The sequence below is a fragment of the Aotus nancymaae genome, unplaced genomic scaffold (assembly GCF_030222135.1).
Source record: "Aotus nancymaae isolate 86718 unplaced genomic scaffold, 86718_ANA_hifiasm-v0.15.2.pri h1tg000022l_1, whole genome shotgun sequence".
NCBI lineage: Eukaryota > Metazoa > Chordata > Mammalia > Primates > Aotidae > Aotus > Aotus nancymaae.
This window is the reverse complement of record NW_026988435.1, coordinates 43,820,177-44,036,459: the sequence shown is the minus strand read 5'-3', so window position 1 is coordinate 44,036,459 and position 216,283 is coordinate 43,820,177. Positions and strand designations below refer to the sequence as shown.

At 45.3% G+C, this 216,283-nt stretch overlaps 1 protein-coding gene across 1 annotated transcript; it reads right to left on the bottom strand.

Annotated features, from left to right (window-relative positions):
- Positions 1-48,484: 48,484 nt before the first annotated feature.
- Positions 48,485-154,556, bottom strand: BACE2 (beta-secretase 2). Its single transcript, XM_012445126.3, has 9 exons — positions 154,245-154,556; positions 100,579-100,667; positions 90,490-90,706; positions 86,804-86,932; positions 85,264-85,398; positions 83,233-83,334; positions 78,753-78,902; positions 73,225-73,393; positions 48,485-55,694 (listed from the first exon to the last, which is right to left on the bottom strand). Exons 1-9 carry the CDS (start codon positions 154,554-154,556, stop codon positions 55,441-55,443), a joined length of 1,557 nt encoding a protein of 518 aa, XP_012300549.3. The 3' UTR covers positions 48,485-55,440.
- Positions 154,557-216,283: the final 61,727 nt, after the last annotated feature.

Genomic DNA, 216,283 nt, shown 5'->3' with positions numbered 1-216,283 from the left:
AGCACTAATCCTATTGTAAGGGCCTGCCCTCATGACCTCGTCTGAGCCTAATGACCTCCCAGAGGCCCTATCTCCAACCACCCCAAAGACATCTAATTGGGAGATTAGGGTTTCAACATATGAATGTTTTTGTTTTGGTGGGGGTGGATACAATTCAGTACATGGAAGCTAGATCCTAGAGAACAAACTGCATACCCTCTGTCCACAGTTTCCACATATGATTATAGCCACAAACCATATACAACTCACCATTCCATCTACAGGAAAATGGAGGAACACATTTTGGTATATGTATGTGGAATACAACTCAGCAACCAGAAAAGAATGCTGACAAAGCCAACAACATGATGACTCTCAAAAGCAGCAGGCACACATACTGTGTGACGAGGTTCAGGAATGGATCAAATTCATCTGCGGAGACAGAAGTCAGAACAGTGGTTTCCCCTGAGCGCAGGGGCAGAGTGGTGTTGACTAAGGAGGAGCAAGGGAAACTTTCTGGAGCAACAGAAGGTTCTTTGTCTTTATCTCGGTGAATATTCAAGAATCCCATAAAACAAGTTATAGAGCTATATACATCTAAGATTTGTGTATTTTACTACATATAAATTATACTTCAATAAAACATGTTACCTAAAAAAGAAAAAACAAATGATTCAAGATGACAGAGCCAATCAGGGGAGTGGGCCCCTGCAGGTCATTGTCCCTTGAAGGTACATTCACAGCTCTGTCTGGTCAACATGGTCAAGTGGGATTTCAGGGCTTGAGTGGCCTCGGGAAGCCTGCTTTCAGCTCTGATTTGCTGAGCACACTTCAGACTGTCCTCACCTCCTTCAGAAGGGCTGGAAAGAACAATCTGCGGTCCCAGCAGTGTGGGGTCTGCACTTCCCCACCACACTCCGTCCTGCCCTTCCTTGAAGGCCTCCCCTAAGCCTTGCTGCTTCTCTGCCCCATTTCCACTGGCCGACACAGGCCTCTGGTCATTCCAAACTCTCCAGCCACCCCTCAGCTCATGAGAGGCTGGCACAATGTGCCTCTGTGGCTTGGGAACATTGTGTCATTGCAATGTAGATGTAGCACAGTTAGAAGTGGACATCACACACACACAGACCCAGAATGGCTTTTTCTGCTTCGTGACTTGTGTGTTCATGTCTTCATTTGCCTTTTCTCACTCACATACCGAACTGTGCATGCTTTTCTTTTTAAATGTCAAGATACTGGAATTAATGTTTTATTTCTTTTGTATCCTCTCATAGGGCTTTGCATTCAGTGATCATTCAATTTATACAACAGCCCAGCAGGTCTCAAGGTGCAGCTCAGGGACTCCTGGGATCCATGAGACCCTGGAGGGAGTTTGCAAGGTCAAAGCTTAATACAAAGGCATTAGCTGCCCTTTTTGTTCTCATCCTCTCAGAATGCAATAGTGGAGCTTTCTGCTGTGCACTGGGAAGGTCTGTGTGACACAGTGAACCAGAATTTTCCAAATGATGGATGTATAATAATCATTTACAAAATTATATATATATACACAATCATTAGAGGCAAAAAAGTCATTCAAAGTGCCAGATAGGGCAATGAATTTTAACGTAACAGTGTAAACTATCACACATCAAATTTTGGTACAGTATCAAATAATAATATCCACGATGACATGGTTTGGCTGTGTCTCCACCCAAATCTCAACTTGTAGCTCCCATAATTCTTATATGCTGTGGGAGGGACCTGGTGAAAGATGACTGAATCATGAGGGGGGGTCTTTCCTGTGCTGCTCTCATGAGATCTGATGGTTTTTAAAATGGGAGTTTCTCTGCACAAGCTCTCTCTTTGCCTGCTGCCATGTACGTAACATGTGACCTCCTCCTCCTTGCCTTCTGCCATGATTGTGAGGCCTCCCGAGCCATGTGGACTGTAAGTCCAATGAATCTCTTTCTTTTGTAAATTGCCCAGTCTTGGGTATGTCTTTATCAGCAGTGTGAAAATGGACTAACACAATTATCTGAAAAAGGTATTAAGAAACTCCTCGCTGTTCCAATTATGTATCTGTGTGAAACTAGGTTTTCTCCACACGTACAATGAGAACAATATACTGCAACAGACTGAACGCAAGAGGAGCTGTCTTCTGTTAAGGACATTAAAGAGATTTTCAAAAATGTAAAAAAATGTCATTCTCACTAGATACCTTGTTTTGGAAAATAAAACTATTCTTCATAAAAATATTTAACATGCAATGGTTGTATTGTTTTCATTTCTAAGTGAATTAATAAATTAAAAATTTCTCATTTTTAACTTTTTTTTTAAGACAAGGTCTCACCCTGTTGCCCAGGCTGGAGTGCAGGAGCATGATCATAGCTCAATGCAACCTCAACCTCCCTGGCTCAATGCGATCCTCCCACCTCAGCCTCCTGAGTAGGAGGAATCACAGATGTGTGCCACTACACACCCAACTAAATTTTGCATATTTTTTTTTTGTAGAGACAGGGTGTTGTCATGTTGTCCCTCACTTTTAATTTGGAATGCAGTAAACATCAATAGTCAGAATCTTCATAAACAAAAGCTCTTTGGGCTCGTCTGTCACTTTTAAGTGTAGAAAGAGGTCCTGAGAGCAAAACGTTTGAGAACCACTGCTTTAGACTGCCTGGCTAAAACACTGAGCAGATCTGTTAGAAACTAAAGGGACAAATAACCCAGGTTTAGAGTCAGACTTCGGTGTCAATCACAGTTCCACACCAAACTAACAGATTTGGAATAACTTATTTGATACTTTTTAAACTCAGATTTAAAAAATAAACATGTGAACTGGGGAAAATAATATCCTTTTAGGAACTGTTGAGACTAAATGGAATAGTGCATGAAACATGCCAGCAGCAGGTGCTTATACATCTCATTACTTATGCAGCCACCCTTCATCCTGAAAGGCTAGGAGCAGCCAGGCTTGCTGAGCCAGGGGTGACGTTATCCAGAATCAGGGCCAGCTGACCAACTATGTAGAAAGCAAGAGGCTCTCTGTGTCCCAGCTAGCACCCCGGGAGTGCCAGAGGACAGTGCAGGGCTGACTCTTCAGAGCTCTTCCAACCTGAGAGAAGGGCGTGCTCATTTTGGAAGGGCCAGAAACCCAGACAGAGAACCTCGGTGGAAGTAGAGGTCCGAGTTAAATTCAGTTCAATCAGCCAGATGTAGATGAAGCATGTACTAGATCTCAGGCAATGCGTACGCTTCAGAGATGCATCAGTGAGCAAAAGTGACACAGATGTGGGACTTGTGCCACTCATGTTCTAGTGCAAAGATCCAGAAAATGAGGCAGCAGCTCGCAAGATCCCTAGGGAGGATCGATATGCAGATGGAAGCTCCAAGAGTGGAAAATCCACAAAGGAGCAGAGGACAGTCAGTGACTCCACAGGCTCTTGTGCATGGCCACAAGAGCATGCATGGTCACGTGGTGCCACAAAGAGGCACTGGTGATGTGGGGCCAGGGTGGGGTGAGGCTCATTGTGAACACAGCCATGGAGAGCCAGGGTGATGACAGCAGGACAGTGGAGAGATCATAGGCTTCCCCTGGAGCAAGAGGACCGAGAGGAAAGGAAGATGCTGAGGCTGAGCAAGGCTGACTTTGGGTGGCAACTCCCACCCTCCTTCCTGAATCATAAACCTGTTGGTCGCTCCCCTGCAGCACCAGGCTGGAAGGATGAGAAACCCAGACACCTGTGAACTCTGGCTCAGCAGAGGCCTGGACTTAGACTAGGTAAAAATTTCTCAGTCTGAATGGGGCCAGAAGAGGCAGGCAGAGGTAAACTGAGCTCTCTTGAAAGAGGGAGGGCCACCTTTCTGGGTTGTTCCCTTTTTATTCGACGAACAACCTGGGTGGACCAGGTGTTAATGCAAAGGTCAAGTTCCCAAGCTCTATGGTACCTCGCAATGGGGTGACGTCAAGTGTCCAGGGCCGTGCATCCAAGCTTCTAAACTGGTCTTGTTGGTTCTGCCGGTCAAGCTGCTACTTGCAGAGTATTTCCCCTGAGTCTCCTGAAGGTGCCAGATGTGTCTGTGTAGAAAATCCATGGCTCTCATTTGGAAAGTTGTGGGTTCACCCTCTTAGCTGCAGCACTGCACCCTGAAACATACACTGCAGGTTTTGGGAAGAATCCAAAGTTTTAGATGGTTTCATCTGCAACGGAGACAGGAGATGTGTATATCCTACAGATCCACGTGTCCCTTAAGGGTTTTCTGCATCATCGTGATGCTTGTGGCCAGCATGGGAGGACAGGAAAAGGCAGAAACTTCCAAGCCTGGAAAGGAAGAGACCCTGGCACATGACAACCCACTGTGGGAAGGAAAAGCACCCAACTGTCATGAACTTGAGTGACACAGAAGTAAGAAAACAGCTCCAAGGGGAGGCTGAAGCCATTATTGTCCATTTGTCAGAAGAGAAGACTCCAGTTAGAGTCCAGTGGAAAAGAGGTTTTGACCAAAAATAGAATATAATTCAATACTGCAGTTTACAGGATCATTTAACTAGCTAGTCTTGAAGGTGGATGATGCTGTGTGCTCCCTTGAGCATTTCCCTTGGAAATCCCTGGCCACCCTGTCTTTTATCAGTTACGCGACTGAAGTGCATGGAGTCTGTGAGTAGCCCAAGGCCACTCAGCTAGAGCCTGGGTCTCCTGAGTTGAGACCCTACATCCAAGTCTTCTTGGCCCCAGTAACACATCCCATGCCTCCTCTTGTGAAGATGAATCCAAACTGGGAGGTCACCAGGTCAAAGGCAAGGGAAGATGCACAGTCTTCTGCTGACCTCCCAGAGTCTGTGATCCTTCTGCCACTTCTCTTCCTCCTTGTCCCAACCCTACTCCTGTGACCTGATGACCATTTTACCATTTATTTGCACCTCGCCTTGACTGCAAGATGTGTGAAAAACCAAAACCAACAATCAAAAGACCGGCACCCAAACTTGCTGCCTTTGCTGCTGCTTTTCACTCTTGATGAAGTCATTTCTGCTGGCAGCAGCCGCACAGATTGTGTGGAGGAAGAGCATGGAAGTTGGGTGAGCCCAACCCAGAACCTCTACTTTTGCCTTCAGTGGCTAGGTGGTTTGGGGCATGCCATTTAACTCCTCTGAGCCTGGCTTCTTCACCTACACAACAGGGACAGTGACACCCATCTCATAGGGTGGTTGTGGGGATTAAGTGAGAAAATGGAGGGAAGGTACCTTGAATGATCCTGGATGCAAATGAGGCATCCCATAAGTGGTCACTATGGTTGTTATATTAATGGGTTATTTTATCTCTCACCGTCATAAGACATCAAGAGAAAAACTGGCTGAATTTCAGTGCCGATTTAGGAACAAGTTATGGAAGTGATTATAAAAAAAAAAAAAGAACTATATGGCATGCCCTGAAATACAGGCACACCTCACTTTACTGTGCTTCACTTCATTGGCAGATACTGCATCTTTTACAAATTAAGGGCTCCTGGAAACCCTGCCTCCAGTAAGTCTACTGGCACTGTTTTTTCCAACAGCACATGCTTATTTCCTGTCTCTGGCACATTTTGGTAATTCTGGCAGTATTTCAGACTTTTTCAGCACTATCAGAGAGTGAACTTCATCCACACACATTGCGCGTCCTTTGGCTGCTCCACTAACCAGCTGTTCCCCATCTCTCTCCCTCTCCTTGAGCCTCTCTGTTCCCTGAATACGATACTGAATTAGACCAATAAATAACACTACAATGGCCCCTAAGCATTCAAGTGAGAGTCACACATATTTCTCTTTAAATCAAAAACTAGAAATACTTAAGCTTAGTAAGGAAGGCATATTAAAAGCCAACAGAGGCCACAAGCCGGGCCTCTTAACGTCCCAAACAGTTAGCTAAGATATAAATTCAAAGGAAAGTTTTTAAAGGATATGATAAGTGCCACCCAGTGAAAACATAAATGATAAGAAAGTGAAATAGCGCTGTTATTGATATGGAGAAAGCTTTATTGCACTGCGTAGAAGTTCAAACGAACCACAGCATTCCCTCAAGCCAAAGCCTAATCCAGAGCAAGGTCCTAAGTTTCTTCAATTCTGTGAAGGCTGAGAGGTAAGGAAGCTGCAGAAGAAAAGTTGGGAGCTGGGAGAGGTTGGTTTATGAGGCTGAAGAAAAGAAGCCATCTCTATAACATAAAAGTGAAAGATAAAGCGGCAAGTGCTGATGCAGAAGCTGCAGGAAGTCTTCCAGAAGATCTAGCTAAAATCATTGATAAAGGTGCTACACTAACAAATTTTTAATGTAGACAGAACAGTCCTATATTGGAAGAAGATGCCATCTGGGCCTTTCATAGCTAGAGAGAAGTCCATGACTAGTTCAAAGCTTCAAAGACAGGCTAACTCTTTTGTTAGGGGCTAAGGTAGCTGGTGGCTTTAAGTTGATGCCAATGCTCACTTTTCCAAAAACCCTAGGGCCCTTAAGAAGTATGCCAAATGGGAAGGAGGAAGAGGGTGAGGGATGAAATACTACCTATTGCATACAATGTATACTATTCAGATGATGAATACACTAAAAGTCCAGACTTCCCCACTATGCAATATAATATCCAGGTAACACAACTGCACTTGTACCCCCTAAATCTATAAAAATTAAAAAAGAAGTACCCTAAATCTATAGTCTGTGCTCCAGAAATGGAAAAACAAAGCCTAGATGACAGCAAATCTGTTTACAGCATGGTCTACTGAATATTTCAAGCCCACTGTTGAGATCTACAGCTAAGAAAAAAGATTCCTTTGAATAAATTAGTTCATTTATTAATACAATGCACCTGGTCACCCAACAGCTCTGATGGAGATGTACAAGGAAATGAATGTTGTTTCCGTATCTGCTAACACAACATCCATTCTGCAGCCCTTGGATCAAAGAGTAATTTTGACTTTCAAGTCTTATATTTTAAGAAATACATTTATAAAGGTACAAGCTACCAAAAAGGGTGATTCCTCTGATGGATCTCGGCAAAGTCAACTGAAAACCTTCTGGAAAGAATTCTGCATTCAAGACATCATTAAGAACATGTGTGATTCTTGGGAGGAGGTCAAAATAAAACATTAAGAGGAGTTTGGAAGAAATCGATTCCAACCCTCATGGATAAGTTTAACGGCTTCAAGACTTCAGTGTAACTTCAGTTACACAGTTACAGCAGATGTGATGGAAACAAGAGAACTATCATTAGAAATGGAGCCTGAAGATGTGACTGAATTGCTGCAATCTCATGAAAAAATTTGAACAGATGAGGAGTTACTTCTTATGACTGAGCAAAATGGGTGGTTTCTTGAGATGGAATCTACTCCTGGTGAAGATGCTGTGAACACTGTCGAAATGACAAGAGGATTGAGAATGCTACATCAACTTCGTTGATAGAGTAGTGGGAGAGTTTGAGAGGACTGACTTCAATTTTGAAAGAATGTACACTCTGGGTCAAATGCTATCAAACAGCATCGCATGCTACAGAAAAACCTTTTGTCAATTTGGCAAACTTCATTGTTGTCTTCTTTTAAGAAATTGCTGGTGACTCTCCAAGATAGCCAAATAGACACAACTCTGGTGCACAACATCCAGCGAGAGAGATGCAGAAATCCAGAGGTCTCCTAGCCCCAACCGAGGTACCAGGGGCATTTCAACAGGTCTGGTCCTATGGAAAGCAAAGCCCAGGCAAGGCAGAATGAGGCGAGGAGGGGTGCTGCTTCACCCAGAAAGTGCATCTCACTGACGAGTCGGAGGCTCCCCCTCTGGTGCTCCAGTCCAGATACAGCACTTCCCCCAAAGCCTCAGCAATACACAGAACAGGGGATCTTTGCCAGTCAAGCACGGGAAAATACAAGTGCAGAGTTGAATAATAATCCAGGACGGTGTCCCGGATTGGTGCACAGACCTAAACAGATGCATAAGCCCAAAAGCTGGCCAGGAGAGCCTGTGGACCGAGCTATCACCCCCTCCCCCTGCCCAGAGAGAAGGGGAGCTGTAAGCTGGAGGACAGATGGAGCAGCTCAGCAGGCCCCTACTCTATGACCAGAGAGTGAGGAAGCTGAAAGGGAGAGATGGCCGGGTGCGGCTGGGTGGGTCCCTACCCTCCCCCACAAACTCCAGGGGGCTGAAGCTCTGACTCTAGTGGGTTGTGCAACCAGTGCCACAGTCTGAGCTGAACCCTGAATGATCAAGCCCAGTAGAGGAAGGGCACAATCCACCATTAGAGGGGTGGGACTGGGCTACATGTTTTAACAAACAACACAGGAAGCCTACGTAGCAACAGGGCAGCATTCTTGACCACCCAGCAGCGCCTACAGGTCAGCTGAAGAGGCGGGCCTAATCTCCCAGTATAAACAAAAAAGGCACAGGAAGCTTCCCTAGTAACCTGAAGGAGTCCCTAGAAACCCCGTAGCGCCTCCACAGGCAGACAAGCAACTTCATCAAGCAGCTCCCTGACAACACAGCCAGGTAAACCCACAAAGATGGGGGAAAAAACAACACAAAAAAGATGAAACCATCAAAAATCAGACATCTCTTCTCCTTCAAGGGATCACAACTCCTCAACAACCCAGGAACACAACATGACTGAGAAAAACTGCAACAAATTGACAGAAACAGGCTTCAGAAGGTGGATAATATCAAACTTTTCTGAGCTAAAGGAACACGTTCTAACTCAATGCAAAGAAATCAAAAACCTTGATAAAAGGTTAGACGAAATGCTAACTACAATAACCAGCTTAGAAAAGAACATAAACGACTTGATGGAGTTGAAAAACACAGCATGAGAACTACGTGAAGCAAACACAAGTTTTAATAGCCGAATCGATCAAGCAGAAGAAAGGATATCAGAGATTGAAGATCAAGACAAGAGAAAAAAGAGTGAAAAGAAGTGAACAAAGTCTCCAAGAAATATGGAATTATATGAAAAGACCTAATCTATGCTTGATTGGTGTACCTGAATATGATGGGGAGAATGAATCCAAGCTGGAAAACATGCTGCAGGATATTATCCAGGAGAACTTCCCAAGCCTAGCAAGGCAGTCCAACATTCACATTCAAGAAATACAGAGAACTCCACAAAGATATTCCTCAAGAAGAGCAACCCCAAGGCACATAATCATCAGATTCACCAGGGTTGGAATGAAGGAAAAAATGCTAAGGGCAGCCAGAGAGAAAGCTACCCACAGAGGGAAGCCCATCAGACTCAAAGCAGATCTGTCGGCAGAAACTCTACAAGACAGAAGAGAGTGGGGGCCAATATGCAATATCCTTAAAGAAAAGAACTTTCAGCCCAGAATTTCATATCCAACCAAACAAAGCTTTGTAAGTGAAGGAGTAATAAAATCCTTTATGGACAAGCAATTATTGAGAGATTTCATCACCACTAGACCTGCCCTACAAGACCTCCTGAAAGAAACACTAAGCACAGAAAGGAACAAGTACCAGCCACTGCAAAAGCAAATCAGTTGGCAAAGACCAAAAATGTAATGAAGAAAATGAGTCAACTAATGGGAAACAAAACCAGCCAGTAACAAAATGGCAGGATCAAATTCACGCGTAACAATATTAACATTGAACATAAATGGCCTAGACGCCCCAATCAAAAGACACAGACTGGCAAACTGGATAAAAATTCAAGACCCATTGGTGTGCTGTATTCAGGAAACCCATCTCGCATACAAAGACACACATAGACTCAAAATAAAGGGATGGAAGAAGATTTACCAAGCAAATGGAGAGCAAAAAAAAAGCAGGGGTTGCAATCCTAGTCTCTGATAAAACATACTTCAAACCAACAAAGATCAAAAGAGACAAAGAAGGACACTACATAATGGTAAAAGGATCAATCCAACAAGAAGAGCTAATGCTCCTAAATATATACACACCCAACACAGGAGCACCCAGCTACATAAAGCAAATTCTTAACAACCTAAAACAAGATTTGGACTCCCACACAATAATAGTGGGAGACTTCAGCACTTCACTGTCAATATTAGACAGATCAATGAGACAGAAAATTAACAAGGACATCCAGGACTTGAATGCAGAGCTGGACCAAGTGGACCTAATAGACATATACAGGACACTTCACCCCAAATCCACAGAATATACATTTTTCTCAGCACCACATTTCACTTACTCTAAAATTGACCACATCATTGGAAGCAAATCACTCCTCAGCAAATGAAAAAGAACGGAAATCATAACAAACAGTCTATCAGACCACAGCACAATCAGACTAGAACTTAGGATTAAGAAACACACTCAAACCCTCACAAACACTTGGAAATTGAACAACTTGCTTCTGAGTGTCGACTGAATAAACAATGAAATGAAGGCAGAAATAAAGATGTTCTTCGAAACCAATCGGAATGAAGACACAACTGACCAGAAACTCTGGAACACCTTTAAAGCAGTGTTGAGAGGGAAATCTGTAGCAATAAATGCCCACATGAGAAACAAGGAAAGATCTAAAATTGATAACCTATCATCAAAATTGAAAGAGCTAGAAGAGGAAAATCAAAAAAAAAAAAAAAAAAAACTCAAAAGCTAGCAGAAGACAAGAAATAACTAAAATCAGAGCAGATCTGAAGGATACAGAGACAGAAAAAACCCTTCAAAAAATCAATAAATCCAGGAGCTGATTTTTTGAAAAGATCAACAAAATAGACTGCTAGCCAGACTAATAAAAAAGAAAAGAGAGAAAAATCAAATAGATGCAATAAAAAACAATATAGAGAATATCACTACTGATCCCACAGAAATACAAACTACCAGAGATTACTACAAACAGCTCTACTCACATAACCAGTAAACCAGGAAGAAATAGATAAATTCCTGGACACTTGTACTCTACCAAGACTAAACGAGGAGGAAGTTGAAACCCTGAATAGACCAATAACAAGGGCTGAAGTAGAGGCAGCAATCAATAGCCTATCAACCAAAAAAAAAAAAAAATCCAGGTCCAGACAGGTTCACAGCTGAATTCTACCAGATGTACAAAGAGGAGCTGGTTCCATTCCTTCTAAAACTGTATCAAACAATACAACAGGAGGGAATCCTCCCTAACTCATTTTATGAGACCAACATAATCCTGATACCAAAACCTGGCAGAGACTCAACTTCAGGCCAATATCCATGATGAACATCAATGCAAAAATCTTCCATAAAATACTGGCAAACTGACTGCAACAGCACATCAAAAAGCTTATCCATCACGATCAAGTAGGCTTCATCCCAGGGATGCAAGACTGGTTCAACATACGCAAATCCATAAACATAATCCATCACATAAATGGAACCAAAGACAAAAACCACACGATTATCTCAATAGATGTAGAGAAGGCCTTTGACAAAATTCAACATCCCTTCATGCTAAAAATTCTCAATAAACTAGATAGCACAGAATGTATCATAAAACGATAAAAGCCATTTACAACAAACATTTACAGCCAATATCATACTGATGGGCAAAAGCTAGAAGAATTCCCTTTGAAATCAGGCACTAGACAAGGATGCCCTCTCTCACCACTCCTATTCAATATAGTATTGGAAGTTCTAGCCAGAGCAATCAGGCAAGAAAAAGAAATAAAGGGTATTCAAATAGGAAAGGAGGAAGACCAACTGTCTCTATTTGCAGATGATATGATTGTATATCTAGCAGACCCCATCATCTCAGCCCAAAATCTTCTCAAACTGATAAGCAACTTCAGCAAAGTCTCAGGATACAAAATCAATGTGCAGAAATCACAAGCATTCCTATATACCAATAACAGACAAACAGAGAGCCAAATCAAGAGCAAATTACCATTCATAATTGCTACAAAGAGAATAAAATACCTAGGAATACAATTAACAAAGGATGTAAAGGACCTTTTCAAGGAGAACTACAAACCACTGCTCAACAAAATAAGAGAGGACACAAACAGATGGAAAAACATTCCATGTTCATGGTTAGGAAGAATTAATATCGTGAAAATGGCCATACTGCCGAAAGTAATCTATAGATTCAATGCTATCCCCATCAAGCTACCAATAACCTTCTTCACAGAACTGGAAAAAAAACATTTTAAACTTCATATGTAATCACAAGAGAGCCCACATAGCCAAGACAATCCTAAACAAAAAGAACAAAGCCAGAGGCATCACACTGCCGGACTTTAAACTATACTACAAGGCTACAGTAATCAAAACAGCATGGTACTGGTACCAAAACAGAGGCATAGACCAATGGAACAGAACAGAGGCCCCAGAAACACCACCACACATCTACAACCATCTGATCTTTGACAAACCTGACAAAAACAAGCAATGGGGAAAGGACCCCATGTTTAATAAATGGTGTTGGGAAAACTGGCTAGCAATGTGTAGAAAGCAGAAACTGGACCCCTTCCTGTCACCTTACACTAAAATTAACTCCAGATGGATTAAAGATTTAAACATAAAACCTAGCACCATAAAAACACTAGAAGAAAACGTAGGCAAAACCATCCAGGACATAGGCATAGGCAAGGACTTCATGACTAAAACACCAAAAGCAATGGCAACAAAAGCCAAGATAGACAAATGAGATCTAATTAAAATTCAGAGCTTCTGTATAGCAAAAGAAACCATCATTAGAGTGAACTAGTGACCAACAGAATGGGAAAAAAATTTTGCAATCTACCCATCTGACAAAGGGTTAATATCCAGAATCTACAAAGAACTAAAACAGATATACAAGAAAAAAACAAACAACCCCATTCAAAAGTGGGCAAAGGATATGAACAGACACTTTTCAAAAGAAGACATATATGAGGCCAACAAACATATGGAAAAATGCTCATCATCACTGGTAATTAGAGAAATGCAAATCAAAATCACATTGAGATACCATGTCACGCCAGTTAGAATGGCAATCATTAAAAAATCTGGAGACAACAGATGCTGGACAGGTTGTGGAGAAAAAGGAACACTTCTACACAGTTGGTGGGAGTATAAATTAGTTCAACCATTGTGGAAGACAATGTGGTGATTTCTCAAGGATCTAGAAATAGAAATTCCATTTGACTCAGCAATCCCATTACTTGGTATATACCCAAAGAACTATAAATCGTTCTACTATAAAGACACATGCACATGTATGTTCATGGCAACCCTGTGTACAATAGCAAAGACCTGGAACCAACCCAAATGCCCACCAATGATAGACTGGAAAAGGAAAATGTGGTACATATACACCATGGAATACTATGCAGCCATAAAAAAACGATGAGTTCATGCCCTTTATGGGGACTTGGATGAATCTGGAAGCCATCATTCTCAGCAAACTGACACAAAAACAGAAAACCAAACACTGCATGTTCTCACTCATAGGTGGGTGTTGAACAGTGAGAACATGTGGACTCAGGGAGAGGAGCATCACACACTGGGGGCAGTTGGGGGGGGGTAGGAGAAGAACAGTTGGGGGTGGGGAGGGATAACATGGGGAGAAATGCTGGATATAGTATACATCTAAAGTAAAATAAAATAAAATAAAATAAATTGCCACAGCCATTCTAATCTTCAGCAATCACCACCCTGATCAGTCAGCAGCCATCCACACTGAGGCGAGACCCTCCACTGGCAAAAAGATTATGATTCTCTGAAGTCTCAGATGAACGTTGGCATGTTTTAGCAATATAGTATTTTAAAATTAAGGTATGCATGCACATTGTTTTTTGGACATAATGCTATTGCACACTTAATGTAGTGTAGACACTACTTTTATGTGCACTGGGAAACCAGAATTTTTATATGACACACTTTATTGTGATATTGGCTTTATTGCAATGGTTTGGAACCAAATCTGCCATATCTCCAAATATGCCAGTATTCCAAGGAAAACAGTTTTTTTCTTAAGCGCAAATCCTTTGAGAAAGAAGGCAAAACAAAACAAAAACTCATAGCAGTATATATGTATGCGATAGTCCAAGACTGCTAAACGGAAGAAAACAGAACATATGTTTTGAACTCCATGTGATTCCTAAGTGGGACTGAGTGGCCATGTGTTGGTAGTTTGGGCTGGCGTTCATGGGACCGCTCTTACTCTTTGCCGATGCCCATGTCCTCACTCCTCAAGCCAGGGGCATATTGCCTATACCTCTGCATGGAACCCGCATCAACCCCATTTTCTTTTCTATCTCCCTGTAAAGTGTTTGAAAACATCACTCCCCTCTCACTCACTTGCAGACCTCTACCTGTCGAGTGTGCTTCCAGATGAGGAGGCTCAAGTCTGGAAACTCATAATTTTGCACACATTTCCGTTCTGCATTGTTGCAGCAATGAAATGATACAGGTCAAATAAAGAAGGAAAACGTGCTGCGGAGGTCACAAGATTCCACACGTCATCCTTTCAGCTCCAAACTCTCCGTGGAACTGTGTGCTTCATTGTTTTGACGGTGGCACTTCCTTCTTGGATCTCATTCTCCTCCTCCACTCCAGCAGCCCCTGACCTTGTTGGTTGACCATAGCATTCACCTAGCTGCTCTCCCTACCCACTGTCATTTCTTTCCAGATGTCCTCTAGCTGCCCCCAGGGAACCTTCCAACTGGCCCCAGATGAAAGCCTCCAAGCCTCTAGACGTTTCCAGGGACAAGCAGGAGGATCCCATCCCAAGGCGTCACCCTTTCTCTGCCTCAGGTTCTGGAATCCTCTGCTGGGAACGACGTCCCTAATCTCCGTGTGAGGTCGGGGGCTCCTGAGTGCCCAGCCAGCTTCCCACAGGCGGAGACAAGCCAGGGTGCCCTGGGCCAGGGCCAGGCGTCCATGCCGAGGTAGCCCCATCCTCTGTCTGGGAATGGGTGCAGAGGGGCGCCAGGCTCGGGTCTCCCAGGGGCTGAGAATTAGAGGGGAGTTGTGGGGTGTCTGACACCGCACGGGCAGCCCCAATGGGAGGCGCACGAGCACGTGGGAAACCGCCGCCAGGCAACCTTGGGTCCTTCCGGGGCGATGCCCTCGGGCCGCTGGAGTCCCAGCTGCAGGCGGCCGCGTCCCGCCCCGCCCAGCCTTCCCCTCCCCACGCCAGCCCCATGTCGCACCCCGGGTCCTCTCACCCAGTCTCGGGCCCCTGCCTTCGGGCGCCGGGAGAAGCAGACGCCACCGCGTCCCCGCCATGATCGCCGAGCCCAGTCAAGCGCCCGCGCAGGCGCGGTGGGTCAAGAGAGCAGCGCAGACGCGTGTTGAGTCTACGCTGAAGTTCCCGCCAGTAGACGCGACCGAGGAAGTGGATCCGGTCTACACAGCCTGCCTCTCCAGCTTTCAGACCCTGGGTGTGGCCGTTGGGTGCATCTCCCCTTTCCCACCGTACCCCTTTCCTGCGGTGTGTCCCCGCCTCTTGTCCATGCTCCCCTTTCCTACCACGCCCCTCTTCTGTGGTGTGTCCCCTCGTGTCCATCTTCCTTTTCCTGCTGTGCCCCTCCCCTGCCGTGTGTTCCCCCCTCGTGTCCATCTCCCTTTTCTGGCTGTGCCCATCCCCCCCCCCGCCCCACACACGAGGTCCAATCTGGTGGCTTCTGCCCGCTCTTCTGGTCCCTGGTGCAGCTCCTGGGTCTTCCCTGCTGGGTTACTGGGAGCATTACATTCTTCCTGAAGTCCCGTGAAATGAATTTCCATGTTAAAATGTTTCTGTGAAAACGCTTCATGCATTGTCTCCCATCTGCGACCCCCACAATACTTTCATGTACTCCTCACAAGGTGGGCGTGAGGACTCCTTTGGGTGCCAGCTGCATCTGTTGGCCTGTAGGTTCCAGGAGATGAGGATCTATGTTTATTTCTCTTCATCCACACTCAGGAATTAAATACAGGCACATCTTTTTTTATTTCCCTTCTATTTATTGTGCTTTACAGACGTAGTTTTTACAAACTGAAGGTTTGTGCCAACCCTGTGTGAACAGGTTCTCTGAAAAAAAAAAAAAAAATTGGAGAAGAGAGACTTTATTCCAGTGAAAAATTTGCAAAGTAGGGAAAGGCCACCACCAGTGTAAAAATGAAGGTGCATTCCAGAGAACAGAGCGAAGGCCCAGGTTTTATAGCAAAAGTGCCTGCCCGAGTTCCCAGTCAGGTCTGTTTATGCAAATAAAGGCTTGAAACTTATTTAGTTCTGATTGATTAACACAACTGAACCCTGACTGGCCAGTATGGCTGAACTCTCATTGGTTAATACAAATGAGCCCTGATTGGCCAAGGAGGTGAGCTATGATTGGTTGGTTCAGGTGAGCTCTAATAGTCCCAAAGATAAAAACATGCCAGTTTTCCAGGAACTCGGAGTACATGTGTGGCTCCTAATCAGCAAATGACTGCTTGGCTCTGTTTTAAATTTAGGCCCATTAGTCACTTGGGAGCCATCCTGAAGGACTGGCTCTTTGCAGTTCACATTTGTTCAAGTCTGCATATAGCAAGTCTAGGGGTGCCATTTTTCTAGCACCAGGTGCTCACTTGCTTTCTCTGTGCCACCATTTTGGTAATTTGCTCAACATTTCAAACTTTTCATTATGATTCTGTCTGTTATGGTGATCTGTGATCAGTGATCTTTGATGTTACTAATTGTTTTGGGGTGTCACGAAACCACCACACGTATATAAGGTGGCAAACCTGATCAATAAATGTTGCCAGTGTTCTGACTACTGCACCATCTCTCTCCCTCTCCTTGGGCCTCCCTATTCCTTGAGACACAATACTATTGTAATTAGGGCAATCAGTAGCCCTGCAGTGCCCTCTAAGTGTTCAAGTGAAAGAGTTGTAACATCTTTCACTTTGAATTGAAAGCTAGAAATGATTGAGCTTAGTGAGGAAGGGGTGTCAAGACAGGCTGAAAGTTAGGCTCTTGTGCCAAACAGCCAAGCTGCAAATGCAAAGGAAAGGTTCTTGGACGAAATTGAAAGTGCTACTCCAATAAACACAGGAATAAGAAAATGAAACAGCGTTATTGCTGACATAGGGAAAGTCTGAGTGGTCTGTACAGAAGATCAAACCAGCCGCAACATTCCCTTAAAAGCCAAAGCCTAATCCAGAGCAAGGTACTAACTCTTCAATTTTATGAAGATTTGAGACAGGTGAGGGAGCTGCAGAAGAAAAGTTAAAAGCTAGCAGAGGTGATTCATGAGGGTTAAGAAAAGAAGCCATTTCTAGATCATAAAAGTGCAAAGCAAAGCAGCAAGTGCTGATGGAGAAGCTGCAGCGAGTTATCTAGAAGACCTAGCTAAGATCATTGAAGAAGATGGCTACACTAAACAACAGATTTTCATTGTAAACGAAACAGCTTTATATTAGAAGAATATGACTTTCAGGACTTTCATAACTAGAGAGAAGAAGTTTATGACAGTCTTTAAAGTTTCAAAGACAGGCTGACTTTCTTGTTAGGGGCTAATGCAGCTGGTGACCTTACATCTAATAATTATCTATCATTCCAAAAATCCTAAGGTCCTTAAGAATTATGCCTAATCTATTCTGCCTGTGCTCTGTAAGTGGAACAATAAAGCCTATCTCCTTAACGGCACATGGTTTACTGAATATTTCAAGCCCACCATTGAAACCTATTGCTCAGGAAAAAAAAGATTCCTTTCAAATTATTACTACTCACTGACAATGCACTTGGTCACCTTAAAGCTCTGATGGAGATGTAGAAGGAGATTAATATTTTTATGCCTGCTAAGATAACATCCATTTTGCAGCCCGTGAATAAAAGAGTAATTTTGACTTTCAAGTCTTATATTGTGAGAAATACATCTCAAAAGGCCATACTTGCCATAGAGAGTGGTTCCTCTGGTGGATCTGGGAAAAGTCAACTGAAAATCTTCTGAAAAGTGTTCACCATTCAAGATGCCATTAAGAACATCCATGATTCATGAAACATGGTTAAAATATCAACATTAAGAAGAATTTGGGAGAAGTTCATTCCAATCCTCACGGATGACTTTGAGAGGTTTAAGACCCAGTGTAGGAAGTTACAGCAGATGTGGTGGAAACAGCAAGAGAACTAGAATTAGAAATGGAGCCTGAAGATGTGACTAAATTGCTGCAATCTCATGAGAAAATTTGATCAGACAAGGAGCTATTTCTTATGGATGAGCAAAGGAAGTAATTTCTTGAGACAGAATTTACTCCTTGTGAAGATGCTGTGAACATTGATGAAATGACAAGAAAGGGTTGAGAGTACTATATAAACTTAGTTAACACAGCAGTAGCAGGGTTGGAGAGGATCATCTCCCATTTTGAAAGAATTTGCACGGGGGGCCAAATGCCAACAAACAGCATTGCATGCTACAGAGAAATATTTTCTGAAAGGAAGAGTCAAACATTAATGTTGTCTATTTTTAGAAATTGTCAAACCCACCCCAACCTTCAACAACCACCCCCCTGATTAGTTAGCAGCCATCCATATTGAAGCAAGAACTTCCAGCAGCAAAATGGTTATATGACTGGCTGAAGACACATGATTGTTAGCATTACTTTTCCAGACGTAATGCTATCATACATTTAATAAACTACAGTAGAGTATAAATATAACATAAACAACTTTTTTGTTTATGTTTTTGCTTTATTGCAGCAGTCTGAAATTTAAACTCCATTTATTTATTTATTTATTTATTTATTTTTGAGATGGAGTCTTGCTCTGTTGCTCAGGCTGGAGTGCAGTGGCATGATCTCAGCTCACTGCAACCTCTGCCTTCTGGGTTCAATTCTCCTGCCTCAACCTCCTGAGTAGCTGGGACTACAGGCATGCTCAGCTGATTTTTGTATTTTTGGTAGAGATGGGATTTCATATTGGTTAGGCTGGTCTTGAACTCCTGACCTTGTGATCCACCCACCTCAGCCTCCCAAAGTGCTGGGATTACAGGTGTGAGCTACTGCACGTGGCCAAAACTCCATTTACAAAAATGGGCAAAAGACATGAACAGACACTTCTTTAAGGAAGATATATAAATGGCCAACAAATATATGAAAAAATATTCCATATCAGGTATATCTCCTGGATATCTCAGAATATGAGGAATATCTCCCAGATATGCCTGTATGTGTTCAATAAATGCCTGCTAAAATGCAGAACTGGTAAAATGTCTAGGCTTCCTTTAGGTCCTTTGGGGCATTTTTTTTTTCCTCCATTACAGTGATAACAGAAATCTAGAACAACATAACCCTCACATGCTGGAAGGAGGCCTTATATGCTGTCTGCTCTTCAAGTCCTTGTTTTGCAGTGAGGAAACACAATGTCAAGTGAAATGATTTGCTGCAATGGCTACTCAGAGTGGATGCTTCCATACCTATGTGTTATATACAAACGTTCTCTTTTGGAGGGTCTGATCTTCAAGGACCTCAAACTGGATTCAACTGGGAGTCATAATAAGCTAACATTTTTTTACACAACATTTGTTACACACAACAATGCTCTTGGCTCCTACTAATAATTGTAACTTGAGTTCAGATCACAAGAATCAAAAAGAGTGGTTGAAGCCAAACCTCAAATTAACCTGGCCATCAACATTGACAAGTAAAGTATAGGGTTGTTTAGTCAGCACAGGACTTGGCTGGAGAAAGCAGTTTTCTGAGACAGATAAGAACACTAAACTCATTCTCTTCTCATAGTTTGTTCTCCATCTTGTTGTGCAGAACAAAACCCTGAATACTCGATTAGTAATGCAAATCCAAAACTCCTTGGCCGCATTACCTTACAACAATTGTGCCAATGAACCTGCCGTATTTTGTTCTTCCAATGGAAATATCCCTTTTAGATGGAGCCAAAAGATGCCTTTTTCTTTCTGAAGCCAAGCAAGGAGCAGCAGAGTGATCACACACACACACACACACGCACACTTTTACACACTTTTTAAAAAGAGGGCAAGAAAATTTCTAAAACCTACTCAATAAAAATGCCTGTCATCTTTTCGAAGAGGAAACAAAAGATTTCCAGGTTTTTTTCAACCTTTACTTTAGGCTCAGCGGGTACATGTGCAGGCTTGTTACATAGGTATATTGGGTGATGCTGAGGCTTGAGGTATGAATGATACCACCACTCAGGTACTGAGCATAGTACCCAACAATTAGTTTTTTAACCCTTTTCCCCTGCCTTCCCTCCCCGTTCTAGTAGTCTCCAGTGTCTGTTGCTACCATCTTTATGTCCATGAGTACTCAGTGTTTGGCTCCTACATATAAGTGAGAATATACAATATTTGGTTTCTGTTCCTGGATTAATTTGCTTAGGATAATGGCCTCCAGCTGCATCCATGTTGCTGCAAAGGATATTATTTCATTCTTTTTTATGGGTATGTAGTATTCCACCATCTATATGTACAATATTTTGTTTATCCAAGCCAACAGTGATGAGCACATAGGTGAATTCTATGTCTTTGCTATTGTGAATAGGGCTGCAGTGAACATGCAAATACATATGTGAAAGCAAGAACAAAATCAAGTAATCCTAGAGGAAAACCTAGGAAACACCATTCTGGACATCAATAAAATCAAGGCAGAAATTTTCAAAATCTTTGAAATAAATGAAACAGAGACAACATTACAAAATTTCCTGGAATATGTTCCATGTGTAGATGAGAAGAATGTCTATTCTCTAGTCAATGGGCAGAGTATTATGTTAGGGCCAATTGGTCAAGTGTCGAGTTTAAGTACAGAATGTCTTTGCTAGTTTTCTCCCTCAGTGATCTGTCTATTGTAGCTAGTAGGGTGTTGAAGTAACTTACTATTATTGTGTGGCTGTTTAAGTTTTCCATAGGTCTAGAAGTACTTGTTTTAGGAATCTGGGTGCTCTAATAGTGGGTGTATATATTTAGGACAGTTTAGTCTTTTTGTTGAATTGAATCCTTAATCATTATGTAATGGCTTCTTTGCCCTTTTCTACTGTTGGTTTAAAGTGTGTTTTAACTGGCCGGGCATGGTGGCTCACGCCTGTAATCCCAGCACTTTGGGAGGCCGAGGCAGGTGGATTACCAGGTCAAGAGATAGAGACCATCTTGGCCAACATGGTGAAACCCCATCTCTACTAAAAATACAAAAAAATTAGCCGGGCATGGTGGCACGTACCTGTGGTCCCAGCTACTCGGGAGGCTGAGGCGGAAGAATCGCTTGAACCCAGGAGGTGGAGGTTGCAGTGAGCCGAGATTGTGCCACTGCACTCTAGCCTGGTGACAGCAAGACTCCGTCTCAAAAAAAAAAAAGTTGGTTTTATCTGATACAAGAATAGCGCTTCCTGCTCTTTTGTATTTTCTGTTTGCATGGTTGATTTCTCTCCAGGACTTTGAGCCTATGGGTGCCATTATGTGTGAGATGGGTCTCTTGAAGACAGCAGATGATTGGCTCTTTTTAAAAAATCCAGCTTGCCCCTCTGTGCCTTTTAAATGGGGGTGTTTAGGCCATTTGTATTCAAGGTTAATATTGTGATGTTATTATACATTTTGACTCTATTTGAAGTGTTAGCTGTTTGCTTTGTAGTTTCTATTGTGTAGTCACTTCATAGGGTCTGCAGGCTATGTACTAATATGTGTTTTGTGGTAGCAGGTATCATTTTTCTGTTTCTATGTTTAGAACTCCCTTAAGGATCTCTTCTAAGGCTAGTCTAGTGGTAACAAACACCCTCAGTCCTTGCTTGTCTGAAAAATATTTTATTTCCCTTTCACTTACAAAGGGTAGTTTGGTGGGACACCAAATTGTTGGTTGGAATTTCTTTTTTTAAGAATGCTGAAAACAGGCCCCCAATCTCTCCTTGATTGTAAGGTTTCTGCTAAGAGATCAGCTGCTAGCCTGATGGCATTTCCTTTGTATATTAGCTGCCCTTTTTCTCTAGCTGACTTTAACGTTTCTTCTTTAGCATTGATCTTGAACAGTCTGGTGATGCCTTGGTGATGTCTGTTTTCTATAGTGTCTCACAGTGTTCTCTGGATTTCTTGTATTTGAATGTCTATCTTCCTAGGAAGACCGGGGAGGTTTTCTTGAATTATTCCCTCAAAGATATTTTCCAGATTGCTTACTTTTTCTCCTTCTCCCTCAGGAATGCCAATAATTTGTACATTTGGTCACTTTACATAATCTTTTTTTTTTTTAGATGAAGTTTCACTCTTCATTGCCAGGCTGGAGTGCAGTGGTGCAATTTTGGTTCACTGCAGCCTCCGCCTCCCAGGTCAAGGGATTCTCCTGTCTTCACCTCCCAAGTAGCTGGGATTACAGGTGCCCACCACCATGCCTGGCTAAGTTTTGTATTTTTAGTAGAGATGTGGTTTCACCATGTTGGCCAGACTGGTCTCAAACTCCTGACATCAGGTGATCCACCTGCCTCGGCCTCCCAAAGTGCTGGGATTACAGGCATGAGCCACCATATCCAGCCATAATCTCATATTTCTTAAAGACTCTGTTCATTTTTTTAAAAAAAATCTTTTTTTCTTTGTTTTTGTCTGACTAGATTTGTTCAAAACACCAGTCTTCAAGCTCAAAAATTCTTTCTTCTGCTTGGTCCAGTCTATTGATAAAGCTTTCAATTGCATTTTGAAATTCCTTGAGTTTTTCCATGCCAGAGGCTCTGGCTGATTTCTTTTTAAGATATTTATCTCTTCCTTCATTTCTTGAATTGCTTTAGAAGTTCATTTTTTGTTGATTTTCAGTCTTGGCTCTCATTGAGCTTCCTGGCAATTCATGCTTTGAATTCTTTATCTGTTAATTCTGAGTTCCCATTTTGGTTAGTGACCGTTGCTGAAGAGCTAGTATAACCCTTTGGTGGCGTCACTATGATCAGATTTCTCACAGTGCCAGAATTCTTTCACTGGTTTCTTCTCATCTGGAGATGCTGGCACTTGTAATTTTTGTAATTATTTTTATTCAGATAGGATTTTTTCTTTTTCTTTCTTTTCCTGTATTATTATTATTTTATTTATTTTTTCTTCCCCACCCCCTACGAGGGGGTGTGGCTGCAGAGAACATTGGGTAGGGTCTTTTGTTTTGCTTCTACAGACTTACATATCTCTGTCAGCAGGTTTTATGTTGGTTTGTGGAGTTCTACCTGCAAGTCCATAGATGGCAGTTACATGCAAAAGCCAGCGGCAGCCAGTGTGGCTGGGTATATACTTAATATTTATTTACTGGCAGAAGTTCTCTGTTGTCTCAGGCAGTGGGCCGATTCATGGAATTTATAGTGGTCTGAACTCCCTGCTCAGCCCTAGAGGGGCAGAAGCCACAAAGGGCAGGGACAGCCTGGGCAGTGTTCTGTGTGGGAAATGCACAAAAGGAAAAGAAAAGACACACACACACTATACCTTTAAGGGTAAACAGCCTTATAAACAGATATCATAAGCTCATATATATATTTATGAATATGTGTACTGTAAATATATATACACTATATATTTGTGTATACATGTGTGTATATATGTATATATGTATATGTGTGTGTATATATAGATACACACACACACACACACACACTCACCAGGCAATGGGGGATTCATCACTAGACCAGGAAGCAACAACCTGGGCTCCAGAGTCGGCCACCCATCCATGCACAGATGAGGAGAGGCAAATCACAGTGGGAAAGGGAGAGGACAGACACACACACACGTTTACCAGACTATGGAGGAATCATCACCAAACCAGGAAGCAACAGCCTGCGCTCCAGAGTCAGCCACCCATCCATGCATGGATGAGGAGAGGTCTCATCAGCTTCAGTGTAGCCTGGGACCCTAGCTCTTTTTGTAGCATGTTGTTATTCGGCATGAGGTCCAGTCACGAGGGCCCTTTGTGACTGGGATCAAGGAACACTAAAAGGTAAACTTGGTTTTGCAATTGTCTGTTTTTTTCAATAACTCACGTATAGGAATAGATTGAAATAGAGATTTGTCTGGAACAGTGCTGGATGAATGCATCAAGGGGTCACACAACCTGTTTCAGGACTTGGTGACCATTGTTTGTGTCCACGTTCAGTTGAGTTCAAATTTAATATTTAACTTTTCCTCCACAGGCAGGTCTGCCCACGGGTCCTCCAGTGGCAGGCCCAGGCACCAGTGCTGATGAAGAATCCAGTGGGCAGCCACCGAAGGCCCAGAGGTATGCTTAAGTGCGGGGCTGGGAAACTACCCTGGCTCCAGTTTCTCTGTACAGGAATAAGAGATGGCCTAAACTTTAATCCAGGATAGTGGGTGCTCCAGGAGATATGCCTCGGTATGGAGCAGAGAGGGCATCTCTGCACTAAGATCTCTGCCCAGAAGTAGTAGGGTGACTCAGACTACTGAACCAGCTAACTAGGTGCTCTAAATGTCTGAAGATCTGCCGGGGTATGGAGCAGTGAGGGATGTTCTGCACCAGGATCTCTGCTCAGGCTGTTGAACCAGGGGAATGAGTGCTCCAAATGCCTGCAGCTCTGCCCGGAGAGGGGAGCAGACAGGGCGCTTCTGCACCACAATTTCAGGCCAGCAAGGTGGGGCATCTAGCAATGGCACATGCAGATCAGTTCCAGGTCACCAAGCTGGCCCTGGCTGCAAGCCTCACTGCCCAGGAGAAACTGCAGCTGTAGCAGCTCTCCTCCTGCCCCATGGGTATAGCAACCATCCCTGGGCTGCTGTGGTTATAAAACAGAGTCCCCAAAGTAAGAGGTCTAAAGTAACTGCTTGTTCATTTATTCATCTGCGTGGGTAAGATATTGGAAGGAAATGGGATGGAGGGCAATGACCAGGTGAACTTGACTCAATTCAGGAGCTAGAAAAAATAGCACACAGCAGACTTTCAATGCATTTCGAATGAATAAATGAGTACATGAACAAATGAATTCTACAGAAAGCAATGGAATAAACTGAGAACCTCATTTAATTTTTTCCCCAGCTTTGCTAAGGTATTATTGATGAAAAGAAATTGTACGTTTGTGGTGTGCAACATGATGTGTTGAAACACGCACCCATTGTGAAACGGCCAAATTGAGTTCATTATCAGATGTGTGACCTCTCATGCTTACTATTTTCATGCTCCTGTCTAACTGAAATTTTGTGTCCTTTGACCAACATCTCCCCAACTACATGCCCAGCCTCTAGTAACCACTGTTCTGCTCTCCGCTTCCATGAGTTTAAGATTTTTAGATTCCACATATCAGTGAGATCAGGTGGAGTGCGTCCTTCTGTGCCTGGCTTATTTCACTTGCCATATGACCTCTAGGTTCAGGATTTCCTTTGAAAAGGCTGACTAGTATTCCATTGTGTACATATACTACATTTTCTTTCTTTCCTTCCTTCCTTCCTTCCTCCTTCCCTCCCTCCCTCCCTCCTTCCTACTTCCTCCCTCCTTTCCTCCCTCCCTCCTTCCTCCTTCCTCCCTCTTTCCCTCCCTCCCTCCCTTCCTCCCTTCTTTCTTTCTTTCTTTCCTTCTTTCTTTTTGAGGTAGAGTCTTGCTCTGTCACCAGGCTGGAGTACACTGGTGTGATCTCAGCTCACTGCAATCTCCGACTCCCTGGTTCAAATGATTCTCCTGCCTCAGACTCCAGAGTAGCTGGGATTACAGGCATGTGCCACCACGCCCAGCTAATTTTTGTATTTTTAGTAGAGACGGAGTTTCACCACGTTTGCCAGGATGGTCTCGATCTTCTGACCTTGTAATCCACCCGCCTAGGCCTCCCGAAGTGCTGGGATTACAGGCGTGAGCCACTGTGCCTGGCCTATATATACTACATTTTCTTATCCATTCATCTGTCGATGAACACAGGATGATTGCAAGTCTTGGCTACTGTGACTGTGCTTCAGTAGACACGGGAGAGCAGCTGTCTCTTTAGGGGACTGGTTTCTTTTTCCTCTGGGTGTATACCCAGTAGTGGGACTGCCAGCAATCACATGGTAGTTCTACTTGTCAACTATTGAGACACCTCCATACTGTTTTCTACCATGGCTGTGGCCTCTTTTGCCTTGAATTTGTAAATTCTGGTTCTAATCTCAGCTTTGCTACTTTTCTGGCTAGTTCGCCTATTTCTTCTGACTCTGACTTTTCTCACCTATATGATCAGATGATTGAGTTGATGATTAACTGTCTACCATCATAGTTTTAATAAAGATAAAATGAAAAAATGTCCTGCAGTCTCCATGCTGCTTGAAGCCAAGAGCGATAACCGTAAGGTACAGTGGGTCTCCTGGAAAGGGGGACACATGAGGCCCTTGGCCCTGTCCTTTGCATCAGGGCCCGGTCAGAACCACCATGCACACAGGGACAGGCCTCAGATTCCCCAGGTCCTGACTGAGTATTGCATCAGGGCCCGGTCAGAACCACCATGCACACAGGGACAGGCCTCAGATTCCCCAGGTCCTGACTGAGTATTGCATCAGGGCCCTGTCAGAACCACCATGCACACAGGGACAGGCCTCAGATTCCCCAGGTCCTGACTGAGTATTGCATCAGGGCCCGGTCAGAATCACCATGCACACAGGGAAAGGCCTCAGATTCCCCAGGTCCTGACTGAGCAGACTCAGCTCTTTGTCGTCAGGCTGCTCCACACCCTGGCAGCTGCTGTTAGCAGAATGCATGCTCTGCAGTCATATGGGCATACAAAGTCCACACACACCAACCCTGTTATGCAGCCCACAATGTCCTCCATTGGAGTCAATGATGCTTGAGGCCATTGGGTCTCAGCTGGGTTTGCACATTGGAATCATAGGGAACATCTAAAGAACACAGAACGAAGGTGCCACCCCCAGAGATTCTAACATCATTGTCCAGGAGGGGCCCTGGGCATTTATATTTCTTAAAAGAACTCTAGGGGACTCTAATGTATAGACAGAATTAGACCTGCTGAGTTAGTATGTAGGATTCCTCAGCCTGGGCACTATCGATATTTTGGGCTGGATGTTTCTTTGCTGCGGTTGTCTGTCCTGCGCATGGTAGGAGGCTGAGCAGATTCCTGGTGTTTGTCCACTAGATGGCCAGTGGCAATGCCCCAGCTGTGACCACCTACAGTGTCTCCCTAGGAGGCAAAATTGCCCTTGGTTGAGAAGCACTGAGTTTAATAATAAATGATGAGAGGAGAGAGGCTACGCTGACTCCTGAAACTCAAGGTATAGTCCCCAGACCAGCAGCACTGGGAGCTTGTTAGAGCTGCAGAACACCTCCCCACTTTGGAATCCTCATTTTGTCAAGATCCTCTGTGATTTACGTGCAAAAGCTTGAGAAAGACTGCCAGGTCACAGGTGTTTTTTTCCTCCTGGAAATTCTTATTTACAGGGTTAGTTTATTAAAAGAGCAATTGACCATCTGAATCTTAAAAACTATAAGATCAGAGTCATAGAATGTCAAGGTGAAAAGGACCCTGGAAAGGTCATTTCAACCTCCCGGACAGGAAGACAGTGATGGTGATTTGTTCAAGGAAGCAGAACTTGTTCAGGGCAGGCAGGTGAGAGGTGGGCCTTGCTGAGTAGAATGGGTGGAGGTGGGGACAGCAGAATGAAAGGAAACCTTAATGACATCCTAATCAGGGAGCAGTGTGAGTAAGCAGACTGCTGTTACAGAGACAATGCACTTCTCGAGCACCTCGCCCTTCTAGACACCTCCCAAATGGCATTCCTGCCAGACCCTTGCTTCCTGGAGTATGAACAAGGGTTGCCTCTTGGTGGGGTAAGTGTTACCACAGAAGCGTGAGTGAGGAGGGGACTCCGAAGCGAGTCCCAGCCTGCAGGGCACAGCCTGGCACCACACCCACTGCAGGGCTGGTGGGGCAGAGGGCAGGCCTGCCTACTGGCATCCACTATGGCTTTTAAAAGACCAGTTCCTGGAGTTTCCAACCTCCCCCAAATGTTTGTGCAGATGATGGCTGCTGGACTGTCACTACCAAAGTTAGTCTCCAAGACAGGAAAGTCACAAAAGAGCAGGCTGTGAGGGACGCTGTGGAAAGGAACCATAATAATGGGTGGGATGGGATGGTGGGCATGGGGTATTTCTCTAAATTAGCACCGCTCCCTCCTATCACTCTCCTCTTTCTCTGCTTTTTTTCCGTCCTCCATAGCACCTATGGCACCTGCCATTATTTTAGACATTCACTTGTTAACTTGTTTATTACCTGGAGTGTGACCCCCCTTCTCTGCTCAACTCACGTTCCATGAGGACAGGGTTTTTGGTTCCCAGCTGCACCCCCAGGGCCAAGGACAGGGTCTGGAGTACACCAGCACTCCGCAAATATTTGGGAACTGACAGAATAAATGAATGAGCAAATAGGTTGATAAGAGTCAGGTTTATTTTAATGACAATGGGAAGAACCGCCTCTTCCTTCTTCCTTTTCCTCTGATAACTTGAGTCACTGCGTTTTTAAAAAGCTACTTGTAAAGAACCATGAGGAATAACTCGTTTTTTCTACACCTGGGAGACAGTTCTATAGATTGGATTCATTCTCTTCTCTTTCAAAGACATTAAAACTGCTTATATTAATGCCTTTGATTTCTTCTAAGAGTTTAGCTTACCAAATGCCTTCATCCATATATTCAGTGAAAGAATACTTATTGAGTACCTACTGTCTGCCAGGCAATGTGCTACATGCAGGGACAGAAAGGTAAGCAAAACTATTATCTGAGCCATGCACACTTGGGCTATCTTGGCAAGGTGGGTGTTAGTATTCCCATCTCACAGGGAAGGAATTTTCAGAGTGGCCCCCTCTCATATCTGGTAGATGGCTGCTCCACAGAAGCCTTAGGAAGAGCAAGCCTGGGACTCAGCACTGGAGCTGGTTTCAAAAAATGAGAGAAACAAATGCCTACTGACAACTGAAGGGAGGCTGCACATGTCAGGAATCAGGAGAGGAGTCACCCGAGGTCACCTGTGCACAGGGGGAGGGTACAAATGGAGATGGGCTCTTCCTCCTCCTGGAGCTCTTCCTTGCTAAGCACAGGTGGAAGGGTGGGGAGTGAGAGTTCAGGGGAGGGGTTGGAAGGCACAGGCAGATTGATGGGGAGAATCGCAAGAATGAAATCAGTATGTCTTTGCTGAATGCATGGTACAGAAATGGATCTTCACACACATGCATGCACAAACACACACACACACAAGCACATTTTACATTTTTACTGCCTGGGGACTGAAAATGTTTTAGTGAGACTGTAGAAAGCAAGCACATAACAAAACATTCAAGAAATCATTCATTCATTGATCCAGGAAAGAGTCACTGAGTATCTTTCAGGAGCCAGGCACAGTGCAGCACCCTGGTGGAACTGTGTTCAACAGCAGGCTCAGAGATAGCCCAAACTAATCAATATCACTAGGGTGGGGATTTTTATCCCACCTCAGGAGGACCAGGAGGGCTTCCAGGGGGAGGTGAGGCCTGGCTGGGGCCTGAAGGATGAGTAGCAGTAACCAGGTAGAGAGTTTAGTGAAGGTGGGGCTAGGGAAGGAAGTGTGACCTAGATTTTGGTAAGGGTGCCCGCGGACCAGCAACATCACCCCAGAACTTGTCAGGAAGGCCCACCCCAGACCTACAGAATCAGAATGTGCATTTTTAAGAAGATCTCCATGTGACTCACATACGTTTTCAATTCTGAGAAGCCCTGACCTAGAGAATTCTGTGCAAGGAAAATCTAAAGAGATTTGAAGACAAGAGAGAATTCAGGGCCAGTAGAGGAAGTGCCCATGAGCAAGTACCGAGAGAGAAGTTATAGACCATTGCTCTAGCCCCTTGTCTTCTTCCTAAGCATGTCAACAAGACTAGGACTTCAGTTTCCTGACTCTCATTCATTTCAGTATTTTATCTTCTTTTTCCTCTGTTTACTGATGCCCTAAGTTTCAAGTGAATGAAAATGCAATCTGTAAACAAGGCATTGATTTAGAGTCTCATAGGAGAGAATGTGGCTCTTGTTTCAGTGGGTAATTTAGTGTTTGGATCCAAGATGCAAATTTCCACTTGAACATTTCCTCTTTACCCACACACAGTTCAGCTGACCAATGAAAACAGGGATGCCCTTAATGTATAAAAGTTCACAGAAGGAACACAGTAACTCAAGCTTGAAACAGTGTATTAAAAATGGGCCAAAGAAATGAAGCAACACTGCACAAAGTCAGTGAATACAGAATAAAGAGTTAATCTTGCAACTGAAATAAGCAGATGCCCCTGAAATTACCAAAGATTTAACAAGTAATAAGATTCGTACAAGTCAGGTGACCAGTTTGGACATCCTGACTGGAAAGGTACCCAGCAAAGCACTGAGCGATAGAGCCTCTGTTTTCTACGACACATGATGCTCTCTGTTCTAGCTGCCCAGTGAAGTTGCTGAAAGGATTCAAGGGAAAAGCGAAGGTGCAAAGACCATATGGAGATAACATAGGAGCATGCCCTGGCCTAACACTGCTCAGTCAAAACATTAAGGGGTATTGCAGTGGTGGCTGTGAGGTAGGAGGTGGGTCCTAACTCTGAAGGTGGGGCTTGGGTACCAAACCAAGGGCTAGATTAAGGACTAGCTGGAACAGGAGAAAGACAAAAGCCCCTTTCCTTAAGATACGCTCACCAGTGCCATGTCAGCTTACCATTGCCATAGCAACACCTGAAAGCTGCCACCCCTTTTCATGGCCATGACCCAATGACCAGGAAGTTACCACCCTATTTCTAGAAATTTTTGCATGATTCACTTTTTAATTTGCATATAATTTAAAGGGGGTATAAACATGACTGCAGAACTGCCTCTGGGCTGCTCCTCTGGGCACACTGCCTACAGGGTGGCCCTGCTCTGCAAGGGGCAGCACCTCTGCTGCTGCTGTGCACAAGCACTTCAATAAAAGCCATTGCCTAACACCACCAGCTCACCCTTGAGTTCTTTCCTGGGTGAAGCCGAGAACCCTCCTGGGCTAAGCCCCAAGTGCAGGGCTTGCCTGCTGTGCATCAGCCCTGCAAGAATCTGGGGTTTCTACTCTTTAACAACCCTAAGCTGGGCCATCATCATTTTCCTGGCATGCCTTAATACTTGCTCTGCCTGGAAAGGGGGTCAGACTGAACCACTTCCCTCCATGCCTCACGCGTTCAAGCCACGTCTGTTGAGCACCTGTTAGGTTCTAGGCAGGGAAGATTCGGCCACACATGGCAGCTGGCATGGCCAGGATTTGTGCTCGTTGCTCAGAGTCTGTTGTGCGGCCAGTGCTGATAGAATTTGATGGTCATTCTTGACTCCAGGTTCAGTGCTAGAATTCAGAATACCTAGAGACTGGAGTGCAGCAGGTGTGTGGTGGGAGAAGTAGATTTGAGTCTGACTGGGGCTGACCTTGAGTGGCTGAATTCGGATATTCTCCTGTAGGATGCAGGGAGCTGTGGGAAGTGGTTAGGGTGGTACTGGCACAGCCCATGGAGAAGTGGTGTCAAGGTGGGAGAGGATGGAGGCTGGGAGATAAATAACAAAATAACCAACTCAGGAGTTCAGCAGACAGATCGTTAGAACAATCTGGTGAGGGTGCAAAGACTGGAGCTGTTTAGGGGGTAGAACCAAAAGGATTCCTGACCAGTCAGGTGTGGGGAGTGAAGGGAAGGGAGGAGGCAATGATGACTCAAGCTTCCGACCCAGGCCGTGGGAGCTGGGGCACATCCACCAAGACAGGCAACATAACAGGAGCAGGATCAAATATGGGGACAGGAAGATGACAATAGGCTGATTTGTATTTTGACTGGAAAAATAATATATTTTTAGGAAATACAGACTTTTTGCAAGAATATTTTACATCACTTGTGATATTTTTAAAGCTCACTTCTTTAACATGTTGGTACATTTATTTCTGGTTTTTGGTCCTCTGTGTGTGTGTGTGTGTGTGTGTGTGTGTGTATGTTAAGTGTCCATACTGCATAGACAATTTATATTAGTTTTTCTTTTAATAATAATATGATTTCCTGAACTTAAAATGGCTAAAATCTATTTTTTAATGGCTGCTGAATATTCCACCCTAAGGATGTGTAACAATTGCTCAATCTCCTTAATGTTGGACATTTAGATCACTTCAATTTTTTTCCATCTTGAATGATATAGCAATAAACATAACTTCAGTTTTTTTCCACATTGAGTAACATAGCTGTGAATGTGTCTAATAAACCATTATCCGAGTCTCAATAAAAAGTTAAAAGCATTTAAATAACCAAACTAAAACATTTCTGTAGTTAAAAAAAACACAAAATGATACAAAAAATATACAATAAATACTGAAGGGCAAAATACATCTAATAAAACTTCCAGTGTAAGCATCATATATAAGTTAGCAACTTCTTTCTTCTTTTGGAAATCCCCAAAGAACAACAAGAAAAATGAGATGAAACAAAATGAACCACAAATCCCCTAAAGCTGCATTTTCAGTGAAACTCGGAGGCAGAGGGAGGCACAGAGCACAGAAGATGTGCAGGAGTTGCAATCCTGGGGCAGGGTGGAGGGCGTGGGAAGGGGACAAGGAGACGGGGGTGCCAGCGGTCAGAGGGTCCGGCAGCGCCCAGCCTCGAAGGCACCAAAAATATTCCCTAGTGAGGAGCTCGCCAGGAAGCGTCAAAGCCATATTCCTCCTTCTCCACAGTGGAAATGAAAAAGCAGGCAAGCGGGGCTGCAGGGCAGCAAGGTCGGTGGACAGTGAGTCAGAAGAGTTAGGCTCTGCAACCGTACACGCACATGCTCCGGGTACCCAGAAGGCAGTCTGTCTCCTTGGCCGCAGAGACATGGAGACTATTGGAGTTGTGACACCTGGAAGGTTGGGTGGAACCTGGAAGGCCACCTACACCCTCTGCCCCAGTGGAGCCTCCTGTGAATAGCCGGTCCATCATTCCACGGTGAGTGGGGAATGAACAGGAAAAGAAATAAAGGGATGGGTACGTCCTAGGACATCACTGAGAACCACAACCGAGAGGTCTGGGGCCTTCATACCAGTCAAGGAGGAATTCACACCAAAGGCATTAAATGTTTCAAAGAGAGTATTTTGCTTTATTTTTTTTTAATGAGAGACTCCTAAGCCTATAACATGTAATATAATACGTAAGGACAAAGCAATACAGCAGCAATGTTCATGACAGAGATTAGCTGAGTGCAACAGAAACAGATGAAAACACATTGATAGTAGGCGTCAGTTCTCTTGGTCCGGGTCCGATCACACGGAAGAGTAAAGATATGCCGAAGCTGGCAGCATACAGAAGAGCATCCATGGATAGAGCTCACATTCCCTACCGTGAAGGAAAGAATGCACCTGCTTTTCAAGCACTCCATAGAACATGCAAATTGGTCTGTGCTGAGCCACAAAGAAAATCTCAAGTTCCACAACCTGGGCATGCTATAGACCAGAGGTCTCCAACCCCTGGGCCAAGAACTGGTACCCGTCTGCGGCCTGTTGGGAACCAAGCTGCACAGGAGGAGGTGAGCAGCCTGGCTCCTAACAGCCGAGGTGAGCAAGGGAACATCACCGCCTGAGCTCCGCCTCCCATCAGATCAGCGGAGGCGGCATTAGATTCTCAAAGGAGCGCAACCCCTATTGTGAACTGCGCATGTGAGGGCTCTAGATTACATGCTCCTTATGATAATCTAACTAATGCCTGATGATCGGAGGTGGGACAGTTTCTTCTCAAAACTATCCCCCACCCCCCACCCATGGAAAAACGGTCTTCCACTAAACCGGCCCCTGGTGCCAAAAAGGTGGGCTGCTGTTATACACCACACCTACAACCACAGGGTAACCCAAGTGGAAATTACCAGAAAACAAAAAGCAACTTCCACCAAAAAATTTCAAAAATGTCTCTTAAACTTCTCTTTCGTGAAAAGAAAATAAACATTTAAAAAATGTAGACTTTTTAGAAAATAAAGACATGTCAGAATATTTGAAAAACAATTGCATCAGTGCGTACAGGAATATTTATTGCCATAAATGCTTATGCCAGTGTAACAGAATGAAAACAAGTGAATTACCAATCAAAACTAAACAAGGCAAAAGTAATAAAAACAAAAACAAATTAATAAGAGCAGTAAATACTAATTAATTTAGTAGAACTAATTGATTAAACCTTTAGAAAAAATCTTAGTAAAATAGATAAGTCATGAGCTAAGGATTTGAGAGAGTTTGTGTGGGTTTGTATGTCTGTGCATAAAAATATGCAAATAGCAAATAAGGGAAAACAACTATAAAAGCAGGAGAAACTTTAAAAACCATAACATTGTTCTGCTTAACTTTTCATATAATTTGGAAACTTAGATGAATAATTTTATAAGAAAATACAGTTTATCAAAACTGATATAGTAGAGGTAAAAAATCTGAACACATTATTTCCATAGAAGACAGAAAAACTCATCAAGGCACTGCCTCTCAAAATAACACCAGGACCAGAGACTTTCTGAAGGGAATTCTGCCGCATTTTTAAAGAGTAGATAATTCCATATCTAGATCCTAGAACAAAGGATAAACATCCAAATTATTTCTATGAAGCAAACGGCGACACTTGACATACAACAACAACAGAAAAAACTACAGACCAACTAAATTTGCAATTATAGTTAGAAAAATGCTAAATAAAACATAATCCAAAGCACATTTAAAGACATCATGACAAAACAGAAGTTATTCCAGAAATGCACATGATTCAATATTAGGATATCTAATAATATAATTCACCATGTTCTTAAATCTAGTCAATAAATCAGATATTCTCCACAGATGATGAAAGACATCTAACAAAATTGTAAAATTTTTAATAAAATTCTCAATAAAATGGAAATAAATGGATATTTCCTTAACATAATAAGTTATATATCTCTCAGCCACTTGCATCAGTTTTAAAAGCTAGGAACAAAATAAAAATGCCCATTACTATTAAACACTATGTTAGAGGTACTGGACAACATAATTAGACAGGAGAAAGAAAATAGGGGCTTAAAATTAGACAGAATGAAGAACTATTATGGGTATTTGCACATGATGCAATTGTATAACTGGATACTCCAAAACACCTGAAAAATCTCAAACAAAATAATTTACTAAGAAAGCACAATAAAAATTAATATATAGAAATTACCAGTTTTCATATTTACAAACAACAACCAGTTAGGAGTTTTCATGGAAGAAAAGGCCTCATTTGCAATAACAACCAAAAAGATCAATACCTACAAATAAATTTAACAAGAAATTGGCAAGACAGAAATCAAGAAAACTCTAAAATGCTCTTAAGAAACATAAAGGGAAAAACTAACAAATGGAAACACACTTCTCCTTTTTAGATAGGATAATTCAACATCAGAAAGGTGTCAAGTCTCCCTAAGTTAAGTTAGAAATGTATGTGATCCCAATAAAATTACAACAAACATTTGTTAGGGGAGCATTATAACAGCTGATTTAAATGAAAAAAATAAATATATTCATGAAAATTTTGAAATAGAAGAGTACTATGAATGAAGTAGCTATGATGGCTTGTATTAATTTTTAAACTATAAACAGCATAGTACTGGTAAGTGACTGGACAGACACGTGGAAGAGAAGTGGGGAAAAAAAGTCAACAAAGAAGCCCAAACACACACAGCAATTAAATGTGTGATAAAGTTTCATGTCAAACCAATGGAAAGGATGAATTATTTAATGACAACAGGGTAAACCATCCAACAGTTGAATAAAGTCATACCTCACATCTTGCATGAGCATATATTCCAAACAGATTAAAGTGTCAAAAATCAAGCAGTAAATATACTAAAAGAAAACAGGAAAGGGTTTCTTTAGAAACTTGGAGTTGGGCAGCCCTTTCCAGTGGACCCAAATCCATTATCCTTATTAAGACATGTTTAGCAAATTGGAATGTGTATATGCATACAGGTTTTTCAAAAGCCAAAACAAAAAACCAAACACAGGCAAAGTCAAAAGACATAACAAACTGGAAAAAAAATGGCAAATTATAATCTCTCTATTTTTTAAAAAATTAACCATTACGTGGTGTGTCTGTGTGACAAACACTATACCAAGTATTTTACCAAATTAGCTCAGCTAATTAGTATACCAAGACTGTGATGCAGTACTAATGTTCACCCCATTTCACAGCTGAGAAATTGAAGCAGGAGAGGTTAAGTAATTTGCTAAGGTCACACAGCTAACATGTGCCTAATATGTAAAGAGACCTCCCATTCATGACAACAGGACATCCCAGATCCTCAGGAATTAAGGTTTCAAGAAATAGGCATGGAGCCACATAAAATAAACTCTACTGAGGGACATATAATGACTTAAACATGGAAGTATACCATTCTTTTGAATTAGAAGGTTCAGTATTGTGAAGATATAAGTTCTCTCTAAATTCATTTATAAATTTAGTGAAACTCCAAAACAGATCTCAACAGGAGAATTTAAAGAAAGTTGTTCAGGATTAGAAATGGCTGAATAGGAACTGATCCGGTCTGCAGTTCCCAGCAAGAGCAAGCCAGAAGGCAAATGATCTCCACATTTCCAACCAAGGTACCAGGTTCATCTCACTGGGACTGGTTTGACAGTGGATGTAGCCCAAGGAGGGCAAAACCGAAGCAGGGTGCAGCATCCCCTCATCCTGGAAGCACAAGGGGCTGGAGAACTCACTCTCCTAGCCAAGGGATGCTATTAGGGACTTTTCCTGATACTCGGGCTCAGATACTGTGCTTTTCCCATGGTCTTCACAACCCGCAGACCAGGAGATTCCCTCTGGTGCCTTCAACACTAGTGCCCTGGGTTTCCAGCACAAAACTGGGTGCCCGTTTTAGCACCAGTAGTTTTTTTTTTTCTTCTTTTTCTCTCATACCCTTGGGGTGCCTGGAATGCTCACGAGACAGGACCACTAATTCCCCTGAAAAAAAGGGGGCTGAAGCCAGGGAACCAAGTGATCTGGCTTGGCGGGTCCCACCCTCTCAAAGACTAGAAAGCTAAGATCCACTGGCTTGAAATTCTCACAGCCAGCACAGCAGTCTGGGCTCGACCTGGAATGTTCGCGCTCAGTTGGGGGAGGGGCGTCTGCCATTACTGAGGCTCGGGTAGGCAGTTTTAACCTTGCCTGTGTAAACAAAGTTGCCAGGAAGTTTACACAGCAACTGGGCAGAGCCCACAGGAGCTCAGCAAGGCCTCTCTGCAGGCAGACTGTGAGTAGACTCCTTTCAAGCTGGGCAGGGCATCTCTGAAAAAAGGCAGCAGCCCATCAGGGACTTATAAACAAAGCCCTCACCTTCCTGGGACACAGCACCTGGGAAAAGGGGCGGTTGTATGTTCCACTTCAGCAGACTTAAATGTCCCTCCCCAGCAGCTCTGATGGGAGCAAGGGACAGACTGCCTCCTCAAGTGGCTCCCTGACCCCTGTTTATCCTGACTGGGAGACACCTCATACAGGAGAGAGGAGGGCTCTGGCTGACCTCTGGCAGGTACCCTCTGGGGAACGAAGCTACTAGAGGAAGGAACAGGCAGAAATCTTTGCTGTTCTGCAGCCCCAATGCATGATTCCTAGGCAAGCAGGGTCTGGAGTGGACATCCAGCAAACTCCAGCAGACCTGCAGCAAAGGGCTGGACTGTTAGAAGGAAAACTTAAAAACAGAAAGAAATAGCTTCAACATCAACAGAAAGGACATTCATTCAGAGACCCCATTCAAAAGTCACCAACTTCAAAGACCAAAGGTAGATAAATCCAGGAAGATGGGAAGAAACCAGTGCAAAAAGGCTGAAATCGCCAAAAACTAGAACACCTCTTCTCCTCCAAAGGATCACAATTCCTCACCAGCAAGGGAACAAAACTGGATGGAGAATGAGTTTGACAAATTGACAGAAGCAGGCTTCAGAAGGTGGGGAATAATAAACTTCTCTGAGCTAAAGGAACATGTTCTAACCCAATGCAAGGAAGCTAAGAACTTTGAAAAAAGGTTGGACGAAATGCTAGCTAGAATAACCAGCATAGAGAAGAACATAAATGACTTGATGGAGCTGAAAAACACAGCATGAGAACTTCATGAAACATACACAAGTTTTAATAGTCAAATTGATCAAATGGAAGAAAGGCTATCAGAGATAGAAGATCAACTCAATGAAAGAAAATGAGAAGGCAAGATTAGAAAAAAGAGTGAAAAGAAATGAACAAAGCCTCCAAGAAATATGAGATTATGTGAAATGACCAAATCTACATTTGATCAGTATACCTGAATGTGACAGGGAGAATGAAACCAGGTTGGAAAACACTCTTCAGGATATTATCCAGGAGAACTTCCCCAACCTAGAAAAGCAGGCCAACATTCAAATCAGGAAATACAGAGAACACCACAGAGATATTCCTTGAAAAGAGCAACCCCAAGGCACATAATTGTCAGATTCATCAGGATTGAAATGAAGGAAAAAATGCTAAAGGCAGAGAGAAAGGTCGGGTTACCCACAAAGGGAAGCCCATCAGACTCACAGCAGATCTGTCTACAGAAACCCTATAAGCCAGAAAAGAGTGGGGGCCAATATTCAACATCCTTAAAAAAAAAAGAATTTTCAACCCAGAATTTCATATCCAGCCAAACTAAGCTTCATAAGCGAAGGGGAAATAAAATCCTTTACAGGCAAGCAACTGCTGAGAGACTTTGTCACCATCAGGCCTGCCTTACAAGAGCCCCTGAAGGAAGCACTAAACATGGAAAGGAACAACCAGTACCAGCCACTGCAAAAATATACCAAACTGTAAAGACCATCGACACTATGAAGAAACTGCATCAACTAATGGGCAAAACAACCAGCTAGCATCGAAATGTCAGGATCAGATTCACACATAACAATATTAACCTTAAATGTAAATGAGCTAAATGCCCCAATCAAAAGACACAGACTAGCAAATTGGATAAAGAATCAAGACCCATTGGTGTTCTGTATTCAGGAAACCCATCTCATGTACAAAGATATACATAGGCTCCAAGTAAAGGGATGGAGGAAGATTTACCAAGCAAATGGAGAGGGAAAAAAAAAAGCGGGGTTTGCAATCCTACTCTCTGATAAAACAGACTGTAAACCAACAAAGATCAAAAGAGACAAAGAAGGGCATTATATAATGGTAAAGCGATCAATGCAACAAGAAGAGCTATAAATCCTAAATATATATGCACCCAATACAGGAGCACCCAGATACATAAAGCAAGTTCTTAATGACCTACAAAGAGACTTAGACTCCCCAACAATAATAGTGGGAAACTTTAACACCCCACTGTCAATATTAGACAAATCAACAAGACAGAAAATTAACAAAGATATGCAGGACTTGAACTCAGAACTGGACCAAGCAGACCTAATAGACATCTACAGAACTCTCCATGCCAAATCAACATAATGTACATTCTTCTCAGTACCACATTGCACTTACTCTAAAATTGACCACATAATTGGAAGTAAATCACTCCTCAGCAAATGCAAAAGAACAGAAATCATAACAAACAGTCTCTCAGGCCACAGCACAATCAAATTAGAACTTAGGATTAAGGAACTCACTCAAAACCACATGACTACATGGAAACTAAACAACCTGCTCCTGAATGACTGCTGGAAAAATAATGAAATGAAGGCAGAAATAAAGATGTTCTTTGAAACAAATAAGAACGAAGACACAATGTACCAGAATCTCTGGGACACATTTAAAGCAGTGTCTAGAGGGAAATTTACAGCAATAAATGCCCATATGAGAAGCAAGGAAAGATCTAAAATTGACACCCTAATGTCATATTAAAAGAATTAGAAGGGCAAAATCAAACAAATTCAAAAGCTAGCAGAAGACAAGAAATAACTAAGATCAGAGCAGAACTGAAGGAGATAGAGATACAAAAACCCTTCCAAAAATCAATAAATCTACGATGTGGTATTTTGAAAAGATCAACAAAACAGATAGACTGCTAGCCAGACTAATAAAGAAGAAGAAGAGAGAAGAATCAAATAGATGCAATAAAAAATGATAAAGGGGATATCACCACTGATCCCACAGAAATACAAACTACTGTCAGAGATTATTATAAACACCACTATGCAAATAAACCAGCAAATCTGTAAGAAATGGATAAATTCCTTGACATTTACACCTTCCCAAGATTAAACCAGGAAGAAGTTGAATCCCTGAATAGACCAATAACAAGGTCTGAAATTGAGGCAGCAATTAATATTCTACCAACCAAAAAAAGTCCAGGACCAGACAGGTTCACAGCCAAATTCTACCAGAGATACAAAAATGAGCTGGTACTATTCCTTCTGAAGCTATTGCAAACAATACAAAAAGAGAGAATCCTCCCTAACTCATTTTTTGAGACCAACATCATCCTGATACCAAAACCGGGCAGAGACACAACTGAAAAAGAAAATTTCAGACCAATATCCATGATAAACAATGATGAGAAAATCCTCAGTAAAACATTGGCAAACCAAATCCAACAGAACATCAAAAAGCTTATCCATCACAATCAAATCGGCTTCATCCCAGGGATGCAAGACTGGTTCAACATATGCAAATCTATAAACATAATCCATCACATAAACAGAACCAAAGACAATAACCACATGATTATCTCAATAGATGCAGAGAAGGCCTTTGACAAAATTCAACAGCCCTTTATGCTAAAAACTTTCAATAAACTAGGTATCAATGGAATGTATCTCAAAATAACAACTATTTATGACAAACCCACAGCCAGTATCATAATCAACAGGCAAAAAATGGAAGCATTTCCTTTTAAAACTGATAGAAGACAAGGATGGCCTCTCTCACCACTCCTATTCAACATAGTATTGGAGGTTCTGGCCAGGGAAATCAGGCAAGAGAAAGAAATAAAGGGTATTTAATTAGGAAAAGAGGAAGTCAAATTGTCTGTTTGCAGATGACATGATTGTATATTTAGAAGACCCCATCATCTCAGCCCATAATCTTCTTAAGCTGGTAAGCAACTTCAGCAAAGTCTCAAGATACAAAATCAATGTGCAAAAATTACAAGCATTCCTATACACCAATAACAGACAGAGAGCCAAATCATGATTGAACTCCCATTCACAACTACAACAAAGAGAATAAAATACCTGGGAACACAACTAACAATGGATGTGAATGATCTCTTCAAGGAGAACTACGAACCAGTGCTCAAGGAAATAAGAGAGGACACAAACAGATAGGAAAACATTATATGCTTATGGTTAGAAAGATCAGTATTGTGAAAATGGCCATACTGCCCAAAGTAATTTATAGATTCAATGCTATCCCCATCAACCTACCATTGACTTTCTTCACAGAATTGGGAAAAAAACCACCTTAAACTTCATATGAAATCAAAAAAGAGCCTGCATAGCCAAGACAATCCAAAGCAAAAAAATAAAAATAAAATAAAAAATAAAAAAGCTGGAGGCATCATGCTACCTGACTTCAAACTATACTACAAGGCTGTAGTAATCAAAACAGCATGGTACTGGTACCAAAACAGAGACACAGACCAATGGAACAGAAAAGAGGCCTCAGAAATAACACTACACATCTACAACCATCTGATCTTTGACAAACCTGACAAAAACAAGCAATGGGGAAAGGATTCCCTATTTAATAAATGGTGTTGGGAAAACTGGCTAGCCATATGCAGAAGGCTGAAACTGGATCCCTTCCTTACACCATATACAAAAGTTAACTCCAGATGGATTAAAGATTTAAAAATAAGACCTAACACCATAAAAACCCTAGAAGAAAACCTAAGCAATACCATTCAGGACATAGGCATAGGCAAGGACTTCATGACTAAAACACCAAAAGCAATGGTAACAAAGCCAAAATAGACAAATGAGATCTAATTAAACTTAAGAGCTTCTGCACAGCAAAAGAAATTATAATTAGAGTGAACCAGCAACTAACAGAATGGTAAAAAATTGTTGCAATCTATCCATCTGACAAAGGACTAATAACCAGAATCTACAAATAACTTAAACAAATTTACAAGAAAAAAACAACCCCGTCAAAAGTGGGCAAAGGATAGGAACAGACACTTTTCAAAAGAAGACACGTATGTAGCCAACAAACATGCAAAAAAGCTCATCAACACTGGTCATTAGAGAAATGCAAATCAAAACCACATTGAGATACCATCTCACGCCAGTTAGAATGGCAATCATTAAAAATCAGGAGACAACAGATGCTGGAGAGGAGAAATAGGAACGCTTTTACACTGTTGGTGGGAGTGTAAATTAGTTCAACCATTTGTGGAAGACAGTGTGGCAAATCCTCAAGGATCCAGAAATAGAAATTCCATTTGACTCAGCAATCCCATTACTGGGTATATGCCCAAAGTGCTTGGAACGTGCCAGACCCCTCGGTGGTAACCAAGCAACTCTAAGCCTCTGGAAGGATTGGCAAAATCTGAGACATTTGAGATTTCAAGAAAAAACTGTGGTTGACATTTCGTTTATTGTGCTATCTTAAACTTCGTTTGCCTAAGATGAGTTATTTGCTTTACTGTACTTGTTATGCTCTATACTAATCATATTTGGGGACACAAAGAATCGTGTGAAAAGTTAAAATGTAACTGGTAACTTTGGCCCTGCTGAGCTGTTCTTATACAAACAGAAACTCTGTAAAAGACACACCACATAGTCTGACTGCCGGAGAGAGAATGACAGCATGTAATAAGCTTCTTGTTGCAGAGAGCCTATAAACAGAGGTGGAATGGAGAGGCTCATTACCCAGATTCCTTTCCGGGAAAGGCATATTGATCATAGCCCTGGAAAGGGAATGCGACCCTTATGGAGAGCCTATAAACAGACACATGAGGGGCGTCTGTTTGGAGGGAAACCTCTGTGGTTGAGATAAGGATGTAAAAGTCTTTCTTCTCTCACTGCTCCTCCCGCCTGCATGGGGGTCTCCCTGCTCTTGCAGTTTTGTGGTCAGGCTGGTTGTCCTGTGTCAGATCCTGTCCTCCCTGCAGCTGTGAGTCCAATGTGTTTCTTGCTGATAGTTATAAGTTTATGTTTAATCTCTATTCTTGCTAAGGTGTATGGGTTTTTAGCTAACACACAGAAAGTAACTTTCACATGATTATGCTTTTACAATAGCATATTGTGATCTTTGGTCAACAGTTTTTGCTTATGTTTCTTTTTGTATAATTATCACTGAAACTTTGTGCAACCTCACTCACCCTCCCCTATTGAAAGAACCTAATAAAAAACTGAGGTTTTCAGGGGAATGTTAGACATCCACGGAGCGGCTTTATGTGGTGTCTCCCCTGGACCCAGCTTTAAAGAAAACTGTTTCTTTGTCTTTTCTTTCTTTTTCACCAACCACTGGATCACTTTGAGAGATCTTGAATCCACATTGATATATTGGGAGCTGGTCTCCGCAATACAAAGGATTGTAAATCATTCCATTATAAAGACACATGCACATGTATGTTTATTGCAGCACTGTTTACAATAGAAAAGACCTGTAACCAACCCAAATGCCCATCAAGCATAGACTGGATAAAGAAAATGTGGTACATATACACCATGGAATATAGTTGCAGCCATAAGAAAGGATGAGTTCATGTCCTTTGCAGAGACATGGATGAAGCTGGAAACCATCATTCTCAGCAAACTGACACAAGAACAGAAAACTAAACACCACATGTTCTCACTCATTAGTGGGTGTTGAACAATGAGAACACAGGGACACAGGGAGGGGAACATCATACACCGGGGCCTGTCGGGGGGTTGGGGTGCTAGGGGAGAGGTAGCAGGGGGTGGGGTATTGGGGAGGGATAACATTAGGAGAAATACCTAATGTAGATGATGGGGGGATGGATGCAGCAAACCACCATGGCACGTGTACACCTATGTAACAAACCTGCATGTTCTGCACATGTACCCCAGAACTTAAAAAAAAAATTGTTCAGTATTTCTTTTTTCTTTCTTTTTTTTCTGAGACGGAGTCTCGCTCTGTCACCAGGCTGGAGTGCAGTGGTGCAGTCTTGGCTCACTGCAACCTCCACCTTCTGAGTTCAAGTGATTCTCCTGCCTCAGCCTCCCAAGTAGCTGGGACTACAGGTGCGCACCACCACACCCAGTTAATCTTTTGTATTTTAGTAGATCGGGGTTTCACCATGTTGGCCAGACTGGTCTTGAACTCCTAACCTCGTGAGCCACCATACCCGGCCAGAAAGTTGTTCAGTATTTCTAAAAGGTATCTAGATGAACACATTTGAGATAATATCATGTAAGATGATTAACTGGGGGAGACTGCCCAGCTACACATTAAAAATCACATTAATAAACACTAGTAACAAAAACTTCAGGCACAGAGGCAAAAACACACACACAGATAGGATCAGGAGAGTCTGGCAATGGCCCTAACAAATGTAGGAATTTAGAAAACGTTCCAATTGGCAATTACTGAATCAATGGAATCAATGCTATTGGCTGACCAGATAGCAAACAGACCATGGATATATAATTTAGAAATATGCAGGCTGGGTGCGGTGGCTCAAGCCTGTAATCCCAGCACTTTGGGAGGCCGAGGCGGGCGGATCACGAGGTCAAGAGATCGAGACCGTCCTGGCCAACATGGTGAAACCCTGTCTCTACTAAAAATACAAAAAATTAGCTGGGCATGGTGGCGTGTGCCTGTAGTCCCAGCTACTCAGGAGGCTGAGGCAGGAGAATTGCTTGAACCTGAGAGGTGGAGGTTGCAGTGAGCAGAGATTGTGCCACTGCACTCCAGCCTGGCACCTGGCAACAGAGTAAGACTCTATCAAAAAAAAAAAAAAAAATATGCAAGCAACCATCAGGGCAAACAGAAGATTTGGTCGGGGAGAAGCTACCACTGCAGAGTAGGTCCTGGAGGTGGGCAGAAGTGAGGCAGCAGATTCCTTGTGATAAGCCTCTTGAAACTATTTAATGTTTAATAATGATGTAACTGTATGCATTATCTAGGGTTCTCCAGAGAAACAGAAACAGAACATATATAAGATGAAATAGAATATCTATCTATCATCTGTCTGCCTGTCTATATCTAGAAAGACTGATAAACAATAATTGGCTTACATGATTATGGAGGCTAAGAAATCCCAGGATCTGCAGTCAGCAAGCTGGAGACTCAGGAGAACCCATGGTGTAAGTTACTTTCCAGAAGCTGGCAGGCTACACACCCAGAAGAGCTGATGTTTCAGTTTGCGTCTGAAGTTAGGAAAAGACTCATGTCCCAGGTCAAAGCAGTTAAGCAGGAGGAATTCTCCCTTGTAAAACGGTCAGCGTTTTTGTTCTATTTAGGCTTTCAAGTGATTGGATGAGGCCCACCTGCCTTAGGGAGAGCAATCTTCTTTATTCACTCTACCAGTTTAAATGTTAATCTCATCCAAAAACACCCTCACAGACATACTGCTATGTGCTGAATTGTGCGCCCCCCCAAAATCCTAGCCCTCACCCCTGATGTCACTGCATAAGAGACAGGACATTTAGGAAGTAATTAAGGTTAAATGAGGTCATAAGAATGAGATTGTAATCCAACAGGATCGGCAGCCTTATGAGAAAAGAGAGATCACCACGTTCACACAGCAAAGAAAGGCCATGTAGGGACACAGGAAGAAGGCAGCTCTCTGCAAGCCTGGGAGAGATCCCTCACCAGGATCCGGCTGAACCTTGATCCTGGACTTTCCAGCCTCCAGAACAGTAGAGAAAATAAAATTCTTTTCTTTTTCTTTTTAAGCCACCCAGCCTATAGCATTTGTTATGGTGGCCTGAGGTAATATATATGTCTAGAATAATAATTGAGCAAATATCCTGTCACCTGATGCCTCATTCAAGTTGACACATAAAATAAACCATTACAATGTATTACTTGAATACAAAATAAAATTAATTTAAAAATCCTTAAGCCATTTCCTTTATGTATGAGTCCCAGTTGGAGGGTAATAGATTAGTGTGAATTTCATGTACTTATCACACTCTTAAATTCTATATTCTCACATCCATATATTTCCCTTTAAAAATCAATGAAATGTTGGCATATTCAGAAAATTGCTTTTTTTTTTTTTGCTCTATACTGTAGCCCATGTTGTTAATATTTCTATCTCTTTAGGATAGATTTCTAAAAGAAGTACTGATTCAAAGATGACTTGGCTATTTTTTAGGGCTCTTTGAAATTATTTTTCCAATTTACACTTTCCATCAGCAAAGCAGAAGATTGCTTACCTCTTGGACAGCTTTTGATCATTAAAAGCTTTGTTCATTCGATTTGCAGCTACTTAGCTATTGTGCATACGTTAATAAGGCTGAACACTTCTGCTCCGTGGCCATTTGTATTCCCACTTTGGCCAGCTGTTGGTTGACAGCCTTGGCATGTTTTCTACTGGACTCTAACATTATTCTTCTATTCTTGGTGCTTGAAAGGTATCTGGGATTTGTTTTAACGGCTGTGATAAGGCACACAGACACAGAAATGACTGTCTTAAAGGAAGGAGCTTTTTGTATTTATAGATCCCTAGAAACAGGAGGCACAGCTGCCACTCAGGGCCACTCAGCAAAGCACCAGCGGGGGTCAAGAGGCCTAAGGATGGGGGAAGGGGTGGGGTAGGAGGCTTTCTGTGGTTTCCGTAGGAAAGTAGGGAAGAGCCAGGGTAAGCAAGTTCAGGTTTGGCTAGTTGGAATAATTTCAGAGGCTTTGGGCAGGGGGATTGTGCCTAGGTGTCTGGTACCCTGGCTCCGGGGTGATGAGGGCAGGTGGATTTGGCCTGAAGGTGAGAGCTCCAGATAAGAGGGGGATGGGTGGGCGCTCTGGATTGGCAGGTTTGAATCTGAAAGGCAGGCTCCCAAGGGAGTCGTTGACTGGATCTAGGAATTAGCCAACCCTGAGAGAGGCAGTCCCTCCAGGGTCAACAGGGCTCCAGCTATCACAGCATCAGATACAGAAAATAACACATTTGACTTATCTCTGTATGATCTGCGCATGCTAAAGACAGTAAATTTTTTTGTTTTTATATTTTTCACTGTGATGATGCCTGAGACTTTGGACTGGGGCGTCTCATCCTGTGGGGCGAGATTCTCCCCTCCCTGGACCTCCTGATTTCCCTGAGCCTGTCCTTGCTGTAGCTCTGTCTTCCAACCTCGGGTTTTAAAATGTTTTTAGTGCCACGTGCACATCGTTGGGGGTTGTTCTGAGGATGAAATGGCAGGATGCATGGCCAGAATTTGCTGTTCAATAAATGTCAGCTTCTGCCCTTATATTTGTTACAAATGTTTTCCCCAGTATTTTTTCCTTGTAGCATTTTAATTTTAGCATATATAATTTTAAATCTTTAACCTTAAAAGGGCAGTGGCATAATGATTGAGCTCACGAGTCTGGTAACCAGACACACTGGTGTTTTGAATCTGGGTATGTCATTTACGGAAGAATCTGGAGACGTGATAGCGCCTCTCTGTACCTCAGTTTCCTTCCCAGTGATGTTCAAGCAGACACTTCCAGAGGGAACTTGGAGAGCCAAGTCTAAAAACCCAGGGACAGGCCAGGGCTGGAGATGTGTGTTTAGGGGTTGCCTCTAAGATTTACTACACCGCTAGCTGGCCTATTTTTCAGATTCTATAAAGAACAGAATGAAAACGTTCTGGGATGTAGACTACTTACATACCCGTAACTTGATAAAAAGCTGCCTGTGAAAGCTACACAGAATGGGGAAAAAGGCACAATCGTTATACCACAATGCTTTACAACAGTACCACCTAGTGACAGCCTTGTGAAAATCCCATCCGCTATGTCCCCTCCAGCTTAGGGATGGCAAAGTAGGATAAACCATCTCCCTCTGGCTAGAAAGCAGGTACCCTATTCTGTTTCTCCAGTAACTATCACTTTACCTCCTACTGGTTGGAGATTCTTTTTTTCCCTCCTCATTTGGATATTGTCAGATAAAAAGTGTGTAGTCACTGAAAGCAGTCTATTCGCAAAGGATTGGCGTAGCAGCTAGATCACGGCTCATGGGTGATGTTCACTTCATTCATTAAGTACATCTGCTGTGCCCAAGTTGGTGCACATCCATCTCTAGAGACTGAACCACTAAACTGGATTTTTCTGGCACAAATGATGCATTAGGCTCTGAGAGTGTGGTTCAAAATGGCAGATGGACCAGAGTGTGGTGCAGAGAAACAGCCAGGCCATTGGAGGGAGACAGAGCTGGATTCCTCTCCACTTTTTAGCTGTATTTTCCTGGGTGGGTGACTCAGAAATAGTTTCTCATCTGTGAAATGGGAGAATGCCATCTCCCTGTAGGGTGATCATGGCATAGGCATTGTCATCCTGGTCATCTCCAGGACCCAGCTGAACCATCTGTCCCATCCTTACGGCCGCTGAAATGGGCTTATTGGATTTCTTCTCTACAGGTGTTTTCTCTCCCCCTGTAGGGTTTCCAGATTCTAAAGTACTTTGCTCTCTCCACCTTCAGCATGTTTTGCATCTTAATGATTGAGTCTGAACCCTTCCTTCCATTTGATTTTATCCTTGACATTTTCCAGGAACCCACAAGGAAGGAGTGGAGGTAACAGACCACCGGACCTGTCACTTACGGTGATTTCAGAAGTGTGACCCAAGAGAAATAAGTATCTACAAAAAATTCCAAAAGCAACAGGTTGGAAGTATTATTTATTCAAATAAACAAAAGTGTTTTATCTCCCTTTCAATGGTATATATCTTAAATTGCTGGAACATACAAATATAAAAATAAGATTATTTTAGAAAACTCCAGTTCTGAAGGGCACAACGATGGTTCAGACATTAATCAGTAGCTATGAAGCCACTTTTAAGATGAAATGAATATCCCATTACTCCAACTCTTGGTCTTATTACAATTTTAAATCAATTCAGCGTGCTGGAAATAGAGCAAAATTCCAAAAGGGAAATATAAAATAATTTTAAGCATTTTCAAAAGTACAAGTTACACTTAAGAAACATGTATTAAAGGATGTTAATCTGAGATAAACACAAAACAAACATTTTGCAAAGCACTACTTTTTGCGTCTGTGTGAGGACACACAGCTTGCATCTCTTCTGCCAGAAGCAAAATACTGACTCTAGCACAGCAGAAAAGTCAGTAACTTTGGGAAGACATGAGTGGTCGCTTTCAATGACTGGACATAGCATGTTAAACTTTAAGAATTTTTAACAATGCAAATTAACAGCAATAGTAGAAAATACATCCATTTTAGATTATAAAAATTCAGCTTTTATCAGGACAAGACAAACCTCATTCATTCTCTGCCCTATCACATGTGCCGAGTAATTGCTGCACAGAATTTCAAACCTCACTGATATAAATGCGTGAAATTACATCTACAATCTTAAAAAATGAGGGGAAAAATCTCATTTTATACCACTAGCAACAAAGAACACAAAATTGCATTACATTTGTTAAGAAATGATATTTTGTTTTCATTATAATTAGCTTTTTTCAAAATTAGCAATTTTCATTATAATTAGCTTTGTTCACTTTTTTCCCTCCATCTTAAAAAGAGATAATCTTTTAATGTTTTTCTTAACATTTCATTCAGGAACACTAATCTCAGAAATGTGAGACTTGTGTAAAATTTGACTTCAATAGGTACAATGTAGCAAGCGAAACCATACTCATATCAGGGAACTTTTAATAACCTCCATATATAGCACTCAACAGAAAAAAATAAGTCCTGACCTTTGGAGACACTTCCCTCCTTATGATATTCTGATCTGTCCATGCCTTGTGAATAAAAATGCATTTTTATTCCAACCCAAATGAAGAAAATCCTATGGCAAAACCTGGACATCAAAGGCTAGGTTGCCAAGGACGCTCAAGCTTTCTAGCCTTCTATTGATATCACTAAAGTGACAGCTGTGCCTAACATTGAAATCTACATTGTATAATGTAGATTTCATTCTATCATTTATAATTATATAATGACAAACCTATACTGGCAACATATTTTACTCAGAAGGCTATGTGTGAAGCACACGTGTGTTCTATACAGTTTGGACTTCATCTGGTTGGCCTCATACAAATAATTATCCATCTGTAAAGAGAACTACCCACTTCTTAGGGCTCCCCTGATTCCCAGAGGAGAGACAGATATTTCACTATCACCCTCCTTCCCGAGGTGCTAGTGGAGATATCAGGATGGCTGCTCTCATCACAATAGTGTCCAACAAGTACCCGGGGCTCAACGGGGCACACAAGCGTCAGGGACCAGGTACCCGCACGTCACTCTTGCCGGGGCTGGATTCGAATTTATCAGGAAGCTTTGCGATGCCTCTTGGCCCAGCCGCTACCCACCGTGTGGTTTTTAAGCAAGTGTGATGTAAAAGTTACACAGTATAATTTAGTTTAGAAGCACTGGATGTCTGTGTGTAATATCTGATAAGAAGCCTAGAGGAAGCTCGGGGAAGGGAAGAAAATACTGTATTTATTAGTGGGAGTTACGTATCCTCAAGACCTATGATAGATTCAGCCGCTGATGTGACTTGAGGTTTTGGTGGCATCACTAAGAAGCGTGGCTTTGTTCTCATTTCCACATTCCACAGATGTGGCAAACAGCCTTTGCCCACCCCTGCGGTGACACCAACAGCCCAGGGAGCCGCCCACATCTGAAAACCCTGGTTCCTGCTCTGCAGCCTCCCTCGTCCCTCCTGCACTGACGCTGAATGGGGCTGGGTGTGCTCCCGGACAGCCTGGACCTTCCGGGGACGTGGAGCCTGGGGAGCAGGGCTCCCACACTGACACCAGTGAGACAGGAGGGAGCTCCTTTTCTGTAAGTCAGTGACAGGAGACATTCTGGAGAAGGAAGCTGTCAGGCGTTCCGAATGCACGGGCTGGGCTGGCTCAGCACAGCTGGCAGAAGCAGTGAGGGCCGAGCTGCTGTGCCTCTCAATGACACTACCAGGGTAACTGCTGCCAGGAGGCTTCCACATGCTCAGACTCCACAGGTCACGATGCCAGTTCCCTTTGACCTCAGTCGCTTGACCCTGTCCTACAAACTTCCTGGTGCATGACCTTGAACCCGACTGTGTCCTGCTTGGTCCTTGAGGCCTCTCTAGTTTTATTAGGATAGGTGTGTTTTACATATGGCCACCAAGCAAGTTTCTCTTGACTTAATTGCTCCTCTGACAAATAATCAATCCTGAGAAGTTCCTTTAGAAAATTCCTAAAAAGTAGGCTGTGCCAAAAACGTGGGGTGAACTGAGGTACCCACGTCGTCCTGGGGACGTTCTTGGCTGGTGCGGACCTCCGTGGCTCACTGCCCCCTGAAGGGTGGGACCTCGCTTCTGGCTCCTTCTTGCCCTGCCCTCTTCCCAGATTCTGGAACTTGCCAGGCCCCAGCCATCCTGTACTATCCATCTGTTGAAAGAACCAATCCTTGCTCCATGTGGGCAACACCCGGCCACCAGGCCAATCTCTCCCTCTGACAAAGCTGTCATTGACACATGACTCCTGCTTGAATATTCCTTAAGTTTGGAAATCGTGGCTCTGCAAAGTGAGCCACATCTCCAATGGATTCAGCCACTTTAAAGGGAAAAGAAATCTGAGGATGGCTGGAATTAAACTGTATTTTCTTTCTTTTTTTTGAGATGGAGTCTCACTCTGTTGCCTAGGCTGGAGAGCAGTGGCACGATTTCGGCTCACTGCCACCTCTGCCTCCCTGGTTCAAGTGATTCTCCTGCCTCAGACTCCCAAGTAGCTGGGATTACAGACACACAACACCACGCCTGGCTCTTTTTTTGTATTTTTAGTAGAGACGGGGTTTCACCATGTTGTCCAGGCTGGTCTCAAACTCCCGACCTCAGGTGATCCACCTGTGTCAGCCTCCCAAAGTGCTGGGATTACAGGCATGAGCCACCACACCTGGTCTAAACTGCATTTTCTAAAAGAATATGTTCTGCTTACTTTGTTAGCATACTTTTAATTATATTCTTATTCTCCCTATCCCTCTCAAAATGTATTTTTCCAGCCTGCCATTTAAGTGGTAAACTGCTTTTACGTTCAAATGTGAAATTCTTAAAACTCCCTAAATATGTACACAATAACTTCTGTGGTATGGCATGGAGTTTTCTTGGTATTAAAAAAACCGAGTACCTCTTTTGGCCAAAACCTCTAATTTTACACTTTATGGTGCTTGGTCATAAAAAAAAAAATCTTAGTGGCAAGTTTTTCCTCCAAACAGTTCTCTAATCAATTCTAATAAGTTTGTGCAAGAGAACAGGCATGGGAATTCCACCCAATTATTTGATTTCCACTAATCAGGATAAAGTCTGTGAAACTCAATTACTGTTGTTTGTGGAACAGACAGCTGAACAGCGATTTATTCCCAATGATATCGAGTGTCGTTAGGCCAGAACTTAGAACCGAGCCGCACATGGCAGCTCCACCAAGCAGGGACGGGGAAAGAGGAATTTAACAAGTTTGCACCTGGCGAGTTAAATAATCAAATCCCTCTTCACCTCTTAAATGAAACGACGGAATCCCCAATTCACAATTGCTTTTCAACATCTATTACCCAAAGCTCTGCAGAGTCATTAATGCTGTTTTCCTGGGAACTACTTTCACAAGTTTGAACCGTAAGTGACCCCAAATTTATCTCCAATCAAAACCTCTGTGTTTCACCATGAATCAGGTAAGGTCCTTCGCAGTGTTCAGAAGTGGAACATTTTCTAGAAAAACATTCCCCGCAGTCGCACACAGGGCATCTGTTTCTTGGGTGCGAGGTACTTGTTTTTGGTTCAGGAGAAATACAAAATCGTGTACAGTACATGCTGGGAGAGCTGACACCAGTCACTTGTGGCTCTTTTAAATTCCCAAGAATAAAAATAGAATTGGTCCCCATCTCGTTTCTTGCTATTTTTAATAAATGGTTTCAGTTGCTGAAGGCAGGATTTCATTTCAGACTTTGAAAGAAGTTATCAAGAAAATAAAGCAGCATCTTAAAATAATATTGTCTATATAGAAGCACCTATTTCCCACCAGACTCGACAATGTTTCTGATAACCTAACGCTAAGTTGCACCTTTCAGGCAAGGACTGCCTTCCAGTATTCTCCACAGCGTATTACAAGGTAAAAATGACACCCTCAAAGGGTTGCTAATTCCTTTCCTGTTCCAAGCCAAACCTCCTTGAAGGCTTGCCAAGCCAAGCATCCATTTACATAACTGGAGGAGGTGGGTGTCACTAACAGGGTTCCGACTGGAAGTCCAATTCTGAGCAGGAAGGCATGCCAGAAAAATGTCCCACATTCAATTGTCTATTTCATTCCTGTTGCTAAGTTATGCTTGTGTGATTTCAGTATTTTCATCAAATTGTCACATCCAATGACATGCGATAGGAAAAGATAAAGAAATTTGATATGAAATACAAGAGAGCATGATGGCAAACTTCATTCACCTACTCTACCTGGAAACCTAGCTTGTGACTTTTGTGTATTCCGAGAACCATGCCTGTTCATCTGCGACAGGAGTAAGCTTCCCGCCTCTGAAACCTATAATACAATGAAACAGAAACTGCCTGTATAAAGAAATAAGTGGGAAAACTAACCAGGCCATACCTGCAATTCCCTCCTTTTATTTCAGGGGTTTGAATTTTTCACAGCAAGGGGAAGGCACAATCTAGGGGTGCTGGCATCACTCCTATGCAAAGTGGCCCACAAAACAGGAACCATGGAAAAAGCCAATGGGATGAGAAGAGAATCTGACTTCCAGACACCTCTCCCTCTGAAATGCACTCTGAGATTTTGAGTCCTCAACAAGCTGAGAGCAGGCGTGACAATGGGCCCTGATACAAGAGCCCCCTCCTCCCATTCCGTGCCATCATGTTCCTTCCAAGCTGCAACTCAAATCTTCTCTAGTGAGAACAGCACAGAAGGTTCTTCTGGCTGCTGGAGAGTCTTCCAGGACACCATGACAAGCCGACGTGGCCTCCACGGCTCTTTGGCACAGTCACATATTTCTCAGTATGGACGTGACCCGGGGACCCAGGGAGCAGAGCAGATGGCTGAAACATCCACACACAGCCTACTGTGAATACCAACGACACTTCTGCAGGAGGGGACACTTAGCACTTTGGGTGGAATTCTGTAATATATCCAACCCACCCCAAAAGAAATGCAGAGTGAACACTGAGCTTGGCACAGAAGCAGGAGAGAAGGGATAGTCTTTCAACTCTTCTCTTAATGACATCAGATCATAGAAGGCTGGCTATGTCGAGGTAAGGGCTTCCACTTTTCTTTGGCAAAGGCCTCAATGAGTGACAGAAAGTAGGGATTGCCCCACATAAGGCTACCACTGTACACCTGTTACCAAAGATTAAACTTCCCCAAGGGAAGCAGCACAGAGGTCAACTGCTAAACAATTTAAGCTGATTGGATGGGTATCCTTGAGCCTAGCCGGTTCTGCAAAGGGAAACACATGGCTTCGAAGCATGGGGATTAGTAGACGCTCCCTCGTGTCTTCTCTACATCTTGCATCTTCCTTCGACAACAGCTGGTCAGAAATAGGGGCATCAGGCCATTTCCCTGTTTCCCAACAGGGTAATAACCAACCTACTTCTAGAGAAGATTTGAAAAAAGAGACAACTAAGCTAGTGAAATAGAAGAAGTTTTTTTTTCATGAAAACACGATTTATTAATTTTAAGCAAGAGTAAGCATATGTGATAGTGGCCAGCTTGGTGACAGAACTCTCTTCCTGGTCGATGCACAGTTCAGCACCTGTTGGGTCTTGGCTGTTGGGATGCTAATTCTTTTGGGTGAAGGGAACAGCTGCCGTCAAGGCTGCCTGCAACCCCACCCAGGCACAGAACCCTGGGCAAAGTCTCAAAAGAGGTAGTGTTTTTACTTTCGCACCAACAACACAACAGAAGTATTGGGTACAAAAAGAGGAGGTTTCCTTCCCACTCTACCTCGATGGGCAAAAGGCCTTCCATCTTCACAAGAGGCTGGTGAGGACCATCGGTCGATGACCTCCTAGTGAATTCTGGCTCCCACTCAGAGCACAGAGAAACCCACAAAAGGGGCCTGTGGCTCTTTTTCCAGCTCTGAAGGGGACAGCACGGTTACATCCCCAGGCCCCAGGCTGCTTCTCCTGCCATCATACTGCAAGCCTTCTTTACCACTTTGACCCAGGTTGAGGTCTGGCACAAAATACCCTCAAAGGTGATTAATACAAAAAGCTTCCCGTAAGCTAAGAGGAGTTAACTATGTGCACTTATTTTTCCGGAGATTGGAGAGAGAAGAGAACTAGCCAACACTTGGTTTTGTTTTGTGTTGGTGGCACACCTAGACAGTTTGGCATAACCAATCCCATAGAGCCTGCAGCCCAATCCACTCTGTTTTGGCTTAGAATGTTTGTTTTTTCATTATCATTTTTCTTGGAAGTACGGAAGATCTGAAAGCTTGAAAATCAAGAATCAAAAGACAGTGAATCTGGAAGGCATCTGGGAGCAGAACAGAGATTGAAGACGGGTGGGCGCGGAAGGAAGCACCGCCGTCCATCCCGGCCGCTGCCCTTGAAATGTGACTTTTTTTTAAATAGCTGAGTCCACGGTTGCTTGAGGTCCAGCTTGGCTCTTCATTTCCAGCGATGTCTGACCAGAGAGGACTCATCATTCACGACCTCAGGGTCCCGGGGGCGACGCTGACACCGGAACGGCAGCAGCAGCAGGACGATTAAGACAAGGAGGATGGCTCCACACACACTCATGAGCGCATACGACACGATCCACAAAATGGGCTCGCTCAAAGACTGGGCGGGGACACAGTTGCTGGCTATGTCCTCCGTTGAGAACGGCCCAGAAATTTCAGACACTGCAGCACCTGCAATTTCTGGGGAGACATAAAGGGAAAATCCAGAGCTGTGACATGAGCAGACCACCTCCCACATCTGACACAGAGAGAACCCCTTGGCTGATTAAACCACAAAGTGGCACTCAGGTCCCAGTGGCTTAGACAGCTCAGGAAGCCCCGAGGGGGTCGCCGCTCAGTGTGCCTTCGGGGGTCCAGACCCTGCACACTGGAATGACGGTGTGTTTCAAGGTCTGCGGGTACTGAGCCTAGGTGTGGAGGGGAACTGCGGTGGGACATCTACGGGAGCAGCCTGTGCTTCATGGAAGGCCGGTGAGGCTGCAGTGCCACGCAGGTGAGAGTGCAGGTCAGCGCCGGGTCGTGACAGCTGCGTGGGTTGTGCTTCCTCCGTGGAGATGAAAAAAGAGGAGAAAGGGGAGAAAGAGTAGGAGAGGCTACCACAGAAAGCTCAGTTGGACCTGCCTGTGTCATGGGGAATTTTTCCTGGTGGAGTCAACCTGAGTTCACTCTCTACCATGGATTCTACTACAGACAGGGATCTCACATCAGCCTGATCCACAGTCTTAGTGGGTTGCGAGAACTCCCAGGGTCAGACTGGATCGAGAGACCCGCCTTGCTCCACTCTAACCCTAGGTCTCATCTACAGCCAGGAGCAGTAGGTGAATGCAACACCTAATTCATGACATCCCTGGTGACAAAGAGAAACACAGTTAAAATTCACCCAGTGACTTCTGCTAGAGACTCTTGAATAACTTCAAACCAAGAAGAAAGTTGAGATGATTTCTTAAAGCCAGTTTGTGGATTATCAGTAGACTTCCTTTCCCTGCACTAAGCTTCCCTGATCCTTTCAGGAATATGGGATCTTAAGCTTTACTTGCAATACAAAAAAGAAATAGGCCTCATTATCCATTTTTCCTATATGTAATTGCAGAAATTAGTATTTTGGCACCAGAAAATAACACTGCAAAGCATTTAATTTTTCTATAACTAAAGCTTCAAGATCTTCAGAGTTGCCAAACAGTACCCTTTTTGACTGAGGAAAGAAAAAGTCAAAATAACAGTGGGATAGTGACCTGAAAAGAATGGTTTTTAAAATCAGAGGAAAACAGGCTCGATTACTTTGCAAAGTGACTGCATTTTCTTGCTAATGTGGATTCTGTCTTAATACGGCTTTTTTTTTTAAGTGCACTAAAAAAGAAAGGCAAGGAACTAGAGCCTGCCAACACCTGAGAACAGAGGGATGCAGCCTGCAGTCAATCTACACTCCCATTTCCTGGTTTGTAGATAATGATATTGCTTAACACAGAGAGAAACAAGGTGCAAGAGACGAGGGAGCTCTCCTGGACTGTCTTTAATAAGGGCGCTAATTCCATTTACAAAGAAAAGCTCTGCCCGCATGACCTAATCACCTTCCAAAGGCCCCAACTCCAAATATCATCACCTTGGAGATTAGGTTTCAACATAAGAATTTTGGCAGGACATAAACATTTATTCTATAGCACTAATTATGCAAGGAAGCAGGAAAACACAGTTCATAGCAGGGAGTAAAATCAACCAATTGGAACTTAGTTAGAAATGGCACAGATGACAGAATTAGCAGGCAGGATATCAAGATATTTATTATGACTGTATTCTACTCAGATGCTAGATAAAATGTTAAACATGGTAAACAGAGACACAGAAAACATTAAAGATCTAAATCAGATTTCTAGAGGTAAAAATTGCAATATGTGAGATAAAAAATATACTGGATGGTTGTAATAGCAGATTATATGCTGCAGAAAAACAGACGAATGAATTAAAAAACATAACAATAGAAAACACCCAAAATGAAGCCGAGAGAAAAAAAAACCTGAAAAATAAAAAGAGAAAACATCAAAGTGTGGACAACATCAAGCTGCTAAATCATGTAATCAGAGTACTCAAAAGAAAGAGGGGACTGTGAGGCAAAAAATATTTGAAAAATCGATGACCAAAAATTTTCCAAATTTGATGAAACTGTAAATCCAACAGATCCAAGAAGCCCAAAGGACCCTAAACACAAAAAATGACATAGATTATAATAGTGAACTGCTGAAAACCAGTGATAAAAATTTCTTAAAAGCAAAGAGAGAGAAAAAAGAAATGTTATGTACAAATGAATAAAAATAAGGATTATAGATGACTTCATGTTGGAAGCAACGCAAACTAGAAGACAATAGAGCAACATCTTTAAAGTACTGGGGCTAGAAAAAGCCCTGTCAACCTAGAACTCTATACCCAGCAAAAACATCTTTTAAAAATTAAGATGAAATAAAAATGTTTTCAGTCATACACAAATTGAGATAAGTCATCATAGATTTTCACTAGAGAAAGTTCTTCAAGTAGAAGAAAAAGGACATCAGAAGGAAACTTGAATCTACACAAAAGAATGATGAACACCAGAAATGGAAACTATATAGTAGTTATAAAATCTTTACTTTTAAATTTAAATATTTTAAAAAATTAACCAATTAAAGCAAAAATTATAACAGTGTGTCAGGTGGCTTATAATACAGGCATAGATAAAATACATGCCAATCATAGCATAAAGGACTGAAGAAGAGAAATAGAAGTGTATTGTTGTAAGGCTCTTAGACTATATGAAGTAGTAGACTCTGATCAGTTAAAAAAAACTTATACTATACATCCTAAAGCAATCACTAAATAGTTATAGCTAATAAACTAGCAAAGAAGATATACAGAAATAGAAAATACTCAATCCAAATGAAGGCAACAAAAAAGGAAAAAATGAGACAAAAGAGAGAAAAAGAAAAATAGTTTTCTTCATTGTTTTACTGGTTAAACAGAGACACATCAATCATACATTAACTATAAATTCTAAGCCAGAATTCAGCAAACTTTTTCCATAAAGGGCCAGATTGTAAATATGTTAAGCTTTTTAGGTTAGCTTCTTTGTTTTTTTTTCAACCCTTTAAAAATGTAAAAACTATTCTTAGCTCAGGCCATACAGAAACAAGCTACCTGCCAGATTCAGCCTACAGACAGTTGTTTGTGGATCTCTGATTTAAACAGCACAACTAAAAAGCAGAGATTGCTAAATTAGATAAAAAGCAAGATCCAAGTATATTCTGCCTACAAGAAACTCGCTTTTAATGTAAAGACTCAAAATGTTGCCGGCACAGTGGCTTACGCCTGTAATCCCAGCACTTTGGGAGGCCAAGGCGGGTGGATCACCTGAGATTGGGAGTTCAAGATCAGCCTGACCAACATGGGGAAACCCCGTCTCTACTAAAAATACAAAATCAGCCAGGCATGGTGGCACATGCCTGTAATCCCAGCTACTCAGGAGGCTGAGGCAGGAGAATTGCTTGAACCCAGGAGGTGGAGGTTGTGGTGGGCCAAGATCGTGCCATTGCACTCTAGCTTGGGCAACAAGAGTGAAACTCTGTCTCAGGAAAAAAAAAAAGAAAAAAGAAAAAAAAAAAAAACCCTCACAATGTTAAAAGTAAACAGATGAAAAATATGTATCATATTAATGCTTATCAAAAGAAATCCAGAGTGGCTACATTACTACTAGACAGAACAGATACAGATCAAAAAGAATTACCAGAGATACAGTAGTTTCATAATGATAAAATGTTCCCTTCATAAATAGATGTAAAAATCCTAATGGTTTTGTACCTAATAAGAGTGTTTCAAATTACATAAAACAAGACAGATGAAAATGCAAAGAGAAATCCACAAATCCACAAATATAGTCAGAGATTCCAATATCACTTTCTCAATAATAGAGCAAGTAGACAGCAAATAAGTAATGATACAGAATATCTAAACAACACTATCAACTAACTTGACCTACTATAAAACACTCTATCCATAATAGCAGAATATACACTATTTTCAAGAGCACAAGAAATATTTACCATGATAGACTATATTCTGGGTGATGAAACAAGTTTCAATAAATTCCAAAAGATTCAATTCCTAAAAACTATATTCCCTGACCACACTGAGGTTAAATTAGAGGTCAGTAACAGAAAGCTTCTGGAAAAATCCCTAATTATTTGGAAACTAAATAACACATTTGTGGCCAGGTGTGGTGGTGGCTCACACCTGTATTCCCAGCTCTTTAGGTGGCTGTGGTGGGAGGATCACTTGAGGCCAGAGGATGGAGGCTACAAGGAACACACACTACTGTATGCATGTATACTCACACTACTGTACTCCACTCTGGTAACAGAGCAAGACTCCATCTCTCTTTTTTTTAAAATAACATTTCTAAAACTACAACACTTCTAGAAAGAAACACAGGAGGAAATCTTTGTGTCTTTGGGTTAGGCGAAAAATTTCTTAGCATACCCAAAAGCACAATTTGTAAAATAAAAAAACAAAAATGATCTTATCAAAATTAAGTAAGAACTTCTCCTCCTTAAAAGAAAATATTAACAGATGAAAAAGTCTTGGCAAAAATATTTACAAGCCAAATTTCTGGTAAAGGACTTGTATTCTTAATATATAACTCTGAAGACTCAATAATGAGAAAACAAACAACCCTACACAAAAATGGGCAAGAACATTTGAAAAGACACTTCATTTAAAAAGATACATGAATGGCAAAAAAAGCACATAAAAAGATATTCAGGATCATTAGTCATTAGCGAAATGCAAACTAAAACCACAATGAGACCACTAAATATTAATATCTATTAAATAAAAATACTGACCATATCAAATGTTGGTGAGGATGTTTGAACAACTGGAACTTTCATAAACTGCTGGCAGAAATGTGACATAATACAGCCAACTTTGAAAATGAGTTTGGCGGCAAGTGAAACATACTTATTATATAACTCAGCCATTCCACACCTATTTGTTTATCCAGGAGAAATAAAAATATGTGTCCAAGGACTTGCATGCTATTGTTCATAGCAGCTTTATTTATAATTGCCAAAAAACCCAAAACTTGGCAACAACCCAAAAGTTCACTAACAGGTGTATGAGGATAAAGAAATTGTAATGTCTAAACACAATAGAGCATTGATCTGCAATAAAATAATGAACTATCGAACGTGAAACATTATAGATGAACCTCAAAATAATTATATTGTGTGAAAGCAGTCAAACAAAATGGAATATGTACTGTATGATTTCATTTATATAAAATTCCAACAAATGCAAACTAGTTTACAGTGACAGAAGGCAGGTCAGGGGTTTCCTGGGAATGGCATGGGGTCCAGAGGACCTGGGGGGGCAGGGAAAACAGCTCAGTGCATAGGACCACTACCTCGTGGTGATGGCTTCAAAGATGTGCGCGGATGTAACGCTTATCAAACTGTATCCTTTCAATATGAACTGTTTATTTTACACCAATTATATCCCAACAAAGCTGTTTTAAAAAGTCAAAAGAGTAAGGGAGTCAAAGTATGTCAAACAATAATACATGTGACATAATCACATTGAGATTAGAGAAGAAAAACCAAACCAATCTCAGTCACACCGGCTCCATGCATATTGATTCACTACTGTTCTTCCAGCTGAATGCCTGAGTTCATACCCATTTTCTTGTATGTGCTGTGTGTGGTGCGTATAATAAAAATACCAAAAAAAAAAAAAAAATTAAAATCAATTTTCTTCAATATACCATGTATTACTTTTTATTTTTTTGAGATGGGGCCTGGCTATGTTGCCCAGGCTGGAGTGCAGTGGCTATTTACAGGCATGATAGTAGCACATTGCAGCCTCACACTCCTGAACTCAATCCTCCCACCACCTCAGCCTCCCGAGTAGACATGTATCACTTTTATAATTAGAAGAGTCATGGATTTTGTTTTCGAGTTTTTGAAAAACAGCACCAATTTAAGATTGTCAGACATCAAGCATTATCCAGAAACAACTACATTCTCATATTAACTAGCTGCTTAGCATTAAAGAAAAGCTGATTTAAAATTCCTTCCGGAATCAGGAATGCCATCCACTGCATGGTGTCCACATTTATTACTTATAGTACTAATTCTATGATTATAAAGCAGATTCTAACTTGTAAGCCGGATTGATTTCTGAGAGGCCATTGTACGCAGTGGATGAGAGCATGACCCTCGGGCCAGACTTCTGGGGTTTCAATCCCAGCTCCCACATACAAACTGTGCGATCTGGGCCAAGTTACTTAACTTCTTTGCCCCCAGTTTTGTCACCTATAAAATGAAGATAATAACAGCCCCTATAAGTCAATCTTGTAAGAACAATCAAGTTAATAGATGTTAAGCACTTACTACAGTCTTGGGCTAAGATCAGTGCTACATAAGTGTCCTCTGTTACTACATCGTTATTTTTAATTCTTTTATCAATGTCACAGTTTTAATTGTGTATTTTCTCTGAAAGGTCAGGGTCTGGTTGATAATGAGTGCCTGTGGAAGATCTATAATTTTACCAAGGATAAAAATTATAATGGTCAGGTCTTTTTCCCTACAGCATACAAAATAATGAGAACTGTCCCACCACGCTGATTATCTGGTACTGAGATGCTTTCTGAGTAGGCATGGTTTACTTAGAAGAACATTCTGGAGTTTCAGGACGGGGGCTTTGGACCCAGAGCCAGTTTTTTTCTGCAATCATGTGAAAGCCATAGACCATCTGGGTCCCTCAGTGTTTACTTCTGTAAAATGAGGAAACAGAGCTACTGCCTGAGCTACACCTTTGGGGTCCCTGGCTTTAGTATCTTTTGATTGTAGTCTAAGTAGATGGCAGAGGCGTATCTCTGAAACTGCTCTTAACAGCTAACTTGCCTATTTTTAAACATGAGCATGCACCAGATGATCCATTTCAACCTGCAGTAAGAAAAATTCACAGTCAAATGGTTGCCATCATCCATGATGCGTCTCGAGTTGTACAAGCTGAGATCTATACAGCTCTTGGGTGCTAAATGTCTCAATCTATAAAAAGAGATGGGTGGTATTTCATAAGCTTTGGATACATTAAAATAACAGAGAGTTGTCAATTTTAACACTCTATTATTTTCTTAGCCATAGGACACTCAGCCCAGCAACACAGAGGCGGTTGAAAGTGCTCCAGTCCCTAGAATCTGTGTCAGATATGAGACACTGGCCAGAGGGATAACACACCCTGACCTCCAGCCGATTTGACTGCAGTAATGATTCTGAGCAGGGGTGGGGGTAGGCCAAGGAGAGGCAGGGTCAGCATAAGAGAAGCACCTGGGGAAATTTTTCCAAAATACCCATCACCTTCCCACCCACCACCATCCTCCTGTGCCCTGGCTGGAAAAGGGCATGAGGAGGTCGACCAGGTGTATTTTGAACGAGCTCCCCAGGAGATTCTAATCAAGGAGCTCCTACTCAGTGCTCCCCACACCCCAACCCTTAGGCTAAGCGTCATCTGACAAACAAAAATGACCATGAAAACCAGAATAATAATTAAAAAAAAAACACTGCGAGAGAAGGGCAGCTCCCAAAGATTTTGGGTCCTCAGACAGTGGCTGGTGTGAAGGTAGAACCTCTTCCTGCCGCAACACAGAGAAATGAGGACAAAATATAACTTTTTATCTCTATAGCTGAGCGCAGAAGTAAGAGACATTGCTCACCAGAGAAAAGGCCCTAGGGCTGGGTTCCCATGACCAGAAGGGGTGAGAGACTTGACTCTGGGCACCAAGAATGTGGGCACTGGGGTCAAGATGCCTGTGCAAGCCTTGTTTATTGGTGAAAGGAACTGGGAAGTTCGACCAACAAGGAAGCCTGGCTCAGCTAGGGGGCTAAGGGGTTGGGGGAGGAGGGCAAGAAACTCTGCCATGAGAAATGGAGCCCCTAATCCTCCACCTCAAGCATGGCTGGCATCTAATTCACACAACCTGGTATACAAATCCCAAAATTTTTGTGGTCTGAGGACACTCAGCAGAAACAAATGTAAAATGGCTTTATAGCAACACTTTACAGCCCAAGGCACACTGAACTCTCCTGGAAGAAAAAATGTGCTCCCTCTAAACATTAACTCACAACAAAAAACTGCAAAGCAAATGAGAAAAAAGCCCACTATGAGAGAGCAGTCAGCAGATTAAAAAAAAACAAGATGAATTCCCCATGAGTGATGGAAAAATAGAACAATGTGCACAAGATTATACCACAGCTGTATTTAAAGTGACTAAAACCCATTAATATACCATTTTTTAAAACTAAACAGGCTGACTCAAAGGTTTATGAAAGGAAAGAAAAATTAAGAAGAGTAGGAACATTCTGAAAAAGGAATAAAAGGGAACTAATACTGTATCAATGGAATAGTACAGAAAATCCAAAAATAGATATACATCTCCAAAATATTTACTAGTATGCAGTAATTGCAGAATTTAAAGAACAGATAAATTATTTGATAAATGTTATAACAATGGGATAGTCATCCTGGAAGAAAGAAGTTTAATCCATACATTCCATGCCAAGTTAAATCAAACAGGAAAGCACTTGAATAAGTCACAAAGCACTTTTAGTGAGGAAAGTCATTTAACATGTAACAGTAGACCCAAGAGCCTTAAAGCAAAATATCAAACTATTTAAATATACAAAGGGAAATTTTTTACACTAAAACATGTCATAAGCAAAGTTTAAAATATTTACAATTGAGACAGAAATTATAGTATTTTTTTCCTCCAAGCAAATCATTAATTACTCCATTACATAAAGAGTTCCTACAAATTAATACAAAAAACTAATAACCCAACAGAAAACAACGGACAAAGACATGAGTGGGTAGTTCACAGAAAAGGGCAAACAAATGACCTTAGTCATATGAAAATAAACTCAATCTGACTCACAGAAAGTGACACAAATTGAAACTACACCTGTCATTTTTCACCTGTCAGATTACCAAAATTTCCTAGTTTGGTAACACCAGGTTGGTGGGCTGACTGGTGAAACAGGTCATCAGCTACATTACAAGAGAAGGTATGGCCAGGTGTCAATGAGTATAAGCTCTATGGAAGACAATGAGGTGATATTCATTAAAATTACACATGTTGATACCCTTTAACTCAGCAATTCTAATTTAACCTAGACGTACACGTTTATATATGCAAATGATATATATAAATGGTGTCCTCTGCAGTATTATTTGTAACAACAAAGGATTTAAAACAACCTAAATGTCTATCAATATTGAACTGGTTAAATAAGGGAGCACCCATATAATAGACTACAAGGCTCAAAAAAATAAAAAAAAAAACCAAATAAGGAAGAACTTTAGGCATTAGTAGTATGACTACCTCTGAGGGAGTGCGGCTATGTGCTATATTTTACCTTCGGAATATTACCTAGCCTTTTTAATTAAAAAAAAAACAACTAAAAATAAAGAAAACCCAAGCCACAATAAAAATTTTAAATGACACTATAGAAAAGTTAGCTGGTATATTGTTTATTTATTTAGAATCTGTTCTGTCTCCCAGGCTGGAGTGCAATGACATGATCATGGCTCACTGCAGCCTTGACCTCCTGGGCTCAAGTGATCTTCCTGCCTCAGCCTCATGTGTAGTTGGGACCATAGGTATGTCACACCATGCTTGGCTAATCTTTTGCTTTTCTGTAGACAGGGTCTTACTTTTTTGTTGATATGGTTTGGCTGTGTCCCCATCCAAATCTCATGCTGAATTGGGATCCCAAGTGTTGGAGGTGGGGCCTGGTAGAAGGTGATTGGATCATGGGGGTGGTTTCTAATAGTTTAACACCATCTCCCAGTATTGTTTCATGATAGAGTTCTCACAAGATATAGTTGTCTGAAAGTGTGTAGCATCTGCTCTCTCTCTCTCTCTCTCTCTCTCTCTCTCTCTCTCTCTCTCTCTCTCTGGCCATGTGAAGAGCATGCCTGCTTCCCCTTCAACTTCTGCCACAATTATAAGTTTCCTGAAGCCTCCCAAGAAGCAGAAGTCTGTACAGCCTGCAGAACCATGAGCCAATTAAAACTCTTTTCTTAATCAATTACCCAATCCCAGGTATGTCTTTCTAGCTGCCTGGGAATGAAATAACACAGTTGCCCAGGCTGGTCTTGAACTTCTGGACTCAAGTGATCCTCCTGCCTCAGCCTCCTAAAGTTTTGGGACTACAGGTATGAGCCACTGTGCCCAGCAATGGTATATTTGGAAAAGTATGAGCTATAATTTCTAGAAATAAAAAATAAAGTCATTGAAATGAAAAACTCAAATAAAAAGACCCCCAAAACCAAAGACAATTAAAGAATCAAAACATAGTAAAAATAATTAATAAAAAAAGCACAAAAAAAGAAATAAAAAAACCTCACTGAATAGGTTAAACAGTAGATTGAACATAGCTGAACAGAGAATAAGGCCAATATAAGATGTATCTGAAGAAATTACACAGAATGCAGCAAAGAAAGATAGAGAGGAAAACATGAACAAGAAAGGTCAAGGGACCTGAAATAAATAATGAGAAATCTCATTACTTGAAATGAGAGATCCAGAAGAAGAGACCAGAGAGAATGTGTACGAAGCAACAGTAGAAGAGGTAACAGCTGAGCATTCTCTAAGATTGAGGACGAAAGACATGAGTTGTCAGATTCAGAGAGCATAAAGGGTGTAGCATGATGGGAAAACACCCTACACTTAGACACATCATAGTGAAACTTCACAACGCTATTCAGAACACTGGAAATGTAGAATAAAAGCAGTCTTATTGGTAACTAAGGAAAACAACAGATTACCCTTAAAGGTACAACAATTAAGACCAAGTAGTGTCTTTTCTTCAGCATCATCATAGCCTAAAGACAATGAAACTGAAACTTCAAAACACTAATGTAACACGAGCAACCTAGAATTCCATTTACAGCTAAACTGTGATTTGAAACTGAGGCAAAATAAAATTTACCTTTCATAGTCTTTTATAAAAGATATCCAAAGGTGCATTCTTCAACAGAAAGAAAATTGCTGTGTGTTGTTCCACTGAATGACAAGTCAACAATTGTTTACCTCTTTTCCTCTGGTTGGCTTTTGGGATGTTTTGTGTACTTATGTAACTACTAAAGTATGTATTATTCAGTTATTTTATGTGTAAAGCTGCTACGAACCTTCTGGTTAAGTCTCAGTAAACTTACATACTCATTTCATACATACACTTACACACTCATTTCACACATACACTTACACACTCATTTCACACATACACTTACATACTCATTTCACGCATACACTTACTCATTTCACGCATACACTTACATACTCGTTTCACGCATACACTTACATACTCATTTCATACATACACTTACATACTCATTTCATTCATTACATACACTTACATACTTTGCATACACCTAAGAGTGACAACGGCTGGGTTATAGAGTAGGCATATATTTAATGTTGAATGTTGATTATAGAGTAGGCATGTGTTTAATGTGGAAATTGTCAAAAAGCTTTTCCATTCATACTGAATACTTTTCAGAAACTGGAAATCCCTAAATTTAGAATTAAGAAGGCAATTCCACAAATCTATCTTATGCATAATGCTCCCTGGTGCAAAATGAGAAATATTTCCTTTAAAGTAAGAAAAAAGACAAAAATGTCCATTGTAACCATTTGTATTCAATACTGTCTCAGAGGTCATCACAAAAATATAAATAAAAGGATATAAGGATCAGAAATGATTTAAAATATATTATTTTCAGGTTATATGGCTGTTTTAATAGAAAGTCCAAGTGACTCTAGAAACCGTTTCTAAAAAGGAGAACTTAGCAATGTGGCTGGATAGAAGATTAATATATAAAAGTTGCACACCCATATTCCAAACAACCCACCAGAAAATGCAGTGCAAAATAATCTCATTTTTTATGGTAAGAACTAAGAGGTATACGTAGGAATAAGTATTTGTGTAAAATCTTTTTGGACAAAATTACAAAACACCGCAGTAGGACATAAAAGAAGACCTAAACAAATGGAAAGATCTGGCACATTCAAGGGGGAAAACTTGATGTGGTAAAGATTTGGTTTCTTCTCAAGTTAATTCTGCAAGTTCAATGCAGTTCTAATAGAAATCCCAATAGGGTTTTTCAGGGATCTCAACAAGCTGAATAAAAGGGCAAAAGTAGTCAAGAGAACTGCAAAGAAGAGTAAGAAGAGTCAAGTCCCTGTCAGATACTGTTCCATAACTAAAAAAAATTAAAACTAGATGGCTTAGCCCAAGGGTAGACAACTTGACCTGTGGAATGGAACAGAATGCTCAGAAATAGGCTCACGTATAAATGGGGACGCAGTACATGACAAAGATGCTATTAAAATTTATTAGATATCTTGCAAAAAAAATTAACTCAAGTCTGATTAAGCCTCGAGACTTAAGTTCAAGGGAATATGAGGTAAAATCAATGCATTATATGATCTCATTAGGAAACAGATAAAACTAAATATGATACATTGTACAAAAGAACTGGCCTTCTGAAACAAAATAAAACAGCAAAACAGCTAATGAAAACATTTCGGGGACACCTGGGGAAATCTGCATGTGGCCTACATAGTCATGATACTTAGTAAATATTATTAATTTTTTTAGGTGTGATTATGGTATTGTGTTTATATAGGAGAATGTCCTTATTTCTAAGATGCATAATAAAATTTTTAGGGGTAAAAGTCATGATATCTGCAATTCATTTGCAAATGGTTCAGCAAAAACTACATACTAACCTATACACACATACTGGTATATGGCAAAATGCTAAAAATTACTGTATCTAGATGGTTGGCATGCAGAATGTCATTGTATTATTTTTAGTCTCTTCTGTAGATATATTTTCATAATAAAATACTGGAAAAATCAGAGGAGAAAACATTATATATCCAATAAGGATGCTGAGAAAATGGTAAGTCCTTATAAAAATTAATTTCCTAATTCACTTTTTGGAAGAAAATAAGAAAAAAGTATACAGTATCTTTAGAAGAAAAATTATCGCTATTTTCTTGGATTAAGGAAGTATTTCTTAAATAAGGCACAGGGCATAATTCATGAGAGAAATACTGGTAAACTTGATTTCACTAAATTAAAGATATATATATATATGTGAATAAAAGGTGCCAAAACAAAGTAAAAAGAAGTCAGGGAGATTAGATGGTATAACCCAGAAAAATTAATATCTCAGAAATATAAGGAACTCATGTCTATCAATAAAAACGATGGGTGGAAAAATGTGCATATATTAATAGGAAAATTTATCCTTAGAGAAGAAGCTCAAACATCCCAAAAAATGTCCAAAGTTGTGTAAACTTGAAAGTAATCAACTAAAATGTGACACTACTTCACGTACATGGATTAGCGAAACACAAAGACAAAACAAAGACACTAATGCTTTTAGGGAATGGAAATTCTCATATAACGCTGATGTTCCAGCTACTATAAAGACGGTTTTAACCTTAGCCAATAACACTGAAGAGCTGCATATTAAATCATTTAGAAATTCCATTTCTAGAGGATGTCATTCACCTACACAAAGATGTTCACTGCAGTACTGTTTATAATTGCCAATACAGAAATAACCCAAATGTTAAGATAAAAATGGGTAATCTAGATACATTCATAAAGTGAGATATTATGCAGTCAAAACAAATGACCTAGTACTCACATCAATATGGAAAATCTATGAAATGTAATGTTGAACAATAAAGTCGAGTTGACAAAGGATACACACCACCACAGCATTCCTGCAAATTTAAAAATAAAATAAAGAAACCAAACAAACAAATTAACCAACCTAGGTTTTGTGATAAGTATATGGTAGGATGCTTCCAAGGTAACTGCTAATGACCACCCCCTGCTTCCTGGCATTTACCTGCGTCGTCCCCTCCCACATCATATCAGGGTCATTCTGTGCGACCAGCCGAGAGGGGTAGAAGTAAGAACGTGCCGCTTCCAAGATTAGGTGATGAAAACTGGGGCTTCTGTCCTGGGTGCTCTGACGTGTTCTCTCGGATCACTTGCTCAGCACTGACCAGAGGACATCAGGTAGTCCTGGGGTGAGGTCCAAATGGTGAGGGAAGTGGGGCTCCTGCCACCATGAGAGTGAACTTGGAACCAGTTCCTACAAAGGACTTCAGATAGCTGCAGCCTCATGAGCAATGCTGGGTCAGACACCAGGGTAAGCCCCTCCTCGATTCCTGGCCCTCAGAAACTACACAAGATGGCCAGGTATGGTGACTCACACCTGTAATCCTGGCACTTTGGGAGGCCAAGGTGGGAGGATCAGTTGAGCCCAGAGGTTCAAGACCAGCCTGGGCAACATGGTGAAAACCCATCTCTGCAGAAAATATCAAAAATGTTCTGGGCATGGTGGTACATGTTTGTAGTTCCAGGTACTTGAGGGGCTGAGGTGGGAGGATCGCTTGAGCTCAGGAGGTGAAGGCTGCACTGAGCCAAGATCACGCCACTGCACTCCAGCCTGGGTAACAGAGCTAGACCCTGTCTCTTAACAAAACAAAAGCCAGGCTGGGTGTGGTGGCATATGCTTGTAATCCTAGCACTTTGAGAGGCCACAGGGGGTTTAGCACTTGAGCCAGGGAGTTGGAGACCAGCCTGGGCAACATGGCAAAACTCCCTCTACACAAAATACAAAACAATTATCTAGGGCAGTCTTGCACACCTGTAGTCCCAGCTACTCAGCAGGTTGAGGGTGGAGGATCATCTAAACCAGGGGTTGAGTCTGAAGTGAGCCCTGATCATGCCACTGTACTCTACTCTAGCCTGAGTGACACAGCAAGACCCTGTCTCAATCAATCAATCAATCGAAAGAAAGGAAGAAAGAAAGAAAAAGAAACAAACTGCAGAAGGTGATAGAGAGTTGTGACATTTGGGGGCAAGTTGTTACCTAACAATAGATAATTAACAGAAGGTGCTCACACCCATCTAGTAAAATTCTAAATGTACAGTAATTTAGATAAGAATATACACTAATTTCAGGATAATGAGTAATGCTGGGGAAGGGGGTGGGTGGGGTGGGACTTCAGCTACACTTGTTTTCTCATTTCTATGACAATTTTTTAAAGAAAATATGACAAAATGTTAAATCTGGATATTCTGTAAATGTGCACACAGTATATGATTTTCTGTAACTTAAAGTTTTTTTTTGTTAAACATTTTATAATGAAAAAATAAACACTTTATATATATATATTTTTTTTTTTTTAAAAAAAGGCAGCATAGCTATTCCATTTATTAGGGTTCTGTCAAGCACTGTCTGGGCCTTTAATTGCAGCCCTGAGCAAAGTAATTACTTTAATGGCTAAACAATCCACATGGAAGAGGAGACACAGATCAGCGTATTTCCCTCCAGCTGGTAAAATCAAACGTTTAAGTACCAAAACCTTAAATAAATTTTTTAAAAAGGAACAACACTTTGGGAGGCCAAGGTGGGTGGATCACGAGGTCAAGAGATCGAGACCATCCTGGTCAACATGGTGAAACCCCGTCTCTACTAATACAAAAAATTCGCTGGGCATGGTGGCGCGTGCCTATAATCCCAGCTACTCAGGAGGCTGAGGCAGGAGAATTGCCTGAACCCAGGAGGCGGAGGTTGCGGTGAGCCGAGATCGTGCCATTGCACTCCAGCCTGGGTAACAAGAGCGAAACTCCGTCTCAAAAACCAAAAAACAAAAAACAAAAGAAATAAAAAGGAACAACAAAAAAATGTATAGAAGAGCACCTAGCAAATAACTCACAGTGAAATTCGGGGACAAAAAGTTGCCCTGTCTAAGGACGCCTAATATTACACCATTTCCAACAGTAATTCACTTAAAAACAAATGGTTATTAGACTCTGCCATATTCAGTGGACTCTAACAGCTGTTGCCATAATAGCCTCTACTTTAATGACATTTAACAAGAAAACGGAAACTGTGGGCAAAATTGCTTACGTTCTTAGATTCCCCTGGTTAAAAAGAAGTAAAATAATCACAGTTAGGAAATTCAGTGATATTTCAGTCCCACTTGCTGCTACAAAGAAAGCCCTCACTCAATAATTACTGAATAGGCTGAAAGAGTTATTGCACACGCAAAAGGTAAACATTACTCATGGCAAAGACGGAAAACATGACAATGGAAGGGTTCCATGTTTGCTCACAAGAGCAAAGTGAAAATACTTCCGCACAGATATTTACGCAGACGCGTCACGATGTATCATATACGTACACTGGGTTGAATGATTTTATTTATACAGAATATGAATTGGCCTAACAGTTCAGATGCAATCTTTCCTTTTAATATTTCTGTTCTCTAAATTGTTACTTTACTTTTCTGACATGCCATTCTGCTAAAGGCAGCTAATGAAGCACCCCTCATCTGCTTTACTTATCAGGAGTCCTGTTTTAAGACCATGTTTTAGGTATTAAAAAATAGTAGCTGAAATCTCTCCCTCCTGCAATAATTCAGCTTTGATCACCTGGCATTCTGCCCGGCCACCTCATCCTGGCAGCTCTTCATCTGGGTTCAGATCAGAGTGGAGGTCTGAGTTGAGGCTCCCGGGACGGCGGGCCCAGCCCTCTCACCTGTCCTCCAGCAGTATCTCATATCCATCAAATTCCTACAAATCCCCTTTCCTTTAACCACATGATGACCTTATATTTTACTATCAATCCCCAAATTTCCTTCTATTTCACCTCCTTGTCATCAATTCTTTTTTGGCCTCACGCTTAATTTTTCTCTCCTTTCACATATCACCAGCACAACTTTGGAATTTCATTCTGTTCCTGACTTCAAATCTAATGCACCAATTTTTTTTTCAGTCCCCTGACATCTTATTTTGAAAGGCTACAGTTCTCCCAGCCATTTCTCTGATTCAGGCTCTTCTTCCACTTGTCTCTGGCAATTCAATCTCATGCCCACTTCTGTGATTTGCCTCTGCCTTGCAGGCTGGACTCTGTCAGAAATACCTAATCCTCCCATTAAACCATGTGCCGTGTAAACACTCCATTTCAAGCAAACTGTGAAATCTGAAGACATTTCCAAGCTTATGGGGTTTAACCATCCTCTTGACTTTCTTGTGCTCTCCTGGTTTCTCTGAAGACCTGCCAACCCTTCAGCTAGACTGCAGAGTCATGCTGCGGGCTGCCCTCACGTCTTTCAAAGGAACCCCATGAGAAACAGGCGCTCCTTGGTCTCATTATGTTAGGATCAAGAAATCGCAATGATAGGCATTCATTTCCTATTTCAAAATGAGGACAGCTTTAAGGAAAAATAAATGTACACAGCTTAAATGTGAAACTTCTTCCTTACTCACGTTGCTTTAACTGTCAAAAAACAGTAATGCAACTCCAAGGTTCCACAGCATATTTTTACTCCTTGACTATCAGGACTAACACTCAGAAGGCATTTTCTAAGTGCCAAGCACTAGACTAGAAGTTTTACATGGATGATGTCATTTAATTATCTCAGCTCCCCCCATGACCCATTTTACTGAGAAGATTTTGATCCCTGGTGATAGGAAGGAGTGAAACAATTCAATGGTAATTGATGTGCCATCAAGAATGGCTTCCAAGTCAGCACATTTACATAAAGGACTCTTGTCAGGGATCCCCATTTGATGTTAGAATTGCTCACCTGCACAGGGGCTCGCTGCGAAGCCCACCCTCTTCCGGGCTCTGTCAAAGATGACGTAGAAGCCCTCCATCACCGTGGCTCCGATCACCAGTGCGTTTGTGGAAGGGGAGATGCCGAATCGGTAACATTCATAATTCAGGCCGGCCCCCATCATGGGCTGAATGTAAAGCTGTTTGTTAGAGAGGAGAGAGCAAACAAACAAGGGAAAGCACAAATCAGGCAACATCACAAAACTGCTGAGGTCACACGCACGCTCGGGACCCTCCCAGGTGCTGGGGGAGCTGCAGGGAAAGAAAGATGATCTCATCCCTGCCCTCCAGGAGGAGAGAAGATCCAAAGCATGGTGATCAATATTATTGATCAGGACAGAGCAGATGATCCATATCCACCACCTGGAGTTACTGGCAGGTGCATACACCCAGATGTCCATCCAGCTGTCTGCAGCCAATTAGAGTCAAACTCTATAAAATATTTTGAAGGGATTTATTCTGAGCCAAATATGACTGACCACAGCACGTGAGACAGCCCTCAGGAGGTCCTGAGAACATGTGCCTGAGGTGGTTAGGGCACAGCCTGGTTTTACGCAATTTTGGGAAGCACGAGACATCAATCAAATACTTTTAAGATGTACATTGGTTTGGTTCAGGAAGGCAGGACAAGTCAAAGTGGGGCTTCCAGGCTAGAGGTAAATTTTTAAATGTTCTGGTTTATAATTGGTTATCTAACCTGGGATTAATAGAAAGAAAATGCTTGGATTAAGAGAAAGGATTGTGAATATCAAAGTTTTATTGTGCAGAGGAAGCTTTTAGCTAGCAGGCTATGAAGAGAAGAGGTTGTGAAATGTTTCTTTTGGGGCTTAAAAGGGTGCCTGACTCTTAGTTGATTATCTTCTGGATCTGGAAAGAATAAAAAATAAGGAAAAGGGGATTCTCTACAGAAAGTGGATTTTTTTCTCACAAGAGATAACTCTGCAGGGCAATTGACATGAAAAGGAAGTATGTTTGGGGTTAAAATATTTTAGTTTCTTTCCTTATTTGTTATGTGATATTATGCCAGAGCCAGGCTGGAAAGCAGGGCATGTTATACAAGGTTAAACAAAACCCCTCTGGTGAGATTTTATGGTTTGTAGGGCAGACTTCCCAGGCCTCTTAGGTAGGAATTTGGTCAAGAGAATAAAAAAAATGTCAGAGTTTAGTCCTCACCTCCGTCTGGCCATCTGCCCGGCAGTTACCCGCTGAGGACTTCACAGGGCTCCAAAGCTGCCCTCTGTACCAGGACTACAATGATGAATGCCACACAGTCCCTGTTCCCTCAAGACTCCCAATCTAGGGGGAACCAGGCAGTGACCACAGGGTGGGAAGTGCCCACACAGACACCCTGTATGGGTACTGGTGCCCACTTATCACTCCCTCTGCATGGAAGCTTTCTTCACTTGGGCTCTAAGAGGGCCATACTCTTCTTTCTAACTCCCAGTCCACTCCTTCTCAGGCAACTGTATTGATTTCTTTCACCCTCCTCCCCTGCAAGCATCAGAGCACTCTTGCACTCTGGCCTCCTCTCAATCTTCCCTCCTTGGGTGACACATCTGGCCCCACCCCACGGCCCTAGATCACCCCATGGTCTCAACTGAGACTCCCACCTCCTCCTGTCCCGCCCAGACCTGGGCTGCCATTGCCACACACTTATGTCCACCTGCCTGTCCACCTCTCAGTCAGCCTCTCCCGTGTAACCTGTAAAAGCCTGAATGCTGGCTATTCCCCCCCAAATCAGCCTTCTCCCACAGTTCTCTGTCTCAGTAGATTCATGCTTCACCCAATTACTGAGGCCCTGAAGCTCCGGGCCAGTCTTTTTCTCTCTTACCCTGCATGGAGATGGTAACCAGACCCCTGCGAGCATTCCCGTGAAAGTGAAGCAGAATTGAATCCCTCCCTCGCCCCACCCAGGCCAAGTCCTCACTGTCCTCGTCCCTCGGGATCCACTGCAATGGCTCTTAGCTGGCCTAGAGCTCATCATGCACCTCCCGCCTCGGGCAGAAAGAATTTTAAAAGTAGGCAGTCTGACGGAGGCAGGACAATTTCCTCAGTGAAAAGAGGAAGACGTGATCAGCCTCAGAGAAAAGACAGCATCAGTGGGTCAGAAGTTCTGCTATGTGAGAGGGCTGGTTCCCACAGGTGCTGCGCAGTGTTAAACAAACTCAAGTCGGCCCTTGAGATCCCTGGAGCCAACAGTATGCAGGGAAATGGGTCAAACCGTAACACAATCAGCGAGCAAATCACTATCCTATCAGCAGCAACAATTTCTTGGCTTTTGAATAGCAAATAATTCAAATGCAGGCAATTAGAGAGTAGAGCAGCTGAGTATGACACAATACCACCTATTTGGAGAAAAGCGAGTGCAAAATGAGTAAGAAAACGAACCTTCCTGTGAGTAACGATCAGCCTTAAAGAGCAGAGGCAGGAAGAACGACTCGGAGGAAGAAGGTGGACACACTGATACACAGAGTCCTGGGCCTCCTGGCTGCGGAGGGTCTGAGGGACTGCAAGGGGGTAATTTTGGAGGGAGCAGAAAAGATTGAGAGGACACCAGCAGGGAGGGGCTGCCATAGGCCAAGGAGGGACAACGCAGAAGCTGTGAAGAAACCCTGGAGTTCCCCTGTGGGTGGCGGCTGCTTTTCAACAGGTCACATAGGATTCAGCCCATGGGTTTTCGGAAAATAGTGCTGGGTGTAGACAAAGTTTAAAGTAATTGCTTTTGACTTGACTCTTATCTGCAGGAGCGATCGTTTGCCCACCTATTAGCGTTCATGTCTGAGAGGCCCCAGGTGGGGGCAAGGACTCCTGGCGGTTTCCCTCGGTGTTAGAAAGGCTGCTGGGCAGAGCCTTTCTGCTGGGAAACGTGGAGCGTGTGGGGTCTCACCAGGTGATCTTTCCCAGCTTCCTACTGGAGTCCCCTCCCAGCAAGGGAATGGAAAGCAGGTGGAATGTGACACTGGGTAAGAAATCAGGAAAACAGGTAAACTGGAGTTTTAAAAATCAAAAATGTGAACATGTCAGAGTCAACCAAAAAATATCTACCATTATAAGTGAAAGCAATAATGAATTCCTATGCAGAGATGTGCAAACGACATGAAATGATCCCAAACCATTTTGGGAGCTTGCCCAGTGCTGGGTCCTAAAAGCTACTGAGAAGCCCAAGCAAGCCTTCATGGCGTGACCTGCCTGGACTAAGAGGTTCCGTCAAATGCCTGCCTTCTCCTCCTGCTTCTTATGAGTCCTTCGTGCCTGACATTTATTCAGCAGTGCACACCTGCAGCCTCAAGCTGGGTTCTGACGTTATTACACACCACACTGATGAAATAATGTCCACATTCTGCTGTTCTACTGGCCAAAATGTAATCATCAAGAGCACATGATTTTAGAGATGCTGTAAACAGCATTGCGACATCACTCAGGGCAATGCCATTCATGCGAGGATACTGCATTCTTCTGAAAATGTCTTTGGTAGGTATTATTGCTTCTTTATAGTTAAAGAGACACAGACAGGGCTAAATACTTTGCTCAAAGTCACAACGTGAGGGAAGGGCCGTGCTGAGCGTGTAACACAAGCCTCTCGTGAGAGCAGGTGTCTCCTGTTGGCCTGAATTTCTCCTGAAGCTTTCAATCCTTTCCCCCCAGGTCTCTCCTTTTCTGGGACACACATCCCCACAACGTAAGGTTGAAAATGAGGAAGAGGCAGCAGTACCATTTCCTTTTTCTCTTCTGAAATTACTCCTCCTTCCTTGTCCAATCGCCTTTATCCCAAATTCATCAAATTACAACAAAGACCCACTGATGTGTCCATTCCACAAACAGTTACGATGCACTTTCCCTCCACTGCCTGGTGGCGTTGGGGAGGGAAGGATGATCTTTTACACCCACAGCTCTCATCTTCGAGGAATTTATAATTAATAGAAAATGAAATAGAAGAAAACAGAAGTCAAATGAAAAAGGCAACAGCATACAACGTACCCTAAAGATATGATTCCATGCCAGATGAGCAGAACAGAAAATATGCGTGCTGAGTGGGAGGTGCAACCTCACAAATGGGTTATTCTGCTCATCATAGTTTCAACAAAAGCTGGGTTGTCTGAGTCGAGTCTTAAAGGATGGGAAGAATCTGGATGTACGGGCGGAGTAAGGAAGGGGAGCATTTCAGGCAGAGGGGTTGGTGGAACAAGGGATGGGAGGCAGTTGCAGGCGAGAGGCCCTGAGGGTCAGCGGCCACGCGGCAGAGGGTCGGGGTGCAGTGGGAATGCTGGGGAACTGGTGGGGGGTCTGGTGGGAGTCCACGGACAGCTATGCCAGAAGCCCTGAGCATTTACCTCGTGGGGACGCACTGCTTGCTCACAGCAGGGGAGGCTCGGGTGAAGGCGGTGGTCTAAGAAGAGTAATCCGACAACAGTTTCAAAAAGAAGAGAGGGTGGGGGCTTGGGAGGAGGAAGCGGTGAGAAATGGGACTGAGGAAGACAGACGTGGTCCATTTCATTAGACATACAGGATAAAGAGGGAGTCAGCAGGTACTGGGAGTATGGGGAGAAAAAAAACAACGATGTCTTCAAGTTGGACAATCCAGTATTTTCTGTTTATTTGTTTGTTGGAGACGGAGTCTCACTCTGTCGCCCAGGCTGGAGTGCAGTGGTGCGATCTCGGCTCACTGCCACCTCCACCTACCAGGTTCAAGCGATTCTCCTGCCTCAGCCTCCCAAATAGCTGGGATTACAGGCATGCGTCCCATCACACCCAGCTCATTTTTGTATTTTTAGTAGAGATGGGGTTTCAACATGTTGGCCAGGCTGGTCTCAAACTTCTGACTTCAGGTGATCTGTCTGCCTTGGCCTCCCAAAGTGCTGGGATTACAGGTATGAGCCACCACGCCTGGCCCCGTTTTATCCTTTGTACCTAGTATAATGGTGATGTGGTAGCTGTCACAAAAATGTCTCCAGGTCTCTTCCCTTTCCCTTGTAGCCACACCCTGGGCAATGCGGCTCTGTGGCTCCTCCCAGCGTGAGGGGCGTCCATTCTCCCATCCTTGGAATCTGGGCTGGCCTTGGGCTTGTGTGGGCAGCAGCACCATGGAAGAGGCAGGGGCCAGGTCTGGGCTGACACTGTGCGAGCCCCTGCATGTCAGGTCCTTTCTCTCTCAGGTCCCTGTTACCATGTGTGACTCAGCCGCTGGATGGAGAGAGATGCACAGCTCCATTCCTCCACCACCTTGCCACCAGATATGTGAGTGAGGCCGTCCTACACCAGCCTGGGTGGAGGCCAACTGGGGTCTGGCCAACTACTGGCTGAGCAGAGACATGTGAGTGAGCCCGCCTGAGGGCCGCTGCCCTGCCTGGACTCAGGGGCGGTAATAAGTGTGGCTGCCTTTTGCAGCATGATGGTGGTGATGACAGCTAATGCAGGTGTGACATCTCATACACGTGTCATGCATGGAATGCTTTCACTTTTGCATGTTAAAAAGAGCAAAGCACAAATCCAAGTTCATACCTGAGGCAGGATGGTGATACGGAATGACCTGCTGGAGTTTTCGTCTCTCAGGTAGATGGAGATTTTAGGGAAGTAAGACCAAGGTGTTTCTGAATTCGTCCAGCAAGCCAGCTGGGACCCAGTCCAGAAGCCATCAGAGAATTCTGGAATCTAGACAAAACAAGATCACATGAGAAACCACGACCAGTCTGGCACGTCAACAGGAAACAGCTCCGGGCTCTCCTAGCCACCTCGCCAGATGCCCACAGGGATAAACGATGTTTAATTTGGACAGAAAAGCAGGGACATTAGTCCCCTGGAAGAGTGACAGTGATGACAAAATAATAATGATTGAAATTGTCAAGACACAGAAGTACCTACTAGTATTAGACACCCTTAGAAGCCCTTTGCAGCAATAATTACTTCAATTCTCAGCCAGTATAATGCATTATCCTCTCTACTTTACAGATGAGGCAAGCAAAGCACAGAGAGGTGAAGTAACTTGCCCAAGGTCACACAGCAGAGCACAGAGGCCTTTTAGAAGGGAGAATTCCTAATTTTGGCCTTCAAGGCCCTTCTACTTATCACCTGCCCTCTGAATTCCATGAGCCCAGCAAGTTGCCCCCTGGTGCAGAGCCTGGACTCTCTGCTCTTTTGGGACATTTTTCTCCTCCTTCAGATCTCAGCTCAGATGCCACCTCATCCAGGAAGCCCTCACTGGCTTCCCCTTGTAACACTAGAACACCACCGTGCCCCTCTCCTTCCTAGTCTTTCTCCTTGTGGCAGTTAACAATTCACACTGATTGGTGTGATACAGTTGTCTCTCCTGCACTAGAGTTCATATCTTCTCAGGATAGGGGTCTGTGGCCCGGCCCCCACTGCAGCCCTAACCTCTCACACACAGAAGAGACCTGGTGAATAATTGTGTAAAAAAATAAATGGGATCCAGGGACAAAAAGGTGGCCAGCAACACAGGACGTCCACCTGTGCCTCTCACCAGGGAACCGGAAGGAAGGTGGTATCTGCCCACCTCCCCTTGTTGCTGAGTTGGCAAGTTAACGACACCTGCGTGATCTGACAGGGAGGCTCCCCAGCGATCCGCCCTGGGCCTGCCGGGGAAGGACTGTGTGTGTGATGTGTCTGTTGTAACACATCCAGGGCAGTGTCCGGCGTGGGGCAGAGCAGGAAGAGGTCATGGCTGGGAGGAGGGACTGTCTGTCCAGGGAGCTGGGCTGGAGGGCCAAGCAGGCACTGGGGAGGTGTGCAGCGGGGGCACCAGGCAAGATGCTGCAGTGGAACCTGCCTGCTGGACACGGCAGGTGCTGAAGACAGACAGGAATGGAAGATGAGGCCAGGAGAGAACCAGGGCCGCCACTGTGAAGGAATGCCCTGACCGCATTTCGTCTGCCAGAGGGCTGAGGTCTGCAGCGCATCAACGTGGTTCATGCATCCAAGTGTACATGTCGGGCTCACTAGTTCTGAGTCCCCTGAGCTCCAGGGGATGGGCCTGGGCTAGACACACATCCCAGAGGTGCTGGCAGGTGAGCAGGAGGTGTCGATGAGGCTAAGGATGGGATCATCATGTAGGAGAGCAGGCAGCAAGAACAGGGGGCTCAGGCCAGAAAAAGAGGCCCCAGGAGGAGGGACACAGGGGCAGGAAGAATCCAAGAAGCGGGGAGGAGGGTCTCATAGAAGCCAAAGGGATAGTTAGAGCAGAAGACAGGATAATGGGACAGAACGCTGCCAAGACCAGAATGGAAAAAAACATGTGGGTGCCCCTGGACGCATCTGCCGATGCCCGCACCCGCCGATGCCCGCACCCCGAATACTGGGGGTGGCACGTGCCACATAACCATGCACACTGCAGGCACCTGCCCTCCTTGCCAGGGCGTGCAGCTGGGGAGAAAGCACCCTGTGGTTGGTTCATCCATCCAATGTTCTCCATTCAGACCATTTGTGATTGACTTGTGAAATTCCTAATGCTGGCATTAATAGATCTTGGCTTTGTAAACAAATCAAAGTTGACTGGAGATGTGCATCACAGGGAGAGCCCCTTCTCAGACAAGCTCATAAGAGGCGGGACGGTCATTTTGCCAGATTTGGTGAAGAGCTTCGGTGGCCAGCCCGGCAGTGAGGCACAGAGCTCAGACGACAGCGCCATGTCCAGCTCCAATGGCAGGTGGCAATGAGACTCTGAAGAGCCGAGTAACCGGCCTGGGTAGCTTGCCTCAGATTTGGATGTGGGACTTACTGTCCCCAGAGCCATGGTCTGGCAGCCTCCCAGGGGGTGAAGCCACGTGTCCTTGGCCAGTTTTGACCCTCAGATCACAGTTTTAAAGTTAGAAGTCATCTTAAAGTGGGTGTCATTTTGCGTCTGGATTTCCTCCTGGAGAAGCGCTGGGACTGAGCCACACGGGTGCCATGGCAGGATCGAATGAGCCCAGGTCCCCATGCCTCTGCGTGAGCTGCACCTCAAACAGTACTCCCCTCCGGGTTCATTTGTAAACACAGAACTCCAAGCCCTTACTCTCTAGAATCGCATCTGAACAACAGCCCAGCATTTGTATTGGCTTTAGCTCTTGGAAGCCAGCTCTCTCCTTAACCAGAGGAAACCCAAGCCAAGAAGGTCGGTTTACCGGGACCTGGTAGATAAGAAAAACAAACACAGCCTCGGTCCAGAGACAGTAAGACAGAGACACAATGCGCCCTTGTAATGCTTTCCCTGCCCGAGACAAATAGGCTCCCGGGTTTCTCCTCCTGACGCAGGCACTGGACGAAATCAGAGGATAATTTTAGAAAAGGCAAACAAATAGTTGTGATCTCATTCTTTCTACCTTGCGGTTTCCTTGCCAAGTCAGTCAGGGCTCAGCGCAGGCCACGACGAACACGGGAATGCCAGCCCCACGCAGCCCCACCGTCCTGCCTCTCACGGCACAGGGGCCCAGCCAGTCCACAGCTTGCTGGATTTTCACGCTGCGCTTCAAACATGTCTTTGGGATGGTGGTCAGACTTTTCCATTCAGGATATTAAGTTGGAAGATACATTAATCTTGCTGAGGGCATTTTTACTATTTAACAAATGATATCACTCCCTATTTTAAGTATGGTCTGATTTTCTGCAAGCGTTCTAAATTTAAGGCACTAAAAATGTTACCTGCCACTTTCTCTGATTCAGCAGATAGTGGGAAAGATGGAGACTCTGCTGCGGCTTCAGTGGCAGCTGCGCAAGGCGGCTGGCTGCCTTGAGTCCCACTGCTTCAAAAAGGGCCCACAACCTTTCCCGTTTATTTCCCTCTGTGTGTGTTTCATCCGCGTGCCGCTCTTCCCGCAGCAGTTACAGGCATTTGAAGCTTGGGTTCAGGACAACCCAAAGCCGTCTCCCACCTGTCACGTTTCTGCTATGAGCGGTATCCACTGCACGAGCTCCTATCGGCCACTGTTTGAACTCAGCCATCACAGCAGAGGAGCAGGACAATCAGCCCCACGCCGGGGTCGCAGCACAGGCTGCGTGCAGGAAACACTCTCTGACGATCTCACGAGGATGAGTGGACAGATGCTATGAGAACACGCAGGAAGCCAAAAGTAGCGTTCCTCTCACATCCACACAAACAGCAGCAGTGCTGTGGCTGGACGCTAAATGGAAGCTCCAAGTGTCTACTAAACACCAAGAGTTTGACCCAAACCTCACGACCACCCCTCAGTTGAGAGTATGGAGGCTCTCCGGGGGCACAAAACCCCTCCTCCGGCATCCGGCTAAAAGTGACAAAAACTAGAATAAATTTAATTCTATTTCATCCCAAAGCTGTGCTGTAGCCAATGTTTATTGCCCTGAACTGACTGGAAAGTTGGGGGTCACGCCAGGAATACCATCAGCCAGGTCCCATAAAGACATGTTGGCTACAATCATAATTTCAACTGTATTTCAGAGCATGGCCATAAAGTCATTATGAGATTGGCTGACGGACCTTTATCTTCTGTGAAAAAATGATACTCTTTTACAGAAACAGAAGTTAAGATACCAGCGCAGGGATGAAGGCCAAAAAGGAGTAAAATTTTTGGTTTATGTGTTTTGTTTTAAAGTCTATAAATATATTCTTGATTTATTGTTTATTCTAATATAGTTATATTACCAAGTGTTGTTTTTCACAGATTAAAAAAAATACTACACCAACTGAAATATTATGTGAAATACTAGAGGGCATTGCACATTCAGATCCAAGTCCTCTGAGGTTCATGAAGGTATTATTTGCTAACATCAAAGAGGACTGTGAAATTAACAAGTAACAGTTGAATCAAAATCCTTCAGAATATAGATTTGAAATACATATAAAATATATGTACATATTGCACCTATATTACATATAAAATGTACAAATACAAAATATGAAAATTTGAAATGCATGGTGCAATAGTTCAGAGATGCTCAGAACACACAGTGCTGCTCCTCAGCAGGTGATTGTAGCCCCGTGACTCGGGGACCCGCGAGTGTCCCGAGGACTCACCAGAGATGCACGGGCCACAGCCTCCACCACTGCATCGAACACCTTCTGGGGCAAGCGCAGCAGCGTGGTGCCACTGTCCACGATGGCCTTGTCGGCGTTATACTGGAACGGGAGAGGAAGGGGAAGGTGTGTGAGTGATAGTGGCGCTCCCCATCCTGTGTGGCTCCAGTGGCCATCACCACCTGTCTGTTACACACAAATCCAGGCAGTCATGCACTCATCAAGGACTGTAGTTTATTTATGTTCTCAGAACTGGGGAACCAGGGGTCTTCCAGCCCAACACACTCAGTTCAGAGACAAGGAAATGGGCCCAGGAAAGGGAGGGGACATGACCCAAGTTAGCAGATCAATAGCCCTCCCAAGGCACAGCTCTTTCCTTCCTCAGAGCTGCCCGAATTCCTTCACTGAGGACCCCCATTCCTGCCCCAGGGCAGAGGGAAGACCTATTTGTTTTTTGAGGCTGAAATATACTAAAAGCCACCTGCACAAACTGTACACAGACCAACTTCTATGACCTCACTAATGAAGAGAAGGAGGGACAATTTTTTAACAGACATCCCATATTTGCATTGGGAACAGAACCAGAGCCACACTGATTCACAGACTGAGACACACACAGGCGCTGCCAGCCCCGTCCCCACCTGCAACGTTCTTTATGTGGCAGAGGGAGAAGGATGAGGCCAGTGGCCAACACCAGACAAGCCACCCCAACCACTATGGGCACAGCTGCATGGGCAAGGCTGCCCACGGATGGAACGAGTCCTGGGCAACTAGGTCCTCCTGCCTTAAGGCAAATCCATGAGTCTCATGGGAAGTCTCATCCAATGAAGTCAAAAGGGAGGAGGAGTCAATAATTTTTTAAAAATAAAATATACCAATTTATTAGTATTTTTCACAAACACTATTTTCAGTGTAAAAACAAAATTTAAAATATAACTTAGCTTATTCATAAAATTTTCATTTTTTTAATATGTGAGAAAAGTAAGTATGTAAAAGGCCTGTAGCAAATTGAGATGTTGCGCTAAGATGTCCTGGATTTTGTTGTTTGTTCTTTTGTGGGGTGGGTGCATGTGGGGTGGGCAGGAAAGAACCTAGAATCTAAGAATCACACCTCCAAATATAGGCTTTTCCTCGCTAATACACACACACACACACACACACACACAAAACACACAAGTTTTGTATTTTGTTTTACATTTGGACATTTGATTCTACCACTGGGTTCTTAATTGACTAATAAGTGCCTCTTGACAATAATCACAGATTTGCAATGGAAGGGACTGTCATTTTTATCAGTCTTTAGTTTCTCAGAGGTACCTGCATACACGAAAATTGATGGTGGGATATGACGGGTAATAAGAACGAAGTGCTAACAGGTTAGAATATAATGGGATCCCCGTGGTTTTTATGAAGCATTCTAAAAGGGCTGTAGAAGACTGAGGCTCCCACAAGTCATCATAATCATAATGTTGTCATGAACAAGCCAAATCACAGTGAGAGGGCGTGAACACGGGTCCTAAGAGGCTCGGTGTCAGAGCTCTGCATGTGGCCACTTTAGCACCACTGAGCCACACACAGCTTTACAGCATGACTGTTCTTCAGGGAGAATTGTGTACTCTGGGGGCCAGGCTAGCTGTGAATGGAGGAGAAAAAGCTGATGATCTTTTTTGATTTCATATGTCCTACACTGATTAAAAATCTGCTTATTTCAACCTCTTAAACTGAGCTCAGGGACCATCAGTCCAAGATGAACGAATGGTGAAAGGTGTGGCTCAGATAGTCCTCTTCACTCACCATTTAATGCTAATTTTGTCTTGTGAAGATGAGTGGTTGGGAGGATGCAATATTTGGGAGGGAAAACAATTCATTGATTAAAATTCACCGTACAGCAAGGCCCTGAATCTTTTCATGTGATGAACCTTTATCATACAATATAATGTACCTTCACTTGTCATATACAGCTTCCAGCTGTCATATTTAAGTGACCCAGGCATACAAAGAAAGACACAACAGAGACTATAGCATGCATACCTCTCTGCAGTCCAGATTAAGGCTTTGGCCTCCAATTTCCAATTTCAGAATTTCTATCTGGTAGTACCACTCCTCCTTAATAGGGGTATACCAGATGTCTCCTTTATACAAACTTGGTTCAATTCCACCCAGAACCTGGTACAGAAAATATTTACAGGTATAAGAGAAAAACTACACAGACATGTCAACGGGTTATACAGAAAAGCACGCACTTGTAAAGTGAAACTTCACTGCAATCAGAGCTTCTACTTTGTGGTGATGTCATGAAACAAATATAAATGCTTAAAAAATAAACAAGGAGCCAGGTGTGATGACTCACGCCTGTAATCCCAAACTTTGGGAGGCTGAAATGGGCGGATCATGAAGTCAGGAGTTCGAGAACAGCCTGGCTAGCATAGTGAAACCCCATCTCTACTAAAAACATGAAAGTTAGCCACGCATGGTGGTGCGTGCCTGTAGTCCCAGCAACGCAGGAGGCTGAGGCAGGAGAATCACTTGAACCCAGGAGGCAGAGGTTGCAGTGAGTCGAGATCACACCACTGTACTCCAGCCTAGGTGACAGAGCAAGACTCCATCCCAAAAAATAAAATAAAATAAAATAAACAAGGAATGTTATGGGTTCATGTCTGCAAAGGTCCGATGATATTACGCTCTAGTCTAAACAAGATGCTTTAGTGATTTCTCTTATCCAAAGAAAGTACACACATGTTCAGCTTTACAATATTGACATTTTCCTTCAAAGAAATGCAATAGAACAGTTAACCACACTGACTGACAATTTAATTCCTCGGAGGTCAGAGAACAGAAAAACAAGAGCTTCCCTGATCAAAGTTTCATTTTGCAAAATTGTAAAACATTTCCTTACAAACCCTACGCTACCCTCTTCCCAGAAATGGTAGCAAATGAAGGTAGCTGAGGATCAGGGCAGAGCCCGCCTCTCACAGTCAGACAGCAAAGGGGCTGCTGGCATCCCCTTCTAGTGCATTCTTCCTGTCCCCTACGGCTTTCGATGTCTGGGGGCAGGGCCCTGGAGGGAATCTCAGGCTCCAGCATTTCCGCAGTGCTGACAGTCTTGGTTCTGTTTCAATAGCAAACGCTTTTGCTGTGGTGCGTGTGTGTGTTGAGAGACAGTGAGAAAGGATCTGCAAGGCCTTCTATTTCCGTGCCAACTTTATGAACTCTCCTTTGCCCCCCTACCCACAGTCGGGCCCACTCACCACATCCCCAACCCCCACCGATTCTCACTTGCCCCTCCCCCACCCACAGAAAGCAGTGCCCTTCCAAGGACAGTAAAGAAAAGCTTTAATGGAATTTGGAGAACGATGAGAATCATCCTTCCAGATGGCAGGGTGACATCAAGGATTGCCTAATTTTAGCCATTTTTAAAAAGATTTACAACAAGGATGATTAAAGTTTTACAGTACCTACGCACACCTACATGCCCAATATTTATATTTCTGCTCAGGTGTTTAATAAAACAGAAAAAAAACAGCCCATCAATCTGTGATTTTTCGCCCCTTTAAGACTAAAAGATACCCACAAGACTACCTCCGTTGGTCCCAGATCCAGCAACGGGCAACCCGGCTCCACACATCTGCATGGAGAAAACATTGGGGATGTTTGCTTGTGTCACCAGGGAGTCAAAGAAGGTCTCCAGAGAACTTGATGGCTGTGGGAGGGTGACAAAGAAGGACACCTGCTTAGGACGTACATCGCAGACATGGGTGACCCAGTGTAGACGCCATGCACCACAGACAACATTCCTGGTGTTTACATTTAATTTTTTCATGGTTCCACAATAAACCAGCTTGTGATCAGGTCTAGGAATTTAGAAAGCCCCAACAGAGCTTCCCACTGGTTGGTATTTTTCCTTCGGGTACGGCTCTGTTGTACAAATAAGATCGTATTTCTGGAAACCATTCGACACAGTCACATCTATCATCATGACTGCCTTGTGAGGGGGTGTGAGAAGCCGTGAAAGTGGGTTACCGTGGCAGGTGGTGGATCCTAATCTTAGACACTTCGGAGTAAGGAGAGGAGAGTTTCTCCAGGAGCTGCCATGGCCGCAGACATTTTTGTTCTCCTGTCAGCTGCAGCTGTCCACCATGCAAACGAGAGGTGACCGACTCGGGAGAACAGTATCCCCCGGACCCCAGAGCCTGGGGCGAGGCTTAGCTCTGCCTGATGAACTCTGGTGGGAAAGCATCAGGAAAGGCACAAAAATATAGTCCGGAAGCATGAAAGGCTTCTTATCCCCAGAGGCCAGATTTCAGAAGTCCTCATGTGCTCCGTGTCTCTCTCACGTCCAGCAAGACACGCCGAGAATGTCCTCGTTCCTCCAGAGACACTCAAAGGGAAGAGGGAAGGTCTGCGAACAGCTGTGAGGTGGGGGTGAGATGGGGGTGCCTGCGGTCATGGAGGAAGTCAGCGACAGACTGGAGTTTAGATTTTGACCAGTGGGAGACATTGGAGTTGGTGACGCTGAGTTGTTACTTTTTGATAAAACCTGAACTATAGTAGCACAGATGCTCCGGGCACCCCTGGGTACCCACGGTCATTCACAGGAAGGATTATTTACTGTCTGTGAGAACTAAGACTGTGATTCCAGAGGGACTGAGCGGGAACTCCGCTTTGTAACAGATGCAAACTTCCCATTGGTCTAGTCCATTTGTGTTTGACCTCTTACTCGTTTCATCTCAGCTTCTGCAGAATTCCGAGGCAGAATCCAGCACAATCTCATATGCATTCTCTGTCAAAACCCAGGTGAGCATGTGGGTCAACCAGTGAGACAAAAATCCCCTCCTGGGATAACGGGATGGGCCTGGGGGTGGCCCAGCTGCTCTGCCCACCTTCTCAAGAGGCAGTAAAGCGAAGCAAACGCGGGAGGAAGACTGGCTCTGCCACTTGCCGGCTGAGTGACTTGTTCCTTTGCTTCCTTCCCTGTGAAACGGGGAGAACAGCAGCCTCCTGGAGCCGCTCTGGGGCTTCAATGGGCCGATGCCTCTAAAGTGCTTGCAAGGGTACCTGGCACACGATGAAGGAGCTACAATCTTTCCGTCAAGTCCTTCTTCACCAGCGTTATGCCTCGGGATCCCTCTAAGAACTTAAAAGCATCCAGGTGCCCAAAACCAACCCCGAGAGAAGCAGATTCAGCAGGAGTGGGGCCCAGGCAGCTGCAGTGTCAGAAGCCTTGTGGATATTCCTGACACAGCCTTGACAGGAAGCCCCTAGAATGGATGAGGGGCCACCATACAATCTGACCACTGCAGAGCGCTCAGCCCCCCTGTCTCAGAGACCTCTGTGGCAGTCCGCCCAGCCCGCCTGCAGGCCCTGTTCCCAGCCACAGTCTGCTTCCTCCAAGTCCTACTGCTGTCTCCTCAAACCCTGGACACGGGAAGCCAATTGTCAGTAATCTTGGAATTTCACAAATGAAAAGACAAAATGTCACATGGAGAGTCAGGAAGTCTGAGCAAACCCAGAAGAAGTCTGTTCTCACGGAAGCTTTACATGGTATTAATTACAGGCAATTTAGGTTTATTGTCTTTGGAACAACTCGCATAAAACCAGTCATACATCCTTCATTTCCAAACCGTCACATACAGATAAAACATTTTGAAAATGTATTTAGGAATGCAGGCTTTCACCCATCTGCATTTCCCTACGACACAGAGGACAAAAAGGTTCCTGAGCCAGCCTTGGCTCTGCAGACTAAGAAGTGTACCCACAGCTCCAGGTTCTGACTTCAAAGGCGCAACAGCTTGTTGACCCTCAATCTCCACATCTTGAAAATAGGGAGAATATGGCCAGGCATGGTGGCTCATGCTGTAATCCCCCAGCGCTTTGAGAGGCTGAGCTGAATGATCACTTGAGCCCAGGAGTTTGAGACCAGCCTGGCCAACATGGTGAAACCCCATTTCTACCAGAAATACAAGAATCAGCCACATGCTGGTGTGCGCCTGTGGTCCCAGCTACTCGGGAAGCTGAGGTGTGAGAATCACTTGAACCCGGGAAGCGGAGATTGCAGTGAGCCAAGACTGGCCTCTGCACTCCAGCCTGTGTGACAGAGCAAGAATCTGTCTCAAAAAATTTTAAAAAAAGGAAAAAAAAAAGAAAATGGGGAGAATCCGACCTTCCAAAGTCTGCCGCACAGGGGAATCATGAGCACTGAGTGATTGACATCTCATATCTTCTCAGCCTTGGGCCTGATAGGCTCTCCGCAACTGGGGGGCCAAGGGTTGTAAAATTCCTCTTGCCCTCCCCACCTCACCCCACCTGCTCATAAACTGGAGCTGGAACAAATGCTCTTCCAGGATGGGAAGATTATCCTCATGGGACAGTGGAGGGCTGTTGCTCCAGCAATCACTTCTGTTTCCTTCCACACGTGGCTCTGACTCCAAGCCTAACACTGAGCAAGGTGAGGCCAGGCGTGGTGCCCAGGTACAGGCACACGTAAACCCGTGTGGACTCCAGGAGCCCAGCGCACGGCCCTGGTGTCCACTCCCGCCTGCTCCGGCAATGCCTCCGGGTGGAAATTCCCCTGCCTGCCTCCCTCCTCCTGCACACAGACTTTATTTCCTTTGGGTTGGCCCCAAGTACAAATATTTGGGGAACATCCAATTCTGTCTTTTCCCATTTGGGGAGGCTCTGGCGATGGTGAGAGCAGGGCTCCACGATTCCTCCGTGGCTCGCCACCTCTGGGAAGGGCTGGCTATCCCTGGGGCATGCTTGCAGGCCTCCCAGATTCCCGAGCTAGGTGTCTCCTCTGATGTGTCCCCTGCAGTGGTGGGAAAACAAGCCGAGTCCCAGGCTGGGGGAGAGCACCATCCCCGGCCTGTGTTCCAGGGCCGCCCGCAGGCTCCATCTTCATGCAAACGTATAAATTTAATAAATGTGTTTTCTCTTAATTCTACCTCAATAAAAACTCCTAAATACACACCATAAGGTACATGACTCAAATTCTGTTCACATTTTAAACTATAAAACGAAAATAAAAACAAAAATAGTTAATGCGATTAGTGTATCTTACAGGAAGGTTCCAAGAATCATGCTGTTTATCTTCAATTTAAAAAACACTTAGAAATATAACTGTGTGAATACTAGTCTGTTTCCACCACGTGGCTCTCACTGTCTCCAAGGACAGCCCAAGACTCCTCTGTCAGCCCTTTAATGCTTCGTCTTCAGAATCTCATCCTATTTGATTTCCTTAAATCCATGGATTAGCCTTACCTTGGCTAGTGTGGCATAAGCTAGGCCGAGTATTCCATTCCATTTAATCCCAGGCAAAAAGAAATTCTCTGATTCAAAAATCGTGGCAATATTGACAAGGAAGGAGGTATTGAAGCCTTTGGGGATGGTGACCAGGTCCTCCCCAACAAAGCCCGTCCAGCTGCCCTGCGTGTACTTCACAGTGACGTCGAAGCCTTTGGAGCGGTATGTGCTGGACCTGGAGAAAGAAAAGAAAGGCCCATTGTATTATCTTAGGTATCCCTGTTCCCTGAACCACGAAGATAAGGTTGCCATGTTCAAGGCAGCTATCCTAACCATAGAAAGTCTAGCGTAAGCCTGTAAGCCATTCTTCATGATTAACAGCATCGATGTTGACAAAGTGATAGTTTCCCCCAAAAACATAATCACTAATGTTTTAGTAACTGTTTTCCATGCCACATGGACGGGAAGCACTGTTGTAAACACGTGGCTCTCGAGTGTAATTCTCCCCTATACCCAAGTCAAACCCTGTAAGTCTGGCACTTTGCTTAACCACTATAGCCTCTAAAAGACACTGCCCAATCTGGGCACCTGCCTGGTCCTCCGGCTTTGCAGAGCTGCTGGGCTGCTGCTCAGGGACACCGACAGGTGCCAGCACCCCAGAAGGAGGCTCCACCAGCCTGTGCCAGCAGCGGCTGGGGTTCGGGTTCACACGTACAACTCCCGTGACCAAGCCCTACTCGCTGAAGCCCAGGTCCTCGATGTCACAGGTCCTTCTCAAGATTCTCCCCCAATGCCCCGAAGCTGATTATACTCACACCAAAATATGGGCAGTGACGCCAATGGCATGCCAGAACATGAATCACTGTGATGTAACCCAGAGCCTGACACTCACGTGGCCCTGAAGGTAAGAGCTACTGACGCAGGACGACATTCACAAGATGGGAGGAAAATTCTGCCCCCTCAGTTTATGCTGCAGTGAGGAGAGAGAATGCACACAGGAATGGTGGTTACAGGGAATAAAGGAGACAAGAGGACCGCAAGTGACCAGCGGTCGAGAGAACTCTTGGCTCTGACCATGTTTGCATGAGACCTGAATGCAGGCAGCGAGATATGGGGTTCTCTGGGGGCAGAGCATGGTGGAGAGAGGACAGCAGGCATCAAGGCCCTGGGGTGTCCCACCCTGCAAGGTCACTCCTATGCTCATTTAAGTTTGAAAACTGCTGGAATATAGAAGGGAACCTAAGAAACATCTCTAGGGAAATGTATGAGAACTCAAACCACGCTCCTCCTAAGAAAATGATCATGATCCTAAGCTAAACAGTAGATCATGCTAAAGTGTTCCTGCTTGCCTGCAGGCTTCATTCCACTCTGTTTTAATAGTAAGTCTGCAAACATTAACACATGTTAATAAGTCTTTGTTGTGGGATTACATGAACTAGTGCAGTCTTGCTTAAGGTCAGTAAAGAAGTTAAGCTCAGAGATGACATGATCATTTATTTATTATTTCTTTAAGAGACAGGGTCTTGCTCTGTCATCCAGAGTGGAGTACAGTGGCACAATCATGGCTTACTGTAGCCTTGAACTCCTGGGTTCAGGAGATTCTCTCACCTCTACCTACTAAGTAGCTGGGACTATAGGTGCACACCATCAAGCCCAGTTAATATTTTTCTTTCTTTCTTTTTTTCTTTTCTTTTCTTTCTTTCTTTTCTTTTTTTTTTTTTTTTTTTTTTGTAGAGACAAGGTCTCATTATATTGCCCAAGCTAGTCTCCAACTCCTGGGCTAAAGCGATCCTCCTGCTTTAGCCTCCCAAAGTGCTGGAATTACAAGAATGAGCCAGCATATCTGGCCTTTTATTCATTAATTCATTCTTGGTATATCTTATAAGCATTAAAAATGTTAACTATCTTTAATTCAGTAACTGCACTTCTGAGAATCTGACCCTAAGGAGATACCCAGGAAGCAGACAGAGGTTCATGTGCCAAGATAGTTATGATTTTCTTTTTTAATTGTACTTTAGGTTCTGGGGTACATGTTCAGATCATGCTATGTTGAATAACATAAAAATCCTGAATTATTCAGTCCATTTGGACAATTTGGGTTCACTCCTTAAGTTCAGAAATATCCTGAGGCTAATTATCTTGAAATGCAGGAGAATTGCCTGAACCCAGGAGGCGGAGGTTGCGGTGAGCTGAGATCGCGCCATTGCACTCCAGCCTGGGTAACAAGAGCGAAACTCCATCTCAAAAAAAAAAAGAAACAAGATCTAATACAGAGGTTGGCAAGTTTTCTCTGTAAATAAAAAAATAATAGATGTTTTAAGGGCTATAGCTGTACGTCATCAAGCCCAGCTAGTACTTTTCTTTCTTTCTTTTTCTCTCCTTTTTTTTTTTTTAACATAGGATCTCTGTTATAACTACTCAGATCTCAACTGTAACGTGGAAGCAGCTACCGACTGTAAAGAAGCTTCCGTGGCTGTGTCCTGGTCAAACGCTATTGACAAAAACAGGCAGCAGGTCCAATCTGGCTCATGGGCTAGCATTTGCCACCTCCCGGTATATTAGTCCATTTTCACACTGCTGATAAAGGCATACCCAAGACTCGGTAATTTATAAAGAAAATTAAGTTTAATGGGCTCACAGTTCTACGTGGTTGGGGAGGCCTTACCATCATGGTAGAAGGTGAAAGTCATGTCTTGCATGGTGGCAGGGAAGAGAGAAATGAGAGCCAAGTGAAAGGGGTTTCCTCTTATAAAACCATCAGATCTCATGAAATATTCCCTGCCACAAGAACGGCATGGGGAAAACTGTCCCCTTGATTCAATTATCTTCTACTGGGTCCCTCCCACAATATGTGGGAATTATGGGAGCTACAATTCGAGATTTGGGTGGGGACACAGCCAAACTGTACCACCTGGCCTGGTAGAGTAATTGCTTTGTTGTTGTTGTTGTTGTTGTTGAGACAGAGTCTTGCTCTGTCACACAGGCTGGAGTACGATGGTGCAATCTCGGCTCACTGCAACCTCCGCCTCCTGGGTTCAAGCGATTCTCCTGCCTCAGCCTCCCTAATAGCTGGGATTACAGGCGTATGCCACCATGCCCATCTCATTTTTGTATTTTTAGTAGAGACTGGGTTTTACCATGTTGGCCATGTTGGTCTTGAACTCCTGACCTCATGCGATCTGCCTGCTTCAGCCTCCCAAAGTGGTGGGATTACAGGCATGCACCATCCTGCCCGGCTCTGGTAGAGTAATTATATCTTTTCCCCACAGTCTAAAGTGCTATGACTTTCTTTTGAAAAGTTTAGTGTTACTCTGTCCAGGCTATACAAAACTCCATAGAATTTGTACTGTTAATAAGAACCTGAACCAACCTGCGTATCTATTTAGCATGTCTTCTCTAGCCTCCTGCCCAGGTTGCTGGTCCCTCACAGAGGGAGCACTCTGGATATTTTGGTGTCACTTTCAGAGAGACAAGAGGCAGCTGGAGTTATGCTGACTGGGTTCAAATATGAGTTCAATCCCTTATTAGCTGTGTGACCCAGGGCCAAGTTATTTACTCTCTCTATGCCTCAGTTTCCTCAACTAAAAAATGATAATATAATGTCATCCCTCGAAAAGTTAATTATGCAGATTAAAAGAGTTACTACTGTAAAGGATGTAGAACAAAACCTTGGAACACAGCAGATATGCACAAAATAGCTGCCGTTGTAATTATCTCATCGCTTGCTACCTTTTTTCAGCCTATGAGTTATTATTAGAAAATTCAAGTCTGTTAGGCCATGTTTCCACTGCTATAAAGGAATACCCAAGGCTGAATAATCCATCAAGAAAAGAGGTATGATTTTTGGCTCATGGTTCTGCAGGCTGTGCAAGAAGCATGGTGCTGGCATCTGCTTCTGTTGAGGCCTCAGGAAGCTTCCACTCAAGGTGGGAGGTGAGGGAATACACAGTACATTACATGGTGAGAGACGGGACAAGAGAGCAAGGAGGAGGTGCCCGGGCCTTTAAACAACCAGCTCTCATGTGAACTAACAGAGCGAGAAGTCACTCATTGCCTTGGTGAGGGCAGCAAGCCATCTGTGATCCAAACACCTCCCCCAAGGCCCCATGTCCAACACTGGCAATCACATTTCAACATGAGATTTGGAGGGGACACACATCCAAAGCATATCATCAGGATGTATTCATTTTTCTGGAAAATGCTCCTATAGAGCATTTTCTCAATTACTCTGCACAACAATTAAATACATGGAGTGAGAACCCTGGATGGGCTTCTCCTTGGCAATGTCCATTCCAGGTGCTCAGAAACCACAATCAATAGGGATGTGGGTAGCCAGGAAAAAGCCCGCTCACAGTAATAAAAATACTTTGAACCAAATTCAGAAGATGTTCTGCCTCTGATAAGAGTGCTCAGGGAATGCAGGATTAAAAAGTGAAATCAATTGAACTGAGGGGAAAAGAGCTGCAGATCATTTTATTATTTCAAAAGAAATCTGCTGTTGTTTGCAGAGAACATGAAAAGAGAAAGTGGATGTGCAGAATTCTAGAGTTCAATCCTTGGGTTGGGTCTGGTTCTCCTAAGCCACTTGACCCAGGGAATGCTGAGTCACCCAAAGAACTCTGCTCAGGATTTCCCAGGGGCTCTCAGGGTCTGGAATCAACCAGTGGGGCTTACTGTCCTGGCTCAGGTGACCAGATGTGACTCTGGAAGTCACCAGACTTGAATGCATGAGACCCCTGAGGTTCAGGATAAGCTCAGCTTGCCCAGCCTGGTGATTAATCAACGTCCTCAATAACGTTAAATGCTCACAGGCTTCAAAACGGCAAGTCCCCTTCTAGCAGGAAAATGATGGGTAGGCTTGAGAAATGATCTCAGTAATCAGGCAAAAAAATCTTTCCTCATTGAATGCAAAGCCATTTGATCTGTATCCAGTTTAGCCTCCTTAAAAAAAGTCGCCAGGTAATTCTTTAATTCCCTAATTCCACTTACAAGCATTAGTTGAGGAAAATAAATTGGATTTCTTGCTCTGTGAGTTTCACCCCAGATACAGTACAAAAGTGAGGAGATATTTTAACAGAAATATACTTAATTTTCTGAATAGACTCATGGAGGGTCAAGGGATGGGTGTACTGGATCTCTCATCAGGCCAAATAGCTGGAGGTGAGATTTTATTGGCTAAAAAAGATGTACATTTAAAAAATGCATGATTTTTTCTTTTCTTTCCTTTTTTTTTTCGCTCTATAGTAACTCACTGGAACATTCACCACCATGAAAAGATGGATTCTGATCAAGATGAGCTCACAAATGACTAATGGTAGCCGGACATCTCATTCCATAAATCAAAGAGATCTTGTCAAAGAACCCCATGCCAAATCTCCAATTACTGTAACATGTTTCAGGAAGCATTAGACCTGAATATCCAAAGACTGAGGACGTGAATCAGAGGCGGACAAACCCAACCAGAACCTTATTATAACTAGGAGAGATCAGAAGCACAAGCAAATACAGACACATCACAGGGCAGAGAGCTGCAGCTCAGAAAAGAAACCTTTGTCAAAACGGAGAAGGCAAAAGGATGGTCTCTTGGCTCCCATGAAATACAATGGTTGAAAGTATAACTTAGGCCAACTCTAAGTTAGATGAAAGCATTAGACAAATTAACGAAATATAATTGACATTGAAAGAAAATATTCCTATCTTTCAACAAAAAAGCATATCAAAAATACTAAAGCATGTAAAAAGCAGCTACAAGGAAACGAGATGAATATAAATTTAAGAAAGTATTTAACCTGTAAAGCTAGCACGGTAGCAGGGATGCAGCCAAAGGAACAGAACTTGCCTCAAACTCAGAAGTGGGATGTACCACATCTGATTCAGCCAAGAGGGAACCTTGCAGTTCTGTGAAGAATGGTCTCTTGAAAACAAAGGCGGTACCAGGTTAGACTCCCAAAAGGTGAGTGATGTGTAGTACGTAATAAGTCAGTCACTGCAGTACTTGCAAATAAGGTAGGCTGAATCTGAATGGTGGAAGTTGCGACAGGGTGAAATGGACCATTGAGGGGCTTTCCCTAGACATCACTGTGTTCTGTTACTTCTCTTTTTATTTACCCACAAAAGGAGAAACAGATCGGTACCTTGACTGGTCAGAATGGTGGCAAGGAATCCTGAATTATCTTGTGAGATTAGCAGGAGGGAAGGCTTCGTCATCAAAGGAGTTCTGGACAATCCCAGTTTTCATATGAATCGAATGCATATGGACTAGAGGAGCCCAAAGTATGGAAAACAGGAAGCATCTACCACTAATACAAACCTGGTGATGGGCGCAAAATGCGCTTGAATAAACCAAACAGGGCTAGCAGGTGAGTAAGAGAGATGTGTCCCACAGTATTCCGAAAAGAGAACCACAGCTCAACCAAACACTGAACACAGCTGAAGTCAGCTGAGAAAAATGCTGGGTTGTTTACGGTTGATGAAATACTGCACATAGTCTTGATAATGCGGACTATTATTTACCCTTGAATGTTTCCACAACTGCATCTGCATAGCAAAAGGATGTGTGAATTGAGAAGCTTACTTTGACCTTCATGGACTCTGGCTATGGGTGGCTGCAACAGAACTGCCATTCACCTGCCAGGAAAAAAAAACAGCCATCCACAGGGCTTGACTGGCATGGTTCACTTTAAATCTAGAAAGTATCCACATCACCTTAACCTTGATTTTACTGTGCTTTACTGTTTCTTTCTAGTGTATCTTGCATCTACAGATACGAGAGAAAAACCTATTCCAAGGGGAAAAGCGCTGCTAACTGAGAAATGCAAGCTCCCCGTGTGTTTGTTCTGTCCCCACGTGCTGAGCCCCGGTGCTGGGAAACGTGGAGAAGGTACAATACAGACTAGAGCTCTGCAGGGAAACGACACAGGGCCAGGACCATCGAGGGCCTTCAGAGCTCCGCAGGGGAACAACACAGGGCCAGGACCATCGAGGGCCTTCAGAGCTCTGCAGGGGAATGACACAGGGCTAGGACCATCGAGGGCCTTCAGAGCTCCACAGGGGAAATGACACAGGGCAGGACCATCGAGGGCCTTCAGAGCTCCGCAGGGGAAACGACACAGGGCCAGGACCATCAAGGGCCTTCAGAGCTTCACAGGGAAACGACACAGGGCCAGGACCATCGAGGGCCTTCAGATCTCCGCAGGGGAAACGACACAGGGCAGGACCATCGAGGGCCTTCAGAGCTCTGCAGAGAAAACGACACAGGGCCAGGACCATCGAGGGCCTTCAGAGCTCCACAGGGGAAATGACACAGGGCCAGGACCATCGAGGGCCTTCAGAGCTCCGCCGGGGAACGACACAGGGCCAGGACCATCGAGGGCCTTCAGATAAGCAGTTCTTTTTCAGTGGGGAAGGCCCTGTCCCCTAGGGGAAGTTTTGGAAACTCTAGGGGTGTGTTTGATAAGCATGCTGGTTATCCCAGAGTGTGAAGGGCGGTCGTGCAAAATGAAGAATTGCTCCCGTCCACATCACTTTCCAAAGTCGCTCTGGGCATCAGCATGGGTAAACTCTGCTGGATAAGGAGCACAGAACGCACCTTCCACTCACATGTGAATGAAACCTTTTCTACAAAGGTTTAGTATACATCGTGTATTTGCTGCTGTGAAAATCCAGGGAAGCTGATTCTTTTTCTGTTTGTTTTTCTTGGAACTTTCCTAAGATTCTTTTCCATTTTGGAAAATCGTATCAGCCACTGATATAGTTTGGATATCTGTCCCCACCGCTTCTCATGTTGAAATCTGATCCCCAGTGTAGGAAGCGGGGCCTGGTGGAAAATGTCTGGGTGGGGGGGTCGGATCTCTCAAGAATGGCTTGGTGCCTTGCCCATGGTAATGACTGAGGTCTCGCTCTGTTAGTCCCAGGGAGGGCTGATGATTGTTAAAAAAGAGCCCGGCCCCTCCTTCCCCTGCCCTTGCTTCCCCTCTCCCACGTGATCTCTGCACAATGGCTCTGCATCCCCTTGCACCATGACTGGAAGCAGCCTGAGGTCCTGGCGCCATGCTACAGCTCAAGGTACAGACTGCAGAACTTGAGCCAAATGATCCTCTTTTCTTTATAAATTACCCAGCCTTGAGCATTCTTTTATAGCTGTACAACAGACTAAGACAGCAAACTGAGCTGCTCAGGGTAAGTCTACGTCAGCCTGCCTGGATCAGTCTACACTGGGTGTCCGTGTTGACAGTGATGTTAACTCACCTCCAGCATGCCCCCGCTGCATGGTTTCCTAGCACCGTGGAGCCAGGGTGTTCACGTATTGAAGTACTGATTACCCGGTTATACATTACTTCCCTTCTATTCCCCTCATATTCCATCAGGGCACTTGGAGCTGTGTATGTAGATAAGTCATATGACCTTTACAGTCACTTCAGGGAACGACAAAGCACTTGTTATAAAAAGCAGGTGTCGGCTGAAGGTTTGGGAGCTGCTGGTCTCAAAGCTTGAACTTGGGCAAGCCCCGTCTCCCTGACCTCCTGTGCTGCAGGAATAAAAATGAGATGTTTGGACCAACTCCAAGTCCAGTTGAGGTTCAGAGTGAATAGTTGGAGGTGAGGGCTGTTTGGGGACTGAGGACTTGGATGAACCACAGATCTGAGTGGGAAGAAGCAGCATTAACCATCGCAAACCAAGCCTCTGCTGCACACGCAGAGAGAACCACCACCACCACTTCTACACACGTTTGTGGTTATAGCAACAGCTGGGCACATAGCGATCGTACAGTGGCCGGGTGTTGTATCCGGGAATATCAATGAATAAAGCTTACCAGTACAGGAAGTCATAAACTAAGCTATACGTTCCTGGAGGGAGGGGCCAGCCGTATTTTTCTGAAGCCTCATACAGCAATGGCCACCACAGCCCTCTCCCCAGTAGGCAGCTGCAGCCATACGTGCAGGAGGCCACGTCATTTATGGCACCAAAGCAGAGCCCAGGATGCGGCGTAGGTAGAGCAGATGTGCATGGTTTCCTCTAGGCCTTCTTTCCTACCCGGCAAGTCATCTTGCTTTATCAAATTGACTGGCATTTTCAGAAGACTCCAGCTATTCTTTCCCTCTCCTTTTGTCCCCAACTAAAGCTGGCCTTTATTCCCTGGAACAAAACACTGAGGATAAGGAAAGTGAGAAAGGGAAGTCAGGAAAAGGATTTACAGTAGGGAAACCCAACGTGGCAGTTCTGAGCCTGTAGATGGCTCATGACCCTAAAAAACAAACCGGCACGTCAGCTTCCTGTTCTGTCTGCTGAGTTTAAGTTTCAGGATTGCAAAAATAGTTGTGACAACAAAATGTGCACGGTGTTAGAGCACCTTCCAGTTCACAGAAGGGCTGACTCTAGACCCCATGGGCTCCTGCAGAGCTGAAGGCTGCCACAGGCCGTCGGGGGCCTCCCCACAACCCCAGCTGGGGCTGCTCTGAAGCCTGCATGGGCAGGGCTTGTTCTATTCCAGAGACCTCCATCTGGCTCCACTTGTTTTTTCTCAACGCCACCCCGTTGCTCATGTGCAGCCGCAGTCCTGGGCCTTAATACTTTGTACTCACAAAACTCACTCTTCCAAATGAGTGTTGCGAACCAACCCACAGAAACGGTTTCCATGAACCACAGCTTAACCCCTACTGAAGTATGCGAAGGTGGGTATCCCTTCAGCTGTGGAAGCAACCCCACGCCCTTGCCCAGAGTGGCCATGCCGACTCCCAAGACCTCCTCCTGCTCCAGCCCACCTCCACTGCGGAACTAAAGCTGCTGCAACAAACACCGACGGGCCACACGCTCCCTGCGACGGGATAACTACAGACGTTGTGTCTGACTTGGATTTCTCTAAAATGAATCTCATGTAAATGCATGAAAGCTATCAGGAGACTCCTGCTGTGGATTTGTGGATGGAATGAACATGCACATATGCATACACATAGTCACATGTGTGTACACGCACATGTACATATGCATACACATCGGTATCCCCTTAAAATGAAACAGCTTTCTGGCTGTTACGGTCTGCCGCATTTTGAAGCACGCTGATCATGCAGCGCCCCGGCCCAGCACACCAGCCAAGAGGCCAGCACTTACCTCTCCGTGTCAAAGTACGTGTCTATGTAGGAGTGTGGGGCTCCCGCCACGGCAAAGTTGCTGCTTCCAGTGTCAACGAGAATCTGTAGCTTTTATGTTTTAAGGAGAGAAAAAAAATAGAAAGCATCAGGTTATTTTAATAAGGCAATATTCTTGAACAATTTTTTTAAAACTAAGTACCAAGAATAATGCAGCAGTTGGAAAAAAAAAAAGTACACCGATCAGGGGAATACAAAAAGCAATTATAAAATTGAAATCTGAACGAAGTCCATGAAGAAGTTTGCAGGGTGAGGGGGAGGTGCTGGGAATGGTGTTATCTCAGATATACACTGAGCCTTAAAAGAGAATGGATTCTGGTGGCCATACCATCCTGAATGGGCCTGATCTCGTCTGTTCTCGAGAATGGATTCTGTTAAAAAGCCAGGTTTCCTTTTTAGGCCATTGGTGCTTGAAACCAAGGCTGAGGTCTTTCTCATCTCTGGGCTTTCAGCCAGGTTTAGCCCTTCGCTGGGCTCAGCCTCCTCTTGCTTTTCCAAATCTGGCCTGGAAACCCCGATCACGTGGCCTCCCCTCCCCAGGATGCCTCCCAGTCTCCTCCTGGCAGGCGGTGTCCCCTCACCTCCCTGCACAGCACCTGGGAACACCTGTCATCAGCATCGTTTTTAGGTTATTCGAGATATAATTTGCATATAATAAAAATGCAAGACCTTAAATGTTCGCCTGGTGAGTTTTGGCACGGTATGTCCCAAACCAAGATACAGAAACCTTTGTTCACCTCAAAAGGTCCCTTTATGCCCCTTTCCTTTCTGGTCCCCAGAAGCAGCCACTTTCTGGCTTTTGTGACCACGGACTGGTTTCATCAGTTCTTGAACATTCTATAAACGTAACGATGTGCGTTTTTGTGAGTTTGTTTCTCTGGCATGGCTTCTTACGTGCAGCTTGTCTTTGAGATGCCCTCATGTTGCTGCCCTGTTTCTCTTCACTGTGGGAAAGTACTCCTCTGCAGGAACACACCAGGATTTGCCTCTGCTTCTTCTGACGGGCCCTTGGGTTGTGTCCAGTTTGAAGCTACCATGAGTAAGACAGCTATGGTCATACTGTATAGTATAGGTCTTTTTGCAGACGTATATTTTCATTTCTCTTGAGCAAACACCTAAAAGTGCAACGCTCTGGATCACAGGCTGGATACATGTTTAACTTTTTAAAGAAAACTGCTGAACAGGTCTGCAATGTGGATCCACCAAGTCATATTCCCGTGAGCAATGGATCCGTGGGCCATTTGGTTTATTTGCTCCGTATCCTCCCCCAGATTTGGTGTTGCTGGTCTTTTTAATGTGAACCATGCTAACGGGTATGGAATGGTATCTCACCGTGGTTTTAACCTGCAGCAGTTCCCTAGGGAACCAATGTCATTGGGCTGTTGCCCTGTATCCCATTGTTTCACTCATCGTCCCCAGTAAACGGTGTCTCAGGGCAGGTGTGTATGTCACTCATCATTTTATGTCCAGCATTTATCCCAAGTCCAGACATGTGCCCGGTTGTTTACAGAATAAACATATCTTTTAGAAATAAAAACAGACCACTTAGATATAGCCCAAAAGGTTGAAAATCAAGTTTAAAAACCTATAGTCTAAAGAAATCAAAACAGGCAAGTTTTTGCCTAGGATTATCTTATCAACAGTCATGCTGTTGCTTCTGCCAAGGACCTCAGGTTTGCTGGGTCCAGCGTTTGCCTCTGAGCTGACCCATCAGCAGGATCTGACTCAGTCTTGCTCCCTCCTCCTGGAAACGTTCTTCCCTTTGGATCCTGGGGGCACACGCATTCCTGATTTCCTCCTTCTCTGACGCTTCACTTTAGTCTCACTGCTGGGTGCTGCTCATCTCCCTGACCTGCTGACGTTTCCCGGAGATCAGCTCAGGAATCACTTCTGGGATCCATCTACACTCACACCCTTGGTGTTCCCACTGAGTCTTGAGGCTTTGAGCACCTTCTGCATGCTGAAGACCCCCAGGTTTACATCTCAGCCCAGGCCTGCCCATGCACTCTGGGCTCTACCTATTCAACGCCTCCCGCTGGCTGGCTAATAGTCATCTTTTATGGGTTGAGATGTGTTTTCCAAAAAGAGATGCTGAAGTCTTAACCCCTGCACCTGTGTGCCCTTATTTGGAAAAAAGGTTTTTACAGTCAATCAAGTGAAAATAAGGCCCACAGGATGAGCTCTAATCCAGTATCACAGGCATCCTTCTGGGGGCGGGGTGGGGGGGGAAATGCATGGAAAGCAGAAACACAGCGGGGTGCCAAGTGGCCGCAGAGACAGGGATCAGAGTGACAGAGCCACAGGAATGCCAAGGACTGATGACCATGGCCAGGGGCTGGAAGGGGAAGGGATGGCTCCACCTGGAATCTCAGAGGACGCACGGCCCCTCCAACGCCTTCGTTTCAGACTTCCTGCCTCTAGAACTGTGAAAGAATACATTCCTGGGTTTTGTTTTGAGACAGTGTCTCACTCTGTCACCCAGGCTGGAGTGCACTGGCACAATCACAGCTCACTGCAGCCTCAAACTCCTGGGCTCCAGAGATCCTCCCACCTCAACCAAGTATCTGGGATCACAGGCTTGCACCACCACGCCTGGCTAATTTATTTTTATTTTAGTAGAGATGGGCTCTCACTGTGTTGCCCAGGCTAGTCTTGAACTCCTGGGCTCAAGCGATCCTCTCTCCTTGGCATCCCGAAGTGCTGGGTTTACAGGCGTCAGCCACTGCACCTGGCCCATTCCTGCTATTTTAAGCCCTCCATTTGTGGTACTCGGTTATAGCAAGTCCAGGAAACATCTTGAGGTGGGACATCATCTCAGGCCTGGAATGTCCTGAACTGAACTCCGGCTGCACCCAGCCCTGCTCTCCCAGTTGATGGGAGCTCCATCAGGTAAGGTCAGGCCACGCCGGAGATGATCCCTAAGGCTTCCTTCCCCTCACGCCCCACATTCAGCCACCAGGAGTCCCAAGGCCTCTGCCTCCAGGTTCTGGTCCACACCTATCCACGCCTCACCTCCTCCAAGGAGACTGGCAGGGGAGGTCCACACCACTGTCTTCCCTCCTTGTCCTCACTGGTGTCCCTGTTTCCTTCCTCCGTCTACTTCCAACTAGCAGCCACCACGGTCCTATGACAGTTAAGTCAGAGGGAGTCAACCCTCCACCTCCCACAGCTCTCATGTCACCCAGAGTAACAGGCAAAGTCCTCAGAATGCCTGGTGAGTCACTCGCCATGCCCTGAACTTACTCCTCCCAGCCACGCCGACTGCCAGGACACTCCGTGAACGCCCCTGATATGCCCTGGAGGCAGGGCCTCTCCCCTGGCCACCTTGCTGGGGTGGGGGCTCCTCCCCAGGATACCCAGATCCACGTGGCATGACTCATCATTCCTTCAAGGCTTCGTTCAATGCCACCTTCTCCACGAAGCTGACCACGGCCAGCCCTGTGGGAGAACCGCCATTCTGCTGGCCTGTGCATCCCCTTCCCTTGCCCCTGTAACACCACACCTCTCAGCACCTGCGGTGGGCTGGGCAGTGCCATAAGCACTTCCCACATCCATTAGCTTATTTTAACCTCACAACAGCGCCCCAAGGGCTGCACGGTCACCACTCCATGTCACAGATGGAGACACTGAGGTGCAGAGGGGCTGACCTGCCCAACTACACAAGGGTAAGTGGCAGAGCTGAGGCTGGGACCCGAGGCCAGGCTCAAGCGCATTCTTGTAACCAGCTCAGCCAGTCTGGGCCCGGTGCAGGATCATACCATTCTCGGGGTCCCGACAGCTCCTGCTGCCTCCACCCCACCAGATGAAGGCTCCTGCTGGCAGGGATTTTTGCTGTTTGCTGCTCTGTCCACCACACATACCTAGAACAGGGCCAGGCACACAGTAGGCACTCACACTTGTGGAATAAACAACAAAACTATTCTCAAAGGTAAAATCAAAGACACTCATTTTGCTCTCAGTACAAAGATAACAGATTCCAAAAAAAAAAAAAAAAACCAGCAAGAATAATGCAGTCTGTGCACATAAACCTGGCATGTGTACGTTCCCCACACACAGTTTTCAAGCTGTTGGCAAAAACAAAGTCAGGTTCTTACTCCCCTAATCTACTAAGTGCCACGTTCCTTCCCCCACAGGAGGCCGTGGAAATAGTGGAGTGAAATGAACGACTGAGCGACAGTCCTGGGCATCTGCCAGGTGTGGTGCTATAACATGTGATATTCCTGTTTTCTCAAAGGAAAATCGACTTTGTGACTTTAGAGAATACCTTCGTACCACTGAAGATCATGTTTACAAAAACTGTGTAGGAATGGTAGAGAAACAGATTTGGGACAAAGGTTTGACGTGAATCCAAAACAATGGCAAAGGCACGCTACTTTTTCTTTTAACATACTTTTTTGAGATGGGGGTCTCACTATGTTGCCCAGACTGGTCTTGAACTGCTGACCTCAAGTGATCCACCCACCTCAGCCTCGCAAAGTGCTGGGATTACAGGCATGAGCCACCACACCCACCAGCAAAGGCACTCCAAATAAAGAGACTATAAATGCCACTTTAAACATCTTAGTTTTAGTAAATGAATTTTCTGTTCTTAATTTCTATTTACAAATACACAGCTCCTAGAAAATGTGTAAGATCTTGCTCCTTTATAGAGGTGTTTGGGTTGATTTCAGATAGAATGTAATCTCACATATAAAAAAAAATTTCCTGCCAGACGTGGTGGCTCACGCCTGTAATCCCAGCACTTTGGGAGGCCGAGGCGGGTGGATCACGAGGTCAGGAGATCGAGACCATCCTGGTCGACATGGTGAAACCCTGTCTCTACTAAAAATACAAAAAATCAGCTGGACACGGTGGCGCGTGCCTGTAATCCCAGCTACTCAGGAGGCTGAGACAGGAGAATTGCCTGAACCCAGGAGGTGGAGGTTGCGGTGAGCCGAGATTGCGCCATTGCACTCCAGCCTGGGTAACAAGAGTGAAACTCAGTCTCCAAAAAAAAAAAAAAAAAAATTTCCATATATACGATATATAATAATTTATTATCTGGCTCTTCATCTACATATTAGATGCTCAGCAGCCCCAAGTTTCAAAGCCACGATTTGGATTAGATTCAATCTTAATTTCTCATATACGTACAAAGGGGCATGAAAGATTGTGAAATACATATTTGGTTTCATCCTCATTTCCTGGCATACAACTCCTAAAATCTCTGGAATCTCCACAGTGATGTGCTTTTGTCTGCTGTGAGTTGACTGATGGCTGGCAGCCCCCAGGTAGCTTCGGGATGGGGGCTGGTCACCAGAAAGAAGATTAGAGGGTTGAGACTTTCAGCCCCACCCCCAATCTTGGGGAGTGGGCAGGAGATGAAGGTTAAGCTGATCACCAATGACCAATGTCTTAACCAATCATGTCTTCATAATGAAGTTTCCAAAAAAACCCAAAAGAACAGGGTTCACTAAATTTCCAGACAGCTGAGGTTCCTGGAGGGTAGCGTGTACACGGAGGGCATGGAAGTTCTGCACCCGTTCCCCTACACCTCACCCTACACATTCTTTCATCTGTAGCCTCTGTGATGTCCTTTATAGTAAACCAGTGTACCTGTTTTCCTGAGTTTTGTGAGCAAATCTAGCAAATTAATCAAACCAAGGATAGGCTCCTGGAAATCTCCATTTGTAGCTAATCATGGAACAGAAGCACAGGCAATGACCCGGGGCTTGCGACTGGCATGGAAGTTGGGGGCAGTCTTGGGGGACTGATCCCTAATTCTGTGGGGTCCTGAGCCATCCCAAGGTAGACAGTGTCAGAACTGAACTAAATTAGAGGACACGCAGCTGGTGTCTGTCACAGAATTGATCGACTGCTTGTTGGTGGGGAGAAATCCCCACACATTTGGTCCAGAGTCTTCCATGGTGTGAGAGCAGAGACACCAAACAAATCTGCATTTACATGGATTTTACAGGAGAGAAATTGTTGGAGGTTGAGTAATTCTTGTATGTATCAGAGTCGGTAACAGGTCAAAGTAAGTGAAGGAGACCCATCTCTATGTCAGTCTGGCTGAACCAGATATTCTGGAAGGGCAGGGCTCTCCCTGGGTCTGCTCATAAATCCTAAACACTCAATCATCAGTAACTCACCGCAACATGACACGAAGAAGGGGCAGGCGAATCAGAATCTCCACACCATTTCTTAAACATTTCCCCCAACTTGAATTATTTTAAGAGATGAATGTATTGATTTACATCCAGTTATACACATTTTTCCTCATCCTATCTCTTCTTATGTTACACTGTCTGCTATAATGTATCTTTTATTCATCTTCACTATATAGATTTCTTGTGTTTAATAATTTTTCTGGTCATCTGCAAGCTTTACATCTATTTTTAAATTGTTACAGTCATTTTCTTTATAACTTTATGTGATATCTCTTAATCTTTTCTCTTGATTTGGCAACTTGGAATGGTATTTGTGGGATCCCCACTCTGCACACTTCTAAAAATCAAGACGCTTGGAATGGACAGGGTGTGTCCTAGGGTAGGGAGAAGGGAAGAAGTGCTGGATTATAACATTATTTTTACTTTTATGATATGCCTTTTGGTAACTTTACACAACGTATGAACATCTTTCTTTTTTACCTACCTGCCAATATTTTTTATCTATTGTCTATTAGAATTTCCTTCCATGAAGGAAGATGAATCGCAGTCACACCAACCTCTCAATAGGTTACACTGTTGTTTTTATCTTTTCAAGATTTGTTTCTGATGCCCGTATTTCCCACAGTTGCTTCGTCATTCTATAAGGAAAGAGGTTCAGCCCTTCCTATCAGTCCCCCTAGTCCCTGACTTCACCCAGCTCTCTCCAATGGGTAGGTTTTGTTCAGCCTCCCACGGGCCCCACCCCAAGATGGGCACCACCTTCTCCAAATGCTTTCATGTTTGAGCACACCTCTCAATGACCTTGACATCTGAAGAACGATTTGCCTGGCTTTTATGCGTTTGGATCATTTTTTTTTTCTTTAACACTTTCCATATATATTTCTCCAGTGTCTTTCAACAGCGAGTATTTGTGGAGAAAACTAAAGCATATCCCACTTTTCTCCTTGGATACTGAAGAATTCTTTCCAGAGTCACAAAATTCTAAATTTTATTGTTTATATCAGAACCATCATTCTATAGTTTTATTGATACATCTTAACATTGGCTGGTCTGATTCAAGTTTCCTGGAAAATGGGACTTACTTTTTACATCAGTTTCCAAGGGCTGCCTTAACAAACAGCCACTAACTGGTTGGTATGAAATAAGACACGTTTCTTTTCTTTCTTTCTTTTCTTTCTTTTTTTTTTTTTTTTGAGACAGAGTCTTGCTCCATCTCCCAGGCTGGAGTACAATGGTGCAATCTTGGCTCACTACAACCTCCTTTTCCTGGGTTCAAGCGATTCTCCTGCCTCAGCCTCCCTAGTAGCTGGGATTACAGGCGCCTGCCACCGTGCCCAGCTAATTTTTGTATTTTTTCGTAGAAATGAGGTTTTGCCATGTTAGCCAGGCTGGTCTTGAACTCCTGACCTCAGGTGATCTGCCTGCCTCAGCCTCCCCAAGTGCTGGGATTACAGGCGTGAGCCACCACATCCTATCTGGAAGCTGTTTCAAAACCGTTTCTGGGTCTCACTGGCAACTCTGCCCTCAGCAGCCCAAAAGACCCCCACACCTGACCGCTCAGGCTGGCAGTGCACATCCACGCTGACTGTGCCCACGTACGTAACTAGACGGGGCCAAGGCAGAAACAAGACTTGCCCTCCACACAGCAATCCTAGTGACGGGGGGACTTTCTCCAGAGACGTTTCCCCTGCTTCCCTCGGTCTGAAGTTCCACTGCAGCCTCTGCATCATCTCCTAACTGGAGCTCTTTCTCATGCACCAGGACCACTCCTGCCTCTCAGGGGACGTCACTCCTCTGCAGAGGCAGGGAACACAAATGCAGAGAAGGTCAGACCAAAGTGTGGACTGCATTCTTTTACACAGATGATTTCTTCTCATTGCCCAGGTATTCAGCACAACCATATATTTCATGGTGATTCCACCAAAAGCTGGCTTTCAAGAAGGTTCAATTCAGAGTCATGGCTCGGCAAAGCCAGTCACCACGACGGTCGTTCCTAGAGTATACGATCTGAGAGAAATGGCCCCAGATAAACAAGGCAGCCACAAAGTCAGGCAAGGGATGAGTCTCCAGGGGGCCAGTAAACGCTCTGGGCTGTGCATCACCTCTTGCGTCTGAGCCACCATTTTCTGCATGGTAACGTTGGAAACGGACCTTTCTCAGGTTGAATTCTACCCAAGACCATTACCACTTTTGCAAGTAGCCTCAACCACAGAGATAAAAAAATAGTAATGCCACTTGCTGTACAAATTTCACACGAGGCACTCTGAAACAACGGAAAACTCCCAACACTCAGGCTGTGGGCTGCTTCCAGGTTCCTCACCTCACGCAGCATGCTAGCAACTTCATCTGCCTCTTCCTTCATTCTAGGAGTTTCCAAAGTTATTGCCTGCCTCTTTGGGTTCAACCTCGCATGCACGCATGTGCTCACACACACAAACACACACACACCAGCCTAGCCCCAGGCCACGTCATTCCAGCTACCTATTGAAATTACATATTGAAAAATGAGTATTACGTTGGAAATACATATTCTCGAATTCAGGGAATGTTCTGAACTTTCAGAGTATAACTTAAAATGACTCAAAACACATAAGATAGACAGATCCCCACTTTACAACTGAGAAAACAAGTGCCTTGGAGACGTGAAAGGGCCCAGGGAGATCCTGAAGTCCTGACCCCTGTTCCCTGCTTCCTTCCTCATACTAGGAAGCCTCCCAGAGAACTCACATTCCATTTCTCCAGAACACAATAACAACCAGCAAAATCCTGTTTTCCAGCAGAAGCTGGAGTCTTCTACCCAGATAATCATTGGCTTTTAACTACTCCAACCCTGCCGTCAACATCAGAGGCCTCAGGGGCCTTTGCAGGGCAGATGCGGGTCCTTGCTGTGCTGAGCCTGGGGCATGCGGTGAGAGCAGAGAAGATGATGGAGACTGTGTCCCGGCCCTGCAGAGTGCAGAATCCAGTAGGGGGAGTGGCCTGTCCACCAGGACCTGCCCTTAAAAACCGTCTGTGATCCAGGCTGCAAGACACCTAGGGAGGTGGAACTGCAGGAACTGAGTGGTGAATTTCTCCTCGACTTCTTAAAAATGGCAAACCCCAAAACACACTCCCTCTAGCCACTGGTCCTTCCCCATTCGCGGTCAGGCATCCAGCAGTGGGCCACCTGTCTTCTCAATTTCTCTCTCCCTTTCTCTCCTCCACCTGCAGAGATGGGGCTTCTGCCTCAGCTCTCCACGGCCAGCCAAGCTCACCAGTGACCTCTGTGCTCCAGGCCCACAGTCACCTCTGAGCTCTCCCCTGACCCGTCCGGCATGTAGGCAGTGCTGACTGCAAGTGACCAGCCCCTCAGTGAAGCTTTGGAAATGCACCCTCCTGGTCTGCCCACCACAGTCCTTCCTTCTGATCTCTGGCCCCCATACCTGTTCCTCTAACTTTATATGGTGTTTCCAAGGCTTCTGTGCCCGTGTCCTGGGTGCCTCACTGTCACACAGGAGTCTGTCTTCTCCAGACAATGTCCCCAGCACAGTGTGTCCTTCATGAGAGCTGACAATGGGGCCACATATGGCTCATCTCCTTATCAACAGTATGTCACACAGGGCCTGGAAGCATAGTAGGTGCTCACTAAACAGTTGTTGAATGAATAAAAAAAAGTCAAGGTTAGAGAGACTTTCACGCAGTGAAGAGCACGTGGGAGAAATGCACGTTCCAGGCAAAGGGAAGGTGGCTTTCTCATTTCTAAAACAAACCTCTTGGGCACCTACCACTTACACATGAAATCTGAGAGTAAAAGAGTTTAGATGATCTATTCCAGAAGATGTGTGAGAATTCTATGCCCCCACAATGAAAACTGTTCGTCTTTGGCATAGACTTCCTTGACAAGACGCCCCAGTTCCAGCAGCCCCACCCAAAACCCCATAACCAGACTCTACAAAATAATTATACACAGGGACGGCCATTATGCACACATCACAGGTGGGTGGGAGCGAGACATGTTCTGAAGGTGAACATCTTCCTCCTGTGTCACAAGCTCCTTGAAAACAATTCTGCCCACACTTCACCGAGCAGAACGACTGAATTCGCGCAGGACTTGGGTCCAATCGCCCTCCACCATTAACATGTGCCGGTGCCTGGGTAGGTTCCTCTCCCCAGGCCTCTCTGCATGCTCCTCTAGGAAAGGGGGCGATGACCATTCTCATGGGGCGCTTGTGAGCAGGAAATGCTGTGACACAAGCTCCTCACGGTGCCGGCTCACGGCGAGTGAGCAAATTAACACTAGCGCCGCTTCCACGTGCAGTTTCGGCCAGTGAGGTGGGAAAACAGTAAACTGAGTTCGGCTCCTGGTCACCAGGACACACAGTCCACAGCATCCCGTGGAACTGAAACCTCTGGACAAGGAAAACGGCTGATTCTGGAGCAATTAGAAGCTACAGGATTCTTCAGGAAGAGTCCTTTAGAACTGTTCTTGGAAACAGTCAAAACTTTCTCCCCATGCCGGGCCCTGCCCAGACAAAGCTAACTCATTTTTTTTTAGTGGCATAATTTGTGGGGTTTTATATTCCTTATTTTGTTTTGATACAAGGAGGAGCCACCTCTAACCCTTTCTTCCCACTGGCTGAGAGTAAACAGTAAACCGTACGCAGGCGGTTGCCTTTGAGACCCAGGCTGAGACCTGCATTCCCCAGAAGGCCTCCCAGCTGCAGCTCCGATTCACTCCTAACAGCTCATGCCCTGATTTTTGGTGCCAGGGTTGTCTCGTGTGTTGTATTGTCCTCTAATTTTTCCCAGAGGCCTATGTTTCCTGTCAATGAGCTTGTGAATTCCTTAAGGACACAGCTCTTTTTCTTAGTCTCTTTTTGATGGTCCCCATAGTACCTACAACTAATAGAAACTCACTAAACCTTGTTCCTTAGATGGGGAAACATGTTCACGAGCCCCACGTGGGAGCAGAGAGAAAGCCAGTGAGGTCAACAAACCTGCCAAGACTTTGGAAGCAGCTAGAGAAAGTTCAACAGGCCAAACTCCTAAAGCATGTGTGCAAAGAATTAATTTAGATTTTCCAGACGTGGCTAGGGCAGGCTGAACTTGGTCAACTTCCCAGCTGCTATAAAAATAATCAGAAACTTGTCTCTTAAATGTCCAAATATAAGCAAAGCTCGAAGCGAGAGGACAGCAGAGGTTGCTGGTGGCCTACCCATATTCCTTGGGCACTCACTCCAGCTTCTGTAACCTCAGGAGTAAGATTATCTAGTGTCCAAGTTAGGTCTGATGTGCCAGGGAGTGAACGCTCCTGGGAGCAGCCCTCATCCAAAAATAAACAGCTGGTGATTCAAACCCTTGCTCCCTTACTCCCCAGGCAAACAGCGTGGGGTGGTCTCTGTGCCATCCCCCAAAAGTCCTTAATGGAGTTGAGCCCCAGATGTGCATTGCAATAGCCCACTCTGAGTATATCCTGTACCGACCTCCTCCTCCCTCCCTCCCTCACTTCGCTGCCCCCTACCAGTGTCTCAGGGTAGGGAGAGTGAGAGGTTTACTCACACAGTCCTCACCTTATGCTCTGCTACGGTCTGAATGTCTGTGCCCCGACCCCTAACTTTGTATGATGAACCCTTATTCCCAATGTACCAGGATTAGGAGGCAAGGCCTTTGGGAGGCAATTAGATCATGAGGGTGGGGCCCTAAGAGATAGGATTAGTGCCCTTACAAAAGTACCTAAGTGCACACTCTCATCCCTTCTGCCAGGTAAGGAGACAGAGAGAAGGCACTGTTTCTATGAAGCATGAAGCCCTCTCTAGATCTGAATTGGCCAGTGCCTGGGTCTTGGACGTCCAGCCTCCAAAACTCTAAGAAGTAAATATCTGCCATCTATAAGTCACCCAATCTAAGGTATTTTGTTATAGCAGCCCAAATGGGATAAGAGAAGCTTTCTAAAGGCCAAGTATGCTTTAACTCAGAGGCTATGACATAAACCAGAAAACAGTGGTGGAGAAAGCCAATTGCCTCCTAGGCTAGAAGCCATGTTCTAGCCACCGATCTGCCACCTGGATGAAACCCAAACAGACTGTGGATGTCTCCCACTGTCCCTTCTTAACCTCCGGTTGATGCATTGGGCAATAACCCTACAGAAAGCCATTCGCTAATTGCTGCAATAAGGTAAAATGTTGCATTAAAGAGAAAAACTGGGTGATTCATCTAGTTAGTGATTAGCAGCCCGAGATTTCTCAGATATTACTCTCTCGTTTTCAGCAGGTTAATAGATAGGAAAATTAGCAGATAATTTAAATAATGCCTCATTTAACACAACGATTCCTAATTATATTAGCAGCCCATCTGCTGAAGTCTGCCAGCAAGCTGAACCCGCAGCAGCGGTGGCCTCTGCAGCCCAGCCACGCGGGGCTGTTTGCCCACAGTTATTACATGTGATTGTAGACGCTGATTCCGTTAATCAGGCTCTTTCAGCGCTTCAGTTCTAGAAATGAATCTCATTTACTTAAACACATCTTGTTGAAGACAGCAAAAATAATTGCCACGCGCCATTTCTCCATAACCTAAAATTAAGGCTGTTTTTATAAAGGAGGGGGAAAAATCATTTTCAAAGAGCACCACTTAACACAAACAGATGTTACAGAACTTAGCTAAGAGGAGCCTGATTATACCATTTATTCCGGCTGTGTGTGCACGTGTGCGGGTGTGCGAGCCATTTCACTATTGCTGCACAGGCTCCTACTAGAAAGACACATGTTGAGAGACGCGTGGATACCCAGGCTCCTTTTGGGAAAACCACACCTGCCAAGTGGATGGTGGCGGCTTAGCTGCCTGAACGTGGTGGTTCTCCACCCAATGCTTAGCGCTTAGCAGTGTTCACTTAAAAGAAAATTCAACACAATATTTATACATTTGGAAAGGAGAAAATACCTTCTTATAAAGGTGCAAGGCAGCCATCACACAGTCTGGGAAGTGTGCTTTTTGTCCAAGATCAGACAGGCACTTTGAAAGAGGAGGGGTTGGGGAAGGAGCTTTATACTGAATGGGTTGGCCAAACACACATACTCAGCAGGTTACAGGAGGAACTATAAATATTCATGAAGGTGGTCCTGACACACGCATATTGAACATCCATGTTACATGACTCCCATGTTCACTCTGGGGTGGAGTCTTAACATTGAAATGTATCACAATTAGACCCTAAACGTCCAAAAGGTCTTTTCAGGACTCAAAGGCGCTCAGCCTCTGTAAACTGGCCAGGGACAGTCCATGATCGGGGCCTCTGATCAGAAGGAGGCTCCTGAAGTCAGTCTCCTGCCCTATCAGAGCTGTAGTCATGGCTGTGGAAGGGGGTCAGCCGGCGTCTGTGGGTGGATGAGCTGCAGTCATTTGAATCTCGGGGCCAGTGTGTGTTGAGCTGCTGGAGAAAAAGAAGATGCTGTGGTGCGAGGGCAGAGTCCATTTTTCAAGTGCAAGACACATGGCTTGACCCTTGCCTGGTGTGGCCTGAGGTCCTGCTTATAAGTTTGTATCTTGTTGCCACCAACAGTCTGTCCTGTTCTCTATTTTAACATTAGTAATGGTCATCGGTTGTGCCTAAACTATAAAAGGGAGAAAGTATGACAAGGTGTGTCTGATCTCTTGTCCCATCATGGCTGAGAACTAAGTTTTCAAGGGGTTTTACCTGAGGATGGGAGAAGACGTTTACCTGCATGCCTCTCCCTTCCTAAGGCCCTAGTGGTGTGAGCTTGGTGCAGGGCTGCCTGGCTAGTGGCAGGCAGAACCAGGGCCGGAATCAGGCAATGTCACCACTGAATCGGGGCTGCAGAGCAGCACACCTGAAGACAGGTGTCCCATCTGAGAGCGTGGGCTGCTTGCCAAGAGGCCGCGCATGACTGCGCTGCCTTCAGGGATGGCCACTGTCCAGGGTCTGATTCTCACTCTGCCTCTTGGATGCAGGAACCAAACGTGGACTGAAAGGGGAGCAGCCATCAGCAACCTCACTCCAACCAAGCTTCCGCAGATGTGGGCTGGAGGCCAGAGAGCCTGTTCCTTTGCAACAGGGGATATTCAGTAACAGCTGGGCTGGATGTTTTCTTCTGCTCCAAGGGTCTGTCTGAAGACAGCTTCCACCAGGAGGGAAATCAGTGGGGCAGGGTTGGGGAGGCAGAGAAAGGGAACAAGGGGTGCTTTCTCTATGCAGGATGCCTCTGTCCCACACTCTCCCTGGGACCGTGGAGTTTCCCTGAAAGCCTCTGAGGTTACACAATCTGTCTTCTAGCAGGATGCAGTTCTACTGACCAAGGAATGAAGGCATATTTAAACAGTCACGTGTGAGAGCATTCGCTGATGCCAATGAAAACAACGATCCTTTTCCCACACAAGAGGAAATTCACACTCAACCACTTTTAAGAAAACAAACTATTTAAAAGGACAAAAGATCTCTGACCTTCACACTCTGATGACAGTTGGGGATGGGGGTAAGTAGAATAACATTTCTATGATTAGGGGTAGTTTTTTCCTTTCCCAAGAGACAACCAAAGTCGCTCCAAAGAACCCCCAAGAGCCCATTACGCATTTCCAAAAATTTTAGGAGATGTCATTTTACCTAAAAATTAGCTCTTTCTGCACATTTCCTAAAGGGGTTTAAATAAATTCTTATCAAAGGTATAATGTCTTAGTTCTCAAGATGTTTCTGGAGTTTCACTAAATGTTCCCTTTTGCTCAAGAGTTGATGACAGCAACTGAACAGCCACTTCAAACCTGAACGTTCAGAAAAGGAACATAGTTAACTTTACCCCGGTTGCCAACATTCAAATTTTGTCACAATTTTTAATAAGTGTAAAAAAAAAACAGATAATGCATATACACCTGCTGCAGCATCAGGCAAGATTTTCAAGTTACTCCAATTATAAGATGGTTACTCCTTGTAATTATTCTAGATATTAAGATTCATTTTTTTCTAAAATGTGATAAATACACATACCTTAAAATTTTCTGTCTTAGCCCTTTTAAAAGGTAAAGTTCAATGGCACTAAGTACATTCACATTGTTGTCTAACTGTCATCACCCACCTGAGGAACTCATTTCATTTTACCAAACTGAAACCGTTACCCATTAAACGACTCCCCACTCCCCAGTCCTGCAGATACCACCCTTAATGTTTCTGTCTCTATGAATCTGCCTTCTCCAGGAACCTCACATAAATGGAATTACACAGTGCTTGTCCTTGTGTGACAGTTTTCTGTCACACAGCATAAGGTCTTCAAGGTTCATCTACGTTACAGCAGGTGCTGAAAATGTTTTCCTTTTTAATGCTGAAAAATATTCCATTATATGCTGCTATGGACTGATTTGTGCCCCCCACTTTTTGTTGCAATCCTAATCCCCAAGGTGGTGCCATTAGGAGGCAGGGCCTTTGGGAGGTGATTAGGTCATGAGGATGGAGCCCCGTGGATGGGATTACTGCCCTTATAAAAAGGACAGAGGCTCTCTCTCACCCTCTTTCTACCATGTGAAGATGCAATGAAAAGCAGGCAGTCTGCAGCCCAGAAGGGGCCCTCGTTGTACCCTCACCATGTTGGCACCTTGATCTTGCGTTTCCAGTCTCCAGAACTAAAAGAAATACATTTACATTATTTATAAGCCACTCAGTCTAGGGTACTTTGTTATGGCAGCCCAATCTAAAACACGTGTATAGAACAGAATTTTGTTCATCCATGCATCTGTCCACAGACACTTGTGTTATTTCCACCTTCTGCTCTTGTGAATGACACTGCTGTGAACACAGGTGTACGGGTATCTCCTCAAGACCCTGCTTTCAGTTCTTTTGGGGAGATTCATTTTCTTCAACAAATATTTATTGCTAATAAATATTAAGTGAGCAGCTACTATGTTCCTGAGCCATAGAGATGAAGAAGATACAGTGATCCCCATTGAATTTATGACCTGATGTTAAGACAGAAGACCAGCCTTCCCTTTCATAACAGTTTTCAGTTTCTGTAGAATTGGCTTTTGGATTGGTGAGGGATTAAGTACAAGCAACTACAAACAATTCACATAAGGTTTTCCACTCAAAATTTCATTTCTCCTCGGCCACTCAACATACTTAAAAAAAAACTTGCCCTTCTGTTTATTAAGATAGTTTCAAGGCAACAGAATAATTTTAATAATATATAAAACACAACAGAAGTAGAAAGATAAATTTTCTAATGGGGAAGTGCATTGCCAATCACACAATCTGCTATTTTCAATCACACACAAAGATGACCAAATAATAACCATATTATATTTAAAACTGACCTGCTGAATGGCCATGCAATTTTACCACATTTTAGAAAAATGAATCTTAACATCTAAATAATTGCAAGGAGTAACCATCTTATGATTGCAGTAACGTGAATTCATCTCATCTATGAAAATACATTATAAAGTATTGATTATGATGAAGGGCTTTGAAAGCAGAAAATGTGATTTAATTTCTAAGGGTTGAAAAGGTACAAACACTTCTTAGCAACAACGACAATTATATGTGAGTATGTTGATGATGGGCACCGATAATCTACCAATCCTAGTATTCACCCAAGTGTAGAATGCTGTGACCTAGCTTTACAACGAAATCTTCTTGAACTCTAAAATTTCATCTTCATTTTACACTGATCTTTTAGTTTGCGATCTCATTGGCCCAAACTTGGAATGTGTGACACAGAAAAACCACTGCGTTCAATTTACTACCCTTTGCAAATTTCAGGCCAACAATTTAAGAAACAGGCTATTTCTATGTGGCTCATATAAGGCCTTGATGTTTTTTTCCCATTTTAAACCCACAAGGAAAAAAAAAAAAAAATTTTAATAGGCGTATGGTGATCAAAGATATTCTCTGCTAAAAAAACTTTTTTAAAGCCCTTCCAAGTAAATTTATCTCAAGAAACATTCAATCTCTATTGACCTCTACATTTTTATGGTGTCCAGATATTTTGAAAGAATGCTAACCCAGAGGAGAAACGACAGATGCATCCCTCTCTGGCTTCTATTGCCAGCAAAATACAGATGTTTTCTTTATTATGGTATAGAAAAGTCATAAAGAAATCTTCCAGAATATTCTAGAGACAGGAAAAATGAAGAAGACTTGGAGAAAAAAAATGCAACATATTAACCTTGGCAAAGTCTCCAACATACTTGTGAGAGCCCTTGTATGTGAGTATTAAGCATTTGCTGGAGCCACAGTGGAGATAGCTACCATCCACGGTCCTAGCTACAGCCCCTCTCCATGGGCACTGGACCACCCCACTAAGTGCCCACTCAGGACAGCATACCCATAACTCCCCCCTCTCTTCTGCATCATTTCCCCCCTCTGCCAAGATCACTCCCACTGCTTACACACAGGACAATACATCTCCCATCTTGAGAAAGAAAATGCAAACTCTTGGCCAGGTGCACTGGCTCATGACTGTAATCCCTGCACTTTGGGAGGCTGAGGCGGGCAGATCACCTGAGGTCAGGAGTTCAAGGCCAGCCTGGCCAACATGTTGAAGTTCCATCTCTACTAAATATATATATATATATATGAGCAAGGCATGGCGGGTAATACCAGCTACTCGGGAGGCTGAGGCAGGAGGATCACTTGAACCCGGGAGGCAGATGTTGCAGTGAGCTGAGATCATGCCACTGCACTCCAGCCTGGGTGACAGAGCGAGACTCCATCTGGGTGACAGAGTGAGACTCCATCGCAAAAAAAAAAAAAAAAAAAAAGCAAGCAAGAAAGAAAATGCAAACTCTTCACCCCCCATTGCCCTCCAACCACAGCCCTATCTCTCTATTCTCCTCTACAGTAAATCCCCTTGAAAGAGCTGACTGATCTCACAGGCTCCAAATCCTCTCCTCCCTTTCTCCCTCGGGGCCACCATCCCACAAAAATGGCTCTTCTCTCTACATCGATGTCCTCTCCAGCCACAGCTACCCAGCTGAGGGGTTTGGCGACCTTCAGGACTCCCTACCACCCTGCCTCACCCCTGTCTCCTGGTATCTTTCCTCCCCCTACCCCCTACCCCCAGCTCTTACTCCTCAGGGCCCTTTGCTGACTCATCCTCACCTGGTCCACCTCTATTCTAAGTTTTGGGGTGTCCCAGGGCCCGTGCTGGGACCTCACCTCGTTTCCCTAGGCTCAGTCCATGGGAGTGCGTGGACTCTCAGGGCTGTGAACACTGCCTCTGCATTGCACACTCTTAAATTCAGTTGTCTCTGGGCCCAGAGGCAGGATCAGCTGTTGCAGGGGCTCCCCCAGTGGGTGTTAGGAATGGCATCTGATTTGGCGTTTCCAAAACCACACTCCTCATTCACCCTCGCAGCCAGGCAGCTCTCATCAACAGCACTTCCCCCTCCTTCCTCCAGCCTTCCTCCCCACGGCTCACCCTCCACGCTCCACCACACAGGCTGCCTTGGATTCCTCCAGGACCCAAGCACTGCTCCTCCTCAGGGCCGTCGCGCTGGCTCTTCCTGCCGCCTGGACACCCTTCCCCATGCACCTTGCTCTCCCAGCCCTCCTTTTCCAGGTCTCTGCTCCAGAGCTCCCTTGTTGGAGATGCCATCCCTGGCCATCATAATAATGAATTCATGACACTTCCCTACCCCTGACACTCCTTTGCCTGTGTGGTAATGTTTTTCATAGCATCCATCACAATCCTTTCACAGTATCTGTCACCATGCTTACAACATGTTGTTGTCCGTCCCTTTCACGAAAGTGTAACTTCCAAGAAGGCAGGATTTTTGGTGACTATTGCAACTACTGGATGCTCGGTGCCTAGAACAGGACCAGTCAAGTATCACATGTCCACTAAATACCAATTTCTCAAATGTTTACAGTCACGTGTGGATTACAGTAACTTCTCCACCAAAGCAATAACCAAACTCAGCCACTGCACTAGATTTTATTAAGAAACATGAAAAGCTTAAGGGTCATCATTTTGTCCTGGCTGATCACTGGAATCACTCCAGACACTTAAAAAATACATACAGCTCCAGCCCAGAGAGTGGAGCCTGGAATCCATACCTTTAACCAGGTCCCCAGTTAACTGCTGATCAGCCAGGTCTGGGGAGCACCAATTGGTCTCATCTCCCAGTGATCCCACTGCTGTCCATCAGCACGCACAGGTAACAGTGTTTCCGCTGGATTTCTCAGTGATGGGAAGTGCATTACCTTATGTCCTAGTTTGTTATAATTTTAGGGCATATTTTTCACCACATTCTCCCTTTTTCGGTTTAATTGCACAGTATATGTTGAGGATCTGCCCAGTAGGAGCAATGGCCTATCCTGAAATAAACAGCTAGTGAAAGGGACTTGGCGCCTGTCCCCAGAAAACTTCCAGTTGGCCGAGTATTTCCCAACACCTACTGCTTTCCAGCAGACCCAAGCCCGTGCTCTGCAATAATGCCCTCTTCCACCTGGCTGGCAGCTTGTCGAGTGTAGAGTGTCTCCTGCCTAGGACCTGGGGCATCCCTCTTCTGGGGTGGAGGTGGGCAGGCTGCACACCCCCCTGAAATCCTCCAGGCATTGGTCACGTGACATGATTTCCTGCTCCTTCCTCATCATGGTAGCATCTCAGAAACTCACCTGAAGTCAATATCCAGCCCTCACACCACCTTCAACAGCCCCTAATCAAACATCTCACCATCAATTTCTGCACGTCAGCTAAGCATTAACCATATCATAATAAATAACAAACAGCTCACTACAGTCATGCCTCATCATTTAGCACAAAGACTTCTGAAAATAATTCATAGTGAAAACCGTCTTACATGATTTCACAATTTCCTAAAACAAATTATATAAAAACCAATATCACACAAAGATGGGATCTGCACTTAAAATATTTTAGCATCCCGATACGCTCTGTTCATCTAACACCAGGCTCCAGTGGTTAGCATTCAAACAAAGTTTTAAAACAACCAAGTTTTCATTTTAATCATTGACAATGACCCTAAAACACGCTGGATTTGGTAGTTTGGAAAATATTGATTACTACTTAAAACTCTCAAAATTAACACAAACATGATCTCCCTCCACCGTCAACACAGATTTTCTTTGGAAAAGAGCCTAAGTGCAGACTTTGAAAAAAAAACCCATTTCACCACATAATTTCCTCAACTTAGATTTACACACAAAACGGTCTTGCAGCCTTACGGAAGGATGTTCACATGTTCCTAACTAGCTGCGCGTGACGCGTCTCGGCTCCTGGACCTAATAGAGATTCGAGCCGGCTGCTCCATCTTAAATCTTCTCTCCCCGAGGAGCCTGCCTGGTTTGAAGATCAATGAACTGCCCAGACGGAGGCGAGACAGCGAGAGTCACAGCTGAAAGCCTCATAGGTTTTAAGTGCTGGGTTTTGTACCAAACATTCCCATCCTTTTTGTTTCAAGTGCTCAGAAGGCAGGCAGCGCGGTGGTTTCAGCCCTTGGATAACTGGCTATAAAAGAAGCCATAACTTTCAGGCTCACCTGAATGTCACGACTTTGCCCCAGGTGGATGCATCTTGATTTGTGAAAAACAAACTCAACTCTATTTAATGCATTTCTCTTAAAACCACCTCTGCTATGATCAGAGCTGCGGGGCTGCTGGGACACGGTGGATTCTAAGTATGTGTCTGTTATGTTAATATGCATTCACCAAAGAACAAAAGACTTCATAAGACAAACATTTTGCATGGTCCAGAGGGTAAGGCAGGTAAGGTGTGAGCAGAGGAACAACTGTGTCCGTGAAGGCCCTCCTCATCTCCTCATTCCTGCCAACATAAAATGGTCTGGTGAGCGATGCCCAACTAAGAAGGCTGGGACCAGGATACCCGAGCAGTGGAAGCTGCAGGAGGCTGTGAATGCGGACAGTGGCTGAGGCGATCCGGCTATGCGGATTGAACCTGGTGAGGAACTGCGGCAGAAGTGGGTTTGTGAGTCAGCACAGGCTGCCAGAACAAAGCACCGCAGACCCACAGCTTAGACAACAGACTTGTAGCTTCTCATGGTTCTGGAGCCTGGAAGTCCCAGATCAAGGTGTGGGCAGGTGGCCTCCTCCTTGGCTGGCAGATGGCTGTCTTCTTGCTCCTTCTTCACGCGGCATTCTCTCTGCGCACATCCCTGGTCTCTCCCTGCGTGTCCTACTGGATCAGGGCCAGGCCACCCTCATGGCCACATTTTAACTTAATGATCTCTTTTAAGGCCCCATCTCCAAAAACCATCATATTTTGAGGTACTGGGGATTTGGACTTCGACATATAAACGTGAGGGACACAATTCAGCCCGTAACAGGGGGCCGGGCCAGCGCAGTGCAGGGAAGAGGTCCTGAGACCTGCCAACCACAGGGTTTCAATCCAGGACCTCATGGGTGCACCGAATCCGACATCCATGGTGGCCGAAGATGGTAGTGAAGACAGCCGAGTCCACACTTGCTTGACTTCTTTGCTTCTCTAAGTTTCTACAGCCCAGCCCATTCTCTACAAACCAACTGAGGTAAACTGAAATCTGAATTTAAAGGATCAAAATTATTTGGATAGACTCATGAACTAAAAGAAGCTTCATTCTGAAATAATGATCACCAGCTGTACTTATCAGAGTCCAGCCACAAAGAGAATTCTACTCCAGAGCTCCCCAGAAGGCGTTTTGATGGAGGGGCTACTTGTGGAGGTGTGGGTGGGGCACCAGGGACCCACAACAATGGCAGCCATCCCCGTCCCTGGCCTGAGGGGACAGGGCACACACCACCTTGCCTGCCAGTGAGAGCTAGAGCTTGGAGAGAACCTGCTTTGGGAGGCTGGAGGTGCGGAGGGAATCAAAGCCAGGCTAGAACAGGCAGGAAGGGTGAGTGGGAGCCATGCACTGGCTTTTCTCTTGCCCTTCTGAGCTGCACTAGAAGCCAGAAGAAAAGGAAGCCTGAACTACTCTTGGAAGCTGGCCTCCCTGGCACAGGACAGAAGGAAGCTGCTTCACCCAGGAAAATACACCACTCTTGGGCAACCACAGGTGGAGGACATCGGGTGGTGTCGCTTTCACTGGGGCACCCAGACTGGATGCTTCCGTGCAGGTGCTAGGCAGCGCCCCACTGCCACCCCCAGCCAGCATCCTCAGCACCTTGCAGACCCCTTAGCAGCTGCCAGCAGAGCTCAGTTCTTCCTGCTCACCAGCCTTCCCCTCCTCCCTGTGGCTCCCTCCAGAAGGAAGCAGGGAGGGAGGGTAGGAAGACGAGGAGGGGGCTCCGGCAGCCAGCTCCTCCCTGCACCACAAGGAGGAAAGAGGAAAGAGGAGCAGACGCTGGGCAGCACCGTGACCTCTGGGAGGGTTCTTGCTAAAAAAGAAGGTGGTGCTGAAACCCAAGGGGGTGTGTCCACACCAGCTAGCTGGAAAGGAGTAAGATACGCCACCCATAGAAATTGCATGGAGATCCCGGTTGGAAGTTGATATTTATGCTTTAGATAAAGTTTTAAGAGTGTTCAATTCTATCTGGAACTGCTTTGGTAGAGGAGCTTATTAAGGAAGGCAGCCAGAAAGCCCTGTCAGGAACAGACAGGTGAATGAACCGTTCCCGAGCATCTGCGATGTTCTAGGATCTAGCCTGCGTACCCAGATACACTATGACTCAACTCAGAAATGGGCAATTTCTCTCAAACAAGACTAGGCCCATCATTCCCTACAAGGCTTCAGAATTCTCAGTGGCAGTGACTTTGACTTGGAAAATTTGGGGATAAAGTGACCCATCAAAAAACATATATTTTGGGGGCTGAGCACAGTGGTTTACACCTGTAATCCCAGCACTTTGGGAGGCCGAGGTGGGTGGATCACTTGAGGTTAAGAGAGTGAGACCAGCCTGGCCAACGTGACAAAACCCTGCCTCTACTAAAAATACAAAAATCAGACAGGTGTGGTAGCATGTGCCTGTATTCCCAGCTACTTGGGAGGCTGAGGCACAAGAATTGCTTGAACCCGGGAGATAGAGGCTGCAGTGAGCTGAGATTGCACCACCACACTCCAGCCTGGGCCACAGAGTGAGACTCCATCTCAAAAATGAAAATAAACATTTTTGGGTATTTAACGTCTATGTGTGCATATATCTACCCCTTTTGCATATCCCTCTCTTTGTACATCACATATATTCTGAAATTTATAAAACACACAAAAGGCAGCTTAGCACACTGGTTCAGGGCACACAGTATGGGACCAGCCAAGCTGCTTTCAAGTCCTGGCTCTGCCCTCATGAACGGTGTTACCTCAGCCATGTAACTGATCTGTGCTTCAGTTTCCTCATCTGTAAAATGGAGATTAGGAACAGCCACCTTTCATCTTTCCTAATGTCAACCAGTAACTCTACCAAACCAAAGGGAAGGTACTGCTTATCTCCATCTTTTTTTTTTTTAACACAAGCAAAATACTTTGGAAGATTTTTACATAGGTAGGAAATTCTGTCTCCAAGTTAAGGTTCAAAAGTGTTTTTATAGGTAGCCAACTTACTCCATTTTGGTAGTAGAAATCAAATAATGATGTAAACATTTGCAGATATCATCCTCAAAAGACCTCTCCAGAGTAAGAGATTTTACGCTTCTCACCTAGCATTCAAGTATCATCTTACAGGGACCTGGTTTGTGTTTACTTTTTTAAATATCTACTAAGTACCATACCACTGCCAGCCACTTGCTATCACCATAAATGTCAGCAAATCTGGAACTGTGACTTTCTGAGAAATAAAAGCATGTAATTCACCTTTAGAGACCATGTTTCTTTTTGAAAAAGAATAAAAACAAACCTGACTGTCTGGGTGCAGTGGCTCATGCCTGTAATCACAGCACTTTGGGAGCTGAAGGTGGGGGATCACTTGAGCTCTGGAGTTCGAGACGAGCCTGGGCAACATAGTGAGACCCCATCGTTACAAAAAAATTAAAAATGAGCTGGGTGGGTGGCATGCACCTGTGGAGGCTGAGGTGGGAGGATGGCTTGGGTCCAAGAGACTGAGGCTGAAGTGAGCAGTGACTGTGCCATGGCATTCAGCCTTGGTGACTGAATGAGATCCTGTCTCAAAAAATAAAGTAAAATAAAATACAAACCAGACCGATGCCATACCAAAACCTGGAAACTGAAGCCACTATCAGGGTCCAAGCAAAAACACATTTAAGGGAGATGTGCTCACTGAGCTGCAGCATCAGCGACCCCTAGACCCCGGACCTCCGCAGTGTGCCACCATCAGTGAAGACCAGGACCCCCAGCAGGTGGACCAAACGAGGTTACCTGCATTTACCACGACTTACTAAAGCCAAATCCTTTGCTGTTTTAGGCAAAACAATTCAGACATTCTAATTTCTTCCTGCATCCTCTAACTTTGGAGACCTTTGTCCTGGGCAGTTTGTTGGGAGGGACACCTGTATGTGCCGTATGCCGCCTTCTTAGGTGAACAGGGGTACACATCCAGCTTTTTCTCCACCTTGCTTTTCTCACTTGCAGTATTTAAAGATATTCTCAGTCATTTATATCATGTTCCATGGCGTAGATTACCATAGTTTAATCAACCAGTCCCCTCTGGAGGCACAAGTGGGTTATTTCTTTTTTATTTTTGAGATGGAGTCTCGCTCTGTCACAAGGCTGGAGTGCTGTGGCATGATCTTGGCTCACAGCAATCTCTACTTCCTGGGTTCAAGCAATTCTCTTGCCTCAGCCTCCCGAGCAGCTGGGACTACAGGCATGCACCACCATGCCCAGCTAATTTTGTGTTTTTAGTAGAGACAGAGTTTTACCATGTTGGCCAGGATGGTCTTGATCTTGTAACTGCCCACCTCGGCCTTCCAAAGTGCTGGGATTACAGGCATGAGCCACCATGCCCAGCCACATGTGGGTTATTTCTAATCATTTGCTATGACAGGCGTGCCACAGTGAATAGCCTTGTGAATTGCTTTCCATATTTTTCCCCAGTGTAATTTTTGTATAGACTTCCAGAAGTAGATTTCTTTCTCCTTCCCTCCCTCCCTCCCCAACCCCTTTGTCTTTCCTTCCCTTCCTCCTTCCCTTTCTTCCCTTCTTTTCTCTCTCTCTTTCTCCCTTCCCTCCCCTCTCCTTCCTTTCTCTCTCTCTCTCTTTCTTTGGTGGAGTCTCACTCTGTCATCCAGGCTCCAATGCAGTGGTGCAATTTCGGCTCACTGTGACCTCCACCTCCCAGATTCAAGCAATTCTCATGCCTCAACCTCCCAAGCAGCTGGGACTACAGGAGTGTACCATTATGCCCAGCTACTTTTTATCCTTCCCCCCTACTTTTTTTTTTTAGTAGAGATGGGGTTTCACCATGTTGGCCAGGCTGGTCTCCAACTCCTGACCTCAAGTGGTCTGCCTGCCTCGGACTCCCAAAGTGCTGGGATTACAGGCGTGAGCCACTGCGCCCAGCCCAGAATTGGATTTCTGAGTCAAAGGATAAATGCATATGTAATTTTGCTAGCCATTTCCAAATTCCTCTCCACAGGAATTATATGACGGAATAATATTTTAACAGAACTTTCTCTTGCCATACAACTGCTTTCTAACAAGCCCTGTACATTATCCTTCTCCACCCTTGAATGGAATCTTGGACAAAGCCCACATTTTTCTAATAGCTTTATGGTCATATATTTGATTTTAGGCATTTTAAATCTAGTCTATCTCATATCAAAGCTTCTACCTGGCATCAAACGTGACGGGCCTGATTTAGGCTTGCGGTCTATAGTAGGGGAGGAGAGGTATTGTGGTTGGATTTACTGCTGTTTCCCCACCTTGCTCATGACTGTACCTCTGACTTCACCAGGATTGAAACAGGGAGAACGGAGGTGTGAGGGGTGGGAAGTTTTGTATTTGACTGCACAGTTGGCTCACTCTAGGCGTGGCTGGTGTCCAACATGCCAACCCTTCCCCTTATGGGTACTCCATGGGTTCTTCTGAGGCACTGCCTGGACATTTCCCACCTGCAGCTTCCTGATATAGACAAAATCTCAGGTGGCCAGTCGGCTACTTATCACTCCCTTCTTAGTCTCTACCACCTGACAGTCTAACCCAGAGGTCAGCAAGCTTTTTCTGTATAGGGCCAGACAGTAAATATCATTGGATTTGGTGAGACAGTATCTGTGTCAACCACTCACCTCTGCCATTGTAGTGTGAAAGCAGCCTCAGGAAGTATGAAACAAACCAGCATGGGTGTGTTCCAATAAAACTTTATTTATAAAAACAGGCAGCTGGTCAGATTTGGTCCACAGGCCTTCCTCTACCTACCTCTGGTCAACTCCATATTAACTCCCTCTGTGCTCTTCTCATGGGGAAGGGCTTGCCTTGTTCCTGATGACCAGAGTCTAGATCCCTTTAACTGAGTCCACATCTTCCCTGCTGGAAATAAGTGCACTGCCTGCCAATAACATCAATAAAGACTACAGTAAACAGACTTTCAGATTTGTCCTGCTGTGCTTTGCTGATTTTAAAGAAAGGAAAAGAATGGCAAATTGCTTTAAGGTACTTTATTCTTATTAAGCTATTATTTTTTTCTCAAAAAGTTATGAGGGTGAATCACTTGGAATATTTTTGGCTGCAAGTAAACAGAAAATTATAGATTTAGGATGGCCCAAATATGAAAACATTTGTTCCCCCCGCCACACACACCCCGCTAAGAAGCAGCCTCTGGTGATATTGGACCAATATTTCAAAGACATCAGCGTCGGCATCAGTGCTGTTCACTGACCTCTCTCCCAAGGTCAGAAGTCAGCTGTTTCTGTTGAAGGCCTTGTGTTTTCATGAAAGGCAGAAAACAGGAGGAAGTATTATCTTGGCCACACTTGACAGTTTTATTAGGAAAATATAAGCTTTCCCTAAAGTCCCCCAGGAAACTTCCATTTAGGGCCCACTGTCTGCAGCTGTGTCCTTAGTTGCAAAGGCAGCTACAGTGAAAAGCTTCAGGCCAGAGGAAAGTGAGGTGAGAGGTGTTTTATTCAGTTATCCAGCTGATATGGTCAGGTTACATGGAATCATTTTCCTCGCCATGTTTCAAAAACTAGATATGGTAAGGTCAGGTGGGCAGAGTTACCATAATGGACAGCAGAGACAAAGCTACAGTCAGAATAGTCTGACTCATGTAGAGTTCAGGCACTGGCTAATTAATCACAGTGTTCCTACAAGTGAAATTGATAGGAAGCCTACTGCGTTTCTTCTTAATTTATACAAGCAGAAAACTTCTAGGTCAAATGGGCAAAAGACTAATTTGAATTATAAAAACAGAGAATCATAGCCCTTCAATCAATTTCCAGACTTGAGTCAGTTTACAGACCCAGAACCTTTTGAATGAAGCGGAGGCCAGGTCCCCTTGAGAAAAGACCCCACTACATTACCGATAATAGTGAATCTTTCTCCTGTCTTTCCCCAAAGAGACCTCTGACCTTTTATCAGGGTAACTGTGCACTGGGGAAAGGGAAATGATCAGACATTTTGGGGACTACTGGACACTGGCTCTGAGCTGACGTTAATTCCGGGGGACCTAAAATGTCATTGTGGTCCTCCAGTAAAGTAGGGGCTTAAGGAGGTCAGGTAATGCATGGAGTTTTAGCTCAGGTCTGACTTACAGTGGGTCCAGTGGGTTCCTGGACTCATCCTGTGGTCATTTCCCCAGTGCCAGAATGCATAATTGGCATAGATATACTTAGCAGCTGGCAGAACCCCCACACTGGCTCCCTGACTGGTAGGGTGAGGGCCATTATGGTGAGGGCTATTATCACCCCTAGTGATCCAGTAGCAAAATTTTTGCTTCCTGTTCCCACGACATTATGTTTTGCTGGCCTAGAGGTCTTAGTTCCAGAGGAAGGAATGCCGCCACTAGGAGACACAACAACGATCCTATTAAACTAGAAGTTAAGATTGCCACCTGGACACGTTGGGCTCCTCCTACCTTTAAGTCAACAGGTTAAGAAGGGAGTTACCATGTTGGCTGGGGTGATTGACCCGGCCAATAGGTCAAATGGAAGCCAAATGGAAGTGCCAAATGGAAGCCATTAGAGCTGCCTCTACCTAGAAAAACAGTAAATCAAAAACAATATCACATCCCTGGAGAGACTGTGGAGATTAGTGCCACCATCAAGGACTTGAAGGATGCAGGGGTGGTGATTCCCACCACATTCCCATTCAACTCTCCCATTTGGCCTGTGCAGAAGACAGATGGACCTTGGAGAATGATAGTGGATTACTGCAAGCTTAACCAAGCGTTGACTCCAATTGCAGCTGCTACACCAAATGTGGTTCCATTGCTTGAGCAAATTAACACATCTCCTGGCACCTGGTATGCAGCCGTTGACTTGGCAAATGCCTTTTTCCCCATTCCTGTCCACAGGGCCCACCAGAAGCAATTTGCCTTCTGCCGACAAGGCCAGCAGTACACCTTTACCGTCCTACCTCAAGGGTATATCAACCCCCCACTTTGTGTCATAATCTCATTCAGAGAGACCAGGATCGCTTTTCATTTCCATAGCATATCACACTGGTCCGTTACATTGATGACATTATGCTAATTGGATCCAGTGAGCAAGGAGATAACACACTGGATTTGCTGGTGAGACCTTTATATGCCAGAGGATGGGAAATAAATCTGACTAAAATTCAGGGACCTTCTACCTCTGTAAAATTTGTATGGGTCCAGTGGTGTGGGGCCTGTTGAGATATTCCTTCTTAGGTGAAGGATAAGTTGCTGCATTTGGCCTCTGCTGCAACGAAGAAAGAGGCACAACACCTACTGGGTCTATTTGGATTTTGGAGGCGACATATTCCTTATTTGGGTGTATTACTCCAGCCCATTTATGAGTGACCTGAAAGGCTGCCAGTTTTTAGTGGGGTCCAGAACAGGAGAAAGCTCTGCAACGGGTCCAGGCTGCAGTGCAAGCTGCTCTGCCACTTGGGCCATATGACCTACCAGATCCAATGGTGCCTGAGGCGTCAGTGGCAGATAGGGATTCTGTCTGGAGCCTTTGACAGGTGAATGACAGCAGAAGACTCTAGGATTTTGGACCAAGGCCCTGTCATCTTCTGCAGATAACTACTCTCCTTTTGAGAGACAGCTCCTGGCCTGTTACTGAGCTTTAGTGGAAACTGAATGTTTGACTATGGGTCATCAAGTCACCATAAGACCTGAACTGCCAATCATGAACTAGGTGCTTTCTGACCCATCTAGCCAATCACAATCACTCAAGCCCAATATATATATACCACTTATATACCACTTCCATTTGATGATAGAATGCTGCTGTGCACCACCATTTGCCAGGGCTGACCTGGCTACGGCCACTGCTGGGTGCCCAATTTGCCAGCAGCAGAGACCAACACCAAGCCCTTGATATGGTACAATTCCTCAGGGTGATCAGACAGCTACCTGGTGACAGGTTGATTCTATCAGGTCGTGCACAGCAGCATTCTATCATCAAATGGAAGTGGTATATATGTGATTGGGCTCGAGCAGGTCCTGAAAGCACAATTAAGTTACATGGGGAAGTAGTTCAAATGCCCATGGTCTCCACTCCTGCCACCCTGCCTTGTCTCCCTCAGCCTGCACTGATGGCTTCAAGGAGAGTTCCCTATTATCAGTTGACAGAAGAAGAGAAGACTGGGGCCTGGTTCACAGATGGTTCTGCACGATATCCAGGTACCACCCGAAAGTGAACAGCTGCAGCACTACAGCCCCTTTCTAGGACATTCATGAAGGACAGCAGTGAAATCCTCACAGTGAGCAGAACTTTGAGCAGTGCACCTGGCCGTGCACTTTGAATGGAAGGAGAAATGGCCACAGGTGCAATTACATGCCGATTCACGGGCTGTAGCCAATGGTTTGGCTGGATGGTCAGGGACTTAGATTGGAAAACTGGTGACAAAGAAAGCTGAGGAACAGGTATGTGGATGAACTTCTCTAAGTGGTCAAAACTGTGAAGATAGTTGTATCCCATGTGAGTGCTCACCAAACGGTGACCTCAACAGAGGAAGATTTTAATAATCAAGTGGATAGGATGACCCGTTCTGTGGACATCACTCAGTTTCTTTCCCCAGCCACCTGTGTCATCGCTCAATGGGCCCATGAACAAAGCAGGGTGGCAGGGATGAAGTTTATGCATGGGCTCAGCAACATGGACTTCCATTCGCCAAGGCTGACCTGGCTACGGCCACTGCTGGGTGCCCAATTTGCCAGCAGCAGAGACCAACACCGAGCCCTTGATATGGCACCATTCCTCGGGGTGATCAGCCAGCTATCTGGTGATAGGTTGATTATATCAGATCTCTTCCATCATGGACAGGGCAGAGGTTTGTTCTCACTGGAACAGACACTTACTCCAGATATGGGTTTACCTATCCTGCATTCAGTGCTTCTGCCAAGACTACCATCCGTGGGTTCACAAAGTGTTTTATCCACTGCCATGGTATTCCACACAGCATTGCCTCTGACCAAGGCGCTCACTTTATGGCTAAAGAAGTGTGGCAGTATGCTTGTGCTCATGGAATTCACTGGTCTTACCATGTTCCCCCCATCATCCTGAAGCAGCTGGATTGACAGATGGTAGAATGGCCTTTTGAAGTCACAATTACAATACCAACTAAGTGACAATACTTTAAAGGGCTGGGGCAAAGTTCTCCAGAAGGCTGTGCATGCTCTGAATCAGTGTTCAATATATATAGTACTGTTTCTCCCACAGCCAGGATTCACAGCTCCAGCAATCAATGGGTGGAAGTGCAAGGGGCACCACTCACCATCACCCCTAGTGATCCACTAGGAAAATTTCTGCTTCCTGTTCCCATGACATTATGTTCTGCTGGCCTAGAGGTCTTAGTTCCAGAGGGAGGAACGCTGCCACCAGGAAAAACAATAAACTTCATGAAATTGGAAGTTAAGATTACCACCTGGACACTTTGGGCTCCTCCTACCTTTAAGTCAACAGTCTAAGAAGGGAGTTACCGTTTTGGCTGGGGTGACTGACCCAGACTATCAAGATGAAATCAGTCTACTTACCTCCACAATGGAGGTAAGGAAAAGCATGCACGGAATACAGGAGCTCCATTAGGGCATCTCTTAGTATTATCATGCCCTGTGATTAAAGTCAATGAGAAACTACAACAACCTAGTCCAGGCAGGACTACAGATGGCCCAGACCCTTCAGGAATGAAGGTTTGGATTACTCCACCAGGAAAAAAAACCATGGCCTGCCAAAGTGTTTGCTGAAGGCAAAGGGAATACAGGATGGGTAGTAGAAGAAGGTAGTCATTAATACCAGCTACAACCACATGACCAGTTGCAGAAATGGGACTGTAATTGTCATATTTTTCCTTCTTTTGTTAAAAACATGTTCGTGCGTGTTTACATCTGTACTAAGAAAACATCTTCATTTTACTTCCTTTATCCTTTATCGTGTGACATAAAATTTATTGACTTAAAATCGGCATTTAAGTATGTTAACTTTATGTCAGAGTATTTGGATTGGGGACTGGTGTGGTTCAGGTTGTATGAAGGATAGTTGAATTATGTTAGGCATAATTATGACCTTATTATTGTCTTTATTTGGAGATTATGTATGATCTCAGATGTGTACGGGTTCAAGTTGACAAGGGGTAGACTTGTGATGGTTAATACTGAGTGTCAACTTGACTGGATGGAAGGAAACACAGCATTGATCCTGGGTGTGTCTGTGAGGGTGTTGCCAAAAGAGATTAACATTTGAGTCAGCAGGCTAGGGAAAGCAGATCCACCCTTAATCTGGTGGGCACCATCTAATCAACTACCACTGAATATAAACCAGGCAGAAAAATGTGAAAAGGAGAGACTGGCCCAGCCTCCCAGGCTACATCTTTCTCCCATGCTGGACGCTTCCTGCCCTTGAACATTGGACTCCAAATTCTTCAGTTGCTGGAACTCAGGCTTGCAGACAGCCTATTATGGAACCCTGTGACTGTATAAGTTAATACTTAATAAACTCCCCTTTATCTATATCTATACCTGTCTCCTATTAGTTCTGTTCTTCTACAGAACCCTGCCTAATACAACCATGAAAATATTTTCTATACCTTGCCTCCATACAGTCCTTAACTTCCAATCAAATTTTAATGCTTCTCTTTTTTTTTTTTTTTTTGAGATGGGAGTTTCACTCTTGTTACCCAGGCTGGAGTGCGGCTCACCGCAACCTCCGCCTCCTGGGTTCAGGCAATTCTCCTGCCTCAGCCTCCTGAGTAGCTGGGATTACAGGCACGCGCCACCGTGCCCAGCTAATTCTTTATTTTTAGTAGAGACGGGGTTTCGCCATGTTGACCAGGATGGTCTCGATCTCTTGACCTCGTGATCCACCCGCCTCAGCCTCCCAAAGTGCTGGGATTACAGGCGTGAGCCACTGCGCCGGCCTGCTTCTCTTTTAAATATGAACACTCAATAACCACAAGATAGTTTAGAAAAGTCTCTAGCATGAGACACAAAGACCATGACAAACACACTGAAAAAAGGAACTTGGAGGAGACAGATAAAAAGCAGGGAGCAGAAAGCAAATGTTAAACGAAATCACAATTAATTTCCTCAGAGAAATATAAGAAGACGTGCAACTTTGAAACAGGAAAAAGATGCAAAAAAATAAAAAAACAGAAGCATTCAGAGAAAAAGAAAGTGATCCTGAAAACTCAAAACACAAATTTGGGTGGCAGAAACGAACATGGAGGGAAGAACCAAAAAGACAGAGAAGGGAAACAGAGAGACCAGACTGTACCTGCGGCATCTGAATGATGAGAAGTTCAAGAAAGGAGAACAGGCAGCTACTAGACAATTTCTCAGAACTGAACAGTATGAGTTTCTAGACTGAAAAGATTCGCCAAGTTCCCAGCATTAAAAAAAAAAAAAAAGACCCGGACTCAGACACATCAACAGGAAATTTCCAAATACCAAGTTGAGAATATTTCACGTGTTTCCAGAGGGAAGGAAAACAGTTCATATACAAACAATCAGGAATGATAATTGCATCAGACTTATCAAGAGTATCCAGGTGGAAGATAATGTAAAAATACCTTCAGAACTCCAAGGGACACAAGAAGATGCTGCTTGGCCACAGGAGCAAGACTGCTGGCCTACCAATCCGTCCTCTGGGCAGGCCTCTGAGGCAATCCCAGGCCGAAGGAACGACAGTAACCAACGTGCCACTGGCTGTGCTAAAACCCAGTGGCCCCAGGAAGAATCCTGTTGATGCTGACTTGGAGCAAGAGGCTTAAGGATGAGGTTTGGCAGGACCCTGGGTAGAGGCTAAGGCAACTTCATCCTTGGATGCCCACTGCCATGTTGACTTCTGATCGACCCCAGTTCCTGGAAAGCTTCTAAGGTTTCTGTTATCTATTGTTCCTTATGTAAGAGAAAGTACTTATTGGCAAATCCTGCCCTTAGGTCAGACAATCTCGCCCTTAGGCAGCTTCACAACAGATTCTTCCCTTTTCCTATGACTGCCCTACACATTCCTTCCCTACGGCATGTAAGCCCTGGGTCTGGGGGTGATGGTGGAGATCCACCATCTCATCTCGCCACCCCTCGAGACACAGGCATGGCGTCCATCCGTAAGTCCCTATTAAGTGTTTCTTTCTGAGAAACTGGATTTGGTAGCCTCTTCCTCGGCTTCTCAGCTTCCTTGGACTCTGGGGTGGTTTGCATAGGTCTGCCAACCATGGAGCACCCTGCCTCTCTCTAGGCCTGAACACAAATATTGGGATTTTTCAATTCTATACTTAGCCTCATGGTTCATAAACCCAGGCAATGAGGCATATGTCCATAGAGACGGCGACGAGCAGGCCCCAAGTGAAGCACCAGCTCAGACATGGAGGGGAAGACGTGGGTTCTGAGGGGCACAGGGTGACTCCACCCTCTATAAACATGGCCCATGGGTGCCTGCAGCCTGGCCATCCTGAATGACACTACCTTATCTCCTATTTAGTGCAAAGAGCAAGAAGGAGGGATCACAGAAGTTGTTCCTGGATTACAGCATTAAGCCAAGATGTACATATTTGACTAATGGAAGGATGATAACAATACTACATACCTTAAAATATGTGTGTACTTAAGAACGATGCTATACAGAATATAACTGAACTATTATACAGTAAACTCTTATGCATACAAAAGCTGTGAGAGCTATACGTCGGTAACTTCCTGAAGGATTTCATGTAAGTGGTAGTGGGTCAGGAATTTACCACTTGCTGGCAGCTCTGTTGTGGTGCCAGTCAACGATACAAAGCCCGGCCACTCTAAAGGGTTTGCAAGCCCTCATGTTCGGAGCACTCAATTCTCAAAGGTGGTTCTGTGGTTGTTTATAACCTCAAACACAATCACCCTTTGCTTCCCCCAACCACTTTCTCTTGCTCAGTATCTACACATCACATCTTCACCTTCCAGTAAAAGTTCAGAGTATACACAGCAAGGACAGGCACACTCCAAACTCACAGAGGCTTTCATGGGTTAGATTCTAGAGCCTGTCAGCAGGTTAGGATTTTAAAGAACAGTTTTAAAACTCTGCTTTGTGATTCCTGGGCCAAAATAATGCTCTCGAATACATTCAGTGGTAGAACATATTTGATCTTTCTTTCCTTAAATATCATCCTAACTTGTGCGAACCATGGTTCCGGCACACTGACTGTTCTAGGTACACAGTAGCTGCAGCCAACTCTGTGCCAGCCACACCCCTCCTGGGTATTTGACCTTACAGCCTCTAAATGCAAACTTGGCTCATGCCTGTAATCCCAGCACTTTGGGAGGCTGAGGAGGGCGGATCATGAGGTCAAGAGATTAAGACCATCCTGGCCGACATAGTGAAACCCCGTCTCTACTAAAATACAAAAATTAGCTGAGAGTGGTGGCGTGTGCCTGTAGTCCCAGCTATTCGGGAGGCTGAGGCAGGAGAATTGCTTGAACCCAGGAGGTGAAGGTTGCAGTGAGCCAAGATCGCGTCACTGCACTCCAGCCTGGCGCCTGGCAACAGAGTGAGACTCTGTCTCAAAAAAAAAAAAAAAAAAAAATTATAAATGCAAGCACCTATGACTCTCTGCAGATGGTTTCTCTGGCCAGCTATTGAGCCACAAATGCTGAAAAGTGAACCCCCTGGGAGCTGCCCTCTACCCGTGGTTGGCAGGAGCGGGTGATAAGGCCCAGCTGCCTTGCCCCGTAGTCAGGACAGCTGAGTCTATCTGACGTCACCTCTCAGAGATCCCTAGGAGGGAGTGGGCCTCAGTGGCCCACACTTATAACCTCCTCCACGGCACACGCTCTTACCTGTCACTCCTACTCCTGGTGAGGCAGAAGGTGGGACTTGATTTCAGAGGCAGGGCTTAGACACAGAAGCAAACTGAGCCCTAGCTAAAACAGGTCAGGGCGGGTGCAGTTTCCATAGGACACACCCACCAGCACGCCATGGCAGTTTACCGTTTCCATAGCAACACCCAGAAGTTACCACCCCTTTCCATGGCAATGACCCAATGGCCCTAAAGTTACCACCCTCATCCTAGAAATATCTGCAGAAACCGCCCCTTAATTTGTATATAGTTGAAGGTAGGTATAAATATGACTGCAGAACAGCCTCTGAGCTGCTACTCTGGGCACACAGCCTACGGAGCAGCCCTGCTCTGCAAGGAGCAGCACCTCTGCCTCTGCTGTGCATGACTACTCCATCAAAGCTGCTGCCTAACACCACCAGCTCACCCTTGAATTCTTTCCTGGGCAAATCCAAGAACCTTCCCAGGCTAAAACCCAATTTTGGGGCTTGCCTGTTCTGCATCATCTGGCAGCCAACAAAGGGACGAGGACAGTGGAGACGGTGGCCGTCCGCAGACAGGCGAGACAGCGGAGGCAGAGACAGCAATTGACGAGAGACGACAAGAGACAGCAGTTGGCGAGATGGCAAGAGACAGTGAGGCAGCCTGTGACTGAGGATGTAAGAGCTGTAACACTGAGGCGGTAACGATAAAGAGCTGCTAACACTACCGAGCTATAACCCTAACCAGAGCCTCTTTTCAGAGCCATCATCTTTCCCTGGCAGGTGCTGGAACTGAGTGGACAGCCGAGTGTCCATAGTACAGCTGCCTCGTGTGGGACCCACTCCTCCAACCAGCAGGCTGGTGGTTTACTGGTCCCTGTGCCAGCCTCCTACACAGAAGCTGAGCACCCCCAAGCGGGGGAACCTGGAGAGACCTGCACCTGGGTCCCATGTGGAAGACTGGTTGGTGCTATTTTGTCTTCTGTGGATGGGTGAGTGTCACCTTTGTAATGTCTCCAAATAATATCAGGTAAGCTAGGAAATAAAGCCTTAGGCTAAGTGGTCAGTTCCCCACTTAGTTTGGGTGCCTTGAAGGACATCCTTGTTACCCCTTCACCTGGTTCTTCCTTCTCTGACTCCATTTGATTGCTTCATTATTGGTTTTATTTTCAATTCTAATACCTACGTCTTGTTTGCAGTCTTATGCTTGCTTTTGACTTTCTGTTAACTATATTTGGGCAACTGTTTAAGGCAGGACATTCGGCTGTGAGAGGTCCCCTGTTGTGTTGACTCCGGGACACGAGAGTCACATATTCTATGTTCTGTAACCTGGTCTTGGGTTCACTGGGTTGGCCGTCCCCCTGGGTGCCCCATTGTTTTTGGCGCTGCTGTGCACTGCTGCTTTGGTGAGGGTACCCCTGTGTGCTGAAACGTGGGATTTGGGGTTCTCAGCATTGGTATTATAGGCCACCTTCCAGATGCTCTGGGGTTTTTGGCATCGACATTTCCTCCAGGATTGTGGGTTATACCCCTTACCCCAGGCGAATATTGGTCTTGCCTTTTTCTGTGCTAAAGTTAGAAGTATTATTTTCCTAATAGCCAATTGCAAGCTCCTTCCTATGTCCTGCCTTCTAACTCCCTTGCTTAAGCCACTCTTGGTCAAAGAAATTGGGAGTTCCCAGGCTTCTGGCCTGGCAGTCAGCCACCTACAGTGGTAGACAAGTGGCCACCCTGGTATTTTTTTCAGTTTCTCCACTACTGGGGAGGTTCTCCAGCAAGTCAGGGCCTCTGAGGTCTCCCCTTGGGCAACGCTGTTTACCCCTTTGCCTTCATCCATTTCTTCAGCCCCCTCTCCACCCAACTCTCAATCTCTATGGAATTTAGGCTCCACATTTGACTGCCTATTTGTAGCTCATAATCCACTTTTATAACACCTTGCTGTCCATATTTACACCTTTAAAGAACATGGGAATTTAAGAGGGAAAAGTAACTAGGTTTTCGCTCAACTTAAGCTAACTAAAGCCCTCTGTGGAGTTCCTTACTAGGCATGGGGACAAGAGTGAGCATCCCAAAGGACTCGCCACTAGGGTGTCTTTTAAGCTATTGGAGCAAATTTAAATTTGGCTTAAAGAAAAAGAAACTCATTTTGTATTGCAACACCATTTGGGTTAAATACAAGTTAGACAACCAATATATCTGGCCTAAACATGGTTCTATATATTATAATGATATTTTACGATTAGGCTTGTTTTGTAAAAAGGAAGGAAAATGGGAAGAGATCCCTTATGTACAGACTTTCATGGCTCTTTACTGGCTCACATTACTTCCAGGCACCAGAAAGCCATGCATGAGGGATCCCCAACTCTCTGCCCGCCATCAAACATTTACAGCCTCCCCAGAGTCTCGTCAGTCACCAGTCCTGAGTGGGCGTTCTCACCAACTCTCTAGTGAAAGATTCCACCCCAATGTCATCAGGCACCTTTCCCCCTTATCCAACTAGCCCTCGTCTACACCCTCTACTGCTCAAGAAAGTGAGCCCAACCAGTACCACAGGAGTGAGGTCCCATATCAGCCCCTAAAGTCAAACCTGTGTCCATCATGGGAAGTAGCTGATGGAAATCAGGGAACACTCAAACAATACACATGCCATTTTCTATGTCTAATTGGACCTTATAAAAGGAAAACATTGGCCAGTTTTCAGATAATCCAGAAAAGCTTATACAAGAGTTTGTTACATTGACCACGTTCTTTAAATTGTCGTGACTTACAAATACTGTCATCGGCTTGCTAGGCTGTGGGAAAAAAAAAAAAAGTGGAGGACAAAGTGTGTGGGTAAGCCAGTTAATTACGACAAGGTTAAAGAAATAACTCAGGGAAAAGATAAAAATCCTGCTCTGTTTCAGGGTCATTTAGTTGAGGAACTCAGGAAATACACTAATGCAGACCCAGACAGCCCAGAAGGGCAAGCTCTCCTGGGTACGCATTTTATCATTCAATCCTCCCCTGACACTAGGAGGAATCTACAAAAAGCAGCAATGGGACCTTGAAGTCCTATGAGCCAACACTTACACATAGCCTTTAAAGTTTACAACAACAAGGACAGGCAAAAGAGGGGGGAAAAAGAAATAGCCAAAAAGTACAATTGTTAACTTTAAGCCCCCTTCCCCCTCGGGGTTGCTCATCTTGAGAAAATGTTGTAAAATGGGCATCTGGGATGCCCAGACAAGAGCCCCTGACTTGCTGACCCCTGGACCAGAATCACTGTGCCTACTATAAGCAAAAGGGCCACCGGCAATGAGAATGTCCCAGCTGCTCTGGTGAGAGACAACAAAAAAAAGCTTCCATCAATACTAGAGCTACTTCCCCTACTAGCCCCAGGGAGCTGCTTTGCTCAAGCAAGTTTACTGGGAGTCTTGGATCCTTGATCCAGAGGACAGCTTTCCACACTGGCAGGTAAGCAGCTGCCTTCGGTATTTCCACTTCTGGGCATGCTGTCTGGTGGCTTAGGGACTCCAGAATCTTCTTTTGAGCAATGCACTTTGCCCCCTTCCCTTTTTAGTTGATGGGATTCCCTGCCCTGACTCTTCCTGCTTCCCATATCTATTGGGGCAAACAAAATTTGGCCAGGTAGATGGGTTCCAGTTCTGTAAATAGCTTGAATCCAGTTGTCTTGTATAGGTTATTTTATTTAATATGTTTCTGGGTATAGGTACATGTATTGTGATGTGTGTTGTGTCCAGCATGCTATCAAATTGGCTTATAGATAAAACAGCACTCATAAATTCAACAAATAAGACTAGTCAAAGCATATTAGTTTGAAGAGAATCTTGTGTCTCCTAAAATATAACTTTAGGATTTTTATCTAGGTAAGTCACTGATGTTCATAGGCTTTAAAATGGTTAAAATGGCTTTAAATGTGACTAACTCTGTATGGTATCTTGGTTCTTGGTGATCTAGATAACGCAGTTAAAAGTGAAATAATTAAATTCATGTGAATGGGATGTGCTTAATGTGTGGTTTAAAATCATAAAATGGTAGAATGGTTCGCATCTATAGAATGCCAATGTCTAGTGTGAAGTTCAGGACTTCTTCCTTCCTAGGTTTACATAAAATGTGCTAAAGAAATGTATCCTTTGAGAAATTTTGTCTAATCCAGAAGTTATTAAATGGGAGGTTAAAAACACAAGCGAACCAGTGAGTAGAAAAGAGAGATGTAAAGAACATTATGAATGGAAAATGTATTGTTTGTTCGCAAGGAAAGGATAGAAAAAGTAATTCTATATGTGGAGAAATCTTATATAGTAAATTTCTGTCCTAAAGTAAAATAACTTGTTATTTAAGAAAGAGGTAGTATAGAACATGTCAGGAAATTCAACCATCTTGTCGATGGTCTGTGTAAGTCATCCACACAGTGTGGATGAGGTGGAGGTAGGTGGGCACTCGCTGGCCCTTGAACTCCTTTTGGGCAGTATGGGAGCCAAGAACAGAAGCCAGGAAATGGGGTTGTCAAACTATGGACTCTATGTGTTGAGCTGCTGTGGTCTTGGCTTGTAGTAATTACCTATACGAACCTTCCCCCTCCCCTTTAGGATTTAGGACAGATTCAAAAGTCCCTCCAATATAAAAACAAAATACTGTCCTTTTCCACAAAGGAAAAAATGGCTCCCCTGTTCAACCAGGAGACTTAGTCTTGCTAAAACCTTAAAGACAAGGATTCTTCCAAGAATCGATTATGACCAAAATAGAAGGGCCCTTATTGGGTATTGTTAAGTACCCCCACTGCCGTTAAAGTTCACGGAACACCTACTTGGGTACGCAGATCCAGGATTAAACCTGTTTCTTATGAGTTACAGGTACAAAAGAAGGACACTACAACCACAATCTGTATCATTAAAGCTTTGGAAGACCTCTGCTATCTATTTAAAATAATCGACACTCAGCCAGAAGACGTAATGTAATGCTGCAGATGGGAATAGGAGCATTAATCTTGCTCTTCTTCCTGACTGTAGTGCTTCTTTTCTATGGCTTTAACCAGCCACCTCCTCCTGGGAAACATCTCCTTTGGGCTTGGTGGGTGTAGAGGCTGCTCTAAGACCCAACCAGATACCATGATGCCACTGTTAATTCTGTTTGTTCTTCTAATTAACCTAAGCCAGTGTGCATGTTGGGGGTAGGGGGAACAAAATTCTAGAGTAAATATTTCAAAAATTATAGCAGCATAGAATGATCTTTATGGTTGCTAGATTTGTCGTCAACACCCCCAAGATAGAGAGTTTCATCTTCTGATCTATCTGGAAAATCTCACGACATGTCCCCAGACCTCCTAATTAACCATAGCAATCCCAAAATACCCAAACCCCTACTTGTGAAGTGGAAATCTCCCCCACTTAGTGGATTCCACCTGAACCCTGCCATCCCCCTGCCCTGACCACTATTATCTGAATCTGAGAAGTTGGGTATCTCTATCTCCAGTGCACTAAATAACTCTATCTTTTGCGTCCACGCTCGCATTAATGACACAAAAGTGGAAGTTTCCCTGTGATGCTCTGATCCAACTCTAGTTGCCAAGTTTCCAAGACCACAGTGAGGTGAATGAGATTCCATTTGTAAGTGAAAAGACCATGTATATGGCACCCTCTCCTGGATTGGAATATACAAAGGAGAAACAACTGCCTGGTCTGCGAAGGTTGGAGTACTACCCTCTTCTAGAAAATAAAGACTGTTCAACCACCACCATTAGAACCAGTGGAAAATATCTCTATAGACTCAACCTGGCAACAAAGTATAAACATCACACCCCACATGGCTCCTGTGGGTGCTCCAGCTGGGCTCCTTTTTGTCTGTGACCATGACTGGGAAGAAGTCACACCCTATAACCACTCCCAACTCCCTAGGGAGTCACCTGTTCTTTAAGAAGTAGCTTTCCCTTGTGTATCAAAAACTTGGAACTGACATGAATGTATGTTGGCCACTCTTGCCCCTCCAGGGGTCACAATCTATAACTCCTAAGACTCAAGAATACCAGGAGGAAGTGAGCAATAAAATTAATTCTGGCAGGAATCAGGGAGGCAATAGGGCTGGCAGCACCCTGGGGTGGCTTTGCCTACCATGAGTTAATCCTAAAGAACTTGGCTCAAATCCTAGAATCCTCAGCCACCAACAGAGGTCAGGCATTAAAGAGAATTCAGGAGTCCCTAGACTCTGGCAAATGCAGCTGCCGATAACAGGCTAGCGTTTGATTATTTACTACCTGAGCAAGTTGGAGTCTGTGCAGTTATTAATAAAACCTGCTGCATGTATATTAACTCTGGACAGGTTGAGGTTAACATCCAAAACATCTCTGAGCAAGCTACCGACTTACATAGACATAACCAGGGCGCTGACCCCAACTATATCTGGTCACTATCTCACCTGTTTTTCACCTCGTTTAGGACTTTCGACAGCTGTCTTGTTGTTACTAATTTTTGGTCCTTGTTTAACCTCTTAGAAAAGTTTGTGTCTTCTAGATTACCACAGTTCCAGAGACAATGCTGGCACAAGGTTTCCAGCTCATCCCGCTGACACGGAGAATAAAAGCGTCCTGCCTCTGGGCCCCTTAGATCAGGTATCCAGAGATTTTTTACTCCTCCAGTGCTAGGCAGGGCCTACGCCCATAAACTCAGCAGGAAGTAGTTATGGAAAACGGATCTCCGCCCTTCTGCAGCCCCCTTAAGATTAAGGAGGAGTATTTAATCTCTGAGCGGGGAATGAGGTAGGAGGTGGGACTCAACTCTGCGAGTGGGACTCAGACACTCAGACCAAACTGGGCACTAGCTAAGACAGGTCCAGGGTGGATGCAGGTTTCCATAAGACATGCCCACCTGTGCCAAGTCAGTTCAGCATGCCCTGGCAACACCCAGAAGTCGCCACCCCTTTCCATGGCAACAACTCGACAACCCGGAAGTTACCACCCTCATCCTGGACATGTCTGCATAAACTGCCCCTTAATTTGCATATAATTAAAAGTGGGTACAAATAAGACAGCAGAACTGCCTCTGAGCTGCTACTCTGGGCGCACAGCCTATGGGGTAGCCCTGCTTTGCAGGCAGCAGCACCCCTGCTGCAGCTGTGCATGGCGGCTTCAATAAAAGCTGCTGCCTAACACCACCAGCTCACCTTTGAGTTCTTTCTTGGGCGAAGCCTAAGAACTCTCCTGGGCTATGCCCCGATCTTAGGGGTTGCCTGTCCTGCATCACTGGGATCATGTCCCAGTAAACTAGCCACACTTACCTCCATGTGTCAGGGCCATTTCTGGAGAAACCAGCCCAGGACACTGTTGACTAACACACACAATAGTCTCTGTGGCCTTCTCCACCCCACCCCACACCAGGCACTGTCAGCTTGAGTCTCCTTTTTAACTGCCTGTAAGCAGGGTAGCGTAATGTTTTCACATTCTGTGTAAGGCCTTTGTTCTACTAAAATCTAACCTCAGAGAGCAATTTCAAACTAGATGAAAGAGGAGCTGCTTCTGGAGCACCGCAGACACTTCCCCACCACACACGTGCACTCAGCCTGGACGCCCTCACGTCTTCACTTCCCTGGCTGCGGCCTGGGACACGTTTTCAACTTCTCAACGCTCAGTCCTTCTCCTCCTGCCAATCTCGGCTCAAACTGCACCTCCTCAGAGAGGTCTTCCCCAGCCGCCTTTATAAAGCAGGATTCTTTCACCCATGCCCATTCCCACGTCACACTGTCTCACAGTACTCATCTAAAAGTCTGTTTACTTCTTTAGCAATCTGTCTTCCTCACAAGAACAGAAGTTCTGTAAAAGCAAGGACTATCTTTTCTAGTTGACTGTTGTGTACCGGGGCTTAGACCAAGGCCCTGACATGCAGTAGGTGCTTAATGAATACGCTCTGAGGCAGGCTCTTGCTCTGTTGCACAGGCTGGAGTGCAGTGGCACAATCATAATTCACTGCAGCCTTGACCTCCTGAGCTCAAGTGATCCTCCTGCCTCGGCCTCCTGAGTAGCTGGGACTACAGGCATGCACCACCAAGCCTGGATACTTTTTTAAAAAAATTTATTTTTATTGATGGGGACTTACTATGTTGACTAGGCTGATCTTAAACTATCCTCAAGCAATCCTCCTGCCTTGGCCTACCAAAGTGCTGGGATTATAGGCATGGAGCCACCACACCCGGTCAATGTGCTGAAGAAAGAAAAACATGCTCATCCTTTGAGTCCAGTTCACAATTTTTCTCCTCTTTAATCCCCAGTCACTCCAGTTATAAGTGATGTTTAACTCCTCACACTTTAATGCATCTGGCAAGAAGATCCACGTGGCATCAGGAACAAGACAGGACCTTATGTATGGGGGAATCAGCAGGTATCGGCGTGCCCAGGTGCTCAGGGCAGCTGTTTCCACTGCACATGCTCCCTTTGCCCCTCTGGGCAGCGACTCCCAGGCCAGCCAATCTGCTGTGTGGAGTAACCAGGATTTCCCACTCTTGGCACGGTTGTCATTTTGGACCAGATCGTTCTTTGTTGTGGGGGCTGTCCTGTGCCACATGGATGCTCAACAACAATTCCAGTCTCCACCCACAGGATGCCAGGAGCACCATCTAAGTTGTGAGAACTCAAAATGTCTCCAGAGGATGCCACATGTTCCCTGAGGGGACACAGTCACCTCGGGTTGAGAACCTGTTTGCCACCCTGGGGTAAAGCTCTATTCACACCCCCTCTTACAAGGGCTGGGAGGCAGAGTCGTGGGGCCACAGAAGGCTGGCTTTGCAATGAGAGGACAGGATTCACATTCCTTCAAGATGCAGACCCAGATTGTCAGGCATCTAGTTCTTGGGTTTTTTGTTGCTGTTGTTCCGTTTTGTCTGTCTTCCCTCCTTTGTTCACTAGCAGCCTGGAATTTGCCACTTTTTCTAAACTAAGATTTATGGAACACTTACCACACACGGCTGATGCTGTGCAAGGCTAAGTTTCTAATATACCTCACCTCACTTAACTCTCTCAGTACTATAAATGCACTCTGTTTTATCTTTACCCTTTCTTGGGAAGGTGATAGAGATGTAGGAAGGGGAACACCTTTGTGCCACGTCCCAAGGGTGTTACTGGTGGAATAACATCCCCTCCCACCCTACTCCAGTTTCTAACCTGCCATAGGCTGTGACACTGTGGGGCAAGGCTCAGAGTCCCGTTGAAATTAGGAATAAATGTGATGTGAGGGAAGGGCTGCCTTATTTTAGAACACAGACCTTCTGAATACCTATGTTAATAGGTTAGATCCTCTCCCCTTCCTCCCTTCCTTCTGCTGATCCTCAACGTCTTGATGGTGTCCTATCTAAGTGCCTTTAGAGACATGAGTTGTGACACACTCAGGATGCCATCAGATGTCCTCCAGTCCAAGACTGCTGAATTTAACAGAGATTTCTGCATTCTGGAACAAGCCTCAATTTTCCCCAAGCAGGAGTACTCCAGAGAGCAAAACACAGCCCAATAGTACCACATTCCCTTTCTGCCTTAGCAAAAATAACCACTGTCTCATTCAAGGGAGGAGGCTGCCAAGCAAATTTGTTACTGGAACCATTTGTAACAACTTCTAGTTTGCACTTGGAGCAAGCACACTTTGTAGGGTAGGATTTGCAGTTACTTGGGCAACAAGGGAACCACTGATCCTTACAGGAAGTTGCGAAGTTGTGGGACCCGGGTAGAGGAATGGGATCTCTGTCCAAACTAAGAATAAAAAGAATGACATTTGTATTTTGTATGTCTTTTTTCACTTTGTCTTTCTAGTAATTCATTTTTTTCTTGATGTTTACACCTTGCTGCCCTATGATAGACTGGACATCTCAAAAACACACCTTCAGCACCAAGGTTTTGAACAGCACCGCCTCAGAACGAGATCCCCAAAGAAAACTGTCTGTTTTCCATTTGCCCAACACAAAGGAGGTTTTGGAACACAATCTGCTTGAGGTGGAGATTTTCTAGATGGGCAAAGAGAAGGAAACACTTAACCTAGGAACGGCATTTAGGAAGATGAAAGAACATAGCCTTTCTGCACAGGAAACCACTGAGCACAGGATAATCTAGCCTCTGCAGTGGCCTTCAAATAGAGTCCAGTGGCTGGGGCCAGCCTGCCTGCTTAAGGGGGACTCAAGGGATATAATAAAATGCAGATTCTCAGGTCCTAGTGCAGACAGTCTCACCCAGTAAGTCTGGAATGCATATGGGAATCTGTATTTCTAAGCAGTTCTGCAAGGCATTCCTGGTCTTTCCCTAAGCAGCTGGTTTGGGGAAAGAAGCATTGACTTCAAGTGTGACCTGTGAGCTGGTGGCAGACACCCTCAGCTCTGCTCCCGGTCACTGAATCTGATTCTGCATTTTAACAGAACCCTAGGTGATACACCTGCACAAAGCTGAAGCAGATTGGTCTGGGGACAAAAAAAAAAAAAAAAATAGAGCTATGGAGATTCTCTCAAATGAAATAGATGATATCATTGACTGTTAGAGCTTCTAGAAGGAATCTCAGGTCACTTGATCAAATTCCCTGATTCACAGATGAGGAAACTGAGGCTCAGACAGCTCAAATGACTTCTCTCCAATATTCAAATTTGGCAAGCAGCAGGTCTGGGACTAGTTCCCAAAGCACCTAGGTCCCCAATCAGTACACAAGCCACACGGTTCTGTCTGCTTGCCAGTGGCTTTTCTGATGTGAAAAAAGCCTAGGAATTTCCCCAGGAGGCAGCTAGATATAGTGGGAAGGGCTCTGGATGCCTCTCCAAGGCTTCTGGAATCCACGTCCACCTCCACCAAGAAGCCGCTTTCCTGCCAGCTACGGGTGTTCATCTGAAAAGCAAGTCAGGCCATATTAACCCTGACATTGCTGGTACCTGGAAAACTTTCTGATTTAATGCTTCCACCTCCCCCTACCCCTCGCCACCCCCATGGCATGAAATCCTGAGGGGCTGCTTTAGAGGTTGTTTTATTTGGCTGCTGGTGGGGGCTGCACAGCTGGCACACTGCACCAGTCTCCTGCCTGCTGCCAACAAGGCCATTTCCCAAGCACTGGCTTTGGAGAAGCTGGCACTCTGCAGTGGGAGCACGAGGCTGCCCTTAGCAGGCCAGGTGTAAATTCTCTCCCTGCCACTTTCGGCCTGGTGTGAAACGGATGGAATGCGCATTCTCACTTCCCTTTATGGTTCCCTGGAATGATGGAGCTGCCCAGGGCATCGCCACGTTACTCTTCAGACAGCCCCTTTGTCTTCCTACAATGGCAGTGCTGAGGTCGTGTATTTCTAGGTGCAGGTATATGACTGCCATATAACAGAAATCTGAAAACATCCCACCCAGGACCTGTGCTGGACAGCAAGGATTAGCACAACACAAACCCACTCATTTTATTTCCTTGCTGTGGTTAATGTCAGCACTCCCAGAGTATTCTTTCTTCTGACAATTCTAAGAGCAAAAAAAATGACCTTTTTTTTTTAATTGAGTAGCAACAGGCGAATATCTAAATAGTCCATCTAGGCCAAGAAAGGATGAAAGGGAGCCAGGCCAGGCAAGTTGCATGGAAGAGGTGATACTCTCTTCCTCGGGTTCCACCATCAACGTGTTTACACCCAGGGAAGTTACAGAAGGGGTGCCAGGCCACCCACCAGCCTCACAGGTGCGCTCTGTCCAGGTAGTATCTGTTACCATAACATACAATGAGCCCCAGTGTCTTGCCAACGGCTGGGCAAGCAGGGTGACCTGAGGGAGGGATCCATGACACACAGCAAGGGACCCAGGGACAAGCAAAGGCCCACAGTCAGTCACAGGAGCCTCAGGTCACCTAGAGAGGGGCCTCACTCACCAGCAGGCAGGACTACCACCCCATTCCTGCTGTACCCAGTGTGTGGGTGGGGGCAAGAATCAGCAGCCTCTAATCCTCCACCTCTGCCCCAGCATAGGCAGACCCTGAATCCAGCGGCCAAAGGCTTGACTTGCTCTAGTCTATGAATGAGCTATTAAATAAATCCCAAGGCATGCTGTCAGATACCACAGAGAAGGAGAGAAACAACCCCTTTAAATTTCTCCCCCTCTACTCTTGGGAGCAATGCAGCTGGGTACCACCATCACAAAAGAACAGCCACTCATCACAACAGCCAACCTTTTCCTTTTGGGATCATTCCAGGAGGAAAAAGGAGGGATGGGCAGCTAGAGGCTAAGCCAACCTACCTACAGTAAGGAGATATACAAGGAGATCAGGGATGAGCATGGTGGGAAGTATGGGGGAAGGCCCCTATTTCATATTAAATGTATCCTGATTGATAAGGGGGTTGCCTTATAATGTCTTTAAAACATGAAATACTCAAGCTATGTCCATGTTGTTCCAACATAAGTATTTATTACTCATAAGTATTTAAATATCATTGATCTAATCTTGCACACATTGGATTTCTCTCATGTTATACACTAACTTCAGCAACTCTAGAATTAGTGCAACATGACATGGGACAGTTTTTTTGTTTTGTTTTATTTATTTATTTATTTATTTTGAGACGGAGTTTCGCTCTTGTTACCCAGGCTGGAGTGCAATGGCACGATCTCGGCTCACTGCAACCTCCGCCTCCTGGGTTCAGGCAATTCTCCTGCCTCAGCCTCCTGAGTAGCTGGGATTACAGGCACGCACCACTATGCCCAGCTAATTTTTCGTATTTTTAGTAGAGACGGGGTTTCACCATGTTGACCAGGATGGTCTCAATCTCTTGACCTCGTGATCCACCCGCCTCAGCCTCCCAAAGTGCTGGGATTACAGGCTTGAGCCACCGCGCCCGGCCCTTTTGTTTTAAGACAGAGTCTTGCTCTGTCATCCAAGCTGAAGTGTAGTGGTGTGATCTCGGCTCACTGCAACCTCTGCCTCCCAGGTTCAAGCGATTCTCCTGCCTCAGCCTCGCTAGTAGTTGGATCTACAAGCGTGAGCCACTATGCCTGGCTAATTTTTGTATTTTCAGTAGAGATGGGGTTTCACCATGTTGGCCAGGCTGGTCTCAAACTCATGACCTCAGGTGATCCTCCTGATTCAGCCTCCCAAAGTGCTGGGATTACAGGCATGAGCCACCACACCCAGCCTGACATTTCAAATTTTTAAGCAATTACTCTCTATTAGGAAAACAATACAGAAGTACAGAGAAGCAGAAAACCTCCCTTCTCCCTTCTCTCACCCAGGCCCCAGGGCACTGTCTTACCACAGGCTTCATATTAATACAACACTAAAATCATCATTGTTTATTACCTGTAATAAAAGTTACATTTGAATCCCAAATTGAAATTATTAACAATTAAAAGGTGAGGTGGAATCAAAGAAAAAAATCCATGGAATGAAAAACCTAGAATGAACCTGTTGTGGATTAAATCATGTTCCCCAAAAAAGATATGTTGAAGACTTCACTCTGGTATATGTGAACTTGACCTTATTCAGAAAATGGGTCTATGCAGACGTGATCAAGTAAAGATGAGGTCAGGTTAGAGGAGGTCAGGCCCTAATCTAATGACTGGCATCTTATAAGAAGAGAGGAATTGGGCCACAGACACTTACACAGAGTGGGGAGACTGGAGTGATGCAGCCAAGGGCCAAGGAATGACAGCAGACACTAAGAGAAGGGAAGGAAGTATCCTCTCTAAGAGCCTCTGGAGGGACGGTGTTTCTGATGATACCTTGATTTTCCAACTCTAGCCTGTAGAATTGTGGGAACAAGTTTCTATTGTTGCAAGACCAGGACACTAATGCAGAACTTAGATTATCCACAGCTGAGGAAAGCGAAGCCGAGGGAGGTTCCTCACTTGCCCATGGTCTCAGGTGTGACACTACAGTGTTTCGGACCTGTAATCAGGCCAGGATGCTTCCACCAAACCACGTCATCTCCAGAAGCAAGAAGGTGGTTCTTCTTAAAAAGTTACTGTAACTAAAACATTGCACCTAAGGAGGAACTGCAGTGAAGTGCAAAGACTTTGAGCTGGGCAGACCCAGATTGACAGCCCTGCCCCACCCTGCCTTCACCATTGTGGCCCTCTGAGCCTCGGTTACCCATCTGGAAATTAAGTCATACTGTGCACATTTTCCAGGACATTGCAAGGATAAAATGAGGTGAGCCACGCAAAGGGTTTCACATGCCCTTTGAGTGCCCAACACTCAATCAGCAAATCAAGGTCAGTTCTTTTTTTTCTTTTTTTTTTTTTTTTTTTTTTTTTTTGAGACGGAGTTTCGCTCTTGATACCCAGGCTGGAGTGCAATGGCGCGATCTCGGCTCACCGCAACCTCCGCCTCCTGGGTTCAGGCAATTCTCTTGCCTCAGCCTCCTGAGTAGCTGGGATTACAGGCACGCGCCACCGTGCCCAGCTAATTTTTTGTATTAGTAGAGACGGGGTTTCACCATGTTGACCAGGATGGTCTCGATCTCTTGACCTCGTGATCCACCCGCCTCGGCCTCCCAAAGTGCTGGGATTACAAAGGTCAGTTCTTAATCTTATAAACCATTTCTTAGACTCCTGTCCCTCGTTGTTGTTTCAAGCTGATTTCTTGGCTCACCTTTCCTAGTCCTCTGTAATACAACCTTTGATGAATTCTTTCTCTAAAGCCCAGGAGCTGCCACTTCTCACTCAAAGGAGCTGGTGGCAAACTGGCTTTGACTTTCTTGTTCTTTCAACCTCAGTAATTGTTTTATTTCATTGTCTTAAACGGTTTACCATTTCAAGTGGTTCCATCAGATTTCTTCTTGCTGGGACTGCCTCCTTGTTTTCAGCCTCACCTACAGTCAGCTTAATTTGGGGAGCCTAGATGGCTTCTCCCGAAGAACAAACTCTTATTTGCATATGCTCAGTCCGTATTTTCAATCCAGGTTTTCCAAATAATTTCATACTAAGAGGCTGAGAATCGAGCGAATGCACTATGATTAAAATAGGATTTGCCAAAATAATTAGGTGGTCCTTTACATTCAAGTGCTCAGGTATGAGAATAGTTTTGCAGTCTGCTTTACCCATCTTAGTGTAGATGACAAAAAATCTTTCCAGAAAAAAAAAAAAAAAAAACCAAAAGCTTTTTTGAAGCTCCTACAAGGTATACGGCTGCACACCTTTTCCTATCTTCAGTTGGAGTCATTGTGTTAGCATGAAAGTCTCTTTTTTTAATAATGGAAATTGCTGTAATTATAATCACTTTAGAACACTGTTATTATTATTAATAAGACCAAATTGCACATTCAAGCAGATGCTGGTTGAAAGAATTGTTCAAAAGTTCTACTGTTCGAAAGAGCCCATATAATGGGATCAGCCACAAACCTGGCAGTCATCTCCATGCCAACGTGGCCCTGCCCGCCAGCACACGGGTCCTGCAGCTCTCACACAGGCTTCTGGGCACATGCCCGTGACTCCTCACAGAGTCACTGGGCAAACAATGGACCTCCAGTTCCTGATTAAAGCGTTCAGGGAACAAAAGCATACTTCCAGCAGTTGACTTTCCCACAGGAGACGGGGAGCTGGAGAGCTGTGGTTGCTGTTGACCCTCTCCTCTCGAGGTGTCTCCCATGCACACCTGGATCCAGCTCTTCATTCTGTCGCTCATTCAGTAGTGCCCAAGGAAGGAGGAGATGGGGGAACAGCAGGGAGTACGGGAGGATCCAGTTGCAGTCATAAAGTTCCTAACACTTTGGGGTATAAGTTCAGGGTTCTCTGGCTAGAAAGGGTAGTTTGAGCCAATACCAGAGAGATCAGGAGGTATGAAGGGAAGGAAGTCATCATCTGCCTGGTGGTTCAGAATTTGGCTTCTGAAGTTCAGCTCCTTGGGTTTCATTTTTGGCCCTCCCTTTCTCTTGCCCTGGAAAGTCACTCAGTCCCTCCAAGCTTCAGTTTTCCCATCCCCAAATGCATATAAGAACCCTGAGGGGTGGTGGGTGGTGGAGATTCCTGGGGAAAGCACCCCTAAAGCACACAGCACAGGGCTTGTCACTGAGCTTTCAGACATTGTGTATGACTATTACTTAATTCTTGAAAAATTCTTGGTTATTTATTGCTTGAATTTACAATTCCATTTTTTCTCTCCACCTAAGCAATTTTTATTTTAGGCTTCGGAGAATCAGCAGAGAATAAATGCATGACTCCTGGCCATTAATAGAGCAGGAAAGCTCACTCCAGGTTCAGAAGTCACCTCACTGCTGCCCCCTCTAGCTGGCTGACGACACCCTGCTGGTGGTCAGAGACATTTCAGAGCAACACAGGCAGACAGTGAATCTTAATGCAGTAGTCAGTAAAGCCTGAGTTTACAGTAGGCATTTGGAAAGATTTTGCTATAAAGCGGCTTATTGCTAAATCAAGCCAGGAAGGAGGTATGGGATATTTCATTCCCCATCACATGTAAAAATTAAACCCTTCTCTGTGAAAGCAGCCCTCCCTGGAAACATGCTAATGCTTGAGAAGTAATCTTGAATGAACTGCTGCCTTGGTTATGGTAAAGACAGGAGCCTAGGTACTCAGTAACATTTCTATTAACTAAATTAATTAAACCTCATTTTAAAGTAAAGGTCATCGAATTAATTAACAAAGGCAAGCTATTATTTATAAAAGCTTTTTCTTTCTTTTTTTTTTGATTGCCCAAGGTATTTTTTAGTCCTTCTCCAGGCTTCTTCCTTTCCCCTTTCCTCTGGAGAGAGGGTTTCCGGGCTTAGCACAGCCCTCGGACTACCCAAATTTAGTTCTAGTAGAGACAATTCCCTCACATCAAAGCATACATCTCAAATGGGGAGTCATGCAAGGCCTGTTCCAAAAGATTCTCTGTAGGTCACCGAAGAAGTTCTTCCTCAATAGCCTGTGATATCTACAAGGTTCTCAGCACCAGGCGCATGTTCCCACGTGGTGGCTGCACCAAGACCACATCTTAAGGCCGAGTTAAGCTCCCTCAGCTGACGGGATTCCCATTCCCTCCCTCTAACCATCCACTCCCGGAGATGGGAAAGATCATTCACGTGGCTTCCCATGACTTAGATGAAAGGCAACTAGAATCAAAGTTTGAGCAGAATACACTTTTGAAGGGGTTTCCCCCGCAAACTAATTAAACAACTACAGAACTTATTCGGCAGTTTCCTTTTTAAAAAGAATTAGCGTGGCATGTCTCTCCTCTTAAAGTCTTGAATAATTTAATGAGAATTATACAAAAAGTCATGAGTATGTTCTATTTATGGGAGAATCATAGCTAAATTAAAACCCAAATGACAATGTTAAAAATAAAAATAAAGTATCTTCAAACAGTGCATTCAATTGAGCAAATGACTTCAAATCCCACTTGCATTAGATAGTTTGAAAGTAGGAAGGGGAGCAGATCAATTGGAATTTTTTTTTTTTTTAATTTAAGATTACTGTGCTTGGGAACATTTGTTTCTTGCTACAAAAAGTGTTAGTAAATGAACATCAGAGTAAGAGAAAAAGCTGCTTGGTTTTTTATTTTTGTTTTGTAATCAGGATACCACTTGGTCCCTGGACACCTCACTTAGCTCGTATTTTTTCCCGGTAGCTGGACTGCATTTCACACTTTCTGCACAGCCGCGTGTAGATGCATCGCTCCGTGCAGAGGGGCAGGGCCGCGGGATGAGCGAGGACGCAGCTGCCAAACCAACTCGGAGAAGGGAACGTTGGCGCAGGGGGAACGCTGCTCCTCGCACGAGCAGCAAGCAAGCCACTTCAGAACCGGGTTGCTTTTAGCTGAGCTCATGCATAAATCCCTTCTAAAGGGTACTGCGCCTTTGGAAGCCCGCCACGAGCCTCTTTAGCAATGAGACAGCATAGGGGGGTGGGCGGGGGGAGGGAGAGTCTGAAGACGAGGTGATTTTCCCCTGAACAGCCCGTCGCCCGAGGCCCACCGCTCCGTCTCCCGCTGGAAGTAGGTGTCGCCCGCAAGAAGGAAATCACGTTACTGGAGGCGGCAAGTTCCAGGTCTCCTCTCCCGCCCAGCCCCGCGGAGGGGGAGCTCACAAGTTCTGAAACACTCGCGCACACCCCTCCGTGCGCCCCGGGCGGGGGCCGCGGTCCTCCACGACCCAAGAGCGAGCGCCCCCGCTCCCCCGCCCACCCGAGCCCCTCTGCGTTCCCAGCTCTTCTCTGCGGGGACAGCTGCTGCTTTGGGGCGATGCTAAGCCGCGTGGAGGCTTCTCCGTACGGCCCCCTCCCCCCAACGAGCTCGAAAAGCCCGCGGCAGCCTCCAGGGCGTGGGGCTTACCTTCTGCGGGGGGGTCCCGATCAGCATCTCCAGGTAGTAGCCGCGGCCGGAGTCCCCCTGCAGGTTGTCCACCATGGCCAAGAAGTTGGCGGAGCCCGCGGCGGACTCCAGGGCGGGCTCCAGGGCGAGCGCCAGGCCGTCCGCGCGGCCCTCGGCGGGGGTCCCGGGTCCCGAGGTGGGCGCAGCAGCGCGGTTCGTGGCCGTGGCCACCCGGAGGGGCAGCGTGAAGGGCGCGGGGGCCAGTTCCGGGGCGGCGCGCAGGAGCCACTGGGCCAGCAGAGGCAGCAGCAGCGCCCGGGCCAGCGCGCCCATGCCCACGGCGGGGCCCGGGGGGCGCGCCCGGCCCAGCCCGTCCCGTCCCGTCCGGCGGCCGCGGCTCAGCGACTCGACCGGTGCGCAGGACTGCGGGCAGGGATGGGCGCACACTGGGACGGGCGGCGGCGGCGGCGGCGGCGGCGGCGGCGGGGAGGACGGGAGGAGGGCCCAGGGGAGGAGGCTCGCGGGCGAGGAGAAGGCGGAGGCCGGGGAGGCGGGCGCGAAGGCGCGGAGCCGCCCCAGCCCGCGCAGCCAAGTTGGGCAAGTTCTTCTCCGCTGCCCCCTCTGGCGGCCGCGGCTGCCCCGCAGCGGCCCGGCCCCTCCCCCGCGGCCAAGGTCACAGCTGGGCGCGGGGGCCGCCGGGGTCCACCTGCGCCCGCCCTGAGCACCCTCGCCGAGCTGCGGCCGCGCCTCTTCCCCGGGAAACTCGAGTCCCGAATTTCCTCGGAACGCGCCCCGGCGGCCGCGGCCAACGGATGTGACGAGGCTCATCTGATACCAGGGGGGAAAGTTTCGAGAACCCTTAAAGGGGCAGCGAGGGCCTCAAGTAGCGCCCTGGCCCCGCGCGCGTGGTTGTCCCCGGGGGTCTCCTCGCCCCGCCGCGGCGGCGGGGGCTGCCGGGGCTGACTTGGGGGTCAACGAGGAGAGCGCCAGATTGGGAAGGAGCTGCGAGCCTCGCGCGCGTTTCCGAGTCGGAGCCTCCCCTCGCCAAGCGCCTCCGCCTCACTTCAGCCGCGGGTCCGGCTGCTTTCGAGGCGTTTCCCGTGCGTTGCCCCACCAGCCCCCGCCCCAGGTCCTGCCCGTTCCCCGGCTTCATCCCGCGGCGGCCCCTGGGTGGGTTTAAAGAGGTCTGAGTGGGGGCAGGGAGGGTGGCGGGTGGAAGGAGGCAGGGGGAGGATGCGAGAGCTTTGGAGAATATTCCCTAAAAATCCTGGGGGAGGTGGGGGGCGTGGCTGCTACTGGCGGCTGACCCCAGCCTCGGTGGCCCCCCTTACCCCCTCTGTTGCCCGCAGCTGGCTTCGAACCCGGGATTCCCCCGAACCACCTCTACCCTACCCCTGCCCCCTTCGTCCCCTCCGCAGCACCCCTGTCCGTAATGCAGGCCAGATGCTGCTGGGACCTGCCCTCTCCCTTCGCACCGGGGCCCTCAGGCCACCTAGGAAGTTGCTGTCAGGATCCCAAATCAGGGCCGCGAGTCCACTCTGCTGCCATCCCTGCTCCTCTCCCCCACCTCCCCTCCCTTCCCCGGCCAGTTCTCCGCGGGCTATCTAATTAATACTCGCTTAGCCACAGACACTAAGACGCAGAAAAGCGTTCAGTAATGCAAGCAACGAGGGTTATTTTATTTTAGATACTAAAGGCAGGGGGGACAATTATACAAGCTAAAGTCCATCGATTTCTACAGAAACAAGGAATAGAAAAATCTTTCTACCTCCTCCAGCTGAATTATGTTGGCTGTTTTAAAAACAAACAAGCCCATCTTCAAACAGTGGGGAGTTAGCAGCCAAGCTTCCCCAACTCACTGCAATTTTCAGCTCCTTCTACTCAAGATTTGATTTTTATTCCTGTGTTCCCAATTTTAGAATCACATCTAGCTCTGCAAGGGACCCTTATGTCAGAGATGTTCAACTGTATTGATTTTCAGATGACTTTAACTATAAATCACACATCCCCCAAACTGTATCTCAACTTTAACAAATCCTCAGCTCCATGAAGAAAGACATAGCAGGATCCCATGGTATAACTTAAATTGATATTCTCCATAAATTTGCATAGTTATTCCACAGCCATTGTATTCATATATTCACGTTTCAGATTCAAGGTTGTAGAGGAAGTGTGATTTTTTTTTTTTTAAATGATTATTTATACTCCTTGGTGTCCAGTCTTGAGGGGTTCAAAAAGACATTCAGACAGCTCTGGGAAGAATATAGTCTTTCTGAAAAGCACGTGAAATGTATTAGGGCCATTGATAAAGAGGCTATGGGACATATAAGTTCAGTACTAGAGACATTTGCTCTCTCTAATAATTAAAAGCCACAGGGGAAATTTTTTAAAAATCAAGTCTAATTAAGGTTTGCACTTGAAATTTCTGTCTCAGTCTAGGGCGAATATTCCTGAGCTTTTCATTTTAAGAGGGACGGTTTGGCCGGGCGCGGTGGCTCAAGCCTGTAATCCCAGCACTTTGGGAGGCCGAGGCAGGTGGATTACAAGGTCAAGAGATCGAGACCATCCTGGTCAACATGGTGAAACCCCGTCTCTACTGAAAATACAAAAAATTAGCTGGGCACGGTGGCGCGTGCCTGTAACCCCAGCTACTCGGGAGGCTGAGGCGGGAGAATTGCCTGAACCCAGGAGGCAGAGGTTGCGGTGAGCCGAGATGGCGCCATTGCACTCCAGCCTGGGTAGCAAGAGCGAAACTCCGTCTCAAAAAAAAAAAAAAAAAAAAAAGGGACGGTTTGGGTTTTGGAGGGGAAATGATGCATAAGATCCAGGGATGGAGGAGCACGGGGCGTCAACGGATGGCAGACGTGTCTTGTCAGAGAATAGTGCAAGCTGAAGGGACAGCATTGGGTGACTGTCTCCTTGGTTGTCTCTGTTTCCACGAATGGTTTTAGAGCACGATCCCTATTCAGCACTGTAGTGCTGGGTAGATTTGGGAGATGGTAATTTTACTTTACAGGTGTTTGAACTGAAACAGTAAGTGGCAGCCCTCTCATGGAACAGCATTGATTTTTAAATCATATCAACCTGAATCCACCTTAAAGCACTACCCTGAGAATCCCTTCCCATCGTATGAGTGAGCGATGCAGGGGAGAGAAAGGAGAAGGTGAGATATATCCTCCCTGACCTCATCCCCAACATCAGAGGACATGGGATACTGCCCTGCTCTTCCTAACTGCACCAGAGCCTCCGTCTCCTTCCCTTCTCCTTACATCCTCCCTCAGCACCTTCGTTTTCAGCCACAGGCTTCCTGACTCCACCCAGGAAAACAAAAGCCCTGCAATTAGATGGGCCCTCTCTCCTTGGGAAGAACAAATACGACCATTAAGCATGTCCCTGGACAGTGGAGGGTGAAGAAGGATCTCATCCTCCAGCCCAAAGGGCTAATGGAGGATTCCTGGTAGGAACCTGTGGCGCTCAGCCAGAAAGAGTCACCATCCGTGTTCCACTGGTTTGTGTCTCTCACTGCTAAGCTCTGAGTTCCTTTTATACCTGCAATTGTAACCGAGCCTATGTTAGATGAATCATAAGGCGTTTGTTTTACTTGTTTTCCTTTGTCGTGGTCCTTTGCTTCCTCCTTGCATGTGTGTTTGCACATAGTCCTTTTGGTGGAAGGGAGTCACTTGTCATTCATTAACTTTATATCCCAGCCCCGAGGCTGCCCACGAGATTAGTGAACGTGTTTTTCTTTTAAAGAACAATGATCCTTAGGTCAGGCAGACCTCTTTGATGTCATCCAGAAGTTTGATCAGGCTGGGCCAAGGAACCCAAACAGCTTTGATCATTGGGGTTCTTACCTCCCACATACTTACCTTTCCCGTACAGGCCCCAGCTGTGGTCCTGAACTGATTCAGAACTTTCAGTATATATTTCTGAGGCCTTTAAAAAAAAAAATGATCCTTTGATATAGCTACTGAAAAGTTCTGGAAACAGTGAGTATCCTTAGTAACAAATTAGGGTTACTAAATATCACTTCCCTCCAGAGAGAACCAGGGCTTTCTGGAGAAGGATGATTTCATAAACTGAATAAGATAACCCCAGAATATCTCATCGCACCAGAAAGCAAGGATGTTATCAAAGACTTCTGAGGTCCTGTCATAAGCTGGGGCAAAACTGAGACAATTTAAACATCATTAAAGGCAGAAACTACAATGCCTCAGAATACTTCAATTATGTTGAAATCTATTTGCTCATAATGTTCTTTTAAAAACTACATTGATTATCTTTGAAGAATGCTTAGAAGCCCAACTCATTATTTTTAAAAGCTGGAAAAAAAAGGAAAGGAATCAAGCATTTATTATCTTGACTTTCTTGTATAAACTATACCTCAGTATAAGCAAATAGTTGATGAAGGAGAGTTTCTCTTTGTAAAAGTATTGCAGCTAATAAATGAAGAAGGGACAGTAGAATTAGAATGTTGCCATTCTGCTTTCCTTAATGAATTAATGGATCTAGACACTAAATGTATGTGGCTGATGAAATATTAGAGAGCGAGGGAAAGAGAAACACCCTGACATTCTAATCTTCCTGATGGAAATCCACAATGCTACCAACCTATGACATGTTATAAAGAGGAAAAAAAAAAAACCTGAATCTGAACAAGCTTGTACATCACACGTTAGTAATCTGCCTCCTTGGGGCCAAATCTGGCCAACTGCCTGCTTTTATAAATAAAGTTTTATTGAAACACAGCCATACCCATTTGTTTAAGACATAGCAACAAAGACTGAATGGCCCACAAAGACTAAAATACTTGCTATCTAGCCCTTTTCAGTGAAAATCTGCCAACCCTTGCTATATAGATCAAAAGAATCCCAGCACCCCATCAGTCTATTGCAATAGGTGGACCTTGTTTGAGTCCTGATTTGAACAAAATGACAAAGTTGTTTATGAGGCATTTAGAGAAATTTGAATACTAGTTGGATGATATTATGGAATTATTGTTAATATTTTAGGTATGATAGTGGTATTGTGTGTGAGAGAGCCCTTATCTAGGGGAGACATATGCTGCCATATTTATGGATGAAATGAGACTGGTTTCAAAATAATGTGGGTTGGCAAGGAACATTTCAGGCAGTATTCTCAGCTATTTGATACAAATAATGACCCTATCAGCAGACATTATTACGCTCATTTTACAGATGAGGAACTGAGGCACAGAATCGATGGTGGTTGGTGAGAGCTGGGGATGGTATTGAGAACCTCAGGTCTGGTTTCGGAGCCTGTGCTCTTCATCATTAGCCAGGGGCACCCCTTTGAGGTGACCTTTCTGGGGCTTATGGTCTGCCCCAGCTGGAGAGTGCTCCAGAATGTCACCTGCACAGCCAAGACACAGAAACTGCAATAGGCCAGTGGAACCCTGCAGGCTGCATCCATAACCAGGTACTAAACAGACATATGCTGAACCATCCCTGTGCCAGGCTCCACGCTCGAGGCAGGCTCACATGGGCAAATAACACCCAGAAAGCCCCTTCCATCAGAAATTACAATTTGGCAGGAGACAGACTGACTGTAAATACGTTTCCTTTTTTGGGAACACCACTCTAGCTTCTAGGTGGAGGAGAGTTGGGGGTGGTGAGGCTGGAGACAGGGAGACCGATTGGGAAGCTGCTGCAAGGATCCGTGAGGACAGTGGCGATGGGCGTGGGAGGGGGAATTTAGCATTTAGTGCTTAGGAGATAAAACCTTCACAGCACAGGGAAGAAGCATCATAGGACTCTCATGTGACGGGAGCACTCGACATACAGCCATCTGCATAATAATCTCTCCTGTTTGCATGGTGCTGGTGCTGTTCAATTTTCAGAGCAATATCACAAATCCTGCCTCATTTTGCTCCTCAGGCAGTGGGAGGCAGGGATGGTAGGGATGATAATTTAACTTGTAAAAGGAAATTGAGGGACAGGAACACTGAGCTCCCACCATGTCCTGAGACTCTTATTCTCTAACACTCCCAGGTAGGCGCTATGCGCCGGCATCACAGAGGAGGCTGTGGAGGCACAGAGTTGATGACTCTGTCTGAAATCACAGTGAGGAAATGATGAACCCAGATTTGAACCCAATCCGCTCCAGAAGCCTAAGGTTTTTTTCCCCTAACCCATGTTGCCTTCTTCAAATGACTAATTAGATACATTTGGGAACAGAAGGAAGTAGGGATTCACCTCGCACTTCCTTTAAAGAACAATCTTTCCTCATGTATTTAAAATGGAGTCCCATTTACAGAAAGCCGTGCATGCTTTCAGGAGCATATCAGTTGGATAAATAAGGCCCATTACTATGATATTACATCAGCAAGGTCCCAGCTAGGAAAGGCTCTACCTAGAGAGGCAGATGGCTAAAATCACAGAGGTTTCCAAATGTCTGTTTACCATCAGCCCTCCTGTTTTAATGAGTGTGGAGATACTCCGTCGAAGGCACAGAGGCTCAGAGCCCCAAGATCTGGGGTCAACTTCCGATTCTGCTTAGACCATTGGCAAGTTCCAGACAATTTTCTGCCCCCTGAGCTTTGGTTTCCTTATTTCCATTTCTATTGCCACCTCCAAGGCATGTTCTCGTAGATTCAATGTGAATGGCCCCACCTGAAGTTGTGTGTCAGTACCGCTTAGTTGACTCACTGTAGTAGGCTTCCTGTGAGGATGAAATTCTATTCTACAGTCTCTCAATTCTGCTTGTTCCTAGTTTAACCACTCCAAAGCCAGGACACAGATGCCACTGTAGCGTCTTCTATTCTCCGTGCCATTGCCATGGCGTGGTAAGGGTAGGAATATTGTAGCAATTCCTGGTGCCATGATGGGAAACCACCTCTCCTGACATTTTAGTGACCAAATGACTAAGGATCAATTGAGAAGGGGTCTAAAACCTTTCTGTTGACAGCTTCTGAAGATGTCAAGAGAGCCCCAGCATAAACACTTGCAGGAAGGTATCAGGGGCTGGGGGTGTTCTGGAAACTGTAGAAAACTGCGTGTGGTGAGGAGGACAGTGTCCCCCAAGGATGTCTGTGTCCTAATCCCCAGAGCTAAGAAATAAGGTACCTTACATGGTAAAAAGAACTTTGAAGATGTGATTCAAAGAAGGTTCTTGAGATGGGGAAGTTGTTTTCGTTAATCCAGATGCTAGCCAAAGCTAACCAAGTGTATCCTTAAAACCAGAAGACCTTCCCAGCTGTGCTCAGAGGGTGCCATGACTGTGGAAGGCTGGTGGATCAGAGAGATGCAACATTGCCGGCTTTGTAGCCGGGGTAGGGGCCATGAGCCAAGGAATGCAGCCTGCTTGAGAAACTAGTAACAACAAAGAAGCAGACGCCAGAAACCAAAGCAGTCCTGTGACCCCTTGACAGCCCAGTGAGGCCTGTGGCAGACCTCTGACCTGGAGAAGTGGAAGACAAGGTTTGCTTTGTTGTTGTTGTTGTTGTTTGTTGTTGTTGAGATGGAGTCTCGCTCTGTCACCCAGGCTGGAGTACAGTCACGCTACCTCAGCTCACTGCAGCCTCCACCTCCCGGGTTCAAGCGATTCTTGTGTCTCAGCCTCCTGAGTAGCTGGGATTACAGACATGGACCACCACGCCTGGCTAATTTTTAGTAGAGACTGGGTTTCACCATGTTGGTCAGGCTGGTCTCAAATTCTGACCTTATGATCCGCCCACCTTGGCCTCCCAAAGTTCTGAGGTTATAGGTGTGAGCCACCACACCCGCTGTTTGCTTTGTTTTAAGCCACGAAGGTTGTGATAATTTGTGAGTGCAGTGTATAGAAAACTCATACACCACTCTTAGGAAATTCTCTATCATCTGACATCTTAATGGCACAGAAGATTATATTGCATGGAAAAACATGGATATTGATGACTCCAAGTCCAAAAGTGATTCAGAAGAGTTAACCTGAGTGTGGAAAGTGTTAGGAATAATTTAACAATTGATTTCACCTATATTTAATGTTTATATAACAATGTCTAAATAGGGCCCAGCCTTCTTCATACATACAGAACAAAAATCCTAAATAATAATAAAGTATCATGGTTTAATGGTAGCATGCTTTTTTAGTAGTACATGAAAAGAAGGTTCTTTCGGTCAAGGCATGTATATATCTTAGTATGGTTAGAGGTGGTGGAACTGGGCAACACTTGGTACATAGCAGTCACTCAGCAGACACTACTGTTCCTTTCCTGAGAGTGTCGTCTAGGATCTTTTCCTTTGAGACGGAGTTTCACTCTTGTTGCCCAGGCTGGAGTGCAATGATGAGACTTCCACATCTCAGGTTCAAGTGATTCTCCTGCCTCAGCCTCCCAAGTACCTGGGATTCCAGGCATGCACCACCAAGCCCAGCTAATTTTGTATTTTTAGTAGAGACGGGGTTTCTCCATGTTGGTCATGCTGGTCTCGAACTCCCGACCTCAGGTGACCCGCCCACCTTGGCCTCCCAAAGTGCTGGGATTACAGGCGTGAGCCACTGTGCCTGGCCCGTCTAGGGTTTTAAGCCTGTGAACCCTGTGGCTATGTGTATCTGTGACTTTTGGGGTGCCTGTATCGACTGTCTGCCTTCCTTCTTGCTTCTTGGGCTTGCTGAATGCCTTCTTTTTCCCACTCTGTGACTGCGCTATTCCACCCTTCCCAATGCACCACGACAACTTCCGTTTCTTTTCTTTCTTTTATATTTACTGAGACATGGTTTACAGGAAGGCAAGTTTCACTTTTTTAGGTGTATAGTTCTTTGAGTGTTTAATTATATATAAATTTATTTATCTCTATACATATTAAAGTATCCCCCCCGTACTTTTGAGGTACCAGTGGTTTTGGGTAACATTGATGAATTGTGCAGTGGTGAAGCCTGGGTGAGAGGATGGAATCCTGTGGAATTCACAGTGGCTGTCAGATCATCATGATTAATTGGTATTAATGCCAATGCAAGCAGGAAAGAGGAATCCTGGAGTGGCAAAAATCCGAAGTGAGTTGCTGCCCACGACAGACGGACTCCTTTGGCAGCACAAGTGTTTCATGAATGTGCTGTGTTTATTTGGCCATTTTCTGAAAGGCTTCATCTCTCTCCTTCCCTGATAAAAGTCTGGAAGAAGGCCAATTGAAGCTAGTGCCCGCAAAAGTGTCTGTTTTCACAGGAACCATTTGGAGATCGTTCTTTGTGCAGCTTTGTGAGTTGATCAGAGGAAAAAAGTAAAACAGTGAAGGAGGGAGGGAAGGGGGAAAGTAAGGGAGAAAGGGCAAGAGAAAGTGCAAGTCAGACTGCAGGGCGCTGCGTGTTCACACCCTCCCCGGGAGACTCGGTGTTCAGCAGGGTTTCTGAACCCCTGGCTGGTCCTGTTTAAATTAGATCAATTTAATTAGATCAAGTGCTTTGGGGCATCTGTCCTGGCAGGGCCCTTAGCAGACAGCAGGAACCCCAAGAGAAGAGGGCGGTGCTGCAGTTCACCTTACCATGCTGATGCTGTGATGTTAAAAAGGTGGGAGAAGAGGGCCCTAGGCAGCTGTGAAATGCTCAGTCGTGCTCAGCCTTGCATGTGCTTCTCTGGACCTTCCAGTGCCCTCTCAGAGACAGCCCTAAGATCTCACTAGTGCAGAGGCCAGAAGTGGGGTTAGGGATCAGGAAAGGTAAACTTGGAGCAGTTGTGGTAGAATTAATGAAAAAACCTCAATAATTCCACCAGAATGCCACAGAATGTGACTATCCAGCCTTGGACTGCAGATTGACCTTCCACAGTCACTTGGCTGGCTCACAATGGCAGCTGCCACCCGGCACATTGGAGCTCAGGCTTTATCCCGCCTGCCTCTGTCCTACCTCTGCACCCCACCCAAAGGGGAGTATGCCAGCTGCCCCTGCCCACAATTCCATTCCCTTTACTGTCTCCCGAAGACTCCCACTAAACTACTAACAGAGCCCACATTAGCTGCCCAGATTCATCCACCTAAGCTGGTACATATCAATATGTGTAGATGGTAAAAAGACCCCAGCACATGGGATCTGCAGCTAAGGGAGCACCACTGAGCTGAGAGGGCCCTGAACAGCCTAACAAATCATTCTACTATTTCCTCACCTCAGGGAAATTTTAGAAGCTATTATATCAAGCAAATAAGAGCTTTTACTTAAAAAAAAATAAAATAAAAGAGCAATAGGAAGTCAAAAAAAAGCATCACTGGAGATAAAAGTATATTTTTTGAGAGTAAAATAAAAACTGAGTAGATGCAGTAAATGGCAGAAGGGACTGAGCTAAAAAATCTGATGTCATGAAGTATTCGCTTAGTGTAATTTAAGGCATTATCGTAGCCTCTGAACCAAAAAAAAAAGAGAGATGGAAATGAAGAAAGGAATTTTTATGATGAAAAGAAATCTAGGAGACTCTTCCTTCCATGTCATAGGAGTCCAAGAAAAGAGAACAGAAATGGTGGAGGTAAAACAAAGATCAAAGGAACGAAAAGTTTTCCTTGAGCTGAAGACATTAGCTCACCAATGCTTACCAAATGCTTGGGGAGTTATTTTAAAAGACACTTAAGAATTCAAAAGATAAAGAGAAATTGTTTAAATGTGTGTCTGACTGGCACGAGACTCTCTCCAGAAGACTAGATGGTAGCAAACAGTAGAGCAACAGATCCCAGAGAAAGAGACACACTCCAGAATTATATATCCAGCCCAACTATCTCTCCTGTGGGAGGAAGCAGAAAAAGTATGGTTTACCTTCCATATGCCATTACTAAAAAGTTCTTACTAAAAAAAATGCATTAACCCAATAGACAAAATGAATCAGAAGGAGAAATTCTAGAAAAGGAAGGTGAAGTATCTGAAAAACAATAGTGTAAGTGAAACAAATGAATCTGAACAATCGTCGATAACATGACCAGAAAACAAGTACAGTCAGGCATTGCTTAATGATGGAACACATTCTAAGAAATATGTCATCAGGAGATTTCATCTTTATGTGAAGAACATGGAATGTACTCACACATGCCTAGACGGCATAGCCTACTACACACCTAGCCCATATGGTATGGCTTGTTGCTCCTAGGCTATTAATCTGTACAACATGTGATTGTACTGAATACTGTACTTAATTGTAAAGTAACAGTAAATACTTATGTACCTAAACATATCTAAACATAGAAAAGATACAGTAAAAACACAGTATAAAAGATAAAAAATGAAAAAAAAAAAAAATGGACTGGGTGCAGTGCCTCACGCCTATAATCCCAGCACTTTGGGATGCTGAGGTGGGCAGATCACCTGAGGTCAGGAGTTCAAAACCAGTCTGACCAACATGGTGAAAACCCATCTCTACTAAAAATACAAAAATTAGCCAGGTGTGGTGGGCACCTGTAATCCCAACTACTTGGGAAGCTAAGGCAGGAGAATTGCTTGAACCAGGGAGGCAAAGGTTGCAGTGAGCCAAGATCGTGCCATTGCACTCCAGCCTGGGCAACACAGTGAGACTGCATCTCAGGAAAAAAAAAAAAGATAAAAAATGGGACACCTGAGTACATCTGTGTGGGGCACTTACTATGAATGGAGCTTGCAGTACTAGACGTTGCTGTGGGTGAGTGAGTGAGTGAGTGAGTGAGTGGTGTGTGAATGTGAAGGCCTAGGACTTTATCATCCATTATTGTAGACTTTATAAGCACCACACACTTAGGTTACGCTAAATTTATTTAAAAACTTTTTCTTTCTTCAATAATAAATTAATTTTCACTATTACTTTTGTACTTTATAAACTTTATTTTTAAGTTTTTTACTTTTATAATAACAGCTTAAAACAAACATTATAGAGCTGTACAGAAATATTTACATACTAATTCTATAAACTTCTATTTTTAAATTTTTTTATTTTGTTTACTTTTTAAACTGTTTTGTTAAAAACTAAGACACATGCACACACATTAGCCTAGGCCTACACGGGGTCAGGATCCTCAGTGTCACTGTCTGCCACTTACACATGTTGTCCCACCGGAAGGTCTTCCGGGGCAATCACCTCCCCTGTGGTAACAAAGCCTGCTTCTGGAGGACCTGCATGAGGCTGTTTACAGTTAACTTTTTCTTTTTATAATTGGACGGAGTACACTCTAATGATTAAAAGTATAGTATTAATAAACTAGTAAAATAGTTGTTTATTATTATTACCGAGTATTATGTGCCATATATAATTGTATGTGCTACACTTTAATAATATTTAATTTAATTTTTTATTTTCTTTTTTTCTTTTCTGAGACAGAGTCTCATTCTGTCACCCAGGCTGGAGTGCAGTAGTGCTATATCCGTTCATTGCAATCTCTGCCTCCTGGGCTCAAGTGATTCTCCTGCCTCAGCCTCCTGAGTGCCTGGGATTACAGGTGCCCACCACCACGCCCAGCTAATTTTTGCATTTTTTTTTTTAAGTAGAGGCAGGGTTTCACCATGTTGGCCAGGATGGTCTCAAACTACTGACCTCAGGTGATCAGCCTGCTTAGGCCTCTCAGAATGCTGGGATTACAGGTGTGAGCCACTGCACCCTGCCCTATGTGTGCTATAGTTTTATATGACTGGCATCACAGTAGCTTTGTGTAAACCAGCATCACCACAAAGACATGAGTAACACATTGAGCTATGTGACATTATGATGGCTACAATATTACTAGGTGATATACTATTTTAGGATCATTATAAATTTATGGGCCCACAGTGCTATATGCAGGACTGTGTTGACCAAAACGCCATTATGCAGCACATGACAGCAACACACAACTGAATCTAAACAATTGTTGGTAATGTGACAGAAAAGCTTAATGCAATTATTAAGAAAGGAATCTTGAAATAGAGATATGATCTAAAAAGACAGAGCCAGGAAACAGCTGAGAAAGAGTATTTCAGATTATTTCAACTAACTTTTTTTTTTGAGACAGAGTCCTGCTCTCTGTCCCCCAGGCTGGAGTGCAGTGGCATGATCTTGGCTCACTGCACCCTCTGCCTCAGAAGTTCAAGGGATTCTACTGCCTCAGCCTCCTGAGTAGCTGGGATTACAGGCACACGCCAACACACCCAGCTAATTTTTTGTATTTTAGTAGAGACGGGATTTCACCATGTCGCCCATGTCTCGAACTCTTGAGCTCAGGCAATCTGCCCACCTTGGTCTCCCAAAATGCTGGGATTACAGGCATGAGCCACCATGCCCAGCCGTCAACTAACTCTTTGAGTTGGAGAAGTAGGGTAAGAATGAGGGGGGAAAGGGAAGGAAAAGAGAAAAAGAGTCTGACCTGGGTGCAGGTGGGGCTGGTGTGTGATGAGAGCAGGGGTGGGGGCTGGGGAGTGGGAGAGGGCTTAACAGGGAGGGGGAAGGGAGGTCACCCCAAGGATTGCATTGTCACTCAGGATTCGCCAGCTGTGTGCTCCCCAGCACACCATATCACTCTTTGCCTTCCTTCTCTGTTAAATGGAAGATAGAGCCCAGTTAATCAAGTATTTCTGAAATTAAATGGGAATACTTGTCAATCCCCTCACACAAAGCTGACATGTTTTAAACCCTAGTCACTAGGTATTATTTTAATTAATACTAATTACTATTCTTGATGGTGATAGGATAATATATGTTCAGACATCTTTTAAAACTCTTTTTACATAAACTTGAACCCGGAGGAGGCTGGCGTGGTGTCCCTCTGTGCTGAGCCACACAAACGAAGCCAGATCTCCACGCTGCGTCCCAGGGTTGGGTTGGGTTGGGTTTGGAGGGTGGAATCTGTTTGCTTTTTTCTTGTAGGAGGTTGGGGCTCCTCCTCTTCCCTCCCTTTCAGGTGGGTGGAGGCCAATTCCAGGGTAGACAAGAAAGTACTCAACAAAGGAAGTCACCAACAAAGTCACGCCATTATTATTCTCCCTGGAGCGGAGAGGAGGATGTAGACCTGTGTACACAATGTGAAGGCAGCCATTTGTTTTTAAACTGCAAACGTGGGATTGGAACACACGCCAACACTGTTCCTACTAGTTCCCTTGAGCCACCCATATCCTGCAAAGAGCCTCAGGGCCTTGCATGATGATGAGAAAAGGTCAAAGGGTCTCCTTCCACAGATTTGGGAGCCTGTTGCTCTCCTCTGTGTAACATTCTCTCTGGAGTCACTTGGGAGAGTCGGGGCGAGCACACCAGAGTTTTATCAGGATTGGGAGCTGGGAGCTGGGACGCCCAGCGTTCAGCCTTTGGAGCTTTCTGACAAGGACCCTTGATAAAAACTTATCTACTTGGGAAGTTTGTTTAAAGCCAGGTAATAATCACTGTTATCATCATTACTGTTTACTGGCCGGGAATCACTTAATGTCAAAAAATTCTTAAGTAACTGTGGACTGTGAGTGTTATCCCCCAACCTAAAAGTGAAGCCATCGACACCCGGGGAAGTGAAGGAACTTGCCCCTCCTGGGTGGAAACACTGGATTCCAGCCCTGGAGAAATAGATCCATGGTATAATATCAGGAGGAATTCAAGGGCAGCACGTTCTTTTCATGCTTTATCGAAGCAGGAAAGGTGGCCAAACAGACCTCTGGAACACTGAAATTGGAAGGAAGGGGTGATTTATTTGCCACAAAACTCCAGCTCACAGAGAAAGTTCCTGCCCTTTTAAAGGCTTACAACTCCAGAAATTACATGTGAAAGGGTCTTGGCTTACAATTCTAGAATTAACATGTGAAAGGGTCTTGGGCCATGGAGTAGGTGTGGGGTTTAGGTGGGGGTTTGATCTTGTTTAAGTAAAAACAATGCCTTCCGGGAAGATTCCTCCACACCAAGCCTGCCATCTATAGGAGGGCAATTGGGGGCACCCAGTCCGCCAGCCTTCACTTCTCCTATTGAAATGCAGTGTGGAAGTCAAGGGGTGATGATCTTAGATGTTTAAGGGTGATTAAGGTTGTCCTCTCTCATTATCACTATTTTTAGATTATTTTCATTTAAGAAAATAACTTTTATTTGCTTTTGAAAGGAAATACTTTAACGTATCTATAGTTTATGGAGATCAGTAGAACAGTAACAACTTCCTATGAAATGGGAACAACCCCGCCTTATCTCCTCTTGAAGGCTGGTGGCTTCCTGTTTATGAATGTGGTGATTTGCTCACGAACTTGCCTTTTCCTCTGCTTGGGGATGTGATGGTCGTAGTGTTTTTAGTTTCCAAACTGTCTGTGAGGGACCTTCAGCCGGGGTATTTTGTACGCAAAGCTCAAAGGTAAACATGTAAGTTCATATCCGCAAGTCTCAGCTGCCGCCACATTGGATATTGAACTTGATGGAAACCAAGCTGGGAATAAGCTTCTATAACCCAAGGAAGGACAATTCAGAGTATAAAAATAATCTTTGGCTCGAAACTCCAGAACGGAATATTTTGCATTCATTCTTGAGTGAAACTTGGAATCATCTACAAACCCCAGTCCCCATCTGACTTGAACTCTTGGCAATAGTTGATGCAGTGCTGACCACTCTTTGATTCTCCTGATTTCTGCAATGTTTTTCTCTTGTTTTTTTCTCTTTCCTCCAATTCCCTCAGGTTCTTTTGTGGGTTCCCTCTCTTCTCCACCTCTGAGTGCTGGAGATGCCTGGGTGCGGTTCCTGATTCTCTCCTGTGCCCTGTCCATCGTTGACCTTTGGGGATCTCACTCACATTTCAATCATCACTCAAAATATCTCATCTGTTTTAGTTCCAGCTCAGACCCCTCCTGAACGCCTACCACTATTATACCCTGTAGGAAATAAAATAAATAAAAGGTTTCTTTTCGAAGCTTTTCCCTTAGTTCATTACGAATAAATAATAGTTTCTTCAGAGGTTAATTTACTTTAAAGCTTTTGCTGATAATCTTAAAGTGGCTGTTAGTCATAATAAAGAAATAAGTGCATCCCACGTTCTTAGATCTTAAACTTTAAACTAGACATTTGCCCTGACATGTCTGGACAAGCCCAGGCAAGTCTTAGGACAAAACTTATTCCCCTTCCTTATTTGAAAATGTTGTCACTTCTCTAAGCATTCCTCAAGTTGCTTCCTCTTTTCCTCTGCCTTTACTTCTTTAGAAAATTTCCAAGTTTTTAGCCAATCAGGTCAAGCATAGAATTGAGGTCCTCTTCCGGCCAGTGGAAACTGGACACAGCAGTTGGGTGACGGCGTCAGATTATAAAAGTTATAAATGTCCCTTTCTCCTTTGTTCAGGTGTGCTCTTGTGGCGAGACTGCTGGCGAGTTACCCCCTTCCTACAGGAAGTAAACTAGCCTTGCTGAGTGATCCATTGTCTCAGTGTGGATTTTTCCCAACCATTTTAACCCATTTCCAACATACCCTCTGCCGCTTTAATAGTCCATTGGGCTTTCTTACATCCATCTCAGATTCTACAGCATCCAAGCGGAATTTCTGCTTTCTCATCTCTCTTCCCTGCACAAATTCCCTACCTGCCATCTTCCTCTCCTCAGTCACCTGTCCTGTCTGTCCCTCTCGTTCAGACCACGGTTTGGAGACACCCTTGACTCTTCTTTCTCTCACACCACACATTCCAGTCATCAGGAGTCATGCTGGATCAACCTTCAACATTTGCCTTCAACAACTGCTTCTCACCTCTCCACGGCCACCTGGCCCCAGCTCCCATCCTCCCTCACCTGCTGCAGCCTCCAGCAGGCCTCTGGCCGCCACCCTTGTCCCCATGGTCTGTTCTCTGCCCAGCGGCTCCACTGATCGTGTTAAAATATGGCACAGAGTGTCGCTCCTCTGTTTAAAAGCCTGCAATGGTCCCATGGGACTGCATCTTACAGTGGTCCTTGAGGCCTTCTGTGGTCCATACGCCCTTTCCTCTCCCACTGCGACCCGCTCCGCTCCAGCCCCTCAGGCCTCCAGCCTCATTGCCACTATGGGCAATGCTCAAGTGTGCTCTATCCTTAGGGTCTCCTTGCAGCCAGTTCCTTCTACCTGGAAGGCTCCCCGCTAGACGGCTCCTGGAGGATCACCCCACACTTCCCCAAGTCCCACTTCCCATTTCCGGTCCCAGCCAGGCCCCTTCCTCCCTGCCCTGGCCCGAGCATTCCCTGACTCTTCCTGTCCCCTGTGGTTTTGGTTTTCTTCTTTCCTTCCTTCTTTTTGCCTGCCTTCCTTTTTTTCTTCCTTTCCTTCCTTCTCTCCATTTGTCCCTCTCTCCCTCCCTTCCTCCCTCCCTCTCTCCTCCCTTCCCTTCTTTCTTCCTTCCACAGCTCTAATCATTTTATAAGGAAGCACACAAATGGATGGCTCGCTGTGTTTGCTGTGGACGCTCACGATCTCACTGTGCTCTGTCTCCCTACATACCTCCCTCCTCGAACATAAGCTCCATGAGGGCAGCAATTGATCTTTGTCTATTTTGTTTATTGATGTATGCTGAATGCCCAAAAAGGAAGTTGTCATGTCACAGTGCTCAACACATATTTGTTGAATGAATGAAGGAATGAATGAAAGAAGGAGTCACAGGGATTCCAGAGAGACTGCCAGGGCCCTCTTCTTTCCAGGATTCCTAGCTTGTCCTACAGTCCGGGCAGCCTTTGCACATTCTCCCAGCTGCTGCAGTTCTTACCACCCTGGGCTGAGCTTAATGTGCTACTGGGGTCACCCCACACCCTGCTGGCCACTCTGAGTCCAGCAGTGTCTATCTCATGGGTGGGAGACACCATTGCTCCCTAGTTGTGCCAGACCATCCATTAAGCCACTAAAACGGCAGGGCCCTGAGCCCAGCACCTGGACTGACTCTTCATTTTCTACTTGGCAGGAGACGCTCCAAGTACAGACCAACAGGAAAGTCTACCAAGGAACGGGGGAAGAGCAAGCTGAGGACACCAGAGACCCTTGTTTGGGATCCGCAGATAGCAGCAAGAATCTTAAATGAGACTCCCATTAAAAATAACTTCATGGGTTTTGAAAGGTCATTTTCAATGAATAGGCACTAAAACTTCAGATTTGGGACAGAAGACTGAAAACGTAATTTTTTCCTTGTCTTTTTGTCACTAAACACATAGGTGTTTGTGTAACTCATATCTGTTCGTGTAAACCCAGTTGATTCACAGGATATTTTGCTTTTCTAAGGCATAGTTCTTTTAAGTCCACTTATTTCTTCCTATGCCTACTGATATGGTTTGGCTGCGTCCCCACCCCAATCTCATCTTCGGTTGTAGTTCCCATAATTCCCATCACGGGGACTATGATAGAGAAAACTCTATCATACTAGAGATAACTGAATAGATAAGTTAGAAAGAGGTAACTGAATCATGGGGGCAGTTGCCGCCATCCTGCTCTCACTCTGGGGAGTGAGTTCTCAGGAAATCTCATGGTTTTATCAGGGACTTCCCCCTTGTCTGAGCACTCGTCTTCTCCCTGCTGCTGTCATATGAAGAAGGATATGTTTGCTTCACCTTCTAAGTTTCCTGAGGCCCTTCTAGTCCTGCATAACTGTGAGTCCATTAAATCTTCCTTTACAAATTACCCAGTCTTGGATATGTCCTTACAGCAGCATGAGAACAGACTAATATACCTGCTTTCCATATTTAATATTTTGTGCTAACATACCTATAAAAAGTCGGGTTGTTAATATATACAATTCTGAAAGTGCTGTTAGTATGAGCAGATCTCAGTGTGGACATTCAGGTTAAATGATTGTTAAACGATCTTCAGTTGTCCCTCCAGCCAGAGAGGACACAGAAAGATGCTGGGCTTAAGCCTTGACTTCCATGTGCGTGGAAATTCTGCTGAGAAAGAAAACAGAAGAGGAAAATGGAAATTGCATGTTTATGATGCCATCCCTGGTTTGATGATCTTGGCTGTCTTTCTGCATGTGACCTCACTGACCTTCAATTTCAATTTCTCTCTCTTTCCCTTCTCTCTCTCCCTCATTCTCTCACTCCTTCCCTCCCTCCCTCCCCTTCTCTCTCCTTTCTTCCTTTTTACGTCCTTTGCATGTTCTCAGGCTCACTTTCACGTCTGTTGTCTATCAATGAGAATGATTGACCCTGCAACCCCAGGACCAAGCATCTCAGGTAAAGCAGAGAATTTACCCAGGGAGAGCAACACTTTTTGTTGTTGGCTAACATTTATTGAGCACTTACTGTATATAAATGCCAACACTTTACCTATACGAAGTCATTTTAACCCTCCCATCAACCTCATTTTAATAGATGAGGAATCTGGGGTACAAAAGAGTTACATCACTACTCAGAGACTAAGTGGCAGTGGTGGGGGTGGGTAACTGATATGAGGTGATTTTGTATTTGAGAATATTTTGCAAAATGTAAAATCCCATGCAAACTTAAATAAGCATCAGAGCTCTGTTATTCGTGCATCTCTAGGGAATAGAAAGCATAGATGATTTCAGTGCTTGGATAAAGCATTTTACTGCATTAACAGCTTACGATATTAAAATAACAATATTGCAGGGTATGGTGGATGAACAGTATCATCAGGGCTTCAGTAGCAACTCTTTGGAGCTCTTCCTAGGTAGCAGATGTGACAGCAACAGCAGTTAGGTTCTCCTAACCCACAACAACTCACAGGTACTTGCATTGTGACCATCCTACAAATGAGGAAACAGGCTCTAAGGCTTAGCTAGTCACGCAATGGTGTCCTCCATTCCTCCAAGCCTTGACTTGTGCTCCACAACTACGTTGTTGAAAATAATCTTGGGCTGGGCGCGGTGGCCCACGCCTGTAATCCCAGCACTTTGGGAGGCTGAGGCGGGTGGATCACGAGGTCAAGAGATCGAGACCATCCTGGTAAAACATGGTGAAACCCCGTCTCTACTAAAAATACAAAAAACTAGCTGGGCATGGTGGCGCGTGCCTGTAATCCCAGCTACTCAGGAGGCTGAGGCAGGAGAATTACCTGAACCCAGGAGGCAGAGGTTGTGGTGAGCCGAGATCGTGCCATCGCACTCCATTCTGGGTAACAAGAGCGAAACTTCGTCTCAAAAAAAAAAAAAAGAAAGAAAGAAAATGATCTTGGGCTGAGATTTTCCCCAGCAGCCGCTCACATCGGGTTCCATCTCTCTTCCTGCTGGAGAAGCCTCACCAGGTCCTGGTGCACATAGGAGGGCTTCTCTGACCACCCCGGGACCAGAGACCCCGTTCTCCCCCATCACACACATACACGGACACACTCCACCTCCACACACACAGGCACACATCATATTTACACACTGTCTCACCATACCACACTCCACACATCACACAGATACACAGATCACACATCACACACACATCATATACACTCCCTCGCCACACAACACTACACACCACACATCACATACACAAACAGCACACAGGACACACACACACACATCACACATACGGCACACACATTGCACCCCACATACATTGCACATGCAATGCTACACACACATAATACACACTACGTACCATACGAACACATCACCTACCACATACAGACACATACACAGCACCTCATACACATCAGTATCTATTGATGGCTCATTAGCCATAAACCACATCACATCTGCTCTCACACCAGCCCCATTGTGCTCACGCAGGCTTTCACTTGGTCCTGCCCCACGTACCTCCAGGACAGGTGCTGTGTCACGCTCTTCCCTTGAGGCATGTGGCTGGTCCCTGGCTGACCCAGACCACTCGTCAAGTCCCCTTGCCTTGACCTGTGCTCTGGAGGGCTAGTGACTGTCCATTTCCATTGGATGGTGCTTCCATATGGAATGGCCAGAGGGGCTGGACATTTTCTGAGACACAGACTATGGCTGGCTGCTTTTGGCTCGTGGTCCCTTGAAGCCAGCCACAAGTAGGGGTCATCAGCCACAGCAGGTTTCTCTCAAACACTCCCTGTCCTCCTGGTCCTCACCCCACCACCCCACCTGCATCCTGTGCTCTCCACCCCCACCAGGAGGGGGCAGAAAACCAACCGCAGTGGTGCCCACATCTGGAATTATCTCCTTTATGCTCAGGTCAACAGATTTTCCAAGAACACTCGCTGTGAGCATCTGCGGCCTTTGCTTCTCATTTCCTTCTAAGAGGAGCCCGTGGGGATGCCGTGAAGGAAAGCATGCAGAGGGCATTGGAGACTCCTGGATTAAGGCTTGGAATTCTGTCCCATGGCATCTCATGCTCTGATCTTGTGGCACAAGGGCCTTTGGGCGCCGCAGTTGGTCATAGAGGCTGACAGTGCATGCGCCCCATGTTGAGCCATGCTTCCTCTAAGCAGTTACAGTGTCAGCTCATTGAATCTTTACAGCATCATGCAAGGCAGATCTAACAGTTGTCACCCCTGTTTACAGATGAGGAAACTGAGGCACAACTGGCAAGTGGCAGAAACTGGTTAAATGCTCAATGAGTCGTTGCTGAATCTTAGAATAGAGAGGAAGTTCATTCGGCTGCTTAGCGGCGGCAGTCGCAGGGGGCGGCCTGACCCACCCACACTGTCTTTGAGCATTTGGCATCACGTTGGGATAGTGAGGTTGCTGTTCACAGGGGAAGCTGCAGCGTCTCCCTGGTGTGGTAACCTTTCTGAGAAGCAGCACCCGTTAGCTTGCAGAAGAGGGGAGACGCGACTGTTCCGCACCCCCCTCTCCACACACCCCCTCTTGCAGCAACAGCGGCTCTGTCACTGAACGTGCATGAAATGCCTTGTGTCTGAGGAAAATGAACAGTGTCTGTTCATCCAAGATGAATCTACCCTAGATAAGCATGTATCAACCTCAGACCACATTGTGTCTGCAAATATTTTTCTCCGTTTCCCAATCGCTTAACGGACAAAGCGGGGTCCGGGAGAGCTGGGGAGAGTCGGGCAGTTCTCACTGAGCACCAACACTTTTTCCTGAGTCTGTAGTTTTTGTCTCCGTGGCTGCAGGAACTGGCCCGGGTCTTGTCCGCCATCCACATTCGGAATGCTGGGAACAGTTGAAAAGAACGTCGAGGCAAAGCTTGGGCTGGTTTGTAAGCAGGTCTCATCTGAGAAACTCTCCTTGCCCCTTTCATGGCAAATGGTCACTTTCTTCAGGCCCGCTTGCATGTGTGGGCGTGGGTCAGCACGCACCGGAGTCCTTCTTAGAATATGGGTGCACATATCACATCTGTTTGCATAAGCGAAGTCTCTAACTGCTTTTTCCTCCTGTGAATCAAACTTGCCTTTTTCCTTGCTAGAATATTGTGAAAGCAAAACAAACAAATAAACACAAAGAGATGTGGGTCGGTTCACTTACTTGTGCACATTTCTTTCAGTGGGGTCAATGAATCCCCCATTGTTTGCTCCGACAAGCCCCTTGTTGTGTCCACGGGTGGCCCTGTACCAGGTAATGAAAGGATTTCTCTTATGTTTCTGTTCTTTGTTTTCAAGGAACAACAGAGAGATGGTATTTCCAGACAAGGGAATAAATTCCCAGAAGCAAGTGGCCAAGGAATGAAAATCCCGGAGAACAGAGTTGAGGAAACCCATATTCCACGCCTCCTGTTGACTTTCTTTCCTCCCTATAACACTGACCTCCCACAGTCTTCACTAGCAGATACTCACATTTTCCTCCCTACACCACTGTAGCCCGGAGGCCCCTAAATTCCAGACCCTGCTGGAGCACTGAACAGCACTTGGGGCGGGGGTGCCGTGTCTAGCAAGTCCATGGGAATGAGAACCCTTGGGTTGTGCAGTCCACACCCGGCACAACCGTTAGCTACTTTAACTCCGGGCTCACAGCCATGTGAAAATGCCAGCTTTATTATACTAATTAGACTAATGATCTGCTGACTTTTGGAGTAAGAGGCTTTGACCTCCCTACTCAGCACAAGCAGAAGGAGGGAGCTTTCAGAACAGCGCCTCAAGGGGCCCCTAGCAGCCTCTCGTGCCCCCATGCTGAGGAATATGTCCAAAAGTTGCCAACTCAGGCTGGGGGTGGGGGGTTGTCAGCTGGGCCTGCGACCCTCTCAGGTGTCACCTGCTTCATTATACTTTCCCGGTGGGGTGTTCTGGCCTCATCTGAATGGGTCCCAGGACATAAATGTGACACTGTCATTGCATTAATCTAGTAGAGCTGAATTCCCTGAAAACAATGACAAGGTTTGGGCAGCTGCAGTCTTAAACACCAGGAAGCCAGGTGGGTAAATACCTAGGATTTGCAGCCTCATGGCTTGTCAGTGCCCTGGGGTAGAGCACGAGCCTCAGCAGCTGGTTCCAGTTCCCGACCGAGGCTGGGCTGGGTGCTCCTGGGCTCCCCTTCCCTGCCCAGAGACCCGCTGCTCTGGTGCCCCTCGTTTTTTGAGGGAGGGAAATGGTATCCGCCAGGGGCTGCCAGGGTCTCTCTGAGTGCCACTCTGCCACTCTCTGCTGGGGTCCCTCTATGCTCTCTGTCCCTACGGCTCCCCCCACCCCATGCCCATCCCCTCCCTTCTCTGCCATCGTCCTCCCTCTCATGGCAGTCATCCCACTGCCCCTCACAGCCGATCTCTCCCTCGAGCCTCCGGTGGTGTGATTCATCTCCCTCCGGTGCACTCAGGGCTGGTCACGCTGCTGCCTGCAGCTTGCACTAATCATAACGGCAGCCACAGCTAATATGTGAATTGCTCTTCAGAGTTCAGGAGGCTTCCGGCCTCACAGGCCCTTGGATGCTCGCAATAATCTCTTGCAAATGGTAGAATTTGGATGCTTTTTATACAGATGCATTTATTAGGTTTTAATAAACATTTTATTTTCTCAGTCATCACATCTTTAAAACAGACTTTTTTTTGTTGCTCAATATACAATAAAGCTTTGAAAGAGTTTAGATAATCTACATCTTTCATAAAGCCTAGGAGTAGAATATGAGTGTAGTAACACCAGTTATTCTAATTTTCTCTTTACCACAGGGCAAGAATGAATACCTTGCATTTTTACAATGCTTTATACTTGCCCCCCAAAAACCAAACCTATATTTAATTACCAAAATAATAGGATTATCCAGCAATCTTTTGAGGTGAGGGAAACAAGACTTATTATCTCAAGTTTACAGGCTGAAGAAATAAAGGCTTATATAAGCTAAATAATTTGTTCAGAGTTGCAAATACCTGGTAGATAGCAGAGGTCGAGTTTGATTAAAATTTCTGACTTTTTAAATTATAGACCTCAATTTCTTTCCTGAAATTATGTTTTTTGATATAGATACAAAAAGACAAGTACCTCCATATGGTCCTCAAATGCCACCCTTCACGATCCATTTTTCTCACGTCCTGCAGGAAAGGGTCCCCCACCCTACCTCACCGCACAACCTTTTGACTCGTATTTCACACTCTTATCTCCAGTTGCTTCCATGGAAGCAGATAGGCTGACCAGTCTTGGGCAGCTCCAGAGCGCCTGGCGTGGCCCTGGGCACAGAGCTGAGTGGGTCTCGCAGGTGGCAGAATGCGGCCTCACCTCATGCGTAGAAAGGGAGGGTTTCCTGGACAATTTCTCATGTTCATAGAATAAATGAGGATGAGGGCTGGGCACGGTGGCTCCCACCTGTAATCCCAGTATTCTGGGAGGCTGAGGTGGGCAGATTGCTTGAGCCCAGGAATTCAACACCTATACTACTGCTACTACTACTACTAATAAAGCTGGGCGTGGTGGCACAGCCCTGTAATCCTATCTACTAGGAAGGCTGAGGCAAGAGGTCAAGGCTGCAGTGAGCCGTGATTACACCAATGCAGTCAGCTTGAGCAATAGAATGAGACTCTGTCAGAAAAAGAGAAAGAGAGAGAGAAAGCTGGGTGCAGTGGCTTATGCCTGTAATTACAGGAATTTTTTTTTTTTTTTTTTGAGACGGAGTTTCGCTCGTTACCCAGGCTAGAGTGCAATGGTGCGATCTCGGCTCACCGCAACCTCCGCCTCCTGGGTTCAGGCAATTCTCCTGCCTCAGCCTCCTGAGTAGCTTGGATTACAGGCACGCGCCACCATGCCCAGCTAATTTTTTGTATTTTTAGTAGAGACTGGGTTTCACCATGTTGACCAGGATGGTCTCGATCTCTTGACCTCATGATCCACCCGCCTCAGCCTCCCAAAGTGCTGGGATTACAGGCGTGAGCCACCGCGCCCGCCCAATTACAGCAATTTTTGAGGCTGAGGTGAGTGCATTGCTTGAGCCCAGGAGTTCGAGACCAGCCTGGACATCGTAGTGAGACCCTGGCTCTATGAAAAATACAAAAAATCAGCTGGGTGTGGTGGTATGCACCTGTAATCCCAGCTACTTGGGAGGCTGTGGTGGGAGGATCACCTGAGCCTAGGAGATTGAGGCTTCAGTGAGCCGAGATGGCACCGCTGCACTCCAGCCTGGGTGACAGAGCAAATCCCTGTCTCAAGGAAGAAAGAAAAGGAAAGAGAAAGAACAAATGAGAGTAGCCACATGATTCTGTCATTTAAGTGTCACAGAATAACAGAAGCAAATCATCAGTGCCTGTTCTATTTGAACTTGGTGAAACTCAGCCTCGTGACCCACGGTACTGGACAGAGACCACGACACCTTGTCTACCTGGAGTGCCCGGGGCACTGTCTGCAGTTAGCTCCTGGAGGCTTGTCCTCGGTAGGCTTAGGGCATGTGGAGCCCTAGAAAGCCCAGGAACCCATGGAGGGCCCTGGAGACACAGCACCTGTGGCTGATGGGTTCTCAGGCCTGGCAGGATCCACTCAGGTAGGAACTAAAGGCAGAAGTAAGGAGAGGTGGATGTTGAAGCAGAGGTACCCTTGGGATTGGGCAACCGGTGAGAGAAAGGTAGAAAATGAGGGGACTCGGTGATGGGATGGGGTCATCTTGTGATTCATCCTTGCTGAAGTAGGCGTGCCCACTTTACCCCAGCTGGACTCAGTGATGGGATGGGGTCATCATGATTCGTCCTTGCTGAAGTAGGCGTGCCCACTTTACCCCAGCTGGACTCGGTGATGGGATGGGGTCATCGTGATTCGTCCTTGCTGAAGTAGGCGTGCCCACTTTACCCCAGCTGGACTCGGTGATGGGATGGGGTCATCGTGATTCGTCCTTGCTGAAGTAGGCGTGCCCACTTTACCCCAGCTGGACTCGGTGATGGGATGAGGTCATCGTGATTCGTCCTTGCTGAAGTAGGCGTGCCCACTTTACCCCAGCTGATCTCGGTGATGGGATGGGGTCATCGTGATTCGTCCTTGCTGAAGTAGGCGTGCTCACTTTACCCCAGCTGGACTCGGTGATGGGATGGGGTTATCTTGTGATTCGTCCTTGCTGAAGTAGGCATGCCCACTCTACCCCAGTTGCGACTGAGCTCACTTTGAGATCTAAGGAAGGAGTATAAAGGCCAGTTTCATGACTTTCTTCTTGTCTGTACTTTCCTAACCTAGCTCCGAATGCTTTGGTGCAGGAAGCATTTATGTCGCCTCCATCCTGCCTGAGCGAGTGAAGCTGCCAGGGTGCCTCTACTCTTCCGGAGGAAGGGAGCAGGTGGAGTCATGGTTCTCCTCCGGGCTTCCTTCGGAATAGCCTGTCCCACTGGGGCTTGATCAGTGTCCCAGTTTCCTGTATGCCTTCAACCCCCAAATGGTGTTCGCGAGCATTTTTTAATGTTTATTTTTAACTCTGATGCCCTGTCTCATTCATCTCACCACGCGGTAACTCCACAATCATATTCGCAGGAAGAATTCACCTCCGTGTCATCAAGATCCTCCAGAAGCATTTGCTTCCCATTCCTGTCTTGAAAGATGTGAATTGTAAACACTGGTTTCTGTGGGCACCATTGATTTCCTGATGTCGTTTTGATCAACCTCTAGAGCAGGAAATACATTCAGCATTGTATGCCGAACGTAATGTATGTAATGGCAGGTTGCTGTTGCAGGAAGAACAAGGACTTGGAACTCAAATAAGCCTGAGAGCAATGCTGCCTAGCTGTGGGACTTTGAGTAAAATTTCTCGGCTTCTTGGTACCTCAGTTTCCAACTCTGTAAACTGGATGTGCTATCCTTCCATCATAGATCAACAAGAGGAAGTTCGCTGTTCTGCACAAGCATGACACCCAGGGCTTGGCACTTGGGGGGCTATCCATGGGAGCCCACTTTTACGAACCCCTCTTCCTACTAGGGGGAGTGGGGGAGCCCTGGGAGGCGGGTCCTGCTGTCTGTTGAGCAGGACCTTCCACCCATGAAGGAACCCAGTGAGGCCCTTTGAGCTTCCAGGGCCAGGCAGATGCATTCTATATGATGGGTGCTTAGAAGCGCTTCCCCCAAAGCATGAACTAATGCACATGCTCCTGGAGGCAGTGGTACCTTGTGTGCTCCAGGGACCTGCAGGCGTTTACAAGGCACAGTGGGGGAGGCATGGGCTATATATAGCCCAGTGCACTGCTCAACTGCTCACTCCTTTCCCCCAGGGAACAGCCCCCTTTATCAGTTTCCAACGTTGAGCTTCTAAAGAGAAAGGCGTGGCCAAATCCCCCTGAAGGCTTGAAAGGCCCCCAGACACTCAATGCATCATTTTACTTTCTCCTTGGAAAGGGGTGGAGTTAATAGGCGGGGAGGACAACTCTTGTTCTCAGATCAGCTGCAGTGAGAGTCTGGATGCCCCATTCCCAGCCAGGAGAGCTGGTGGGAGTCCTGCTTTAGCTAGGAATGAAGCTTCTTGCTTTGTAACACATATGAAAGAAGAGAAGCAGCAGCCAGCCCCTTCGTTCCTCCAATGAAATAAGGAAGTTGGGATTCATGCCTCACTTACACGTGCCTTACCTGTTGATTAAGAATTGTTATGGATTGAATCGTGTCCCCACCCCAAGTCCATGTTAAAGTTCTAACCTCTAGAATCTCCAAATGTGATCTGATTTGGGGCTAGGGTAATTGCAGATGGAGTTAGTTAAGATGAGATCATGCTGAGTAGAGTAGGCCCCTAATCAATTATGACTAGTGTCCTTACAGAAAGAAGAAATCTGGGTGTAGACACAGACACACGCATTCACACACAGGGAGAACACCGCATGAAGACAATGGCAGAGCCAGAAGGAAGCCTCTACAAGGCAAGGGACAGCAGAGACCGCCACCACCACCAGAGGCTGGGGAGGCTAGGAGCCAATTCTCCCTCCGGGCCTCAGGAGGAGCCAGCCCTGCCCACCTGTTGATGCTCCACCTCCAGCTGAGTGAGTACATTCCCGTAGGAAGAACAAGGACTTGGATGTCAAATAAGTCTGAGAGCAATCCTGTCTAGCTGTGGGACTTTGAGTAACATTTTTTGGCATCTTGGGGCCTCAGTTTCCCCCTCTGAAAATTGGGCATGTCATCCTCCATCATAGATCAACAAGAGGAAGTGTGCTGTCCTGCACAAGCGTGGCACCCAGGGCTTGGCACTGGCGGGGCCACTCATGGGAGCCCACTTTCATGACCCCTCTTCCTACTACGGAGAGTGAGGGAGCCCTGGGAGGCAGGTCCTGCTGTCTGCTGAGCAGCACCTTCCACTGAGGCACCCAGTGAGGTCCTTTGATCACCAGCAACCAGCCGAAGCTGGGAGGGCCAGGAGCTGAGTCTTCCTTGGAGCCTCAGGAGGAGCAGCCCTGCCCACACCTAGACGCTGGCCCCTCAGCTGAGAGAGCACATCGCTGTCATTTAAGCACCCCCAGCCTATGGTACTTTGTCATGGCTGGCCCAGGAAGTCAAATGAGAATTGTGTCTGGGGGCCAGCCCCAGCCCCTCGTTTCTGTCCTGGGGAATGCGTGATGATGTGAGAACTCAAGAACTCGTACTGCCTCATAGCAGGGGGCAGCCTGGCCATTGTCTCTGCCACGACACTTGTTGTCGTGCCAGAAGTCTCCGACATGTTACTGTCCCTCTGACCCTGGCATCCGGATGAGGGTTTCTGGGCTGCTGGGATTGCAAGGATCCCCATAGGGCAAAGGTTGGCACCCTATGGGTGTCTGGGCATGGGTGAGAGGGAGAAAACAAACAGAAAACTCCCCAGTGGGCATCAGTCCTGTACCTTCTGGCCAGTGAGGGAATCCTCCCACAGGCAGGTCTGAGAGGCTTATGAGTAAGATTTCTTTGGATGGAGAAGTTTAATGGGGGAGAGACAAGGTGACAAACAACTGATCCAAGCCACGTCCTTTCCTTCCCAGGTGAGGCCACCTGCAGAGGTCATGCTGTGGAGTCTGGAGTCCACGCTCATTTTCAAGGCGTGGAGCTCTCTTTATCCCTTTCTCTCTTTACCTGCTTTCTTTCCGGAAGTGCCTTGGATGCATCCTCCCCTTCTCTTTTCTCTGCTTGAGGACGTCGCTGACCACCTTCTCTGGTTTGCTTTCCCACACCGAGGAGTGCTTCTAAGGTCCAGGTGCCCTGGGGCTGACAGCTACTTATGGGGGCATTTATAACCAAATGAATACTGAAATGGTCCATGGTCCACAAAGCAAATGTTAGTGGTGACCAACAGCGGTAAAACTGGGGACGTGGGACCCTGCACCTTCTTGCATGTATGTTCCTTACGAGACCCCAGGGCCACCTTCAGCCTCTCCAGTGTGCTCAGAAAATCCTTGGTGGCTCCCACTCCCAGCTTAGTCTTTCAGACAGTCCTCAGACCGAAGCAAGGGATGGGGAGAAAATTGTTGAAGATTTTCCAGAATGCCGAGAACACTCACTGTGGTGGAGTATGGCACATACTGGCTCTTCGTTGCGTGTGCATCAGTGTCAAGCAGCCAGAAGCCTCTCCTCTGAGAGTCCTTGCCCTCCAGTTTAAACAACAAATGGAAAGGAATGGGTTCTGGAAGGCCCCACATGGCTGGGGTGGTTCTGGAGGACATCTTCCAACTCCTCTTCAGGAGGAGGTTTGGTCAGATCAGCTCTGTGGCCACCTGGGCACCGGAGGGGCAAGATACAGGCTGGTCTGGCCCACAGGAGGAAGAGCACCATGTTCTGGTGAAGCCCACGCTGGAACCAAAGGCCCTGGGAGGGATCCTGGCTCCGACATCTCCCAGCCATGTAGCCTTGGGCAAGGTCCCTGACTTGGACTCAGCCTCCTCATCTATAAAATAGGCAGAACAGTAATACTGACCTTTTAGGTTGTAGAGAGTTCACATACATCAAGCACTTACCACCATGCCTGGCAGACCACATGCCCTAAACACACACATCCGTGAAATGAATCCCTCAGCAAGCAGCTGCTGGGGGCAGCGTGGGGCAGAGAGGCAGCTGCCTGGTGGAACTGGCAGTGGGAGGAATACTCTGTGCAGAGGACACTAGGTAGCGTCACCTGTCTCCTACCCAGCGTCTCCACTGGAATGGAATGTCAGACTCACACCATGCATTCCTTTCCCTGCCAAGACGCCTCCTCTTAGCAGCGAGCAAGAAAGTTGTTCGAGTGGATGAAGCCAAAAGCCCATTTGGCAAGAATGCTGTTTTGGAAAATGCTTAGCAGTGTGGGTTGGGATGAGGTTTTCTGTGCCTTTCCATTATTTCTTCAGCTTCATGTAACCCTGACTGAGCAATGCTCAGCAGAGTGAAGGCTGGGCAGCAGATGGACAAGATTTTCTCAAACTCCTTTCTGGGCCAATTTCAAAATATAGAGGGAAAAATCCTTGTTTTCTCTCTTTGGTTTTGAGAGATTTCATATGCAGACACAATTTTAATTTTTTTTTGCCCCCAATGAGATGCTTGGAGATGGTGGTAGTGGAACAGGAAGGAATCTATATGCATTGAGGAATTTTTCACCCCAAGGCCCATATTCTCCTATAATTCAAGAAGTGAGTGGGTAGTGTTTTTGTTTTTGTGAGAGGGGTGGTGGAGGGGAGAGAGAGAAAGAGAGAGAGAGAGAGAGATTATGTAGAGAAGTCCAAAATGAATACAGTAAAAACCAGTTTGGATTAGTTCTGCGATATTAAGTAGGCAGCCAAAAATTTTAGTCTGCTTAATTCTTAGCTCATCTAAGTCTACAGTTGACTGATTGATTGATTGATTGACTTATTGAAATACTTATTGAACTCGCATTAGCCAGACACTGGTCTAGGGCCCAGGAATTCAGCAATAAATGAAACAAGACCAAAAGAAACATGCCCCTTTCAAGCTGACTTTCTTGGGGAGAGGGTGGGGAGCTGTGACATGAGGGGGGCCACGTCCCGGTCAGCCCGTCCACGCAAGCCACAACCCACAGATGGTGGCCAAGGAGCTTCCAGTTCCCTGCATGGCCTCTGCCTGTGGCCCCACACTCTCGGCTCCCTGTGCAGATAACAACCCCCACCTGGGTTTCATTTAGGCTGAAGCTTTAAGGGAAATCAAAAGCAGCCATTCCCACAATGGAATGTTTGAAGATTTCCGGGTCAAGGAAAGTCCCGGTGGCAAGCGTCACTCACCCACACCAAGCAGGTCGGAGCCTGCTGGGCAGCATCCGACACATTCCACTCCCTGCTCTGTCCAGCTCCTCACGGTGCAGACTCTGCGTGTCATACGAATTTGGGACTTTCCAGTCCCACCTCTGGGAGTCACCTATAAATAGCTGATTTGGGTGTCTGCTATTGTTTATTTGCTTCCAACGTAATATTTATCCCCCAGGGACGTTGCTCAATCAGTCCTCATTCACAGTGCGTCGGGCACGTGCTAGGTACTGTGGGAACTAAGGGGATATGGCTGACTCAGTTGTTCCAAGCTCTGGATTTGAAGAGTTCTGGGGTTTTCAGTGACCCCACAGGACTCAAACACCACCACCACCAAACAACAACACAACACAACACAACACGACACAACACAGCGCTGGCAACCACAGGAGCAATAGCAACAGAATACACGGTGGCGGCGGCAGCCACACTGCCGGGCATGGAACCGGCCTGGAGCGTGAGTGGCTCTGCGGGTGGAACCAGCCATGCTCAGCATGGTCAATTTCCCCGGCAGAATGAAAGGATGCTTTTTAGGCTAACAGTATCCTCAAAAGCCCAAACGTTCCCGTAAGAGTTGAGAAACGTGGAGGTAACAGGAATCAAGAGAAGAAAGAAAACAAAGGTCAGAGAGCCAGAGGGCACCGCAGGGAGGATGCTTTGATTTGGACACAAGGGTGCGTCAGAGCCTCTTCTGCCCCAGTTCAGGTCCTCCAGGTGCTCCTTGTGTTCTTTTTCTTTTTTTTTTCAGACAAAGTCTTGCTCTGTTGCCCAGGCTGGAGTGCAGTGGCCCGATCTCTGGTCACTGCAACCTCCGCCTCCCGGGTTCAAGCAATTCTCTGCCTCTCCCTCCCTAGTAGCTGGGATTACAGGCGCATGTGCCACCACACCCAGCTAATTTTTGTCTTCTTAGTAGAGATGGGGTTGCACCATTGTGGCCAGGCTGGTCTTGAACTCCTGACTTTATGATCCACCCTTCTCCACCTCCCAAAGTGCTGGGATTACAGGTGTGAGCCACTGCGCCCGGTCGTTCCTTGTGTTCTTTTGGGTTGAGTCTGATCAGCTTCACATGTGTGCACCCGACAGTGCCCCACCGGCTCACACTCTGGGCTTCCCTGCTGTAGCCACACAGGGCTCTCCTCGGAGCCACTCCCATGCAGTGTGACCTTCTTTGAGGACTGGGTGGGGTGGGGGGGCGTACTCTCCAAGGGATGCTCCCGAGAGGTCTGTAAGGCTTCCAGGGCGCTGTCCTGGGAGCGTGCAGCTGTTGCAGAGTCCACACTGGCGACTGGCCTCTCAGCAGCCTCGCTTCGCCCCTGTCCCTCCCTCCTGTCCTGGGTTTGTGCTCATCCGTAAAGCAGTAGCCCGGGACACTCTGCCGTGGGAAACAAGCTCCAACCTGGGGTGCTCGCAGCACCATCCCGAGATCTGCCCTGTCACGTGGGATCTGATGTGCTACGGCGACAGCAATCGCTGAAGGAGCAAGCGCGCCGGTACTGAAGTGCACCGAGTGCCTTACCAACATCGCGTGCATTCTTTATTGCAGACTCGTCATGATTATGGCCATTCTGTAAATGAGAAATGGAGGGAGAGGATAAGGACCCGGCCTAAGGTCTCAACGTCGTTAATTGTTGCTTGCAAGACTAAATGCTATAGCCCTTGAGGCTGCTTTCCAGAGAGTAGAGACGACGCCGTGGGAGTGGGAGGGAGGGCAGGTGGCCAGGAGCAATTCACTTGAATAGTCTCTGCGTCATAGGCATAAGCACAAAACCTCTGTGGGATGTGTGTGTGCGTGCTGACTGCATATATGTATGCACATGCGTGCATAGGTATTGTGTATTGGGGTTATGCTTGTGTTGGGTACGTGCATGTATGATGTGTGGCATGCGTACAAGTGTGCATGTGTGTGTATTGTGTGCATACACGTTGCACATGGATATGTTGTGTGTACATGTGTGTCGCATATGTTGTGAGTGCACCTGTGTTGTGTTGAGTGCACCTGTGTTGTGTTGTGCGCACCTGTGTTGTGTTGTGCGTGCATGTGTGTTGTGTTGAGTGCATGCATGTTTTGTGTGTTGTGAGTGTATGTGTGTTGTGATTGCATGTGTTGTGTGTGCACATGTGTGTTGCATGTTGCAAGTGCATGCATGTTGTGTGTTGTGAGTGCACGTGTGTTGTGTATATCATGAGTGCATGAGTGTTGTGAGTACATGTGCATTGTGTTTGTTGTGAGTGCACGTCTGTTGTGTGTGTTGAGTGCCTATGTGTTGTGTGTTGTGAGTGCACGTGTGTTGTGTATATTGTGAGTGCATGCGTGTTGTGAGTGCATGTGCGTTGTGTGTGTACATGTGTATTGTGTGTGTTGTGTGTGTTGTGTGTTGTGAGTGCATGTGTGTTGTGTGTTGAGAGTGCACATGTGTTGTGTGTTGTGAGTTCATGCGTGTTGTGTGTGCATATGTGTGCATGTGTGGCGTGTGGATGTGTACATGGCCTTTGAAGCACAGTGACTCCTGAGGCAGGTGTCTTCCCCGCGGCTGGTCCAGACAGGCTGCGACTGCCATCAGTTCCATTTGTTGAGATGGGAAGATGGGGCAGGGGAGAAACGGAGCTGGGAGAGTAACATTTTCTGTTATGTTTGAGGGGCCTCAGTTTGGATTCCCCCCACAAGGAGATCCTCTGAAAAGAGCAGAACTGCATATCATTTGTGTGGGAAAGCGATCTCAGGGACTAGGAAGAAGTGAGACTGAGGAGGGAAGCCCAGCCCAGAGTGTGTTCTGGAGCTGATCCCTGCTGTGAACATCTGGGCTCCGTCTTGCTGGGAAGTGGGAGGGGACAGGATCACCTCCAGCTTCCACCCCCACCAAGGGCTGCTCGGGTGTGTCAACTCTTTTGCTCTTCCAGGTGTACGATGGCTCCCTGCTGACTGAGCGAGTGGGCTCCTGCAGGGGCCACAGTTACAGCAGCCAAGTCGTCCTGAGAAAGAAGCAAGAGGTGTGTGCGGCCCCAGGCTGGAGGTGGAATCAGCTGCTCCTATCTGCAGCTGGTTACCACAGCAACAGCTGGAGCATAAGGGTGGACTGAGAGGATGTGAGGTGGTGTGTAAAAATGTCCCGCACAGCATCCGAAAGAGATGTCCTGGAAATAGTTGGATATCTGAGCCTGGAGTTCAGGAGAGGTAGAGCTGAGCTATTGGGATAGGCGTCATCAGCATAGAGATGATACAGCTGTGGGACCTCAACTAGAGGAAAGTCAAAGATGAGCATCTAAGGGTGACCTCTGAGCTGCCCCTTCTGAGAAGGGTGAGGAGGAAGATCCAGTAAAGGAGTCTGAATGGAGCAGAAGGAAACCAGGGAAGTGGGTGTGATGAAATCCTCAGAAGGCAAACCAGATGAGGATGTAAAAATCATCAATGGGTCACAGATGGGCTTGATGAGAGTGGCTTCGGCGCCGTAGAGGGGAACACCTTGATTGCAGGTGTGGGGAGAAGATGGAGATTGCTTTTAAGATCCAGGCTCTCACAGGGAGCAGGCCAACGAGGCAGGAAGGAGGAGGTGCTTTTTTTTTTCCAAATGGTATTTTCAATATCTCACCAAAAAATATTTGAGTAACCATCTCTGTGTGGACTGCATCTTGTTACTAACAGCACAGAGAATTACAAATTATGTTACTTCCAAATTAACCAGAAAAAAGAAGAGGAGGAAGATGAGGATTAGACATCATTTATCCAGAATATTTTGTATGAGTTCTTGAATAAGACTTGGAAACTAAGCCAAAAAAGAGAGAGAACAGAGGCTGGACATCTGCTGCGAGGCTGAGGGGGAAAGTGATTCCATCTCGGTACTCACGATCACATTTCCATTCCGTGTTGTTAGCGTAATTTATGTATTTTACAGTTGAGGAAAGTGAGTCTAGAAAAGTTTTATTACTAACTCATGTTCACCCAAATGAGGGTTGGAGAGGTGATCTGAACCCAGCTCCATGGGACCTGGAGTCTAATTGCTTTCTGGGACCACAGCGTCATGTAACGGACAAGGGCTAGGGTACACCATGGTGAGTGGCAGGCATGGATGGAAGGGGAGTAGAGGCTTATTCTCTAGGAGGAGTTTCTCTCTGTAGGAACTCAGGTTCTGGAAGGTTCCCTTTCAATTTTCCAGAATGATGGATAACCATTTTAGTTTTCTGCCACTGAAATTCCTGTGATGGGGCTGGCTCTTATGAGTGGCTGGAGCCACTGTGACACCATGCAATGGAGAGTGAAGAGCTGGCACTGGACATGAACTCCTCTCAAAGCCTTTTCTCCATATTCCCTGTTCTCCCATCCCCCTTCTATTCGTTCTCTGGAAGACTAAGCTCAGGCTCTGAGGATAATTTGTGAAAACAAAAGAAATGGGCAACAGTTTGTGTAAGTTTCCCATTTATTTTTCCTTTTTCCATCACAAAGGCTCCCGGGGTGGTGTTGAATGATGATATCTGGTCTAACCATTTGCAAGTAGCAGCAATAGATAAAATAGAGATGGAGAAAACACCCAACAGAGATGTATTCTATTATAGACATGGCTGCCCGGAAAAACTGGTGCATATCTTGGTTAAAGCCTTGAAAACTGAGGAAAAACTAAGTTCAGCATACTCTGGGAAAACAGTCTGTCTCCATTTTGAATAACTGCTACTGACCATGACCTTGAGATGACCAGCAGATGTCAGTATAACGTAGGTCTAGCAGGAGCCTGCGTCCAAACAATGAGGTCAGCGCTGGTGAGAACTTACTCTCGGACATCAAAGACCCCCAAAATAAAGGAATGGCCTAGCCCCGCAAAACCACGATGCCTCGCATTCTTCCTTAGGCTATGGTGTGAATAAACGCTCGAGGAAAATGGCTTCTTTGTTCAAAGAAAATGCAAGAAACGTTCAAGAAATGAAGAAAAAAGAAAGCAAGTATTTACTTGGGTTAGCCTTCTTTAAAGACCATAAGGTATAGATAGGCTAATGCATAGAAATCTGATACAATATGATATTCTAGAACATTCTAGAGCTATGTTGATGGGTATAAATAGCTCCCACAGCATATTGTGGATATTTTTTAAATTTGGCATGTATAATGTGGTTCTACTTATAGAATGTTATACACTCTATACATTTTAATTTAAAAAATAGAATTTGATTTATAAAAAAAATTAAAAAAAAAAAAACAAATTGCATGGCCTCTCCCACTCAAAGTTACACCTGTGGGCGATTTTTACACTTTCTTTGTGGTAGTAAGAGTTTCATCGTGGTCATTCTCGGTGGCCAACTCTTTCTGAAGCTAGAAAGGTGGTAAACCAGTTGTGACCTTTACGTCTTGTCCCATGCTGCTGCTGCTGCGTCTTCTTCTTCTTCTTCTTGAGATGGAATCTCGTTCTGTTGCCCAGGCTGGAGTGCAGTAGCGCGATCTCAGCTCACTGCAACCTCTGCCTCCCGGGTTCAAGTGATTCTCCTGCCTCAGCCTCCCCAGTAGCTGGGATTACAGGCATCCATCACCATGCCTGGCTAATTTTTGTTTTTGTTTTTTAGTAGAGACAGGGTTTCACCATGTTGACCAGATTGGTCTTGAACTCCTGACCTCAGGTAATCCACCTGCCTTGGCCTCTCAAAATGCTGGGATTACAGGCTTGAGCCATCGCACCTGGCCCCCTACTTCTTTATCTTAGATTTTTCTAGCCCAGCGCAAAGGGAACACATGCTTGAGAAAGGCTTATAAAAAGATAAATAAGACCTAATCATTGTCCTCATAAGAATTTACTCCCCTCGGGGAACAAAATACACACATAAGCAGTTCTGGCAAATATGGTTAGTGCCATTCCTACGTGGGAAACGCCACTCCTTCCTTCTCCTTGCCCAACCAACTCCAGCTTTGCAACTGGCTCTTAGCTTAAGTATCAACTCATCCAGGAAGCCTCCTGAACCCTCACATTGCCTGAGGACTGCCTTTACCCTTGCACGTGCTTTTCTGCCCCAGGGCCACCTTCTCCTTCCACAGGATTGCATGCTAGAACAGGGTCTCACTGAATGTCAACAAATTTGTGTGTCCAGAGCAGCCCTTTATCAGTGGTGGGTGGGAGGTGATGGCTAAACACTCAGCTTCTCCCTTCTTGCCAGGACAGCCTGGGGATATGTACCATGTATGCAGCCTCCCAGATGTCCCACTGTGCACTCTACATGGGTTCCTTCCATTCTCTATCTCATTCCCCCTCTCCTCCGTGAGTATTTCTTGGCTCTCATCCCAAATTAACTGCTGTGCTCAACCGCTTGTCTCCAGGTTTGCCTCGTGGAATCAATCCTGGAACAGTACTCACCAGGCTGCATTATACTTGCCTGATTTCTGTGTCTGTTCCTTTAGCCTACGAGCTCCATGAGGACAGGAGCCACATCTGCGTCTAGCTCTGTCTCCGGATAGACTCTGAATTGATCTTTATTAACCCATTGAGTCTCATCTGGACTCTGGGTATAATTAGCTGCATAAAAGGAAGGGAGCTTGCATGTCCCAGGCTTTTGCCTTTGGCCTAACCGATTGAAGAAGAGTTTTGCTCAATATCCACTTCTGAGAAGAGGTGGCCAACACATTCTAGGTTTATTTTAATCTGTGACCTGTCAGAACAATTTTCCTTTTTCATTATTCATTCCATCCAACATCCGCTCTTTTCTGGCATCAGGTATCCCTTCCCGACTTATCATCCTGAGGGAGCCAGGTGCATTCACACCAGTGTGTCTGTGCAATTGCTGTTCATTTTTCCTGAGATATCTCTCTTTTTCATGCCCCTTCCTTCCCTGGGTCTTCTGACTTCCGTTTCTTCTTCCAGGCTTGGAGTGTGCCCCTTTCCCTGGAAGAGACTTTGTTGCCCATGCTGCAACAAAGGCAGCCAACTCCTGCGGACAAAGCCATGGATGAAGAAAGTCTCTTCCAGGGAGAGGGGCACACTCCAAGCCTGGAAGGAGGAGGAGAAGTCTCCTCTGTGTTTACGTTTGGGGAAGAGGAGCATAGTGTCTAAGAATGCAGACCCTGGAGCCCAGTTGCCTGAGTCCTAATCTCAGCTCCGTCTCCCATCACCTGTTTGACTGGGGTAGATTACCGAACCTTCCTAGGCCTAGGGATGTGTTTCTACAGAAAGCCTTCTTTAATGTACGGACTTTGTCAGTTTCTCTTTGTAATTAAGAATCAGAAATTCTGGGGGTCTGGGATAGGAAAGAGTGGCAATAAGAGATTAAAATCCATGAAGTGGAATGTCTTGACCAACAAGTGAAATGAGCTTCTGCAAACACACACACACACACATGTGTGCACACACGCGTGCACACACATTCTCTGTTGAAATATGCAAACACTTTCACTTGGGTGTTTATTCCCCATACTCCTTGATCCCGCTGGTGGTCCGGTGATTTCACAGTAGGCACAGAGGGGTCTTTTTTCTGTAGAAGGCTGGCTCCCTCACAGCCTGGTTCTGTCATACCTGCTTTTCCTTCTTCTTGGAGCTGTCCCCTGAGGCACTCTCCTCCAGGTCCCATTCCCTGGGTCTGGTACCTTCTCTGGAAATGCTTCATTAATACCAAGGTCTGCAAAAGCTGGCTGACCTCATTGTGTCCCCCACACCCTGTGCCTGTCTGTGCCGTTGACCTTGACAGCAGCACTTTGCTATAGTTGTTGATTTCCTCCTCCCTCCTTCCCTCCAGACTGTTTCACTTTTCCTTCTGGTGATGATGGCTCAGGGTTTACAATGCAGCCGACCTCCCATATCCACACGTTCCACATTCACAGATTCAACCAACCTCGGATCATAAATAGTTAAAACATTACTACAGGATAATACACACTTTACGATTCAGTGTAATGACCATTTACATATCATTTACATTGTATTAGTTATCATAAGTAATGTAGAGGTGACGTAAAGTATTCAGGAGTATGTGTGAGGTTATATGCAAACCTCACATGCAAACTATACCACGTTACATAAGGGATTTGAGCATCTTTGGATTTCAGTATCTGCAGAGGGTCTTGGATCCAATCCCCCATGGATATTGAGGGATAACTGTAGACACTCTAAACTTACAGTCTGCCTTCAAATATATTATGTAACTTTGTGTATAATGTATGTGTATAATGTAATAACCATATGGCAGTATAATTCCGCCCCTCCACTGTCTTTTCTGCTATTTATGGCATGCATTTTACTTCTACAAAATGTTAAAACCCCACAATTGTTATTTTTGCTTTTAACAGCCCATTAACTTTTAAAGACATCATAAAAAAAGAAATTCTTTTCTACCTACCCTCATTTTGAACTCATTTTTGCCATTTCTGGAATTCTTTATTCCTCTATACCTTTCTGAGTTTCCACCCAGTATCATTTTATTCTGTGTGTAAAACCTCCTTTAATATCTCTGGCTGTTCAGGTGTGCTGATGAAATATTCTCTAGACTTTTTTGGGGGGAAGAGGGGGTCTGAAAATGTCCTTTTTGCATGTCTATTTTTGAAAGTTTTTTTGCTGAATATAAAATTTTAAGTTGCCAGTTTGTTTTATTCTTTGTGTTATTTAAAGATGTTTCATTGCATTGACCTATGACCTCCTTTTAGGTTTGATTAGGATAAAAGGAACATTCTTATCACTGTTCTCCAGTGTGTAATGTCTCTTTATTTTCTGGATGCTTTTAAGATGACCTTCATCACTAGTTCTCAGAAATGTGATTATGATATATCTCAGTGTTTTTTTTTTTTTTTTGGTGATATTCTGCCTGAGGGTTTGTGTGTGCTAATGTTTGTGTCCTCCCCAAAATTCTTATGTTGAAAACCTAGTTTCCAATATGATGGTATTAGGTGGTACCTCTGGGTAGTGGTTAAATTGTGAAGGAAGAGCCTCCATGAATGTGATTAGTACCCTCATAATCCCAGACACTGAAGCCTTGATCTTGGACTTCTCTAACTCCAGAATTGTGTGAAATAAATTTCTGTTGCTTTTAAGCCACTCAGTTTGTGATCTTTTTTTACAGCAGCCCAAATGAACTGAGACAGTGGGTTTCAATCTTTCATCAAACCTGAAAATATTTTGGCCATTATTTTTTTAAAAATTATTTTTATTTACTCTTCTTCAGAAACTCCAATTTCTTGTCTACTGGGCCACTCTATTTTGTCTCACAGTTGTTCAGGCCCTATTCATTTTTCTCTAGGCTTTTTTCTTCTCTATTTTTAAGTTTGGATAGTTTCTGTTTCCCAGTCTTCAAGTTCAAGGAGCTTTCCTTCTAGTGCAAACATTGCCGTTAGACCCAACCAGTGACTATTTTATTTCAGATGTTGTGTTTTTCTATTCTAGAATTTCCACTCCTCATTAGGGATCCTGTTTCTTGATTGAGATCCCTACATTCCCTCAACATGCTCATGTTTTCCTGTAAGTCTCTGATCATACTTCTAATAGCTACTTCAAGGTTCTGGTGTGATACTTTTATACTTCTTATTGTGAATGGGTATTTTTCTAATGACATTTTTCTCCAGGTATCAGGTCAGTTGTCCTGTCTGTTTGCATGTCTAGTAAGTTTTTATTTTATGCTGGACATTGTGACTGGTAGCTTGTAAAGTGTCTGGATTATATTGTCTTCTTTGAAGAGTATTGAAGTTTTTGTTGTTGTTTGTGTTTGAGAGTGTGTATGTGTGTGTGTGTTTGGTTTTTGGTTTTGTTTTGAGACAGGGTCTCATTCTGTCACCCAGGCTGGAGTGTAGTGGTGTGATCACAGCTCACTGCAGCCTTGAACTCCCCAGCTTGAGTGATCCTCCCACCTCAGCCTCCCAAGTGGTTGGCACTACAGGCACATGCCACCACCCCTGGCAAATTTTTATATTTTTTTGTAGAGAAGGGGTCTTGCCATGTTGCCGAGGCTGGTGTTGAACTCCTAAACTCAAGAAATCCAGCTGTGTCAGCATCCCAAAGTGCTGGGATTACAGGCATGAGCTACCACACCTGGCCTGAGTTTTGTTCTGGCAAGTAGCTAATTTCCTTGTACGTAGTTCAGCATGATTCTTTCAGTCTTATTTTTAAGCATGTTAGGGTGAGTACAGAGTAGCTTTTACTTCACAGCTAGAGAACCACAGTTTCTGAGACATGGCATTTCTGAGGCCTCAACTGAGTTCCTAGGGTATTTGTGAGATCTACGAATTATTGTAAGCTGGTACTCCTATGTCACTTGACTCTTTGCAAGTTCTGGAATCTCTATGTAGCTCTTTTCAGCCTCATCTCTCTGTGCCAAGGATAGCTGGTGGTTTATTGCTAAAAGCTTTGCCTGGCCTTATGAAATCTCATCCTCTATATCCCCAACTTACTATTCAGTCAGAGACTCAAGGAGACCCCTGTATAAGGTTTTGCAACTCCTCCGTGAGGCTCCTCCAACCACGCTGTACTCTGTACCATTCATTCCCATAGTCTTAGCAACCAAACTCTGATCTTCGTCTTCTCCACTCAGCTCAGCACGATTACTATGCGCTCCTATACGCTGGTTTGTAGTGGATGAAGAGTCTTTTACAGGGAAAGAAAATGGCACACTCCAACCCTGGAAGGAGGAGCAGAAGATGGAGGACCCAGGGAAGAGGAGTAGGGGACGGGGACATCCCAGCAAAATGAAAACAGGCACGGACTTGCCTTCCCTATGCTATGATCCAGAAAGTGCTTTAAGTCAGATAACTGGGTAAACCATAGGGCTCATCTCATTTTGCTCTCCAAGAGGTCACAGTACTGCCACATCTGATGTCCTACATCTTCAAACAGTTGTTTCACATAATTTTCCCATTTTCCATTGTTTATCGGGGGAAGGCTGGTCTGGCACCAGTTACTCTGGTTGGCTTCTCTGGATGTTGAGAGGAACACAGGAGAGATGGAAAAAGGTGAGAGTTTAGTCTGTGCACCCCTAGCTCTCCACAGTAGGCACCGGCTCATGGTAGATGCCTGTGGCAGTTTCAAGAATGGGTCCCGCAAGATGTCCACATTCTAGTTCCCAGAACCTGTGGGGATGTTACCTTCTATGGCAAAAGGGACTTTGCAGATTTGATAAATTAAGGATCTTGAGATGGGGGAGATGATTCTGGATTATTTGGGTGGGCTCAGTGTCGTCACAATGTCCTTAGAAATGGCAGACAACAGTGACACCAGCCAAAAAAGGAGCTGAAGGATGGAACCAGAGATTGGAAGGGTGCACTTGGAAGATGCAGGAAGGGGCCATGAGCCTCATAGGTCCCAGAAAAGATGAGGAATATATTCCTCTGTAAAGCCTCCAGAAAGAGCGTGGCTCTGCCAACACTGGATTTTAGACTTCTGACTTTCCAAACTCTAAGAGGACATATTTTGTTGTTTGAAGCCATTAAGTTTGTAGTAGTTTGTTAGAGCAGCCACAAGAAACTAATTTATAGTGCCTTGTAAATCTTAAAGAGATTGAAGTCGCTCAATATTAATTAACGCCCTAGTGATAATTAGCTAACAATTCTTTCAAATGTTCATGATTTTTGGCTAGTTAAATATGGAATGAAATGAGAACACTTTAAGCAAAAAAGCAGTTGATCTCATAGAGTAAAAAGTAGGACAGAGGATGCTAGAGGCTGGGAAGGGTAGGGAGAAGGGAGGGGTGGGGAGAGATTTGTGGAAGGCTACAAAATTACAGCTAGGCAGGACGAATACTTTCTAGTGCTCTATAGCACTGTAGGATGACTCTAGTTAACAATAATACACAGTTTCAAATAGCTACAAGGAAGATATTGAATGTTCCCAACGCAAATGAATGATATATGTTTGAGATGATGGTTATGCTAATTACCCTGATCTGATCACTGTACATTATACGTATTGAAACATCAGGCTGGGCACAGTGGCTCATGCCTGTAATCCAAGCAGTTTGGGAAGCTGAGGCGGGCAGATCACTTGAGGTCAGGAGTTCGTGACCAACCTGGCCAACATGGTGAAACCCCGTGTCTACTAAAAACACAAAAATTAGTTGGGCATGGTGGCGGGCACCTGTAATCCCAGCTACTAGGGAGGCTAAGGCAGGAGGATCACTTGAACCCGGGAGGCGGTGGTTGACATCACTATGTTCCCCCATGAACGTGTACAATTATTATTCATCAATTAAAAAAATAAAAAAAAACTGAATCTCATAACCCAAAAAAAAAAAGGAGAGGAAGGGGTCTGGAATGTTAATATTAATTGGGAGCAGGGTCTGGAAGGAGTCTTTTCATTCTCTTGACACAAGGAGAAGGGGGAAGGTTTTTATGAGCTCATTACATTGACAGGGGAGTCAGGCCTTTCCTCGTGTCTGCTAAGGTAATTCTTCTCCAACATCTGTCTTTCAAACGTTAGCTCCATTCCCTGGAGTCAGAAAGTCAGAGATCTTTAATGCAAAAGTTCCAAAGTGACTAACTCTGAGAGTAGTAACGGAAACCACTGTCCAGTGCTTTGTATTCTGTAGATTCCTCCTGCCAACATAGCTCTGCTGTAGTCCAGCTTGGCCCGCTTGCCCAGCTGGCTACTGAATGCACAGGTTAAGTCCTCGCAGTAATCCTTCTGGGGAATAAGCTACTTGCCTATTTAGTTCCCAGTTTTCCCTCCTTGGAAATAAAACTCGGCTCTGTGAATATGAAAATAACCATTTTATTCCTATCACTGAGCCTCTGCCCCCTCCAAAACTCCTTGTTTGGAATCCGTGCTTTTTTAAGGAGCCAAAATACTCAACCCAGCAAGTGAATACAAGAAAAGATGCCTTAGGGCTCTTTTCAGCCTCACCTCTCTGTGCCAAGGATGGCTGGTGGCTAATTGCTAGGAGCCACTCCCTGACAATTCCCTGTGAAGTCTTGTCCATTGCTCCGAGGCTGCAGCCCTGCACGATCACTCACAGGTGGCCAGTGGCCGGTGAGAACTGTTCTGCTCACAACTGGCAGCTGCCGCATCCTGATGCTTCCTTTCAGCCTCAGCCTCTGGGCTAGAAATTGGTTGCCTTTGACCACAGTTACTCTGTTCCCCAGCCTCGCTGTGATTATAAATAGCTCTATCCATTCCAGGACAAGTGATTCAGGACTCACACGGATTGCCATTTGATCGTAATTATATAATCACATCTGTGGGCTCTGCATGGGTTTTAAAATGAACTGGTAAGTATTGGCTTACTGACTCTAGAGGCTGGTACCTTGGCGGAGGCAATTGTGTTTCTCCTCATCCTCAAGAAATTGGCATCGCGAACCAAATGTTCAGTGGTTATGGAATATTCTATATAAGATTCAAACTGCTGCTTGGAAAAGCTAGGGAAGACCTTCTGGCATGCTGAAAGTTGATCTTTTCTGGCGTAACTGAAAATAGGAGAGAAAGAAGGAAGAGTGTGGAGTTTTTCTTGGTTAAGTCACACAGACAAAATTAGTGCTAGAAGAGGCACTAGCTTTAGAAAACGTGTCATGTGCTTGGATTGTGGATGGCAATTTTAGTACTCTTGTGTGCTCAACTTTTAAATGTCTCTCTAAAGATTTTATTAAGGGCATTCTTGTGGAGGCACATAGCAATTTGGAGCTGGCTCTAGCAACCAGATGCCGGGCAGGTTCTAGGGCCTATTTCTGACTAGAGTGAAAAGCAAACAGGACTATTTCTAAGAGAACATCTTTGCTGGATTTATGCTAATTTCTTGTTAACATTTAAAATCAATTCCTTGCTTTAATTTAGTGTTAAATATCAGGTATCCTGCCCCCTCCAAGGGGCAGAAAAACAAGTGGAAAAGAGCTTATTTGAACACCCGATGGGGGCTTATCCCTGGATTTAATGTAGAAATACGATTGGGAATACATGTGCTCTTTAAAAGATTTATATTATAATTGGTAAAACAGCAGGAGACTTGGTGTTGATGGTTGGCTGGATTGCATCTTGCCTTTATCCATTTGCGCACTGCCTCCACTCTGCTTTAGGAAACAGTCCCCTCTGCAAGCTCTCAGCTTTTCCATGGAGCCTGTGACCTCTCAGGGAGACATTGACCCCTGGCCCGTCCATCCATTTGTGCATTTATTCAGCAAAAATTGAGCATCTGAGGCTGTTCTCTAGACACTGAACCAAATGCCCTGCACTTACAGAGCTGGCATTCTTGCAGCTCTGTTTTTGTAAACGTACAGAGCCAGTAGAGAGTTGTTCTCAAGCAGGCTCAGTGACACTTCCTCAGGGCCAGAATCCTTCCTGCCTCATCTGATCTGGGTTTTCTGTCCCTACATCCTTCTGATGCAGAGGACACTGCCATTGTCACCGCCGTGAGGAACCCCACGCACCTGTCCACCCGCCCCACACAGAGGCTGGGTCAGCTGCACTCCTCACTGCCTGCATCGCAGGACGCACACGTTTGCAAACCCCACTCCTATTTTTGTTTATTCATTCGTCATTTCTTTTCATCCTCATCTCCCACTCCCGTTCTCCCCCCTTCCATCGGCCATCAGGTGGATGTGCTTAATGCACAGCTCTTAATTCTAAGTCAGTTTTAAAAGACGGTGTCTCCAGTTTTGTGTGCTCTTGCTTAAATTGTTACACGAAGGATAAAGACCTTGGATTCTGGACTCAGCCAGCTTGGGTTCCAGTCCGAGTTCTGCCGTGGTCTGGGTGGCCTTGGCCTTACTACACAACCTCTCTGCATCTTTGTTTCATCATCTGTAAGATGGAGCTGAGACTAGTAACCTACTTCACTGAATTGTTGCATGGATTAATGAGTTAGTCCAGTGACGTGTTTAGAAGAGGGGCTGGTGGTGGTCTTTCCTCTGTAAGGGCTGGCAACTGGTGCTGCCCGCCATCTTTACATGCAGATTATCTTCACCTTCCCCACCACGGTTTAGAGAAAGAGATACTGGTGAGTCTAGGCGATTAACATTTGTCCCGAAAACCAGTCCCCAATTCTCTCTCTGTCCAGCTGTCATGCTTCAGGGTAGGGTAGCGGTGCTTAGAAGGAGACAGTGGTCAGCTGAACACGGTGGCTCACACCTCTAATCCCAGCACTTTGGGAGGCAAAGGCGGATGGATCCTGAAGTCAAGAGATCAAGACCATCCTGGCCAACATGGTGAAACCCCATCTCTACTAAAAATACAAAAAATTAGCTGGGCATGGTGGCATGCGCCTGTAATTCCAGCTACTCAGGAGGCTGAGGCAGGAGAATCACTTGAATCAGGGAGGCAGAGGTTGTGGTGAGCTGAGATCGCACCACTGCACTCCAGCCTGAGACAGAGCAAGACTCCGTTTCAAAAAAAAAAAAAAAGAGAAGAAGGGGACAGTGGTCACGTTGCAGCAGTTAGAGCTCACCCAGGAGAGAGGGGTCAAGGGTGGGTGAAACAGGAGAGTTTCATATTAAGAACGACTAGCAACAATAAAAGAATAACTACAAGACGTAAGGAAATGCAACGGGGTACCCTGGGGCAGGGGGCCCCAACCCCCGGGCCGTGGACCAGCACCAGTCGGTGTGTTAGGAACTGGGCCACACAGCAGGAGGTGAGCGGCAGGTGAACAAGTGAAGCTTCATCTGTATTTACATCACTCGCATTACGGCCCGGACTCTGCTTCCTGTCAGATCAGCGGCATTAGAGTCTCGCAGGAGTGAGAACCCTATTGTGAGCTGCGCACGCGAGGGATCCAGGTTGCACGCTCCTTATGAGAATCTAATGCCTGATGATCCGTCACTGTCTCCATCACCCCCAGATGGGACCATCTACTTGCAGGAAAACAAGCTCAGGGCTCCCACTGATTCTACGTTATTGTGAATTGTATAACTATTTCATTATATATTATAATGTAATAATAATAAAATAAAGTGCACAATAAATGTCATGTGCTTGAACCATCCTGAAACCATCCTACTCACCCTGGGTCCGTGGAAAAATTGCCTTCCACAAAACCAGCCCTTGGTGCCAAAAAGGTGAGGGACAACTGCCCTAGGGCTCAGGGAGATGCCCAAGGCAGGAGGGGCTCGGAACGGCTCCGGACCTTCTGGAGAGTGTGTGGTCAGCCAGGGGAGGCGGGAGGTGCCCCGGCTTGGCCAGGCCAGGGCTGGTCTGGAGCCCCTGGGACACCCTCACGCGCACAGGCCCTGCGGTGTTGGGGGCTGTGGCCCTGCAGAGCACCGGGGCTGCACAGGGGCTTGGTTTCCCTGTCGCGAGAGCTGAGGCCAGGTTGTCACCAGGCCGAGGGATCAGGGCCACTGTGGTCCTCACTCCTGTGCCAACGCCGGGGTCCCGGCTGGAAACCGCAGGAGGCCTTGTTCTCCTGCGTGTCCCTCCAGCGTGTCCCTCCAGCGTGTCCCTCCAGCGTGTCCCTCCAGCGTGTCCCTCCAGCGCCCTCTGCTGGGAAAGCTTCGCCTCGCACTTACTTTGAAGGAGAGAAACGCTCGGGGAGCAATTTCGCGGCTGAGCACGGAGCACGTTTCGGAAGGGCAGGCTGAGAGGCAGCGCGTGGAGACCGACACTCGCGTCCGCTGCACACTCCGTCTCGTTACGGAAAGCACTGCCAAGAAAGGCACTGAAGAAACGGCCCATCTGCTTCGGACACTCGGCCCTTCGGGAAAATCCCCTGACCCTTTAATATTCACTGAGCGCCAACTGTGTGCGTTGTTCCGTGTGCTGGGGGGTGAGTGATAAAGATGGGCGGGTGACTTGAGCCCATGATGCTTATATCCTGGTTGGAGAAATTAGATAAATAAACCAAATATACGAGAAAATATCAGGCAATGATCAGGACCCCGTGCTGCGTATAACGGAATGGGGGTGTGGTGGGGGTAGAGACCCTGGACTGACCATGGAGGTGCCCTCTGGGGGGTAACCTTGAACCTGAAGCTGAGCATCAGGAAGGGACTGGCTGTGTGAAGACCCGGAGGAGGGGCTTTGCAGGAGCTTGGCCTGAAATTCTAAAACGCATCCCTACAATGCCAAATATATATATATATATATTTTTGAGATGGAGTTTCGCTCTTGTTACCCAGGCTGGAGTGCAATGGCGCGATCTCGACTCACCGCAACCTCCGCCTCCTGGGTTCAAGCAATTCTCCTGCCTCAGCCTCCCGAGTAGCTGGGACTACAGGCACGCACCACGATGCCCAGCTAATTTTTGTATTTTTAGTAGAGACGGGGTTTCACCATGTTGACCAGGATGGTCTCGATCTCTTGACCTCGTGATCCACCCGCCTCGGCCTCCCAGAGTGCTGGGATTATAGGCGTGAGCCACAGCGCCCGGCAACTAATTCCAAATATTTTTCATCTGTCGACTCTTCCTGCCTTATAGGTAAGAAAATTATGTGTATGAATTAATAACCGAATCCATTGTAAATACATTCAGTGTATTTATATTCTATTATTGTGAAATACATTTCTCTTAAACCGCATGAACTGTGTTGCTCTATTTCCTTAGGGATTCTTAGATTTTCTGAGTGGAAGTTCATTTGTGCCTCAAGTGCCAGGCCTGCTCATCTATCAAAGTTTCAGAGCAAGAAGTGGAGCACACCCTTTCATCCACGTCCCTTCTCCCCCCGTGCTCCTCTGGGATGGACACTTACCTGTCATTTAGTTTCTTTTATCTTCGTTTTTGAGATAGGGTCTCACCCTGTCGCCCAGGCTGGAGTGCAGTGGTGTGATCACAGCTCACTGCAGCCTTGACTTCCTGGACTCAGGCGATTCTCCCACCTGAGCATCCAGAGTAGCTGGGACTATAGGCATGCACCACCATGCCCAGCTAATTTTTGTATTTTTTAGTAGAGACGGGGTTTCGCCATGGTGCCCAGGCTGGTCTGGAACTCCTGGGCTCAAGTGATCCTCCTGCCTCGGCCTCCCAAAGTGCTGGGATTACAGGTGTGAGCACTGTGCCTGGCCCTTCACTGAGTTTATCACCTTCATTTTCTGCCTTCCTGTGGGGACCTCAGTCCTGCAGGCCACCCGTGTCCTTTTGCTCCACTGCCAAAAAGGTTCCATTAAGGTACTTTTGTCCCAAGAAAAGCCCCATCATTTAAAGCTCTCTCTCCTCTTCCCTATCAAATCTCTAATCAGTTACCACTTCTCAGACTGGTTCCTGATATTCTCACACCCCATCTTCAGCCTCTCTGCTTGACTCCAACTGAAACTCGCTTCCACCATGAGGCCAAGCTCCCCACAGCCTTCTCACAAAGCACTTCTCAGGAGGCGCTTTGTTCTGCATTCTTGGATCACAGGACACTGAGGCAAGATCCCACCATGTCTGTTCTCACCAGAACCCATTCTCTCCTGCCTCAATTTGTAGGAGGTGCGTGCTTTCCTGCTTTGTATCCTTCATTGTCTCTCCTGCTTGTCTTCCACATTCGAGCTGGCCATGCCCCTCATCAGGGAAATCCTTGGCACTGGGTGCTGGTTTCCCTCTGCACCCCCAAGCCCCACACCCAATGGTCCTCAATGCCCCATTTCCTTCTTCCTTCCTTCCTTCCTTTTTTTCTTTCTTTCTTTCTCTTTCTTTCTTTCTTTCTTTTCTTCCTTCCTTCCTTCCTTCCTTCCTTTTCTTCTCTCTCTCTCTCTCCTTTCTTTTTCAGAGTCTCACTCTGTCACTCAAGCTGGAGTGCAGTGGCACAATCTCAGCTCACTGCAACCTCTACCTCCTGGGTTCAAGCGATTCTCGTGCCTCCGCCTCCTGAGTAGCTGAGACTACAGGCACACACCACCACGCCTAGCTATTTTTTCTTTCTTTTATTTTTTTTTTTTAGTAGAGACAAAGTTTCACCATGTTGGCTAGGCTGGTCTTGAATGCCAGACCTCAGGTGATCCGCCTACCTCGGTTTCTCAAAGTGCTGGGATTATAGGCGTGAGCCACCGTGGCTGCAAATGCCCCATTTTCTAACCTTCTCCTTGTCAAATGATTTTCTTCTCATTCCCCTTTAATTTTTCACTCTTAGAGCTTGTTCTTTTCCAGAATGGTTCTCTATGTTTTATATCATTTCTCTCCGACTTTCACTTCTCCACTCACTCTGTCTCCCGCTGTCTGTCTTTGGGCTTCCACTTTCCCTACCATGAAATGGCTGCTAACCCCGGTGCCTCCTTTTTGACACTTACCGTCCCTGGAGCCTTTCCCATCATGCACCGCACTCTCCTCCTAAAACGTGCTTGTCCCAGGTCCTCGGTGCCTGCTCAGTGCCCCTGCTACACCTCTGCTGCCCCCACTCCACGCGTCTGTCACTTCTTCCTCCTGCCCCTGGATGCTGAACCTCAGAGCTCCTCGGGTGCTGTGCAAGGACTTCTTTGCAATTTGCACACGCTCTTGAACTATCTAAGGCACATCTGACATTTCAATTATAACCGGTTCTGATAACCTCTCAAACTTTGTTTAGAAGCCTAGACCTTTCCCTTGAGGGTCAAATAAGCCACCCTTACCCATGAGACGACTGCATTTGGTTATCCCACTGATTTCTCCAGCTCTAATGCATTCAAAATGAAAATCAGTTGTCTGCTGGCTAAACACGTCTTGCCTCCTAGAATTTCTGTCTCAGGGAATAGGGAAACATCGACCGAGCTTCCCAAGCCAGAAACCTGGGTGTTTTCCTTGACTGCTCTTTCTTCCCCACATTGCACATCCAAACTTTCAGTTTGTTGTGCTGTTTCTAGAAGTGTCTCTTGTGCGCATCCAGGCCTCTCCGTTCCCACAGCAACCGTCTCCTTCTGTGATGGGCCTGGGTGACTGCAGCAGCTCTCCGCTGGTGCTCCACACAGGAACCCTCCCAACACACCCTCTGCAGCACAGCCAGAGCAGCCTTGCAAAATGCAAGTGTGATCCTGCCTCCCTTTGCTCAAAAACCCTCCAAAGACTCCCCGTGCTCTCATTCCATCTTCATAGGGTACCCTGGGGCCTTCCTCTCTGGTGCCACTCTTGCCTCTGGAAGTCAGCCCTGTCATGGTGGCCTGCCTGAATGCAGTTCCGGGGTGCGGTGCTCTGCCCTGTTCTCATTCTCCGTGTCTTCCTCCCCTTGTCTCTTACTGCAAAGCTAAGCTTGCCTTCTTAGATTCTTTCCCTGTCTGGCAGCCCAGCTCTCCCTCTGCCTTATCCTTTGTTGATCAAGTGACTGATCATCCATTTCTCTGGACAGACTTCGCCTTCCTAGGAAATAGCCCCTAGCCCCACACATAACTGGCTCCCTACTTCCTTCCTTATAACAGGTGAACGCTGCCTGGCCAATGCCTTGTGACTTGTCGGACTGCCCTCTAATCTGTTAGCTCCTGGAGGGCACGGCCCTGTTTTATTCACTGCTCTAATCTAGGTGATTAGAACAGCACAGGTGTTCAGTAAGTATTTATTCAGTGAGTAAAGAAATGGGGCTCTGTAAGAGTTAAATGAGATATTGCACATGCCCCATAGCTGGCCCATCATTCAAAACAGATGAGATCATTACTATTAACAGCAAGGATGGTCATTCCACAGCACGAGGTCAGCACCTCCTGGGCTACAGCATCCAGAGGGCACAGGACGGTTGCTGGCTGGCAGGACAGTTCCAAAGTGCCTGTGAATCCCACTGCTCTTGAAAAAGATAGATGGGGCCATCAATAGCTCAGCTGCCCTAAAGAAATAGTTCAAGTTGTAGCTGAATGAGGTTTCCTGTCCCTCATGGGGAACGTCACGTCGCTTTATATCAAAGCGTGCACCAGGCCCTGCTCAGGGAGATACAGTACCTCCCAGGCACACATGCTGGAAGGGGCGCCCATCTTCAGAGAAGATGCACGCTGGGCTCAGGGAATGATCTACGTTTTCACCTTGAGATGATGCTGTGGCCTGTGGGAGGCAGGGGAGCTGTGGCCATACAGCTCCAGAGAATGAGGAGGAGGAAGGCTGGAATTCACTTTGCGGGAGCTATAAAACACAGGTAAGCATTTTTCGGGTGCTGTTTAAAGACGCCGCATGATTCTGTTTGGCTGAGACGGAGATAGCGCTCTCCTTGGTGTTACAGCTCTTACACTTTCTCCCTCTCACTTTCCTCGTTTGTAAAGTGGGGAAGTTGAGACGCATACCGGAAGGAGGCCCCAAAGATGAAGAGGCTGTTCAGGTTGTTACTTGGAAGCCATCACGTGTGTCTCGGTTTTAGGGAAGGACTTTCCTCCCTTCCTCCTTGCGCTCCCTCCCTTCTTCCCCTTAGGTCCTCCCGCCTCCTTTTATTTGCTTTCATGTTCATTTTGCTTCCTTCTTTTGTTCTGATATAAACAAATTTTAAGTTATTTTGAAAGTTAGTTATTTTTAAGTTATTTAAGTTATTAGATGCATAATTAAAAAATTAAATTTAGATACATATATTAAATACATAATTGTTCTCACAAATTCAAGCCAATTCACATTTAAGCCAGATGTGACCTTTCTCCCATCAAGTTCTAAACCATTTTTTCTCTGATATCCAGCTTCCCTCAGTGGCCTTCAGTTCCCCCACTGCCACAGCCCCTTGTCTCTCTCTCCCCTCTTCATCCTCCTCCTCCTCCCTCCTATCCACCTACGTATCTGTCTTGACAACTCCTGTCGTTAAGTGAGTCATATTCACAGGCCTCTCTCTACGTCATCTCATCCACGTCCTCCTGAACACGGTCGCGTTGTGGCTCATGGCACAAAGGCAGGCTACTGCCACTGGTTAATGTTGACAGTGCTGCTGTCGGCCGTCACGGTCATAGCTGCGGTGCGTTGCCTCGCCCGTCCTGCCGTCCCGCCTGTGCGCACGTGTGCCGCCCTTTCTGCAACAGAAATGCTGTTGCTCTGACGGGGTGTGCACATGGAACGCGGTGGAGCCGACACACTCTTCCCCCTCTCAAATGTTAGTGTCTGTTTGTGCTTCCACCAAGAGCATGCGAAAATGACAATTTCCTCACAGCATCACCAACACAAGTGTTCTCCATCTTTACATTTTATGTCAGTCTTGTGGGCAAAAATGCCGTCTTTGTGACTGCTTTAATCATGTATTTCTTTGCTTTTTAAGACATGCAAATATTTTGCCTCCATTCTGCAATTTGTCAACTTGGTTAAGTCGGAATTCTATGTCCCCAGATCCGTCCTCGGATGGTAGGAATGAGGCAAAGGGGCGCTGGCCTGCGATGTGGGAGGAGGCAGGAAGCAGCAGTCCCTGCTCTCTGAAGGCCCTGTCTCTGAGATGGGAGGGCACACAGGGTGAGATCACTGTGAGGCCTCCCTCTTCTCCACTCATTGTCCCTTCATCCCCGACTCTGGCCTGGCCGAGCAACACAGCCCTGCCCTGAGACGTTCTGTGACAGCCTGGGGGTGCTGGGGGTGCTGGGGGTGCATGGCTGCTCAGACACGTTGGTAGGGGCTCCCCTGACCCTCCGCCTCTCTCTTCTCCCTCTGCCTTCCACCCAGCTTCCCTCCAGCTAAGAGGAGTCTAAATCTTGATCTCAACATAAACTCCTGATCGCAAACACACATGAGCAACTCTGCCTGAACCCATCTTTCAGCTCTGTTCATGGGTTCTCTGCAAGTCGAGTTTGGTTTTTGGCCTGCCTACCTTTTCCTCCCCTCCCTTCCTTCCCTCCCTCCCTCCCTCCCTCCCTCCCTCCCTCCCTCCCTCCCTTCCTTCCTTTTTCTTTCTTTCTCTCTCCTTCCTTCTTTTCCCTTCCTTCCTTCCTTTTTTCATTCTCTTTTTCTCTCTCTCCTTCCTTCTCTTCTCCTTCCTTCCTTCTTTCTTCCTTTCTTTTTTTGTATAGCATATAGTGGACTATACCACAGCCCTCCATATTGCCAGAAATGATTGTGCCTTTATCATTCTTAATGCTATGTACATATGTATCACGCTTGTTAGACGTTCATCTATGTTACAGTGTTTGCAAAGATTTGGCTATTGATTTTATTTATAAATCTGCTAACTTTTGAGGTGTTATCATTTTTTTAAACTTTTTTCCAATTATCTGTATTCTTTTCTACTTTCTTTAGGATGACTTTAGTGGCCGACTGCTTTAGACTTCGTTTTTTGTTTTTTTTTCTCATGCTACCTTGCCTAAGAACTGGACTTCTTGAGTTGAATGTTTAGTTCATTTATTTGCAATCTCTATCGTTTTCCAATAAAGCCATAACTGTTCCTGGAATTATTAATCATTAAGTTATTAGGTATTGATATGCAGTGTTCACATGAAATTTCCTCTTCAACACAGGACCTATTTAGCATACTGCATTTAAGATTTCCAGTTAGTTATAACCTTTGGAGGTCTTAATTTATAGTGTTTTGGCATCATGATGAGAAATCATACTTCTGTAAGATTTCTACTATTTGGAAAATATTGAGCTTTTCTTGGTAGACAGCTTTTATTTTTGATATAAAGGGAAAATAATGAAGAAAGAAACAGAAAGTCGACTTGGAAAGGGAGTAGTGTGTGAAGGAAGAGCTGGAAACTTGGGGAAGGCAGGTGTATCTGAGTTTCACCTCCCACTGGGCTTTCGCAGACATGGAGAAAGGCAACACTGACGTATTAGTCCGTTTTCACGCTGCCGATGAAGATATACTCGAGACTGGGCAATTTACAAAAGAAAGAAGTTTAATAGACTGACAGTTCCACGTGGCTGGGGAGGCCTCACAATCGTGGCAGAAGGCAAGGAGGAGCAAGTCACATCGTACGTGGATGGCAGCAGGTGAAGAGAGAGAGCTTGTGTAGGGGAATTCCTCTTTATAAAACCGTGAGATCTTGTGAAACTTGCATGGGAATTCAGGATGAGGTTTGGGTGGGGACACAGCCGATAAGGAGATTTACCCCATATCTCCAGCACCAGACCCCTTGCAGAAAGTGAAGGAGAACTGAGAACTCAGCTCTTTCACCCGCACCAGCTTCACTCTGAGCTACATGTTCCCAGCTCATCTCAGTTCGTCTTGATGCTGGACACTGCTGAAGGCCATAGATCGCTGCCATGTGAGGGGTGGGTGCCTGCTTTTTCCAGGCATGTGTATTGGGAAAGAGAAAGTTATCCCACTGTATTCCCTGCCTTGTCATAGCAGGAAAGCTAGTGAGGAGGGAACTAAGCATTCATTCAACACAAACCCATGTTCCAGGCATTGCGTATGCTCTGATAGGAGTCTCTGTAACTGCCGTCATGCTGCACCTGTAACACCATAGCTAATGATGCCCTTATTTAGGGCTCCAAGGCTCTGCAGGGTTATAAAGCCAAGAGTAAATCTCAGCATACGTAAGACTTAAGACTGTAAAATCCCTAGAAGAAAACACGGGGGAAGCTTCATGACATTATCTTTGGTGATGATTTTATGGACATGACACCACAACCGTACTCAGCAGAAGCAAGCACAGCTAAGTGGGACCACATCAAATTATAAAGCTTCTGCACAGCAAAATAAACAATAAATAGAGTCAAAGGCGAAGCCTGTAATCCCAGCACTTTGGGAGGCCGAGGCGGGTGGATCACGAGGTCAAGAGATTGAGACCATCCTGGTCAACATGGTGAAACCCTGTCTCTACTAAAAATACAAAAAATTAGCTGGGCACGGTGGTGCGTGCCTGTAATCCCAGCTACTCGGGAGGCTGAGGCAGGAGAATTGCCTGAACCCAGGAGGCGGAGGTTGCGGTGAGTCGAGATCACACCATTGCACTCCAGCCTGGGTAATGAGCAAAACTCCGTCTCAAAAAAAAAAAGGCGACTGATGGAATGATAGAAAATACTTACCAACCACGTATCTGATAAGAGCTTAACTTTCAAGATTTGCAAGGAACTCCTGAAACTTGAAAGCAAACAAGCCAAGTTTTAAAATGAACTAAGGAGTTAAATAGCCATTTCTCCGAAGAAGACATACAAATGGCCACTGGGTGTACAACAAGATGCTCAACATCACTATCACCAAGAAAACGCAAATCAATCACCATGAGACGCCATTAAGATGATTTTACTAAACGACAACAGCAACAACAACAAACAAAAGAGAATGAGTGTTGGGAAGACGTGAAACCTGTTGGTGGGAATGCAAAATGCTGGAGCGGCTATGGAAGACAGTAGGGAGGTTCTTAAAAAAATTATAAATAGAACTACCAGCAAATCCAGCAATCTCACTTCTGGGCATTTACTCAAAAGAACTGGAATTATGATCTTGAAAAAATATTAGCACTCTGCGCACACACACACACACACGGGGATATTATTCTGCCTTAAAAAAGAAGGAAACTCTGCCCTTACGTGACAAGATGAATGATGAATGAAGGACATTATGCTAAGTGAAATAATCCAGGCACAGAAGGACAAACACTGCACCATATCACTAATATAAGTTATCTAAAATAGTCAAACCGATAAAAGAAAAGAAGCCGGGCAAGGTGGCTCAGGCCTGTAATCCCGGCACTTTGGGTGGCCGAGGTGGGCGGATCACCTGAGGTCGGGAGTTTGAGACCAGACTAACCAACATGGAGAAACCCTGTATCTACTAAAAATGCAAAAATTAGCTACACGTGGTGGGATGCACCTATATTCCCAGCTACTGGCTTGAATTCGGGAGGCAGAGGTTTCAATGAGCCAAGATCGCGCCACTGCACTCCAGCCTGGGCCACAAGAGTGAGTCTCTGTCTCAAAAAAAAAAAAAAAAAAAAAAAAAAAAATAGTGTTTGCTGGGGCCTTGGGGAGGGGGAAGAGGGGGGTTGCTAATATAATATAATATTTCAGTTATTATGAATATAAAATTTCAGTTAAGCCAGACAAATAAGTTCCGGAGACCTGCTATAAATATTGTGTCCATAGATAACAACAATATGTTGTACACTTAAAAATCTATTAAGAGGAGTACATCTCGTGTTACATGTTATACCACAATTTAAAAAACGATTAAGTGGGGTGCAGACATAGAGAGGAGCATGGCATAACAGGATTCTGGAGAGTGGGGCCGGCCTGGACCACTGACACATGCGTCCATTGTGCATGGGCCGTGGGACCTCCAGAGGGCCTTGAGCCTCTGTTTTCCCACCTGCAGGGATCTGTCCTTCATAGGGTGGATGCTGGAGTCTGTAGAGTGGAGCGTGTGGGTGCCCTCAGCACCCTGCTTGGGACTGAGCACCAGCTTCCGTCCCTTCCTGCCCCACGGCTCCTTCTCCTGAGCATTTTATGGTCTCTGCTGTCCCTACAGTCCTTGAACCCAGGCTTCATCAAAGAGTCTGCCAGGTCCTCCCCCTTCCCTCACCAGCATCCCCTCTCCATTGTGCTCAGCTCTGCATTCTATGCAGGATGCCTGATCTTTTCCCCAGATCCAGGGCCTCACTTCCCTTTCCTCTGGGGCCTCTCCATTCCTGTAGTGTGGCAACAGCTTCCTCCTGCTTCCCCACGAGAACCTCTCCCTTCCCCGTCACTCCTGGGTCAGACATTCTCAGCTGCTCCCTCTCCACGTTTCCCACCTTCCAGCAGCTGTCACAGCCTGCCAAGCCTCGTCCTGCAGCCCCTCATCTGCTGGGCGTCTGGCTTCTCTTTTCCCTTCTCATCCCCATCCCTATAATTCAGACTCTCATCACCCTGCATGGAGACCCAAGCAGCCTCCTTTGCATTGATCCCATACCCCCAGTTTCTCCCTCTCCTCTGTCCTATACCCTGAAGCCAGGTGAACCTTTCTGTCATGCAGCCCTGATGATATCAACTCCTTGCTGTTGTATTTTTAGTGGTTCCCCCTTGTCCACTAAAAATGGTCACATTTCACAGGCTTTGACTCAGGTCCTCTAGACTGAAACCCAGTAACAAATCTAGGCTGCTGCTCCATCGCTTTCTTCCTGTGCCTGTGTCCAGCTGAACAGTGTCCGTGTTTTCTCTGACATATCTCAAGCTCTCTCCAGCCATGCTGTTGTCCTCACTCCTCTGTTAGCTTCACATAAGCGTCCTTTCTTTGACTCTTCCCCTACCAATTCTATCCTTTCCTTCTATAAATCTGTCCCCAGTTATGCCATGCAGTGGTATCTTGCTCCTAGATCTTCCAAAGGACTTGCCTTATACTTCTTACAAGACAGCAGCATGTAGAGAAGAGATGTTGGGATCTTCAAAACCCTGCCTCAAAAAAAAAAAAAAGAAAAGAAAAAAGAAAAAAAAGAAAAAATTAAATTTAAAACAGTATTAAGGTTGGTAATCAGCTGACTCTAAAATAGCCATGTGTAGGTTTGCAACCCAATTTTCCACCACTATCTTGCTGTGGGAACTTAGAAAAGTTACTTTCCTTCTTAACCTTATATATTCATCTACGAAATGTTATTATTTTAAGTGCTGTGGAAAAGATTTAAAAAGATAACACATAAGACACAAGGCACCCAGTATGCTTGTTTCTGTCCCTCATAGGGCCTCTTCTGTCTTACTTGACATATCATTTAGAGACATCTCTGATCTCCCCCAAATGAAAGAATGCATGCAGGTAGCTTAGCACAGAGTCTGTGTGTATTCAACAAATGCTAATTGTTTTGGTGTGGATATTGTTATCACTAGAGTGTAACTTCCCTCACTGTGAAGGCTGGGCTTCATTTTCTGTGATTAAAAAAAGAAAATTAGACATTGTTTGCAAATTATGTAAGTTAAGTAAAAGTTATGAATATATCAATGTTTTCAAATTTAAATATTTACACTTGAATTCCTAACTTTACCTTTGCCCAAATTCCTTGAACTTTATTTTCCTATAAAGACCACAAGGCTGACAAGGAGCTCCAGTTCACCTGTGGAACTAGCGCAGCAGGAAGGCACAGCTAGATGACTGTCAAAAAATGAGTTTGTATAGTGATAAAATTACATAGTCACAAAATGGTCACGTAGTATTTAAATGGAAATACCAATGTTTGTGAACTCAAAGACATATCTCCCTAGTAGGCCAAACAATTCTCATTCTTCTAAATTCTAATTCTAAACAAGTAATTGTTTGCTATGTACCTATGTACTAGCTCAAGTTCTAAAAAAATGAACACTAAATCTTTGAGATGAAAACTGTTCATTTTGCATGTGATCCTTCCTTCTGTCCAACCAGTTATCCAGAATCCAAGGTGGCAGCTCAACTCATCTTTGAGGCTGAGGTAGGCAGGATGTGGTAGTCTGTTCTGACATTGCTATAAAAAATACCTGAGACTGGGTAATTTATAAAGAAAAGAGGTCTAATTGACTCATGATTCTGCAGGCTGTACAGGAAGCATGATGCTGGCATCTGCTGGCTTCTGGTGAGGCCTCAGGAAACTTAAAATCATGGCAGAAGGCGAATTGGAAGCCAACACTTCACATGGCCAGAGCAAGACAAAGGGAGAGTGAGGGAGGAGGTGCCACACACTTTTAAAGGACCAGATCTCATGAGAATTCACTATCACAAGGATAGTACAATGAGGGGATGGTGTTAAACTATTTGTGAAGGATGAACCCCCATGATCCAATCACTTCTTACCAAGCCCCACCTCCAACATTGGGGATCACAATTCAACATGAGATTTGATGGGGGCACAGATCCAAATCATATCACATATAATGGCTCTCCAAACATGTTTCTGTACTACTCCTGAGATAGCAAGAATATGTAACCTTGCATGGTAAAGAGAAATTCAGGTTGCAAATAGAATTAAGTTTGCTAATCAGCTGACCTTGAAATAGGGAGAGTATCCTGGATTACTTGGGTGAGTCAAGTGTAATTAAAAGAGGCTTTAGAGTGAAAGAGAGAGTCAGAGTCAGGGAAGGAGATGTGATAATTGGTGCAAGGCCAGAGTGATAGTGATTGCTGCCTTCGAAGATGGAGGAAGGGCCACCAACCAAGGAATGCAGGTGACTTCTAGAAGCTGGAAAAGGCAGGAATCATTTTCCCATGGAGCCTCCAGAATAAACCAGCCCTGCTGACACCCTGAGTTTAGTTCATGAAAACTAATTTGAAAGTCTTTGTCTCTAAGAACTATAAGATAACAAATATGTCATTTTAAGCCACTCAATTTGTGGTCATTTCTTACAGAAACCATATAAAGTAAGACAGACTTTGATACCAGGAATGAGGTGTAGATGCAAAAAACTATACATAGTTTTCAAAACTATAAATGTTTTGAAATTGGCAATAGGCAGAGGTAGAAAGAATGTTAAGGAGCATAACAGACTGCTCATATAAATTTGATTGTAAAAGACTGTTTATGAGGGCTCAGGAAAGAGTAAAAACGTGACAGGAAAAGACATCAATTGCCTTAGAGAACCCCCAAATTATCATGAATAGACTTGATAGAAATATGGATGTTACAGGTGCTGCTGGTGAGGGCTTATAAAGAAATGAGGGATTTGTTATTGGAAACTGAAGAAAGGAGACACTTGTTATATAGTGGAAGAAAGCTTGGTGGAATTCTGTCCTGAAGTTGTGTGGAAAGCAGACTTGTAAGGAATGAACTTGGATATTTAGCAGAGGAAATTTATAAGCAAAGTTTTGAAGGTACAGCCTGGTTTCTTCTAGCTGCTTATATAAAATACAAGAGGAATAAGATAGACTGAGGGAATAAATGTTAAATTAAATAAACAAGAATTGATGATTTAAAAAATTCTCAACCTATCCAGATTGCAAAAAAAAAAAAAAAAAAAAAAGCTAAAATTAAGAGATCCATTGTCAGGAACGCCTGCTCTAGAGAAAAAGCTGAGGACATGGTTGCACAACCTTTTCTTAGTAGCTCTGAAAAAAATAAAAAATTAGAGTATTCAGTTACACAACCAACTCCTGGAAGAGATTAAGGGTGTGGTTCGCAGATTCCCTAAATCAAACCAGAGAATATCCAGGAAGCTTGGGAGCATTGCACCACAGCCATCTCTGCAAAAGCCAAAACAGAGACAGGGGTACCTAGGAAAAACCTATGGAGGCGCTCTTGTCTAACAGAATGAATCCCCATGACATACACAGGAGACCCACAGGCTTCTTGAGAATTTGATACAGCAGAAACACTGACAGGATTGCAAGGGAAAGACAGGATACAACAAAAGAGGGCTGTTGGTTCTGCAACTGTCTTCTGGCAAAAAGCACACTGATAAAATTACTCAGCTGCAAGCATATGCTACCTTTTATGAAAAATGAAGGAAAACTCAGAGGGCAGAGCTACAAGCCCAGAGGATGGAGACTTGATTCCTGAGGGCCTAGCCTCAAGCTCAGGGGGTGGAGTTAGGAGCCACAAAGAATTATCCCCAGGCATTAATACCTAATGCAGTTTGCACAGATGGACCTTAAAATTGCTTCGTATGTGTGACTCATTTTTTTTCTATTTTCTCCTTTTTTGAACTGAATGTATATAATTGGTAGCCTATGTTTGTACCCCCATTGTATTTTGGGAGCAGATGCCCTATTTTCTACTTTAAACGATCTACAGATGGAGAGGAATTTTGCCCCTGGACGGATTGTACCCAGAACCTCACCGACATCATATTTAGATGATAAAACTCAAGACTTTTGAGGGAATGAGACTTAGATAACATTTTAGACTTTGAGCTGATTTTGTAATGTGTTGAAACATTTTGGGATGTTGAGATGGGGGAAATGTGTTGTGCATTGTTATCTATAAATAGACGCGGTTGGGACAGAATTGTTATGGTGAGAAATGAGGCTGTGTGCTGCTATATTATGGGACATGGTAAATGCCAGGCAAAGTAGTTCAAAATTCATTCTGCACAAAGTGAGGAGTCTTTGTACAGTGCAGTGGTGGAAATGGGTGGGACACTTCAAAGCCAACTGAATTTTGGAATAAACAACCCTTGTGTAGCCAAGCCTTGGTTCCCACCTTAGAAAACAATACCCAGTATCAAAAATGAAGTAGCTGGAGTATTGATC

Coding starts and splice junctions, on each gene's coding strand:
- BACE2 (XM_012445126.3), bottom strand. CDS start 154,556: ATGGGCGCGCTGGCCCGGGCGCTGCTGCTGCCTCTGCTGGCCCAGTGG. Junction 90,707..100,578: donor ACGTACTTTGACACGGAGAG/GTAAGTGCTGGC, acceptor TTCTTTCTCCAG/GTCCAGCACATACCGCTCCA. Junction 85,399..86,803: donor GGACCAACGGAGGTAGTCTT/GTGGGTATCTTT, acceptor TTTCTGTACCAG/GTTCTGGGTGGAATTGAACC.